Source organism: Hippopotamus amphibius, chromosome 4 (assembly GCF_030028045.1).
Source record: "Hippopotamus amphibius kiboko isolate mHipAmp2 chromosome 4, mHipAmp2.hap2, whole genome shotgun sequence".
NCBI lineage: Eukaryota > Metazoa > Chordata > Mammalia > Artiodactyla > Hippopotamidae > Hippopotamus > Hippopotamus amphibius.
In genome coordinates this window covers 98,236,500-98,438,444 of record NC_080189.1, presented here as the reverse complement: position 1 = coordinate 98,438,444, position 201,945 = coordinate 98,236,500, and the positions used below count along the sequence as shown (strand labels likewise).

Below are 201,945 nucleotides of genomic sequence, written 5' to 3'. Positions count from 1 at the left end.
AGTACTGAAAACATGAACTGCCTGACTGGGAGGCAGGAAGAGACAGAGAATGGCAGATAGCTCCTTCAAAGGTCATTAAAGGGGACACAGATGCTTGTAACTGCATCCAGGAAATCTGCCCTCCAGCTGCTGGGAATGCCTCACCTGCAGATCCCTGCAGTGGGTGCACAGGTGTCACAACCCCCTGACCCTGTGGCCGGCTCCCTGTGTGTGTCCCCAACAGCAAGAGCGAGATCTGGCAGGTGGCTGGTGAGCACACACGGAATGCAGGCTCCAATCTGCCAGCCAGGGAGAGACCACAAATGAACTTTAGGGCCACCTTTGACAAAACAAAAGGGAGGTAGCCAGTACACAGCTTGTTGCTTTGCTGATCAAGGGAAGGCACGTAAGTGTAAGGAGTCTGCCACAAGAGGGACCAAGGTGTGTGGCTCAGGTGTGGACAGAGAGGGTCTGAGAAAGCCTCAGAATCACTAGCAGAGCTGATGGAAGATACTTTTCTCCTGAAGCCAGTTAATAAAGACAGGAAGAAGTGACTTACTTCAGATGGGAAGACAGCAATGCAAAACTTCAAGGCACGTGAAAAAGCAAGGAAACATGACACCGTCAGAGGGTCACAATAATCTTCCATTAACCAACCCAAGACAGGGAGATCTGTGATTTTTCTGGTAAAGTATTCAAAAATGCTGTTTTAAGGAAACTCAGTGGGTGACAAGAAAACACAGAAAGACAAGTCAACAAAATCAGAAAAATAATACACAAACAAAATGAGAAATTTAACAAAGAGAAAATATTAAAAGGAACCAAACAAATTATAAAGCTGAAGAATACAGGAAATGAAATGAAAAAATATAATAAAGCACAGCAACAGAATAGGTCAGTCAGAAGAGAGAAGACAAGAACTTTGAAATTATCCAGTCAGAGGAGGACAAGGGGAAAAGAATGGTAAAGAAAGCCTACGTGATTTATGGAGTACTACCCAAAGAACCAATTTGTGAATTACTGGTGTTCTGGAAGGAGAAGAGAGGACAGAAAGCTTATTTCAAGAACTAGTCTCTGAGAATTTTCCAAACCTGGGGAGAGATTTAGATCTCCAAGTTCCTGAAGCTTGTAGACGACCCAACAAAATCAACTTAGAGAGATCCTCTCCAAGACATATTATAGTAAAACTGTTAAAAATGCAAAAGAATCTTAAAAGCCTCAAGGGAGGGAACAAAAGCTTTTAACGTTCAAGAAAACCCCATAAGGCTATCAGTGGATTTCTCAGCAGGAACCTTACAAGCCGGGAGAGAATGGGATGATACCTTCAAAGCACTGAAAGGGAAAAAAAAACAAAAACACCACCTGCCAATCAAGAATACTCTTTTCAGCAAAGTTGTCCTCTTGTAAATGAAGGAGAGAGAAAGATTTTCTCAGACAAACAAAAGCTGTCAGAATTCATCACCACTAGACCTGCCTTATAAGAAATGCTGAAAGATGTTCTTCAAGCTGAAATGAAAGGATGCTAATTAGTAACATGTCAAATTCAGAACACTCTGATACTGTAATATGGTGCTGTATTAAAAGTTATAGGACAGGATAAAGGTTAAACGACAGTATTAATAATAGCTATAGCTACAATTTATTAATAAATATACAAAATAAAGAGGTAAATTGTGACATAAAAAACATAAAAGGGAGTAAAAGGTTAGAGTTTTTGTATGCAATCAAAGTTGTTATCAGTGTAAAATAAACTGTTTCTATCTGTAAGCTGTTTTATGTAAACCTCATGGTAACCACAAAGCAAAAACCTACAACATAGTCCGAAAAGTTAAAGAGAAGAGAATTAAAGCATCCCACTATGGAGACTTGTCAGTTCACAAAGGAAGGCAGCAAGAGAGGAAGAAAGGAACAAGGGAACTTCAGAACAGCCATAAAACAATGAACAAGATGGCACGAATAAGTCATTACTTGTCAATAATTACTGTAAGCATGAGTTGATAAAACTCTCCAGTTAAAACGCATAGAGTGGCTAGATGGTTAACAAAACAAGACCCAATTATATGCTGACTACGAGAGATTCACTTCAACTTTAAGGACACACACAGGCCCAAGGTGAAGGGATGGAAAAAGATATTCCATGCAAGTGGGAACCAAGAGAGAGCAGAGCTAGCTATACTTATATCAGACAAAATAGACTTAAAGCCAAAGACAATAACAAGAAACAAAGAAGGTTATTATATGATGATAAAGGAGTCTAATTCATCAAGAAGATATCATAGTTGTGAATATATCTGCATCCAACATTGGAGCATCTAAATATATTCAGCAAATACTAAGAGATCTGAAGTAAGAAATAGACAATAATACTATAATAGTAGGGGAATTTGGTATCCCACTTTCAACAGTAAATATATCATCCAGACAGAAAGTCAACAAAGAATTGTTGGATCTGAACTGCACTTGAAACCGAATGGATTAACAGACATGTAGAGAACATTCTAGCCAACAGCAGCAGAATACACACGCTTCTCGAGTACACATGTAAAATTCTCCAGGAGAGATCATGTGATAAGTCACAAAACAAGTCTTAGTAAATTTAAGAAGATTGAAATGATACCAAGTATCTTTTCCAGCCACAATGATAGAAACTTAAATAACAGGAGGAAAGTTGGAAAATTAACAGTAATATAGAAATTAAACAACACACTCCTGAACAACCAATGGATTAAGGAAGAAATCAAAGGGGAGATTTTAAAAAATGTTTTGAAGCAAATGAAGATGGAAACACAGCATATCAAAACCTATGAGATGCAGCAAAAGACGTTTTAAGAGGGAAGTTTATAGAGATAAATGCCTGCGTTAAGATGTGAGAGATCTCCAAAAAAGCTACCTTTATACTTCAAGAAACTAGGAAAAGAAAAACTAAGACCAAAGTTAGCAGCAGAAAGGAAACAAGATCAGAACAGAAATAAATAAGAGACTAGAAAACAATAGAGAAGTACAGTGAAAGTAATAACTGGGTTTTTTGAAAAGATAAACAGTATTCACAAAACTTTAGCTAGAAAGAAAAACAGAGGAATCAAATAAAATTGGAAATGAAAGAGGTGAAATTACAGCTGATGCCAAGGAAATAGAAAGGTTCATAAGAGACTACTATAAACAGTTATATGCCAAGAAGTTGGATTACCTAGAATAAACTGATATATTCTTAGAAACATATACCATACCAAGACTGAATCGTGAAGAAATCAAAAATCTGAATAGACCAATAATGAGTAAGAAGATTAAGTCAGTAAACCAAAACTTCCCAACAAAGAAAAGCCCAGGCCCATATGGTTTCACTGGTTTCTATCAAACATTTAAAAGAATAATACCAACCTTTCTCAAACTTTTAGTTGAAGAGGAGGAAACACTTCCAAAGTCATTTTATGAGGCCACCATTGACCTGATTAAAAAACTAAATAAGAACATTGCAAGAAAACTACAGATGAATATCTGTGATGAATATAGATGCAAAAATTCTTGACAAAATACTAGCAAACTGAATTTAACAGCACATTATAAGGATCATACAGCATGATCAAGGGGGCTTTACCCCTGGGATACAAGGGTGGTTCAACATATGCAAGTCAATAATTTATTAATCAATTAATTTTATTAAATAAAATTAAAGTGAAAAAGTCAGATCATCTCAATAGATGCAGAAAAGAATTTGACAAAATACAACATCCTTTCATGATAAAAACTTTCAACAAATTGGTTAGAGAGGGAGTATACCTTAACACAAAAAAAGGTCATATATTAGAAGCCTACAGCTAACACCATACTTATTAGTGAAAGGTTGAAAGCTTTTCCTCTAAGATCTGGAATAAGATAAGAGTCCCCCCTCCTGACTCCTACGCAACATAGTACTTGGCGTTCTAGCCAGAGTAATCAGGCAAGAAAAAAATAAAAGGCATCCAAATCAGAAAGGAAGAAGCAAGATTGTCTTTGCAGATGATATGATCATATACACATACAGAAAATCCTAAAGATTCTACCAAAAAATGTATCTTTCTTTGCCTGGCTTATTTTACTTAGCATGATGCCCTCCAGGTTCCACCGTGTTGCCCCAAATGGCAGGATTTCCTTCTTTTTTATGGCTGAACAATATCCCATGGTATGTATATACCACATTTTCTTTATCCAGTCATCCTCTGATGGATACTTAGGTTGTTTCCATGGTTTGGCTATCGTGAATACTGCAGCAATGAACATGCAGTGCTGATATCTTTTCCTTTGGATATATACCCAGAAGTGGAATTGTTGGATCGTGTGGTAGTTCTGTTTTTAATTTTTTTAGTAACCTCCACACTGCTTTCCATAATGTTAAGCCACCAAATTTGTGGAAATTGGTTACGGTAGCCTTGGGAAACTGATACAAGCCTCGAATCAGGGAAACTAAACATGATGCTTTTATTTTATTTATTTTACTTTATTTTATTTTGTCATTTCATTTCATTATTTTAAAAGAAGGGTAATGAGGCTCTGAGTTTGGCTAGTGAGAAGAGAGAACAGGTGGCTGTGAGAAATATCCATGGTCTAGATGTGAAAGGTGGAGGGAGGAAAAAGGTTGGCTAGGAGAATGCTGTGACATTGTTGGAGGTGAGGAACTCTTTTAGGAGGAAGATGATTTCTTCCTGTGGCTTGAAGGTGATGTCATAGTAGGAGATTTTGAAAAGTGTGGCCCTTGGGTACTAACTAAACACAGAGTGGTCCCACTGTGTGCTGTTTGCTTGAATTCAACTCTTTTATTTTCTTAGTGCCATCCTAGGATTATCCAGTTCTGTCCAACTCTAAACAATGATGGTGATTGTGTTCACCAGAATGAACTTCTGAATTTAGGCCAAAATGTGTTTCTGTTTCCTGACACACAAAGCAGCCATTTGTTCCCAGGTTTCAATAATAAGAGTCATTTTGATTCATTTTTCTTACTCACGTCTTCATTTCAGATGCCTGCTTCTAGTTTGTGAACCTTTTGAGGAAAGGATTGTGTTTTTGCATCACTGTGTTCTTTTGTCTGGCAACATCCTTAGTATATACTCCAGGTTCAGTGTCTGCTCTTTTGCCAAGTTTTTTTTTTTTTTTAAATCTAGTATGTACCTTCCTCTGGGTCAGTTTTGTTTTATCAAAAATTAATATCTGAAAAGTCATTTGTTAATATAAGATATATTAAGAATATTCTTATCTAAGGCCATATAGTTTTACATAAAACATAGGGAGGGGAGCCCATCATCACCATAAGACCTGTGACCCAGCTTTACCTACTCTACCAAATTAAAGGGGAAGCCGTATGGGAATTGTATCCATAATTTTGTAAAAGAAAAAAATGTTTTTAAGAAATCAGCGTAGTCTGATAACAGTATTATACCAATGTCAACATCCCAGGTTTGATTTTGTATTACAGTTACTACCTGCCGTCATTCAGGAAAGCTGGATGAAGGGTACACAAGACTTTACAGTTTGAACAACTCCCTGTGAGTCTGTGATTATTTAACGACAGAAAGTTAAAAGAGAAATAGGAGAACCATATGGTGAAACTTTACTTAAAGATTTGTTGCTCTTGGACTTGCCTGGTGGTCCAGTGGTTAGGACTCTGCACTTCCACTGCAGGGGGGATGGGTTCAGTCCCTGGTTAAGGAACTAAGATCCTGTGAGCTGCACAGCATGGCCAAAAAAAAAAAAAAAAAGATTTGCTGCTCTTGAACTGATAATAATTTGGGCTAAAATCTGAAAAATGAGGAGTTACCCAGGAATTGGTGTGAGTAGGGAAGACAGGGATGAAACGACAGGATTTCAGGTGAAGGAAACAGCCTGTTCAGAAAGGATTTGGCGTACAGAAAGAAGGATGCTGTGGTTGGAGCTGGCTGAGCAGGGTGGAGAGTGGCATGAGACACCCTGGCCTGCTTCCTCTGGGAGCCCTGTCTGACAAAATGGACTTGGGGAATGTTTTACCCCTCCCTCTCAGAACCCAGCCACCATGCCATAAAAAGCAGCCCGAGGTCCATGGATGAGGAGCCACGTGACTTGACTCAGCAGAGCCCCCAGCCCGTGGCCAGTATCAAGTGCCAGCCACATGAGTGGGTATCTCAGACATCCAGCCCAGTCAAGCCCTCAGATGACTGCAGCCCCAGCCAGCATCTAACTGCACCCTCGTGAGGTGAGAACCAGCAGCTGAGCCTGTTCAATCCACAGAGCCATAAGGCAGCAAAAATCCATTATTTTAAGCCAGTTGGTAGTTAGAACGAGTAATAACCCTTCTATTTGCAGAGCCTGTAAAGGACTTTCACTTACCTTAACTCTCTTGATCTTCGAAAGTATCCTGTGGGCTGTAACATCTTGGTGGGCACCTGGGTCCACCATTGTACTCCAGCACCTCCATGGGATATCTTGCACATTGAAAGTCTTCAATAAAAATATTTGTTAAATGAGAACAAAAAAGATTTATTGCTCTTTAAAAAAAAATTAAGGGAATTCCCTGGTGGTGCGGTGATTTGGAATCCACCCGCCAGTGCAGGGGACATGGGTTTGAGCCCTGCTCTGGGAAGATCCCACATACCTTGGAGCAGCTAAACCCGTGTACCACAACTACTGAACCCGTGTGCCGCAACTACTGAAGCCCACGTGCCTAGAGCTCGTGCTCTGCAACAAGAGAAGCCACTGCAATGAGAAGCCCGCACACCACAACAAAGAGTAGCCCCTGCTCGCCACAACTAGAGGAAGCCTGCATGCAGCAATGAAGACCCAATGCAGCTAAATAAAATAAAGTTAAATTAAATTAAGTTAAATTAAATAAAAGATTTTCAGGAGTGCCTTCTGTAACTGTAGTCCTTTGTCCCACTTGTAACATCTAACACCAAGGTGAAAGACCTCTGCCCTTGGCATCAGGAGAAATTAGAATAGCAAAGAGAAAATCAGGAATGCTTACAGATATGTGCAAGAGGCAAAGATACATGATGAAATATTTTTACCAGGACTCTTTCAAAAGAGCCAGTTTTGGTCATAAGGAAAAGTGACCTTTGAATTGGAAACCGAACATTTTTGCTTTCTGCACTAGGCAGCTAAATTTAAATGTTTTCCCTGTTATTGATTGTGGCTTGTTATGTGCAGAAGCACCACGGCTCTCCAGCGAGAAAGCTCGGGTTTCTCTACTGGCTGCCTGTTTGTTACACATGTGATTCTTTGGGCAAGTTACTTACTTTCTCTAAGCCTTTATTTCCTCATTGGGACTGAAGGAATTTCGATAGCTACCTCATTGGATTACTTGAGCACTGAATATTCTAATAAAGTATTTAGGACAATGCTCAACAGATAGAATATAGCAAAAAAAAAAAAAAGTAACATTGGTTGCCTTCACTTCACATGTTTCTTGCTCTTCAAGGCCACCAGATTCTCTTGCATGGAAAGCAAGCTCTGTTTTGTATTTATTCACCTAACAATTATCTTAAGTGCCTGTGGACTAGATATTAGGAGCACAATGGTAAGACAAGGAGCTCGTGGTTTAAGGAGACAGGAAATAAGTTTAGTGATGTGTGTAGGGGCCATGACACAAGACTTCTTGGGAAACTAAGAAGAGAGCCATCACTTCTCCTGGGAGTGCTTTGAGGGTTAAAAAAGCTTCCCGGAGAACTGATTGATTACCTACTTGTCAGATGGGCAGTAGAGAAAATATGTGCACGTGGAGAGCAGCCCTGGAAGGCTGAATCAGAAGTGACTCATGGTGGTCAGTTTCAGGTGTTGGGTGTTGGGAGGAGTGGGTGGTGGCCACCCCAGGGATGAGTCCGGGAAGTCAGGCAGGACCCAAGGCTGAAGGGCGTGGTGTGCCAGAATAGATGTATTTTTATTGTTGCTGTGGTTTATTTGAAATAGTGAGAGTGTTGAGGTATGCTTTACTTTTGAGTGTCCACATTCCTACAAAGGTACCTGTGCAGTGAGAGTTTATAAAATAAATCACATTTGATTTCTTTGATTTCTGTTATGCAGATGGACATATCACCCTTTTACAAACTCCTTAAGGAAGAAAGGAACACACTTTAGAAACCTACCCTGCCACCATTGCACGTGTAGCTAACCTGCAGGAGAGCTTCTGTGACTGGAATATTTCAACCACAAGCATCAGGGGTCACAGTATCCTAGCATCTCAGGCCAGAAATCACACTATTCTATTTGGGGAGGAGGGGAAAAGGCAAGGTGAGGGGAAAAGGGTTTTTTTTGGTTTTTTGGTTTTTTCCTTTTTAGCAAAGAGATAGAGAAACTAAACGATGTTATCAAAGTCATAATTCTAAATTCCTTTCTGTCATTAAACAGTTGGCATATGAAGCTTTCCTGTTCTATCAGAATTTGAGTACGACAATTTGTGCATTTCCCAAAGGGTTCGTTGTCCCTCTTCAGTTTCCTCTTACGCAAAACATGTCTGTCAGTGTGGGCAATGACCCCACTACTCCCACTCTGTAGAGTTTAAATAGATGACTCAGGTAAGGAGTCTTTTTGCCATGGGTTGTCTGTGTTGCTTGGAAAAGTGGCAGTTCTAACCAAGCTATGGCTGAGACTACCTGAATTATTTGAAAATCACTATGGCCACAATTATCTGCCTCCTTAGACTAAAAAAAATGGTGTAAAATTCTTCGGGGTCAGGGAACCCAGGTCTGGAACATGTACACATAGAGAAAACCTGGAGAGCAATGTGCTAAAGGGAAATGGTTGCATTAAAGTGAAAAAAACAATTTTATGAATCACCTCTGTAAGAACAAATACTGAAAAGAGTATCAGAGGCTAAATACAAAACATTGGATGTCTCGTAAAAGTTTGTGTTCATGAATCAGTCTTTTGCATATGTTTCACTTCCGAAAGCAAATTTTTTGAGAAGCTAAATTTTTTATTGACTATTAGTAGATCAAATTAAATTTCAAGTACATTTTAAATTTTCAAAATTTGCATTTACACCAGAAAGTCTACTTTGACCAGCAGTTTTACATGCGAGCATTGCATATCAAGGCCAAGGTTATGGGTTAGCTATGCACATTCTCTGCACCAAACTCCCATATACTTTCTACACCTCTTCTTGTTTGTGTTTCACATTATATTTTAATTATTTGCTTACTTTTTCTCTCTGTTTATAGGTATTTTATATACCTGAGGGTGAGGTCTTTATCTTGTTGTCTGTACATCTTCCCTGCTCAGGGCAGTATCTTGACATAGTACGTGCCCTATTCCAAAGTGTTGTGTGAATCGTGAATAGACACAGCCAGACGTGAAATGAAAAGTGTTGCCAATTTCCAGATTCTCCCACCTTGAGACATGTGCCAAGTAGCATCCCTTTGCCCTTCCATATCTCCTCTCCTCCCTGGGAGACTGACTTCTGTGGATTCAGTTAAAGGGAAACCTGGGAGACAACTGAAGGGGATCACTGTCTTTCTCAAAGCAGTTTTCTCTACATGACACTCCTATGGGTTCTGGTAACTTCTCCCTCCCCTCACCCATGCTGGCCTGGGGAATGCAATACCCACCCCCCATTTTTGTGGCCACTACATACTTCATTATCCATTATAGCGTATCCATTATGCCCTATGTTCTGCCCATACCTTTGTAAATAGTCACTTCATTAAATTCTCCTTGAATATCCTGGGACTTCAACTGATAAAAGACAGTTCCAGGGACTTCCTGGGTGGTGCAGTGGTTAAGAGTCCGCCTGCCAACGCAGGGGACACGGGTTCAATCCCGGGTCCGGGAAGATCCCACATTCCGCGGAGCAACTAAGCCCATGTGCCACAACTGTTGAGCCTGTGTGCCACAGCTACTGAAGCCTGCACGCCTAGAGCCTGTGCTCTGCAACAAGAGAAGCCACCGCGGCGAGAAGGCCCCATACCACAATGAAGAGTGGCCCCCGTTCGCTGCAACTAGAGAAAGCCCATGTGCAGCAACAAAGACCCAACGTAGCCAATAAATAAATAAATAAAAATTTAAAAAAATAAAATAAAATAATAAAAGACAGTTCCAGTTATTTCAAAAAGAAGCCACTGTTCTGGACTGCTTTCTGAAAACCTTCTCAATTATGTCTGTGAGTCTAGATTCCTACTTAATGTATAAAACCTCTGACATATCCAACCTCATCTTTATCTGCCTTTTGCCTCAGTCAAATTAAAATCACACCTTCCTTCCAGGGCTCCACTCTGCACTTTTGTCTGTTTCTGTACTATTTCCTTGCTTCTGGACTTTTAGAATTATTTCTCTTAGATGTAGCTTCATATGTAAGATTAGAGAATACAAAATTTTGTATTTTTTTAAGAACTTTTATTGAGATATAATTGACATACAATAAACTGCATATATTTAAAGTATACAATTTGAGGGGTTTTTTTTCGAATTTTTTGTATTTTCAGTGGGTATTTTGGGCTGGGAGTGGAGAGAAGAAATACATGTAAACAAAGTTAAATGACCTTGTTACTATAGAACTTTCAAAAGTTTGTTGTGCCTCGTGACCTCTGAGTGGGCAGCATGGTAACCAGCATTTCTCAAACTTATTTCACCATGGAACCCTTGTTGTAGGAACCCTTGTTATCTAAGCACCTGCTGGCACTCCTCAAGTCACAGTTTGCAAAACCTTGCTCTTTAAAAACCACCCTGCTTTTCCTCCATAAATATTTATTGAACAAATGAACAATATTGGTAAAACTGGTCAGAACTCTTAAGAGAAGGGACTTGGAAGACAGGTTCCACAACCCCTTCCTTTTAATCCATCGGTGCTTGTTGTGTCAGAATCTTTAAAGTTGTGTGTGGTGGGCTGGGAGGTGGCCAGCACTTCTGCAAGATCTAGTTTGAGGTACCGATTGATGGTACTTGGATATTGAATCAAAGGTCTTCTCCAAGCCTTTAAGCCTAGATTAATTGTGGATGCACTTTCTCCTTTGGGCTTTCTGCCTGATTCCTGAACTAGCTGGGGGTGGGAAAGAAGTGGGAAAGAAGATAGAGAACGTATTTATCAGGTGCTTGCAATGTGCTGGGTACTAAGTTTAGTTCATCCCCTTTCTTAAAGGAGCTCACAGTCTAGTGGGAAGAAGATGTAAGAACAGTTAATGCAGTGTAATACAAGGTAACATAAGACTAATGAATGAAGAGCTTGTACCCTGTTTTCTTTAGTGGTACCTCATTATTCTGCTGTGGCAAGGTCTATAATTATCAGTGTTTGACTTCATGTTTTATTATAGAGTAAGTTTAGGTCAAGCTAAAGTCAAGTGTCTACCTACCTGCGTGTCTTACGTAGAAAAACACAGATTTTTATAAGTAGCCATGATCTACTGGATGTTACTGAGAAGGTGAGAAAGTGTGAAGGAGGGGAATGAGTAGATAAGTTAGAGAAATCTTTTTATCTAATACTTCACATCCTGTTTTCTACTGATGAACAAATACAGAGATTGGCTAATTTGACTTCGGAATCTTCTTCCTTTGCCTCGGCACCCTAATAGAGAACATGGATTTTTAAAATCCAGCAGCAGCTTCCAAGAAGTTGGAGTACACATATTTTTTCCCTATTCCTCCTGCTAAGTACAACTAGAATCACAGAACGTTATTTATAAAACAACCATAAGAATATCTGAAAAGTGAAGAGACGAAGACAAACCAGCTAAGGACCTTGGAATCCAAAGAATGACATGGTGGTGAGTTCCTTATTTTTGTTTTTGGCTTGTGGGTTTCTTTTTGTTTTTGTTTTGTTTGTTTGTTTTTCTTTAATTGAAGTACAGTTGATTTTTGTTGTTTTGTTTGTTTGTTTTTGGCTGCATTGTGTCTTTGTTGCTGTGCATGGGCCACTCTTCGTTGCGGTGCACAGGCTTCTCATTGCAGTGGCTTCTCTTGTTGTGGAGCATGAGCTGTAGGCACTGTGGGCTTCAGTAGTTGCAGCATGTAGGCTCAGTAGTTGTGGCACACAGGTTTAGTTACTCTGAGGCATGTGGGATCTAGTTCCCGGACCAGGGCTTGAACCCGTTTCCCCTGCATTGGCAGGTGGAGTCTTAACCACTGGGCCAGCTGGGAAGCCCCGAAGTATAGTTGATTTATAATATTGTGTTAGTTTCAGGTGTACAACAAAGTGATTTGGTCACACACATATATATGTATATATCTATATTCTTTTTCCATTATAGTTTATTACAAGATATTGAATATAGTTCCCTGTGCTATACAGTGAATCCTTGGTTTTCATCTATTTTATATATACTAGTATGTATCTGTTAATCCCATATTCCAGATGTATCACTTTCCCCTTTCCCCTTTGGTAACTGTAAGTTTGTTTTCTATATCTGTGAGTTGGTTTCCATTTTGTAAATAAGTTCATTTGTACTATTTTTTAGATTCCACCTGTAAGTGATATCATATAATAGTTGTCTTTCTCTGTCTAACTTACTTCACTTAGTATGATAATTTCTAGATCCATCCATATTGCTGCAAATGACATTATTTCATTCTTTTTTATCTTGAGTAATATTCCATTGTGTATATTTATATATATACCACACATTCTTTATCCATTCATCTGTTGCTTCCCTATCTTGGCTATTGTAAATAGTGCTGCAGTGACTTGGGGTGTATATATATTTTTGAGCCATGGTTTTCTCCAGATACATGCCCAGGAGTGGGATTGCTGGGTCATATGGTAATTATATTTTTAGTTTTTGAGGAAACTCCATACTGTTTTCTACCAATTTCCATTCCCATCAACAGTGTAGGAGGGTTCCCTTTCCTCATTACCCTCTCCAGCATTTATAATTTGTGGACTTTTAAAAAAAATTATTGGAGTGTAGTTGATTTACAATGTTGTGTTATTTGTGGACTTTTTGATGATGGCCATTCTGACCAATGTGAGGTGATACCTCTATTGAGTTTTGATTTGCATTTCTCTATTAGTGATGTTGAGGATCTTTTTATTTGCCAGTTGGCCATCTGCATGTCTTCTTTGGAGAAATGTCTATTTAGGTCTTCTGCCCATTTTTCAATTGGATTGTTTGTTTTTTTCTTATTGGTTTGTATGATATGTTTGTATATTTTGGAAATTAAGCCCTTGTTGGTCGCATGGTTTGCAAGTATTTTCTCCCAGTCTGTAGGTTGTCTTTTCATTTTGTTTATGGTTTCCTTTGCTATACAAAAGATTATAAGCTTGATTAGGTCTTATTTGTTTATTTTTGCTTCTATTTCTGTTGCCTTGGGAGACTGACCTAAGAAAACATTGCTGGTTTATGTCAGAGAATGTTTTGCCAATATTCTCTTCTAGGAGTTTTATGGTGTCATGTCATATTTAAGTCTTTATGCCGTTTTGAGTTTATTTTTGTGTATGAATATGAGGGTGTGTTCTAACTTCATTGAATTAATTGTGACAGGCAGCTTTCCCATCACCACCTGCTGAAGAGACTGTCTTTTCTCCATTGTATATTTTTGCCTCCTTTGTTAAAGATTAATTGACCATAGGTGTGTGGGTTTATTTCTGGGCTCTCTATTCTATTCCATTGACTTATATGTCTATTTTTGTGCTGATACCATGCTATATTGATTACTGTAGCTTTGTAGTATTGTCTGAAGTCTGGGAGGGTTATGCCTCCAGCTTTGTTCTTTTTCCTCAGGATTGCTTTGGCAATTCTGGGTGTTTTGTGATTCCATATAAATTTTAGAATTATTAAATTGTTCTAGTTTTGTGAAAAATATCATGGGTAATTTGATAGGGATCACATTAAATCTGTAGACTGCTTTGGGTAGTATGACCATTTTAACTATATTAATTCTTCCAATCCAAGAGCATGGGCTATCTTTCCATTTCCTTGAGTCATATTTGATTTCCTTTATCAATGTTTTATAGTTCTCTCTGTGTAAGTCTTTCTCCTCCTTGGTTACGTTTATTCCTATGTATTTTTTAGTGTGATTTTTTTCCCCCTCCCCTTAGTGTGATTTTAAACGGGATTGTTTTTTTGATTTCTCATATTTCATTGTAAGTGTAAAGCAATGCAACCTATTTCTATATATTAATCTTCTATCCTGCTACCTTGCTGAATTCATTTATTAGTTCTAATAGTTTTTGTGTGGAAACTATAGGGTTTTAGGGTTTTCTGTATAGAATATCGTTATCATCTGCATATAATGACAATTTTACCTCTTCCTTCCAATTTCAGTACCTTTCATTTCTTTTTCTTGTCTGATGTTTGGTCTTGTTTTGCTTTATTCTTGCATCATATATCTCAGGCTTGGAGCTGAAGAAGGTGAAAACCCAGAAATGCCAATGTGCATAGACAGAAAGGACCCCCAACAAAAGCCTGCTCTCTCTAGCCAATGGACCAGGAAAGGGGCAGCGCAGCAAGATAGGACATGTTTAGACAGTAGCCTCTCTACTCTAGGGAAACATCATAGGAAAAAACCATAGCACCATCCAGAGCCATGCCTTGACCTCCACCCTTGTGAGGCTGTAACAAGGCACCCCAACCTCACTGCCTGCCCCCCACCACAGGGGTGTCAGAAGGCCAACTAGGGAGCTGACTTTCATCCCCACCTCGTGGGAATGAGGTACGTCCTCTCCTCCCCTCCCCTCTGGGATGGTATAAGAGGGGGCCCGGTGGAGGCGCAGGACTTTTACTTTCCAGCAGTAACAAGGCCACCTCCCCACCCCTGTGGTGCCCATGGAGACTGTGTGGAGAGCTATAACAATGCCCTCCCCACTCTGCCCAGCCAGGAAGGTTTCAGTGGAGCCTCGAAGGGAGTCAGAACTCCTGCCTCTGCCCAGCAGTGACAAGGAGCCCCCCTACCTCAGATGTCCGTGGAGACCAAGGGAGGAACCTGGACTTCTGCCCTCACTAACAACACTGATACCCCTTTCCCTGGTGGAGCAATGTCTCCAAATCAAGGAAAACAAAAGGTTTAACTAAGATCTAGAATCTCACAACATAATACCTTAAATGTCCAAGTTTCAGTGGAATATCACTCAACAGACCAATATCCCTTATCAATTTAGACACAAAAATACAATATATTACCACTGGGGAAGCTAAAAAAAGTGTACAGCAGATCTCTCTGTATTATTCTTACAATTATATGTGACTCTATAAGCATCCCAAAATTAAAAGTTCAATTAAAAAAAAAACCAACCAGTCTCTTTAACCCAGTGAAATAAAGAGAATTATAAATTCTAATATTAGTAGAGTTCCAAAAATAATGCACAGATGATTGCAAACCTGAGTTGAACATTTCACAACACTATTTTTTTTTTTTTTTTTTTAAGTTGTGGCACATGGGCTTAGTTGCTCTGCAGCATGTGGGATCTTCCTGGAGCAGGGATCAAACCCATGTCCCCTGCATTGGCAGGTGGATTCTCAACCACTGCGCCACCTAGGAAGCCACTTCACAACACTCTTTAAAGTGATTGAAGAATCCTTAAGATGCCACAATTTTAGGCTAGGAAATAGTGCTGTGAGTAAATGAGAACTAACATCAAATGCAAACATAATGTTACCATTCTTCTTTGTTATGTTATCTATAGATATTTTAGTATGATATGAGCAAATATTTTAATCTGTAACAAAGTAAAGTACAATATTTTGAAAAGGTATGGTTTTAGAATAACCTTAAGGGTCAACATTAGTGCCCTAAAGGGCAGTGACCCTAGCTGGTGCTTATTCATTTAATCTCTGACCTTGGCACCCTGCAGCCCTTCATGGCCACTCAACAGTTACCATAACCCTCCCAGAGCACAGAATTCCATTAGGCAATGTGACCTTGGAACTCTCAGTGTGCCATTACTCTGTGCTGGTAGAAATGATGTGACATTGTGATTGGTAACAAACTCTTCCCAGCTGCTTTAAGTTTTGTCATGGTACCTTTGCAAGTCTACCCTGGTTTAAGAGGGTATAAGGAAGAGTTCACTGGAAATATCAGTGAAAGCCATTTTCACTGGAAATCTGCACTAGCCTTATCTTCAGCATCTTATGAATGCCTTCCAAAGTGCTGGGGCCAAATTAGATACATTATAACGAGCAAAAGAAAAGTGAGACTGAAAGGAAATGACTTTTTAGGAGATAAGAGGTCAAAAGTGCAGAGGGATTTTTGTTTTGTTTTTCAAGCAGGTGAGAAGGTTTTTGAAAAGAATTGTGGGAGAAAATTACAAGGTGTAACATGGTTTGAAGAGCATGAAGACAGGAGAAATCAAGATCTATCAACCCTGGATTTAAGCAGAGGTATTATTGGTGGCAGAAAATTTGGAAACAGAATGTAGTAAAGTGTGGCAACACACAAATATAATAGTCGAAGATAACATCTAACTGGCTATCTTCAGAGATGAAAAGTCAGAGAATTGTTACCCACAAATGCAATATAGCAGGAGAAAGACCACAGAGCTTCTTACCATCAAGCTAAAGGTCAACTGGACAGAGAACTTAGTCCAGCATTCTCTCTTCAGAGAAAACTTGCAAATTAATTTATATTTAAATATAAAATATATAATTCAGTATATTCAATTTATATTCAGTTATAACATAGTATCATTATATGATATAAAATATTAAATATTTTTAAATACCTTGGTAGATGGAGTTTGTTCTTCCCTTCGGCCCTTACTTATAGGACACTGTTTTTTTGTGTATAAATCTTTTATGCTATAGCTTAAAGTTGTTGATCTATAGAATACACATTTAATGAGCCTCTAGTGCTGTGGGAACTGGATAGAATTAGGCATGGCCTCTGCCTGGCAGTAGTCTTCCCCGGGGTCCTAATTCCATTCACTTACTTTTTAGGAATTCCAGTTTCCATAGCTTTAAACTGAAAATAATACCGCCTCACTTGTTTGCCTTAAACGTGCTTCTTTTGAGATTTAGATGAGGTAATATAGATGTGTGATGGGTTCCATAACGTTATAAAACAGTATATAGATCTGATTTTTGTACTGGTTTATCCTCAGTCCATTTTGAGGCAGGAGCTACGCCCTGTTTTTCTTTATATCCTCAAACCCTTGCACAGGGTCTGGTACATAGTGTGTTCAGCCAGTGTTGGATATCTCACTGAATAACGCAGAGGAAAATACCTTTATTCTCGTGGGTCTTACACACTACTGAGGTGCCAGTAAAGAGCAAGCGTGATAACTTCATAAATTACATAGTATATGAGAAGGTGGAAATGGTGTGGGAAGAAAAATTGAAGTAAGGGGCACTGGGAGCCCTGGGGGTAAGGGATGTGTTTTTTGGTTTTTGGTTTTTTGATTTTTTAAAATATTTATTTATTTGGCTGCATTGGGTCTTCCTTGTGGCATGTGAACTCTTAGTTGTGGCATGTGGCATGTGGGATCTAGTTCCCTGACGAGGGATCGAACCTGGGCCCCCTTCGACGCCTGGGAACACAGAGTCTTTTTTTTTTTTTTTTGCCAGTGGACCGCTGGGGAAGACCCAGGGGTGCGGTTTTTAAAGAGGTCAGGATTGGTCTCATTGACAAGATGGTAATTGAGAAGAGACTTGTAGGAGGTGAAGTTTTTAGCCGCGTATTTGGGGGAAGAGAATTCGGGGCAGAGGGAACAACTAGCACAAATGCCCTGAGGTGGAACCCTGCCTCTCGTGTTCGAGGAACATCCGAGAAGCCGGGGTGGCTGGCAGGGAGTGAGGAGGGGAGAGGAGTAGAAAGAAGTTATGGAGAGGGCGAGCCACTGCAGCCCAGGGGTCCAGATGGACTGGGGGCCACTGGGAAATTGTGAGCAGAGGTGTCACGTGATCTGACTCACTTTTCAAAAGAATCACTCCGGCTGCTGCTTTGAGAATGGACCAAGGCAGGAGAGGAGAGACCGTCAGGAAGCTGTTGTAGTTATTCAGGTGAGAGGTGAGAACGGCTTGCACCATGCTGGTAGAACTGGAGAGAGACAGGTGGTCAGATTCTGGATATGTTTTGAAGATAGAGCCAATAAGATTTCCTAAGAGAGTATGGGACGTGGAAGAAAGAGAAGAATGCAGGATGACTCTAATATTTTTGCTGATCAACTGGATGGCTGGAACTGCCAACTGAGGAGAATAACCTTTTTGGAGGGGTCAGCCTGGGGGAAAGGTCAGCGGTCAGGTTGGGTACATTAAACATCCAAGTAGAGACATCAGAGATGCAGTCGTAGTGATAAACATGAGCCAGGAATTTAGGAAGTCTAGACTAGAAATAAAAAATTAGAGATTGTTGGATACTGATGGTATTTAAAGCCCTGAGACTGGCTGAGATTACAGAGGGAGTGAGAATAGATGGAAAAGTCTTAGCAGCGAGCCTTAGAGCACTCCAGTGCTAGTTGAGAAGCTTGAAAGAAAAGGAACAACATCAAAGGAGACTGAGAAAGAGTGACCAGTAAAGCAGAAGAAAATCCAAGAAATATGTGATGTCCTGGAATTCAAGTTAGGAAAATGTATCAAGGAAGAGAGAAAGATAAATTTGTCAACTGTTTGAATTTGTCAAGTCAGATAAGGACAAAAAATTGACTTTTGGACTTAGCAACACAGAGGTTATCAGTGACTTACGAGGGCAGTTTGGGTAGTGTGAAAGGGTCAAACTCCTGATGAGAATGTATTCAAGGGAGAACTGGAGGACAGGAAATGGAGAAAGTGATAGAGATAATTCTTTTAAGAAGTTTAGCTGCAAAGAGAAGGAGGGAAATGTGATGGTAGTTGATAAGAAAAGTGGGGTCAAGAGAGATTTTTTTTAAGGTGGAAGAAATAACAGCATGTGTGTATGCCAACCAGGATGATCCAGCAGGGACAGAAAAGATGACGACACAGGAGTGGGGGGGGGGAATGTCTCCTGATGAAGTCATTCTTGAGGTGGTGGGATCCGTACATAAAAGTACAGACCAAAGGACTGGCTACATAGATGCAGGGAGGGCGCTGATGGACCGTTTCTACCTGCAAGCTGCCCACAAAACGTCCCATGAGAATGGTGCCCTCTCTGGACCAGGGAGACAGGAAGGTCCTCATCACAGGAGCCTGGGGTGGACCCTGACAGGGATCCGTGCTCACACACCAACTTCACGAGCCCTGTCCTTCTACACGCCCCCCCCGCCCCACCCCCCCCCACCCCTCCCCCGCCTCACATCTCCTCGTCCAGACCCACAGTTGACTGCCCCAGGCCCAAACTGTGTCTTGTCTTTTCTTCAGAAGTGTGTCATTTCCTTGTCTAAAAGGCATAAAGATTTCTACTCTGGTCACTTCTTCAGCTCTTCCTGGTTTATGAAAGCCCCCATGTACGTGTGGGAAAAAAATTGAAGAAAATGTGAAAACAAAAAACACAAAAAACAAAATACTGGCTGCATATCGGGGCATGGATAGTTCTTTTAGAGAAGCAGATGGGAAGGCAGAGTGTTGGGTACAGATGCTGGGAAGTGGGCAGATGTCATGGCAGGAGATTATGGCCGTTCCCTTCTGAACACTGCGACTGCTATCAATGAAATAAGAAAAACAGTACTTCAGCAGAATGTGAAGGGAGGGAATGAATAATAGATGTTTGTGGAAAGAGGAAGTATGAAATAATGATCTAGGAAAGTGAAAGAGTGAATGAACTAAGGAAACATTTGCTGTTGGGCAGCAAAGGTTGGCATATATACCAGTGGATAAGACAGAAGAAACCTTTGTTCTGATGAATCTTGCATCCCGCAGAGTGGACAATAAATAATAAGCATAATAAATACATTAAGTATATACTAAAGGGCCATTTAGTTTCACGGTGGGACTGTTCAGATGGTTTTGTGTTTTTCTTTAGCCATGTTCTGTTGCATGGGGGAAGCTTGTAGTAGTTGGATAATTTAAATTAGCCAGGGTTGTGGTTTTACCAAGCAAGCCTGATAAAGAGGGAAGGCAGGGGGGTTGCAGACGTTTGCAAGATGGGTGGAAGACTACATCAAAAGAGTGAGGAAGAGTTAAAAGCTGTTAGGATCAGTGGATTGGAGGAAGATGTTTAACCATCCGATACATTTGATCTCTGTTCTCTATCCCCACTTCCCTGCCCTCGTTGATGTGGTGGCTAAGGACACTGCCAGGATTAGAATTCTAGCTCTGTCCACTATAAGATCTCTATTTTGTTCCACTTTAATTTTGTTTATCCCTGCCCAAAACACATTGCCGTAATTACTATAGTTTAATAATAAAAGTCCTGATAGCCAGTAAGACAAATCTTTAAATAATTTTTCAAAAAAGATGAGATAAATTTTCAGGGGAAAAAAAAGCTGAGAAAATGTATCACCGACTAAAGGAAACATAAAAATTGTTCTTTAGGAAAAAGGAAATGATCCAAGATAGTGGCTCTGAGATATATGAAGAAATAAAGAGAAATAAAAGGATAATAAATGTATAGATAAATCTAAATGATATTGACTATAAAATAATAATCTCATAAGCGACATAAAAGATAGAAAAAATTAAAGTACATGACAATAGTAGTGTGTAAGTCAGAGGTGGATAAATGAGAGTTGAGAATTCTAAAGTTCTTGCATTGTCCTGGAAGAGGAAAAAGTACCACTGATTAGTCAAAGATACGTCATAATCTCTGGGAAGGAGTTAACTGTTAAACAGAAAAATGGAAGAATATATACTTAATAAATGAAGAGAAAAGAAACAAAGAATAAAAATATTTGATCCAAAAGAAAGCTAAAATTAAGATTAAAAAAGAAAGATAGGACTTGTGGAATATGTAGAAAAAGTAAGATAGAGTGGGGGAAGGATATGAATTCTCCATCAATGAGAACAAAGCAGAAGTATCTTAATATTCTACCAACAAAAGAAAGTTAAGATTTCTTAAAGCCTGAGTGTCATCGAGAAATTTCCAGTTTATCATAGTGCCTTAAATATTGTTTTTAAATGAACAGCCAGATGGGTGCACCAGGTAAGATTGTTTTATTGTTATCAGATAAATATAAAAGTAGCCCTTGGAATGGGCTGCAACAGAAGCAAAAAACATAAACACAGTCATGTGGGCATGGCTCCTCTCTCCCCACAAACATGCCTGAGATGCAGAAAACACATGATGAATGCTTCTTATAGGGACAACTTCAGGAATTGACTCTGACAGACAGAGAGGCAAACACCTCTTATTCCTGGATCCTTTTTGTCTGTTTGTTTTTGTTTTCAGTTCAGAAGCTTCCTACTTTCTCACATGTCCACCTTTTCACTCCCCCAGATGTCTTTTATAGAAACTGAACAGGCTACCATCTGCTTATAGGCTACTGAGTTTTATAATGTCCTCCAGTCACCACCAAGCTTTCTTTCAAGCTAAACAACTCCAATTGCTTTAATCTCACAGTATTTTGAAATAGTGATCTGACCACCTGTCAGACTTGTGAAGAAGAGGAATTCTGGTCGGTGGAAGAAGAGACTCCTCATGGTGGTGCTAGATAAGGAGGAAGAAACATTTTCTAGGAAAATCCGTAAGGAAACTCATTCCTAATAATTCCAGAACATGTCATAGTTTCAGTCAACTCCCAGCATCTCTTCAAGTCAAGTTCTGCCTAGCTCAAGGTAACAGGCAGAGCAGGATGGAGATGAGTGGTGTATTTTAGAGTGAGTACCAGAGCTGCTGGCTCCTATCCCAGTCTCGCCTCATAAGCCTCTTCTGATCTTTTAGCTGTTAATACTAGTTATCATTTATAAGGTGCCTCCTATATGCCAGCACTTTACAGCCAGTATGTCTAATCCTAATAACACCCCCATTTTATGGTTTCAGAGACTGAATCAAGAATTAAATAAACTGCCTAAGGCCAGACAGCTAGTAAGTTGTAGAGGTGAGATTCATTCCAGGGTCTGCTGACAACACCTCCTCTTATAGAATGCTCTGCTTTAAGTTTCTCCAGGAACCCAAGAAAGCCATGGGATGACTTCTTCATTAGGAAGGCAAAGCAGGGGCAAGGACCAGCAGGTAATCCTGCTACCTGGTGAGGAGGAAGGAAAGCCATATTTAGGAAATGTGTTCGGTTTTAGGCGCACTACTAGCTCTTTTTACCTTCCTAGTTCATTAATTCCTCACAGTGACCTGGTAAAAGAGATGTTTTATCCTTATGTTACATATGCGGAAATGGAGGTTTAGAGAAGTGAGAAAGTGTCCAAGGTCACAGAGCTAATAAGATGTGAAGCTCTGCGTTTGAATCCCACTGGCTTCAAAGCCATGATAACACATTGCTCCCTGTTTTAGATTCTTCCTCTTCAGAAGAGTGTGGAGAGGTTAATGAAAACCACACAGGGGACTCAAGTGGGCGCTAGGTGTAGAGATAATTTAGCACAGGGAGAAGTCCAGGATCAGAGCAGGATGCCAGGGGAGGACCCTGGAGATTGGACTCTGGTCTCCAGGATGCATCCTCAGGCAGGAGGTAACCTCTCTGGGCATCAGTTTCTTGTTTTAGGAAAAGAAAAAAAGAGCGGGTTTTGAATTAGGCGATCTCTAACGTCCCTTCCGGCCCTAAAGTTCTGTGTCTCTAAGTATGAAGAGGGCACCGGGAACGAGAAGCTTCATGTAATGATTCTGGGTGGCCCTGCCCAGCTCTCGAGATGGGGATGGTGTGTTCAGTGCCCCTGGGACCAGACCTGGGATGCAGAAGCGGGAGGCGAGCTTAGGGGTTTCTCTTAGTCCTCGACTGCCCCACGGTTCGGGAGCGGCTAGAAACTATCCCCCGCATGGGTTTCAAAAGAAAACTGAGCGCCGAGGGAGTGTGGCAGTCACTTTGGAGGGCTCGGGTGGCCCGCCAGGCGAGGCTCTCGCAGCAGCCGGCGGCACCGGGCTGGGGGCGGGCTTATCGGCCGCAGCTGGTGCGGCGGGCCGGGGGGCTGGCTGCTCCCCCGGGTGGGCGGCGGCCGGCGGGGCGCCTCCGGGGGCGAGGGCGGCGTGCCGGGCCCTTTCCTGCGCGTCTCTGGCCGGCGGCGCGAGCCTGGCGCGCGGCGGGAGCGGCTCCTGCGGCCCGGGGCCCTCGCCCCGGCGGCGGCAGCGGGAGGCGTCGCTGGGGCCGGACGCGCGCGGGGGGCGGGCGCGGCGCCGCCGCGAGCAAAGTCCAGGCCCCGCGGGCGCAGCTCGGCCAGAGACGCGCGCGGTCCCAGGTGAGGGAGGCTCGGGCGCGCCGGCTCCGACCCGGGGGACTCCGGGGACGGTGGGCTCCGGGCGGGGGCAGCGCCACCTCCGCCGCGGGCGCCCCTGAGCCCCCCGCCCCCTGTGCGCCGGCCCCGATCCCACGGGCGGGGGCTGCGCGGAGGCGGGTCGACCTCCCGCGAGCTGGGGTGGGTGCCCTTGGACCTGAGCCTGTGGTTTCTTCCCCAGGCTGAGATGGATCTAGAGGCGGGAACAGTCCGCATCCCGAAGAAAACGGAGGACGACTCTGAACTGGGCAACAGCAGGTACATCATTCGTAGTCGCCGCTTTTCCGTTACCCCCGGATCAGCGGGGCCAAATTTGGCTGAGGCAGGAAGTTGAGGTCGGATGATGCCTTTGGCCTTTGTTTTGGAGTTTCCGTAGAGAGGCTTGTCTGAGGTTCTGACCTTACCCAGGGACTGTCCCTGAGGCTTCTTTTGCAACAGACTCAAGACGAAGAGGATGTGTTTAAAAGTGTGATTCGACCAATATGTGTGGTATACCATTCCTTGCATTGTGTAACTCAGAACTTTTCCAAAAAACTTTCATAAACATCATCCGGTCTTTCGTGCTTCTAGAGCATCGGACATCTGCTGTTAATGGTTGTGCTTTTTAAACAAGAGTAGTGAGGCAAAAAACTCTTTCCTCCCCCTCGTTATTCCTCTTCCTCCTCATTTTACGCACCCCCGCGCCTCTCCTCCCAGCGTTGGGCGGTCGCCTCTTTCTCCCCTCTGGGCGGTGAGGGGTGAGGTGGGAAGAGGGACCTCGAACCGCCTCATTCTTCCTAACCTGTGCTTCCAAAGAAATTCTTGTTCTAAATGCAAGGGGGAAACCTCTTCCTTGCCCGTCTTTCTCCCTGCACTGGCTCTCTGGTTCCCAAAGGCCCTTGTTACCGGCACTTGACAGACCTTAGTAGGGGCAGAAGCAACCAGTCAATGGCGTGTTGTCTTTGTCCCTCTTTCACCGTGGGAATACTGAATCACTTTCGCCTTCAGTCTCAAGCAGTTGATGAGGCCATTGTGGTCTCTGAGTTCATGCCAAGTCACCCAGAACTAATTGACCTGTGTCATGCAGTGATCACCCGGAGGGACAACTTTATCAGGTTCTGTAGTGTGTCCTCAAGCTGCAAGGGGCCTGATTAGTCAACGGAAAACACGCCTATCTGATGGTTAAACTGAGACATTATTTTAGTCTGTTAACTTCTTCATACGGTGATCTTGCCTTGTTCCTTCTATGTGCCGTGGTATTTATTCTTTCATAGAAAATTTAGTATGCCACATAAAGTTGGAAAACCCATGGAGGGTATTATTTCAACTAGAAAAATGTGGTTTTCATCAGCTGGCAATTGAGGCTGGGATTGACTGTGCATCTATAAATAGATGGCATTTTCTGGAAGAAGGCTGTTTATGTATTGCATTGGCTGAACAGTTGATGAGTGTACAGAGGGGTTTTCCTGCAGGAGATGCAGCGACATAACAGAACCCAAGGAAGTGCTCAGAAGTGGAGCTCACAGCCTTGTGTTGGAAAGAAGACAGTTCAAAAGAGAAAGGCAGAAAGCTAAGAACAAGTTAAGACTATAAGGTTATGGAATTCACTGCAATGAGACATTTGTATAAAAAGCAGACCAGAGCTTATACATTAAAGGAAGCTCAGCTCACTTGAGTTGCCTAGCGCAGACAGGGTTAGTTACATGCTTGTTCAAATCCTGCTGTTATTGCCTGTGGCACATTGTTTTGGACATATTTTGTTGCAGGTGTCTGCCCTTTGATTTTAGCGAACTTTCTAGCTAATTTGGGATCAAGTCCTCTGAGTAAAACTTTATCACCTACCTGGACATTTAAGCTAAATAAATTCATTTTAGGTTAAAAAAAAAAACAAACAGCCAGCTTTCCTAGAGTTTGCATTTGTTGTATGCAGGATAGATAGAAATAATACACGTGCTGAATAATTAAACTACAGCAAATGGTAGAAGGTAATGAATGCTATGGCGAAACATTAATCAAGACTAAAGAAATCAGGAGTGCAAAAAGGAAGTCGTTTGCAATTTCAGGTAGGGTGGTTAAGGTAGGTCTTATTGAGAAGGCAATATTTGAACAAGAACTTGAAAGAAATGAGAGAGCTGTGTGGTGTCTGGGGGAGACCATTCCTGGTAGAGGTGATGGAGACCCTGCAATGGGAATATGTTTGGAGTGTTCACAGAACAGCAACAGCAGAGAGACCAGGGGGGCTGGAGCAGAGGAAGCAGGAGTGGGAGTGGGCATTGTGGTCAGAGAGCTAACAAGGAAATATCACGTGGGGCCCTAGAGGCCAGTGTGAGGATTTGGCTTTTACTCTGAGAAAAGTGGGAGCCATTGTAGGTCTTTGAGCAGAGGAGTAGCAGGATGCAACTTGAGAGGTTTTCTTCAATTTATAGTTGATTTACAATGTTGTGTTAATTTCCGCTGTACAGCAAAGTGATTCAGTACATTATATTTATATACATTCTTTTTCATTATCTTTCTCACAGGGTATTGAATATAGTGTCCTGTGCTATACAGCAGGACCTTGTTGTTTATCCATCCTACATGTAGTAGTTTGTGTCTGCTAACCTGAAACTCTCAATCCATCCCTCCCTTTCCCTCCCCCACCCCCTTGGCAACCACATGACTTGAGTTTTGGGGGTTATTTTGGGGGGGGGTTGTGTTGGGTCTTCATTGCTGCGGGTGAGCTTTCTCTAGTTGCAGTGAGTGGGGGGCTACTCTTCATTGCAGTGCACGGGCTTCTCATTGTAGTGGCTTCTCTTGTTGCAGCGCACGGGCTCTAGGTGCGTGGCCTTCAGTAGTTGCGGCACTTGGGCTCAGTAGTTGTGGCTCACAGGCTCTGGAGCACGGGCTCAGTAATTGTGGCGCAGTGGCTTAGTCACACTGCGGCATGTGGGATCTTCCCAGATCAGGGATCAAACCCATGTCCCCTGCGTTGGCAGACGGATTCTTAACCATTGCACCACTAGGGAGTGACTTGAGTTTTTAAACGCTGACTCTGACTACTGTGTTGAGGGAAGACTAAAGTGGGCATAAGTGGAAGTAGAGAGACAAGGCAGGAGTTCTCCTGGCTACTGGGATAGCCATAAAAGTGGTGAGCAGTGGTTAGAATTCTAGATGTATTTTGAACGTAGAGTCGACAGGGTGTCCTGACACTACAGCCTGTCTTCGTTCAGAAGGGTGGACTTTAATAATTTTAGGTCAAAATGTACTGTTTTAGCAAATGAAGGATTGATTGATCTGGAGGACGTTGTTAACTTAGTCATCTTCCCTCTGTGCATGAGGTCTGCAAGACTGGTGACCACTTCCCTGTTATCCAGAGATTCCTGTAGTACCTTGGACAGTTACCTTTGCACGTGGTGATTGCCTTGCAGTGTTTGTTAAACTGGATAATTTCGACAGTTTGTGGACATCACTGTTTTATATTTGAAAATATAATATTGAATATGATAGCTACTCAAATTTATATTCAATTGATTGTGAAATATTTTATAACTGTATTTAAATTCAATTATTTTTTTTTACAGCAACCAAGATAAGGAAAAAACGAAGAAAGTAAATTTGATTGGACCATTAACATTGGTAAGCTGTGAAGTATTAACTATGAATAATTCCTGCCTTCGTTTACATTTGGTATCGTGGATCCATAGTTATAGCAGTGCTTTAAGATTGTCTGCAGGCAGCAGTAGATTCTCCCTGCTGCACCCGTGCTGTCCCAGACTGGCTCGTACTTAATGGCCTACATTCTCAAGATGAATGGTGAAAGAGGTAGGAATAGGCTGGCCATGGCAGCACTGCTAAGTAGTATACCAGGAAATTGAAAACAGGACTTGTGTTCGTTGCACCATGCAAAGCGACCAATTTCAGGAAAATGCATCTTTGCATTTGTTCACAAAACCCCCAAATTTAGCTTAAAATAAGCTTGCATATAAAGAGATTATTAACTACAGAAGATTGTACATGATTAAGAAATCTATGTTCACATTGGCATCCAGGAAAATTGATTACATATGAAGTTACTATTGTGGATTCAGATATGTTTACAACAATTCTCAGTGGTTTTCTGCTAGTGCGAGGCAAGACAACATAATTGTGGAAGAAGTCATACCTGTTTTTCATTTGTAGTATGTCTTAGGGGACCCAGGAAAGTGCCCACTTTTGGTGAATATGATGTGTTTCAAACTATGACAGCCATTATTTGATAGCAGGGGAAGTGGTATTAAGTGGCATGTCAGCTGAAATCTCCAGCTTTTTAAGTAAATGGATGAGAGGACACCAGAACGTCCACACTCTGGAGCATTGCTGCGCGCGTCTCATGTTGCCACAAAACCCCTGTTCATTCTCTTCTCCCTTATGCTTCTGACTTTATTTTTTCAATTTAGGGTAACATTTTTTTCAATTTAGTACTTTAGAGAATAAATTGTTTGTAAAACGAAATCTGACTTTAGTGCACATGTTTTAAATCTGCCTCCTACAGAAAACAAAATGTCACAAACCTTAAAGTAGAAACAGAAATTTTCATTTGAATCTAGAAGTTCAACCTTAAATTAAAGTGTAATCTTTTTCACCCTCTGAATAGATTTTTTTGCTGTTGTTCTGATAGAGGTTCAGGACAAAACTGTGTTTTAATAGGACTTCGAAAGGCATTCCTTTGTAGAAAAATCACTGAAAACAGATCTAGGTTTACTTAGGATATTGCTGTGAAATTCGTGGAATTTTAAATTTAAGCTTGGAGGCAATACAATTTTATTTAATAATATGAAACACTTTAAAAATTGAGGTACAATTAACATACTATGAGTTTCAAATGTACTATGAAAAGCATTTCAAACATTCCTCAATTTCACGTAAATGTTCAGTAAAGAGAACATTGCGTGACAACCGCTCCTGTGCTTGACCTGGGGCCCATAGACCCAAACGCGCTATCTCCCTTCCCCAGGAGCCCCTAAAAGGAACCTTGGGGCACTGATCCCTTTGGTGGCAATTAGGGGCCCTCCCCCACGTGCTCTTGACTTTACCGGCTCCCCTTGTTCCACTCCAGGCTCCACCTGCCTCTGACCCTTTGTCTCTTTCAGCACTCTTGCCTGCCCTGTGTGCTTGGCGGTGGAATCTGGTCTCCCAGACCAGACTCTCGGAACTCTTAGAGAACGGCTGGCACACCCCCCACCCCCACTCCCCATCGTGTGCTTTTGACCGCAGGGTGCCCCTGCCTAGTGACCCCGTCGGACTCAGCCTGCGTGCTCCAGGACCCCGCTCCGCCAAGCCTGCCTCATCGCCCGCTGTCCTGAAGACTGTTCCTTGTCCCCAGAAGGGGGTGGTGTGTGGGAAAGGGGCAGAGGGAAGGGCTAAAAAGATAGGAGAGATGCAGGCGACAGAGAGGAAGGTATAGAAATGGAAAACTAAGAGACAGAAGATGTAGTCTGGAAGGTAGAGGAGGAAAGAAGGACAGAGAGAGAGCCACAGTTCAGTCAGATCAGAAGTGGGGAGAAAAAGTGAGGCACTGGACAGGACTAAAAAAGATGGTGAGGGACAAAGTGTTTTGGAGTATTATGACACCAGTCAGCTGGTTAGTTCTTGGCTGTTGTAAACTTCACTGTAACAACTGGTATCACCCCTCCCATCTATAGATGGTACTAAATTCAAAATCATTGGTGTGGCCCACCAGGCCTTTTTAGACCTCTCTCTAATATCGTCTCCCACGCTTTGTACGTGCACTCAGGAATTCTACTGTGTGGAGTTACCCGAGCCTCAACATCTAAGCTGTTCTAAGCCGCAACATCCCCCACTTCCTCTGCACTCCCCAGTCCTTCTTCAGCTAATTCCCCCTTATCTTTCAAGACTCTACAATGAACATCAGCTCCATGAGCAAGACTTGCCTAAAGCACACACACAGGCACTCCTTAATGTTTGTTGCGTTTCACTGTGGACCTGCCTTCGGAAGAGCTAACTTAAACCTCTTAAAGGGATCTTATCCTGAAAACCCAGAGGATCTGTTTTCTCCCCTTTATACTTCTCCATCTGAAATATTCTGAATGTCTTTTTAAAGGATGTAATATGTGTGTTTATGTAAATGATGTCTTAGCTGTTCTCAGTTCACTACCTCAGGAGCTCTGGGAGATCAAACAATGTTTCTTCCGGGAACCAAACCATCATCTCTTCTGATTATACTGCAGTCACTTAAGCAAATAAGAAGCGGATGAGTAGAGTTAGATTGATTTCCTCACAGAATACAAAATAAATAGGATCATGAGATTAATCTGCCAGTGATTTGGACTGACATTCTCTCTCTTCCCTAATACATTTATTTGCAACTGTCACAAAAGTACTGAGCTTAAATAAGAATCCAAAGAACATAGCATGGTGAAAAAGAGAAATCCTGTTACGCAAGCTAAGTATTATTATCTTTTCTTTCTTTCTTTCTTTTCTCTCCCTCTCTCTCTCTCTCTTTTTTTTTTTTTTTTTTTTTTAGTTTCGATATTCTGATTGGCAGGATAAATTATTTATGTCCTTGGGCACCATCATGGCCATAGCTCATGGAGCAGGTCTACCCCTCATGATGATAGTATTTGGAGAAATGACTGACAGATTTGTTAATATTGGAGGAAACTTCTCCTTTCCAGGTAAGCATTTCTTTATTTAAAAAAAAAAGATGTATACATATATATATATATAGTACTATATATATATATAGCACTTCTTGAACTGAGTGAAAGATAGAAATCGATTTTTCTCTTCATCAGACTTGCTTCATGATTTGGACATTTGGGTAACTCCAGATACCAGAGAAGGAGAGGTAAAATTCTCAGAAAAATTCCTCAAATACTCATTTAAATTTCGACAAATAGATGTATGCTATGTGACTTTAATTTTTTTAAGCTCTTTATTGGAATATAATTGCTTTACACTCTTGTACCACTTTTTGAGGTGCACCAAAGTGAATCAGCTGTATTTAGACATATATCCCCATATCCCCTCCCTCCCATGACTCCCTCCCACCCTCCTTGTCCTGGCCCTCTAAAGCATCACCCATCATTGAGTTGATCTCCCTTTGTTATACAGCAACTTCCCACTAGCTATCTATTTTACATTTGGTAGTGTATCTGTGTCTATGCTACTCTCTCACTTCATGCCAGCTTCCCCTCCGCCCCCCACCCCCACTCTGGCCCCACGTCCTCAAGTCCATTCTCTACATCTGCATCTCTGCTCTTGCCCTGTCACTGAGTTCATCAGTACCATTTCTTCAGATTCCATATATATGAGTTAGCGTACGGTATTTGTTTTTCTCTTTCTGGCTTACTTCGCTCTGTATGACAGTCTCTAGGTTTATGCACCTCATTACACATATTTCAATTTCATTCCTTTTTATGGCTGAGTAATATTCCATTGTTTATATGTGCCACATCTTTATCCATTCATCTGTTGATGGGCATTTAGGTTGCTTCCATGTCCTGGCTATTGTAAAGAGTGCTGCAGTGAACATTGTGGTACATGTTTCTTTTTGGATTATGGTTATCTCTGGGTATATGCCCAGGAGTGGGATTACTGGGTCATATGGTAGTTCTATTTTTAGTTTTTTAAGGAACCTCCAAACTGTTTTCCATAGTGGCTATACCAGCTTACATTCCCACCAACAGTGCAGGAGGGTTGCCTTTTCTCCACACCCTTTCCAACATTTATTGTTTCTAGATTTTGTGATGATGGCCATTCTGACTGGTGTGAGGTGATACCTCATTGTGGCTTTGACTTGCATTTCTCTGATGATGAGTGATGTTGAGCATCTTTTCATATGTTTGTTAGCCATCTGCATGTCTTCTTTGGAGAAATGTCTATTTAGGTCTTCCGCCCATTTGTGGATTGGGTTATTTGCTTTTTTGGTATTAAGCTGCATGAGCTGCTTGTATATTTTGGAGGTTAATCCTTTGTCCATTGCTTCGTTGGCAAGTATTTTCTCCCATTCTGAGGGTTGTCTTCTTGTCTTATTTATGGTTCCTTTTGCTGTATAAAAGCTTTTAAGTTTCATGAGGTCCCATTTGTTTATTCTTGATTTTATTTCCATGATTCTAGGAGGTGGGTCAAAAAGGATCTTGCTTTGATGTATGTCATAGAGTGTTCTGCCTATGTTTTCCTCTAGGAGTTTTATAGTGTCTGGCCTTACATGTAGGTCTTTAATCCATTTGGAGTTAATTTTTGTGTATGGTGTTAGGAAGTGTTCTAATTTCATTCTTCTACGTGTAGCTGTCCAATTTTCCCAGCACCACTTATTGAAGAGGCTGTCTTTTTTCCATTGTATATTCTTGCCTCCTTTGTCAAAGATAAGTTGCCCTTATGTGTGTGGGTTTACCTCTGGGTTCTCTATTCTGTTCCATTGGTCTACCTTTCTATTTTTGTGCCACTACCATACTGTCTTGATCACTGTGGCCTTGTAGTATAGTTTGAAGTCAGGAAGCCTAATTCCACCAACTCCGTCTTTCCTTCTCAAGATTGCTTTGGCTATTCGGGGTCTTTTGCATTTCCATACAAATCGTAAGATTTCTTGTTCTAGTTCTGTGAAAAATGCCATTGGTAATTTGATAGGGATTGCATTGAATCTGTAAACTGCTTTGGGTAGTACAGTCATTTTCACTATGTTGATTCTTCCAGTCCAAGAACATAGTATCTCCCTCCATCTGTTTGTATCGTCATTGATTTCTTTCATCAGTGTCTTATAGTTTTCTGCATACAGGGCTTTTGCCTCCATCGGCAGGTTTATTCCTAGGTATTTTATTCTTTTCATTGCAGTGGTGAATGGGATTGTTTCCTTAATTTCTCTTTCTGCTCTTTCGTTGTTAGTGTATAGGAATGCAAGAGATTTCTGCGCATTAATTTTGTATCCTGCTGCTTTACTAAATTCATCGATTAGTGCTAGCAGTTTTCTGGTAGAATCTTCAGGGTTTTCTGTGTATACTATCATGTCATCTGCAAAGAGTGACAATTTTACTTCTTCTTTTCCAATTTGGATTCCTTTTATTTCTTTTTCTTCTCTGATTGCTGTGGCTAAAACTTCCAAATCTATGTTGAATAATAATGGTGAGAGTGGACACCCTTGTCTTGTTCCTGTTCTTAGAGGGAATGCGTTCAGTTTTTCACCATTTAGAACGGTGCTGGCTGTTGGTTTGTCATATATGGCTTTTATTATGTTGAGGTAATTTCCTTCTGTGCCCACTTTCTGGAGAGTTTTTATCATAAATGGATGTTGAACTTTGTCAAAAGCTTTTTCTGCATCTATTGAGAAGATCATATGGTTTTTAGCCTTCAATTTGTTAATATGATATATCACATTGATTTGTGTATATTGAAGAATCTTTGCATTCCAGGGATAAACCCCACTTGATCATGGTGTATGATCTTTTTAATGTGCTTTTGGATTCTGTTAGCTGGTATTTTGTTGAGGATTTTTGTATCTATATTCATCAGTGATACTGGCCTGTAATTTTCTTTTTTTGTGACATCTTTGCCTGGTTTTGGTATCAGGGTGATGGTGGCCTCATAGAATGAGTTTGGGAGTGTTCCTCCTTCTGCTATATTTTGGAAGAGTGAGAAGGATAGGTGTTAACTCTTCTCTAAATGTTTGATAGAATTCGCCTGTGAAGCCATCTGGCCCTGGGCTTTTGTGTGTTGGGAGATTTTTAATCACAGTCTCAATTTATGTGCTTGTGATTGGTCTGTTCATATTTTCTATTTCTTTCTGGTTCAGTCTTGGAGGATTGTACTTTTCTAAGAATTTATCCATTTCTTCCAGGTTATCCAATTTATTGGCATACAGTTGTTTGTAGCAGTCTCTCATGATCTTTTGTATTTCTGCAGTGTCAGTTGTTACTTCTCCTTTTCCATTTCTAATTCTGTTGATTTGCATCTTCTCCCTTTTTTTCCTGATGAGTCTGGCTAATGGTTTATCAATTTTGTTTATCTTCTCAAAGAACCAGTTTTTAGTTTCATTAATCTTTGCTATTGTTTCCTTCCTTTCTTTTTCATTTATTTCTGATCTGATCTTTATGATTTCTTTCTTTCTGCTCACTTTGGGGTTTTTTTTGTTCCTCTTTCTCTAATTATTTTAGGTGTAAGCTTAGGTTGTTTATTTGATATTTTTCTTGTTTCTTGAGGTAGGACTGTATTGCTATAAACTTCCCTCTTAGAACTGCTTTTGCTGCATCCCATAGGTTTTGGGTTGTTGTGTTTTCATTGTCATGTGTTTCTAGGTATTTTTTAATTTACTCCTTGATTTCTTCAGTGATTTCTTGGTTGTTTAATAGCGTTATTGTTTAGTCTCTATGTGGTTGTATTTTTTACAGTTTTTTTCAGGTAATTGATATCTAGTCTCATGGTGTTGTGGTCAGAGAAAATGCTTGATACAATTTTTTTGAATTTACTGAGGCTTGATTTGTGACCCAAGATGTGATCTGTCCTGGAGAGTGTTCCGTGTGCACTTGAGAAGAAAGCATATTCTGTCGTTTTTGGATGGAATGTCCTATAAATATCAACTAAGTCGAGATGGTCTAATGTGTCATTTAAAGCTTGTGTGTCCTTATTTATTTTCTTTTGGATGATCTGTCCATTTGTATAAGTGGGGTGTTAAAGTCTCCAACTATTATTGTGTTACTGTCGATTTCCCTTTTTATGGCTGTTAGCATTTGCCTTATGTATTGAGGTGCTTCTATGTTGGGTGCATAGATATTGACCATTGTGATATGTTCTTCTTGGATCCCTTGATCATTATGTAATGTCCTTCCTTGTCTCTTGTAATAGTCTTTAAAGTCTAATTTGTCTGATATGAGTATTGCTACTCCAGCTTTCTTTTGACTTCCATTTGCATGGAATATCTTTTTGCATCTCTTTACTTTCAGTCTATATGTGTCCCTTGGTCTGAAGTGGGTTTCTTGTAGACAGCATATGTAAGGGTCTTGTTTTTGTATCCATTCAACCAGTCTGTGTCTTTTGGGTGGAGAATTTAATCCGTTTACATTTAAGGTGATTATTGACATGTGTGTTCCTATTACCATTTTCTTAATTGTTTTGGGTTTGTTTTTATAGGTCTTTTCCTTCTCTTGTGTTTCCTGCTGAGAAAAGTGCCTTTAGTAATTGCTGTAAAGCTGGTTTGGTGGTGCTGAATTCTCTTAACTTTTGCTTGTCTGGAAAGCTTTTGATTTCTCTGCTGAATCTGAATGAGATTCTTGCTGGGTAGAATATTCTTGGCTGTAGGTTTTTTCTCTCTCAGGACTTTCAGTATATCCCGCCACTCCCTTCTGGCCTGCAGGGTTTCTGCAGAAAGATCAGCTATTATCCTTATGGGTTTTCCCTTATATGTTATTTGTTGCTTTTCTCTTGCTGCTTTTAATATTTTTTCTTTGTGTTTAATTTTCGTTAGTTTGATTAATATGTGCCTCGGTGTATTTCTCCTTGGATTTGTTCTGTATGGGACTCTCTGCGCTTCGTGGACTTGATTGATTATTTCCTTTTCCATGTTGGGAAGTTTTCCACTATAACCTCTTCCAATGTTTTCTCAGACCCTTTCTTGTTTTCTTCTTCTTCTGGGATGCCTATGATTCAAATGTTGGTGCACTTAATGTTGTCACCAAGGTCTCTGAGACTGTCTTCCATTCTTTTTATTCTTTTTTCTCTTTCCTGCTCTGTGGCAGTTATTTCCCCAATTCTATCTTCCAAGTCACTTACTTGTTCTTCTGCCTCAGTTATTCTGCTGTTTATACCATCTAGAGTATTTTTAATTGTGGTTATTTTGTTATATATTACTGTTTGTTTGCTCTTTAGTTCTTCTGAGTCCTAACTGTTTCTTGTATTTTCTGTATTTTGTTATCCAGATTTTGGACCATCTTTACTATCATTATTCTGAATTCTTTTTCAGGCAATTTTCCTATTTCCTCTTCATTTATTTGGTCTTGTGTGTTTTTACCTGTTCCTTCATCTGTGACATATTTTTTTGTCATCTCATTTTCCCCCCACTTTGGATGGGCGGGATTGTGTTCCTGTCCCACTGGGTGTTTGGCCTGAGGTTTCAAGCTCTGGAGTTTGTAGGCTGTTGAGTATAGCTGGGTCTTGGTGTTGAGGTGAGAACCTCTGGGAGACCTCACTCTGATGAATATTCCCTGGGAACCGGGTTTCCCTGTTAGTCCAATGTTTTGGACTCAGAGCTCCCAACTCAGGAGCTCAGGCCTGAACCTGAGCTTGTGAATCAAGATCCCACAAGCCGTGTGGAGCAAGAAAATGAACAAAATTAAAAAAAAAAAAGTAGGAGAGCCGCAGAACAATAGCAAGATAAAAAATACAATAATAGGAAACTGACAGATGTGTTAGAAAAAAATTTTTTAAAAAAGTTGGAGCAACAACTGGAAGGTAAAACAACTGCAATAGCCTAAGTGAGGAGGTGGGAAGGAAAAAAAAAAAAGCCAGAAAAGGCCTTGGCTGTGGGGGCAGGGCTTAGACAAGGACAGCGGAGGGTTGGGGGGGTTGGGGAATGGGGCTTAGGCCCAATGAGGCAGAGGGGCACAGGAATGCCTCTAGTCCTGGGGTAAAGGACCAGGTCGAGATACCCAGCAGGCTCCCTGGGCCCGAGTTGGTGGGAGAAATGCTAGGCACCTCCCCATGTCCTCCAATCTCGGAGGGTCACTCCCCCTTGGGTTCTCTTCTTCCTCACCCCCTCTCTTCTATTCCCCTAGGAGCCTCACAGCTGCAGGGGCCACTGGAAGGCAGGAGACCAGACTCTAATGCCCAACAGGCTTCCCAGGGCCAACTGGGCTAGGGGAATGCCTGTGGCACTTCCCCAGATCTCCCAGTCTTGTAGGGTCCCTGTTTGCCTCTCTTCCTCTCCCCCATCCCCCACTCTCCTAGGTCCAAAGCAGCTGGTGGGGGGGGGGGGCCCTGGAGTGTGAAAGACCAGGTCCGTGAGCCTAGCAGGCTTCCCAGGGCTAGTGGGCAGGGGATATACCTTCGCCTCCCTTGATCCTCCAATCCCAGAAGGTCCCCCTTCTCCCCTGCTTTCCTTCTACACCCCTAGGACCAGTGAGACCTAGAGGGGCCCTTGGAGGACCGAAGACCAGGCCTGGGGGCACAACAGGCCTCCCAGTGCCAAGTGGGTAGGGAGATTTCCCACAGCGTCTCCCCTGATCGTCTGGTCCTGCAAGGTCCCTCCCACCGCTGTCTGCCTCTCTTCCTCTTCTCCTCTCCACCCTCCCTCCCACGCCTGTATGACCCACTCACCTGGAGAGACAGAGGTACCAGACTCAGGAGCCCAGCAGGCCCACCAGGTCCAAGTGGGCAGGGGAAAGGTCCTCCACACCTCCCCTGGTCCTCTGCTCCTGGAACGTCCCACCACCGGTCTGCCTCTCTTTCTCTTCCCCTGCCACGCTCCAACGTCCTCAGGACCCGTGCGTCTGGGAGGGGACCCTGGAGGGGTGGAGACCAGGCCCAGGAGCCCAGCAGGCTTCCCGGGCCAGTGGGCAGCGGAAATGCCTTCTGCTCCTCCCCCATCCTCTGATCCCAGAGGGTCCCTCCCCGCTTCCACCTCTCTTCTTTTCCCCCCACTGCTTCCCTCCTGTACTTCTAGGACCAACAGCCGGGAGGAGCCTTGGAAGGTGGAGGACCTGCTCAGAAGAAATACCTCCCCTATTCTTCTGACCTGGAGAGATCCCTTCCCACCCCCACTGTCTGCCTCTCTCTCTCCCACCCCCGTCCCCCTTGCCCCCAGGACCCTCGTGCTGGAGGGGGGCCCCCGAGAGTGAAGGACCAGGCCTGGGAGTCCAGTCAGCCTCCTTGGCCAAGAGGGCAGGCGAAACGCCCTCTCGCCTCCCCATCCCCCAATCTCAAAGCCCCCACCCCCACCTGTCTGCCTCTCCACCTCCTCGCCCCTCCTCCCTCCTTCCCACACCCCCAGGACCCAGGCCGCCCGGAGGGACCCTTGGAGGGAGGAGGACCCCGCTGGGGAGCCCAGCAGGCCCCCAAGCCAGGGAGCTCAGCAGGCCTCCTGGCCTCCTGGGCAGGAGAAACCCAGTTGTGGTTTCGGATCTCCCCAACCCCCAACGGTCCCTCCAGGCAGGAACCTCCCCCCTCACCCAGCCACCCTGCCAGGGGCGCCCGGTCCTCACCGGCTTCCCTTTCCCCACCCCCCTGACTTCCCCCAGGTCCCACCTGGTTGCTCCTGCGTTCCTGCAGTCTGCTTGGGCCTCAGGTCCACCGCCAGCCTCCAGCAACTGATCTATTTGTGGGGAGACGCGATCTCCGCGTCTTCCCATGCGGCCATCTTGACTCCGCCCCTGGTATTTGACTTCAAATACAGAATAAGGAAATATCCACCTCCAGAAAGCTTTGCATTTAAATAAAGTAAGGAAGTCAGTCTACTTTAGGATGGTAGAACCATAACAGAGTATGTCTATGCAGTGTCCTTCCCATTAGATGAGCTTCAAAATACATCAGTTAGCGTGGTACTACTTCTCAGCTGTGCTTTTTGCTAAAATTAGACCCACTTTCTGTGTCTATTTTTTGGATCAACAAGGTTGACTGTTACTTGATAGAATACTTTGCTGAAGAGTGAATGGACCGGATATGAGAGTGGTGCGCTTTGAAACTCACACAAAGGACTATAATTACTAAAGAGCCAAAGGAGTCCCATAAGTTAATGGCATCTACGCAAGAGGCTGTGACAACAGCGTTGGAGTGAGGCTCCAATGGACAAAGTTATTTTTATATTGGCCAAATTTAACACAGAAAGGAAAATGTCCCTGCTTTCTACCACGCATGCCATCAGTTCCTCCTAGCAGACCTGTGGGCACTAGGCTGGAGAAGACCAAGTGAAGCTTTACTGGCACCTAGAAAGTGGAATATAAAGAAAACAACTGGTAAAGGAAAGGCAGCTTTCATAGGAAAGATACCTGAGAAAAAGTGGACTCGATCATTTAGATGACACTCAGTAAGAGTTTTCAGTGTTCACTGATTGAAAACTGCATATTTGGTTAGCATTGTAGGGCTTAATTGTAATTACCTAAGAGAACATAATTGCTTAATTTATACAATAGGATCTCTTTACATAAATATTGTTGAATATTATTGCCTTTTAGAAGTCTAGTAAAAGTATCCTTTGAATAGTTCAGGCAAGCTCCTACAAAAATATTTAGTCTCCACTACTATTGCGTCTGAGAAGAATCTCTGTATAATAAAGATAACAGAAGTAATCTTTCATTGTGTGTATCATATGCTAGGTTTTTTTTTTTTAAATCTTTATTGGCGTATAATAGCTTTACACTGTTGTGTACAGTATTTCTGCTGTACAACAAAGCGATACAGCTGTATTTATACATATATCCCCATATCCTCTCCCTCTTGAGCCTCCTTCCCACCCTCCCTATCCTGCCCCTCTAGGTCATCACCAGTCATCGAGTTGATCTCCCTGGTTAGGCAGTTGCTTCCCACTAGCTGTCTGTTTTACATTTGGTAGTATATAAATGTCAATACTACTCTTTCACTTTGTTCCAGCTTCTCCTTCTCTACCTCCCCATGTCCTTGAGTCTCTTCTCTGCCTCTGCATCTTTATTCTTCCTCTGCCACTGAGTTCAGCAGTACCATTTTTTTAGATTCCATATATATGTGTTAGCATACTGTATTTGTTCTTCTCTTTCTGACGTACTTTACTCTGTATGACAGACTCTAGGTCCATGCACCTCACTACAAATAACTCAATTTCATTCCTTTTTATTGCTGAGTGATATTCCATTGTATATATGTGCCACATCTTCTTTATCCATTCATCTGTTGATGGACATTTAGGTTGCTTCCATGTCCTGGCTATTGTAAATAGTGCTGCAATGAATATTGTGGTCTATGTATCTTTTTGAATTACAGTTTTTTCCAGGTATATGCCCAGTAGTGAGATTGCTGGGTCATATGGTTGTTCTATTTTTAGTTTTTTAAGGAACCTCCATACTGTTTTCCATAGTGGCTGTATCAATTTACATTCCCACCAGCAGTGCAGGAGGGTTCCCTTTTCTTCACAGCCTCTCTAGCATTTATTGTTCCTAGATTTTTTGATGATGGCCAGTCTAACTGGTATGAGGTGATACCTCATTGTAGTTTCGACTTGCATTTCTCTAATGATTAGTGATGTTGAGCATCTTTTCATGTGTTTGTTGGCCATCTGTATGTCTTCTTTGGAGAAATGTCTGTTTAGGTCTTCCACCCATTTGTGGATTGGGTTGTTTGCTTTTTTGATATTGAACTGCATGAGCTGCTTATATATTTTAGAGATTAACCTTTTGCCAGTTGCTTCATTGGCAAATATTTTCTCCCACTCAGGGTTGTCTTTTCATCATATTTATGATTTCCTTTGCTGTGCAAAAGCTTTTAAGTTTCATTAGGTCCCATTTGTTTATTTTTGTTTTTATTTCCTTTACTCTAGGAGGTGGGTCAAGAAAGATCTTGCTGTCATTTATGTCACAGAGTGTTCTGCCTATGTTTTCCTCTAAGAGTTTTATAGTGTCAGGCCTTACATTTAGGATTTTGATCCATTTTGAGTTTATTTTTGTGTACGGATGTGCTATGTCTTATTTCATTTAAGACTCACAAGAACAATCCTAGCAGTAATTAATATTATTCTCTGTGACACATGAAGACGCTGAGGCTTGTCCAAAGTTATTAGGGCAGAATTCAAACCTTTTGCCATCCAAACCATGCTCGTGACCATACACATCATACTGCCAATGTACATAACTGTGCTTTTGCCTTTAAAAAATGTGTTTGGGAAAGTTTTAAATGGATTACTTGGGTTTGACCAGTGGCCAAACTTTAACACAAACACTGTAAAGGTAAAATTGCAGTAAGATAGGATAGTTTAAAAAGTCTTTAAGGAAATGAGGAATTTTGTATTTGTTTTCCTTTTATGTCTTATAAGATCTAAAGATCTATAAGATACACATACACACACACACGGCAGGATGATGCCTATACATGAAGACATCAATAAAAAATTGGTTTCAACTCAGGATTTTAAAAAATCAGATTAACAAATGAATGGATCAACAAAATGTGTTATATACATAGAAGGGAATATTATTCAGCCTTAAAAAGGAATTTCTGACACCTGCTACAACATGGATGAACCTTGAGGACATTATGCCAAGTGAAAGAAGCCAGTCACAAGAAGACAAACGTATTATTCCACTTACACGAGGTGTCCATAGTAGCCGAATTCATAAAAACAGAAAATAAGATAGTGGTGGCGGGCGTGGGAAAGGAGCAAATGGGGAGTTGTTGTTTAATGGGCATAGTTTCAGCTGGGGAAGCTGAAAAAGTTCTGGAAATCGGTTGTACGACAGTGTCAATATATTTAACACTCCTGAATTATGCACTTAAAATGGTTAAGATGGTTATGTGTATATTATCACAATTAACTTTTTTAAAAAACATCTGATACAGTGCACTTATCACAGGGGAGTTGGCATTTGGTCCAGTTTTATTCCTTCTATTTTTGTTTTTGCTAACACCAAATTGACAATTTTCTTACTTGGAGCAGTTTGCTTGTTTTTTGTGTGTTTCTAATTATGCAACTGAATTGCTTTGAAGTTGGAATGGCAGACAGGTGGCATGTACTGTGCCCAGTGCCAAATTCAAGGTCTCTTTGGGGAATGGCATGAGCAAGCAAGTCACTTACAGACCTGTAATAGCTGGAGTGATAAACTCACCAGAGTTGCCAGCTTAGTTTCAGTGACCTCCAAATTAAAAGACATTTGGTCCTCTACAGCCATGTTGGTCATTAGGCATACTGGCTGTCTCAGAGGATGTGGAATGGGAAGTCCCTCAAATGTTATTAATTCCAATGTTCACTCTTTAGTAGTGTGTACAAATAATATTCCCATGCCTCTTTGGAGAAAATGAAATTGTTACATTTCATACTCACTCTAAATCCAGGGAGCTCATTGATATGTTTCGATTTGTAGAGTTTAGCAAAAATCCTAGGGGTTGAGAGAAGATAGAGTACTTAGCTGTACTTAGTTTGCTAGCTCATCTCAGGGAGATGATGTTTATTTAGAACCTGTTCTTTAAAATTGTTGGATTCTTGGACAGCTAGACTAAATGGGAGCCAAATGAGAAGAGAATGTTAGAAGAAAAAACGGTTTAAATTACAAGAGGGGCTGGCAGTAACTTACTGTGAGCAGAGACCGTTCTTGTCAACAGAATAAGGGCTCCATGACGAGGTTGTTCCCTCACAATGACTCAGTTGTGCAGAAACTGTGCATAATACATTCCTCATCCAAACCTTAAGGATGGAATCATAGGAAACAGTTTTTCTGCAGCGCGTTAGGAGCTGGATATTTTATGCCAAGTCTGTGTGACTGTAGTCATGTAGGAGATTCTGTGGAGAAACCGACATACCCTGCGTGCCCGTGCGTTTTCTCATAGACAAGAGGAAAGCGCATTTTTGAGCCCCAGTTGCATGATTAAATACCCACACTGCCAAAGCTGCCAGGACATGCACCAACTGTGTCTTGTGCTGAGTGTTTCTATATAATAAAGATGTCCTGGGCAGAATCAAGGGAGGCAGACATTGATTTACTTTGAGACTCAAAGTGACAGTCAGGACTCCTTATGTAATGCCTCCTCATGTAATCCTTAAGGTATACCTTTATTATTTAGGCCCTTACCAGCTTATGACTTTGGGCAGATTACTTAACCTCTGTAATCCTTACTGTTCTCATCTTTGAAAGGTAATCACAGACTTACGGATAGAATTAAATGAGACATTTTATATCAAGTGTCTGGGACATAGTAAATGTCAGTAAACATTGGGAAAAACTGGCTTTAAGAATTTGGAAATGAAACAACCACTCTAAGATTCTGTTTCTTCATATAAGATGAATGAATTATGTGGGAGCTCTCTAAAATGAATAGGCAGCTTCTAGAATTCCCCATTTCCTTGTTATGAGAGGATTCAGGCAGACTAGAGTAGGAGTTCTCCATCCTGGAACATTAGAATCAGTTGGGGACACTTTGTAGAATTATGATCCAGACTCAGCTAGAGGTTCTGATTCAACTGCTCTTGAATGGAGCTTGGGCATGTAATATTTTTTCACGCTCCCCGTGTGATTCTAACAGGCAGACAGCATTGCGAACCATTCAACCAGGTAAATACTTACAGAATGTTTATGAGACTGAAGCCCTAATAGGTAGCATCTGAGAAGACTAGGTTGAGGCCCTTTCTGGATCTAATCCCATGAGATTTGCAGATCTAGAATTCCAGCTTTCGTCCCATGACTCTTCTGGGAGCGCATCAACACACATTTGCCTCACCTTTGCCCTTGGGCAGCAGGAACTCTTGGTTTCTGGGGGCTTTGGGGTTCCTAGGGTTACTAACCTGGAATTAGGTGGACATTCTTGGCCTGGGACTCAGAGAGGAGCAGGTCAAGTTTAGAATGTTCATAGATGCTTATTTCCCAGGAGGGATGGTCAATCTGAGTTAAAATATTGGTGTTGGAGGAGAGTAAAACTCATTTTAAGATTTCACCTGATTTCTAAGTTCAGAAAAAAATAGCCCTGTACACGTCATCTGCAGGTTTACTGTGATTCTGAACAATGGTTTCTACAAATACCACAGCTTTAGGATAGCTTGTCTGCCTCTAATTCCAAACACAGTTCCGGTGTGGCATATCAGAGGTGCCAACTTTTTGAACACAGGAAGGAAAGGAGCATGCAAACTGAATGGATAAGAACAGAAGCAAAATGGGGTCTGATTCCTCAAGGATCTAGTAGCTGGTAAAGAGCTGGATTCATAAGCAGCAGCACTTCACTGTGAACATCCGTAGAAAGAACCATCCTGACTTCCTGACGGGCCACATGCCTGGCAATTGATCCTGACAGTAGTTTAGTTTAAACTAAAGTCTACCTTATCTTCCTTTGGAAGAAGATAAGAATGATAACACAGCAGGCAGAAAACATGATCTGAGGGCTAGAACAAAGACTAATGTTTCTCCTCTCCTAGCATCACGGTCAATGGGAAATGCTTACCCTAGTGTGTGTTCTCAGCAATGCTGTGGTGACATTTTATCCTGTTATTTTGTGAATGCAGTAGATATGGGCTGTTTTTATTTTTTCACTTTGTGTTTTTAAAAAAGTAAAAATAAGTCCTTACCCCATGAATCAATCAGTGTAGTATAGTGTCAGGAGCTGTATAGGATAGCATTAGGACTGTCAACCTACTTGCTAGCTGTGTGACTTTGGGTAAGTTACTTTATCTCCCTGTGCTTCGGTTTCTTCATCTATAAAATGGGAGTTTATGAAATAGTCCTACCTCATAGAGTTGTTGTGAAAATTAAAGTAATGCATGTAAAGTATTCTGAACAATGCCTGGCATATAATAAATGCTCAGTAAATTGCAGCTATTACTAAAACATGTAAACCAGAAAAGGCACATTGACATTTTTATCAAATTTGTTTAAATTAAAAGACAGTTTCCTTCCAGTTAATACTGCTTTAAAAATACCAAAATACAGGACTGCTGATAACCGAGACAGGGAGCGCAGGATGCTGACTGATCACTAGTGATCCCTTGAATTGTCTTTGAGCAACTCAGCTATCTTTCTTTTCTTTAATTTTTCTTCCTTTGCAATGAATGCAGTTCAGCCTTTCTATTACTTATGTCTTGAGGAAGCGTGTAAGGGAAAACACACACATATAGTAAAGTAAAATCAAAAGAAGCAAGTATCTGTAAGGTGCTTTGCACCACTAAGAAGAAAAGTGCCCCTTGAATCTTGTGTTGCCTATGTGGACCATTTCTTTTTTCCTCCTCTGCCTTCTGTATGCCCTCCATCAGCTCCTCTCTGCTGCCTTAGGAAGCTGCTTTGCTAAAGGCCCAAGACCTCTAGGAAAGGGGCTGAACCTGGGAGGGCTTAACTTCCCCTCACTGGACCTCAGATGCTCCTAAACCCTTGGGCCCTTTACATAAGTCAAATGATGAGTGACTTGAGAGTGAAAAGGAAAGCGAAAAAAGATTTTTAAAACCTGGCAGTACCTTTCAAAAATCTTATTTTTGTTTCGTTTTGTTTTTATTTAGTGAATTTTTCATTGTCAATGCTAAATCCAGGCAGAATTCTGGAAGAAGAAATGACTAGGTAATTGACTAATATATATGTATATATACACACACACACACATATATACTTATTTGGTGAATTTTTAAAAATTGTTTCATTTGAAAATAATTTCAGACTCACAAAGAGATTTAAGAATGTACAGAGTCTCTGTATACTCTTTATCTTTTGTTAGACTCTTTATTGTTTCCTTTATACCTCTTCCCCTTCCATTTAAATAAGTGGCACAGAGCATGGCCCTTTACTCATAAATACCTCAGCGTGGTTCCTAAGAATAGGACACTCTCTTTATAACCACAGTACAGTTATCAACCTCAGTACATTTAATATTGATACAATACTTTGATCCCATCTACCGTCTGTATTCCAGTTTTGTCCATTGATCCAATCATGTCATTTATGGCATTTTCCCCTCGTTCAGCCTTCTTTGTAGAAATCCCAAAACCCGTCACATAATGTTTGTATGTTTACTTAGCATTTAGTGATGATGACGTAAAAGAGTACCATCTGTTGGCCATAGCAGGCCTGAAAGGCTTCTATCTGGAAACAGTTTGTAAAATGATGTAGAAAATACATTTGAGAGTATTGAAACTGAATTTATTATTTTTAAAGATACTAACTTTTGGACTTCCCTGGTGGTCCAGTGGTTAAGACTCCATGTTTCCAATGCAGGGGATGAGGGGTTCATCCCTGGTCGGGGAACTAAGACCCCACATGCTGTGGGGCATGGCAAAAAAATAAAAATAACTAAATAAAATTTTTAAAAAAGATACTAACTTTCCTCTAATTTAGTTAAGACTTCACTCCAAATCGGTTTTAATTCATGATGTTTTAGTGTTCTGTTTTTAAGAAATCTTTCAACTTCTGCCAGTTAGGAGGGGGTTTTTTGTTCTTTCTAGAAACAATATAGGAAAACTTACACTAAGACCCATTTTGCATGCTCAATCTGTTTATTCCTATATTTGCAATGTGATGAACTCTTTCAGTACAATAAGATATGCAAGTCTAGAGTATGAATTGTGAAAGAGTCAAATTGTGTTTACAAATTGTCAATATCAGTTTAAAAATGGTTCATGACCACCATTATATGTTTGCAGTTAACCACAAAACTTTATTTTACCTTTGGCTGATAATTCAAGTGGATAGATTTGCCATTATCCTCTTATAATTTAAGAAAAGAGAAAAAAATTAATATGTATTTGTTATAATGTCCCACACAGTCTTTGTGATCTGTCAGTAAATTTACTAATTCCCAATTCTGAATATTTCTCCGCAAAGAGACAAAGACTGTATTTAAAAGAAACTTTTGAATTATTTTCCAGATATGCATATTATTATTCAGGATTAGGTGCTGGAGTTCTTGTTGCTGCCTATATACAAGTTTCATTTTGGACCTTGGCAGCTGGCCGACAGATTAAGAAAATTAGGCAAGAGTTTTTCCATGCTATTCTGCGACAGGAAATAGGCTGGTTTGACATCAGTGACACCACTGAACTCAATACACGGCTATCAGAGTAAGTATATTGTTAACACCACACTTTCATAAAGAAATTAAGTGCTAACTGTGAAAATTTGTCAAGGGGAAGATTTTAAATGAAAAAAAAGTTTTTTTTTGCTGGGTTAAGCATTTGATGTGTATTGGGAACAGATCATCTGATAGCCATCTCTAGCAATTACAGCCTGTGCCACAGTGTATTTTCCTTATCTGTTAGTTTTTTTGCCTAGTTATATAGTAGGTGTATTTGAGGACTGAGCTTATAATCCTTTACTTGTTTATGTGTCATGGAGCTTATCACAGGCAAGACAGATATTAAGAGGACAGTCAACTAAGATGGATGAATGAGTGAATCAGGGACTGAATGAATTCGCATAGAGACTTATCTTAGTATTTGTTGACTCTTCACTTATTCAGCAAATATTTGAGGGCTTATTATGTGCCAAGCAGTGTTCTAGATGTTTGTGATCCACCCGTGAACAAAGAGACAAAGATCTCTGGCCTCTCGTTGCTTACATTCCAGCAGGGGGAGGTAGATGATAGGCTTTTTTTGACCGGAGGTCCTGGCAAGAGGGTAGTGAGCAGATGAGGTCCAAGAGGAGGGAGGATTAGGGCATTCAGGGCCTGGCTGGCCTCCGTAAGAACCTCAGCTTTGCCACTGGACATTTTTGATGTGAGGAGTAGCATGTTCAGATTTCCATTCTCAACGGATCACACTGGCTGCTGTATTGAGAGTAGACTGGGTTGAGAATAGCACCAAGGGTGGAAGCAAGGAGCCCTTCCCTATTCCAGCTGCAATGCCCTTCCTCGCTCCTGCTTTTTGAACAGATTGACTCCTATGTTCAGAATGCTAGTGTTTCTCTAATAGGATTAACTAATTGAATAGCATCAACTTTTCATGATATTCACTTCTTAGAAGTGTGAACTAATCCTGAATTTCTTCCTTTGTACAGTGTTTAGGTGGGGAAAAATGTCATTCAAGAGGCTAAGACTGTGAAAGAGGCTTGTGGGAGTCTGAACGCGTTTTGCCTGTCTCTGTTTGCTAGATGTCTGCTTCACCTTTCTGACTGAGGACCTCCTGCCTTTAACCACTTAGGTGTGATCTTTTTTAGTGACATCTCCAAAATCAGTGAAGGAATTGGTGACAAGGTTGGAATGTTCTTTCAAGCAGTAGCCACGTTTTTTGCAGGATTCGTGGTGGGGTTTATCAGAGGATGGAAGCTCACCCTGGTGATAATGGCCATCAGCCCTATCCTGGGGCTCTCCACAGCCATCTGGGCAAAGGTATGTGAGGCGCGGGCATTTCCACGTGTGTGCATCCACGCAGACAGAGTTGTTGTCAAGATGCCGGAGGCTGGTACTTGCGCAGATCCCTGTAAAGTGTCGTTTGAAACCACATCCGGAAGCATGTTATTAAGATGGTGCTCTAATAAGGAAGATTATTTTTAATGTGATTCAAAATGTCACAGTTATGACCTCAATTACATTTTTTTTTGCACTGTTATTACTGTAGGTGAATCTTCTGACACAGTAATTTAATTTACATAAATGGTTATGTCCTTATTTAAGGACACGTAATTTAAAAATATGACATTCCTTCAAACTATTGCATGAATATAAAACATTTAAATAAATTTAGATTTCTCCTATTTATTTTTAATTGGTACCGGTGACAGTTAAGTGGCACTCTGATTTTGCCTTGCAGTAAAATCCACGTAACCTGTTCTGTTTCAGTCATCACTCCAGAGTTGAGAGATTTTACAGGCAATTTTGGCTCATTCTGGGGTTGTGGTTTTCCTTAGTAGACTCTGGCACCTCATTCTTCCTTTACCGTTCTTCTGCAGCATCTTCTTTAGCCATCTTATGATTCAGTAGAATGCCCGTGAGTAGGTCCGGAAATATGGTTTTCAAAGTGATTAAACATTGTGGCATGATTAAAAAAAAAAAAAAAAAGGATGGTGAATCCTTTCTAAGCAGTAAGGTTTTATTTTAGTTTACTTTGCAATTAGCAGAGGAAAAACAGTAATACATGTGGCACTCGACCCTCTTCCCAAAAACACTGTCTAGAGAATTATGTGTGGATTTCCTTCTGCTGACTCTGCTACCAAATCAAGTCCGACTGCTTGCCGCTTGAAAAAAAAAATCAGTACTTGCAAAAGCTGGTAGAAAGGAAAGTTGCTTTTCATCAGAATGCTGGCAGTGTGGGGAGATGGTGCACTTGGTGTCCCCCAAAAATCATATCTGAAGATTCTGTCAGCCATGAAATCTTTTAGAGGGAAAAAGGGAGGTCACCTTAGTTAATCGTTGAGACAGGGGGTCAGAGTCGTGGCCATCCCCCACTGTGTGCAGGCTTGTTGACTTCTTGTGATCTTTCTTTAGATACTATCTTGTTCACACAGTTTACTCACGAGATTACTAAAGGGGAAGCTAGGGAAGAGACCTGGTCATCTGTTCATTACTTATTCTTCATTTCTACATCTTTGATCTATGGGAAGACCCGACAAGTTCGGCAAAGTATTGTGTGATCAAAAGATTTGAAAGGTGTGCTGGAGATGTATAGAGCATGGGGGCGTCTGGTTTAATGTTAGTGACAAGACAAAGGGGCCTCCTGCAGAGAGCTCTTTCCTGCAAAGGGCTCTTTCCTGCCAAAAGCTGCTTACAACTCCTCTTGGGGAGCCTATCATCAGGGCTGATCAAATCTAGCCTTTGTAGGGAGTGGAAGCAGCCCTTGGATCGGGTACAGTGAGTGTCGTTTGCGTCATACCTACGATGTTTGGTAAAGGACAGGGTTTGGGAAGAAAAAGTAAGTTAAAGAGTTGATCAGACTGCCTTTTAGCTTTTTTTCCCGTACGAAAGTCATGAATGTTTCTCTTCTTTCCAGATACTCTCTGCATTTAGTGACAAAGAATTAGCTGCATATGCTAAAGCAGGCGCTGTGGCGGAAGAGGCTCTGGGCGCCATCAGGACTGTGATAGCTTTTGGGGGCCAAAAAAGAGAGCTGAAAAGGTCAGAAGGTTCTTTGTCCACTAGTTCAGAGAAACCACTTTTACAATGTGTTATTTGTTCTTTTTTGGTGTGTGTCTACTGCTTTCCTTTACGTACTATTAACCCCTTGGCCACAAAATATAGGCACCTTTGACTGATGGCTAGAATTTAATGTCAGACTTTACAGCAGGGTTCTACCTTTTTATGTTCCATGGACTTCTTGGCAGTCTAATGAGAACTGTGGACTCCCTTATTAAAATGATGATCTTAAATGCATAAGACAAAATACGTAGGATTACAAAGGAAACCAATTATGGTGAAGTACAGTTATCAAAACATTTTAAAATTGTGATATAGTAAATACATGTCTCTGTTCTTTTTTTAATGTCTCTATTCTTAACCTGTTAAATACTAAGAACTAAATACGGGTCAAATACCTCCTATAATTCAAAGTAGGGTTGTGGGTAACATAGTTCAAGATATCTGTAACAATTAGAACATGATATGAAAATGATCTGGGATTTCTTTTGGCAACAAGGTCACAGTTACTGTTAACCATACAGCGGTTTGTGGGCTGCATGGATAATCGAAGGAAATGCTAAATTTTGGTTGGAGGTTAGTGAAATTAAATATGTAAAATTTTTCCCACTCAGGTTCCTTAACCAGGGATTCCAGGCCAAGTACCCCTGCTCTAAAGGAACTTGATAGACAAAAACCTTAAATGCCAGAACAAAGCCCCCTAATAAAGGCTACTCACCTCTACTGCCCCAACCAGTTTTCTTTAAATAATTACATCCCCTACTATAGTTGAAGTCTGATTCCATGTGAAGTTTTTTCTTTTGCCATCCTATGGGACTCCTGATACCCACACCTCTTTGAAAGAGAAATTCTCTGGAAATTCTCCAGCCTTAAAAGCAAAGATTCCCTACTTTCCTCTTTTTCATTTTCTATTTTTCGATTCCTTAAGCTCTCTTCAAAGCCAGCCTACGCCTGGTTCTCTAACCTCTTCCTTTTTCTCTCTCACGGCTGCTTCCTGTTAGGCATTAGCCCTCACACCTCAGGATGTGAGTGTAATCAGTGCTGTTCCGTTAGCTGCAGTAAGTGAGCCGCCTGAGCGAAGGTAATTACAGCATGTCTGCCACTGTCACGGGAGCACTGTGTCACGATGGGGCTGACATAAACCTCCCCGCCCGTCCCCTGCGGCTGGGCCACCTGGGACTCGGTGCGGTGCTGGGTTGGCCTGCTGGCTGTCTCCCCAGAGACGCGGCTCTGCTAAATGTACGCATCGTCCAACACGGAGGAAAGAACCCTGGAGCGCTGGGTGCTTTCAGTAATTAAAAGTCATCATTTTTGGTGGCAGCATACATTGTTTTAAAAATAAATAAATTCTCAACATCTTATTTGGCTAAACTGCAAAAGATATGATGTTGTTTGTCTTTTGTTAGCAATAGAAACGATCTAACATATGTGATATTTTTTCTAAAGTCTCATTGTATATCCAGTGGGGTTTTTTTTTCCTAATTTAGGGAGCCACAATTAAATTTTATACACTCTCTGTGTCTAACATGGAAAGAAAGGCTTAACTGAAATTGATGTCATTGTTATTTGACAGAACTGTTCGAGACATTTGTACCATTATGTCAAATCCAGGAAGCCAGTATAATATGAATTTTAATTAATATTAAAAAATATGGCAGTAATAGAATGAGCGATATTTAGGAAGAGATTAAATTCTAAAACAATAGTAATAACAATAGGATTAGGAATTATCAGGTTTTGCCAACTTTGTGCTTGCACCGTACTGACAACTTTCTGTCATTATCTGTCAACCTCACAATTATCTTGCAAGGTAGGCATTAGTAATTCCATTTTAATATTGCCATTTGCAGCAGCATGGATGGACCCAGAGCTTATCATCCTAAGTGAAGTAAACCAGACAAAGACAATGTCATATGATATTGCTTATATGTGGAATCTAAAAAATGATACAAACAAACTTATTTACAAAACAGAGACTTTCAGACATAGAAAATAAACTTATGGTTACCAAAGGGGAAAGAGAGGGGAGGGATAAATTAGGAGTTTGGGATTAACATATACACACTACTGTATATAAAATAGACAACCAACAAGGACCTACTGTACAGCACAGGGACCTATACTCAATATCTTGTAATAACCTATAAGGAAAAAGAATCTCAAAAAGAATCCATATATATATATGTATGTATAGCTGAATCACTTTGCTGTACACCTGAAACTAACACAACATTGTAAATGAAGTATACTTCAATTACAAAAAAAGAGTAACTCCAGTTTACAAGTGATGAAACTAAAACCTAGAAAAGTTGAGTAAGAACCTGTTTCCTATAAGTAGTGACCTCTTTATAACCTTGTACCCTAGCTTGACAGTTGAAGGTCAGCTTGATCAAAACCAAAACCAAAACCAAAACCAAACCAAAGCAAAACAAAAAAGCAAAGGCCCAAGTACTGAATATAGGTACACAAACATGTAAAATTCCTTCTCTCACCCGGTGGGGCAGTGGAGGGAGGGAGGGTTTTCTTTTCTCCGGAGAAGGCAAGTTGGCCTGTGTTGAGAATCTGTCTTAAGAGTCCCGAGTAGTATTTATGTTTGGTGTCCTTCCTGGTTGGCTTGGTTCCTCTCCTTCCCCCTTAACGTTAACTTGTGATGCTGCCCGTGAAGGTGGTGGCGAGGTTCTCCCAGGGATGGGAGTTCAGTCCCGGAACAGCTATGGGAACACTGGTGGGATTGGAAGGGACCGAGGGAGGTGGGTCCGGGCCAGGAAAGAAAAGGCTCAGGTCGGTTCTAGTCCTGGCTGGTCCTGGATTGGTTCAGTGCCCAGGACACTGGGTCTCTCCAGGGGTTTCTTACTTTGATGGCTTTTGTGCCTTAAACCTCCAACTAATCAGGAGGTGAATGTGACTCGGATTATGGGTTGTTTTCTTATTATCATGTTTTCCCCTCATTTTCTGGTAGGTATCAGGAACATCTAGAAAATGCCAAAAAGATTGGAATTAAAAAAGCTATTTCAGCGAACATTTCCATGGGCATTGCCTTCCTGTTAATATATGCATCATATGCGCTGGCCTTCTGGTACGCGTCCACTCTAGTTATAGCAAAAGAGTACACTATTGGAAATGCAATGACAGTAAGTTGTTTTCCTAATATTTACGGAGAATCTGAAAACATTGTTTATCCATCTGCCTTTTCTTTTCTTTCATTTTCCTCCTTTTTGAAGGATGAGCTATGGTTATAGGCCTTTTGCTTTTGGTAAATCTTTGCTGTGTCCTGCGGGCATAGCTGGCCTTCTAGAATACACAGGACGTAATTATGAATGGGGACATGTAGTTAGACCAGTTGTGAGACATGGAGCATGTAAATAGATAAAAATGGAATGAATTTGTGAATGAACAAATACAAATTGGAGCCATCCCCATTCTGCCTGTGAGTTTCATTATACTGCATAAGAAAGTAAACGTTATTATACATAGGTCATAGTAGGAGAGAATGTTAAATTTATATCATATTAAAACATTGGCTATCCAAAATGAAAAGTTGTTTTAGTTTATTTTTCTTTTACAAAATGAAAATAGCTTCATTTTATGATTATTAAAATAATATATACTAGGTATACAAAGAATTAGAATAATTTAAAAAATTAGAAGTTACTTAGAATTACTTATGATCTAAAAACCCATATACACTTAATGATAAATGTTGGTGTATGTCTTCTGGATTATTTTCTGTATGTGGATTTTTTTTTCTTTCAACACTGGGATTGTATTCTGCATACCTTTTCATACATTTTTTATAAACTAGCAACGTCTTGTGACCTTTCCATGTCAGTGATGGTCAGGACAACACGTAACCACTCAACTAGCCATGTTTTAAAACCTGCACTTCCCTATGTTTCTAACCAGAGGACAGTGAACACTATTTGACCCCTTGATGATGACTTAGGGACATTATGAAAATTTATCATTTCAAAATGTTCTCTAGGGTGGTACCTTCAGTCTACACTGAAGTGCTGAGGGCTGTTTGGCTGGGTGAACTTTCATCATTGCTGAGTCTGTTTTTTCTCCTTTTGGTCTCCTCTCTGGTTGTCAGCTTGGAAGCTCTCCACCTCTCTTTTCTTACTCATTTGCTAAATTTTATAAAGAAAGGAGATGGAATCCTGACTCTGCTGTTCCCCCTTTGTGATGTGTGTGTCCTCTCTGGCCTGGTCTCCCCGTTTGCAGTATGTGGGCAGTGCCCTCTCCTGAGTAGGGCTGCAGAGTGATACCCGTAGTGCAGGGAGCCCGGTGAGGCCCTGTGCAGAGAGACCAAGGACTCTAGTGTGTTGACTTCATAGCATTGCTTTTGGTAGAGACGTTTTTGTTCTCTTACTGGTCTTTCTCTGTATTGCAGAGAGTGGATAGGTACTTGAGGGATATTTGAGTTCTGGAAATGTGAAGTGTTATTTTAACTGTCTTCCGAGAAAAGCCAGGCTGTAAGTGGATGTTTCACCACACCCAGAGAGAAAGGAGTAATTTCTCTTCGTTTATTTTTCCTCAGTTAATGTGTGCTAATCATCTGGATTCTTGAAGCTGTAGTCTTGGCTTTTCTATATCAATTTGTTTCCCTAATGAAAAAAATATGAAGGGAAATGTGTTAAGTTTTTGTGCTGTAGTACAGAATAATTGTGTAAAGGAATTATTAGTCAATGCACTTAGGTGTGAGTTAGTGTTTTATAATGTGTAAACTTTTTATATTAAAAATCTGATCAAAATCTGTACATAACATGGTAGATTCTGGACCCATGGAAAACTTCATGGGGCCAGAATCTACCTTGTTTCATCTTGAACATTCTGTGTAATTCCATGCATCGTTAGAGAAAACCAGGTAGACTGAATAATAATACTGATGGAAAATGTTTTCCTCTGGGGGCAGTAGCTTCGGAATCAAGGAAATCGGTTTGAAAAATCTTTCCGGCTTCATATAAGTCCAAGAGAAGAACAACAGGTAGTTTGACAGGGTAGACAAAAAAATATTTTTGAGGTTGAGGAAACCCATTTGTGCAACAAAATGCTATAGGAACCTTGTAAATTTTGCTTTTTTGCCAAAAAAAATTTAAAGGGATAAACCTTTGGAAGTAGGGTGTGTTTCAAGCAAATCGTATTTGAGGTGCTGGTGCACGCCAGCGTGGGACTTCTAACTTTTCCTTGTGGTCTTTCCCTCAGGTCTTTTTCTCAATCCTGATCGGAGCCTTCAGCATCGGACAGGCTGCTCCCTGTATTGATGCTTTTGCCAATGCGAGAGGAGCAGCATATGCGATCTTTGCTATTATTGATAATGTGAGCCATTTATTATTTTAATGCCGAAAAATTCTTTGAGGCCTGGAGAAGAATTAAATCTGGCTTTAGGTTAAATGTCATGTGAAAATTACGCGAAATGAACAGCCTCTCCTTAGTAATGAATGAAACCAAATGCCTCATTAATATTTCTGAAAGATTATCTTTACATAAATAGCACTGATTTCGTTTTGGGAAAGGACCTTTGCACTAGTGTGTTATTATTAGAGTTCGAAGCAAAGATGTTTGTCTTCCTTGTTTTTCTCCTTTTCTCTTCCATTTTGTAGCCAGACTAAGAATATTATGATTTGTATATAGGATGAGCGGATGGAAAAATTATTGGTGGGACCAAAATTGATAACGTGTTTTGCTGTGGGTTGCCCCCGTCAAAAAAAAAAAAAAAAAGATCACTGCGTGTATGATATAATTTTGAGTCAACTATATTGCATAAGTTGTACTGACTGCAGTGAAATAAAGAAAATCATTTTGACATATTAAAGTATATCACTGCATTTACACAGAGAAAATGCAAACTAGGCAACTGAAATGTGATTGTTTAATCCAAGCAATTCCTGTTTCATTAAGCTAAGTCACAAGAAAATGGTTCAGCTTCTGCATATATTGAAAATTTACATCGTTCCTAAATAACTTGGCTCTAACCAATTGTTCAATCTCCTCAATTCAGTCCATTACATTTGTTGTTTAGGAATAAGCTAATTTTCACTAAATGCTAAATACCTGGATATATCAATGATAGTATGTTTTTGTTATTGCATTTGTAGAAATGTGCATATCTGACCATTTAGAAAATTTATAAGGATATGCCAGAAACTTAAAGTAAAATACCATATGAAATGAAATGAATATATCCCTTATATACTTTTCAAGAAAAGCCTATTTTCTGAGGAGGAATATTTCCTTACACACATACACACACACACACACACACAGTCTTCAACTTGGGTTCTGTCTCATGGGAGGGGAATTATGGCATTCTGGATCCTATTTTTGGAATTGTTGAAACATATTCCTTAAAAATGCAATTGTTTGTCCTATGATGGAATAGTCATTGAATTTTGTTTTATTTAGAATCCTAAAATTGACAGTTTTTCAGAGAGAGGACTCCAACCAGATAACATCGAAGGGAATTTGGAGTTCAAAGATGTACATTTCTCTTATCCAGCTCGACCTAATGTCAAGGTATTGTAAGTAATATTTATAGGAGTTCCTAATTCAGATTGATTGTTTAATCAACTTAAAGAATCCAGAGTCTCTACTGTTTTGATATGTATGTGCTTTTTCCTTTTGGGGTTATATTCCCTTATTTGATACTTTTTTTTTCCAAATTTAAAATTGAATCAGATTACTCCCCTTTTAGGCTTTTGTTGTTAAGTGTGTTCTTTTTCTCTCTTTTCCCTCATAGATCTTGAAGGGCCTCAACCTGAAGGTTGAGAGCGGGCAGACGGTGGCCCTGGTTGGGAACAGCGGCTGTGGGAAAAGCACGGTGGTCCAGCTGATACAGAGGCTCTATGACCCCACATGGGGTATGGTAAGTGGGAAGAACCACATTCTCTAAAATGGGAAGCTGGGTGCCAATTAGCCCTTTGCAATTGTTTTGTTTTGGTCATTTTTTTATTCTTATTTTTTTGTTAACAAATTTGCACATGAATCCAATTTTGGTAAAAAGGCTACGAAATTACAGTGCATCTGGATGATGCATTCAAACCTTTGGGCTGTTTTAACAAAAAATATTCAAGGTGATAAAGGTCAAAGACGCTGTACAACACTCTCCTCTGTTCCACCTAAGCTTTTCATAACCCAGTAGGTCACTGAGAAAGAGTCATCCAAACCACTGAGAGGATTATTTTCAATGACTCACTGAGTTTGGTCAAAAATTTTCCATATGGCAATTATTAATAACCTGGTGCTCAGGGTCACAAGAAATCTTAGGACAGTAATTAAATTCATCAAAGACAGTTGAGTTTTCTTAAATGCTGGAATATCTGAAGGGGAAAATGGGATAGTCTCTAAGAAACTTCTGGGGACATGGGGAACAGTAGTGCCCTAGGGTATATTTTTTTGCCCTTTTAAAACTTTTGTTATAAATTCAGACTTACAAAAAAGTTGCAAGTGGGGAACTCACGTATACTCGTCACCCAGATTTACTAATTGTTTCTGTTTTTACCCATCTGCCTTATTATTGTTTGTTTCTCACTGCATGTTCGTGTATATAACACCCCCCCCACACACACATGCATATTTCTTCTGAACCTTTGAGAGTGAGTTATGATATCATGCCCCTTGAGCCCTATATACATCAGAATATATTTTCTTTTTTTTTTTTAATTTTTATTGGAGTATGATTGATTTACAATGTTGTGTTAGTTTCAGGTGTACTGCAAAGCAGAATATATTTTCTGAGAAGAAGACATTCTCGTACATAATCACAAAACAATCATCAAAATCAGTAAATTTAATGTTAATACAATAAGAGCGCACAGTATATATTAAAATGTCCTCAGTTGCGTTTACCTGACATTGAAATGTGTTATCATTCAACAATTAAGAAAACAGAAGTTTACAAGTTACAAAGAAAAACAAAAAAAAAAACATAAAAAGGCATTGAGATAGAACAGAGATTTCAAGAATGAATACAAAGTTTTCTAGGATACACAAATTATTTATTTATTTACTTTAAAAAAATTAACAAACCTTCTTTGAAAAATCTGATATACCAAGGAGGAACATAGGCCTAACCTCATTTCCTAAAGCAAACTCTAGGTTGGTTCAAGTGTAAACAGTGTTATTCATTTTTTAAAAAGAACCTAGTAAATACTAACCATTGAGGATAAGTATTTGGAAACATCTTATTTTTTAAATTATTATTAGAATAATACAATTTTTAAAGAAAATACATATGTCAGCAGGAAAAAAAGTCTTCAGAAATTCTATAACTCAGAGATACTCACTGTTCATACCATGAATTAACAATTTTATTACTGCTGAAATAATAGAAAAAATGCCCAGTGGGACAGCTGACTGATTCAATTTTTCCTTAAACCTCTCTCCAGTAAAAATCAGTCAAACTGTAATAAAAGAAAGCAATAAATTGGAACGAGTAATTTATGGTATATGTGGGAAAACTATTATAATTACTTTTTTAGAAATTAATATGAATCTGTCATAGGATATGAACATGCAAATCTTTTGAGAAAAAAATGTAAGTTTGTAAAAAGTTTCAAGAAATGTTCAACCTCACTTATAACTATACACAAATTAAAATAAATATAAGCTACCACCACACATTAATTAGAAAAGACAGATTAAAATGGTAAAAGCTAGTCAATTACAATGAAGCAGATGTATATTTATATATTCCTGCTGAAATTTTAAGTTATTAAAAATATTTCTAGAGGGTCATTTATTCAACCTTTATTCCACAAATAATAAACACCTGAGAGTTTCCTGGTGGCGCAGTGGTTAAGAATCCACCTGCCAATGCAGGGCACACGGGTTCGAGCCCTGGTCTGTGAAGATCCCACATGCTGCAGAGCCATGAAGCCCATGCGCCACAACTACTGAGCCTGCGCTCTAGATCCTGTGAGCCACAACTATTGAAGCCTGAACACCTAGAGCCTGTGCTCCACAATGAGAGAAGCCACCGCAATGAGAAACCCATGCACTGCAACGAAGAGTAGCCCCCGCTCACTGCAACTAGAGAAAAGCCGCACAGCAACGAAGACCCAACACAGCCAATAACTAACTAACTAACTAAATAAATAAATAAGCCCAACATATGCCAGTCATTGTACAAGTTAAGCAGTTGTTATTGGAGAAGAAAAAATAAATCATACTCTTCAGCCTGGTAATTCTGTGCTTTTACAGTGATTAACCTTCAGTGTTCGTTGAAGGCAGCCAGATATTCAGAGGTGGGAAATGCTGAAGTAAATTATGATATATTACATACAGCAAAACATCATAATGCCATCAAAATGATATGTAGACTAGTAGGTAAATGCACATTTTTATTCAGATTTAGTAATGGTAAGCAAAAATAACTGTTGTGCCCAAAATATATAACAATATATAATCGCTCATGGAAAATAATCCATCCATTAAAAAAACTGTATATGTAAGATAATAAATATCAAAAGAGAGAGTACACTTTTTATTTTTGGTCTTGCACATTGCTCTTCTTTTCCAATTCTCATTTCTTTTTTTTTTAATCATTATTTATTTATTTATTTTTGGCTGCGTTGAGTCTTCGTTGCTGCGCGTGGGCTTTCCCTGGTTGTGGTGAATGGGGGTACTCTTCGTTGCAGTGCACGGGCTTCACAGTGTGGTGGCTTCTCTTGTTGTGGAGCATGGGCTCTAGGCGCACGGGCTTCAGTAGTTGTGGCGTACAGGCTCAGTAGTTGTGGTGCACGGGCTTAGTTGTTCGTCAGCATGTGGGATCTCCCTGGACCAGGGCTCGAACCCGTGTCACACCCTGCCTTGGCAGGCAGATTCTTAACCACTGCGCCACCAGGGAAGTCCTCCAATTCTCATTTCTAACACTGAAATACGTTAGATGTTAGCTAAGGCTTTTTTGGTAACCAATTAAAGAATCTTGATGCTTTATACGGCAGATGGTTTAAAATAGTCAATGGAAATATTTTGTTTTTTCAGATTACCATCGATGGGCAGGATATTAGGATGTTTAATGTAAGGTATCTGAGGGAAATAATTGGCGTGGTGAGTCAGGAGCCGGTGCTGTTTTCTACCACCATTGCTGAGAATATTCGTTATGGCCGTGGGAATGTCACCATGGATGAAATAAAGAGGGCTGTGAAGGAAGCCAACGCCTATGACTTTATCATGAAATTACCACAGGTAACGCCTCTGTGAATGTCGTTGCCCTCAAAATGAGAGTTTCACCTCACGCGAGTTCTTTCATCAAAGGTTAAGCTCATAATGTTTCAGGTACGAGGTCCTCTAACTTTGCTGGGTAAGTCCCTTGAATTACCCAGTTGGAGGGTATAGCTTGGTACATGAAGCATATAAAAGTTTTAACAGGGGATGTGCTAGTCGTTTTTTAGAATTTGATATTATTTATTTTACCATAACTTGTGACTCATTACGGTGGTCAAAATGAAGCTCCCTGTCGTCTTCATGAATTTCTAGATGTCATAGCTTTTTCTATTTGAAATACTTCAGGAGCTCCACCATGCTGTCTCTTGTAGAAATTTGACACCCTGGTTGGAGAGCGAGGGGCCCAGCTGAGCGGTGGACAGAAGCAGAGAATCGCCATCGCTCGGGCCCTGGTTCGCAACCCCAAGATCCTCCTGCTGGACGAGGCCACCTCCGCGCTGGACACGGAGAGTGAAGCAGAAGTTCAGGCGGCTCTGGATAAGGTCAGTGGACCCTGCACACCTAAAGGCCAGCCAGCTGAAACTTTATGGAAAATTTTTGCCAATGCTTTGCGAGTCTAGGTTGAAAAACATAAACATAAGAGTACATGAAGCCCTCCCTTGGGGCTTTCTTGAATTCTCCTTTCTGTCGGGGCACATTGCAGAGAGAGGCGGGCAGCCCATTAACCGGCTTGCTTTGACCAAGGTGCAGTGCTAAAAAGTCTATATTAACACATGAATGATGATGTATGTGTTTTAAGTGAAAATTGTTTTATTTATGCATGTATTTATTTTTATGATTTCCTGATTTAAGTCACTTCTAATTAACTAAGCAAGTACAATTCTCCGATGTATTATATTTTGGTCCCTTAACATTGAGACTTAATATACATGAAAGCAATGTAATTCAGTATAAAAATGTTTGAGCAATAATTATCATAATCTCTCATTAATTATTAAATTACATTATATAAGATAAACCAAAATATTAAAAAGTAGTTGTGGTAAAATGTACAAAGAAAAATCTGGTTACCTACACAGTGGTCCAGCTGAAAAGCAGTTCACACACTTGCCTTATTTTGTAGGCAGTACATCATCTGTATCTATTCATGAAAGTGCATGGATGATTTTCCAGAGATAAAGTTCAACTTGTATGTTTGTCTAAGCATATAAATAAGCAATACTTTTTAAGGCTGCTGATTTCATGCGCCTGGCTCAGAGTTTCTAAATCTCTGACTATCATCTTTATTAAACTAAAGCTTCAAAAGAAGAATCTTATCTGGGGACACTTTCAAGGTCAGTGCTGATGTCATCTGTAAAAACAACACAGTATAAAAACCAGGGTCAGATGACAGTAAGTAAGTGGATTTCAAACACCTATCATAAATATACTTGATTTGAGAAAGTTTAGTAATGTGCAAGTTACTTAGTCTATCCAAACTGCCTCTTGAAATTTTATTTTTTTGAATTATGCAGCTTAATACCAAATGACCTATTTTATTTTATTTTTTGACTTTTATTGAAATGTAGTTCATTTACAATGTTGTGTTAGTTTCAGGTGTACAGCAGAGTGATTCAGTTATACATATATATCTATCCTCTTGAAATGGTAGACATGAACTGTATGAACCTATTTTCTCAGGAAAATTTATACCTGAATCCTAAGTAAACACAATTGCCTTGTGTGCTATCAACTGTAGTTAATTCATGGTTCCTGGTTTATCACATTAATATTTTGGTTTATCTTATATAATGTAATTTAATAATTAATGAGAGATTATGATAATTATTCCTCAAAATTTTTTATAGTGAATTACATTGCTTTCATTTATATTAAGTCTCAATGTTAAGGAACCAAAATATAATACACGGGAGAATTGTATTTGCTTAGTCAATCAGAAGTGACTTAAATCAGGAAATAATAAAAATAAATTCATGCATAAATAAAACAATTTTCACTTAAAACACATAAATCATCATTCACGTGTCAATATAGACTTTTTAGCATAAAGTTAGGTAGGATAAGAGAGAGATTTATGGGGGGAAAAGTCTTATTCAGCCCTAGGACCCATGTCCCAATACTTTGTAGGATACGAACATTCAATATGTCACTCCCTGCAGTGCGAAATGAACAGAATTACTGGAGATGTTGTTTTCCATGATTTGAATTCTGTCAGCAAAAATTACAGCCTTGCAAGTTTTAATTCATATTTGGACAAGTTACTTCATTCAGTTTTAGCAGTTTGTATTCTATGGGATTATGGCCACTCCTTGGTTGAGAGATAACCTTTTACATATTGACTTTAAAAATAGCTGACGAAGAATAAAAATAGCTGACGAGAAATGTCTGTTTAGGTCTTCCACCCATTTGTGGATTGGGTTATTTGCTTTTTTGGTATTAAGCTGCATGAGCTGCTTGTATATTTGGAGATTAATCCTTTGTCCGTTGCTTCGTTGGCAAGTATTTTCTCCCATTCTGAGCATTGCCTTCTTGTCTTGTTTATGGTTTCTTTCGCTGTGCAAAAGCTTTTAAGTTTTATGAGGTCCCATTTGCTTATTCTTGATTTTATTTCCATGATTCTAGGAGGTGGGTCAAAAAGGATGTTGCTTTGATGTATGTCACAGAGTGTTTTGCCTATGTTTTCCTCTTGGAGTTTTATAGTGTCTGGCCTTACATGTAGGTCTTTAATCCATTTGGAGTTTATTTTTGTGAATGGTGTTAGGAAGTGTTCTAATTTCATTCTTCTACGTGTAGCTGTCCAATTTTCCCAGCACCACTTATTGAAGAGGCTGTCTTTTTTCCATTGTATATTCTTGCCTTCTTTTTTTTCTCCAAAGAAGACATATAGATGGCTAACAAACACATGAAAAGATGCTCAACATCACTAATCGTTAGAGAAATGCAAGTCAAAGCCACAGTGAGGTATCACCTCACACCAGTCAGAATGGCCATCATCAAAAAGTCTAGAAACAATAAATGTTGGAGAGGGTGTGGAGGAAAGGGAACTCTCCTGCACTGTTGGTGGGAATGTAAGTTGGTACAGCCACTATGGAAAACAGTTTGAAGGTTCCTTAAAAAACTAAAAATGAAACTACCATATGATCCAGTAATCCCACTACTGGGCATATGCCCAGAGAAAACCATAATCCAAAAAGAAACATGTACTGTAATGTTCATTGCAACACTATTTACAATAGCCAGGACATGGAAGCAACCTAAATGCCCATCAACAGATGAATGGATAAAGAAGATGTGGCACATATATACAATGGAATATTACTCAGCCATAAAAAGGAATGAAATTGAACTGTATGTAATGAGGTGGATAGACCTAGAGACTGTCATACAGAGCAAAGTAAGCCAGAAAGAGAAAAACAAACACCGTATGCTAACTCATATATATGGAATCTAAAAAAAAAAAAAAAATGGTACTGATGAACCCAGTGACAGGACAAGAATAAGGATGCAGATGCAGAGAATGGACTGGTGGACATGGGGTTGAGGGGGCAGGCGGCGAAGGGGAAGCTGGGACAAAGTGAGAAAGTAGCGTAGACGTATATATACTACCAACTGTAAAATAGATAGCCAGTGGGACGTTGCTGTATAACAAAGGGAGATCAACTCGATGATAGGTGATGCCTTGAAGGGCCGGGACGGGGAGGGTGGGGGTGAGTTGCGGGAAGGAGGGGATATGGGGATGTGTGTATAAATACAGCGGATTGACTTTGGTGTACCTCATAAGCTGGTACAAGAGTGTAAAGCAATTATATTCCAATAAAGAGCTTAAAAAAAAAGTCATAAAAAAAAATAGCTGACGAATCACTCACAATTTTTTTAGATCCCCAAGAAGAGCCATTAGCAGCTTGGGGTGGTGGTGAAGAGCACAGGTTGCGGTGCCAGACAGGCTGAGGTGGGAGTCTCTGGCTTTGCCTCTTTCTAGCTACGTGACCTTGGGCAAATTAACTAACCTCTCTAAGCCTGAGATACTGCAGAAGTAACTGGGGGAGGAGGTGAGAAAGAATGTCATAAGATGATTGAATAGACTAAATGAGATACTGCATGTAAAGTGATTAGCACATACCTTGCCCATGAGAAACAATGCAGTTTTTATGGTGATGCCATGACCATGATTATTATTCATTGTAATCCAGCTTCTTTACACGGAAATCTCAGGCCAGTGCACCCCGAGGCGGAAGCTTTAAGATGTCTAGAGGCTTGGACTCCAGAACTCACCCAATGTCACTTTCACTACATTCTGTTGGTCACAGAAAGTCACAAGACTAGCCCAGATTGAAGGAGTGAGGGAACAGATTCTCTTTCTTGATAGGTGAGCTGTAATCTTCCACAGCAAACCCTCTGCCACAATTATGCACATTTCTCCCAAATGCAAAATACATCCGCCTCTTCCCAAGACAGTCAGAATTTTCATACAGTTATGACATCAGGCTCAAAGCCAGTATCTGAAGGTGTGACTGTGGTTCAGATATGGATGAGATTCTTCACGGTAAGCTCATCTGGATCCAGAGAACTATGAACTAGAGAGACGTTGTCTTCCACATATATACCCACCATATGATGGTGAGGCAGGGACAGGCTAATCAGAACAGACACGCCTATTCAAAAAGGAAAACGCGAAGCACACAGCAGTTACTGGGCCATAGCCATTTTTTAAAAAAATGTTAGAATGATGACTTAGCATTATTCGTTTTTTAAATTAATTAATTAATTAATTTTTATTTTTGGCTGCGTTGGGTCTTCGTTGCTGCAGGCGGGCTTTCTCTAGGTGCAGCAAGCAGGGGCTACTCTTCATTGCCGGGTGTAGGCTTCTCAGTGCTGTGGCTTCTCTTGTTGTGGAGCCCGGGCTCTAGGTGCACAGGCTTCAGTAGTTGCTGCGTGTGGGATCAGTAGTTGTGGCTCTCGGGCTCTAGAGCACAGGCTCTGTAGTTGTGGCGCACAGGCTTAGTTGCTCCACGGCATGTGAGATCTTCCCGGACCAGGGCTCGAACCTGTGTCCCCTGCATTGGCAGGCGGATTCTTAACCAGTGTGCCACCTGGGAAGTCCTGGGCCACAGCAGTTTTGAAATGCAATCAGATGCATGTCGCCAGTTACCCCACTGCTCCAAGGAAAAGGAACGTTCCTTGATTAAGGCTCAGTTCTACAGTGGGCTCCTTAGTGCATTTTTTCTGCTTGGTTTGGGGCTCCAACCTCTGGGCTTTCAGATTCTCCCTCTGAGAGCTCTTTCCTTTTCCATAAGAAATGGCCTGTGTCTGCAGCTGAATAACTTTCTTGGCATGCTTTCTGCCCATAGAAATTTGGGACCCAGAGGCCTCTTTACATTTTTAATTTTCTCAGTCTCTTTTAGTCCAAACTGATGGGTTCTCGTAAACACTTTGCGAGTTTACTTAGAATATGACTGGTTTGCTTAAGTCTCCAAAACTACATCTTTAATTTTTTTCAGGGCAAGCTTCTTTCTACTTTGGGCTGCATATGCAGCTGCCATCAGAAAACACTTTCGAGTCTTCGAAGCCCTTTTATGTAGAAGAGAGTGTCTACTAGAGTTTGGCTTACATTTTTCAGAGATTTTAACAAAAAAATCTTACACCTACACCCTGATTGGATCTTTGGTCTCATTTGATTGGATGATTAACAGTTCATTTTCCGACCCAGCAAGTATTGGGTCTTCTAGGTAGCCTCTAAATTCACCTTGCAAACTACGTGGCTTCTTTGTTAGCTCTTCATTCTCTTTACATACTTTATCATATACAGCCTGGCACTTTCAACATTCTATTTAGAGATCTCTGGAATCTCCTTAGCCAGATATACAAGTTCATTAGATAAAATACCTTTCTTCCAAGTTACTACAGGGAACACTTTTCAATTATTCTAAGGTTACATAACACAGGTCACTGTCTTTCCAGCCTCCAATAGCAATTTCCTTCCTTTTCTTCCAGTCTCCACTAACAGTATCATCACCCCTCTTCTAGCCACTGCCTGCCACTGGGATCCCAGTCCCAAAGCCAAAGTCACATGTTTCAGGGTTTTGTTACAGTAGCGTTCCAATCTGATTACCAGTTTCTACATCAGTCGCTTTACTCCAGCACTTAGTGGGTGAGCTCGTGTGGTTCCTCTGTTGGTTTTGCCGAGTCTCCCCAGGCAGCTACTCTCAGCGCAGGATCAGCTGGGCTGGGACGTTCAGGATGGCCTCACTCATGTGCCTGGAAGTCGGTTACGGTTGCTGCCTGAGGCAGCTTGGTCCTCCTCCAGGAGGCTTCTCATCCTCAAGTAGACTGGACCAGCTTCCTTTCCAGGCAGCATTCAAAGATGGAAACACACAAGCTGTAAGGCCTCTTGAAGTCTATACCTCAGAAGTTGCACAAGCATTAATTCCTTCATATCTTTTGGTCAAAAGGCAGTAGCTGCAAAGTGTGTGTGACCATGTTTCATCTACCGTAGTTGCTACGAGTAGGTTATAATCTACCCATTTGACTCCTACATTGCAAGATAATTAAACTGATATATTTTGCAGACAATGAACTATGTCTTTGAAAGGGAAATCCTTCATTACTGTCCTCCCTACAGTGATATTAGTCAGTCAATGGGCTGGCCCATCTAGTTATTAACCAACTCTCTTTTAACAATGAAAAGTTGGATTTTGTAATGAATTACCTTTCCTCTGGGGAGCGTAAGGATATAGCACTATTATAGTTAGTTTTCCCTCCCTGATTTACCTAGCCTGGACGAAGAATATTTTCCTTTTGTGGATCCTTTATACATTTACGGGTACCTCTTGTGTGGCACCAAGTTATTGTAGTTAGCTATTTACTTATTTGCCTTCTCTCTCTTAGAAAGAATAAACCCCCTAAAAGGCAGAATTAATCAATGGTTCGTGTTTGTGTCTCTGTAACACCTACGCCAGTGCCTTGCCCAGAGTAAAGCCTAAATAAATTTTTACTGAATCAATTACCATGGAGTAGCTCATTGAGATAATATGTCTACATTAGAAAAAATAATTAATGAGCATATCTGCTTTTGGTGCAGTAGGTAGCAACTGTGCATCAAAATAAATAATAGGTTTTTCCAATATAAGATCTTAAAGAAGAATGGAAAAGCAGACTTGATAATTTTGATTTTTTTAAAGAAAGTCAGTGATCACAAAGTTTCATACTTGCACACACTCTCCTACTCACAATGTTTCCATACTGGAGGGGCAGGAAAAAAACCAAAGTAGTGATTTAATGAAATGATCCCCAAAAGTTTCATTTTATGCTTTTTTTTTCAGAAGTTCCAGAAAGGCTACTGAGTTAGTACTTCCTTTGTTTGGGCCTGCCTTTCATTGCTACACATCCAAAATTACTGGAAGTTCCAAATTTCTTAATCGTTGGTGTCCTTGAATCTAGAATGTTTATTTGCCAATGTCTTGTCATCACTAGGGTGTTTGAAAATATCCCTTTGTGTCAAATCTCCTCTGCTCTGGCCAAAAAATCTTGGTCAAGGGTGACAGCTGCTAACTTTGAAATTCACAAATACATACTTTGTTTCTCCTGCACACCAGTCAGTTAGTCACAAGTCTGACTCCAATTCCTCTGTTTTTTTCAAGTTGATGTAGCATCAACCTATTGTTATCATAATGATAGCCCAGCCACTGTTAGCAGTTTCCTCATCACTGTTGGCATCATGAATATAATTAGATTGATCACATTATTTCCTATGTGCCTTCTCATATATGGACAAAGCCATGCAACTGTCGTATCAGTAAATCAGTACATATTTATGAATGTTTCTTTGGGGCCCGTATGCTAAAAATCAAATCAGAGAATAGTCTTAAATGTTGTCCAAGAGAGTTATGCCCTAGTCTGCCTTTTTATGATGTAACTCTTTTGTGTTTATTTAAACGCAACTGATTGATCTGGTTATTTTAGTGTAAGCACTGAAGAAGAAAGACCACATTTTTTTCCAGGTGGCAACAAAATTGGCTCAATACCATGAATTACATAGTCCACTTTTCTCTACTGATAGACAGTGCATATTTATCATATACTAATTCTTAAATGTTTTCTGGACTCTGTATATGGTTCTGTTGATCAAATTGTCTATTCATGTGATAGCTTCCCCCAGATTTTACTGTTTTCATTGCTGTAGCTTTTTTTTTTTTTTTTTTTGGCTCTTTATTGGAATATAATTGCTTTACACTCTTGTACCAGTTTTTGAGGCACACCAAAGTCAATCAGCTGTGTTTATACACATATCCCCATATTCCCTCCCTCCCGCGACTCCCCCCCACCCTCCCCGTCCCGGCCCTCTAAGGCATCATCCATCATCGCATTGCTGTAGCTTGTTATGTTTTAGTATCTGGTGGAGATATTGCCCAGATCCTTGCTAACTTTTTCAGAATCCTCATGGATGCTCTTTTTTAAAAAAATTGACATGTAATTCATACACCATAAAGTTCACCCTTTTAAAATGCACAATTCATTGGTTTTAGTATCTTCACAAGATTTTGCCACAATCACCACGATCTCACTGCAGAATATTTTCATCACCCCCAAAGGAAACCTTGAACCCATTAACAGTCACTCTCCATTCCACCCTCACCCTTGCTCTTGGCCACCACTAATCCCCTTTCTCTGTCAATGGATTTGTCCATTCTGGTCATTTCGTATAAGTAGAATCATACAAGGCATGATCTTTCGTGGCTGGCTTCTTTCACTTAGCATCACGTTGTCAAGATTCATCCATGTTGAAACACACGTAGGAATCCCATTCCTCTTTCTGGCCCAGTACTGTTCCATTGTGTGGATATATCACATTCGGTTTATCTTTTGATCAACTGATGAACATTTGGATGTTCTCACTTTTGGGCTATTATGAGTCTAGCCTCTCATCTTTCTCTCTTTAACTACTTAGGTGAATTAGGCTATATTCTCATAACCATCCTAAGGATGGTTTTATTGCCTCAGAGTAGGCATGGTCTTAAGAAGTTGTTAGTCTAAAATACCATATGCTAACTCATATATATGGAATCTAAAAAACAGGTACTGATGAACCCAGTGACAGGGCAAGAATAAAGTTGCAGATGTGGAGAATGGACTTGAGGACACGGCAGGGGGCGGGGAGGGGGTAGTGAAGGGAAGCTGGGACGAAGTGAGAGAGTAGCACTGACACATATACATATACTACCAAGTGTAAAATAGCTAGTGGGAAGCTGCTGCATAACATAAGGAGATAAACTCAATGGGTGATGCCTTAGAGGGCCAGGATAGGGAGGGTGGGAGGGAGTCGCCGGAGGGAGAGGGTATGGGGATATGTGTATAAATACAGCTGATTCACTTTGGTGTACCTCAGGAACTGGCACAACAGTGTGGAGCAGATATAATCCAATAAAGAGCTTAAAAGAAAAGAAGTTGTTAGTGTAATAGTATTTTTAATGAGTACTTTTTAATCATTATTAAAAAGAATAACCATTGTTAATGACATAACATGAATCGTTTGGTGGGCATTTTCCAGGGTATAAATGCCCATTCATAAACCCACCAAGCCAATGACATGTGAGTTCAGGGAACTACTTGGCAGGGTGGGGGGGGCGTGATTTGTAGATTTCAGCATCCATAAAAATCACCTGAAGCACTTGTTAAAAATCATATTTAGATGGTCTTTGAATAATTTGATCCATGTAGATCCCAGGGTATGGTTTCACCTAAACTGCCTGCATGTAGTCCATCAGGATTACCGTCAAAATCAGGTACTTCAAAAGAAATTGTACAGAAGTGCTCTGGAGAAGGCCGTTTGTGGCAACGACTTCTGGACACGCTTCTGCTAAAGTCTCTAGCATATCCTATAACTCAGAACTAGGGCTCCTCACACAGATACGAGAACATTTGAGAAGGGTCGTAGGCTTCCAGAGTTATCCATCCTCATCCTGGAGGGATTGGCCTCCTCTCTGGTCCAAAATTTGTTTCCTTTTAACTCTTCACAGGTGAGTGATGCCTTCATGCCCTAATCACACAGCAGTAGTGAGCTACTCTCCCATCACTACAGACACCTCCGTCCCAGTGCTTAATTGTGTGTTAATTGACAGTGGTGGACGTTGTAACCCTGCTGCCCTACATGTTCGTCCTGTTTCCCTTTAGGCCAGGGAAGGCCGGACCACCATAGTGATAGCACACCGACTGTCTACAATCCGCAATGCAGATGTCATCACTGGGTTTGATGGTGGAGTCGTTGTGGAGCAAGGAAGCCACACAGAACTAATGAAGGAGGAAGGGTTGTACTTCAGGCTTGTTAGCATGCAGGTAATCTGCTTCCTGAGACGATTTTCTGCTGCTTTCTCCTCAATATAGCTTTCTTTATTTTATTTATTAAAGTGTCCTATAGCTAATGCCATACTGAGAAATAAGGTGTATTCAGGAAGATGCCTAAACGTATACATCTGAGACTTTAATTCAGAGTCGTTGAAAGAATCTCAAAAGAGAAAGGTGAGGGGGGAGGAAAATGCCCAAAACATTTTGAACTTATTCTTTAGGACAGAGATTCTTAATTGCCTGGGGAACATGTTCAAACTAACAGATCCTTCCCTGCAGAAGACTGGGGATGATCAGAGCGGTGGTAGGTGTAAGAGGGAGATGCCAGGATCTCTAGTGGTTCGGGGAGGTCCTGGGTGTTTAAGAGGCTTCCCAGATGATCCTAATAAAACCAATAGCAGGATTCATGGCTTTAGGAAGCAAACAGTGTGGTGTCCTTTTTTTGCTTTTTTTTTGGCCGCGCTACGTGGCTTGCAGGATCTTAGTTCCCCGACCAGGGATTGCACCTGGGCCCACAGCAGTGAAATCACCGAATCCTAACCACTGCACTGCCAGGGAACTCCCGAGTTTGTTTTTTTTTCTTTAAAAAAACTATTCTGGTTGGGGAACTAAGATCCTGGCAAGCTGTTCGGCCAAAACAAACAAAAAACTACTATTCCCTCTATTGATAACTATTGCTTTGCCTTATTATTGAACTTACTCACTTGAACAGCTTTGCAAGGTAAATAACCTAAAAATATTTTATTCTGTAAACATGATTCTTATGTTTGTAAAAGTGTATACATTTGCTTTGATATAACTGTAACTAGTATATCCATATTTTTGTTCTTTTTTTCTTCACATTTCAGATCCAGATCACCCAGATCCTATCATTTTAATGGGTCCTCAGTAGTAAATATGTTAATGTGCAATAAATTGCTTAATCGTTTCCCTAAAGTTGGATCCTGGGTTTGTTTCTCTATTCTAAATATTGCCCTTTGGGAGCACGTGGGGGGCGGTGTCAAAAGTTAAGTCAAAAATTTGCTTTGTTTTCTGACAAGTAATTTAACTCCTCTGAGCCTCAGTTTCCACATTTGACATACAAAACCTACCATGCTAGGCTGTTGTAAGGTTAAGAAGTAAGCACCTGAATATACTAAAAAAAAAAAAAAGCACTTTAACAGGGTGAATTTTATGGTATGTGAATTATGTCTTAAAAAGAAGCACTTGGGACTTCCCTGGTGGTGCAGTGGTTAAGAATCTGCCTGCCAATGCAGGGGACATGGGTTTGATCCCTGCTCTGGGAAGATCCCACATGCCGCGGAGCAACTAAGCCCGTGTACCACAACTACTGAGCCCATGCTCTAGAGCCTGTGAGCCACAACTGTTGAGGCCGCATGCCACAATTACTGAAGCCCATGCGCCTAGAGCCTGTGCTCTGCAACAGGAGAAGCCACTGCAATGAGAAGCCTGTGCACCGCAATGAAGAGCAGCCTCCACTCGCCACAACTAGAGAAAGCCTGTGTGCAGCAATGAACACCCAATACAGCCAATAAATAAATTATTAATTAAAAAAAAAAAGCACTTGACACAAAATAGATGCCTGGCAAATGATAGTTATTAAAACTTACAAAGTCCCCAAAGTGAAAATATCAACTGAAATGATAGAAAGTTTTTAAACTGTTGCTTTTGTTCTCCAGCACAAGGGGATTAATCATAGTGTCTTTGCTAATTGCTTCCATACACATAGCCATCCCAAGGCCTCTATCATTTTACTAGTTAACATGTAGATATAATTTGAATTCAGTTTTAGTTTTCATTTCACCCATGATTACTAAGGCTCTGCGATTTTTGCCTGTGATGACGTGTCAGGTCCTCAAATGAGGTATCCACTTTCTCCCCTGGCTGGCCCATCTCTGTGCCCCTGAAAGAATGACCTTGCACTCCCATCACAATTCAGGCTGCGAGACCACCAAGGGCATGAGGACATCTGATCTTTCAGTATCATGTCCCCTAACTTTTCTTTCTTAGGAAAAGTTGTATGATTAAAGGCTGAACAGTGATTAAAGCTGGTGTGATAGAAACGGCCTGTCACCAACTCAGCAGCGTTTTGGGGCAAGTCCTTTAACCAAACCGGATGTTGGTATCCTCACGTGTTAAATGAGCAGGGCCAGCGCGAAGGTGACCGCAGAAGTTTCTACCGGCTCGTCATTCTATGATTCTTAGATCCCGTGAACTTCTCCCCAGTGGTACCCACACCTCTCCCGCTTCTGATTTGGGTTTCACCTTACCTGTTACTCGTTGGTACTGTTGGACACATGAAGGAAGGAACCACAGTGAGCCTGAGGGTTCACCAAATGCTGAAGCCCAGGCTGCTTTGTTTTCCTCAAACTCTAAAGACCAAGTTAGTGTTAATATCGATATAACCCTGTCTTGGTTTTATTTCTAGGTGGAATGATCATTGCTTTTCCACTAGGCAGACTATTGGCTAGTAGTTATTTCTTTGAAATGTATCTTAATTTTTTTTTAATATAAATGTAATGCCTTCTTTTTCTATTGAGGTATAGTTGAAGTACAGTAGTATATAAGTTACAGGTGTAAAAAAGTGATTCACAGTTTTTAAAGGTTATACTCCACTTATAGTTATTATGAAGTATTGACTGTATTCCCTGTGTTATATGATATATCCTTCTTATTTTTAGAAATTCAACCATTAAAAAGTACAAACATGAATAGCTTGGAAATTTGAAAGTTCCCCAATCAGCCAAACCTCTGCTGATAACCACTGACAGCCATTTAGTATTTTTCATCTTTGTTAGCCTAAAAGAGCTAAATTAAATAGTGTCTCCAGGTTTCTTTAATTACTCATGCTATTAAACATCTTTTCACATGTTCCTTGGCTATTTATATTTTTTCCTCTGTGAAAGTATCTGTTCCTATGTTAGGCTGTTTTCTTTGGGGTTGTTCATGATATTCTTATTGATTTGTAAGAACTCCTTGCATAAAGAGGAAATACACACTTCTCGTGCCTGTATTGGAAATATTTTTCCTGCTTTGTTCTTTCATTTTCACTTTGTTGTTTGTTTGGCTGCTATAAGAATGCTTTAAAATTGTATGTAATTAGATTATCATTTTTCCTCTCCATGTCTTCAGGATTTGGGATTGTTATTAGAAAGGATATTCACCCATATTTCCTTTCAACATTTATTGTTTTACTTTTTACAATTGAATATTTGAGCCAGCTGAAGGACATCCAGGTGTAGGAAATAAGGGCTATTGGTTTTAAATATATGCTTTTTATCATCGAGTGAAAAGTGGCCATCTTGGCTTTGGGGCTCCGTGACCTCAGCACCCACTAAATAAGGGCTTTAGGTAAGGCACAGAAAAAAATATTATGAGCTAGAGCGAGGGATTATGCATTTGGTTGTAGAAGAAGTCTAAAATCAGAATGGGCATATTGGAAGAACTGTCTATTGAGATGGACTCCTTGATAGCATGGACAAGATGACAGGAGAAGAAGATTAGAGAAGGCATTGATGAGAGGTGGTTTGGTGTGACTTGCAATGAGCTAGAATTTGGGGGAGCCAGGCTTGAGCATGTGGTGGGAAGTTGTGGAGGACTGTTGAGCTGGGGTGTCATTTGAGCAGGACTGCCTTCAGGAAGGTGACTCTGGTAGCAGCGTGGATCCGGATGGAAGTGATGATGCAGGGATCAGTTACAAAACTGTCTCTAATCCAGGTGGGGTTTTGTTGGGAGATGGTATGAAACAGCTCCAGTGGGAAGAAGTAAGGAAGTCCACCAAGCAGAGCATATCTGCAGTGGGGTTCGAGGCACAAGGGCAATGTTCCGTCAGGTGTTGAAAGCACAACTGGAAAGTTAGGATCGATGAGATGCAGAGCTCAAGATAGACAGCCTCTGGGTGCAGTAAGGCACCGCCAGAGGACTGGGTTTGGGGACAGGACCTGAAGGGAACAAGACAGTACCATCAAGGTCTTGGACAAACCATTAAGATGTGGACTCAGATATGGCAGAAGCAGAGAACAAAGTTAGACTCCAGGAAGGTTGGATTGATATTTCCTCATCCAGCACTGAGCTAAAGGTCCTTAAAGTATCCCTTCCCTGCCCCTTTAAAGAGAGAATTGATCCCTACGTGGGCAATGAGGCTGAGCCTGCAGGGGTGGTCAGGAGTATGAGGGAGAAAGATGATGGTACTCAGCCAGTTTAACTGCCTCCCTTGGGGGAGTGACCAGCTTTTCCTTGTTTGTAAAAATGAGCCCCTGGTAATGTTTCTGTTTGTTTTTCTGCCTGTGGTGGTGGTCTCTGACTTGTTCTCTGGATTCTTGCATATTGAAGAAATTCCCATACCTGCTGGATGATGAAAACTTTGTCTTTTCACTTTTAGAGAATACTTTTATACTCCAATTTTCATATTGTTCGAATTGAATTCAACCTTTCTGCCCGTTGTAACCTCTTTTACGTCTATGAGTTGATACACTTCTTGATAGTTTGCAGCTAACCTTGACTGAGAAGCTGTGACGGAATCTGAAAGTCTTAACACTTGACATCCTAATGGCTGTATGGTTCTAAACTTGGAGGTTACCTCCATCTGGACACAGACACACACACAATTCAATGTTTTGTTCTTCTTTTCAGACACTAGAAAGCGAGGTCCAGACAGAAGAACCTAAAGTTGTACTAAGTGATGAAAAGCCTGGCATGGGTTTTCGTCATCCCATAGTTAGGAATTCTTTTCATAAAAGCCTGAGGAATTCACGAAAGTATCAGAATGGCTTTGATGTGGAACCCATTGAACTTGTAAGTTGTTTTTCATTTAAATCTTGTTTAGTTTTGCTGCTGAAATTCTTAACCTTGCAAGTATGTTGCAGGCACAGAGGATTCCGTCCACAGGCCATACTCTTCTTGAACAAAGGAAATACCAAATTTTCAATGTATTTGTCAAAAATTGAAATCAATTCTAATTAAAAATGGATTTGCAATGAAAAAAAAAAAGGCTCCAAAAACATAGTCTTTGTGCTTAGATGCTTAAAATTAAAATTAAATATTCCATTCATTTTTGAGATCTAGAGATAAATAAGGCTGGACTAAAGTAGGAGGCCCTGATATTTTCCTACTCTGTTAGGGGGGATTACTTTTGATTGTTTATGCTAGGAGACACAAAATAATATCAGTTTAAGAAAAATAAGGGGTTTTATTTCTCTTTCACATAAAAGAAATCTTAGAGGTGAGAAACCCAGGGCTAGAATGGTGACTGCAGCATGGTTACCATGGATTTAGGCTCCTTTCATAGTTTTCCTCACTATCCTGGCGTGTAGCTTCCATTCTCAGTGATCTAAAATGGCTCCTGAAGCTCCTGCCATCACATCTCTGTTCCAAGCAACAAGGAGAAACAAAGATTTTCCAGAAGTCCCATACAGTATTTTTATTTATATGTCATTGGCCATAACCGAATCACATGGCCATAGTTAGCTACAAGGGAGGGTAGAAAACAATCTTTTCGCTATATGCATTGCTACTCTGAATAAGGTTGGAATTCTCTTACTAAGAAAAAGGGGGAAATAACCAGAAATAGCCAAAGTGTATATAGTCTTTAACATTTCTCACCTGAAAACTTGGGATGTTATTAATTGAAGTTAACAGAAGCTTTTATAATAGAAAGGGAATCCATTCTAAGAAAAGATATTTTATGATTTTAAGAAATGGTTTGAGAATACATTTTGATGTTATTTATGGATAAAAGCTGAGCTTATTTTTACTCTTGTGTTGGCCTGAAGAAACTAATCCTACTGAGAGGCGATTGCATCTGTTTTTCTCTGCCCACAGTGTTATTTACTGCAGAGATGACGAGGGCTCTCTTAGAGGTCTCAGTCTTGGCGTATTTATGGAAAGAGAATAACCCTGTATTATTGTGGAGCTGTATCATCATAAGTAAGATAAACAGTTCCCCCCTTTTTGGCTGTGGAAGTATTTACTTCTCATTTCCTCATTTATCTGGACAGTTATGCTACTAAATCTTTTGAGTCTAGTATTTTAGAGGAGCCCTTCTCTTGGACAAATGCACAGAGAAGAGGGGGAGGCAGAAAATGCCACAGTCAACAAGACTGTCCTAAACGCCATCATAGAGGGATAAACAATGTACCCAAGGAGACGGGGAAGTTCAGTCTGCTTAGACGGGCCTGGGAAGACCTGTTGGTGTGTGAAGAGCAGCCTGAGCTCATGTAACAGGCTGGAGACCTGGGCTGAAAGAGAATGTTAACTAGGGAGGGGAAAAAACCCTAAAATGCAGAGAAAATGGGTGGGTTGAAAGAAGAGAACTGAATAGAAATTATTCCCATGTTCTCTCTTTCATAGAGACTCAAACATGACCTATTTAAACAATTGTAAGACTATGGGATTCCATAGGCACCTTTTGTAGCTAGTTTACTATTAAGCCCCCTCTGTAGTGAGAATATTCTCCTTTATGTGACCTAAATCCTTCATGCTTGACCAAGACATTGAGTTCAGCATCTGCTGAGAACCTGATGCGTGCCAGGCATTGGGCTATTTCTGGGGATGTAAAGACATCGTCTTCACCTTAAACACAAAACAAAACAAAATAACAAAAAGTAAAACAGAGTCATGTAAACAAAAAAACAGGGTAGGGGGCAGGGACCACCAAACATGCTAAGCTATGAAATAGAAGAAGTCCGCGGAGGGAATGGTGGTGAATGAAAAGGGGCGTAGTTACTTTAGTTTTGTGAGTTGGGAACCCGTCACAGAAAAGGCAGCGCTGGGCAGGGTTCTGGGGTGAGGAGACCAGGCCCAGGTCTTCAGGTTCATCACGGCGCCATGTGTTGGTGAGGACACGTACCCATGTGTTCACGGGTCTTGTCTCACGTGACCCCAGCATCACGCCGGAGTTGAGTTGGGACCTGAATTCTAGGGCATTTTGTGCCCAGATCCTGCCTCTGCTCCCTCTGCTGAGGCTGGCATAGAGATGGGCTGGTCCCACCATGAAGACTGCTTCTTGGGTGAAGGACTCATGCTCCGCTCATGCTGTGTAGCTAGTGGACATGGTTAACATTTGATAACATCCTGTCCGACCCTCTAGTAGTTTGCTGTAGCCTGGTCTTTCTCTGCACCTAGCTTGCAGGTTCCTTAAGGGCGATGCCAGGCCTCCTCTACGTCCATATCAGTAGTGACTGTAGTGTTGTCACCTTTTTGTCCTGCTCTTTATGTGTCTAGGATGAAACTGTGCCACCAGTGTCTTTTATGAAGATCCTGAAACTGAATAAAACAGAATGGCCCTACTTTGTGGTGGGAACTCTGTGTGCCGTTGCCAACGGGGCACTTCAGCCGGCCTTCTCCGTCATGTTCTCAGAGATGATAGCGGTGAGTCTGAAAACACCGCTGGACAGCTTGAATGAAATCACTTCCCCATTGCATCAGTTCTCATGCCAACCCAGTCCTTTTTGCAGTAAAGCAGCCTCAAATTAAACTAAGCCAAAGGTTTTAATACCCTTTTGAGGAAAGCTGTGAGGTAAAAGAAGAAGTAGCCATGGACTTCCCTGGTGGCGCAGTGGTTGAGAAGCCAGCCGCCTGCCAATGCAGGGGACACGGGTTCAAGCCCTGGTCCGGGAAGATCCCACATGCTGCGGAGCAATTGAGCCCGTGCACCACAACTACTGAGCCTGCACTCTAGAGCCTGTGGGCCACAACTGTTGAGCCCACATGCTGCAACTACTAAAGCTCACGCACCTAGAGCCCGTGTTCTGCAACAAGAGATGCCACCACAATGAGAAGTCTGTGCACAGCAATGAAGAGTAGCCCCTGCTCGTGGCAACTAGAGAAAGCCCGCTCTCAGCAACGAAGACCCAGCTCAGCCAATATATAAATAAATTAAAAGAAAGAAAAAAGAAAAAGTAGCCAAATTATGCTATCAGTGAATTTAGCAACTGTAAAATCCCTGAAGGAGGCATTCTGATTTGCTCTCTTCATTTGGGTAAACACATGTCAGGCAGTGATCCCCATCGCATTGTGGAGAGGAGATGCATGTCTCACTGGATGGCCGGGTGGTTGGGAAGGGGAAGACCCCAAGTCTCCAGTGTTTAAGATGCCAGGCTCTGGGCACAGACTGGCCTCACCACTTAATTGCTGTGCAAACTTGGGCAGATGCTTTCCTTTGCTGTACCTCAGTTTCTTCATCTGCAAAATAAACCTACCTCCTAGGATGGCTGAGGATTAAGAGATGATATAGGTAACTTTTTAAAAATTAATTTATTTTTGACTGTATTGGGTCTTCGTTGCTGTCTGGGCTTATCTCTAGTGGTGGTGCGCAGGCTCCTCATTGCGGTGGCTTCTCTTGTTGTGGAACATGGGCTCTAGGCGCGTGGGCTTCAGTAACTGCAGTACCCGGGCTCAGTCGTTGTGGTTCACGGGCTCTAGAGCACAGGCTCAGTCGTTGTGGTGCACGGGCTTCGTTGCTCCGCGGCATGTAGGATCCTCCCCGACCAGGGCTTGAACCCGTGTCCCCTGCACTGGCAGGCGGATTCTTAACCACTGCGCCACCAGGGACGTCCCGATACGGGTAACTATGTAAGAGTGTCTGCCTCGAAGTAAGTATGCAAAACGTGCTGGCTACTACATCACTGTGTAGCAATGCTTACAAGGCTTGGGGAGGCCAAGAAGGAAAGCGCCCACTATCCAACTGTGAAATTCACTGGGGAATAGCTATCAGAAGTGATCAGAAACATCAAAGGCGCCATAAACTGCAACATTTACATTTTATAACCTTAGTCCATCTCTAACATTACTGGAGGCTTTTGTGTTAAAGATGAATTATCCTCCATCATCGTAAGAGTTTATTATGCTTCTGACGCTGAACATTGGTCGACCGGTAAGACCACAAGCTAAAAAACTAGGTCGATTAGGAAGAGCCCTCCGACTGTGTTTGCATGACCAGATAAGGCAGCCCCAGGCTCGCCTGCCATTCGAGAACAGTGTGGATTGTGTTTATATTTGGGGGCATCGCCTTTGGGGTCAAATTCTGCTCTTGGAGATGGAGCAGGAAACAAACGAAGTCCTGCCCTCCAACAGTTTATTTTCTATTAGGACCGGCACACCACACAAACAGAACACAAGTACGTAACGTGCCACAGGATAGCAAACGTTTTAAACGCGTGGTCGGCAGGGGAGGGCCGGGAGGTGGGGGTGCTGTGTCTCGCAGGTTGGTCAGGAGAGGCCTCTCTGGGCGGAGGCCCCGTGGAAGGAGCGATGGGGGGTGGGGTGGAGGGGAGTTCAGGCAGGGGGAGCAGCAAGCGCAGAGGAAGAGGAACAGAGGCTGAAATGTGCCGCGACACGCAGTCCACGTGCAGTGGGTCAACCCACGTTCGTAACCGCATGTTCCTCAGATTCATAGACACGGGAAGCAGCATGGCGGCTCCCGAATGGCTGGGGGAGAGGTCCGAGGAGGGATCACGTCCCGGGCAGCGTTTCCGTTGTGGACGATGAGAGAATTCTGGAGGTGGATGGTGGTGAAGGGGGCACGGCACTGAATATACGTAATGCCACTGGATAGTACACGTAAAATCTACCATGTAGCCATTTTTATGTTATGTTTATTTTACCACAGTTAAAAAAACACACATTCAAAACCTAGTTTTTAAAATGGGATGCTCAAGCCGTAGTTTCTGGAAGGAATAAACAAGGCTCGTGTAATCCCAGTGGGTATTTTAAATGTTCTTTTGTAGATTTTTGGACCAGGGGACGATGACGTGAAGCAGCAGAAGTGCAACATGTTCTCACTGCTTTTTTTATGTCTGGGCATTGTTTCTTTTTTTACTTTCTTCCTTCAGGTAGGTACCCACGATTTGATCTTCTCATTGAGTCTATATTCAGTTAGAGAACATAGATTAATTATCTAGGAGATTCTTGTGAATTATCTGTTAATATAGGTTAATCATCAGTTAATCAAAATCCAGTAAGAGAAACAGGTGATCCAAATTTTAGCTTTGATTTGGAGCTTCCAGATCTTAGACTGAAATGAATTGCAAACACAGTTGGAACCAGCGTCTTTGAGAGGTCCTAAGCGGGAGGAACTGTGCCTTCCCTGTGTGCTAAATTACATCATCTCACACGTTGGCCCTCAGCAAACATTCATTACCAAGGGAAAAAAAAAAAAAAGACTTGAATTCACAGGACAGCATAAATCCCAGTTAAACTCAACTAGGCATGAACTGGAAAATAATCAGTATAATAGCATTCGCTTTTTGTTATTCTTTACATAATATCGAGTAACGTCTCTGATTTTTTCTTCCTTAATTGAGGAACTGTTTGAAAGAACGCACACTATGTTGTATTTAGATTTTATAGACCTGGCCAAAAATGAACAAGTAAACTTTGCTCTGATTGTACTTGTCTACCTAGACTTTTACGAAATTTCTTTTGTCTCTTTAACTCAGTGCCTTTCCAGTACACACAGGCCTTTCCAGTACAATCCATTAAGTCCACGAAATATTTCCTAGTCGTGCCCAGTGTGCTTCTCTTTGATTATTGTTGAGCAAGTGGTAAAAGTAAACCTAGCTTTTTATTTAGAAAGCATAGCCTTGCTGGTAGCAACTCAGTGTCCGGTGCGGCCACAAGCTCTGGTGTGTTAGGGAGGGGCAGCTAGTTACAAACACATGCTGCACCTGCGGTGGGCTGATGGCCAGGACAGTGGTGCCCTCACGGGCCTTGAGCAATCGGCCAGCTAAGGTGGGAGGTGACCGGGGCAGTCTAGGCCTGGATCCCCGGGGCAGACTCGCCCTGGGCACTGACCACCGATGCTCTTGGCTTAGTGAAGACCCTGGATGTGTCCTCCCCAGGGAGCACCCCACATACCTACACCAACCCTCACCATGGCTGGAGGCTCACACCCATCCCAGTGCCCCGGAAGCAAAGCCAGCTGTGGACATCTGGGCTGCTCTCCAGTTCCAACAGGATCTAGTTAGAAAGAGGGAAAGTGTCTGGCAAGGATACTGGGGGAGGAAGAGTAGCCTGATTGCTCATCCGAGAGCAGGTGGAGCTGGGAGGGCAAGCGGCAAAGTCACTTGGAGGATGTCTGATACCACAGACAGCCTCCCTCCCTCTACACTACAGGAGCCAAGACACATCCCTGCGTAGAATTTTGTTACTTCTGTGGGAGACTGTTTTGCTTAAAGCATTGGGAACACACTGAAAGTTGTAATTAAGTCCAGTATTATTCTCACTGAGATGTTGTCCTTGAGAGTTTTGGAAAGGAAGTCTATTTAGAATGGTTCAGAAGCCGGAATCGGACCCTTCTAAGGATTCTGGTCTTAGGATTCTATTGTATACCCATGATTTAGCAGTATATGAATTTTTAAAAAATTTTTATAGAACTATAGTTGATTTACGTGTTAATTTCTGCTGTACAGCAGTGATTCGGTTATGCATATATAAACATTCCTTTTTTTTAATATTCTTTTCCATTATGATTTCTCATAGGGTACTGCGTGTAGTTCTCTGTGCTGTACAGTAGGTCCTTAGTGTTTATTCATTCCATATATAATCGCTTACATCTAGCAGTACATGGATTTTAAGTTGGGACTTTGAATTCGTATCTGTCATAGACTTTGTTATTTGAATAGTTGATTCATAAGTAAATATTAAGGAAGTCCATGCGAATACACACACTTGTGTCAGAGTGTCTGTGATGATCCAAAGGGACAAAAGCTTTTCTTCTCGCCCAGGGCTTCACGTTTGGGAAGGCTGGCGAGATCCTCACCACCAGGCTTCGCTCAATGGCTTTTAAAGCAATGCTGAGACAGGTAGGCGTGTGCACGGGGGCGGTTCTTTCCTTTCAAGCCGCTTCCTGTTCTGGTTGGTGTGCAGCCCTTCATGGTGCGTGTCCCGGGTGTTCACGCCAGGGGACTGGTCAGGGCCCTGCTGATTGTCCTGGTCCTTCAGTATCCAGAGACCTCTTAGGGTTTTCGTGGGAGCAGGCTTAATCTAGGTAGCTTTGGGGGCTTATTTTGCAACTATCTGTATCCATGTGGATACTGTCATTTCGAGAAACCGTGTCTGTTTTCTGGCCCTGGTGAGTCATTTGAGACTCCAGGATGCCTTTCAACAAAGGAAAGGGTGGTTGGCAGTGTTCTTGTCCCACAATTGACTGGACTAACTATAGGTTTTCCCAGATGTTGGTAACTGAGCTTTGTCTGAGCTCTGCTTTCACATTAATTCACTTAATTATTACCTACTCTGCGCTAGACCGTGCGCTGGTAGCTGGGACTATACAGTGCATTATCTGCCCTCTCAGAAAGGTCACAGCCCAGTGTAGGACAGGTGGGAAAATGTGCAAACTTGAATTCTCTGTTTTCATAGAGAAGGCTTAAGAGGGGACCAGACTATTATCCACACAATTGACAGGAATTGGTTACATTCCTGTTCACAAAAGGGCACAGAGCAGGTATCACGTTCTGTGCAAGTCTAAATTTGCAAACCTCTTTTCAGTGACTTTTAAACCGTTGCTACATAGGGAAAATTATTTTATATGACTCTTAAAGATGCTGTGGATGAGGGGCTTATAATTAAAATCATATCTGAGATAGACTTTTAATCCTTGATGCAAGCAAAACAAAACAAAAACATGGTTAGAAACCAGGGCTGATGATCTCATGCCTCAAATTTACAAGAAAGAGCCATGTCAGCACAGCTCCACCACCTTTTGCGAGAGACGCCATCCCACCAGGGAGGAAGTGTCCATGGTGCAAGTTGTGAGGACTGGGTGGTGGGCCCGCGTGCACCTGCAACCTCAGGCAAAGCTGGCGGCAGGCACAGCTGCGATCTGGATAAGGCCCACCCCCCCATCAGTGTGCTCTCTTAGCTTGAAGGGGGTGGGGTCAGGCTCCAAGGTGTGTGCTCAGGGCAGGGACCAGGGCTCCTCACTGCATGGGCGGTCTCCCCTAAACTCCATCACCCGAGTGTGGATATTTCCTCAGCATTGCAGGTTTGGGATGTTTCATCTGATTTTTCTCTGCTTTTTTTTTTTTTTTTTTAATTTTTTAATTTATTTTTTGAAATTTTTTATTTCTTGGATGCATTGGGTCTTCATTGCTGTGCAGGGTTTCTCTGGTTGGGGAGTGGGGCTGCTCTTCATTGCAGTGCTCGGGCTTCTTATTGCAGTGGGTTCTCTTCTTGTAGAGCACGGGCTCTGGGCACACGGGCTTCAGTAGTTGAGGCACACGGGCTCAATAGTTGTGGCTCGCGGGCTCTAGAGCGCAGGCTTAGTAGTTGTGGTGCACAGGCTTATTTGCTCCGTGGCATGTGGGATCTTCCCCGGGCTAGGGATCGAACCTGTGTCCCCTGCATTGGCAGGCGGTTCTTAACCACTGCGCCACCAGGTGGATTCTTAAGCACTGTGCCACCAGGGAAGCCCTCTCTGCTTGTTTTAATTTGGAACTAATTTAAAGGTGTATTTTGTGCCATAGGACATGAGCTGGTTTGATGATCATAAAAACAGTACGGGTGCACTTTCTACGAGACTTGCGACGGATGCCTCCCAAGTCCAAGGGGTATGTAGACCGCACTCTAGTACTGTTTTTCTTTAACATGGTTTGGAATAAACATATGGCATAGTTGCAACCGTTAAGCTGCCTTCAGCTGCAAATAACAGAAAAGTCAAACTGGCCTAAACAATAAAGAGGAAGGTTAGACTTCAGGGTTGATGACTCCACTGGCTCACAAGTGGCCTGAAGGACTCAGGTGCCTTCTGTGTGTTGGCTCTAAGCGGCTTTCAGTCCTCCACGTTGGCTTTATCCTGAGGCTGGTTCCCTCCTGGCCCCTGGGTGGCTGCCGGGAGCAACCAGGGCTACACGCTTCCTTGTTTCCCATCCAGTGAAAGAGAGCACCCACCTAAACCTCAACCACCAGACACCCTCCCCTTACATCTAATTAAGACTAATTGGTGTCACATGCGCAACCCTGAACCAGTAACCGGCTGCTGGGAGTGCCACCCTCTCCCTGGCTTCTGTCCCCGGCCATGGAGCTAAGGTCTGTTACCAAGGAGCTCGCCGCTTTTCCACAATGCAGGAGAGCAGGAAGTCACCTGTGATGGTTCTACCGCATCCCCCATGTTCTGATTGGTGCAAAAAGTACTTCATCTTTATGCAGACTTTACGGGGGATGGTCTCCTAGGATCAGTACCCTTTGTAACAGATGGTCTCTTGGAGCTCGTGAATCTCCCTCTTACACAATTTTTTTTTTTTTCGGTATGAAGTCTACTTTATTCTTTTTAATTAATTAATTAATTTATTATTTTTTTGAGGTACACCAAGTTCAATCATCTGTATTTATACACATATTCCCGTATTCCCTCCCTCCCTCGACTCCCCCCCACCCTCCCCATCCCAGTCCTCTAAGGCATCATCCATCCTCGAGTTGAACTCCCTTTGTTATACAGCAACTTCCCACTGGCTATCTATTTTACAGTTGGTAGTATATATATGTCTATGCTACTCTCTCACTTCGTCTCAGCTTCCCCTTCCCACATTTAAAGTGAATAGGCTTTAAGATGACCAGAGCGCCTGGGTTTTGTTTCCTCTTTAAATGTTGCTTTCATGAAAAGGTGTGTGGGCTCCCCAGCCTCTCCCCAGAGCAGAGCAGTGATGACTTGGTCCTGCAATGCTGAATCCGTGTGGGCAGGAGAGGAATGAGAGTTGAAAGGCGCAAAGAAAAACCTGCAGAGCGTCCCAAGTGACGCACAGGTGTCTTGGGTTTATTGTAACGAAAGGGAGCAAATGTTAGCACAGGCACAAATCCCTCTCTCACGGTTCTGACCAGGAAGCCAAAGCCTGCAGCTCATGGCTTTGCAACTTAAAATTCAGCTGCCTCTCTTCTTTTGCTTTTCTAGGCCACTGGGACCAGGTTGGCTTTAATTGCACAGAATACAGCTAACCTTGGCACTGGTATTATCATAGCATTTGTCTACGGTTGGCAATTAACCCTTTTGCTGTTATCGGTTGTTCCAATTATTGCTGTATCAGGAATTGTTGAAATGAAATTGCTGGCTGGAAATGCCAAAAGAGATAAAAAAGAACTGGAAACTGCTGGAAAGGTGGGTCAAATAAGGCTTCAGTTGGTATAAGTATGGTTTTTAGACATGGGTTTCATTTGATTGATTTATTGCAACATGCATGTATTAATAATGTTAGTGCTTCCTACAACTAATAATGGTCAACACTGTGTCTGAAATATCTCACTGTGTCAATGCCTAGAACTTGAAAATGGGATAATTAATGTAAAACTTTTAGCCTATAGAAAATGCTATATTCAGAAAAGTTCTGAATTTTCAAAGTTCATTTTACCTTTCACTTTGTATACCGATGCCAGTGTTAGGACAAAAGTTACCCCTGTTGTACAGATGAAGAGTCCTTAAGGCAGAGAATTACATGTGTTATTCAAAGTAGGACCTTTGCCAGTACTTAAAAGACAGACCTGCTCTTCTTGGCTGTGATTTCTGTAATTAAGCTAGGCAGCCACCAGAGGGCAGTAATGCTCTGATCTGTGTCTCTAATTATAATGGCAGTGGGGCACACACTTAAACTTGGGCCTTCCTTTGCTCCAGTTATTGTTCTAGGTATTTACATGTGCCAGCTCATCCTCACAGTAACCCTATGAGGCAAGTACTGGTGTGACGACAATTTTACAAATGTAGAACCTGAGAATGAAACAAGTTAAAGGCGAGGCTGGGATTCAAGTCCTGGCCACATTTCTAGAGCTACGTATAAACATTTTATTTACACATACATGTGTTTACATGTTTAAATGTAGATAACAGCCGGGGAATTTTTTTACCCTTATTTATGTAAGTATTATGCTATATTGACACAGTAGGAGGTGAAGCAGGGAGGGCCTATAAATTGTGATGGAGTTTCTACAGCACAGCACTTGCAAAGCCCTCTCACAGGCAGCGCTGCATAGGCCTTAATACAGTTATGGTTGCTGGAGGCGAAGCACATAGCATCTCTCGCTCACGGGGAAGAAGGCAGCCAGCAGGACTCCCAGACTTAAGCTCTGGCTTATTCAGAGTCCCTGAAGATCCTCTTGGCTGTGGGCCACTTTAGGGCATCATTTCCTTGATTTCTGTTTGTCACAACTAACTCCTGAAAAAGCATCCTGCAAGTGTTCGTTTCCTTTCTCCTCCTGAAGCCTACTGCTTTTCACATTTCAGAAGGGAAGTTGTCAGTAGGTAGGATGAAGATCAACTTTTCTTAGACTGTTACATGAAAGGAAACGTCTTGCATCTAGTTAAGATAATGGAGCCTTAATTCTATTAAAAATGGCGGCTGACACTGAAAGTTGCCCGAGTTTTGGCAGGAGGAGGACAGTTAGAACGGAGCAGCTCGGCAAACAGAACACCACGTAGGATCAGGGTTCTTAGCCTTGAGGCTGCTCAGGACATCACACTGGAGACGTTCCCCCGCTTCTCTGGTCCTCAGTTTCCACTTTTACAACGTGAGAAATTGTACCAGATAATGTCCCAGGTTCCGTTCAGCTGATACTCTGTCATTCTAGGGATCAGAGAATAAAAAACTCAGACTGACCAGTCTGAAATATTTGTAGCAGCTACTTTAACCTAATAAGGTTCTTTTTTTTTTTTAATGACAGATTGGAGATTCTGAATGTTAACTATCTGCAGTTCAATCATAGTTCAATTTTGTTTACTCAGTCAACTCTTGATTTAACCACAAATGAGTTTTAGAAAAGTCTTGGGACCTGCCCCCCTCCCCTCACTTCCCACTGCCACATCACTGTTTTTTTTCAAAAAAAAAAAAAAAAATTCTCCTTGACCTGAGTGCAGATTAATCACGGTTCAAGAACATGGGGATTTGGGATAACTTCCTATTTTCATTTTCCAGAAAAGGCTTAGTAACGAGGGTGTTGAGTGCTGGGCTGGGAAGAGGGGAGAGAGGCTGTAGACTCTTGACACAGGCCCTGCCTGACAACTAAGATTAGGGGCCTGCTGAACCAGAATTAACCCTCAAAACACTTAATCCATGACCTGAAAATCAAGAGTTGAGTGTAAAGTCCTTACAACTAGTTTCTCCTTGTGCACATTTCAAAGCAGGGGAAGCAGAAGAGCATAATGGGTTAAGAACGTGGACTCGGCATCAGGTAGCCTGGTGGTAAATCCTGTCCTGCTTCCTGATTAGCAGGTCACATGACTTCCCTGTGCCTCAGCACCTCACCTGTGCAAACAGGCATGAAAACATGGACCTTGCAGGGTTGTTAAATGAGGTAATACCGGGCACAGAGGAAAAGCCAATAAATATTCTCTATACTGGTTATAATTAGATGTTTCATTTATAATAAAGGTGTAAGGCTGTTCAGCTTAAAGTATTAAATATCTTGCTTTCATCTGCTTACAGAAGCTGAGGACTGAGATAAAGGTCTCCAAGCTAATAAAATTTCATTGTAGGTTTTTATCTTATGCTCCTTGTGCCAATGGTTTAGATGCATCAACCGCAGAAAACTCTGATTTAGACTAAACAGCCATGTCACAGACAGTTAACACTGGGCAGGGTGGTTTGGCGGTTTGGCTGTCAGAAAACTGCTCTGGCTGGTTTGGGTAAAAGGGGTTTGATGTAACAAGACACACAGAAGTGTGGGGAATGTAGATGGCTTGTGGTGACTGCAATGCCCCCAGCAGCTCCTCTCTTAGAGCCATAAGTTCTCTCGTCTCTGAGTCTGTCTACACGTTTGCTCTGTTCCTCAGTCGCTGAATATTCAGACCAGCTTCCTAGACATACCCTGGTGACCTTGGCCTCTGAATCTGCAGGCCCTCCCAGGTCACACAGTTGCCTCCAAGTCCAGGAAACTGAATCCGAGTGGCCTGGATCAGTCAGGTGTCTGTCCCTGGCTTCATCAGGAATTTGATGTTTACAGTTCTCAAATGTGGGTAAACGCTTTTTTCTAAGAAGCAGTATGCTTTAGGGAAGAAATGATTGGCACCTTCAACAGACCCTTAGAAATCACTCAGCCTGATTCTTCTAAGCTCCTACCCTATGAAGAAAGCAAAGCCACAAAGGGGTTTGACTAAAGCCAGTCAAGTAACTGCCTGATGGCAGGGCTGGGAACAGAATCAGGCTTCTGGTGCCCAGGCCACCATTCTTGCCCTTAAGCTGGCCCGTCTCCCATCACAGGGCACAGGAAGACATGCCCACCATCTTTAGCGCAACCAGAGGTGATTTTAAGATGGCCAGTTTTGTCATGGAGTTTGTCTTGAAGAACACATTAGGCCCTTGCTTTCCAAATTGAAGGAATTGAAAACCTGTCAACATAACCTTTGGGGTTCTTTTGACAGAGTCCTAAGGCTTATATATATTTTTTATTATTTCAGTAAAAGCCCCACTTCTAATCATGATCTGTTCCACATTACAGATTGCAACAGAGGCAATAGAAAATATTAGGACGGTTGTGTCCTTGACCCAGGAAAGAAAATTTGAATCAATGTATGTTGAAAAACTGTATGGAGCTTACAGGTAACAAGCATATGATTGTTACTAAGAACTAGTGTTGTCCTAGGCTGAATTATTGATTCCAGTTTTTGTTGCTGCTACGAACAATGCTATGATTCTAAGGAAGACTTTTTTTTTCAATAATGATCTCACTGAAAATAAGTAACTTTTTGATGCAACTGGACCACAGGATTGGATTTTTACATCTCTTATAAAGACAGTAAGATTGGGTCTCTAAGAGTTAAAAGGTACAGAGGGCTTCACCAATGCAGGGAACATAAACAACCCATCTGGTGATTCAGGATAAACATTCTTTTAGGGAATTGCTCAAACCTTTATTTTCTTTGGATTGTGTAGACTGAACCAAAGATGAGACTTGTTGTGGTTAAAATGTTTCCTTTTTTCTCTGGATGAGGACCAGATCCCTCCTACTCTGAAAACAGACACATAACCCATTTCACTGGTTTATATGTGAGTAATTCAGAAACGCTCCAGCACTTGTTTGCCACTTGTTTCCAACCAGGGCCTGTTCTTATAAATGAATATATTTTAACACTAACAAAATCGAACACAATTTGAATCAACTTTGTAGACGAGAACAACTGTTTTGAACACTTACGTATTTGAACAGGGATAGTTGAAATCCTCAGTGTATCCACTTTCTTAGTTATGCATACTTCATGCAGCTATTACATTTTCTCGTCCTTGATGTTTGACATGTATCTGTCGGTAGCACTGTAAGTTGTTCAGTAACATTAAGTATTGTAACACACATGCTCACACCACAGAAGTTAAACTATCCAAATCAATAATACTTTGAATTTTCCCTCTTGCCAAGTACCTTCCTTCTAATCTGAAAGTAGATAAATTATTGTTCTTTTGGAGGATTTAGAATAATAAAGTATAATAAAGTAACTAAACTAACAGTGGATAGTAAGAGGTCTAATTACAAATGGTGCAGTGATGACCTAAATGAGAAGGAAATCCAAAAAAGAGGGGATATATGTATACGTATAGCTCATTCACTTTGCTGGACAGTATAAAGTAACCAATACTGCAAAGCAGCTATACTCCAATTGTAAAAGAAAGTGAATCCTAAAACAAATTGTGTTGGGACTGGTGGATCTAGCTCCGGGAAGTACTTCTGACGTGTGCCTGTATAAACCTCAGTGACCCCACTTTTCTGAATCTGAAACGTGAACTTTGTTATAAGAGGCTATAACTCGTCACAGAAGACAAGATAATAATATTAGACAATTGAATTTAGACAATTCAAACTTTAGTCCTAACTTTGACATCCTTTATTTTTGATACAACAATCATGTTTACGACATAAGGGTTGAATATCTGAGTTGCCAGATAGTCACGTGTAATAATAACTACTATCGTTTGAGCAACCACTGTGAGCTAGGGACTGTGCTAGACATTTATATTGTCTATTTAGATCTCAGAACAATTGTGTATCACACTGGCTATCCCCCACTTACAAATCAGGAAACTGATGCGTAGAGAGGTTAAGTCAGTGAAACTACTAGTACCTGGGGGCAGAATTTAAACACAGGATGACTCGACTTAGGAGCTGTGCTCTTTGTACAAGCTAATGCTAAGAGAGGCTGAAGATATGGTTACAAATATACTAACTTGCTTTTCAGGAATTCTGTGCGGAAGGCACACATCTATGGAATTAGTTTTAGTATTTCACAAGCATTTATGTATTTTTCCTATGCCGGTTGTTTTCGGTTTGGTGCCTATCTCATTGTGAACGGACACATGCGCTTCAGAGATGTTATTCTGTAAGTAACTTTTAATTTATTGAGATTATTCCATAATGAAGTTTCCATAGGTCTATGCAAAAATTTGGAGTAGACCAAAAAGCTAACTTGTTTTATGATGAAGTCAGAGAGTTGAATCTCCTTGCGAAATAGGATGTTGTCAGTACTCCAAGGACAGTTTCATTATCCACGTGGACTAAAATCAACCAAGCTCATGAAAACGATCATAAACTAGAATTTTAGTAATGCACAGAAGGACAGGAGGACAGAATGTTCTCACTGCAGGAATAAATCATAATTAGAACACTGCTGGTGACCATGGACCCAAAACAGAGATTAAATAGCTTACTATTTATGGGCAACCAAAGATGGCCTTGACAATGGGATGGGAACACCTGACTGAAGTCTGGTAAAGACTCTGTTCCCTAACCAGACCTGGGATGCCCCTGCCAACTGTTGCATCTTAGCCTTTCCTATTTTCTTGGTTTCCAAGGCTAACCAATGGTCTTTCCAAATATGCTAAATACATTCAGTTAGGTTGCAGTCTAGTCTTGCCAAAGGGAAGCCATTCTTTTAAGATCACTTGGCATATTTCTGCTCTGATGGGATGATTTTTAAAGCAGTAGCAAACAATTTAAAAAAAAAAGATAGGGTCAAGACAGACAAAGCGAAAGTGCTTAAAAGCTGCTCTTTTGTTTTCATCCAAAATTAAAATAACTATGAAAAAAGAATATATATCTTTGCATCACTTTTGCATCAGTCAGGATCCCAGCAGGGAACAAACGTGGGGTAATGGAGGAGAGTTTGCTACATGGTCCATTTATAAAGGTGTGAGAAATGTTAAGGTCAGCAGTGCCCAGCTAGGGCACTAAGACCTTACTTAAGCTTAAAGGGCAAGAGGAAGGAAGGATTTTCAGAAGATAGCACAGGGGCCTTCTGTGGTCTTTGGTGGAAGGACAGCCAACACCACAACACGCCAACAGGAAAGAGACCCACACAACAAACGCCCTAGCCCCACTCCTCCAGCCCCCATCCCTGCTATGCTGTTCCTTGCCAAACCCCATCAGGAGCCAGAGGACCAGAAAACCTTTTGATGCAGACCCTGAAGGTCAGCCTCTCAGGTACAAAGGAGGATGGTGTAAGGTAGAGATGGGAGAGTAGAAAGTGGTTTCAGAGAGACAGATGGAAATAGCCAGCTGGAAATTACCACTTGGAGTCCATTCATTATTTAGAAAAATACCAATGAAAAAATTGGCCCTGCTTTTAAAAACTGTTTTGCTTTTACCATTAAAATTTATAATTGGAAGATAGCTTTTTAAATCTTGCATACTAAAGCTGCATTACAAGCTGTACGGGAAAGCTAGGCAGCTAGCTACATGTGAGTTGTTCATCACTCTTTTAAAATTTGATTTTCAGTAACCAACCTTATCAAGTATTTAAGTGGCAGCCTTACTCTACACACCACCCCCACCACCGTGTACTTAAAATACAGTTTAATATCTTAGATTTACACTTTGCTGCACAGCAGTAATTAACATGACATTGTAAATCAACTATACTTCAATTTTAAAAAAGAATTAAAAAGAAAAAGAAAAAATTTATTAACTTACAAACCAAAACAAGAAGCCAAGTGCCCTGACATCCAATCCAGAATTATCTCATCCACATCGGCGGTACAGAAGCAAATGAGAAAATATTCAGTGCATGGAATTTATTTAATTTTTTCAAGCTTGTTGGAACTTTGGTCTTTCTGATTTGAATGTGGCTCAAAGAGACAAAAATACAAACAGCTTCAAAAAAAAAAAATTCATAAGAGTTAGAAGTTTAGGGGAGATTTTTTAAGTTCTCTGTTATTAGAGATTTTCCTATCCTCCCCTTTGTCTAGGGAGCTCTGGTGCCAGAAGTAGATAGTTTTGTGGAGGTGGATCTCAGCATCTTTAATTCTTCCTAGAAGTTATAATCCATATTCATTCTTTTAATTGGAGAACAGACCTTTAGCTTAATTGTTTTTTCAGGGTCGTGGCAATAGTTATTTTACTTGCAAGAGAAACGCTATTTGTAGTAAAGGCTCAATAAGAATTCTTTAACCACAGTCATGATGATTACGGTTGGTGCGGGGCTGTAGAAGAAACCATAAGCTGAAGGTCAGGGCCGTAGAATCTGGTGGAAACCTCGCTCCTTGTCCGGAACTGATCAAGTCCCTTCAGCACCCAGAGCTTCAACTCTAAACGGGGCATGTAGCTAGTTACTAGAGTTACCTGAGATCACAGCTCAGATTCTGTTAGCAGCCACTTCCTGAAAGAGAACTTTACAAAGTTAAATGAAATCTAGGAAACAAGAAACTCCTGAAGGAAGCCAGAAGGCCGTAGAAATAAAAGGAAACCTTCGAGCAGCAGGTCCTGCCTCCCCTCCAGGTTTCCTTTGGTTCTAGAATTTCCAGGCGGGGAGGGAGATGACTACGGGAGTAAAAACATCGATACTGGTAAGTAGTATATCTTTGGACTTTGAAACATCTCAGCGTTAAATTATAGAAAGTAATTTTAAAAATTCCTCTGCTTCCACCTAGGGTGTTTTCAGCGATCGTGTTGGGTGCCGTGGCTCTAGGACATGCTAGTTCCTTTGCTCCAGACTATGCCAAAGCCAAGCTGTCTGCCGCGCACTTATTCAGCCTGTTTGAGAGACAACCTTTGATTGACAGCCACAGTGAGGAAGGCCTAAGGCCTGTGAGTTCTCTGCCGTGTGATGAGCAGTTGGTTAATATTTTTTTTGAAGGTTTGCTGTCTGCTAGATCATGTCGACTAAAAAAAAAAAAAAAATGCACGTGAGAGCTGTGAGTTAGGTTTTCCTTGGGGCAAAATGCAGACTTTAGCCCGGGAGACAGCATCTCAGAGAGCTCTGAGGGACTGCTCCAAAGACATGCAGGGGTGCGTGCAGTGAAGCACACATCTTGGCAGAAGGTTGCTACTGGTCACAAGGAGCAGATGCCTCCTTTAATGGTTTTAGTGCTTTCCTAGGTATGAGACGATGCAAGAAATGGGGCTCATAAGATCTTCTCCTGAAAATGTCTAACTATTGAAGGCTATTCTGCCAGTTTTTTCCCAGAGCACAGAGAGCCTCCTTCCTGATCTCCACCCTGAACTCCTTTCAGGGGGTGCTGAAGGTCGGAGGCTGTAGCAGTTTGTGACTTGGTCTTCGTAGAGGCAGGTGGCAAGTGGCAGCTTTTCGTTGGCAGTCGTAACCATAGGATAAACTTGTAGTGATGACACTGACATTTACTTCCCTAGCTTTGCGATAGTTACAGGGCCAATAATATTTGGCCAACTTTCCTGGCGTTTTCCAGTTTCATAGAGGGGTTGCAAGGATTCTAAAGCTGAGCCCATCACAAGTAAAAAAAAACCCCATATCCAGATGTAGTCGACCTGAATAATTTCCGTGAAAATTGTGAGTCATTTCTGCATGGAAGGTATATGCCTAGAATTCTGTGTGTAACTGCATGCGCAGTTTGGTGTTCATCACGTGTTGTAATGACTGTGTTACAGCTGGTAAGAAGGCCACTTTATTCAGAGTAGGCGGAATAATCCTTTAGTATCTCCAAACGCAGATCTCGGTGTTCTCTGTGTTCTTTGCGTAACACAAGCCGCTGCAGATCTTCGTGCAGGTGAAGCAGCGTGGGTAAAGCAATGGGGACCTGCATAACCTTTTTGGAACTTTCCCAGGTATCTCGTGTTCTGAGAAGACTGCTGTGTCCGGTGAGGGAGAGAAAGAGAGCCTTTGAGCCTTGAGCCATTGACTTGGCTCCAGCCACAGAATCACATGTTGAAAAAACTAAATATCTGTCTTCATTGAACCAGAAATTTTGAGTTTAGATAATAGCTCTGTAATATGACACTCTTTCATCTAACCTGTACCCCCGGCTCCCATCTTCATTTTATATAACTTGCTGCCAGTACTGTCTGGTGCCAGTACTTGTACTCAATATGCTTTTTATGTTTCTCTGCTAGAGTGTTTGGTATAGTTTCTTTGAAATTATGCTTTTTGTTCCAATAATGATCAGGCCAATTATAACAGCAATGTAAAAAATACCTGTTTTTTTAGGTTAGGTTTGAAGGGAATGTGACACTTAACGAAGTTGTGTTCAACTACCCCACCCGGCCGAACGTGCCAGTGCTTCGGGGGCTGAGCCTCGAGGTGAAGAAGGGCCAGACGCTGGCCCTGGTGGGCAGCAGCGGCTGTGGGAAGAGCACCGTGGTCCAGCTCCTGGAGCGGTTCTACGACCCCTTGGCTGGAACAGTGGTGAGCACACTTTTTAAAATCAGTAACCTGATTTAAGGCAAATATTTCCAGTGGCTAAACCAATATTCCCATCATAGAAAAAACTGGACAAGACCTATAATCCTAATTGATACAGTGACCACATTCAATAAACCACAACCTGGTACCCACCGTCAGACAGATCTATGGGGACAGTAGGGGAGCACATCTGACGCTGAGTGTCGTTCAGAAAGTACTGAGTAGGTAGCTGATCTGCACCCTGCCCTGGGCCTTCTCGAGCCAGCCGGATCCTCCTGCGTGAACACTCACTTGCTTCCAGGGTTACAAAAGTAAGCCACACACTCCTGCCCGCGTTCTGAGCAGACGCCCAGGACTCCTTCCCCTCTTCCTTCTGCTTTGCCAGCTCTCTCTAACCCTGAACTCCAGGCTCTCTCTGATTGTTGCCTCCAGTCCTCTCATACTTGGCTTTCAGCACTGATGTGGTGGTGTCTAGCCCCTGGCCCTCCTCCACAAGTGGAGACTTGGCTCTTACGAATAATGCCTGCATCTCCCATTACCTTGAGATGGTACCCCCGACCTAGCCCAGGGAGCCTACTCCCATTTATAGACAGTCACCAGAATGTTGAACCTTGTTGAGTGGTTTCCTTGGGGAAAATCTTACACTTCCACGATTACAGTTACTCTGGAAGTGTGACTATGTACGCAGACCAGCTCAACAACACTCTGTAGGTATGCTGTGCTAATACGAAGGTGGGAGTGTCTTCCTTCAGCGGGCAAGACTAGTTGGACTTGTGTGTCTCCCCTGGCCCTCTGCGTTGCTGGAAGCTGTATTCTCACTAGCACATCCACAAGGCTCCTCTGGAAGCATCCTGCCTCCTGCGTACAGCAGACAAACAATAATCAGAACCACCATCAACAAAACCATTTTCCCAAAGATGAAGATACTGCCCTTTGAGCTTGTCCACGTTCCGTTGAACTCTTGTCCTTAGTGCCGTCAAAAAGAGAAATGGGGGAGGTTGAAGGCTGGGAGTTCTCAGGGGAAAGAGAGGTAGAGGTAGGACAGGAGATAAGCAACTTTCAGAATCTGGGGCCATGCTGCTCGTCTGTTTTCCTGGTGTGCCTGGAGGAAGGGGATAGAGCCAAGGTGAAAGGTTGGAGTTGTCCAGGGGACAGCAGATATGAGCAGAACACCTGATTGCGTACTTCTTAAACCCAGATGATGGTACACTGGATGAGGGCAGATAGGAACAAAGAGAGTCATGTGGAAAGATGGGACCAAATGTGCTACTATTTTGCCAGGTAGGACAAGAAAGGGATGGCCTAGACACCATAAAAAAAAAATCATTTTGTCGGCTGTGTTGGCCTCCAACAGCGTAAGAGCTTACAGGCTGTGAGGGTTGGTATTTCACTGCTGATGCCACGTGCAACCGTCCTCCTAGTAACGTACTGTTTAGTGGGGTTTTTTTTTAAGCCTTTTTTATAGTCTGTGGACTTTGGTTTTCAGCTCCTAGATGGTCAAGAAGCAAAGAAACTCAACATCCAGTGGCTCAGAGCCCAGCTCGGAATCGTGTCCCAGGAGCCCATCCTGTTTGACTGCAGCATTGCTGACAACATTGCCTACGGAGACAACAGCCGGTCTGTAAAAATGCATGAAATTGTGAGTGCCGCCAAAGCAGCCAACATCCACCCTTTCATCGAGACCTTACCCAACGTAAGTGAACTGGTGACTTCCGAGGATGAAGTCAAAATCAACTCTGCAAACTGTTTTCCTCCTCCAATAGTTCCCAAAGTTATACTTCAAAGTCTTATAACAGAATTTGTCTTTGTGCTAGCACTGTGACCTTGCACAAGACACGGGAGTCCGTGATACCAGGTTTCCTTGTTGGTAAATGGGAGTATCGGCCACGGGGTCTACCTTGTACAGATGTTGTGAGAAGCAAGTGAGATGATGTTAAGTCACCTCAAGATGGTGGTTGAGCACTGACATAGATACCCTACCAAATGTACAACAGACAGCTCGTGGGACGCTGCGGCATAGCACAGGGAGATCAACTCCATGATGGGTGATGACTTAGAGGGCCGGGACAGGGAGGGTGGGAGGGAGTCGTGGGAGGGAGGGGATATGGGGATATGTGTATAAATACAGCTGATTCACTTTGGTGTACCTTAAAAATTGGCACAACAGTGTGAGCAATTATATTCCAATAAAGAGCTGAAAAAAAAAAAAGGTACAAACTATTAGATGTAAAATAAGCTATAAGGATATACTGTGTAACATGGGGAATATAGCCAATATTTTACAATAACTGTAAGTGGAGTATAACCTTCAAAAATTGTGGATCACTATACTGTCTACCCGTCATTTATATATCAACTATACTTCGATAAAAATTTTTTTAAAAAACAAAAAACGAAAAGGTGGTTGTAGGCTGCATTCAGACTGTAGCTATGCTCGCTTTATCCCTTATGGTACTTTCTTTTTGAATTAAACATTTTATTTTGAGATAATTATAGATTCACATGCAGTTGCGAGGCGTACAGAGATCATCAGTGACATCTTGCAAAAACACTCATACATATCGCAGCCACGGTACTAATTTGCTACAGGCCACTGATCTTGCTCAGGCTTCCGCAGTTTTACTTGTGTGGATTTGTATACGTGTGAATTTAGTTCTATTCGGTTTTATCGCATGTGTACTCACGTATCCACTATCCCAGTCAAGATATGGAATGTTTTCATTACTACGAAGATTCCTCCTGTTGCTTTTTTTTTATTGGTTGTGTTGGGTCTCCTTTTGCTGTGCGCAGGCTTTCTTTAGTTGCGGTGAGTGGGGGCTACTCTGTTGCAGTGCGCGGGCTCCTCATTGCCGTGGCTTCTCTTGTTGTGGAGCACGAGCTCTAGGCGTGTGGGCTTCAGTCGTTGCAGCACATGGGCTCAATAGTTGTGGCTCACGGGCTCTAAAGCGCAGGCTCAATAGTTGTGGCACACGGGCTTCGTTGCTCTGCGGCACGTGGGATCTTCCTGGGGCAGGGATAGAGCCCGTGTCCCCTGCATTGGCAGACGGATTATCCACTGCACCACCTAGGAAGCCCCTCATGTTGCTTTTTTATAGCCACACACCCCTCCTCCGCACCCTTACTCCCCACAACCCCTGGCAACCACTAACTGTTCTGTTTCTGTAATCTTATACGTTAAGAATGTTATATAACCTTTGGGAGATGAGCTTTTTCACTCCCTGAAGCTGTTGTGTATAACTAGTTCATGCCTTTTGACTGCTGAGTCGGGTGGATCCTTGGTCTGGATGGGCCACTGCTTTTTAAATTTTTATTGGCGTCTAGCTGATGTACAATGTTGTGTTAGTTTCAGCTGTACAGCAAAGTAAATCAGTTATATATATACATGTATCCACTCTTTTTTAGATTCTTTTCCCATATAGGCCATTACAGAGAATTGAGTAGAGTTCCCTGTGCTGTACAGTGGGTCCTAATTAGTTATCTCTTTTATGAATGGTAGTGTGTTTATGTTAACCCCCATCTCCCAGTTTATCCCCTTCCCTTACCCCCTGGTAACCATAAGTTTATCTCCTACATCTGTAACTCGATTTCTGTTTTGTAGAGAAAAGGGAACCCTCCTACGCTGGGAATTTGCTGGGAATGTAAACTGGTACAGCCGCTGTGGAGAACAGGATGGAGGTTCCTTAAAAAACATAAAAATAGAGCTACCACGTGATCCACGGCCTTTTTTTAACTAGCTGCCTGTTGAAGCACATCTAGGTCGTTTCCGGTTGGGCTAATAAGAATAAAGCTGCTATGGATATTTGTGTATCGGTTTTAGTGTGACCCTGAATTTTTAGTTCTCTGGGATAAATGCCCAGGAGTACACTTGCTAGACCATATGGTAATTGGTTGTTTAATTTTATAAGAAACTGACAAACTGTTTTCCACAGTGTCTCTGCCGTTTCATGTTCCCACCAGCAAGTATGAGGGATACAGTTTCTCTGAATCTTGGCCGGCACCAGCTGTTGCCACCACTTTTTTTTTTTTACCATCCTGATAGATGTATCGTGAGATCTTACTGTGGTTTTAATTGGCATTTCCTAACGGCAGAGGTTGTTGGATGTTTTTTATATAGTTATTTGCCTTCTATATTTCCTCTTTGGTGAAGTCGTTTCATGTCTTTTGCCTCTTTTCTAATTGGATTATTTTTTTTTTACTGTTAGTCTTGACAGATTTTTATATATTCTAGTTACTAGCCCTCTGTTGGAAATGTAGTTTGCAAATATATTCTCCCAGCTTGTAGCTTTTCATCCTTTTAACAGGGTCTTTTGCAGAACTTAGGTTTTTAATTTTGATGAGGTCCAAGTCATCATTTTTTCCTTTCACAGATTGTGCTTTTGACGTCAAGTCTAAGGACTCTTTGCCTAGCCCTTGGTCCTGAAGATTTTCTCCACTGTTTATTTTCTAAATTTATGGTTGTATGGTTTAACTTCCTGCTCCATTTTGAGCTCATTTTGGTATGAGGCTGTTTTTCTTTAGCGTTTTATTTCTGTGGCGAGGACCTGTACTCTCCCATTTCCAGCCCCCAGCACTTCCTATGTATTACCTCATTATAGCTGCTATGACTACAACCAAATGGCAGTGAAATCAATATGGATTTGAAAACTAAGGTAAGAGGTCAGTGAAACAGCTTCACAGTGACTGGTAACTTGATCTTATACTGAGTGCTGTGTGTGTATTGTTTTCTCTTGATTATAAATTCCTTAAGGGTAAGAAGAGAGGCAAATTCATTTTTATACTACCCACAGTTCTGGCATAGTAGGTAGTCGGTAAATATGTAAAAGAATAAACTAGGCTCCATGTGAGTCATGTGACTATTTCAACTTAAAAATGTTAAACCTTAACATGTAACCATTTTAGGACTCCAGTGACAGCAGACCACTGAACATTTTGATAATGGTAGGAATTGGAGAATTTGTTACAGAATACCATTGAAAACTAAGGTCATTAATTTTCTAGTTTGATTTTGAAAAGGAATGTCCTATTAAAAAATTAAATGGGCAACTTGGTAGTTGTTATAGAAACTTCTTAGTGATTCTAAGTATTTTCTTAGAATGTTAAGTGTTAAGAAGTGTTAAGAAGTAAAAGTTTATTCAGTATACCATTAGAATTTTTCTGAGATAGAACTTTATTAACTTTATTAATGGTTAACTTGCAGAAATATGAAACACGAGTGGGAGATAAGGGGACTCAGCTTTCAGGAGGTCAAAAACAGAGGATTGCTATTGCCCGAGCCCTTATCCGACATCCCCGAATCCTACTGTTGGATGAAGCTACGTCAGCTCTGGATACCGAAAGTGAAAAGGTATGACCTCCTACCTCATGTCCCATGTAATTTATAAAATAGAACTTTTTTGTGCAATCAACCATGAAAAAAATAAATACACAAACAGCTGATACAAGTCAATATCAAAAAAATAAATAAAAACCTCAATCAGGAAATGGGCGGAAGACCTAAATAGACATTTCTCCAAAGAAGATATACAGATGGCCAACAAACACATGAAAAGATGCTCAACATCACTAATATTAGAGAAATGCAAATCAAAACTACAATGAGGTACCACCTCACACTGGTCAGGACGAACATCAAAAAGTCTACAAATAATAAATGCTGGAGAGGGTGTGGAGAAAAGGGAACCCTTCTACACTACTGGTGTAGAAGAATGTAAATTGGTACAACCATTATGGAGAACAGTATGAAGGTTACTTGAAAATCTAAAAATAGAACTACCATATGATCCAGCAGTCCTACTCCTGGGCATATTATCCAGAGAAACACATGGTCTGAAAGGATACACGTACCCCAGTGTACCCTGCAGCACTGTTTACAATAGCCAGGATATGGAAGCAACCTAAATGTCCATCAACAGAGGAATGGATAAAGAAGATGTGGTACATATATATAAGGGAGTGTTACTCAGCCATAAAAAAGAATGAAATAATGCCATTGGCAGCAACATGGATGGACCTAGAGATTATTATAGGAAGTGAAGTAAGTCAGAGAAAGACAAAGAACATTATGATATCATTCAAATGTGGAATCTAAAAACTGAATCAAAGGAACTTATTTACAAAACAGAAATAGACTCACAGAAAACAAACTTATGGTTGCCAAAGGGGAAAGGGGGAGGGGTAAATTAGGAGTTTGGTTTTAAAGTATACATACTACTGTATATAAATAACCAACAAAGACCTACTGTATAACACAGGGAACTATACTCAGGATCTTGTAATAACCTATAATGGAAAATAATCCAAATATATATATATATATATATACACACACACACACAACATATGTAACTGAATCACTTTGCTGTACACCTGAAACTAACACACCATTGTAAATCAACTATATTTCAATAAAAAAATTTTAAAAATAGGTAAGCACAGAAAAAGTAAACAAACGTAGATAGAGTTATTTTGAGGTAGAATATTTTTATTTCATCCCTTCCAGTGCTTTCCAAATTTTCAAAAATGACCACATATTACTTGTATAAACAAAAAAAGTAGTTATTTTTTGCACTTTTCATTTGAATGCTTTAGCACATTAATAATGGAAAAACTGGGAAATAAAATACTCAAAAGTGAAGTAGTTAAGTTTAAATCGTTTTGTGACTAGTCAGAAAATTTAGACTTGTGAAGATTACTTCGTGTGAGAATCCGTTTTTATTATAAAGAACATAACTTTATGCAAAGTTGATTATGTAGAAACACATGCGTAAAGCTAAAGATGTAAAGAAAGAAAGGAAAAGTAATTTTCTTTTGTACGGATGGTAAAATATTTAGATTTCCTTTACAGTTAAAAGTTATTTCTACAACTTTTAGGATGAGGCTTCTGTTCTGATTTATTGACAGGTTGTCCAGGAGGCCCTGGATAAAGCCCGCGAAGGCCGCACCTGCATCGTGATCGCGCACCGCCTGTCCACCATCCAGAACGCAGACTTGATAGTGGTGATTGAGAATGGCAAGGTCAGGGAGCACGGCACACACCAGCAGCTGCTGGCACAGAGAGGCACCTACTTCTCCATGGTCAGTGTCCAGGCTGGGACACAGAACTGTTGAACTCTTGTTATAGTACATCTTAAAAATAAATTCAAATCATTCTATAGCTTTTTTCTGATTTAGAGACTTCTTTTATAAGTCATCATAAAACACAGGTATATCTTATTCCACAACAACTTAGAACATCCAATTTTGGGTTGGATATTACAGCATTTGAAATTTAGGAGTTAAAAGCAGTATCTGGCTTGATGAAGTGTGGAAACAGCCCAGCTCCAAGTTACCAAAAACATATGGAGAGAATATTACTCAACCATCAAAAAGAATAAAATAACGCCATTTTCAACAACATGGATGGACCTAGAGATTACCATACTAAATGAAATAAGTCAGAGAAAGACAAATACCATATAATATGACTTATATGTGGAACCTAGAAGAAAATTTACAGATGAACTTATTTACAAAACAGAAAGACTCAAGAGAAAGGGAGGGGAGGGATGAATTTGGAATTTGGGATCAGCAGATACACACCACTACGCATAAAAGTAAACAGCAAGGACCTACTGTATAGCACATGGAACAATAGTCCATATCTTGAAATAATGTATCATGGAAAAGAATCAAAAAAAAAATATGTATATATGTATAACAGGGTCACTTTGTACACCTGAAATGTAAATCAACTATACTTGAATAAAAAAATTTAAAAAACATTGAGAGGGAACTTCCCTGGTGGTGCAGTGGTTAAGAAAATCTGCCTGCCAATGCAAGGGACATGGGTGCAGTCCCTGCCCCAGGAAGATCCCACGTGCCTCAGAGCAACGAAGCCTGTGCGCCACAACTACTGAGCCTGCGCTCTAGAGCCCGCGAGCCACAACTACTGAAGCCCCTGTGCCTAGAGCCCGTGCTCCACAAGAGAAGTCACCACAATGAGAAGCCTGCGCACCGCAACGAAGAGTAGCCCCCACTTGCTGCAACTAGAGAAAGCCCACACACAGCAATGAAGACCCAGTGCAGCCAAAAATAAATAAATTAAATAAATAAAAATCATGAATAAAGTGAAGGGCAAAATTTAGGTGTATAAAATTGTAGAATTAAGATTTAATACGATCCCTATCAAATTACCCATGACATTTTTCACATAAGTAAAATAATCCTAAAATTCACATGAAACCATAAAAGACACAGAATTGCCAAAGCAATCCTGCAGAAAAAGAACAAAGCAGGAAGCATAACCCTCCCAGACTTCAGACAGTACTACAAAGCTATAGTAATCAAAACAGCGTGGTATTGGCACAAAAACAGACATGTGGATCAATGGAGTAGAATAGAAAGCCCAGAAATAAACCCACACACCTATGGTCAATTAATCTTTGAAGAAGGAGGCAAGAATATACAATGGAGAAAAAGACAGCCTCTTCAGCAAGTGGTGTTGGGAAAACTGAACTGTCATGTCAGTCAGTGAAGTTAGAACATACCCTCTTCACCATACAGAAAAATAAACTCAAAATGGCTTAAAGACTTAAACATAAGACATGACACCATAAAACTCCTAGAAGAGAGCACAGGCAAAACATTCTTTGACAATCCGTACCAATGTTTTCTTAGGTCAGTCTCCCAAGGCAATAGAAATAAAAACGAAAATAAACAAATGGGACCTAATCAAACTTACAAGCTTTTGCACAGCAAAGGAAACCATAAGCAAAAGGAAAAGACAAGCTACAGAATAGGAGAAAATATCTGCAAACAAAGCAACCAACAAGGATTGATTTCCAAAATATAAAAACAGCTCATACAATTCATTAACAAAAACCAACAACCCAACTGACAAATGGGCAGAAGGCCTAAACAGACATTTCTCCAAAGACGACATACAGATGGCCAACAGGCACATGAAAAGATGCTCAACATCGCTAATTATTAGAGAAATGCAAATCAAAATGACAATGAGGTATCACCCCACACCATCATTAAAAACTCTACAAATAACAAATGCTGGAGAGGGTGTGGAGAAAAGGGAACCCTCCTACACTGTTGGTGGGAATGTAAGTTGGTGCAGCCACTGTGGAAGACAGTGTGGATGTTCCTCCGAAAACTAAAAACAGAGTTACCATGTGATCCAGCAATCCCAATCCTGGGCATATATCCAGACAAAACTATAATTCAAAAAGATACATGCACCCCTATGTTCATAGCAGCACTATTAACAACAGCTAAGACATGGAAATAACGTAAATGTTCAGCAGCAGATGAATGGATAAAGAAAATGTGGTACATTTATACAATGAAATACTACTCAGCATAAAAAAGAACAAAATAATGCCATGTGCAGATGCAGCTACGGATTATCATACTAAGTGAAGTAAGTCAGAAAGACACATACCATTATGTTATCATTTATATGTGGAATCTAAAATATGACACAAATGAACCTATGAAAAAAACAGAATCATGGACACAGAGAACAGACTGGTGGTTGCCCAGGGGGAGAGGGTTGGGGGACAGCTGGAGTGCAAGGCTGGGGTTAGCAGATCTAAGTTTTTATATACAGAATGGATAAAGAACAAGATCCTACTGTACAGCACAGAGAACTATATTCAATATCCTGTGACAAACCATAATGGAAAAGAATGTATGTGTATGTGAAACTGAATCACTTTGCTGTACAGCAGAAGTTAACATTGTAAATCAACTATACTTCAATTAAAAAATTAGTTAAATAAAACTAGAATTAGAAAAACTCACAAAGGGAAAATTCTTATGGTCCTGATTCACTGGGTAGATGATAGGGTAGTTTGGGAACAATTTTCCTTGTTACAAAGGAAAAAAATTATCATTCAATAGCCTACTCTCTCCCTTCGTAAATTTTCAAATTATTCTATTAGAGAATTGAGGTTTTAAAAAAAGGAACGTATTCCCAGCTTTATCATCAGATTCCAAGAGAAAATGGAACTGTCCTTAGAGAAGCTAACTGTAGGTGCATATTTGTTCTATATAAAACAACAGGCATATTTTTTATTGGAAAGAAACATCAATAAAATCCTGTTTCTATAAGCACTGCATTATTTACAAGTAATTTGATTTTCCCAGAATATGAATCCACTTCTATAAGAGGAAATATGTTTAGATGGAGAGCAAAAAGAAATATTCTAGGCAACCCTTGGAAGCCTACCACTCTGAAATGTTTTTTCCTTAATTTACTGAAGCAATAACCATTCTCACTGCTGTGACAAGTTGTTTAGGTCTGTCATCTACCCAAATCAGGTCTTCCATATGAATAAACCACATACTACTAAGAAATTTTTCAAAGGTAACCATGTGTAGCAGTAGACTGAATTTCAGTTAACCAAGAGAAGAGTGGGGCAAAGGGTACATTACCACAGTGACTCAAGGTGAAAATGCAAACTGCTGTGTAAACATGCCTGATAAGGATCATGGAGCATTTATTTGCTCCTGGAAATTCTGACTTAGTAGGTATGGGTAAAGCCCAAGAATCTCTTTGTAAAAAGCGTTCCAGATGATTCTTAACTTCAGGCAGATTAGAGAAACATGTTAAAGCATGAGTGAAAAGGTTTCTCTGCAGGAGGCGATCAGCTTCTAAAACACCCAATTCTTTAGGTGTTACTTAAAAACAACCAAATGGCACTAAGTGGCTTGGCAATCCAGTCAACTCTTGTTCTAGTGAGTAAAAAGATCCTGGTTCAGATTTCATCTTTCTGTTCTATATTAGCTGTTAAGGATACATCACATGCTATAGAAGCCAACTTTGAATGTTTTCACAAAGCAATGATAATAAACCAGCCTTATCAAATCAAAGCATATGAAAATGTAACCAAAAAAGGACATGTGTTATATAACCAGTGCACTAAATATATTGTAATATTTGTGGTAGATTGCTGCAAAATGGCCCCCAATAAATCATGCTGTCTCGTGCCCACTCATTTACATTTACAAAGTCATTTACAAAATTACTTTGCTGCTCCTCTTACCATGAGATAAAACCTTTTCCCTCCTCCGCTTGAACTTGGACTGCTCTTGTAACTTGTTCTAGCCAAGAGCATGCAGAAGGGACATCATGTGACTTCAATGTGACTTCAGCACCAAGGTCGCAAGAGGACGTCTACCTTTCACTCTTGGAACATTCCCACTGCCCAGTACGAAGTCCAGGCTAGAATCCTGAACGATCAAAGACCACTCAGAGAGAGTCTCAGCCACCGCGTCCCCAGGCGGTGGGGAGGCTGTCTCAGCCTCCCCAGCCTCCCCCAGCAGCCTGGTGATGGCAACGGCGTGCCTCACTCAGACGGGACGGCAGCAGCACCATCCAAATGGGCACAGTCAACTGACATGACCACAAGAAGAGGTCAACTGTCTCACGACCGTAGGTTCTGCATGGTTTACTGCACAACAATACATAACTGGTCAGAAAGTAGAGGGTCAGACACGAATGAGTCACTCAAATACAAAACAAGAAGCTGTATGATTCTGAGAATTTTATTTTCTGAGAGTAGGAACTACAAAATTCAACCAAGGGAAAAACAATCCTGCGAATCTGATTTAGTATTTAATCCTTTTAAAGTCACTAATTTTAAATATAAGTGCTTTAATTTCATATTCACAAAACTAATTATAACAATATACTATAATAAACTTTGTTAGGGTTTTTTGTGTGTGTCGGAGGGTGTAAATTCTTAACTACAATCTAATTTGTCTGTCTGTTCAACAAACTTTTTTTCAGATTAAACTGTAGTGGTCTTTCCCAAATAGAGTAGGCTTATACCCCTGTGGTGAATGTGCACTCATTGATTTCAGGGAAATTAGCATCCAATCATGTATTTCATATCCTTTGGCAACTGGAAAATGTTAAAGTGCTTGAGACAGACTCTACCATGATGTTCGGAGAGAAGATTTATAACCTATACAGATACCGACGAAGGGATTTAAGACTTAGATTTGCATTGCTAAAAATCTGTAGATTTGCATTGTTGAGGCTAATCTTAAACTTTGCATAGTTCTATAGTCATATCATAATTTGTACTGCTTCTGCGTTAGAGGAAGCTTAAAAATATTTCTACTTTCTATGTCAGAATACCTTTAGAGAGCATGATTCTACTAATTTCTACATGTGACGTTTCCTTCAGTCAACATCCCTTCCTATCTCGTATCACCAACCAAACTCCTGGCATCCAGTTTTATGATGTATTCTGTTAAGTGCTTATTAAATGATTAGTCTCTAAAGGTGAGCAACGTTCACCAGGTGCATCATATCTTGGAAAGCACGAAAAGCCTGCTTAACTAGCTTCTCTGCATCAGTCTCCAGACATGATTTCCAGGCTGTGCAGGCCACAATAAACCTGTGAAGCGCAAATAATAAATGATTAAGTACAAATGCAAAAATCAGCACAAAAAGGCTCCCATAGTGATGGTGAACAGAGCCATGACCTTTACTCCATCTAGCTGTTCATACATGAAATGTGATTTCTTGCTCACATGAGGGAAATGTAACCTGACACAACAGAAAGTACAGCCATGTTTACATGCAATGCTAGGAACAGCTAATGTACTGCATGACGAGAGCCTAAGGACAAAAGGGAACAAAACACTAGCCAGAGCTCGAGGGCTCTGGAGTCGGGTCTTATTGTGTTACTAAACAAGCTCACCTCTTCCTATAAAAGACCTTCCTAACAGGCCCCAAATGGAATGAGTTAGAATATGAATTCATGCCACTGTCTGCAATGAAACGAGCTATTTTTAAAGAAGAATATAGTGCTTGAAGAGAGTAAAAAAATAATAATAATAAAATAGAGAAAGAAGGATAAGAGGAGAGAAAGGCTGTTTCTAGCAAAGCCAGAGAGAAACTCTTGAAACCAAGATAGGCCTTCTACCACCATGTCCTTCTAGATCGTCCTGAGGAAGAAATCCCCTCTCTGGCAGGTGATAAAAACGGTCCCAGGAAGCTGAAAGATAGGCAAGACACCTGGCTTCTGGTAGGCTCAGAGCTGAAACCTGGTTACTAACTCTCTCGCAACTAGCCTTCCCCTTTCCAGACACAGAAACTTTCTACAACAAAACATGCATTATGCTCAAGTTAAAACCAAAATGTTGTGTAATATAAAGCTTGTGGACGAGACCATGTAATTTCACATCACTAAAAATTACGACAGGAAAGTACAGATCTTTGACATGTACCTTAGATTAAAGCAGAACGAAATAAAACCATGTTCTGGCCCAGTACATAATGATGAAATCAATGTTCGAGTGGATTATATCTGCTGAAAGGTATACAGCAACCTACAGAAAGTCTTGCCTTGTTTTCACCTAGTGATCCAGGATCAGTAGGCATTTTCTAGCTACACTGTGCATATGCTTCTCAAATATTTAGTAAGATCTAAATATTTCTCTGAAAATATTAATTTCTATTTGTGTTAATTTTTTTTAAATTCAGTTATATTTTTAAATTAGAGAAAGAACAATCATTCCTACCTGCACAATTCACAGAAGAATATACACAGATGCCAAAAAACAGAGAAAATGTTTTGCTTCATAAGAATTCAGGTTATTTTTGCCTGTACAATTTGTACAGACTGCTTTAAAATGCCTAAAGTTGGCACTGATGTGATGAGACAAAGAAAGATATAATATTATCATTATTTGTAATGAGAAAAACTGGAGAAGAGTAGGGAAGTGGTTAGATAAATTCTGGACATCTGTAAGACTAGACATTACTCAACCATTAAAATACTTCAAGGCATATTTCATGGCATTGGGAAATGCCTGAGATAACATTAAGTGAGAATGCAATCCACAAAAAGACACTAAAATATTTACAATATGATCTAAATTTGTAAAAATTACACACACACAATCTATGCACATTATACATTAGAAAGATAATGGCCTTATGTCTTATAATGGAAATGTTAACTTTGTTCCTATATTTTTCCATATTTTACAAATTTTTTTTTACAATGAGCATGCAGTACATCTAAAGTAAAATGCTACTTCAAAAATAAACCAATTTTCTTTAGGTCACACATTTTCAAGCTTAACAATGAATGAAAAAATTCCTTTCAGAGAATTTCTATGTATTGATATTTCATTTGAAAACTATTTTGGGTGTATACAGAGTAATGACTCACAAATGTACACTTCGAGCTCTGACCTCTTTTCTGAGCTGCAAACATATATCCTACTGCCTACTGGCATATCCTCTTGTATATAAATATAAATTATAATAAATTCCTGTATTAGCAGAAATGTTGAAGTTACCATGTACAGAACAAAATTGTTGATTCTACCCTAACATGCCCATATGCCCCCTAATTTTCTCCATCTCAGTAAATGCCACCATCAGAATCAGCCATCCATCAGGAAATCTTACTGGTTCTACCTCCAAAATCTCTCTCAAATCCCTGCACTGCTCTCCACCTTCAGTATCAACTGCCTCGTTCAAAGTATCATCCGTGCTTCCTCATTTCCTTCATCTCATTCTTGCTCATATTACCGTCCACCTAATTTATACTGCATATAACAGCCAAGGGTCCTTTGCATATGTAGATAAAATATGTAAGTTTCATGCTTAAAATCTGTAAAATGCTCCCCATTATTTTTAGGAGAAAATTCAAACTCCTTAACATGTTACAAAGCCCTACATCAACTGACCACCCTAACCAAATCAGTATCTCCAGGAGTACTGTTTTTAAAGCTCTCCAGGTGATTCTCATGCGTACTCAGGGTTGAGAACACTGCCCTCCCTACCAGACTTAGCTCTTGTCTACCCCTCCTCAATCGCTTCCTCTACCACCCTCGCACTCAATTGTTAATGCATAGCCTCAGTGCCTCTGTCCCTTAAAATCCCATGCTCCTCCCTCCCCTCAGACCTGTATACTTATGTTAAACAACAAAGTCATTGCGGAACACTGACTGAGTGCAGCCTATTTATGAGGTATTGTTAGAGCTACGGATACAAAAATAAAGACCAAGTTCTTGTGGGTTTCTTTTCTAGGAAGGAAAGATAGGTAACAAACAAAGAAATACACAACACACACACACACACACACACACACACACACACGGTGGTTATAAATGTTAAAATGCAGCAGCTGTGTGTGGGGAAGGGGGGAACATGCTATTTTAGATGGTCAGGGAAGGCCTCTCAGATGAGAGCAAATATCTGTATGAGGTAAGGGAGTCATCCTTGCATGTATTTGAAGGAAGAGACCACTAAGCCGAGGAAATCATGACCGTGAAGGCCTTGAGGAGGGCGCCTGCCTGGCATGTTCAAGGCACAAGGCAGCCAGTGTGGCTGGAGGGAGAGGGAATCAGTAGCAGTGTTGCAGGAGACAAGGCCAGCGAGGGAGAGGAGAGCTAGGTCACGCAGGGTCTCACAGGGGGCCTCTGGACCTTGTGTGAGTGAAAGGTAAAGCCCTCCGAGGGTTCTGAGTAGGAGAACAATACGACCTGCGCTCCACTGGGCCGTCGGGGCTGCTGTGCAGAGAATGGTCTGTAGGGAAGGCAGAGTGGGAGCGAGGAGACCACGGAGACCCTGCTGCAGTGACCTCAGTGGGAGAAGACTGTGGCTGAGCCTGGGTGGCAGCGCTGGAGAGGCGAGCAGGGATCAGAGTCTGCAGAGCTGTTTTCCTGGCTGTTTGTAAGACGAATTCCTTCACACCCTTCTCAGCCCACTGTCCCTCTCAGACACCTCCCCTGACCGCACACTGTACAGAACAGTGCTCCATCTCTCTACCAGTCTGTCTCTATGACCATATCAACTTGATCATTTCCTCTGCAACATCCATCCCTGTTTGCAGTTATCCTGCTTATCTGCTTGCTCTTGTTCCTGTTTCCCAAGTAGAAAATACATCTGTAAGAGAGGGGATCTTGTCTGTATTGTGTTCTAAACACTAAGACCATCCTCACCACACTGTAAGTTCTCACTAAATGTTTCCTGAATGAGTGAATGGACGTTCTGTCCCAGGATCATTAAAAATATATTTTTCAAAAAGTCAAAGAGACTGAAGCATATCTGGCCTCAACTCCTATCACTGCATGCAGCATAAGATCCACAATTTGTCAGGGAATATGTTAGAATCCTTATTCTCTGTATATGATGATGATTTGAGACCTCTATTATGAAAAAGGATAATAAGATCCATGTTTAACCTTTATCATTCAACCTTTAATTTGTAGGTTACTGTATAGAAACTGAATCCTATGGGAATACATCATCTAAGATTTAGATGCCAACAAATACAAGCACCTCTGGTATCCACAAATCATGCCTTATGTGGAGACAGACAATAAAATTTTGAAGAAATAACACTGACTGTAAACTCTTTAAAAATGAAAAACAGAAAAACAGTATTTTAGAAACTGAAACATGTCAAACATTATTCCCACTTTTCACATTACACCTGAAGTGTCTCTCAGCGTGCTCTCCTCTCATGCACACAGTGCCCAATGTAGCCCCATTATTTTAATTCAGGGTCCCAAGCTTTGACAGACCCCTGTGAAGAGATGGCCAGACTCTGTGAGAGGGGACCTTACAAGCCTGTCTGTCAATTCCCTATTACCTTGTTCTCCACCTCTCTTTCCCCTACCAGGTTTTAGTATTTTCTTTCCTATTTAAGTCAAACCCCATACAACTGAAATGAAATGCATCTAAATTGGTAAAACGTCCTATTCTGAATATAAATTCATGTACCTTGTCTCCTGTCTTCGTCTCATTCGTATTGTCTATGACTGCACTAACCACCACATATTTACAGCCCGTCAAATTTTCTCTAAACTTACCATCAAATACCTTGGGTAGGACAACTATGGTAACATGTGTACTGATTTTGGAGGAGGAGGAGGAAGAGGATGTGATCACTGAGTCAACCTGAAACAGTGTTCTGCGCAAAACGCCTAAAGGACTGATTTCACTGAAGTCTCAAAAGCAGGAAAGAGAAACAAATATGCATTAAACGCCTAAGTGGTAAAAAATAATTGTCCATGCAGCAAGTGACAGATGACGACACAATGAGAATCACAGTGTGGGACAGACGTTCAAACAACACAAGTGAGCACAGGAAGAATAAAAAGAGCAGCCTCACCTGTCATCTCTGATATGATAGAAAAATCCATAGCCATTGTGTACCATGGGAGCCACCACTCCCTGGACTCTTAAATAACCAACCAGACTTGTTGAGAGGACAAAGTTTCCACCTCCTCCGCTGTATGGCACAAAGAAAGGATATTTTACTAGGCTTACAGAAGCTTTCATTGTTTCTGAAAAGCTTTTAACACTCAGGAAGAAAGAAACTGACGAGGTCACAAAACACTAGGTTATATTACCTTCTGGAGAAAAGTGGGTCTGTAAAGAGTTCTGGAACAGGGAGACCTTCCTCTTTTGCTATGAGTGAGAGACCTAAAAGATGACGGTCAAATCCTGCAATAAAACCCCAAACCTGAAGTTAGAAAAAAGTTTTCAGCACAAGAGAATTCTTTTTTTAAGCCAGAACAATTCCAGTATAAGTACCTTTTCCAATTGAACAATCTTTCATCAATTTATCATGTTTTGCAAAAGCTTCTAACATTCTGTGCCGCTGCTCAAAAAGCTGTGTTAAAAATCAAGAGATACTTCAGTAACAAACTGTACAGAAACCAAACAAAAAACCTGAGTTCAAAGTAATTACAATTTGGGTAATTTGGGAGGAAAAAAAGATTTTGAGAAAGACCCTGAGATGTATAACTTTTCTTTTTCCTTACTTCTCCCAATGCCTTTTTTTAATTTTTATTTTTTATTGGAGCATAGTTGATTAACAGTATTGTGTTAGTTTCAGGTGTACAGCAAAGTGATTCAGTTATACATTTATCCTTTCTTTTTCAGATTTTTTTCCCATTTAGGTTATTATAGAGTAGTGAGCAGAGTTCCCTGTGCTCTACAGGAGGTCCCTGTTGGTTATCTGTTTTAAATATAGCAGTGTGTGTGTGTCAATCCCAAACTCCCAATCAATCCATCCCCCTACCCTTACCCCCTCCTACTATCTTTTCTTTCCTATATCCCCTGCAACTTGATCATTTCTTTCCCAGAACAAGAAAATAGGAACTTGTGGGCAGCACAGAAGTGATAGTAACAAGTGTAAAGACAGAGGCAATTACGATTTTGAAACTAAAACACATTTGTACAAAAATGATAATGAAGCAGGTCTATGAGATTAAAATAACATACATAACTATGTCTATCAACACTAAAGAAACAAATGCAGTACCAAAATAGCAGTGGGAAGGAACTACTCTTTTGTGTAAACACTAAAAATCAAGTATAAACAAAACACATAAAGCTGTAGTGGTTCTAATATACCAAAAAACAAAACAAAAAAATCTCAAAAACGTTCAACCAAGAGAAAAACAGATATCGTATATTAACACATATATGCTGAATATAGAAAAATGGTACAAATCAACCAGTTTGCAAGGCAGAAATAGAGACCCAGATGTAGAGAACAAACATATGGACACCAAGTGGGGGAAGCAGGGAGGGTTGGGGTGGGAATGAACTGGGAGATTGGGATACCAAATTGTGCACTCTGAATATACGCAGTTTATTGTCTGTTAACTGTATCTCAATAAAAGTTCTTAAAAAAACAAAACAAAACACGTTCAACCACATCAAGAAAAGCTTCCTCTTACAGGCATTTTGGGGGCTTCCCTGGTAGCACAGTGGTTAGGAATCCACCTGCCAATGCAGGGGACAGGGGTTCGATCCCTGGTCTGGGAAGATCCCACATGCCTCAGAGTAACTAAGCCCGTGTGTCACAAGTACTGAGCCTGCGCTCTAGAGCCCATGAGCCACAATTAATAAGCCCATGCTCCACAACTAGAGAAGCCACCATAATGAGAAGCCCGCACACTGCAATGGAGAGTAGCCCCCACTCGCCACAACTAGAGAAAGCCCGGGCATAGCAATGAAGACCCAATGCCTCCAATAAATAAGAAAAATAAATAAATTTACTAAAAGAAAATTAAAAAATAAAGATACTTTGAGAGAGTCTGCATTTTATGGGTGTAATCTAAAGGCAGATCAATAGTAGTGAAATACTCAAGGTGTTGAAGTTACTTTGCCTTGAAAATGACACAAACGGGCTTCTTATCAGGTCTTCCCTGTTTCTTATTCTTTTCAAGTACATACTTCACTGGCAAATGAAGAAATGTTTGAAAGTTTCCAGAAAAAAAAGGTTTGAAAATATTTTACTGATCCAGGGATTTGAAGAAGTTAGTTATTGAAGGGCCAAGTTTCCTTTAGAACAAACAAATTCTGTTAATTTTTTCTTTTCAAACACTCACGCTGGCAGAGGGGTCCTGCATAGATCGGCACCAGTCAACCGCCTCCACGGTACACGAGCGCATGGTCTCTGTACGGCCGTGATAAAAGTACCTCGTCATAGCCGTTTCATAGCAGCAACCGGGGCTACAAGAAAAAATGGAAATAAGAGAATGTGTCGTGAGAAGGAAAACGCTCTAATGTTATCACAAAGAGAGTCTGCCTAATAAAGCTGGCTTTGGTCAGAGACTAAGTGCTACAATATAGACTACAATTGAGATTTTCAATAACAAAGAGGCTATTTTCAATATCAAAGAGCAAAAAATACTCTGGCCCAGTATAATAAATGTTTCAAAGGCCTGGCTGCTGTCATGTTGTATACATTGGTGTCTGCAGCAGGTGGCCTCTAAGATGCCCCCAGTGATCTCTGCCTCCTACAGATGCCCTGGTATAATCCCTCACGCTGAGTGTGGGATGGATTTAGTGTCTTCCTTCTCATGAAAGGAATATGACAAAACTTATGAGATGTCACTTCTGAAATCAGGTCACAAAGAGAGCTCTCTCATTTCCTTACTCTGAGGAAAGCCCACTGCCATGCTGGGAGCTGCTGTCTAGAGAGGCCCAGGTAGCAAGAAACAGGCCTCTGGACAGCAGCTTGGGAGGAAATGAACCTTACAATAACCATGTGAGTGAGACTGAAGCGTATCTTCTTTAAGGAGTGCCTTCAGAGGAGCACAAGGTCCTGGCTGACACCATGACTACAACCTGACAAGAGACCTGAAGTCAGAGGCACCCAGCTAAGCTGTGCCTGGACAGCTGACAGACAGAAAACGTGAGATGATAAATGTTTGCTGTTCTAAGCTGCTAAGATTCAGGGTAATTTGTTACACAGCAATAGATTAATAGAGTCCCTTGCCTTTAGTTCCCTCCTACAGAACATGAATACCTGCAGAGTTAAGTAAAAGCATTATTTAAGAATTTCCCTAGGATGATGACTATTTTCTTGGGTTGGAGAATGATATAACAATTTTTAGTATAAAGCTCTCTTATTTTCCTGGTGATAGGAATTTAGAGTTAAAGCAATCAAATGGAGTTAAGAGTAAAAGGTCTGAACGTGGGCACTAAGAGGGCTCCAACAGTTGAGTGGGTTTTTTTTTTTTTGGCCGCACCATGCGGCTTATGAAATTTTAGTTCCCCGATCAGGGACTGAACCCGGGTCCATGGCAGTGAAAGCATCGGGTCTTAACCACTGGACCGCTAGGGAATTCCCTCAAACAGTTTTGAGCCTCCTCTGTTCAGTATTTCTATAAGACAGTCTCCCTGAGCTGAAATAGCATCCTTTCAAAATGTGAAGGAGAAAGTGTAAATAAAAATTTAAACCACAACATTAAAACAGCATTCTTTAAAAAACACAAATTAAAGATAAAAGCAGTAAGGATGAATGATAAAATATCTCTACTCTGCAACCTGTGATGAAATTAATAGATCTTGATAAGGATCATCAATGGCCACTAAAACCATCAGGTTAAAAAAATCAGGGAGGAAACTTTACAACGGATGTTGGCTAACAACTGAGCTCACTCTCAATCGGAACAGGATGCCACAGGAAACAAACAATATTAACTATCAGCTTTATTGTTACAAAAAATAATAACTGATTACTATTCTCAAGTTGCCAAATCTAACTACCAGTTTATAGGAAACAGGGTAGACAGAGCAACAATGAACAGTTTTTTTTTTACTTAAAGGGCAAATACATAAAACAGTAATATAAATTTATGTTAATGGACACACAACGTAAAAAGATGTAATGTGTGATAAAATGAAGGCGGTACAGAGATGGATAAAAGCACAGTGTTTGCATACCACTGAAACTAAGCTGGTATTATTCAAACTAGGTTGTTACAAATTTAAGAGTTAAGTGTCATTTCCAAGGCAGCCATAAAGAAAATGGCTTAAAAAACAGAGACAAAGAAAGAACAGGGAAATCAAAATGGTACACTACAAAACAATCAAAATCATTACTATGAAAAAAGATAGTAATGGAGGAACTGAAAAACAAAAACATTTAAGACAGACAGAATACACAGCTAAGTGGCAGAATCCTCCCTCCTTATCAGTAACTCTCCAGTCAAAGGCAGAGATTGGCAAAATGAACAAAAAACATCACCTATATACTGTCCACAAGAGATTCACTTTAGATATAAAGACAGTAAGATGTTAAAAGTTAAAAGATGAAAAAAGATAGTAACCAAAATAGAGTTAGAGTGTCTATATAATTTTTTTTCCATTTGGAGTGGCTGTATTATTATCAGACAAAATATATTTTAAGTTAAAAGGTTGAACGAGACAAACAGGACATTATATGTTGGAAAAAACGTTTAATTCTTCAAGATACAATAATTATAAAAATATATGCTCCAAATAACAGAGCTATAAGATATATGAAATACTGACAGAACTGAAGAGAGCACTAGACAGCTCTACAACAATAGCTGCAGGCTTCAATACCCAACTTTCAATAATGGATAAAACATGTAGACAGAAGATCTACTAAGGAAAGAGAAAACTTGGACAACACTATAAATAACTACACCTAAAAGACGTATATAGAATGTACCATTAAGGAACAGCAGAAAGCCAAAGAATAGGTCTCAATAAACTTAGAAAGACTGGAATCGTACAAAGTATCTTCTTCAATGACAATGGGATGAAGCTAAAAAGCAATAACAAGAAAAACTGAAAAATTCACAAACATGTAGAAATAAAACAACACACTCTTAACCAATTGGTCTGGGAGAAATGACAAGGTAAATTAGAAAACACCTTGAGATGAATGAAAAGTAGAACACAACATACCAAACTTTATGGAATGAAGCAAAAGCACTGTTCAAAGGGAAATTTATGGCTCTAAATACTTACATTAAAGAAGATCTCAAATTAGTAAACTAAGTGTACACCTTAAGGAATTAGGAAAAAGAAGAGCAAACGAGACCCTAAGCCAGCAGAAAAAGAAATTAATTAAAATTACAATAGAAACAAAACAACAACAACAACAAAATTAGAGATAAACAAAATACAGAAATGAAAAATAAAGTGAACTAAACCAAAAGTTAGTTCTTTGTAAAGATCAACAAAATTGACAAGCTTTTAGCTATACTGACTAAGGGAAAAAGAGAAGACTCCAATTACAACAATCAACTCTGAAAGGGCATTGCTACTGACCTTATAGAAATAAAAAGGATTGTAAGAGAATATTATGAACAGCCGTATAAAATAAATTGGATAACCTAGATGAAGTGGACATATTTTGAGAAACACAAATTACCAAATCTAACTCAAGAAAAAACAGGAATCTGACTAGACGTATAACACGTAGCGAGACAAATGAGCAATCAGAAACCTCGCAATAAAGATAAGTCCTGGACCAGATGGCTTCACTGATGAATTCTAATATTTAAAGAATTGACACCAATCCTTCTCAAACTTTTCCAAAAACACTGGGCGAGGAGGGACCATTTCCTTACTCATAATATGAGGCCAGCATTACCCAGATACAAAAACCAGGCAAAGACACTGCAGACCAAAATCCCTTATGAATAGAGATGCAAAAATCCTCTACAAATTACTAGCAAACCAAATCCAGCAGCAGATTAAAAGGATCATACACTATGACCAAGTGGGATTTATCCCAGGAATGAAAGGATGGTTCAACATATGAAAATCAATGTAATACACTACATTAATAGAAAGAAGAAAAAGACCTACGTGATAATCACAATTGATATAGAAAAAGAGCCTTTGACAAAATCCAGCACTCTTCCATAATAAAAAATAAGCAAAGGAACTTCCTCAATATGATAAAGGGCATTTATGAAAAACCCACAGCTAACACCATACTCAATAGTGAAAGACCAAAAACTTTCCACTTAAGATGAGTAATAAGATAAGGATGCCTTCTTCTGCCATTTCCATTCAACACAGCACTTGTTCTAGCCATAAAAAAAGAAATAAAAGGCATCCAAGTCATAAAGGAAAAACTGAACCTATCTCTATTCACATATATCTGATCTTACATATAGAAAAAAAATAAAAAGTCCACAAAAACTGAGTTCATAAACAAATTCAGCAGTTTAAGGATACAAAGTCAACATGCAAAAATCAGTTGCATTTCCATACACAATAAATAAATAATCTGAAAAGAAAATCAAGAAAACAATTTACAACAGCGTCAAAAAGAATAAAATACTTAGGATTAAGTTTAACCAAGGAGGCAAAAAGACCTGTACACTGAAAATTACAAAACACCGAAAGAAATTTAAAAACACCTAAATAAATGCAAAGGGATCCCATGTTCATGGATTAGAAAACGTAATATTGTTAAGATGATAATACTACTCAAAAAGAGATCTACAAGATGCAATGCAATCTTTATCAAAATCCCAATGACATTTTTACGAAAATGGGAAAAACCATCCTGAAATTCATATGGAATTTCAAGGAACGCAGAATGGCCAGAACAATCTTCTTTTCAAGAACAAAGGTGAAGTAGTCTTTAGTTCCAGATTTCAAAACTTACTGAAAAGCTACAATAATCAAAACAGTGTTGCAGGAACACAAGAAGAGATATACTGACCAAAAGAATAGAACTGAAAGCCCAGAAATAAACCCTCACGTCTATGGTCAATTGATTTTGGACAAGAGTGTCAAGACCATTCAAGAGGGAAAGGACAGTCTCTTCACAAATAACACTGAGATAACTGTATATCCATATACAAAAGAATGAATTTTGATCCTTACCATACACCGTATATACAAAAATTAACTCAAAATGGATAAAAGACCTAAAGTAAGAGCTAAAACTATAAAACTCTTAGAAGAAAACATATGGGGAAAGTTTTGTGACACTGGATTTGGCAATGACTTCTTGGATATGACACCAAAAGCACAGGCAACAAATGAAATAAACAGATAAACTGGACTTCAAAATTAAGAACTTTGTGTATCAAAGGATACTATTAAGAGAGTGAAAAGACAACCTGCAGAATGGGAGAAAATACTTGCAAAACATCTATCTGATAAGAGTTTCATATCTAGAATACATAAAGAACCCTTAAAATTCAACAACAAAATGACAACCCAATTACCAAATGCACAAAGGATGTAAATAGATGGTTTGCCAAAGAAGACACACAAATGGCCGATAAACACATGAAGATATTCAACCTTGTTAGTCATTAAGGAAACGCAAATAGAAACCACGATGATATACCACCACTCTGGATGACTTTTTTAAAAAAAAAACAAAAACAGAAGAGTAAGTATTGGCAAGGATGTGGAACAACTGTACATTACTTTGTATATTGCTGGTGGGAATACAAAAATGGTGTTGCCACTGTGGGTAACAGTTTGGCAGTTCCTCGAAAAGTTAAACATAGAATTACCACAAAAGCCTACAGACTCAAAAGAATTGAAAACAGGGATTCAAACGAATACATGTATATGAATGTTCATAGCAGCATTATTCACAATAGCCAAAAGGTGGAAACAACCCAAGTATTTATCAACAGATGAATGGATAAACAAGATGTGGTATAGTCACACAATGGAATATTATGCAGCCATAAAAGAACAAACACTGAAAATACTATCCTCAGTGAAATAAGCCAGATACAAAAGGACAAATAATGTGTAATTCCACTTAGAGGAAATATCCAGAACAGGCAAATTCATACAGACAGAAAGCGGATTAGAGATTACCAGGTGTTGGGGTAGAAGGGGGAATGAGAAAGTATTGCTTAATGAGTACAGAGTTTCTGTTTGGGGTGGTAAAAAAAAATTCTGGAAATAGTGGTGATGGCTGCACAACTGTCAATGTAATTAATGCCACTGGATTATACCCTTAAAGATAGTTAAAATGGCAAGTTTTATTTTATTTATATTTTATCACAATAAAAGAAGATAACTGTTTAATGGAAAAATAGCAGTGCATCATGAGGCTACTAACGTACATATAAGTATAATGTTGTGACAACAACAGCACAAAGAATGGGATAAGCATAATAGAAGTATTATGTTTTAAGGTTCTTTCATTATACTTAAAGTGCAAAATATTTGAAGGTAGGCTGCAATGTTAAAGATGTATTTTGAAAAACCCTACTGATAAAAAAAAACAGTATAGCTGATAATGGAGATAAAAGGAACAATAAAAAAACTATGAATTCAAAAGAAGATAAAAAAACAAAGAAACAAAAAAATAGACGGGATAAAGAGAAACAGCAAGACTGTAGACTTAAACCCAATCTTACTGATAATTATATTAAATGTAAATGATCTAAACGCCCCCATTTAAAGATATTAGATATTTAGATTTACATATTCTCAGGTGAAATTTTAGAAAGGAAGATCAAGGAGCTCCCACTTCTGCTTAGGATGTAGAAAGTCACAACATACCATGTCTCCTATCCTAAAAATGAGTAAAGGTTGTAAAATCTGTAAAACCATACCCTTTCATGAACCCAATTGAAAACAGGCTGCGAGAAAACCAAGTGGTCTAAATTCCAAAAAATGACAAACCTCTCTCAGAAGAGAGCAGGCACTTCAAAAGTATCAAGGTAATGAAAAACAAGGAAAGACTGTTAAAGTGTCACAGATGGAAACTCTAACAACACCAGTGATGAAAGTACAAATTAGGGGACAGTGCCAACTGGAAAAAAGTCCGAAAAAACACTGGGGAGTTACAATAGAATAGCTATAGTAAACATAGCCTTGGACTTCAAGACTCTGAAAATGGAAAATGAATGGTCCTCACCGTCCATGAAGTCTATAATAGGCCAGCTGAAGTGCCAGCTGAATAAATGTATCAGGGTGAAGCTTCTTCCTCTTGGTTAGTTTTTTGCCAAAAGATGTAAAAGCATACACCAAAAGCTGCAGATCAGATGCCTAAAAAAAGAATTCAATACAAACAGTGAAAAAACACCTAAGGAGAATACCCCAAAGATAACCAAAGTATCACTTGCATTAAAATAATCACCAGAAATAAAGATATTAAAGCTATAATTTTTAAATGTTTTATGCCCCTCATACTTGGATGATAGCCAAATATTCATATATAGTAGTTAAAAGATAAAGTATTACTATCAAAGAGAAGAGCGAAAAATCTACCTGCTTGAAATACTGAGCTTTAGCTTGGCTGATGTCATTTAATACTTTTTCATCCACAGTGAAAACAAGCTCCTCTGGAAGTGGTATATCCCGTACTTTTTCTGAACCCTGAAAATAGGGAAAACTTAAGAATATTCTAACTATAAAAATATGAGGAGAAAAAGGATGAAATATTCGTTCTAACATACCGTCCATCTTCCTTCATTCTCAAGAATTTTCTCATCAACATAATAGCTGATATTTACGATAACCATTCCATCATAAGGAGAATGCTAAAATGAAAATATACAAGATTTTGAATACTTTTTGTAAGTTAAAACGACGCAATATTTTATTTTCACTTTCCCTCCACTCTTAACACATAATAATAAGTGCAGAATTCTCAAATGCCTCACCTTGTAATGATAAAGATATGGATAGTCTACAGTATAGTAAGTAACTGTTGTATTTTCTGAGAAGGAACAAATATTTAAATTCAGAAGCACCTAATTAGGGCTCATGAGGTAATGGGAAGGGATATAAACATGAATAACCTAGAGAAAGTAATTGCTGTTTGTACTGGAAGTCAAAGGAGGTATATACCTTTATACATATACAATGCTAAAATGTCTGGAATTGTAAAAGCACTATGGAAAAGCAGATGGGGGTGGAAGACTATCTGAAGGCCAAATGGAGGATGGGTATGAACTTCTTTTGATACATACATGGTCCACTACATAAGTATTTAAAAGCATAACGATTTTGTGTACGTATCTATAAGTGTTCAATGTGTCCAAAATAATTCCCCATGTTTAAGGAATGTGGAAAGGTGTGCTGAGTTACAGGAATGTCACAGTTTTGTTTTGTTTTTTTTCCCAAGGACTTTTATTGAAATATAACTGACAAACAATACACTGCATATATTTAAAGTGTACAATTTGATTTTTTTTCTTATTAGTAATGTATATATGGCAATCCCAATCTCGCAATTCATCTCCCCAACCCCCCCGCCCCGCCTTCCGCGCCTTGGTGTCCATATGTTTGTTCTCTACATGTGTATCTCTATCTCTGCCCTGCAAATTGGTTGATTTGTACCATTTTTCTAGATTCTGCATATATGCGTTGATATACGATATTTGTTTTTCTCTTTCTGACTCACTTCACTCTGTATGACAGTCTCTAGGCCCATCCATGTCTCTACAAGTGTCCCAATTTCGTTCCTTTTTATTGCTGAGTGATATTCCATTGTATATATGGACCACATTTTCTTTATCCATTCATCTGTTGATGGACATTGAGGTTGCCTCCATGTCCTAGCTACTGTAAATAGTGCTGCAATGAACATTGGAGTGCATGCGTCTTTTTGAATTATGTTTTTTTCTGGGTATATGCCCAGTAGTGGGATTGCTGGGTCATATGGTAATTCCATTTTTAGTTTTTAGAGGAACCTCTATACTGTTCTCTATAGTGGCTGTATCAATTTACATTCCCACCAACAAAACGGTTACCTTTTCTCCACACACTCTCCAGCACTTACTGTTTGTAGATTTTCCGATGATGCCCATTCTAACCAGTGTGAGGTGATACCTCATTGTAGCTTGGATATGCATTTCTCTAATAATTAGTGACGTTGAGCAGCTTTTTCATGTGCCTCTTGGCCACCTGTATGTCTTCTTTGGAGAAATGCCTATTCAGGTCTTCTGCCCATTTTTTGACTGGGTTGTTTGTGGTTTTTTGTTTTTGTTTTTTGATATTGAGCTGAATGAACTGTTTATATATTTTGGAGATTAACTCGTTATCTGTCGATTCATCTGCAAATATTTTCTCCCATTCTGAGGGTTGTCGTTTCATCTTGCTTACAGTTTCCTTTGCTGTGCAGAAGCCTTGAAGTTTCATTAGGTCCCACTTATTTATTTTTGTTTCTATTTCCATTACTCTGGGAGGTGGGTCAAAAAAGATCTTGCTGTGATTTACGTCAAAGAGCATTCTTATGTTTTCCTCTAAGAGTTTTATAGTGCCTGGCCTTACACTTAGGTCTTTAATCCATTCTGAGTTTATTTTTATGTATGGTGTTAGGGAGTGTTCTAGTTTCATTCTTTTACATGTAGCTGTCCAGGTTTCCCAGCACCACTTGTTGAAGAGGCTGTTTTCTAGCCACTGTATATCATTGCCTCCTTTGTCACAGATTAGTTGACCACAGTTTATCTCTGGGCTTTCTATCCTGTTCCATTGATCTATATTTCTGTTTTAGTGCCAGTACCATATTGTCTTGATTACTGTAGTTTTGTAGTATACTCTTAAGTCAGGGAGTCTGATTCCTACAGCTCTGTTTTTTTTCCTTAAGATTGCTTTGGCTATTAGGGGTCTTTTGTGTCTCCATACGAATTTTAGGATTTTTTGTTCTAATTCTGTAAAAAAAAAATGCCATTGATAGGGATTTGATAGGGATTTGATAGGGATTACACTGAATCTGTAGATTGCTTTGGGTAGTACAGGCATTTTCACAATGTTGATTCTTCCAATCCAAGAACATGGTATATCTCTCTATCTGTTTGTATCATCTTTTTTTTTTTTTTTTTTTTTTTTTTTTTTTTAATATATTGTTGTTTTTTATTTTTATTTTTTTTTTTTTTTTTATTTTTGGCACACGGGCTTAGTTGCTCCGCAGCATGTGGGATCTTCCTGGAGCTGGGATCGAACCCGTGACCTCTGCATTGGCAGGCGGACTCTCAACCACTGTGCCACCTAGGAAGCCCCTGTATCATCTTTGATTGCTTTCATCAGTGTCTTATAGTTTTCTGAATACAGGTCTTTTACCTCCTTAGTTAGATTTATTCCTAGGTATTTTTATTCTTTTTGTTGCAGTGGTGAATGGGATTGTTTCCTTAATTTCTCTTTCTGATCTTTCTTTGTTAGTGTATAGGAATGCAAGAGATTTCTGTGTGCTGATTTTGTATCCTGCAACTTTACCAAATTCACTGATTAGCTCAAGTAGTTTTCTGGTGGCATCTTTAGGATTTTCTATGTATAGTATCATGTCGTCTGCAAACAGTGACAGTTTTATTTCTTCTTTTCCAATTTGGATTCCTTTTATTTCTTTTTCTTCTCTGATTGCTGTGGCAAGGACTTCCAAAACTATGTTAAATAGTAGTGGAGAGAGTGGACATCCTTCTCTTGTTCCTGATTTTAGAGGGAATGCTTTCAGTTTTTCACTATTGAGGGTGATGTTAGCTGTGATTTTATCGTATATGGCCCTTATTATGTTGAGGTAGGTTCCCTCTATGCCCACTTTCTGGAGCGTTTTTATCATAAATGGGCGTTGAACTTTGTCAAAAGCTTTTTTGGCATCTGTTGAGATGATCATATGGTTTTTATTCTTCAATTTGTTAATATGGTGTATCACATTGACTGATTTGTGTATACTGAAGAATCCCTGCATTCCAGGGATAAATCCCACTTGATCATAGTGTATGATCCTTTTAATGTGTTGTTGGATTCTGTTGAGTATTTTGTTGAGGTATTTTGCATCTAAATTCATCACTGATATTGGTTTGTAATTTTCTTTTTTTGTGGTATCTTTGTCTAGTTTTGGTATCAGGATAAGGGTGGCCTCGTAGAATGGGTTTGTGTGTGTTCCTTCCTCTGCAATTTTTTGGAAGATGTCACAGTTTTGACAGCTATATTTAGAGAAAGGAACTGTGGCTAGTGAATTTTCCCATCATTTATTCTGGAGGATAAACTTTTTGCCTTATCTTCTCCAGGTTCCTTTAATGACAATTACATCAGGTGGGTTTTTTTTCCCCTCTGGGTTAAGGTTACCACTTTACATTATACACAGTTACCATTCATGAGCTAAAGTGACACTGCCAGCCTTGGAGAGAAAGGAGGGAGGGTTAAGGTATGAATCCAGCACACTTTGGCCCAGTTTCAGAGGGTGTAATTAGGTGTCTCAAATATCACCTTAACACTACACAGCTTTGCTGCCCTGTATTACAGCCCCATGGAGTCTAGAAACATGGTATACTGTTAGCAGGTAAGCGGCCACCAAAGCACCAGGAAAGGCTCACTAGGGAGGTCAGTACAAGATGCAAGAGCAGTTCATCCCCCCTGCCAGTGACAGCATGTATAACAAGCCTCACAGGTAATGGACAAAACCCTTTTCTAACTGTCTCTCACAACTGTGTAGCACTTTGTAGCATTACAAAGAATTTTCACAGATATTGCATGTATTATTTCATTGAAGACAACAGTATTATACTGAAACCAGTAAGAAAGAGCATGACTGAAGGATATAAGACTCTTTGACTTACAATTCTACCCACCCATCTCCTGGTGGAAAGTTAATCATCAATTTTAAAAAAATGTTAGGGGCTTCCTAGGTGGCGCAGTGGTTAAGAATCTGCCTGACAATGCAGAGGTCACGGGTTCGATCCCAGCTCCAGGAAGATCCCACATGCCATGGAGCAACTAAGCCCGTGTGCCAAAAAATAAAAAAATAAAAAAAAATTTAAAAAAATGTTAGGAAATAAAAAATTCAAACGCTCTCCTGATGCTTTTTTTGTTCACTGAAGTTTTATCTTTTTTTTTTTCATCTATATGGAGGCAACATGTGTAATAAACTGTTTAGTAATGTGGACTTTGGTTCCGAGTCCAAACACACTTGGACTTTGGTTCTGAGTCCAAACCTTACCACTTATTAGCTATATTCTTTAAGTAAACCACCTCATCCGTTAGTAGGAAAAACAATACCTATTCTCACACGGTGGCTGTAAAAAATGATTTTAATAATGTTTATAAAGTACTTACTACAGATCCTGGCCCACAGAAATAATTAGTAGCTACTGTTATTAATAACTAATGTTTATTCCATGCTTCCTATGTGACTTCTACAAAAGCCTGCAACAAAGCCTATATAAAGAAGACAAAATAGTTGACCCCAGGATTCTAAATCCCAAGAGGGAAATGCGATTATGCAGTATAATCACAAAAGTACATATGCAAGCACCAATGGAAGAGAGCACCAACATGAATTTGGATTAAGAACAACTTAACTTTACAGTATATATACTTTACTAACAACGTTTTACACAGGGTAAGCAGCATTTTCAGTAACCATCTTAGGTTGCAAGGGGAACCTATATGGAATTTTAAACTCATATTACCAGATCATCAGATCAATTTTATAAATGTATGTGTATGCGCTGTCACCCATAACATGTCCATACACTTTACTACAGGAAAGCATCTCAGTTGTGCAAAGATATATGCTCATTATGGGACCAGTATTTTTATTAAAAAATAGAAACATCATTAAAGTTATTTTCTCCTGAATTTGAGCAAACAGCAGGATGTTGGTGCCATTAGTAAAAATCAAAGTAGTGCAAGGTGGTTTTTTCAGGGGGTTGGGTGTGAGGGAGGAAAGCAAGATGATGAGTTCTTGATGAGAGGAACTAACCCTTAGGTGACAATGTAACATTAGGTTTGGACAATTTAACACAGAGTGAAACAAAACTCTCAAAATGAGAATAATAGGTAAAAACTGGAAAAACACTAATTTCAATGAAACTAGTAAACCAGAGAAGAGAGTGGACACAGGGTAAAAACAGTTATGAGCAGCTCAGTTTTAGAATCCAGAGACAGGAAAAGACTCTTAGGAGGATAATGGCAGTGTCAGATGCATATGAAGAAGAGGGAAGTCAACTGCAGCTGGCAAGTCAAAGGAGAAATGGAGGGAAGAGGCCAGAAGGTAGCTTCACTACTTTACAAAGGACAGTTTCCAGGGAATAGTGAGGCTATAAACCAGACTGAGGTCAAGAAGAATCAAACAAGGAGCTGAAGAGAAAAAAGCTGGGGCAATAAACTAAAAATCTTTTGTTAACACTGGACTCAAGGTAAAGGACAGACAGCAAATCTTCAAAATGACTCATGGCAACCTTTCACCCTGATGAGTTACTGTAACAAACATCCTATCACCTGTACATTAACCACTCCACCTTCCTTGGAAATAACAGCTACTTTATTGTTCTTTAGGCAACCAGCACACATCTCTGTGGTGGTCTGAATGAGTGATTCTACCAGCTAGGTCCCAAAGCTTGGTATGTGACCAGGCCAGGTGAATCAGAGCCCCTGACTCCCTGGAATGTGCACAAGATTCACACAGGCCAATGCAACCAATGAGCATTATCCCCAGGTCTTTTGTTGGAACCACTGGGGTTTCTTTTAAAAAAAAAAAAAAAAAAGCTGGCTATTTCCACACAGAACACTAACCTATGAGGAGAGCTGTGAAAACATGAGACTGTAGGTACAACCATCACATGGTGTAGTCTACATGAAAATAAAGCCAAATATAGGAAAGTAATGCCAAAAAATGGAGAGAGAAATTTCTAATGAAAGCATTTGGACACTGGAAGTCAGCCCTACCCAGATTTAGCTGTACCCCTATGCCAGAAATGTCTTTGTAAGCTAATGCTAGTTTGATTTAGGTTTCTAAAACTGAATAAATCACCTAAAAGTGATTAATACAACTAATGAACTACTGGAAAGCCTCCAAATACAAACAAAAAATCTACCTCATACTACTTTATACCAAATCATATACTTTATGAAAAGTATTATAATGAGATTATAAGTATACACTGCAATACTGACTTAGGTTGATTTTTAAATTTTCTTGGTTCATAGACCTCCTGAATGTGCATCAGAAAATGGCAAAGTAGAGCTAATAAAGACGACCATGGGAGAACGGAAAAGAAACAAGAAAAATTGTGTGTGTGTGTGTGTGTGCTTGTTTTATGAAGAAGGTAAAAAATGGTATTCAGTACCAGACATTTTAACATCCAGAAGTAAATAACGTTCCAAAGATCAAGTGTTATTTTTTATAAGGTTACAAAACTACTAGGTAAAAGTAGAAATACATCCACATACATTTCTCCGTGCATAGAATATATACATAATGCTACATCTTTTAAAATAGGTTGTAATTTTCAACAACAGGTAACAGTGGATTTTAAGAGCTGACACTACATGAAAACACATGCAAATTCCACTTTGCAGATACACACCACACTGTCAGCCTGACTACAGGTGAAAGTAATTTGTCCTGTAGTCTATTTTCACTGAGAATTCATAACTAAACCTTTTACTCTGTCATAAAGCTGAAGAAGTGTTTACTTATTCTACCACAGGACAGCATAAGTATTGCAGATTACTGCAATTAAATTAACCTAAAAGAGTAAAAGGAAAAATTAATTTCAGTAGTTTACTTACATCACAATTACAGCCAAACACTCCATTAGAAAAGGAAATCAAGTTATAAGATTTGTCACCCCAGCGTACTGTTGGATCTCCAATAAGAATCTTTGAAGCAATCTAAAATAAATTTCCAAATTTAAAGGATTTTATTATTGGTTTTTAGGTATTTATATCTTAAACACACACACACACATGATCTCACTTTTCCTCTTCAGGTAAACCAAATTTAGTAAAATGATAAATGTTATATACTCAAGAGGTAATAATTCTGGCCCTGACTTTAAATACTACTCAAATTCCAAGAAATTCTACCACAGAAGAGAAGGATGGTATAACATTCATGAATGTTTAGAGAATATACAACTGAAAGGACAAGGCTTTTGCAACTTGAACAGGATAAGAGGCATTGATAAGTTTAGTTATTAAAGTCTAGTACACGGAAAATATTTCAAGAATTCATATCCTACGAAGCCAGTTTCTCAAATGGTATGTTTTGGCCATAAGTGAATCACGAAACCACAGTAAATGTTCTTTACAAAAAGAAAGAATAAAATAGAACATAAGTATCAGAGTACGTCACAGATAGTCAAGGTACTTACTGTTTTGTGAAAGTTCTATTATGTGTGTGTGTGTACACGCACGTGCGTGCGGGGTGGGAAGATGTGTGTGTGATGGGCTGCAATCTAAATATGGCTAACTGTAGACTGCAGCAAAAAAGTTTGAGCAATACTTCATTAAAACATTCTTCCTCAAGAAGCTCGTTGATTCTACTAAAAAAAATGCATCTAAGGAAAAGGAAAAATTGTTTTCTAGCTACAAGATTTTTCAATCCTATATTATATTATTTCTATCATTTAATATTAATCAGTGCATTAATATTAAAAAGTAACTTCAGTGTTTTCAAAAGACTCTGAGATTCCTCCAAATATGACTACTACCTTTTATTTTTTCCCAGGAAATGATACTGCCCCAGAACAAAAAGAAGTAAGGCCACAATTACCCTTAAATTCACTGAAGTCAGTGTGTTCTATAAAACCAAATGAGAAAACAAATCACAAGAGTGATATAATTCTTAGGACAGACCTCACCAACTAAGGTATCAAGGCCCACTGGTGTGGGTTATAGGTAGGTTCTCATGTCACCTTTGGTATGAAATCTCATTTAGCCCACTGTCTTATGCAAATTTTCTGTATATAATCAATGAAAAGGTTGGGAACCACAGACATCTGATAAGCAAATAACAGTCATATTTCTTTAAACAACGTAAGATATGTCTAAATGGAGCTAAACAATGTGGCAAGAATTTACAAAGCATAATAATCTTCATTTGGTATGTGTGTGTGTGCGTGCATGTGTGTATGGCTAAGAAAATGTTTTAGGGGCCTGAATTAAATATTTACATTTTATGACTTAGTATTTGCACTTATTTTCCTAGCTGCCCCATTCTAAGATAAAAGACATTTCCAAGATCCAGGAAACATCTGTCTTCACAATTATGTTTCACGGTGGTTTTATGGGTGTATACTTCAAACTCACTAAATTGTATACATTAAATATGTACAGCTTTTTATATGTCGATTATACCTTAATAAAGTGGTTTAAAAAAGAAAGAAGAGCCTGCATGTAACAAAATTTTTCTCGTGTTCAATTTACACAAGAGTCCTCCAGAAAACTCTGTGGGAAGAAATAACAAGATAGTTGAGTACCTGAGAGTAGTCTTCCGGTGTTACATGTGGACTGTCATCATCTAAGCAAAATACCAGTAAACTGCTCTGAATTTTTTCTAACATAGTCAAGTTCTCTGGATGAAGACTAATCAAATATTCTCGTGCCTAAAGAGCAAGGAGATAATAACAAAATATTACAAATTAAATACAAAATATCCAGAAGAACCTCAATAGGTTCTCAAAAAGTTAGGGAAAAGGCTCACCAAGAAAAGTGTAAATTCAAGGACCTCTCTGTTGAGTCCTGAACAGGTTTTTCCTCCAACTGCACAGCTGGTCCCTATACTTGTGCTACTGAATCCATAAAGGTATAAAGTTATACCACCCCCTAGATTTTCTCTAACTGTTTAATATTGTACAATGTATTTAACACTGCTTAAAGCTGTCTGTCCATTTATCTTTATTTCAAAACTCTGAACAAAGGGCCAGCATATACTTAAGCTTAGTGTTTGAAATTTAAATGTAAATAAAATAAAAAAAGCATATCCTTACCCCAAAAATGTAAATTATAGTTAATAATATTGTATTGCCTATTTGAAAATTTCCAGAGAGTGTATCTTAAAAGTTCTCATTATAAGAAAAATATTTTTTAATTTTCTGTATGGTGAGGGACATTAACTAGACTTACTGTGGTGATTATTTCTCATTGTATACAAATACTGAATCCTTATGCTGTATAATTGCATATAATGTTGTAAGTCAATTACATCTCAAAAGAAAAGAAAAATGTAAATTATAACCTTAGCCCATCGAGTTCGCTCCTCGCTAGTTAATGCTGCTACTCCAGGTCCATCAGGTTCACTATGGCACTTCTTCTGGATGTATGTCAGGTGCCTTGGGAAGATTAAACAAGGAAGATTTAAAAAGAGCACAGGCATGATCACTAGCTACTTTGGCCTTTAATAGGTTATAAAGTTTATCAGTATTTAAATGTTTTGATATATTATCCAAAAAAAGAGATTATGGTCTCAACAGCAGTGGAGTTATTTCCTACACATCTTTTTTTAATCTATTTTTATTTTGTTTTAAGTGATTATGTGGCCTAGAACTTCCCTGGTGGTGCAGTGGTTAAGAATCCGCCTGCCGGGGGGAGTCAAGGGAGGGAGGGAACACGGGGATATGTGTATAAAAACAGATGATTGAACTTGGTGTACCCCCCCAAAAATAAAAAAATAATAAATAAATTAATTAATTAATTAATAAAAAAGAATTCCAAAAAAAAAAAAAAAAAAAAGATCTATTTTCATAAGCTGCAGGTCATTACTGGTCATTGCTACTATGAGTATGCCCTAAATAAACGCCCAAAAAAAAAAAAAAAAAAAGAATCCGCCTGCCAATGCAGGGGACACGGGATGGGTTCGAGCCCTGGTCTGGGAAGATCACACATGCTGCTGAGCAACTAAGCCCGTGCGCCACAACTACTGGGCCTGTGCTATACAGCCTGCGAGCCACAACTACTGAGTGCACTTGCTTCAACTACCGAGGCACGCATGCCAAGAGCCCGTGCTCCGCAACACGAGAAGCCACTGCACTGAGAAGCCCGTGCACCGCAACGAAAAGTAGCCCCTGCTCGCCACAACTATAGAGAAAAGCTCACGTGCAGCAACAAAGGCCCAATGCAGCAGAAATAATTTTTTTTTGAAAAGTGATTATGTGGGCTATTAACACTGTAAGTGTAAGACGGAATTAAAAAACAAACAAAAAAACCTGGTAAGTAGTCTCAGAGCTCCATCTGTGTGAAAACACAGAAATAAATGACTTCAATACAACTTAATGATCAATATAACAGAGATAAAATACAAGGCATACAGAGGGTGTAAAGGAGGCTAAGTCCTTGGGCCATGAGGAGAGAAAAGGGAATGGGAAATTATGAAATAGTACATAAAGTAGTGACCTTGCAGTGACATGTGAACAGAAACATAAAGCATGAGAAGGAATTCTTACTTAAAAGGTGGACAGGGCAGGAGAAGGCACTGCAAATAGAAAGCACGAGCACATGCAAAATTCACAGGTTTGATCCGTGGTTGAGGAACTAAGATCCCACATGCTGCAGGGCAACTAAGCCAGCACACCTCAACTAGAGAGCCCGCACACCACAACTACTGAGCCTGAGGGCTCTGGAGCCCGTGAGCCACAACTAGAGAGAAGCCTGCGTGCTGCAACAAAGGGCCTGCGTGCCACAATGAAAGATACTGCATGCTGCAACGAAGATCCCACATGTTGCAACTAAGACCCGACGCAGCCAAAAATAAAATAAATTTTTAAAATATATACATTAAAAAAAAAGTAGTTTGAAAACCTGAGAATCTCTGGTGGGGTCATCAAACATCCTTCGTGCATTACATCGAAGACAAAAATTCGACCTCGACACAACACTACAATGTGACTTGGGCAATGCCCTTCACTCTCTGGAAAAAGAAAAAGAATACACAAGGCTCATATCTCTCAAAGTTAAGCAAGAGTAAAGCTGCATATTTACATCCAACAGAAAAAAACCATTCCTCCAGTATTTTACTTATCATATATTCATGAAATATGTCACATAAATAAAAACACTTTAATAAGGTGACAATATTTCAGTTATTATGTCATAAATACATGTTCTTGAAACCCGGCATGTAAAACATTTAGAAATCCATGGAAGTTTCAAATATTTGTATACCTTAATAATCATATAAATTCCATACTATTGCAGGGCTTTCTAGTTTTATTTATGGATAGGTTGGGAAGGGAAAAGGGTCACAGAGAAATCCTGGAGGAGAGCTATTTAAGTTTCTTTTGGGGATAACTTTAATGTTTATTGATCATCAGATCATTTAACTGCAGGAGTATCCAGCATGATTTCTCAATGCAATAGTTTTCAGTAGAATAAGGGAACTGTGTGCCTGAGTGGCAAGGAGAAGGAATTTTGCCCATTCTGTAGTATTACTTAAGGCTCTGATCACACCTGGTAAGCTGCTGACAATTGATTCTATGACTCATCTGCCACACCTTAATTCCCCAAGAACTATTTATTTATGAGATTTGTAAATCTCACGCTACTCGGATTTAATCCCATTTTTCAAGTACTAGTCCCCTTGACAAGGGTCTTCCTATACAATCTCTGCTCCTTCCCTCTCAAAAAAGAAACAAGGAAGACAAAGAAAGTTAGGAAAGACTTAGGAAAGATATGCTGCCACTGGAAGTAAATTTACTGGTTGGTATTACATACAAGGAACTGTGATAAATGTTTCACACAGATTTCCGAGCCACTTCCTGATAACACTATTATTTTTTCTCTTATATCCTGTTTCCTCAAGTCCTTGTAGGTGAGGTGTGTATTTTCTTTGTCCCTCATGGCTATTTTCAAACCATTTCTTCTTTCTTCCCCTTCAAAAACCTCCATATCCTTTTACATTTACCACCACTATTTTTTTTTTAACGGAGCTGTTTCTGAGTGGTGTAAGTTTGAAAAATATCTACCATGCAGCCAGTGGTATATAAGTTCAATTTTTTACTTTTTTTCCCCCAACTTTATTGGAGTATAATTGCTTTACAATGCTGTGTTAGTTTCTGCTGTACAACAAAGTGAATCAGCTATGTGTATACATATATCCCCATATCCCCTCCTTCTTAAGTCTCCCTCCCACCCTCCCCATCCCACCTTTCTAGGTCATCACAAACCATGGAGCTGATCTTCCTGTGCTCTGCAGCAGCTTACCACTAGGTATCCATTTTACATTTGGTAGTGTATATATGTCAATGCTGCTCTCTCACTTCGTCCCAGCTTCCCCTTCCCTCCATGTGCTCAAGTCCGTTCTCTACGTCTGCGTCTTTATTCCTGCCCTGCCACTAGGTTCATCAGTACCACTTTTTCAGATTCCATATACCACCACTACCTTTTATTGCTGTCCTTTACTACCTAAAATTTTGGACTACAAAAGAAAAAAATAAAACAAACCTGATGCCAAGTTAATCAATATATGTTTGGGAAGAGGACGATAGAAGGGTGCTACCTCAGGATGAGCACGAGAGGGGATATGTGAGCAGAGAACAAAATGAAATAAAGAAGTGAACACAAAAATATCTACAGGAACAGAGTTCCAGGCAGAGAGAACAGCAAGTACAAAGGCATTAGGACAAAAAAAAAGCTGGTGTGCTTAAAGGGAAACAAGGTCAGTGCAGCTGCAGCAGAGAGAAATGGGTAGAATGGTAGAAAAAAATGGGGCCAGATCATAGTGGCCTTAGAAAGGGCTTGCAATTTAAAGTATGACAGAAAAGAAGCCAATGGAAGGTTTTAAGCAGGACAGTAATAATGCCACCTGATTAATACTTTACAAAGGGCACTCTAGCTGCGGAGTGAGAAGAGATTATACGAGGGAAGAGAATATACAGCAAGATCAGTTAGGAGGTAACTGAAGTGGTCCAGCTAAGAGGTGATGGTGGCTTTGACTGGGGTGTGACACCTGAAGGAAGCAAGAGGTCAATGTTTTCAAGATGGGAGATATTACAAATTGGTACAACCCACTAAAGAGGGAAAACTGTTAATGCAGCACAGAGAGAAGGGATAACACAGAAGCAACGTCCTGGATTAAACAAGAGGCGATGGAGCCCAGGGCACCGCACAGAAGGGTTATCCTTAGGAGTCAGAACAGTTCTTCCAGTTTTAAAAAGAGAAGACAAAGTATATGAATGTGAAATAGTATATTGCAAGGGGTTGCAGAATGGGCCAATCTTTGAACGAATATGTTTCTATGACTGCTGTAATATATTACCACTAACTTGGTGGTAAATCATCACCTACACAAACTTATTATCTTACAGGTCTGAGGACCAGAAGTCTGAAATGTGTCTCACTGGGCTAAAATGAGGGTGTCAGCGAGTCTGTGTTCCTTCTGGAGGCTGACCACATTCTGTGGCTCAGGGCTCCATACCTCCTTTTTTTTTTTTTTAATGCTTTATATTTTTGGCCGCCCCACGCGGCTTACAGGGTTTTAGTTCCCCGATCAGGGATCGAACCCGGACCCTGGCAGTGAAAGTGCTGAGTCCTAACCACTGGACCACCAGGGAATTCCCTCCATTCCCCCATCTTTCAAGCCATCAAGAAAGGATCATGACTTTCTCATGCTTCCATCCCTTTGGTTCTCTTCTCTTCCTCCTTCCTCACTTACAAGAACTCTTGTGATCGCCCTGGGCCCACCTGGATAATCCAAGGTCATCCCATCTCAAGGTCAACTGATTAGCAAACTTAACTTCATCCACAACCTAATTCCCCTTTACCATTCAAGGTAACACATTCAATAGGTTCCAAGGATTAGGAAGTGGACATCTCTGGGGGTCATTATTCTGCCTACCAGACAGGTTGGCAACTCTGGTGACAGAAACATTGCTTTACATTTGTTGAGAAATAAAAGGGTTCATTAGCTGGGAATAAAGAAGGAGAAAGGCATGAAACAGCCTTCTCTGGAAGTGAGAGAATAACTTGACAAAAGATTACAGCAAGGTAGTGCTTTGTGTCCACTTGAGGTTTAACCGAGGAAAGTTAAGTGATATTTTCTGGCTTCCTTTGGCCAAGTAAATTTCTGGGGTAGGTGTCTTTAATATGCGGAGGAAAGACGGGAGACTGAGATTTAAACAGTGTTGAGGTGGGGGTGTGGTGGGGAGGGAGCAGGTGAGCAAAGGTTTGAATGAATACACAAGGGAATAGTAAAGAACCACAGAAAGACGTGAAGACGTGGCAGTGGTGAGGGAGAAATGAAATAGTGAAGAACTGCAGAGTAACTGAATTTTAAGTGAAGATGTGGCCAAAGAGGGCTTCCCTGGTGGTGCAGTGGTTAAGAATCCGCCTGCCGATGCAGGGGGCATGGGTTTGATCCCTGGTCCAGGAAGATCCCACATGCCATGGAGCAACTAATCCCGTGCGCCAAAACTACTGAGCCTGAGCTCTAGAGCCCAAGAGCCACAATTATTGAGCCTGCATGCCGCAACTACTGGAGCCCGAGAGCCTACAGCCCATGCCCTGTAACAAGAGAAGCCACCGCAATGGGAAGCATGCAAACTACAACTAGAGAAAGTAGCTCACCACAACTAGAAGAAAGCCCGCATGCAGCAATGAAGACCCAACACAGCCAATAAATAAATTAATTACAAAAAAAAAGATGTGGTCAAAGAAACGGCTGAGGTGGACCTAAAGAAAGAGTTGTGAAGAGAAGGTGGAGGTCAGAGTGAGATGCCTATAACTGCACTGTTAGAGGCGAGAGAGTTTCTGATGACAACAAGGTCTATGGCGTGGCCATGGGAATGGGTGGCTGCTTGAGGAGAAGTGGAGGCACAGATTCCTAGAGGAAGGAAGGAAAGCAAAGGAGAAGCCATGGGTCATCCACAAACGGAAGCTGTCAAGAATGTGACCAAGGTAGCAATGCAGAGACAGACAGCGAGACTGGTGCTAAAGCAATTGATGAAGGAAGGAAAATGATCAAAAGGGAAGTCACTATGACAACTGACAAGCAGGGGTGACATAACCTGATAGCATTTTGGTATTTTTTTTTCAAGGGCTCAAATCATATGGAAAAAGAAAAAAACTGAAAGGGCAATGGGAAATAAGACACCAACATCTCCTACTAGCCCTGTGGTACCAAACAGTAAGAGAAAAACAAAATGCCCATCTGAGTTGGTAACAGGAAAAGCAGTATAAAAAAATAACCAGGTTTCCACAAACAGCACCTTTCAGAAGGAAGGGGGACCCTTCAGGGAAAAGGTGGAGGCTGTAATGGGTTTTGCGGACCATGAGCTACAGTAAGTACGGCAGAGCCGTGCGGGGAGGGAGGGAGGGAGGGTGGGTCACAGCGGCGGGGAGCTGGAGCCAAATCAGGCTCTGCACAAACCCATGAGCCCAGCCGACAAGAGATGACACTCCGCGTCGGAACTTTCTGGGCAAAATGAGGTGAAGAGGATGAGAAGCCAAACTGAATTAGTCTTAGCGGTCTCTTAAGGGGTAAGTAAACAACAACAACACCAACACCAACAACACTAGGTCTAATTATTGCCTCCTTATTGAGACCAGGCCCTTAGCCACAGCAGGCTGCATGCTGCCCTCCCCTCAACACACATAAGTTCTTCGATTTTCCCCTTACCCGCGACAGAGTCCACAGCCAACATTACAATTTCTCCCTTGCAAAAATCCTTCACGCCTTCCCCCTCAACACCCACCCCTGTTGCTGAAGGAAAAAACACAACACACCACAGTCTAACTTTAAATTCATAAACACACATCTCAACACTTTAGCCACCCTGTTTCCACAGAATGTGTGCTTCTCCCACTTTCCCAAATGACCATTTCAAACCTTCTCCTTTTTCTTCAAATATGCCAACCCCATCTCAGTTCTTATTTCACCAAGGAAAACACAAGCAGTACACAGAACCTCCTCATCTCCCTACAGCAAGATCAGCCAGTCTGTGCGCATCTAGACGCACCCTTTCTGCACTGCTCTCAGCCTTGCCCCTGCCAAAGACCAGTCCTTCCACCACTTCTGCTCTTATCTTCTCAATGACTTTGGTTCTTTATCCTTTCCCCTGCAAGATAATTTTTCCTTCTCTCCTATGTCATTCCTGTATCACCCATCTTAACACACACACGCACAAAATCTCCCACGGCACATCAAAACTTTTCTGGCAAGAATCATTTCCAAACTTTGCCCCCCCCCTCTTCAGTTTGCTTTCGTCTCCTTCAGCTGAGCTCCGTTCCCCAACTTCCACCGACACTGCTCTTGTCAGGGGCAGCCTCTGTCCACATCACTTTGACAAATCCAATGGTCCCTTTCAATTTTCGTCTCATCTGACCTCACGGGAGCATTAGGTACAACACTTCTTTCTTGTGGGAGACCGCCGTTCTTGTTTTCTTCCCGCCGCAGTCTTTTCTGCGGGTTCCGGCTTCTCTGACCACCAAGTACTATATTTGACTGTGATAAGGATCAGAACTGGTTGCCCTGATCACCTTCATCTGTACGTGTCCCAAAAGTAACCTTAGCTATTTTTATGTGGGTAGAAATGATTTCTGTGCCTGCTAATGATGAGTCCTAAAGCTGTATCTTCAGTCCTAAATTCTCCCCAGAACCCCAAATTCTGTCCCCAACAGCCTATTTACATTTCCACTAAGATGTCTAAAAGGCATCTTAAATTCAACACAGTCTAGGGAAGTCTTTATTTTCTTCCCTAAATAACTCCTCCCAATTTTTCCCACCTCAGGAACCAACACGCCTATCTACCCCAGTAACTTAGTGACTCAAGCCCAGTAACTTGAAGTCATCTCTGATTCCTCTTTTTGTCTTAAATCTCACAACCAATCTATGAATAATTCTGCTAACTCCATATCCAAAATATCTCCAGACTCTAGTAACTATTCACCACTCCATGCTACCACCTAGGACAAGTTATTGTTACGGCTTACTGGGACTACTAAAACAAGTTTCTAACTCATCTCCCTGCTGCTACATGTGTCTCTTTTAAAAGTTTATTCTTCAAACAGCAGGTAGGATGATCTTTTTAAAACAAACTGTTCACATCACTCTCTTTGTCAAAACCACTAACAGTATTACATTTTAAATAAAAGCCAAAAACCTTAGCTCGCTTACCAAGTTCTATACGATCTAGACTCTTCTACATCTTTACAATCTGCCCCCTCCTTCTTGCCTACTCTGCTCCATCCACACTGGCCTTCGAACATGCCAAGTTTATTCACACCCAGAAGATTCCACCTCAACACACATACACACAAACCCACCACCACCAAACTGAACTAAACAAAAACAAAAAGCCAAAAAACTGTGCTCGATCATCTCATCGTACAAATCCTCAGAGATGTCTTCCCTGAACACCTAGTCTAAAACAGCCACCCAGGTATTTCCTAGGTGGCGCAGTGGTTATGGATCCGCCTGCCAATGCAGGGAACACGGGTTCAATCCTTGCTCCAGGAAGATTCCCACATGCCGAGGAGCAACTAAGCCCGTGAGCCACAGCTACTGAGCCTGCGCTTTAGAGCCCGTGAGCCACAATTATTGAGCCCCTGTGCTGCAACTACTGAAGCCCGCGCACCTAGAGCCCGTGCTCCACAACAAGAGAAGCCAAGCCCTCGCACCACAACGAAGAGTAGCCCCCGCTCTCCACAACTAGAGAAAGCTCATGTGCAGCAACGAAGACCCAGTGCAGTCAATAAACAAATAAATGTTTTAGAAGATAAATAAAAACAAAACAGCCACCCAGTTACTCATCGGATTTGAATTCTCTATATAGCATTTGTCACAAACACTATATTTTTCATGTTTACTGATTACATCAGCTTTATCCCTATTTGCACCTCTTCACATAGCTGTAAGTTCAAGAACATACTAATCATGACCATACTAACCATGACAGCTTAAACCACTGTATCAAGAAATACATTATTTAATTAATGAATCCCCACCTTATTCACTGTAACTTAAAGAACTTACCTTCTCTACAGACATACCTACTAAGTGATAAAAGACTGAATTCAAAACCACGTCTGTTGATAATAGTTCTTAACTAATATGCATATCGTCTCTCTACGCTACTGCTATTCTCCTATCCTATTTCTCCTGTTCAGCTTTTCAATTCATATTTGGACGTTCAACTTTATGCCATAAATAACCAGGTTCCTTAGTTCTTTTTTAATTCCTTCTCTTGCAACATCAAGGTAAATGTGTCTGGGCTTAAGAACATTAAATATCTCAAGCTTCTAAACAGTTCACGTGCAAGAAATTGAGCTCTACATGAAAGTAAACTTATACCTCTCACACTAGAAGCAAAATTGCGTATTGAAATTTTGCTTTTAAATAAAATTTTACAGAAGAAAAATACCCAGTCATAATGACATTCTGCAGTAATGTAAACTATGTTATTAAATTTATAAGAAAAAAATCCTGAAGTAACTGGACACCAGCAGTTACTACAACAGAATTTTCCCTTTGAAGACAGGCTAGGACACCAAGCAGAAAGTGCCATTAAACTAACTGTAAACACAAAAACTCTGATGAGTCAATCTGAACTCATGTGCCTTCAAGAAGACTGGTATCAGGCTCTCACCCCACACGAGGAAGAGGGGTGGGTGGGATGAGGGGAGGAAAGCACACTCACAAAGACAAACGGGACATGACGCGCACATACAAACACTCAAAAAGAGAATGCAGACAAGGAATGAGAGTAGAGAGAGAAGGATCCAGACCTCCTAAAACTCTGATTCATAATTCTACTGTTTAAGTAGAATTTAAACTCTCAAATGATGCAACATAAGCAACAGGTTTGTAGAGAATCATGTAAGACGTAGTTTCAAAAAATCCATTCCCATAAATTACTTCCAGCTAATCAGTATGACTGAAAGATATGGTTCACAGAAAGCCTCTGATTAGTCAAAATCCAGTAATAAATATTCTTCAGTGTCATGGGAATTTCCTGGTGGTCCAGTGGTTAGGACTCGGCACTTTCACTGCTGTGGGCCCAGGTTCTATCCCTGGTCAGGGAACTAAGATCCCAACAAGGCACGGAGAGCAGCCAAAAAAAAAAAAAAAAAATGTTGCACAGTGTCATTGAAGAAACTGCAGCAAAACTACCCAAATCCCAATGCTTTTACCAGAAAAAGTACACGTGTTTGTTTTCTACTTACCAGTCCTAAAATAACTGATAATTGAATCTCTAGTAATTCCTGGAACCTTGCAGGTGGAAAAGAGCATTCGGAATTGATTCATATCTAGAGGAATATTTCCAGCTTTATGAACAGGCAATTTTTCTCTATTAAAACAAACCAAAAAAGTATATTCACCAAGAAATCATTATAAAACTTATAAACCAAACAGTCACACCTATAGTATTCATCCCCAAATGAGTAAATTAAGCTTCTCAACATTCTGCCACCTGAGATCTTGGGTAAATATGAACTAAACTGACATAGCTATCCTTACTTTCTTAATAGCTGCCAGTAGTTCAAGTTATGCCAAAGATTTATACTTCCTCTTTCCAACTGTGTGCCTTCCTTGGGAGGCCAGTAGTGTTCAGAATGGTTTGCAGGACCCCCAAAGTTGACATAGAGTTGTGATGGTATACGAACATCCAGGTAGGCAACATTCAGCCACCACTCTTCCAGCTAAAAGAAATGAAGAACATCAGCCTGATGCCATCGATAATACTTAAAGGTATAACTTCTGGGGGAAAAAAAGCTGTTTGTCCTTTTTTCTTTAATTACTCTTCAACACTTAAAAAGTTTTGTTTTAAATCATCACAGATATTAAAAAACACTACTGTGATCATTTCTTTCTTTTGGAATTGCAGGATCTGAATTAAGTACTATTCAGTTTAACTACATTACCAAAAATGTGAAACAAGAAGCTTCGAAACAAACACCTTCATACCCATAATACTGAAATCACCAATACCCGACAAAGCACTCTAGGTGTGTTTTCTCAGAGAGCCTGCAGTACAACAGATATTCAACAAATTGTCAATTATAACAATTACTAAGGCATTTATAACTTTCCTTTTCCAAGCAAAAAGTAAAGTACTAAATTAGAAATATGAAAACTCTTCAGTAGACTTAAAACTAATTTAGATTTTTCACAGACACCGCTTTCTTGTGCTCCTCTTTCACAACACGCAATTGAATTTCATGTATAAGTAAGTGGATCTCATCAAATTAACTGGAGCTCTTTTTGAAGAATTTGATGTTATAAACTATAATCAGTCATTCGGAAAAACATGTAAGTGAAAAGCATACAGGCAGAACAACAACTTCTTTACCTTTACCCTAATTTAATTAAAGTCACTCAAGGCTCAGGATTGAGAAAAAAGGAATCTTGAGGTATAAAATTTCATTATTCCATCATAGGTGTCAAAGGACAATGAAAAGATAAGCTTGCTTTTTATTTATAAAACTAAACAACAGTTATAATCATTATTTCTAGATTAAGGCACTATCTTAAATTATGAAAACTCATCCTCTGGTTCATACTACAGAAGTAGAGTCATTAGATGAGAAAGTCAAAGAAGATTCCTTGTGGAAAGGTACTGAGATCATCAGTAATCATTAAACCAATGTCTCCTCAATCTATCTAACTAAAACACAGAATACTCAAGCCATTCTCCACTCCAATTCTGTAACGGCCCTTTCCTCCTATGCACTGTTTAAATATTTGTACACCACCACCGTGATGTCTATTTTAGTGTTTTGGGTTTTTTAGGCTATGATTATCTGGGCAAAATGTTTTTCTCAGGTATGGTCTACGGATGACCTCCACCAGAACCAAGTGGAGTAGTTGTTAAAATAAGGATTTCTGGGCCCCCATTCCAGAGATACTAAATCAGAATCACTGGTCTCAGGAACTCTGCATTTTAACAAGTTTTCCCAAACAATAAGAGAGGGGCCCACTCACAACACTCAAAACTCCCCAGAGTTCCACAGTTCACTCATTCTTTTGGATAATGGTAAAGACAGCAACTGTAAAGGATTTTACAGCACAGTAATAATTTAAAAATGAAAGCCAGATAAACTTTTACTTTTCATTAAGTATCAATATTCTAATTATAAGTACAATAAAATAAATACCCAGTTTCTTTTTTCTTTTGCCCTTTCAAGTAACTTCTGCTGCAATTTTTCTCCAATACCATTTTGAAATTTTTGGACAATGGCTTCAGTGTTTTTATATTCTTCTTCATTGGCAAATGGCTTTACTATAAAGAAAAAATATACATTAAAGTACTTAGACATCAAGTACCACAAACTCACCTCAATGATTATTACTTACACAAATCTTGACTCAGTTACATAAAACACTTCTGTATTAGAGCAGTCCACTAAATTATAACTGTTTACAACATGAAAATGGCTGAAAAGCAATAATGCAAAATACCGGAAAAAAAATAAAACAGTGGATACTATGCAGTCTGATAACTACTTCCTCAAAAATTATTTAAAAATCATGATGATAGTTAAAATGACATACGGGACTATCATCTAGGTATTAGGCCAACAGGAAAGTAAATCCTGCTTAGCCATGACTGAGAGAAATTAAAGCTTCTTTCCATTAATGTTCAAGCAGAGCCTTAAACATTATGAATGTAAATGTAGTATGTATGTAAATTTAAGTGTAAAGCCTTCCCAGAGCAGTTTAGGGTCCCTTGTGGCCAATAACAATTTCCTTCACACACACACACACAAAGTATACAGGGCTTCTAGTCCATGAAAACCAAGTGTTTTGAAAATTAAGCTATAGATGAAAGTAAGTTAGAAATCAAAGGACATTAATATCTTCCTTTTGTTTTATTTTTCAAAGTCTTAACATTAACTTGAATACCTGCATTTAGAGAGCACAAGTGAAGTGAATAATCCCTGATTTTTTTAAAAAAGAAACTAGAATTCTCAGATGAAAGTAGGTTAAAAAAAAAGAATTAAAAAAAAAAATCAAAGAGCTTCCAGTTAAAGGGAACTAAGTTCATAAATTTCTCTTCACTTCCAGAAACTGGTTAAAATGAGAGTAATTAAACAGGCATAAATTCATAAGGACAAAGAAAATGAAAGAAGAGAGGACAGCAGACAAGTTACCGTTTTACCAGTTAGGAAACACGTGGGAAAATGGTGACTGACCACAGATGGAGAAAGTACCCATAGCCTGGACAGTAGAAGGTAGTGGGAGACGGGAGGGTTAGGTGCAAACCAACAAGCAAGCCAATTCCTGCAGTAGAACCCCACGAAGATTCAAAAATAGGACACACGGACTTCTCAAGGCAAGGGACAAAGTGAGGCTGAAAACAGGATGACTGCTTCAATGTCTGTAAGAGCAGCAGACAACTACCCCATCCTTACACGTCCCTGTAGATCTCCTCCATTCCAGAAAGCCAAGCCAGCTCCTTCCCAATGGCAGTAGAAATCTGAAGGTTTACTCTTAGAAGAAGTTGTACCAAACAAGCAGAATACATGGATTCTAGCTCGTATTTTAAAAAGAGAGATTACAATGAAAGTGCACACCAGAACAATGAGCCCGCCTGCGCCCTTCTCCACTCAGCTCCCAAAACACTAACAGTCCAACTTATGCTTTCACAACAAAAGATGAGAGAATTCTTCTTTGGGGAAACTATCAGTCCACGAGAGAGGAGTCCTGGTATTTGGATACATCCCGATGGAACTGCCTTATTACCCTTCAAGGCACATTATAAGGTCCAATAGTCATAAAGGTCTACCTATGCACACAGAGCTCCCAGGCAGCTTCTTAGGGTCTGACTTAAATACGAATGACTAAGGATTGCCAGGTATTTGAGGAAAGCCTCTAGCGTAACAGTCAGAGAGCAGAACAAACCAAAAAAGGACCGATGATATCAAACAGTAAATGGACCAAAAAGGGACAGGCACAAATAATGAAAGGAAAACAATTTTTCAATTAAAAGCTTTGCCCAGAAGGACCCAGATTCAAGTAACAGCAGTTGCTCTCAGAAAGAGAAAAGAAGGGAGGAGAAAACTATCAATGATATTTTTAAAATATCCTAGAACTGAAGAACATGGCTTTTTAAATGGAAAGGACTCACTGGGTGTTCAGAGAAATAAATGAAAAAACCAACACACCATGGGACATCACTGAGATACTCAGAATAATAAGGACAAAGAAAAGTTTTCCAAACACATCCAGGGAGTGAGAGACAACAGGTCACATATGTGGCATCAAACACCAGAATGGCATCAGATTTCTCAAGAGGAACAAACAGTGCCTTCAAAACTTAAGAAAAAGTCATTTCCAACCCAGAATTCTACACACAGCCTAACAATCAAGTATGAGTAGCATAAGTACGTTTTTAGGTCGTAACATTCTTTTCCCCCTAGACACCCTTTCTCACGTAGCTACTGAAGATGTACTTCACCACAATAAGGGAGTAGAAAAGAGGAAGACAGAACCCAGGAAGAGGGACTACAACACAGGAGAGAGAGCTGACGAGAACTGCCAGGATGATGGCTACAGGAGAGCCCCAGCGGGAGAGCATCCCAGCCAGCTGGAGAAAAGTGAACACACTGGGATAAGAAGGTAGGAGCCGCAGGAGGGGTGTCTCTGAGAAGAAATGAAACTGAAGGACTATCTTACGTTTTTAAGTGGATTCGGGGATTTTAGGTGTAGTGAAGCATTTGGGAGTGAATTACTTGTGGATACAAAGCAAACTAAGCAAATGAAAAATGAGGAAAAACCAACAAATGCAGCAAAAAGGTAATCAGAGTACTGTACACTGAACAGTTCTCTTGTGAATCACTGCATAACAACAAACCCTCAGCGGTCAGGTAAATTAATTCAGGTAAATACCGATTTAAATCAGGTGAACACTAGTTTAACTGCAAGTGGCGATTCTGTGCAACTAACACTGAGAAAATGAGAGGGAAAACGTGGATGTGTTAGATTGCATAAATGTTGGGAAGGGAAGGTGGAGGTTAGGGGGTGTAGGAGAGCTAAATCTACATCTTTTTAGGAACTAATAGATAACACCTACAACTAAAAAATTGCAAGACATAGTAATACAGGAATGTTAGTTTAACTCTGGAGGTAAACAACACAAGAAGCAGATAAAATATTTGAAAACACTTGCCTAAGGACATGGGATCTGCAGTGAGGGAAAGGGGCAGAGGACTGCTACTTCTCATTGTAAGCTTAAAAGTACTACCTGGTTTTTTAAACTATGGAAAAATTAACATAAGAAAGACAGAAATTGTGGGAAGACATTCTGGAACCTTTTTGAAACATTGAAAATGTTGAAGTATGTGGGCCGAGCGATGGGATTCAGAATGTCCTGCTTGAGCAGTGGAGGAGCTGAGGGTGCGGGGCGTGGAGACTAATATCACCCTGTTTGGTCCTGAGGGATGGCTGGTTAGCCAAAGACGGGTAAGATTCCTCAGAGGAGGAACAACCTAAGACAGGCACAGCCGCAGAGGGGCCAACAGGGGTGGTGCATAGAGCCTTCCTTATATCACCCTGTTTGGCCCTGGAGGATGACTGGTTAGCCAGAGACGGGTAAGATTCCTCAAGGGAGGAACAACCTAAGACAGGCACAGTCGCAGAGGGGCCAACAGGGGTGGGGCACAGACCCTTAATCCTTTTGAGAGAGGTCTCCTGCCCCCAGGGCTGCTTTGCTCTCCACGCCCAGCTCAAATCAGGACCCAGGAGGCAAACAAAGATCATTGCCTCCAGTCATGTGAGGCCTTTGATTGTTTATGGGATTAACCTGGGAGTGTTAGACCCTTAGGCTATGCCGAGAACTCAATAAAAGCAACGTGGGATGAATCAGCAAGGCTCTTGATCCTAGAGGTCTTGAGTCCCCTGGTCCCATCTTTCTCTTCAGTCTGTGTCTGTGTCTTCTTCAAGCTTGCGGCACCCGTCACTCACCTCGAGTCGCCGAGTTGATCCCGGCAAGAAATGTTTTGGACATTTTACGGATACTTTTAATTATCATAAGCCTAGAGGAAAAAGCAACTAGACCCTCATCAAATTCTAACAATTTCACGGTTTTCTAAGTTGCTAGCAATATTAAATATACAGTAAAAAGACTACAAACATACCTGATTCAAGGTATTTTTTTAGTGATTCTTCAAGTGAAGGAACAGGCAGTGATGGAAGAGAATCCTGGTACTGAAATGTTCTTTCTTCAGTTGATTTAGCCAACTGATTTTCCATGATGCAATCACAATACAAACACTAAAGAAAAAAAAGCCCTCACAATTCAGTCTCCTAAGCATTCTTTCAGATGCTAGTCCCAATGCACTACATCAATATTTAGTGGCCACAGTATATCTAGGACTTGGTCCTAGTCCTTAGGATTTCATAAACTTGTCAGAGAGAGAGAACCAATTTAAAAAAAGAAAAGAAAAAAAGAGTGTAGACTCAAAGTGCTAGAGGTCAAGGAGTAATCAGTGAGACCAGTATAGTTATCACTTATCTAGCACCTACTATTTGCCAAGTACTGCAGTAAGTGTTATAAAAATGTGTCATCTCCCTCATATTCATACTGTCTCTGAAAGGTGGCAGTCACTGCCACTTTACATAAGACGTCAAAACTCAGAGAGATTTAGTAACTTGCCTAAGGTCAAACCGACAACTCAAATCCAGATCTGTCTGACCGTAATCTTCCTCCCATACAAAGGCTATATGGTAGTGGGTGAGGGGACTTACAGCAGGTCTAAATCGATAGGCAGAATTCAGATGTGCAGAAAAGGATAATGGGCTGAGAGAAAGGACTTGGAAGAGGAAACTGTGAAAAGGTGGGAAGAGTCACCCAACTACAGAGTTAAAAAACAGTACAGAATCCAGAAATCATGACTAGCTGCAGTGATGTGAGGTCTATGCTATACAGAATGATCTCAAGTATCCCAAAGCAATCTTGAACATTTTCCACAGATGTATTAATTTTCAGAGAAATCAAAAAAATACAAAATGTGAATAGAAAAAGAGATCCCTCAAAGAAGCCTTTCTAAATTATACATTAAAATCGCAGTTGTGAAATCAAGGAACATTAATATTGAAAAAGAACTTCCTGTCCTTTCAAATACTACTTGTTAAAACTAATAGCAAAGCCAAATAAAATATTCCACTCACAGAAAGTTACAGAATAGAACGTTACAAAAAACAATGGTGTGGCAGAGGCTGTTTTCAGCCAATACTTTTCCCCTTCTTTCTGAACAGAATCCTGAGTTTCAGCTGGGTAGCCAGACACACAGCTGTATCTTTCCTACTCTCCCTTGGAACTCAGTATGGCTTTGCGATGTATATGCTGCCTCCAGATCACGCTCCCGTAAGGAACTACAGGTGTCCTCCTGTGCTTTCCTCCTCACTGCTCAGCAAGAAAGTACCAACTGGAGGAGCACTTTGGACCCATTTACGGGAGCCAGGTATTGAGGCTGTCAGAATCTTCCTATTAGCCCTGGACTCCTTCCTCTAGATGTATGAGGAAAAAAACCAAAAAACAAAAAACAAATCTTTTCATTTATGCCACTGTAGTTTGGCTTTCTTTATCGGGGGAGAAGAGCTTAGCCTACACCACTAATATAAAGAGATAATCCAAAATGAGATACAACATAGATCTCCATTCCTCAGCTTCTTCCTACCTAAATGACCAGCTGCACTTCACTTTGACCATTTGTAAACATGGCTTTAGATCTAATGGAAATGTAGATATGGGTTCGGATACCAACTCACCATTTTCTAGCCATATGCCCCTGGGCAAATAACTTTACCTGAATTTCTTTATCTGTAGAGAGGATACTCAAATAATCAGAGCTGTTGTTAGGGTCTGTTTTTGTTTTGTTTTTTAATACCTGCAAAACCACACTGTAAAAATAACCTAATTTTGAGACAGCCATATCATGCTAGGCAGAATTTCTGAGTGGCCCCCATGATTCTGCCTCCTCTAATACCCAGAACCTGTGAATATGAGATTATCACTTCCTTGACTGTGATGATGTTATTGCACAAGTGACCTGAAAGTAAGATTATCCAGGTGGGCCTAATCTAATCACTTGAGCCCTCAAGAGCAGAAAGCTTTCTCCAGGAGGTGGCGGAAGACAAATTAGGGAGATTAAAAGCATGAAAAGGATTAAGGTACTGCTGGCTTTGAAAATGCAGGTGGTCTTGTGGAAATCAAAGAGGCCCCAGCTGACAGCCAGTAAGGATATTGGGACCTCGGTCCTACAACTGCATGGAAATTAATTCTGCCCACAACCTCAATGAACCTAGAGATGGATTCTCCCTCAGAGAGCCCAGACCAACAAACTCTCATTTCAGTTTTGTGAGATGCTAAGCAGTGTACCCAGCTAAACCTACCGAGACTTCCCATTTATAGAATGGCTAGTTAATAAATTTGTGTTTTTTTAACTGTTAGGTTTGTGATAAATTGTTATGGTAGCAATAGGAAACTAACACATGTATAGAAAAAAATAAGCTATTCTCTATATACATCCCTGCAACGTACCAGACTCTAGAAATCTGAGACCACGACTACCAATTCCATACTCACTACAATCTTAACTCACTGAAAGGTACACAGTAAAAATAGGAATCATGAGGTTCTTTCATGGAGGATGTTTTGAATGCTCACGCACAAAGATTAAATAATACAATTTCCAAATGTATTGAGAAAATGATGACGCTGGGTTTAATTACAGTGGGCCTCCCGGGAGCAATTAGATGTAAACTCAAAGCAGAAAGCAGAATCAGGAAAAACAAGTAAAATAGATTATCACATACCTGTACCACCAAGATGAATTGTTTAGGACTGCCAAGAGCTTGCTGCAACAATTCTGTTTTGGAATCACAGGGATCTGAACTGGGCCGGTGACTGTCAGCAGGAAGAAAACAGCAGGGCTAAAAAACTAACAACAACTAGTAAAAGAAAGTGGAAGACAGACCACCTCGGGGTTGAGGCCCCAAGGCTCAACCTTTTGGGAATCACTGCGAACACAAGCCAGAAAGTTGGATTAAAATGACTCCATGATTCACTAGGTTAACTACTAAGACTACCGCACTCCCTTCCCTGAGACAGGTCCCCGAAAACAATGTACCTCCCCTCCCGGGGGCCGGGTATCTGGTGCCAGCGCTTTGCCGCAGGGCTCCAAGTTCAAAACTTGGCTCTAGAAACAGGGGGCGCAGAGAGCGACGAGAGCGCGGAGACACACCCCCCCCCCAGCCCCCACCAACGCAAAGGCAGCTCCGCACACTCAGAAGCCCCCAGGTGAGAGAGATGCAACCAAGCACCACGGCGGACCGGCCCAGCGGCCCAACCTCAAAGGGTACCTCTGAGACCCAGGCACGCGAGATGCCCGATGCCAGCCCCGCCGAGTCCTGGCACCTCTGTCGCGCTACACTAGTTAACTCTGCTCTAACGCCTTAACTTTTTCCTGCCCCCGAAGGGTTAGGGAGGGAGGCAGGGAGGCAGGGAGCACGGAGTCCGCGGGCCGGCGAGTCTCGAGCCCCAGCGCTCCGCCGGCACGCTCCCCGGAGGCCGCCCGGCAGCGGGAATTGGACGGAAAGCCGCGAGGGTTCCGGCCCGCGGCCACCGGGGAACGGGGATTGGCTGCGAAGCCGCGCCGGCCTCGCCCGGTACTTGAAGGCGGGTCGGGGGGGGGGGGGGGGCGCCTGCGCTCTGCGGCGACCCGGCCCCGCCTCCTGCCGGCGCCCTCGGCCGGGGCAGGATGCTCGGCTGCGGGCGCGCGTCTAGCGTGGGGGCCTCGCCAAGGCTCGGCGGGGCGGACGCAAAGCACAGTCCAAACCCAGCCCGGCAGCAGTTAACTGCCTGCTGCCGGTGAAGCCCAGCGTCCAGCCCGGGACGTGGAGGGGGCTGAGGGCCAGCCGCGCTCCGCTCACGCAGGTACCGAACCCTCTGGAACGGATATAGGAACAGATGGATTTTCACCCAACTTGTGCAAGACTCGCTGCCCTGTTCCTCTTCTAGCGCCCACCGCTGGCTTATCAGCCGCTCCGCCCCCCTTCCCAGGGTGACGCTTTTTGTAACCCCCAAGTAAGAATTTATATCAGCGCCTTGAAAAGGAATCCTGTTGTTCACTCCGTGTCCTAGCAAGAGAACAATAAGCACATAAGTCCTTACTTTCCCTCTCTTTTCTTTCATCCACTGAGGCTGAGGTTTGCCCAGCGTAGATAGGCCGCAACACTCTGCTCCATCGCGGCTTCCCTGCTCTTCCACAGGTCTTCATGCTGCCAAACGTCCTTGAAGCCGGCAAGGAGTCACACTGCAAACTGGAGGTTGACCTGATGTCTTTTTTTTAATATATAAATTTATTTATTTATTTATTTATTTGGCTGTGTTGAGTCTTCCTTGCTGCACATGGGTTTTCTGTAGTTGCTGAGAGCAGGCTCCTCATTGTGGTGGCCTCTCGTTGCAGAGCTCGGGCTCTAGGCACGTGGGCTTCAGTAGTTGTGGCACATGGGCTCAATTGTTGTGGCTTAGGGGCTCTAGAGTGCAGGCTCAATAGTTGTGGCACATGGGCTTAGTTTTTCCACAGCATGTGGGATCTTCCTGGGGCAGGGATTGAACCTGTGTCTCCTGCATTGGCAGGTGGATTCTTAACCATTGTGCCACCTAGGAAGTCCCTGACCTGATGTCTTTTACTGTTGCACCAAGAAAGGGAGTTTTTAACCAGAGGGAACTAGGCAAGTTCTAGAGGAAGATCATAATATAGTTAACTTAGTTTCACAGGGAAATCTGTTTTACATTTACCTCCTGAAATATATATGATCTCATTTCTCATTTCAAATACACTTAAATTTTTGTGGAAGAAAAGACCAGTAGTTTACAGTGGTTCTGAACTGGATATCAAATGTAAATAATTGGATTTCAAATTAACGTGTCATTGCAGGTCCTTTATCTGTCTTTCCTAACTCACTTAATAGTAAAAGCTGACCAGAAGGGAACTGAGGCCATGTATAACCAAATATTCACTTGGTGTGAATATTCGTAAGTTCTCTACAGCAATATTAATGAGTTTGATTACAGTGCAACTTCTGCCCTTGCTACAGATGTTACTTAATCTATGGCAGACACATTTTTCTGATAAAAGTTCAGAATTCTGAAACGTATCAGGCCAAAAAATTTTTCAAATAAGGGATTATGAAGTTGTAGTAGTAATTTCTGAAGGTGTGGTAAAGAACTTTTCTCTCATAGTATTTAATTTCTGTGTTCCGGATAATGTTAAAATTGGCTTACAAGATATTATTCTTAAACAGAATTTTAAAAATAGCCAAAAACCCTTCTCTGTGAATTTTGTCATCTCTTAAAGTTTATACATGTTTAATGCCTGTGGGTGATGTAGAATTTAGGGTCACTTAGCTTCACTGACTCTCGCCTAGTCTTAATGTTCATTTAAAGGGAAACAAAATATTTCTGTGAACATTTCTGGATTCTTAGAAAATGTGTGTTACTGAATGAAAAGGAGTGGAGCAGAGACTTGGATATGGGGGCGGGGGGGAGGTAATCTTTAAAAATACCCTAATAAGCAGATGTAGTAATGATCCTCCAAAGCATATATTTAAAAATGATTTTTCTTCAGAATACATAATATGTTTTAATGGCAGATTCCAAATTATGTTCTGTATAGGTTAAATCTGAACTAGTTTGCATCTCGTAGAGTGGGGGTGGGTGATAGTGGCTAGTGAGGAACATGTTTCAGGCACGTGACATATATTGATAAAAAGAAGTTTCCTGAAATTAAAAATTGTTGAGTCAAAATATTTTTCTAGAGAAAAACTTGTAAGTACTACAAGTGGTGATAATAAGGTTTTTAAGTTGCCTAAAAGATTTTTCATTTTTAGTCCTGATCTCAGGTGGCCTTGGCCTGCAGCGGCTTGAAGCAGGGTTTCGGTTCCCAGCCAGTGATTGAGGTCGGGTCGCGGCTGTGAGAGCACCGAATCCAGTGAGAGCCACTAGACCAGTGGTCAGTGACAAGGCCCTGACCCTACGGCTTGGAAGAAAAGAATTTCCACAAAGACAGAAAGTCATGAAACAAGTAAAGTATTTATTAGGAAAAAAAGTACATGTGGATAGACACATGGGTAGACTCAGAGAGAAGTTGGCCCCTCGTGGCAGTTTGAATCACTTTTATGGGGCATTTCTTACGTGTTTCCTTTAACGAATCATTTTGATTTGCCTGGTTCAGAGTCCATATTTGGTGTATCTCAGGATTTTCCCATGTGTGCCTGCGCATCTCTTAGCCAAGATGGATTCCACCGAAGAGGCCTATGGGTAGTTTTGGCCACTTGGCATCCCTCCCCTTTTGACCTGCAAGGAAGCTTTTTGTGCATGTGTGGTCAGGGAAGGTCTCCTGACTTTGAGAATGAGGAATATGTGGTCTCTTATCTTCTATCTGGGTAGGACCCAGCCTCCTCTCCCAATTGTCCTGTTCTTCCTGTCTCAGAGTATCGATCTACGGGGAATGAACTTAGACCGTTTACCCTGGGGCATATCTGTCTCCCGCCTCAGTCCCGTGAGATTTTTCATTTTTAATCCCATGTTGCTGTTTCTCAGTACACCACAAATAGAAAAAGCTCTTTGTAGACAAGTCTATAGACAAAGTCTTATAGACAACTCTGGATAGGTTCCACCATAAAAAGTATAAAAATACCAGGAATTTACATGTTGATCCGCATAGCTAGTTTACTGCTAAGACTTGTGGCTCTAGGAAGTAATGAGTTGTAGGATAAATAGCTCTAATCTGTTGGACAGATCATTCATCCACTTTCATCCCAATGTATAAAATGAACATATTGAAGAAATAATTATGTGATATTTTCTTATTTTTAATGAGGAGCTGGGGACAGTAAACAGGTAGTCACTTCAGGAAGCAGCTAACAGCAAATTAAAGTATGCTGGATGCCAAGAAATCAACCTGAGATTAAAAATTAACGCCACTGCCAGTAGCAGATGAACATACAAAGGGCCTCTTAGTACTAATCATTTGTTTGGAGTTGCCTTTGGTGATATTTAGTGTATATAAAAATTTACCACCGAAATCTTAGGGAAGAGTTAAGATAACGATTATATCTTTATGTCTCAGAAAAATTCTGTATTACTAAACAAAACATAAATTAACAGCTTTGTCAAGATATAATTTACATACCATAAAGTTCCCCCATTTAAAGTGTATAAAGCAATGGCTTTTAGTATATTCACAGGGTTATGCAATCACCATAATTTAATTTTAGAACTTTTATCACCCCAAAAAGACCACCCTCACCTCCCCAGTTCTATGCAACCATTAATCTACTTTCTGTCTATATAGACTTGCCTATATATCACGTTTTGTTTATCCATTCATCAGTTGATGGACATTTGGATTGTTTCCATCTTTTTTTAAACTTTATTTATTTATTTATTTATTGGCTGCGTTGGGTCTTTGTTGCTGCGTGCAGACTTACAGCGAGCAGGGCTATTCTTCATTGTGGTGCCAGGCTTCTCATTGCAGTGGCTTCTCTTGTTATGGAGCACGGGCTCCAGGTGTGCAAGCTTCAGTAGTTGTCACAATAGTTGTGGCTCTCGGGCTGTACAACGCAGGCTCAGTAGTTGTGGCACGCAGACTTAGTTGCTCCACGGAATGTGGGATCTTCCTGGACCAGGGATCGAACCCAAGTCCCCTGCATTGGCAGGTGGATTCATAACCACTGCGCCACCAGGGAAGTCCCCCCATCTTTTGACTATTGTAAATAACGCTGCTATAAATATTCATGTGCAAGTTTCTGTGTGAACATGTTTTCAGTTATCTTCAGTGTACATCTAGAATTGTTGGGTCATGTGGTAACTCTGTGTTTAACAATTTTAGAAACTGCCAAACTGCTTTCCAAAGTGACTGCACAATTTTACATTCCCACCAGCAAAGTATAAGGGTTCCAATTTTCCCATGCCCTAATAATGTTGCAGAACTCAGTCCGTGGAGAAACCAAGCACCACACTCAGAGGGTAGCAGAAACCAAGCACCACACTTAGAGGGTGGGAGAACTCAGATTTATTAACCGGGCAGCCCCAGATGAGCTAATGCTCCAAAGTTCTGGGCCCCGAGTTCAGGGTGAGCTTTACTTTTATTGGGGTCAGTGCACATGTTTACAGTTAGCATGGGTAGATTGGTTACTTGGTTTACAAAGCATGGAAGTTTCCAAACAGAAACTTACAAGAGCAGGTGCAGAACATTTCATTTTTAGCAAAACATCTTATGGTTACATTGGATTGCTAGGTCATCCTGTTTTTTTGTTTTCCTCGGAGCAGCAAGCATATTTTACAAAATCAGAATAAGCATGCAGTTATTTTTAGCTGAGTGCAAGTTTCTAATTTTCCTGTTCAATAACAGTAACAATATAACAATAACACTTGTCATTGTCCATCTGTTTGATTATAGCCATCCTACTAGATGTGAAGTGTTAGCTCACTGTGGTCTTAATTTGCATTTCTATGAGGACTAATGATGTTGAGCACCTTTTCCTGTGCTTATTGGTCATTTGTGTATCTTCTTTGGATAAATGCCTTTTTCTTGTTGAGTTGTAAGTGCTCTTTATATATTCCAGATACAAATCTTTTATCAGATTATTTTTCTTCCTATCTGTGGGTTGTCTTCACTTTCTTGATTGTGTTCTTTGAAGCACAATTGTTTTTAATTTTAATGATGTTCTACTGATCAATCTTGTCTTTTATCACTTGTGATTTTGCTGTTGTACCTAAGAAGTCATTGCCTAATCCAAGATCATAAAGACTTACTCCTGTGTTTTCTTCTAAGAGTTTTTTAGTTTTTGCTGTTAGACTTATGCCTATGATCCAATTTAAGTTACTTTTTCTGTGTGGCGTGGAGTACAAATTCATTTTTTTGCTGTGGAAATCCAGTTGTCCCATCACCACCATTAGTTGAAAAGACTATCCTTTCCCCACTGGACTGGTTTGGCCCCTTTGTCAAAAGTCGGTGGACCATAAATGATAGTTTATTTCTGCACTTTCAACTCTATTTGATTCATCCAAGTGTCTGTCCTATGCCAGTACCACACTGTCTTGATTACTGCAGCTTTTTTAGTTTTTGAAATTGATATCTGAGTCCTCCAGTTTTGTTTTTCTTTTTCAACATCATTTTGGTTATTTTGGATCTCTCGCATTTCCAATGCCATAACATTTTGCAGTATAGTTACAGAGTAGTGTTTCATTTAGAACATAAATATTGACTTATCCATATATCTTATGCTTCTGAGAAACCAATCTAATATGGTTAGTGAACTGGAAAAATCAGTGTTCTTGGTTCTTTCCCGTATCACAGCAACATGTAATTTGTGTAGATGAGCTACATCTTCATTTACACAGTTATTGTAAGGAAAAAAGTTATTTGCAAAGATCAAGTTCAGTACAGATATTTATTAGTAACACTAAATTTTAATCTGCATATTGCATAATATTCACGTTAATGGGTATATGGGACTTTTCCAATATATAGCATCCAAGAAAATAAGACAGATGGTATATATGTATTCTCAAAAGAAACCAGTTTTATTCAGTTTCATTTTAAATAACTGCTCTGTAGTTTACCGAAAAAAAGTGCTCTGATCAGCTCTCTAGTGAAACATTTGTGGGGGCTGATCAACAGGCTGTACATTCCTAGGCAAGTTATGTCATCAAGAAACGAACTTTGAAAATCCTCAGAGAAAATGGTCACCCATGGATTTCTGTGTGATCGACCTGATTTATGTTTCATCATGCTTGCTGACCTTTGAACCTGATCTTTTTTTTTAATTTTAGGAGTATTTTCAATTTTTAGTTATATTTTTATAATTAACATGAAACATACCTCTAAATATAACATTTTTCAGTCTATCAATCAACATTAAGTACTTAGAGAAAAATGTTAGATTTTGAGGGTGACTTGTAACTTGTTACCTTTGTAATACACTGAATATTTTCTTTTGAAACTTGCATTCCGCATTAGTTTGTGCCTCATATTCCAATACATGCCTTATAATGTGTTTTGCCTATTAAAAATATATATTTTGTTTAAAGTATATTGAAGGTGTTGTTGATATTATTTAAGGTACTTCTGGGTATTTAACCATCATTCTGCTTTTTTTTTTTTCCTCTCCTTAAGATATCAGAAAAGATACCATAAATCAAACAAAGGGAATTTCATTATGGGTTTATATATTGTTAGAAGGGACGGTGTCTTGTTAGTCTGTATTATTTCATCACGGCACTTTTAACAATTTGAAACTTTTTATATATATATATAAATTTATTTATTTATTGGCTGCGTTGGGTCTTCATTGCTGCATGTGGGCTTTCTCTGGTTGCGGCAAGTGGGGGCTACTCTTTGTTGTGGTGTGTGGGCTTCTCATTGCGGTGGCTTCTCTTGTTGCGGAGCACGGGCTCTAGGCACGTGGACTTCAGTAGTTGTGGTGCACAGGCCTAGTTGCGCCACAGCACCTGGGATCTTCTAGATCCAGGGATCAAACGCATGTCCCCTGCATTGGCAGGTGGATTCTTTTTTTTTTTTGAACTTTTATTGAGATGCAGTTAACATACAATAAACTGCATATATTTAGAGTGTACAATTTGGTATCCCAGTCTCCCAATTCATTCCCCCGCAACCCTCCCTGCTTTCCCCACTTGGTGTCCATATGATTGTTCTCTACATCTGTAGAGATGCCTTGCAAACTGGTTGATTTGTACCATTTTTCTATATTCCACATATATGTGTTAATATACAATATTCGTTTTTCTCTTTCTGACTCACTTCACTCTGTATGACAGTCTGTAGGTCCATTCCTGTCTCTACAAATGTCTCAGTTTCATTGCTTTTTACAGCTGAGTAATATTTGGCAGGTGGATTCTTAACCACTGCGCCACCAGGCAAGTCCTTGAAACTCTACTGAGCTCCAGTTTTTTGTTCAATTTGGTTTGGTTTTTTGCCTGTCATGCTTGTGACTAAAATGAAATTCTAATACCAAAAATTACCAAATACTTTTCAAAGATCCTGTAATAAAGATTCTTACGTCAGTCATGAGATGAGATGAAGTCACCCCTATGTCAAAAATCCTTGTGATTGTGGAAGTTAAAAAAATAGGAAGCACAAATAATGGGAATTTACCTTTAGTATATGCCAAGATAATTGATGTTTATAAGGACCCAAAATGATGCATGATCTCAAGTACCCTCTATAATATTAAAGACATATGAAATTAAGTTCTACGTAGTCCTTGAGACAAGTGCTATTTATTATAGTTTTATTCTTACAATCTTTATATTACAAAGCAGAGGCAAACAAAGGATGGTCTGATGTTTGAACTGCCATTCTTAATATCAAGAAGTTGAAGGAGGATTTCCATTTCTGCTCCAAAGACCGCACTTCTCTTTTTTCCCCTTGTAATAGCATCCCTTTTCTACCATGCCAAGTTTATCTAAACATATTAACATGCAAGGGGCTATAGATACACCCTGTATACAAATGAGATCTCAATTGTAGTGAAGTTAATTAAATACTGTTAACCTTAAAAATAAAACAGTAACATTTTACCAGCAAAAATGGGCTTATTTGGGAATAGCAAAAGAATTGCAATTTGAGACAAGTTAGCTATAGCAAAAGCCATAGACAAGTCCCAACAAACAAAAGAGAGGAACATTATTTTCTAGAGAAAGACTAGGACATTGGGAGGGTTGTTTTAAATAAAAGTCCGTTGGAGAAAAGAGAGTTCAGGGTGATGACAGCTTCTCATTGGCCATGTTGCTGAGGTAGCCAGTTTCTTATAGGAGATGCAGTGTACATTTTTTCCTGGGTCCTGGTAATTAATGATTGTTTCCTGCTGATGATTCTTCTGCTGGGGTCCGTAATTGACACTTTTTCCTATAACCAGTGTCAAGTGGTACTGTGTGAAATCTCCCTCCTTCTGGCCTTCTGACTCTATTTTAGTGAGGTTTCCCTTTGTTAATTTCTACATTTCCCCTTCTGATAAAGATCTTTATCCAAAAGCACCGCTGATTAAGAGTCAGATGTTCTTCACTCATGGCCTTTTGTCTCTCCGTGACAGGCAGGACCATTCCTGAGTGTCATGTACCACATCATTGAAAGTTGTACAGATTAGAAACCTATTGAAGGGGACTTCCCTGGTGGCACAGTGGTTGGGAATCCGCCTGCCAGTGCAGGGCCTATGGGTTCAAGCCCTGGTCTGGGAAGATCCCACATGCCACAGAGCAACTAAGCCCATGCGCCACAACTACTGAGCTTGTGCTCTAGAGTCCATGAGCCACAACTGTTGAGCCCACGTGCTGCAACTGCTGAAGCTCGCGCACCTAGAGCCTGTGCTCTGCAACAACAGAAGCCACCGCACTGAAAAGCCTGCACACTGAGACGAAGAGTAGCCCCTGCTCGCCACAACTAGAGAAAGCCTGCACGCAGCAACAAAGACCCAGTGCAGCCAAAAAAAATAAAAATTAAAAATAAATAGATCAATAAAAATTAAAAACATAAATATAAAAAAAAGAAACCTATTGAGGTCACATTTGAGTAACAGGGAGGAGTAGGAGGTAGAATTTTCAGGCAGTTCCTATCAATAGTCCATATTTATCAAGATTGTAAGCACTGAAGAGCATCTCCTTATTAAGTTCCTCATTTGTACAAAGGTTTGACAAGCAACAGGTACAGAATCAAACGTAACGTGACAATTCCAAGTTGTATGATGGTTCTAAACCAGGACCCTAGACACGAAGGTAGCCAACTGAACAAATATTTATTGGCACTTATTCCTTATTCCAACTTAGAGGAGAAAAGTTCTCCCTAGAGAGGGCAAACCTGGAATCATGTATGCCTCCTGGAAGTCCCTGCTTAAAGCAGCCATGAAAGCAAAATAGAATAGTGAATACAGCAAGAGCATGTTCAAACGGAATGAATTAATTGAGCATATTTGGAAAGATACAGTGCAGGAATAAACTTGAAGCAATATCTGATGAACTCTTCACAAAGACAGGAAAACTTCAAAGATGTTTTATATAAAACAGTATTGTTAGAAGAAGAGTTTGGAACCAAATGTGCCATCAATTAATACAGCCTATAAGGCTGCAAGTTCAGAGACCATAAATTTAGCTAAGAATCCAGAGTCAGTTAATAGTTCAGATGAAAAGAGACTTTGGTGCATCCTGAACTTCTAACAGGCCTGGTCTGGACATCTTGGGAATGCTGTCTCATCAGATGTCATCTGCTTCACTTCTGGGAAGTCTTTACTTTCAGGTCATCAGTCTGCAGATCCAGGCAGGGTTTGGTGCTTTCTTTAGATGTCACATAAATCCAGGAATCTATTTCCTGGAGTTTGGTGGTGCAAGGATTGGTTAGCAATACGTGACAGGGGCCTTTCCAGCAAGGTTGAAGGGAGTCTTTCTGGAGGTGTCTTTTCCAATAGACAGGCTGCAAAGTGTAGTGCTTAGGGTTTTCGCCTCCTGGGAGCGTGCTATGAAAAGATTGCTCTACCAAAGCTTGGTTATTTTTAAAAGAAGCAATTAAGCCTTTACAGTATTGAAATTTACCTGCTTTTATCAGCTGTGGATCAGAAGAGGCAGGGGCAAGGTGCATTGGACATACTGTGACTATCTCAAAGATTGAGAGTTTCTGAGTTCCAAAGAGTGGTTCTGAGGTTTAGGAGTAACGGCAATGCGTCTGCCCAAGGTAATTGGACGGGCTCTACAGATTTTGCCAATTGAATCTTTTTTTAAAGAATTTTATTTATTTATTTATGGCTGTGTTGAGTCTTTGTTGTTGCGCGTGGGCTTTCTCTAGTTGTGGTGAGCGGGGACTACTCTTTGTTGTGGTGCACAGGCTTCTCAGTGCAGTGGCTTCTGTTCTTATGGAGCACAGGCTCTAGGCATGCAGGCTTCCGTAGTTGCAGCACATGGGCTCAGTGATTGTGGCTCACGGGCTCTAGAGCGCAGGCTCAGTAGTTGTGGCGCACGGGCTTAGTTGCTCCATGGCATGTGGAATCTTCCTGGACCAGGGATTGAACCTGTGTCCCCTGCATTAGCAGGTGAATTCTTAAGCACTGCACCACCAGGGAAGTCAGCCAACTGAATCTTAATAGTACTGTTTAGTGCCTTCAGTTAACCCAGAGGATTGAAGATGGTAAGCACAGTGAAAACGCTGTAAAACTGACCAGATAGCGCAGATTTGTTGAAGTGTCTGAACAGTAAAATGGGTTCCCCAATCACTACAAAGTTTGAGAGGTGTCCCCCAGGGAAGGATAATCTTTTCTAACAGAATTTTAGCCACAGAAGAAGCAGTGGCTTGTCCACAAGGAAAAGCTTTGGTCCAGTGAGAAAACATACAAACTGTGACTAAAGGGGAAGGTGTATAAAATCCCATTTGTCAAACCTCACATGATCCATTAGGCAATTCAAGGGTGTCTGGAAACAGTGTGGCGAGGTTTCCCTGAATTGTAGCTTAGATGGGTGGGAGAAGTGAGGTAGGCAGCTTTTGGGGCCTTATGATTATTTTTCCACCACTATTGGTTAAGAATGCGTCATTTTGTCAGTAGACCAATGGTTTAATGCATGTACAGTGGAAAGCAGTGGAAATTCAGGAGGGTTTCTACCGCGTGGGGCGTAAGGACGGTTAAAGGGGACCCCTTAACTATTTTCTCTGTGGCTTTCACCAAAAGGGCAGTGGCAGGAATGGCTCTAAGTATCTGGGGAGTAGCCTCGTGCCACGGGTTTTAGTTGTTGGTTATAATACCCTAGGGTTTGTGAAAAAGGGGAAGTTGAGTATTAGGGTATCCAAGGGCAGGTGGTCTCATTAAGCTTTAAGGTATGACATCCCAATCCTCCCAAATAATAAGGTCAGGCTTGTTATTGTTTAGTTAAGTATATGGGGCTGGGCCGTAAGAGAGACGTCTGAAATCCAATTTTGACAGTATTCCGCTAGCCTGAGAACACCACATAATTGGCACTTAGTTTGAGGTTTCAGAAAGTTCAGGATACCCCAGAGCCTACCTGGATCCAAATGTGGTGCTTGTTCTGAGATCAGGTGCCCTGACTATCAAACCCGAGTTTGCGCAAACTGCAATTTTTCTTTGGAGACTTTAGGTCCCTTCAAGGCCAGACGTTTTAACAAGTGGATGCTGTCTTCCTGTGAAGAAGCTGGAGAAAGGGGCAGAGAAGCAAGTCACTTACGTATTGTAACAAAGTAGAGCCTGCAGAAAAACGTCCTATCCTCCAAATCAGCTTTCATGATGTGTGAAGGGCAAGACAGACTTTCTGTGAAACGCTGGGGCATTCCTGTTCAAGTTTATTCCCTTTCTTTACAAGTGAGAGCAAAAAGGTATTGTCTAGCCTTGTCAACTCAAGTACTAAAGAATGTACTGCATAAATCAATTACAGTGAAAACGTGCTTTCAGTGGGAATGCATGTCAGCAGTGCGTGGGGGTTAGGAACAATAGGGTTTCAAGGGATAAAAAAGTTGTTTATTGCTGGTAAGTTCTGGATGAACCTTCATCCTGGCCATACAGGTTTCTTACAGGTAAAATAGGGGTATTACACAAACTGGAACAGGGGATAATGAGCCCTTGAGCCTTGTAATCCTGTATTATGGTCTTGAGGCCTTGAAATGCTTCTTTATTTATAGGGTACTAATTCTTGAGAGAGGTTTTGAGGGACTATGTAAATCTTGACAGGAGGTGCACTGTGGATTCTACAAATATCCGTTGAAGATTTTTCCCATAAAGAGGATGGTCGCTGATCCAATAGGGACACATGGTCAGTGTCCCCATATTCAGCTATAGTGCCCACAAAAATAAAAGCAAATAAAAGATGGTGATGGGTCATTTAACTCACTTGGTTGGCTATTTTGATTGTCAAATTCTAGCATTATTTTCCCCTTTTAGGAGAAAGAAATTCCAGCATGATGCTTTTCTAAGAAGCCTCAGCCTAGTAAGTGATGGGAGTGGAGGAACTAAGGAGAAAAGGGTGTGTATCTCCCAAAAGGCCTGAACAAAAGGGACTAGGTTTGGAGACAGGAACCTGGTGAGCTTTATTAAGGATCCTCCCTGTTTGAACTGTCTTAGTGCTCTGAAGCAGGGGCTGCTTTATAGCCATGGGGTTGAGCACTGAGAGTGTAGCTCTGGGCCAGTAAGGACAGAGAGAGATTCATTCCCAATCTGGAAGGTGGTTTCTCTGAGCTGATTAAAAGGCAGGATTGGGGAGAGCCCCCATAGTTCCTCGGGGCCCCATCCTTGGGAATTAGGAGGTCTTGGAAAGGCTGGCTGGAGGGCTGAAGGCTCTTGAAGCCCTTGAGTTTGTACCAATCTCTTTTTTTCAGTGTCTTGGCTCTTTAGAGTAACAGCAGTCACTCGAAGGTTCTTGGTTTGGTTGCAGGAAGGGAGACCCCTTCCGGGGCCCAAGAGGGGGCTGTTGTCTCACACTCGGAAATGAATTGTCTGAGGAGACACAGGTGCTGACAGAGCAAGCGACTTCATTGCGAAGGGACGCCCGGGCGGAGAGCAGGAGGGTGAGGGAGCCCAGGAGGACGGCTCTGCCCTGTGGCTCGCCGTCTCGGGTTTTATGGTGATGGGGTGGGTTTCCAGGTTGTCTCTGGCCAATCCCTCTGACGTAGGGTCTTTTCTGGTGGTGCCCGCATCTCTCAGCCACGATGGACTCCAGCCAGGAGAATTCTGGGCGGTGGGCAGGACATGTGGACCGGTGTCTCCTTTTGACCTTTGCCGTATTCTTCCGGTTGGTGGTGACTGGTTCGTTTCCTGTCGTGAAATAAGTCATGCAAATTGTTATGGTCTGCCTGGCCAGGGTGTGTTTCCTCTGTGTTTCCCCTAACAGCTTTGTTTAGGGGCCTTAATTTGTTGAAAATTAAGAATTCTAGTGGTCTCTCTTTTAGATGAGTCATCTAGAGTTCACATGAGCTGATTTGCCAGATTAACTGAATCTGGAGCATACATAGCGTCCCACTCCAGCCTGGTTCTTTTAACCAACAGAGAAAGATCCCAGTTCAGCCCATTAATAAACATAGAGTTAAAGCCTACCTGAGTGGATTCAACATCTGAAGGAAGACCAGAATTTCCTTTGAAAACAATCTAAAATCTATTATAACAGTCATGAACCTGTTCATCAGATTTTTGTATGCAAGCCTTCTTTCTGTTTCCATCAAGCTTAGGAAGAGCTGCTATAATTGCCCAGTGAAATTGTTCTGCAAGTGTTCTCACCTTTTGGCAAGAGTGAAGGGTTTGTTTCTCTAAATCTATTCAGGATGTTACCTTCCTGCAAGTTTCATCCCGCGTTTGGCTTGAGTGTCACCAACAAGCAGGTAGACTAGCTGACACAAATCTGAGACACCAGGCTGGTAAGTTGGAACAACTATGTTAAATTCTCTAGCAAACCTATGGGGCCCCTCAGTTACTTTAGGGCTCTGTTTGGCCTTAGTCCAGGGAACATAAGACATGTGGGGTTTATCTGGATCCTCAGAGGAGTCACTTTTAAAGGGACAGGTTCTGACAGGCTCAGAGGAGGAGGAAGTGAGGAGAGGTTCAGGGAAAAATAGAAGTTTGGCCAGAGAATGAGAGTGGGGAGACTGAGTGGGGAAAGGAGGAGGCGGTGCAGGAGAAAGGAAGGGGTGGCACCAGAGGCGGGGCCTGAGCGTCACGGGGCTGCCTGCAAAACATGGGAGAAGGAGACGCGGGGAAGTCATTTTGTCCGTCTTTGCCTCAGTTAATTTAGAAGTTGTGTCTGCAGAGAAGCAGTTTTAGACTCCTGATAATGCCTGGAAGCCTCAAAATACCAATCAAAGTATGTGTCCCATTAAATTTTGACAGTTTTAGAGCCATGGCTGTCCAATTCAGTTTGAAGAAATGTAAGTTCCAGGAGTTCGAAAGTTCCCCATGATAGCCATTAGTGTCCTAGATTACTTTTGGTTGGGTCAGTCTACTCAAGTTAGATGTGCACATGAGGAGGGTCCCAAGTTTTTAAACATAAAATCAGCCAGGGTCCTAGAAGGGGGGAACCCTCAAAGCATTTTGATGACTGGGATCCCATTTCTTAGAGGTTATTCCTCTAGAGCAACAAGAAAAATTTCTAAACAGTACAGTTCTGATAGGAACAGCCCAGTTCCAAAAGGAATCAGGCTAAAGGTCAGCACAGTTCCAATAAACAGAGTTCCAGTGGGAATAGCCCAGTTCCAAAGGAATTGGGCCAAAGGCCATATGAGCACTCTCGGAAAGGACAAAGCCTTTAAACAGATCCCAAATAAAGCTTGGAGAGCTCAAAATGCACAGGCACCAGGGCTTGAAATCTGGAAGAGACTTACCCTCAAACTCAGGGTCAGTGAGAAAGCAGCGAGCCCTGGGCTCTGTGGGTACCAGCACCTGTTTGCTTGCACACCTCAGAGCTGTTGGAGGTCTTCTTAGGATCCCATTTCTGATCATCAAGTAATGTCGATCTTAAAAATAAAACAAGTTATTTTACTAGCAAAAATGGGTTCCTTCAGGAATAGCAGAGGAGTTGCAACTCAGGACAAGCAAGCTACAGCAAAAGGCCACAGCAAGTTCCATAAAAGAAAGGAACGTTATTTTAGAGGAAAGGAGGAAGTTAGGAAGGGTTGTTTTGAACAAAAGTCTGTTGGAGAAAAGTGAGAGTCTAGGGTGATGGCAGTCCCTTATTGGCTGAGTTGCTGGGGTAGCTGATTTCCTGTAGGAGATGCAATGTATGTATTTTCCTGGTGGGGCCTTTATTTAATTATTCTTTCCTGCTGCTGATTCTGTTGGGGTCTGTAATTGACAATTCTTCCTGTAATTGATGTTGAATGGTACTGCAGAAAGCTCCCTCAACCGCCTTATGGTCTCCTGACTCCTTTTTTTGTTTGTTTGTTTAGGTTTCTCCCTCCCCTCCTTCCTTCCTTCTTTCCTTCCATCCATTCATCCATCCATCCATCCATGTATCTTTCTTGCCTGCATTGGGTCTTTGTTGCTGCGCATGGGCTTTCCCTAGTTGTGCCAAGTGGGGGCTACGCTTCGTCGCACTCTGCCAGCTTCTCAGTGCAGTGGCTTCTTTTGTTGCGGAGCGTGGGCTCTAGGTGCACAAGATTCTGTAGTTGCAGCACATGGGCTCAGTAGTTGTGGCGCACAGTCTTAGTTGTTCTGTGGCATGTGGGATCTTCCTGGACCAGGGATTGAACCCATGTCCCCTGCATTGGCAGGTGGATTCTTAACCACTGCACCACCAGGGAAGCCCATCCTGACTCCATTTTAATGAAGTTTCCCCTTATTAATTTTCAAAACACAAATCCCTTTCCTTATTCTCCTTCCAGTCTTTGGTTCCTTTCCTAACACAAACTCATAATGTTACCGAGTCCAAGCTTGCTCTGCTCGCCACACGACAGGGCAGTGATCTGGAGACGAGGTGTTGAGGCAAGGAATACGACTTTATTTGGAAAACCGACAGACCAAGAAGATGGCAGACTCGTGTCTGTCAAAAAACCATGTTGCCTGAGTTAGAATTCAGGCTTCTTTTATACTAGAAAGGGAAGGAGGTGTTATTGGTTATTGCAGACTTCCTGGTGCCAGAATCCTTTCTTCTTGCATCTGTCCACATAGGTCAGGTCACGATGTTCCTGTAAACCTCCAACAAGGTAAATGTTATTCTTTGTTCTGCAACTTTAATAAATGGAAAAGTGTTATGCCTTTAAACGTCAAAGGTTCGAGAATGGGCTATCCTGTGTATTTCAGGCTATAAGGTAACATTCTAAACTTGTAGCCAAAGCAATAGAATGCAAAAGTTAATGTAAAACAAACATATAAGTGGAGTTTAATTTAGCTCTTCCTGTAACAATAAGGTAAACACGCTTCTCTGAAGAGGTACTGTCATCTTTTATTAGAGCCATTTGGAACAATCTGTACCTTGTTGAAACTTCTAGTAACCGCTGATTTCTCCTATTCTGGCATTCCCTCCCAAGCTTTCCTTTAGCCCTATACATTGAGTATCTGTCAAAAGGCTCATCTCAGCTAGAATATTTGGGGTTTCCTTTAAGCTTTCTCTTTCTCTGAATTCATAGGCCTCTAAAACCGTCCTTGTTTTTTGGTTTTCATTTCATTAATTAGTTAATTATTTACAGGCTGTGTTGGGTCTTTGTTGCTGCGTGCGGGCTTTCTGTAGTTGCAGAGAGTGGGGGCTACTGTTCGTTTCAGTGCGCAGGCTTCTCATTGCAGTGGCTTCTCTTGTAGAGCATGGGCTTCAGTAGTTGCAGAACACGGACTCATTAGTTGTGGCTCACGGGCTCTAGAGCGCATGCTCAGTAGTTGTGGCACACAGGCTTAGTTGCTCTGCTGCATGTGGGATCTTCCCGGACCAGGGATTGAACCCGTGTCCTCTGCATTGGTAGGCGGATTCTTAACCATTGTGCCACCAGGGAAGCCCTGGTTTTCATGTCTTTGTCTTGTTTACCTCTGAGCACATGAACTCACATGAGGCTAAAGCTCAGAGGACAGCTCCTCTAAGGTGGCTCAAAAGCACTGTGCTGACATTGAGTGGTCTTCAAATAGAGGACATGTTCAGTGAATATTTGGGTGTACAAATCTGGAGCTCAAGAAAGAGTTTGCATGAGGCTGCAAAGAAAATATAGTTATCCTATGAAATTCCAGGGGAAGAAAGTAGTGAGCTTTTTAAGGGGAGAACTCCAGCACCCACAGCTGCCCCTGCATCTCTCTATCCTGTGTGTTGGGTGCTTTCCTGGGATAATTCATAACTGTCCACTGGGGCGCTGAGTTACCCTGCAACACTAAGGTGAAGAAAATTCCATTTCTTTTAGTTCAATTGGGACAAACATAAATTTTCAAAAGGAATATTAAGAGTAATTTTTTTTGCATCTTTATGGGAGAATAATTGCTTTATAATGTGTTAGTTTCTGCGGTACAGCAAAGTGAATCAGCTGTATGTTTACTTGTATCCCCACATCCCCTCCCTCTTGAGCCTCCCTCCCACCCCCCCCATCCCAGCCCTCTAGGTCGTCACAAAGCACCGAGCTGATCTCCCCGTGCTCTGCAGCAGCTTCCCGCTAGCCATCTATTTGACATTTGGTAGTGTGTATATGTCAATGCTCCTCTCTCCCAGCCCTTCCCCGCCCCTGCACCCCCCCCCCCGCCGCGCCCCGGATCCTCACGTCTGTTCTCTACGTCTGAGTCTTTGTTCCTGCCCTGCCACTAGGTTCAACAGTGCCATTTTTCTAGATTCCCTATATATATGCGTTAGCATATGGTATTTTTCTCTTTCTGACTTATTAACAGTAATTTTAAGACAAAGTACATAGAAATGAAATACAAAATACAGATGCATCCTGACTACTAATATCTAGCTATATGGGCTTACATGGTACTACTGGGTACCTGTCTCAGCACATTCTAAAGGAGTCATCCTCCGAAGTAGGTGATTTGCCTACCGTGGGACGTTTGGCAACATCTGGAAACATTTTTGGTGATCACAGCTACAGGTGGGGATGTTATTGGCATTTAGTGGGTAAAGACCAGAGATGCTGCTAAACATCTTATACAGGACAGCCCCCTACAAGCAGGAATTATCTGACCCAAAATGTCAACCGTGCTGAGGCTGAGAAACTCTGGTCTAAGTAGATGTGTGAGAAGAAGGAGCCCAACGTGATTTGGGTTGGTGCTCTTACATGCCGGTGATCTTGGAGAGACAGCAGTGAGCGGGAGGAGAGAGATCTTAATCCTAGGGCCCTACTCAACATGCGTGCACAACTTTTTGCTAAGATGGATCCCACCGCAGAGGCCTGTGGGTGCATGTCCACACTTATTATGGGGTGGCACCCCCTCCCTTTTTGACCCCCAAGGATTCTTCCTGCTCATGTGCAGACAGGGGAGTCTTCCTTGACCTCAGGAGAGGTCATCTTATCCTTTACCTTCAGCAGAGCTCAGCTTCTGCCACTAGCTTTGTCCTTGGAGTGTCTGAGTGAGAACAGAGCTTCAGTTTTACTCCACTTGACAAGTACCAGCTGCCCAGCCCCGGGGGGCCCTTCTGTCTCCTACCTCCCTGGAAGCTTTGCCAAAGGCCAGGATCAGTATTAAAATCTGTTCTAATTAAGTGTAACCAGTATGTTTTCACCCTGACACCCAAATTCTTATTTCCTATCAGTAGGAATCCCAACGCATAATTTTCTGGGCAGAGAAAATAAACTGTTGATTTAAATTTTACTAACTTGGGGAGCTGGCTTTCTCTACCTCCCCAGTTCTCTTTGATTACTTAGATGCCCCTAAGAAAAAAACATTGCAGACTTCCATCACTAGTTTTTTTTTTTTTTAATAAATAAATAAATTTAGTTAGTTAGTTATTGGCTGTGTTGGGTCTTTGTTGCTGCATGCAGGCTTTCTCTAGTTGCGGCGAGTGGGGGCTACTCTTCATTGTGGTGTGCGGGCTTCTCACTGTGGTGGCTTCTCTTGTTGTGGAGCACGGGCTCTAGGTGCCTGGGCTTCAGTAGTTGTGGCACACGGGCTTAGTTGCTTCTCAGTATGTGGGATCTTCCTGGACCAGGGATCGAACCCATGTCCTCTGCATTAGCAGGCGGATTCTTAACCACTGTGCTACCAGAGAAGTCCTCATCACTAGTTTTTAAGTAAAAATAATGTAAAGGTTCCCTTAAAGCGGTCACTAACAAGGATTTATTTAGCACCTACTGAATGTTTAGTATTCTGCAAGGAACTATAGAGGATTTTTTTTTAAGTATCATCTTCACTAGTTTTATATTAATTTTTTTTCTTTAGCTCATATTGGAGGCCTTCTCAAGGAGCAACCACCTGAAATTTGAAAAATGAAATTTTGTAAAAATGGTAAGTATATTGTTCATTACGTCACTTACAATGTCTCCTATGATGTCCCCCAATAAGAAACTTTCTTTTAAGGTTCAGCTCACAGAAAGTTTTGGTATGGTTCCTCTTTTCTGATAATGAGATTTAAACAACTTTTCCTTTAAGCTACAGCTTCCGGGAAATGAACCGTGTCCTTTGTCTTACCTCTCTCTACATTTCCCCCTTTTTTTGTTGTTGAAATTAATTTCATATCCTGTGTAATAAGAGGGAAGGGTGGGAAAGAAGGAGGAATCAAGAGTTAGAAAAAAAGTTTATGCAATTAAAGAGTGCAGGAATCAACATACATGCAAAAATAACTGAAGAGGGACTTCCCTGGTGGCACAGTGGTTAATCCTCCTGCCAATGCAGGGGACACAGGTTCGAACCCTGGTCCAGGAAGATCCCACATGCCATGGAGCAACTAAGCCTGTGCACCACAACTACTGAGCCTGCGCTCTAAAGCCTGGAGCCACAACTGCTGAAGCCTAGAGCTGGTGATCCACAACAAGAGAAGCCACTGCAATGAGAAGCCCGTGCACTGCAATGAAGAGTAGCCCCCAATCACCACAAATAGAGAAAGCCCATGCTGCGCAGCAACGAAGACCCAATGCAGCCAATAAATAATAAATAAATAATAAAATGACCAAAAAAAAATAATAACGGAAGAAGAGGATGTGTCTTTTTTTAATATTGAGTGCCAGGAGATGTCACATAGTTCCTAAATACCAGTGCCACAGCATTTTAAAACATGAGTGAGGTTATCATAAGGTCTAAATCAGAGAAAATTTGGAATTAAAGGGCCACAAAGGAAACACGTTCATTGGTAAGGAGGGAGGAAGATGGACTTTCCTTCTGAAAGTGGCAACAATGTGGACAGGCGTGCAAAGGACAGTGAGGAGGTCCGGTGAGATGGGGGACTCATACTGGGTTGTGTAGAAAGAGATGGATAGATGGTCGTAATTGATGAATTGATGAAGAGCCTGGAAAGCTGTGGAGACACACACACACTTTTAAAGCTGGAAATACAACCTCCTGTTTTAACGATAAGAGACAGAGACCTTGAGGGATTAATTCTCCCTCCACTGGCAGTAGGGTCTAGGATGCAGATTTTCCTACTTAGGGCTCTTTCTGCTGCACCACATTGCCTCTCAAGATTTCCCTTGGCAGTGGAAAGCTGTTGTAGGTTTATAAGTTAGAATGTGTTTTAAAAAGTGTCGTGGAGCTCTTTCGCCTCGGCCGCCGACATGCCATCCAGACTAAGGAAGACCCGGAAACTTAGGGGCCATGTGAGCCACGGCCACGGCCGCATCGCTTTGTGTTCCTGCAGGCAAACACCGGAAACACCCGGGAGGCCACGGTAATGTTGGTGGCATGCATCACCACAGGATCAACTTTGACAAATATCACCCAGGATACTTTGGGAAAGTTGGTATGAGGCATTATCACTTAAAGAGGAACCAGAGCTTTTGCCCAACTGTCAACCTTGATAAATTGTGGACCTTGGTCAGTGAGCAGACACGGGTAAATGCTGCCAAGAACAAGACTGGAGCTGCTCCTATCATTGATGTGGTGCGATCAGGTTACTACAAAGTTCTGGGGAAGGGAAAGCTCCCAAAGCAGCCTGTCATCGTGAAAGCCAAATTCTTCAGCAGAAGAGCTGAGGAGAAGATTAAGGGTGTGGGTGGGGCTTGTGTCCTGGTAGCTTGAAGCCACATGGTGGGAGACTCATTAAATGTTAACAAGTGCTTTTCTCTAAAAAAAATAAAAATAAAAATAAATAATAAAAAATAAAAAGTGTCGCAGAGTGAGATGGGTGTGGGTCGAAGGCGACTGTGGGGAGATCATGTCTTGGCTGAGCACTTGGACTTGGCCCCTTCATTTCCAACATGGAATAAATTTACATCAATTCCCTGGACCCTTAAAGCTATTACAGTGCCTCTATGATAAAAATCACCAGCTCAGAGCCTGCAGGTTTCCTTATCATCTTATCAAGTGCAGAAAGAATCAACCTGATGTTGCAGACAAACTGGCTACTTGTCCCTTCAACGTTCTCCATCAGGTTCCTCAGGCTGAAATCCATCATCACGTCTCAAGCTGTGACGGCAGAAGCCATATTGAGCACTGTGTCATCAACCAAACCAGGAACCTTGGACAAGAGGCTCTGGCTGAGAGCACATAGCAGTGCCCTCCTTGTGACAAAGACTGGGATTGAAGATTTGTGGAAACAGACCAGCACCCTGTTTGTCTGGGGGTACAGCCAACTACTGTGGCAACAGCAGCAACACAGTTACAGCACGTAAGAGTAATCTGGCTTCAGGCATGCCTGTTCCCAAGTCTGGGCCATTCGTTCAGTCATGGAAAAACAATGCCAGACCCTAGCAGATTCTTGCTTCTTCCTGCTACAGTGGGTTCTTCTTCTTTTTTTCTCCTAATCTAATTATAGAAAGATAAACTGTGACTTTCAAAAAACAACAACAAAGTGTGGCAGAAGGAGGGATAAGCTCTGACGAGTCTTTAATAGTCGAGAAGGACTTCATTACTAAGGAGAGAGAGAGCTTGCTGCTTAGGAGGCACTGCCAGTGCCCACCTGCACTGTTGTTATAGTTCCTGCTTTGCAAAATATCTTTCTAGGAAGTATTGTGAGCGTTCTCCCTGAGTTATGCCTGTGTCCTTTGAGCTGTCTCACCCGTCTTGGAGGACGGCTGTTTCCATTTCTGTATTACTTCATATACAGAAGTCAGGCAAATTAGATATTAATAATGATATGAATTTACACAAAGATAAACTAAGGGTTTTCTTAGGTGCTACCTCTCCAATGTATTTAACAGAGGATTCTCTTAAGAAGTCATCTTTCCAGTGCACGGAATATGTGATTCCATACCATCACTAGTTTTCAGGAAAATGAAAGGCACTGAAAGATGCCTTTTCCCCACATTTTGGAGAGTGAGTTTTATGAATGAGTTTAAATACTATGGACTTAATGCTTATGTTTATTACTTGATACAGAATATTTTTGAGGAAACATTAATTGAATCAGGCACCAAAAGAAGAAAGTTAAGACTCTTCCTTAATGATAGCTTTTCTCCTAAAAAATACAAGGGTGAGTCAAAAATTATCCGCACTCCGGTTATATTAAAACTTCTGTTGGCCACACTGTCTTATCAGCGCTTTATGTTCAAGGCGACTGTCTCCCCAGTCACTGCTGTGCAGGTGTGAATGTGTTACATCAGTTTATTTGTAACTGCAGTGCGAGCAAAAATGGATGCCCCACTTGTGATTTGCACGAAAGAAGAGCAGCGTGCAGGGATTCGTTTTTTGTGGTCTGAGGGTGTACACGGTGCTCCTGTTTACCAAAGACTTTGCACGCAGTATGGAGAAAGTGGTTTGTCGCAAAGAAGTGTGTATGAATGGTTAAAGATTTTCAAGGAAGGTTGCACAAGTGTTAGCCATCAAGAAGGAGCCGGATGCCCGTCCACGTCCACGGCTGATAACAACATTGAGTGTACCCATGAAATGATTCTGTTGAACAGACGAGTGACAGTGGATTATGTGGCAAATCATTTGAAAATCAGCCATGGCTCTGCCTATGAAGTAATCCACGACAGACTTAGATTTCGAAAAGTTTGTGCTGAAGCCTAAACTTTGGATTAAACGCAGAGGACTGCTATCCAAGGACCTTGTGATCTTGCATGACAATGCACGTCCGCACACTTCCGTCCTCACTGTTGACACTCTGCAAAAACTTCACTTTGAGGTGTTAAAGCATCCTCCATATAGTCCTGATCTTGCCTCATCAGACTTGTACCTGTTTGGTCCCCTGAAAGCAGCCCTTCGAGGATGAAGATTCACCTCTAATGAAGTGAAGATAGCGGTGCATTCGTGGCTCGCAGCTCAGCCTAAGACATTTTTTAATGAGGGAATATGAAAGCTTGTTGACAGATGGACAAAGTGTATTGAAAAGCAAAGAGATTATGTCAAAAAATGATGTATTTATCTTTTCTAAAAGTTAATTAAAATAAATTCTACAGCCAGAGTGCTGATAATTTTGACTCACCCTCATAGAAACTTGACAACTTGTTGAAGTATTTATGACAAAACTTCAAAAGACCTACTCTTAGGTCAGTAGAAATAAAATAGTTTTGAAACACAATATTAAGGATACTTTAGGACTTCCCTGGTGGCGTGGTGGTTAAGAATCCCCCTGTCAATGCAGAGGACATGGGTTTGATCCCTGGTACGGGAAAACATGCCACGGAACAACTAAGCCCATATTCCACAACTACTGAGCCTACGTGCCTAGAGCCTGTGCCCCGCAACAAGAGAAGCCACTGCAATGAGAAGCCACTGCACTGCAACGAAGCGTAGCTCCTGCTCGCCACAACTAGAGAAAGCCCGTGCGCAGCCCAATGTAGCCCAAAAAAAAAAAAAGGTACTTTTTTTTTTTTTTTTTTTTAATATTCTTCTGGTGCTTGTGTAACCACAACTTTTATTCCTTTACAGGTCAGGAAGATAAGAACGTACATTGTCTTTTTTTTTTTTTAAAGGTACTTTAATATCTTTTTTAAAGCTTAAAGATACTCTATCATATTGGTATTTACACAGAAGTGTATCAACTTTTATTCCATACTGTATTCTTGCTTCATTGAGGTAAATATTTTTTATATAAGGTATTTCCTGTGTCTCTTCTGGGTTCTGGAACTTATCTAGTACACAAAACCATTTAGATTTTAGGGCTGTCATTTTTCCAGATAGAATTTTGCAAAGGAGAATATAATATTCTTGAATAAACAATGAACCTTTGTAAAGAGAGTTCAGAACAGCCTTGGAGAGCCTCAAGATTCCATAGCAGCGCCACTGTAATTCAGAGACTGTGGGAGGAGGCAGGGTACCATAGTCAGGGCACCCATGGGAAGGTCTAGAAACCTACTTCTGCTGCTACAACATAACAGGTGTGTGTTACTGAGCTAATCATTGAAACCCTAGGTAGAACTCAGCACTGCCTGGGAAATGAAATGTTTGCTCTCTGAGCTTCATGGCCCCTACCTACACTTCAGTTCTGAGACACTCCCAGTGAGCCTTGCAAGGTGTCCCAAAGCAGGGCTTATTGTGACCATGTCTCTTGATGGGCAGAAAGTAGAGTAGTCATGGGTGTGTGTGTGTTGGGAGGGGGGGGTGATTTACAGTCCGCCTTGTAGGATTCTTCAGGAAACAAAATGATGTCCACCATCTCTTGAGTCCGCTCTCCAGTCTTTCTTACAAACTCCTGTAGAAACCTTTCTTACGTGTTCCCATTCTTGTTCTCCTCTCACCGCCTTACCAGCAACCCACGCTGACTGCACAACCTGTTTCCTCACACATCTTCTCCACCGCCCATCCTTTTTGTAACCCTTGGGAACCATGCTCAGGTGCAGTTTCACCTTTGCTACTGAACTTGGCTAACTGGGACAGTTACTGTGACTGGGCACCTTGATGCAGTAGTTCCCACAGGCAGCCTGATATTGTGGCTTTCCTGTTAGCATTCTAAATACCTTGGACTCCGCTCTGGTGTGTATAAGGTTTACTTTATTTGCTTGTTTTACAGAAGCTGATAATGTGGTTAGCTAAAGAGGTAAAAGGCTATACAAATAAGTATTTATTGAGCACTGTTCCTTGCCCAGTGTTATGTTAACTACAGGTACAAACCAACAAGTCAATTCTGTGTTTTCCAGTTTTCTGTTTCGTGGACATGACAGCTCATAGACGGTGGGAGTCCTAAAGCATTTTTTGTTGTATTTTGTGGTGTAGCTGGTATATTGTGAGAAATAATAGTAGGCTGCCAAGTGTGTAGCTTCTACAAAAAGTGGATTTGACAGTCTGCTTGTATCAGGACAAGTGCTATATTTTATATCTTCCCAACTTACATAATTCTACAGGACTTAATGTTATCCCGTGCAGTCCTGTTTGCTTTTAAATAAAAAATCAATATAGGATACATATCATTTTTATTAGACATTCTTTGCATTGTCTCTAACACAATAACAAGCCAGGGTGGGTGCTGCTTCAATTTTTATGCGTGGAAAAAAAATACTGGATAAGAGCTTTCATCTCTGGGTTGTAAGAATACAGGTTAGTTTTATTTTATACTCTTCTGCTTTTTCCAAATGGCCTAACATGCATAATTGCATACATACATATAGATGTATGTTTGTATATGTGTATATCAACATATGGATACATATTTTTATGGGACCTCAGGATATCACACAGTCCTGTGTCTGCCTTTGGGAAGATGATGTGCCATTGTCCTTGTAAGAGGTCAGTCATCAGAAGCCCAGAACCATTAAGCGACCTATCTAGAATTATACGAGTAGGAAGTGATGGGGGAGGGACCGGATCCAGGGTGTTTCTAGCTACCAGCTTTATATTTTTCCTGTGAAACGTGACTGTTGAAACTGTGGCACCATCCTTTCTTCCATTAGTATACACGTGTACTACCTACTTTATGTTAAATCTCAGGTATTCCCGAACTCGAAACAAAGTGTAAAATTCTGGGGCAGCGGGGAGAGTGGGGGGAGGGGGGGTTGTGTGCATCTGCTATCCTTAATCACTTGGAAAATGTTTGTCTTTTTTTTTAATGTCTGAGTGCCTTAGACAGTAAAATGCATAAATTAGACCCAGTAATAGTACCTTAAAGAAAATGTAAGAAAACATTAACTGATTCTGGGTTGTGGGTTAGTATGTTCCTTCTTATTTATATCTTCCTATGTTTTTCTTATTTTTTAATAATGACTACCTCATAGTTTACCGTTAATCAAAACTGATTTTTTTTATAAAATGGAGATTGATATTCCTGAGCCCATGTTTTATTCCTCAAAAAGGGAGGAAGGTTTTTTTTTATTCATTGAGGATAAATATATATATTCAAGGTAAATATCTAACGTGATAGGGCATTACGTTAAAAAAATTTTTTTTCTATCACAGACTCCTTAAATCATCTATTGGAATTTATGAACCTACCCTCAGAGAAACACAAGTACACATAGAAACAAAATGTTGTGAAAACTTCTGGAGGTTCACAGATCCCCTGAAGCTCATTCATTTAAACCCTCTCCGTATTGCTCAAAGCAGGAGCTATGATTTTCACCCGAACAACTGGGATGTGTGTATGCAATGCAGATGCCCAGACCTCGCCCAGACCTTCTGAATTGGAGGGAGCAGTGGGGCCCAGGGACTTGCCTCTTTCACAAGACAGTCCTGCCCTACCCTCCAAGCAAATGGAATACACAGCAAATGTGAGACTCTCAGGGCGTAGGCATCGATAGATCTTACCTTAAGAATCCCAAGTAAGAATAGCAAAAACTAAAATGACAGAGACTATCCAGAGCCACTTCTTGAGATTAGGAACCTGAGCAGGAGTTTATCAAGTAAAGAGAGAGAGAAGGGGGTATCCAGCTGAGGAAGGGGCAGAGTTGGATGGATGGAAGCAAGGGCACAGTAGAAATGTGTACTCATAAGTCTGGCTGGGGCCTGGAAAGAATCAAAGGCAGCTCAAAGGTCTCATAGTAAATCATGAGCAAGGCTATGGGAGTGGCATGGAAAAGTCACGAGACTAAAAATAATGATGCCAGGCTCAGGCTTCTGTAGTTTGGGGAAAATAATTAATGTTTAAAGTAGCCTTGGTGACATAGTTTTGTTTCTCATTGTGGGAGAGGAGGGGAACCCCATGAACAGGTATGGAAATAGTATTTCTCTGAAGGAACAATGGGAACTCATGAGTGCTTCAGAAGCTATCCTGGAATTATTAAGTGTTAGCAATAGAAGAAACCTTACTAGTGATCTCTTCCCACTTTCTCATTTAAAAGAATAAAATGCTGTAAAGTTTGTCAAAGCTTTGTTTAGTTTTATCATCTGAGATAATACTTTTTAAAGTTAATTAATTAATTAATTAATTGGCTGTGTTGGGTCTTCATTGCTGCGTGCAGACTTTCTCTAGTTGTGGAGAGCAGAGGCTACTCTTCATTGCGGTGCATGGGCTTCTCATTGCAGTGGCTTTTCTTGTTGCGGAGCACAAGCTCTAGGTGTGCAGGCTTCAGTAATTGTGGCACGTAGGCTCAGTAGTTGTGGCACACGGGCTTAGTTGCTCCGCGGCATGTGGGATCTTCCTGGACCAGGGATCGAACCCGTGTCCCCTGCATTGGCAGGCAGATTCTTAACCTATGTGCCACCAGGGAAGCCCTGAGATAATACTTCTGTGAGTTAATATAATAGGTTAATCTAGGGCACATTTCCTCATATTGGGTTGAGGTGAAAAGTGATGGTGTAGCTTGCTTCCAGGTCATTGGCAGACCTGAGTTTGGAAGCAGTACTATTTCCAGACAGTTTCTTAACTTACATAATGAGCAACCCAGGTAGGTGATAGTTGAGTGTTTATACTTTAAGCTATGTGTATCTGTAAGTAGCCTTTGCCCGGGTAATACACTCCTTGCACACTGAGGCGTGAAAAAGCATGTTTGAGACAGCTACCACAACCCAAAGGCATCCACCTGGCCGCCTGCCTTAGCACCATGGTGGAGAAGTAGCTTGCAGGATTGGAGGGGTAGACTGCAAGAAGTTGGCAGCACTGAAATCTGAGTAGCTGCTGGAGGTACAGTGAGCCTTATTTTGCCAGTACAGAAGTGCTTTCAGGAAGTGTGAACTCAACAAGTTGAATCATATCTGTGGTGAATGAAACCTAAGCTTTGGAAATAATATTTAACCATTAGGAACGTTAGCAATCCTAGATAAAGGTCCGTAAACCCATAACCAAGTGAAAGTTTGCATCCTGGTTAAATACTCTAATAATTTGATACATTTTATTTTTCTCATTTGTTCATCCATTTATCTATTCCACAGTATTTATTTTCAGTCAGGGTACTAGTGCAGGAAATAAAGTAGAGGATAAGACTGATATGCTCCCCAGCCTACTGGGCCTTGTCTTCGAGCTTCTGATCTCCACAATGGAAAGATTAAGAAAAAAAAAAGACAATTATTCTAAGCCACTAAATTTGTGGTAGCTCATTATAGGAACAATAGGAAGTTAGTATAAAATAATATACCAGTTACTTTCCCAAGGTCGTATCACCAGTAAGTGATGGATCGCGAATCAAGTCTAGATCTTCTCTGACTCCCAAATTCATGCTTAAACCACTATAGTGCCAGTATGACTCATGTATAAATAAAGGAATAATAATCTATACTAATTTCAATTAGAGTTTTATTCTAAAGGTCTGAAATATTTGAGAAAGGAATATGTCACAGTAAGTTGAGCACCTGCCTTGAATCAGGCATTGTCAAAGACAGGCAGGAGGGCTATAAAGATTAAAAAAAAAAAAGTCCTCATATATTCTGCATACAATTCCTTATCTTATATGTAATTTGTAAGTTGTTACAGGAGAACCTGAACAAACTTTTTGGCCAAAACAATATTTTTTTGACCTAGTCTGTGTATGTCTTTTCATCCTCTTAACAGGGTCTTTTGAGAGCAAAAGTTTTTCATTTTGATCAAGTCCAATTTTTTTCCTTTTTGAATTGTATTTTGGTGTCTAAGAACTCTTCACCAAGTCCTAGAACCTGAAGATTTTTTCCTTTTTTCCCCTAAAAGTTTTATAGTTTTATATTTTACACTTAACATTTACAAAATCAAAGCATACTTACTTGGATTAAGTTAGTTCCAACTCACATAGTTCACATTGATGTCAGAAGCTGCCAAATATCAAGGTTCAAAAATATCCAAAGTCCAGAGGGAAAATTTTGAAACAGAAGGGAACTTTTGGTCACTTAACAAATCTTTTGCCCAAAAGGAGCAAACTGACACAGAAGATCATTAGCACTGAAAAGAATAAATATGCCCCTTGATGTTACCAGTATTGTAATGATCTCCGGGTAAATTGGGATACAAATTCCACTACACATGTAGTAGTTTTCTACGACTGCCATAACAAAATGTCACAGACTGGGTGGCTTAAACAGCAGAAATTAATTTCCTCACAGTCCTGGAGGCTAGATGTCCAAGATCAAAGTGTCAGCAGGTTTGGTTTCTTCGGAGGCCTCTCTCCTTGACTTGCAAATGGCCACTTGCTGTGTCCTCACATGGCCATTTCTCTGTGCAAACGTATCCCTGGTGTCTCTCTGCGTGTCCTAATTTCTTCTTATAAGGACACTAGTCAGATTGAATTAGGGCCCACCCCAACAGCCTCATATTAACTTAATTGTCTCTTTAAAAGTTCTATCCCTAAATACAGTCACGTTCTGAGGTAATGGAGACGAGGTCTTCCACATTTGAATTTTAAGGGATAGAATCAGTTCCTAATAACATGTAGATAAAAAATCCACAGGTCCATTAAAGTACTCTAGTACTTGACTCATACACGAGTACTGCTTGTACTAGTGAGGAAGAAGAAAGGATTCTGTTGAGGTTTCTTTTTAAAAGACCTTAAGTTTGGCATAGGATTCTTTGAAATGACACCAAAAACACAAGCAACAAAGGAAAAAAACACCCAGATAAATTGGATTTCATCAAAATTAAAAAATCTTTTGCATCAAAAGACACTATCAGGAGAGTGAAAATATAACCTACAAAATGTGAGAAAATGTTTGCAAATTGTATATCTGATAAGGGTCTAGCATCCAGAATATATGAAGAACTCTTAAAACAGTGAGACAAAATTTTAAAAAATTTTGTCTGATTAAAAAAATGGGTGGAGGACTTAAAAAGACAGTTGTTCAAAGAAGATATACAAATGGCCAGCAAGCACATGAAAGGAGACTCAATTCATTAGTCATTTGGGAAATGCACACCAAAACCACAATGAGAAACCACTTTTTACCCACTAAGAAGACTATTTAAAAAAAAAAGCAAAGTAATTGTTGGAGAAGATGTGGAGAAATTAGAATCCTTGAATATTGCTGATGGGATAGAATAGTGTAGCTACTTTTTTTTATTGAAGTATAATTGGTTTACAGTGTTGTATTAATTTCTGCTGTACAACAAAGTGATTCAGTTATACCTATATATACATTCTTTTTTTTTATATTTTCTTTTCCATTATGGTATATCATAGGATACTGAGTATGGTTCTTTGTGCTATACAGTAGGACCTTGTTGTTTATCCATTTCATATATAATAGCTTACATCTGCTAACCTTAACCTCCCACTCCATCCCTCCCCCAATCCGCTCCCCCTTGGCAACCACAAGTCTGTTCTCTACGTCCGTGAGTCCGCTTCTGTTTCATAGATAGGTTCAGTTGTGTCAGATTTTAGATTCCACATATAAGTGATATCATATGGCATTTGTCTTTCTCTTTCTAATTTACTTCCTTTAGTATGATAATCTCTAGTAGCATCCATGTTGCTGCAAATGGCATTATTTTGTTCTTTTTCATGGCCAAGTAGTATAGAGCAGCTACTTTGGAAAGCAGGTTGGCAGTGCCTCAAAATGTTAAACATAGAGTTACCATGTCATCCGGCAATCTCACTTCCAAATATATACCCTGAAGAATTGAAAGTAGGTTGTCAAACACTTACATACAAGTATTCATTGCAGCACTATTCACAACAGCCAAAAGGTGAGAACAAGTCAGGAAGTCTGTCAACAGACAAATGGATAAGGAGACTGGAACAGAAAGGAACAAAGTACTGATAAAACATGGATTAACCTTGAAAACATTACATTAAGTGAAAGAGGGCAAACAAAAAAGATCACATACATAATATTCCATTTGTATGATTCCATAAATATTCCATTCACAGAATAAGCAAATCCATAGGGACAGAAAGCAAATTTGTAGTTACCAAGGGCTGGGGGTGAGTGGGAAGGTGAAAGACTGCTAGTGGGTGTGGGGTTTCCTTTTGGAGTAATAAAAATGTTCTCGAATTAGATAGTGGTGATGATTGCATAATCTTGTGAATATATATTTTTAAACACTGATTGTATAATCAAGAGGGTACATTTTATGGTATGTGAATTATAGCTCAAATTTTGAAATTAAGAAATGGATTATTAAATATAATCATATGCAAAATTTTTGTCTCACAAATTATCACTTCTGAGTGTTAGAATTACAAAATACAAAGAATGAAATTTTAAACTGGTTAATTATCAAACTCACATTTATAAACAATCTGATTCATAGGAGAATATAATTTCGATAGCAGTTCCTTTTTCATAGAGAAGAGAAAATTTTTAGGATAATAGAAGGAGGTTCAAAAAAAGAACAAAAAAAAAAAAAAAAAGAGAAGCAGCCTATATCTCTTAAAGGAAAAAATAAGGTAATTTTACAGAGTTTGCATATGAAAGGAACACTTGAGACCAGAGATAGCTGTTTAATTAATAGGAATTTCTAAAACATCAAGGGATGCTTCTAAAGCTAGTCCAGCTTTCACTTAGAAGATGAACTTGTTCTGGGGGTCTCACAGCATGGTGACTATAGTTAATAATATTGTATTGTATACTTCACATTTGCTAAGGAAGTAGATCTTAACTGCTCTCATCGTCAAAAAGAAAAAGAAAAAAGCAAAGAAAGTAACTGTGAGGTGATGGATGTATTAACTAACTTGATTGTGGTAACCATTCACAGTGAATACATAGACTAAATCATCACGTTCTACACTCTAAATATATACACTTTTTTTGTCAATTATACCTGCATACAGCTGGAAAAAAATGAAATAAAACCAGTCACTTAAGAACAGCTTTGCCGAACCTTCAGAATCCATGTCGGAATAAATTTTCATTTCAAAAAGAAGCTTAAAAATAAAGGCAGTAAGGAGATATGATAAAGATGGCAGAGTAGGAGGATGTGCACTCACTCCCTCTTGCAAGAGCACGGGAATTATAACTAACTGCTGAACAATCGTCCACAGAAAGACACTGAAACTCACCAAAGAAGACACCCCACATCCAGAGACAAAGGAGCAGCTGCAATGAGACGGTAGGAGGGGCGCAATTGCCTTAAAATCAACTCCCATAAATGCTGGGTGGGTGACTCACAAACTGGAGAACAGTTATACTGCACAAGTCCACCCACTAAAGTGAGGGTTCTGAGCCCCACATCAGGCTCCCCAACCTGGGAGTCCAGCAATGGGAGGAGAAATCCCCAGAGAATCAGACTTTGAAAGCCAGTGGGATTTGGCTGCAGGACCTCCACAGGACTGGGGGAAACAGAGACTCCACTCTTGGAGGGCACACAAAAAAGTGTGCTCACCAGGACCCAGGGGGAAGGAGCAGTGACCCCATAGGAGACTGAACCAGACCTACTGGCTGGTGTTGGGGGGTTGCCTGCGGAGCTGGGGGGTGGCTGTGGCTCACCGAGGAGACAGGGGCACTGGCGGCAGGGGTTCTGGGAAGTGCTCATTGGCATGAGCCCTCCCAGAGTCCACGTTAGCCCCACCAAAGAGCCTGTGGGCTCCAGTGCTAGGTGGCCTCAGGGCAAACAACCAACAAGGTGGGAACACAGCCCCACCCATTAGCAGACAAGCAGATTAAAGTCCTACTGAGCTCCGCCCACCCAGCCCTACCCACCATCAGTCCCTCCCATCAGGAAGCACGCAGGAGCCTCCTAGATAGCTTCCTCCACAAGAGGCCAGACAGCACTATCAAGCAGTATCAGCAGTATTTCATCTTGTGGAACTGAAAACCACAGCCACAGAAAGAGAGAGAAAATGAAAAAGCAGAGGACTTTGTACCAGATGAAGGGACAGGATAAAACCCCAGAAAAACAACTAAATGAAGAGGAGATAGGCATCCTTCCAGAAAAAGAATTCAGACTGATGATGGTGAAGATGATCCAGGACTTTGAAAAAAGACTGGATGCAAAGATCGAAAAGTTTACCAAAGACCAAGAAGAATTAAAGAGCAAGCAAACAGAGATATGCAACACAATAACTGAAATGAAAAATACACTAGAAGGAACCAATAGCAGATTAACTGAGGCAGTAGGGCAAGTAAGTGACCTGGAAGACAGAATGGTGATAATCACTGATGCGGAAAAGAATAAGGAAAACAGAATGAAAAGAACTGAAGACAGCCTAAGAGACCTCTGGGACAATGTTAAACACACCAACATTCGCATTATAGGGATCCCAGAAGGCAAAGAGAGAGAGAAAGGACCCAAGAAAATATTGGAAGAGATTATAGTTGAAAACTTCCCTAACTTGGGAAAGGAAACAGCTACCCAAGTGCAGGAAGCGCAGAGAGTCCCAGGCAGGATAAACCCAAGGAGAAACATGCCAAGATATATAGTAGTCAAACTGACAAAAATTAAAGACAGAGAAATGTTATTAAAAGCAACAAGGGAAAAACGACAAATAACATACAAGGGAACTCCCTTAAGGGTAACAGCTGATTTCTCAGCAGAAACTCTGCAAGCCAGAAGGGAGTGGCATGATACATTTCAAGTGATGAAAGGGAAGAACCTACAGGCAAGAATACTCTACCCAGCAAGGATCTCATTCAGAATTGGCAGAGAAATCAAAAGCTTTACAGACAAGCAACAGCTAAGAGAATTCAGCACCACCAAACCAGCCCTACAACAAATGCTAAAGGAACTTCTCTAAGCGGGAAACATAGGAGAAGAAAAGGACCTACAGAAACAAAACAATTAAGAAAATGGTAATAGGAACATACATATTGATAATTACCTTGAATGTAAATGGACTAACAGGGTGGGAACACAGCCAGAAGACACAGACTGGCTGAATGGATACAACAACAAGACCCATATATATGCTGTCTACAAGAGACCCACTTCAGACCTAGGCACACATACAGACTGAAAGTGAGGGGATGGAAAAAGATATTCCATGCAAATGGAAATCAAAAGAAAGCTGGAGTAGCAATAGTCACATCAGATAAAATAGGCTTTAAAATAAAAAATGTTATAAGAGACAAGAAAGGACATTACATAAAGATCAAGGGATCCATCCAAGAAGACGAGATAACAATTATATATGCACCCAGTATAGGAGCACCTCAATACATAAGGCAAATGCTAATAACTATGAAAGAGGAAATGCAAGGCAGAAATAGAGACACAGATGTAGAGAACAAACACATGGACACCAAGTGGGGAAAGCAGGGAGGGTTGGGGGGAGGGGATGAACTGGGAGATTGGGATACCAAATTGTACACTCTAAATATATGCTGTTTATTGTCTGTTAACTGTATCTCAATAAAAGTTCTTTAAAAAACAAAACGAACAAACAAAAAACTCTGCCTCTGGGACTTCCCTGGTGGCGCAGTGGTTAAGAATCTGCCTGCCAATGCAGGGGACATGGGTTCAATCCCTGATCCAGGAAGATGCCATATGCCACAGAGCAACTAAGCCAGTGTCCCACAACTACTGAGCCTGCACTCTAGAGCCACAACCACTGAGCTCGTGTGCCACAACTATTGAAGCCCACACAAGCCTAGAGCCCGTGCTCCACAGCAAGAGAAGCCACCACAATGAGAAGTCTGTGCACTGCAATGAAGAGTAGCCCTGCTCGCCGCAAGTAGAGAAAGCCCACCCACAGCAACAAAGACCCAATACAGCCAATAAATAAACTAATTAATTAAAAAAATTATTACTAGGTCATGTGATACTACAATACTTTATGTGTAGGGTCAAGATAGAATAATTATATATTACGTAGATAACTACAGAAGTTGCCTTTGCTCACGATTATACAGTACATTATGGGTTTCAGATACACTGTAACATGATTGCATAGAGAGTCAGAGGCTTAGCCTGGCTTGCTTTGTTACATCCTTACTGAGGTATCATTGACATATAATCAACTACCTGTTTACAGTGTACAATTTGATAAGTTTTGCCTGTATATACACACACACCTGTGAAGCCATCACCACAACCCAGATAACAAACATATCCATATCCCCCTCAATTTTCTTTCCCTATGTCCCTTTGCCATCTCTCCCCCACAGACCTCCCTGCACACTCCCTCTGACTCTCTTGGGCAACCACTGATCTTCTTGATGTCGAAATAAGTTAGCTTGAATTTTCTAATTTTTATATAAATAGAATAAATACAATAGTTCTATTTTTTGGTATGGCTTTTCTTTTGAGGTATAGTTGATGTACAATATAATACAAGTTTCAGATGCACAACACAGTGATTCCATTTTTAAAGGTTTTACTCCATTTATAGTTATTATAAAATACTGGCTATATTCCCTGTGCTGTACAATATATCCTTGCATATTTTGCACATAAAGAGTTTGTATCTCTCAATCCCTTACCCTATATTGTTCCTCCCCCCATTCCTCTCCCGACTTGTTACCACTAGTCTGTTCTCTATATCTGTGAGTCTGTTTCTCTTTTGTTATATTCACTAATTTGTTGTATTTTTAATTTATTTTTTTATTTTTGAAGATTTTTTTTTATGTGGACCATTTTTAAAGTCTTTACTGAATTTGTTACAATATTGCCTCTGTTTTTATATTTTGGTTTTTTGGCCACAAGGCATGTGGGATCCTATCCCCCCAACCAGGGATTGAACCTGCACCCCCTGCACTGGAAGGCAAAGTCTCAACCACTGGACCACGAGGGAAATCCCTGTTGTATTTTTTAGATTCCACATATAAGTTATATTACACATTATTTGTCTTTCTCTGTCGGACTTATTTCACTTAGCATAATGCCCTCCAAGTCCATCCATGTTGTTGCAAATGGCAAAACTTCATTCTTTTTAATGGCTGAGTAGTATTCTATTGTTCGTATGTATATATGTCACATCTTCTTTATCCACTTATCTGTTGATGGACAAATTAGGTTGCTTCCAAATCTTGGCAACTGTAGATAATGCTGCTATGAATATTGGGGTGCAGGTATGTTTTCAAATTAGTGTTTTTATTTTCTTCAGATATTTATCCAGGAGTGGAATTGCTGGACCATATGGTAGTTGCACTTTTAGTTTTTTGAGAAATCTCCATACTGTTTCCCACAGTGGCTGTATCAATTTACATTTCTAACAAACATGTACAAGTGTTCCCTTTTCTCCACTTTCTCTCCAATGCTTGTTATTTGTGGTCTTTTGATGCTAGACATTCTGACAGGTGTGAGGTGATATCTGGTGGTTTTGATTTGCATTTCTCTGATGATAAATGATGTTGAGCATCTTTTCATATGCCTTTGTCTGGATTCTTTCACTCAGCAAAATTATTTTTAAGACTCATACATATTGCATATATCAATAGTTCAATTCTTTTTATTGTTGAGTATTATTCCATTGCATGGATATACTACAAATTGTTTATCCTCAACTGACTTTTACACATTTAGTTTGCAAGTATCCACTGAGGAATTACAATGTGCTAGGTGCACTAGCTTACAATCTAGTGGGGGCATTTATTGTCCTGTGAAACAGGACTTGCTCAATTCTTAGAGGAATACGTTAATTAGCATCACCACATGGGATTTATAGTGTTTATAGTTACTTCTTAACAGATTCTTTTGTTATTTTCTTGAGACTATAAATATAACATTATTAATGATGAAATTTGATAAATGAAAATATATTAATCAGACATAAAAAACAAAAGCCTTTAATGGAATTGGATCAAGAATTCCAAAAAGTATCATTAAAAATGCATACAATTTTATTTTATATTAAACCTGTGACCAAGATAAGCAAAGTTTTTCCTGAAGGATTGGCAGCAGAGAACCAGTAATATTATCAACAACGTGGTAAATGTCTTCTGCAAATGGCTCTTAAATCACCCGTGTCCCCAGCATATCTTACACTAGACACTGGAGATGGAAAAGGATTAGTCAGCAAGTGCTAACACCAGGATGCACTATGTTCTGCCAGGTTTCCCTTCATGTAGCATCAACTCAACTAACAATGTTCACGTCTGTTCAAGGCAAGTTTTGTAAACTGCAAGATTTTGGTAAGATAGACTTATGAGGGTAAGAATGCATTTGGAAATGGTCCCAAATTATTTTCATTATTAAAACATCTGCTTTTATTTAAAATATTCCTATAGGGCATCCCTGGTGGCTCAGTGGTTGGGCATCCACCTGCCAATGCAGCGGACATAGGTTCGATCCCAGGGTTGGGAAAATCCCACATACCGTGGAGCAAGTAAGCCCATATGCCACAAATACTGAGCCTGTGTTCTACAGCCCTGAGCCACAACTAGTGAGCCCATGTGCCACAACTACTGAAGCCCTCATGCCTAGAGTCTGTGCTCTGCAACAAGAGAAGCCACCGTAATGAGAAGCCCACGCACCGCAACGAAGAGTAGCCCCCACTCGCCACGACTAGAGAAAGCCCGTGTGCAGCAATGAAGAGCCAACATAGCCAACATATTAATATAAAATAAAATAAAATAAAATAAAATGGTCCTATAAATTTATTCACATCTTCTTTTCTAAAGAAAATAGTTATCCATATATTTAGTCTCCCAATACCTGGGTCAATGTTAGCGTAAGATTCTTAATGCTATTTCTTGATCTTTCCCTTTTTTCTCATGTTACTCAATAGATTTTTTAAACAAATATCATTTAATAGTCAACTTATAGAACACTTATTACTGAAAACTTGGAAAATACAGAAAGGTAGAAAGACAGAAAAATCACACATATTTTTACACTCAGTAACAGTCATTATTAACATTCTGGAGTCTTTCCCCAAGTTTTTTTCATAAGGTGCTTCAACTGTACAAGTTTCTAGATGGGAATATTCCATGCATTTTTCCTTTGGTGGCATTTAAGACAAGTGCTGCTGGCATTCCCATTCACTCATTTTCAAATTTTCCGTCTTTGTCTTCCATACTACTATCTCTTTTTCAATTGCGTTTTCTTCCTTTTTTTCTTTCTTTCTTTTTTTCCCTGTCTCTGCCTTTACGTGACACCAACAGGTTTGAGGTATTAGTCAGTCCTGATAATTGAGAACAAAAATATTGATGTTCATCATGCCATCAGATATCACTGATGTTCGATATACTTGTGAAATCAGGGTCAATAATTAGGTGAAAGTAGAAATAGATTTTGAGTAACTAACTATCCACCACTAGTGTTTTTTGTTAAGGTCATCTGCAGAGATGTTTTTTTTTTTGTTTTGTTTTGTTTTTTAATTTTTTAATTTTATTATTTATTTATTTATTGGCTGTGTTGGGTTTCTGTTGCTGCACACAGGCTTTCTCTAGTTGTGGTGAGCAGGGCTACTCTCTGTTTCAGTGTGTGGGCTTCTCGTTGCAGTGACTTCTCTTGTTGTGAAGCACGGGCTCTAGAGAGAAGCCTCAGTAGTTGTGGCTCATGGGCTTACTGCTCCGTGGCATGTGGGATCTTCCCAGACCAGGGCTCGAACCTGTGTCCCCTGCACTGGCAGGCAGATTCTTAACCACTGCGCCACCAGGGAAGTCCCATCTGCAGAGATTAACATAAAACTCCTCTCTAGGCTTTCTCATTTAATTTTGTGAAGTTTGTTGAAGCGACCCTTGTGAAGGAAAGGTAGGATTAAAGTTTGCTCTCACCAAATATAATTCCTTTATGTTCTGTTCTATCTGGCAGCTCGAGGTGGCATTTATGTGAACATTCTTCTGTGTTCTGTTAGAATAAAATTTATATCAAGGCTCTGTTGTTTACGAGTTCACTTTAGATCAAATGCCCCTGTTAATCACTTAAGGTTAATCATCAGGTTATGACTGCCCTTTGTCACAGGTGTCTGTTTAGCCTTAATTCTCTGTTTCCATGGGAACGATTTCTATATTCTTTCAGAAGCACCTTTAGAAAAATGATCTGACTGCCTTTATTTTTTTTATTTTATTTTTAAGAACTTTTATTGAGATACAGTTAACAGACAATAAACAGCATATATTTAGAGTGTACAATTTGGTATCCCAATCTCCCAGTTCATCCCCTCCCCCCAACCCTCCCTGCTTTCCCCACTTGGTGTCCATGTGTTTGTTCTCTACATCTGTGTCTCTATTTCTGCCTTGCATTTCCTCTTTCATAGTTGTTAGCATTTGCCTTATGTATTGAGGTGCTCCTATATTGGGTGCATATATATTTATAATTGTTATCTCCTCTTCTTGGATGGATCCCTTGATCTTTATGTAATGTCCTTTCTTGTCTCTTATAACATTTTTTATTTTAAAGCCTATTTTATCTGATGTGACTATTGCTACTCCAGCTTTCTTTTGATTTCCATTTGCATGGAATATCTTTTTCCATCCCCTCACTTTCAGTCTGTATGTGTGCCTAGGTCTGAAGTGGGTCTCTTGTAGACAGCATATATATGGGTCTTGTTGTTGTATCCATTCAGCCAGTCTGTGTCTTCTGGCTGTGTTCCCACCCTGTTAGTCCATTTACATTCAAGGTAATTATCAATATGTATGTTCCTATTACCATTTTCTTAATTGTTTTGTTTCTGTAGGTCCTTTTCTTCTCCTATGTTTCCCGCTTAGAGAAGTTCCTTTAGCATTTGTTGTAGGGCTGGTTTGGTGGTGCTGAATTCTCTTAGCTGTTGCTTGTCTGTAAAGCTTTTGATTTCTCTGCCAATTCTGAATGAGATCCTTGCTGGGTAGAGTATTCTTGCCTGTAGGTTCTTCCCTTTCATCACTTGAAATGTATCATGCCACTCCCTTCTGGCTTGCAGAGTTTCTGCTGAGAAATCAGCTGTTACCCTTAAGGGAGTTCCCTTGTATGTTATTTGTCGTTTTTCCCTTGTTGCTTTTAATAACATTTCTCTGTCTTTAATTTTTGTCAGTTTGACTACTATATATCTTGGCATGTTTCTCCTTGGGTTTATCCTGCCTGGGACTCTCTGCGCTTCCTGCACTTGGGTAGCTGTTTCCTTTCCCAAGTTAGGGAAGTTTTCAACTATAATCTCTTCCAATATTTTCTTGGGTCCTTTCTCTCTCTCTTTGCCTTCTGGGATCCCTATAATGCGAATGTTGGTGTGTTTAACATTGTCCCAGAGGTCTCTTAGGCTGTCTTCAGTTCTTTTCATTCTGTTTTCCTTATTCTTTTCCGCATCAGTGATTATCACCATTCTGTCTTCCAGGTCACTTACTTGCCCTACTGCCTCAGTTAATCTGCTATTGGTTCCTTCTAGTGTATTTTTCATTTCAGTTATTGTGTTGCATATCTCTGTTTGCTTGCTCTTTAATTCTTCTTGGTCTTTGGTAAACTTTTCGATCTTTGCATCCAGTCTTTTTTCAAAGTCCTGGATCATCTTCACCATCATCAGTCTGAATTCTTTTTCTGGAAGGATGCCTATCTCCTCTTCATTTAGTTGTTTTTCTGGGGTTTTATCCTGTCCCTTCATCTGGTACAAAGTCCTCTGCTTTTTCATTTTCTCTCTCTTTCTGTGGCTGTGGTTTTCAGTTCCACAAGATGAAATACTGCTGATACTGCTTGATAGTGCTGTCTGGCCTCTTGTGGAGGAAGCTATCTAGGAGGCTCCTGCGTGCTTCCTGATGGGAGGGACTGATGGTGGGTAGGGCTGGGTGGGTGGAGCTCAGTAGGACTTTAATCTGATTTGGTGGGCAGATTTGGTGGGTGGAGCTCAGTAGGACTTTAATCTGCTTGTCTGCTAATGGGTGGGGCTGTGTTCCCACCTTGTTGGTTGTTTGCCCTGAGGCCACCTAGCACTGGAGCCCACAGGCTCTTTGGTGGGGCTAACGTGGACTCTGGGAGGGCTCATGCCAATGAGCACTTCCCAGAACCCCTGCCGCCAGTGCCCCTGTCTCCTCGGTGAGCCACAGCCACCCCCCAGCTCCGCAGGCAACCCCCCAACACCAGCCAGTAGGTCTGGTTCAGTCTCCTATGGGGTCACTGCTCCTTCCCCCTGGGTCCTGGTGAGCACACTTTTTTGTGTGCCCTCCAAGAGTGGAGTCTCTGTTTCCCCCAGTCCTGTGGAGGTCCTGCAGCCAAATCCCACTGGCTTTCAAAGTCTGATTCTCTGGGGATTTCTCCTCCCATTGCTGGACTCCCAGGTTGGGGAGCCTGATGTGGGGCTCAGAACCCTCACTTTAGTGGGTGGACTTGTGCAGTATAACTGTTCTCCAGTTTGTGAGTCACCCACCCAGCATTTATGAGATTTGATTTTAATGTGATTGTGCCCCTCTTACCGTCTCATTGCGGCTTCACCCTTGTCTCTGGATGTGGGGTGTCTTTTTTGGTGAGTTTCAGTGTCTTTCTGTGGATGATTGTTCAGCAGTTAGTTATAATTCCCGTGCTCTTGCAAGAGGGAGTGAGTGCACGTCCTCCTACTCTGCCATCTTGATCCTATCGGAGACAGAGTGTTTAAGGAAAGAGAAGAATAGCTTTATTTCTTTGCCAGGCAAAGAGAGAACACAGCAGGCTGGTGCCTCAAGAAGTGTGCCCCCACTGCTGGGGACTAGGGAGAGGTCTTATAGTCAGGGCTCATAGTCTGGGGTAGGCGATAGGCTCAAGGTAGTGACAGGCTTGTATTCTTTTTTGTACTGTGAAATTTCAAAACAGCCACAGCTGGCATCAGGCAACTCAGTAACTGGGGCTGGTCTTTTCCAAACTTATCCGCCGGTGACCTTCTTTCTGAAATGAAGACTGCTACAAGGGAGAGTTACAGGGGAGTGAGGGGGAAAGAATGTCAGATGCAGGATATAATCCACATAGAGTCAGAGAGAGATTAGGGAATTAGCTTTGAGAAGCACAAGTCTAGTTACCAGCAGTATGGATTAGTAACAGTTAAAGTAAGGCTAAAATTGCTTAACTCTTTCAGGCTTGTTTCTACAGTTATTCTCTTGTTCCTTTTTCACTTGTTTACTTATAGGAAAGAAATGCCTCATTATTATTTTTGTTGTAACCATGGAACATCTTGCTTCAGACTCCACTTTGTGTTCATTTTGGTTTTTGAACTTGCTGAGACCTGCAGGGCACAGCACTTGTCTGCCAGACATGTCACTGTGGCTGTATCCTCACCGAGGTCTTACATCTAGCTCCTCCTCCACCAGGTCTCAACCCCTAGCAGAGCACTTCCATGCAAGTTACCGGGCGAATGTGGGAAAAGGAAGGAAAGTTATAGACCCCAAGACTGGGATCTATAACTGGCTGCTGGCTGCTAAGCCGTACCCAGCAGGGCTTGCTAATATGAATACTAATGTGAAGAGTCGCTCCGTTCATTAATACTTGGTACTATTAATACTAATACAAGCAGCAGCTACCCTGTGCCTGGCTGGATCTTTTACATCCATCATCCAGTATAACCTCTCAACTCTCCCAGGCAGAAGATACTATTATTCTCATCGTGCAGGCTTAGGGAGGTGAGTAGCTTGCCGAAAGTCATTCATCAGAGCCAAATTTCTGTCTAGCTTGATTTGCCCCCAGGTCCCATGATACAAAGCTCTGTCTGCTGACTGTCAGGACACTCAACCCAGAGGCAGGCAGTGGCAGCTGCCCCTTGAAGCTACTCCAGCTTCAGCAGAGAACACTGGAAGTTCAGGATTTAAATGAGCACCTCGTTGCCCTTGCTTCTTTTTAAAGTTTATTTTATTTATTTATTTATTGGCTGGCTTTGGGTCTTTTTTAATTAATTAATTAATTTATTTATTTATTTATTTTATTGGCTGTATTGGGTCTTCATTGCTGCACGTGGGCTCTTTTCTAGTTGCCGCAAGTGGGGGCTGCTCTTCGTTGCAGTGTGTGTGTTTCTCATTGCAGCGGCTTCTCTTGTTGCGGAGCACAACCTCTAGGCTCATGGGTTTCAGTAGTTGTGGCACACGGGCTCTAGAGCACAGGCTCAGTAGTTGTGGCATGTGGGCTTAGTTGGTCCGAGGCATGTGGGATCTTCCCGGCCCAGGGATCAAACCCATGTCCCCTGCATTGGCAGGTGGATTCTTAACCACTGCGCCACCAGAGAAGCCCTGCCATTGGGTCTTTGTTGCTGTGTGTGGGCTTTCTCTAGTTGTGACAAGCAGGGGCTACTCTTCGTGCTGGTGCTCAGGCTTCTCATTGCTGTGGCTTCTCTTGTTGTGGGGCACAGGCTCTAGGCACGAGGGCTTCAGTAGCTGTGGCACATGGGCTCAATAGTTGTGGTGCACAGGCTTAGTTGCTCTGCGGCATGAGGGATCTTCCTAGACCAGGGCTCGAACCCATGTCCCCTGCATTGGCAGGTGGATTCTTAACCACTGCGCCAGCAGGGAAGCCCCATTGCCTTTGCTTCTAAAGAGGTTACCTGAGCAGAAACAGTCCACACCTACCTTGCCACCTCTTTTCCTCTCTTTCTTTCCTAATTGATCAGATGTGTCATAACCTGAAAGGTACATCTGTCCTCCAGTTTCCCAAGTGCGCCACTTGCTAAGCTAGGCTCTGTGTCTCTGGTGGGGCCCAGAAGGAATGAACAGGATCTTATTATCGGAATTTTTATACTCCATGACCAAAGCAAGTACAATGTACTTTGTTTTTCCTTTTGAAAAGAATTTTATTGAGATATAATTGACATACAATAAATTGCACATGTTTAAAGTTAATGTGCTTTTTTAAAAAAGTCTTTATTGAATTTGTTACAATATTGCTTCTGTTTTATGTTTTGGTTTTTTGGCCACAAGGCATGTGGGATCTTAGCTCCCTAATCAGGGATCAAACCTGCACCCCAGGTATTGGGAGGCAAAGCCTTAGCCACTGAACCGACCACAAGGAAAGTCCCAAGTGCAATCTACTTTTGAGCAAGTTCTTCAGGTATTGTAACACTTTTGCAATTAAAATACAAGTTGAAATTTGTGTTCTGTCATCTCAAGCACTCCACAAGGAAAGTAACTGCATGCCAAGTCAGGAAATAAAATTGTAAACATTGTATTAAGAGTGCAAAAAAAAAACTGAGGAGAGTCATCCTCTTATCTAAGAAGTTTGAAACTTTAAATCATCAGAGACCCATGGAAAGGGTTGTGTTTAAAGATAATTACTGATACCAACATAAGACTTCCTCAAATTTGTAACAGTGTATTTTGAGGAAGTGTTTAAGGATAATTTTTTCAGTTTATGTACAGTTTGCTATTATTTTTCATTTAAAAAGTGTCAGGGAACCCATATTAGAAAATGCTGGTCTAGACCCTTTCTGGACACTCAGTGTGATCAAGAAACCAGTAGCACTAGAGTGACCCGGGAGCTGGTTAACTCTTGTTAGATTCTGAATCAGAATCTGCATTTTCACAAGATCCCCAGGTGGTTCCTATGCAGTAGGCTAGACTGATGAATCATAACAGCAGCTGGGGGGGTGGGGGAGTGGCAGTGGTGGGTGGAGCCTAAAGTGATCCTCAGGTGGGAGAGTCCATCCCAGGAGAAGTGATTGGGCAGGTAAGGCTAGCCGTACTCGTCCCCTTGAGTACACAGTTATGTAAGTTTATAATATAGAAATACATTTCATATCTATGTATATGTCATATATATAGTTGTCAATTCAGTGACATTATGGTTGGGAGACAGCTGTCAGTTTGGCTTCTTGAAACCAAACTCTTATCCAGTAAAACAACAAAACCCTCCCTGAAATATGTCAACCCCAAACTTGATGCACTTTCAGTAACCAGATCTCTGTCCAAGGTATAGAATTGATATTTAAAAGAACTTCGGAATGAAAAATAGTGTAGAATGGTGGACAACAGGGGGCTCTTTGGTCTCTCCTGTGAACAAGGGATGATGATACTTCCTGATGGGTTGTAGTGATGCTCATGGTATGTTTTCTAGAATGTTAGAATTAGAATCAGAACCAGTATTCATTTCATACCAACATAATCATGGCAGTGGCCTCACTGACTATCTACTTACTAAAGCAGTGAGAATCCAGATTCCTGGCCATCCGCATCTGGCTATTGAGAGCAGCAGAGTTTGGCTCAGGAAACTGAAGTTCTGCGTTGTGCTTATTTGTGACCATACAGGATGGGGAGAGTTAAAAGTGAATGACCCAAGAAGAACAAGGCAACCCCATTTATAAAAGGACGGTTGTCACCAGTCTCACCAGGAATGACAAGGAAGGTCGGAAATTCCCAAGATCCTCACCCCGTAGGGGACCCAGGACCCACCCAAGCCAACAGGGACCCCAGAGGTCTTCATGTTGTCTTGCCTGTTAAAGAGGATATTTAAAAAAAATAAAAAAGATAGAATAGGGTCCAGCCCAGGCCTATTTCTCTTCAAAACAAGCTTATAGAGCTCAAGAGCTCCTCGTTTCCCCACTCGTGATTCGATGGTTTGACTTGGCTCTTCTGGGCAGCCCCATTCTCCAGGTCAGCTTTTTGGTAATAGAACTGATGGTTAATCTCTTTCTAGTGCTTTATTCCTCAGGTGTCCTGAATGTTAGAGGCAATGATAACATCACCAACAAAAGCCCGCAACTGGCTTTACTGAAAAGCCGTGACTAGAGAAATTTTGATGTAGGGGAAAGACTTTAAATTGCATGCTAATTATAACTGTGCCCACATCTCAGTTTAAAAAAAAAAAAAATAGTTAAGCCCTTCCCTGGATGCAACCCATTTCCCTGGCGTGGTGTCCACTCACTTCCTCAGAAAGAAAGAGTTTCTTCAGTATCTTACAGTACAAATTGCACCCCATCCTTCATCAGGAAAACCCCTTAACGGAGCAAAAGTTTGAGTCCCCATCTCTTCCCCAAAGGCATCTTTTTTTGGTAACATGACAATATCATTTATTCAATACACATTTACTGAGTGCTTACACTGAGCTGACAGGGGTGGGAGGAAAAAAAAAAATCCCTGGTTTGCTGGAGCTTTTTTCTCATGTTATGAGGATTATGAGAGAGCTATGGAAACGCTATATATCTATTTTCCTAGTAAACATCATTTAAATAACTAAAGGAAGGGATGGAATATATAAGCAAGAATAAGAAAAGCCAATCTAACCACTAAGTAGTTGACTGACCTCGGGCAATGTATTTATCCTTTTCAGACTTCAGTTGCCTTATCTGCTAAATACAGTGGTTAAACTAGGTATTTCCTAAGAACAGACTCTATTACAATAAATCCCAACAGCATATTTTTAAAATAAATTTATTTATGTATTTATTGGCTCCATTGGGTCTTCGTGGCTGTGAATGGGCTTTCTCTAGTTGTGGCGAGCAGGGGCTGTACTTTGTTGTGGTGAGCAGGCTTCTCGCAGTGGCTTCTCTTCTTGCGGAGCACAGTCTCTAGGCGTGAGGGCTTCAGTAATTGTAGCACACAGGCTCAATAGTTGTGGCCCCAGAGCGCAGGCTCAGTAGTTGTTGCACACGGGCTTAGTTCCTCCGCAGCATGTGGGATCTTCCTGGCCCAGGGATCGATCCTGTGTCCCCTGCATTGGCAGACAGATTCTTAACCACTGTGCCACCAGGGAAGTCCCCCAACAGCATCTTGAAGACACGATTTGCCATAGAACTGCCGAGACCAGCTCGGCGACTCAAGGTGAGTGACGGGTGCCACAAGCTTGAAGAAAACACAGACACAGACTGAAGAGAAAGATGGGACCAGGGGACTCAAGACCTCTAGGATCAAGAGCCTTGCTGATTCATCCCACGTTGCTTTTATTGAGTTCTTGGCTAACATTCCCAGGTTAATGCCATAAACAATCAAAGGCCTCACATGATTGGGGCAATGATCTTTGTTTGCCTCCTGGGTCCGATTTGAGCAGGTGTGGATCTGAGCAGGGTGCGGATTTGAGCTGGGCGTGGAAAGCAAAGCAGCCCTGGGGGCAGGAGACCTCTCTCAGAAGGATTAAGAGTCTGTGCCCCACCCCTGTTGGCCCCTCTGCGACTGTGCCTGTCTTAGGTTGCTCCTCCCCTGAGGAATCTTACCCGTCTCTGGCTAACCAGCCATCCTCCAGGGCCAAACAGGGTGATATGAGGTGTGCAAGTGAGAAAGGGGCTGCGCCCCCAGAGAGGGTCAATTTTCTGCCTATGCCCACATAGTCTCCACGCCCAGCACCCTTAGCTCCTCCACTGCTCAAATAGGACATTCTGCATCCAGTCGCTCGGCCCACATACTTTAACATTTTCAAGCTTTCAGAAAGACTTCTGAATGTCTTCCCACATAGAATGATTCCCCAAAGCTTAACATAGTGTGAGGGTAGGTCCTCTCTCAGATTGGCCGCATGTGGGCTTTGACCCTACAAGTCTTCTGGTCTCCTTGGAGAATTCTCTGCTAGTGTGAAATGAGGAGCACCTCTTCCTTCTTCTGGCAGGCTTCTAATGGACCTCTTCCCCCACACTCACCTATGCACCCTTCAAGGAAAGCAGTGTGAAAGACTGGAGTCTAGGGCTTCCCTGGTGACGCAGTGGTTAAGAACCCTCCTGCCAAGGTAGGGGATACGGGTTCAATCCCTGGCTTGGGAAGATCCAACATGCTGCAGAGCAACTAAGCCCATGCACCACAACTACTGAGCTTGTGCTCTAGAGCATGCATGCCACAACTACAGAGCCCATGTGCCACAACTATTGAAACCCACACACCCAGAGCCCGTGCTCTGCAACAAGAGAAGCCACCGCAATGGGAAACCTGCGCACCACAATGAAGAGTAGCCCCTGCTTGCCACAACTAAAATCTGTGCACAGCAACAAAGACCCAATGCAGCCAATAAATAAATGAATGAATGAATGAATGAATTTTTAAAAAAGAGTGGAATCTAAATCCATAGGAAGAATGAGAACCATTGCCCTGAGTACACTGTCATGAGAAAAGGCCCCTTCCCTCGACAGATAGAGTTCTTCACTGTGTCAGTTCCTCTTTGTTCATTTCTCTGCTTCCAGATTTCTTCCAGGTGTGGGAAGACATTCGGGAACCTTTCTGAAACCTTGAAAATGTTAAAGTATGTGGGCCGAGCGATGGGATTCAGAATGTCCTGCTTGAGCAGTGGAGGAACTGAGGGTGCGGGGCGTGGAGACTAATATCACCCTGTTTGGCCCTGAAGGACGGCTGGTTAGCCAAAGACGGCTAAGATTCCTCAGAGGAGGAACAACCTAAGACAGGCACAGTCACAGAGGGGCCAACAGGGGTGGGGCATAGAGCCTTCCTTATAGCACCCTGTTTGGCCCTGAAGGATGGCTGGTTAGCCAGAGACGGGTAAGATTCCTCAAGGGAGGAACAACCTAAGACAGGCACAGTCGCAGAGGTGCCAACAGGGGTGGGGCACAGACCCTTAATATCTGAGAGAGGTCTCCTGCCCCCAGGGCTGTTTTGCTCTCCAGGCCCAGCTCAAATCCACACCTGCTCAACTCAGGACCCAGGAAGCAAACAAAGATCATTGCCCCAGTCATGTGAGGCCTTTGATTGTTTATGAGTGTAACCTGAGAATGTTAGCCCACGAACTCAATAAAAGCAACCTGGGATGAGTCAGCAGGGCTCTTGATCCTAGAGGTCTTGAGCCCCCCCGGTCCCATCTTTCTCTTCAGTCTGTGTCTGTGTCTTCTTCAAGCTTGCGGCACCCGTCACTCACCTCGAGTCGCCGAGCTGGTCTCGGCATCCAGGAACCTATTAATATTTTTATATTTAGAAATCAGACCCATTTTAGTGTCTTTCCAACAACAGAGAGTGCAATCCTGGTGCCTCCCCTTTAGCCATACAAAGTCCAAACAGAAGCACTGATTGTCAGTTTTTCTTCACTTTGGACCAGATCAAGTTCTTGGACCCAAGTCTCTATAAGCAGAGATTGAGCCGTTTAAAGAGTGCTTTCCCCTCTGTTCAGAGTGCTCCCAGAGGGGCTGAGTTGAGAGGTGGTTCTCTTCCCTGCATAATAGAACCTGTGTGGAGTTTATGAAGACCATTTACTGTGACCATTTTCCCCCAAGGAAGAAAATAATCCAAAGCAAAATGTGTCATGTACCTAGAAAGCAGTCAGTTGTGCCTTTAGAGCCCATTTCCTGCCCACTTCTCTACACTATGGCTTTCACCACATCAGACCGCATGGCTTCAGGCTCTGAAACAGTCCATTTAATGCCAAGCATAGGCTTAACTTTCTTAGCATTTTTGACAGAATTATTCACTGAAACTAGATTTCTACAATAACTTTATCTTAAATGAAAGCAAAACATACATTGCCCCCCAGTTTGGGGAAAGCTCCCAGTATGTACTCACCACTTACTGACAATCTTCAAATACCTGACTATAAAAGAAATTAATTTTAAAGGTACTTCAAGAAGTAATCCAGGGGCTTCTCTGGTAGCACAGTGGTTAAGAATCCGCCTGCCAATGCAGGGGACATGGGTTCGATCCCTGATCCAGGGAGCTCCCACATGCCGCGGAGCAACTAAGCCCACATGCCACAGCTACTGAGCCTGTGCTCTAGAGCCCACAAGCCACAACTACTGAAGCCCGTGTGCCCTAGAGCCCCTGCTCTGCAACAAGAGAAGCCACCACAATGAGAAGCCCAAGCACCGCAACAAAGAGTTGCCCCTGCTCTTGGCAATTAGAGAAAGCCCGTGCACAGCAATGAAGACCCAAGGCAGCCAATAAATAAAAATAAATAAATTTATTTTAAAAAAAAATCGAAAAACCTGACACATTTCCTCCAGGTAATAACATGGTAAAAATATGCACTTGGGCACAGCCTGGTTACAATTATTAGGTTGTAAATGTAAAGAAATGGATTCAGTGAGGAGTGGGCCTGCAGGGACCGGTTGAGGTGGAGCGACACCTTCTGGCATGTGCAAGTACTGCATGCCAGCTGGCCCCCTTTGAGGAAGCCTTCCCTCAGGTTAGCCTTAAATTCAGAGCTCAGTCAACTCTGCTAATCAAATTCAGCCTCATCAGCAGGGTCCAAGGTAGGTGAGAGTGTTGGTTTGAGGACAAGTAATTTCCACTCTTCTCTTTTACAAGTTGTTACTGGCCACTGGCCTTTTAGAGAAAAAGCAGCCTCAAGCACACACATTATCTAGAATTATGGGAAGTATTGGCCAGACCAAACCCCCCACTCACCCCTCATCCCCATCTCTGTGTCCCACGCAAGAGAAGACTTCGTAGGACCAGAAATTCAACAGTCTTTGCAACAGTGGTCAGTCCAGAGCCTTTGTGGGTGACACACGTAGCAGACCTGTTATTAAAGGGGATTGCAACTCATTTTATTGTTAGGCCCCTAGGCAGTGGAGGAAGAACCCCAAACACAATCAAGGGGTTCCACACTTCACAAGAGGGAAGTAATATGTGGCTATTTAAATATGTTCGTTTGCCAGGGCTGTTGTTACAAAGTACCCCAATCTGGGTGGTTTAAACAGTGGAAACTATTGTCTTACAGTTCTGGAGGCCAGAAGTCAGAGACTGTTTCTGCAGGGTAGGTTCCATCAGAGGGCTGTGTAGGAGAATCTGTCCCATACCTCTACCCTAGCTTCTGGGGAGTTTCTGGAAATCTTTCATGTTTCTTGGCTTGTGGACACATCATCCCAGTTTTTGTCTTTGTGTTCAGATAGCTATCTCTCTGTGAGCATGCGTGTTTCTCTACATAACATTCTTTTGTAAGGATTCTGGTCAGATTAGAGGGCCACCCTTCTCTGATATGACTGACCTTAATTCATTACATCTGCACTGACCCTATTCCAAATAAGGTCACATTTGGAGGTACTAGAGGGTTAGGACTTCCACATATGAATCTGGGGACAGAACTCAACCTCGAACAGTTTGCCCCCTGCACACCCCCAAAATTCATGCTCTTCTCTTGTGCAAAATACAGTCTCATCAAGGCAATCTAGGCTTTTTCTGTCAAGCACCTCAAAACTCTTCCGGTCTCTACCCATTGCGGCTTGGGTCCAAAGCCCCTTCTGCCTTTTTAGGTGTCTATTATAGCAGCTTCCCACTTGCTGGTAACAGTCTGAGTGAGTATGTTGGGGCGACCTTCTGCAGGCTCTCAGGTCGTATCTGTGCCAAGCCCTCATATTCAGGTGGTGTTCTCCTTGTGTGCCTGTCTGTCTCTTCATGTGGCTTTCTTTTATAAGGACTTCAGTCATATTAGATGAGGGACCCATCCTGCTCTAGTATGACCTCATCTTAGCGAATTACATCTGCAATGACCCTATTTCTAAAGAAGATCACACCCAGAGGTCCTGGGGGTTAAGCCTTCAACATTTGAATTTGGAGAGGAACACAATTCAACCAGTAAGGAAACCTTCTCTCGTATTAACTTCTTCTCTAAAAAGTCATAGCTGTCTGTGAGAGACATGCATGTGTGTGTTCTGATAGGTTTCATGCTTAAAAAACAGGTTTGCTGGGGAGTTCTCTGGTGGTCTAGTGGTTAGGATTCAGTGTTTTCACTGCTGTGGCCCGGATTCAATCCCTGGTTGGGGAACTGAGAAACTGCAACCCTCGAGGTGCAGCCAAAAAAAAAAGAAAAAAAAAAAAGAAATTGTCCATAGGTGTGACCGCCCCCCCCCCCTCCCCCCCACACACACACAGGTAATAAAAAGTTTGCTAACAGACTAATGAGAACATTGAGAGGCAAACCTGGGCAGAAATCCACAGCAGACGTCAGAACATACAGTGGCCGCAGTCTTTGCCTGTCCCCTGCGAGGACCCAGTTTGAGAACCACTAGTCTAGAGATTAGAAATGAGAAGAAAAAGAAAATGGAAGTGCAAAGAAACAGAAGCTTCCGATTGTTTTTAGTGTGCCGGATGGGCTCTTTGGGTTATAAGGACAGAAACTAACACAATAACTAATTTAATAGAGGCCTACTGTGAGGGTGTAGAATATTGCATGAATTTAACATATTGTGAGGCTATAGGTAGAAATTGTTTTTAAAAGCAGAGGATGTGGGCTTCCTAGGTGGCGCAGTGGTTAAGAATCCGCCTGACAATGCAGAGGTCACGGGTTCGATCCCAGCTCCAGGAAGATCCCACGTGCCACAGAGAAACTAAGCCCGTGTGCCAAAAAAATAAAAAGCAGAGGATGTTAATACAAAGCAGGACCACACTGGAAGAACAGGTACTTGAGCTCAGCCAGGCTTGGAGGTGACCAGGATATACTTTACAGCTGAAAACCAGAATCTCCTGAATAATCTGGTTAATACTTTGCCCCCAGCAGCTAAAGAAAATTGATTTGCCTTAATGAAACATAAACTTTGGCTGCACAATGCAACCACCTTGGGAGCTTTAAAAAAGCAAAAACAAAACAAACCTGAGTCTTGGGTCTTAACATCAGAAATTGTGAAATAAGTGATTTGTTGTATTGTAACAGGGAAGAGGCAAACCTGACTCCAGGTTGGATCTGTTTCTCTTACTTTAACCTTTGCTTCTGTTCCTTTTGTTCACTAAAAAGATACTGTCTATACTTAATAGCCTGCCTGGGGGAACACCGCCCCTCTGCCTGAATGTTAAACCAAAGTGCCTCAGTTCAGAGAAACATCCA

At 40.9% G+C, this 201,945-nt stretch overlaps 2 protein-coding genes and 2 pseudogenes across 8 annotated transcripts; 3 read left to right on the top strand and 1 right to left on the bottom strand.

The window, feature by feature from the left end:
- The first annotated feature begins 23,291 nt into the window (after nucleotides 1-23,291).
- ABCB4 (ATP binding cassette subfamily B member 4) lies at nucleotides 23,292-100,948 on the top strand. 4 transcript variants are annotated; one of them, XM_057732779.1, is made up of 27 exons: nucleotides 23,292-23,363; nucleotides 26,645-26,699; nucleotides 29,587-29,737; nucleotides 44,200-44,257; nucleotides 45,559-45,750; nucleotides 46,844-47,015; nucleotides 48,613-48,737; nucleotides 51,715-51,886; nucleotides 53,958-54,071; nucleotides 55,158-55,268; nucleotides 55,492-55,617; nucleotides 58,737-58,940; nucleotides 59,291-59,461; nucleotides 69,087-69,248; nucleotides 73,890-74,051; nucleotides 76,479-76,625; nucleotides 78,983-79,087; nucleotides 80,981-81,058; nucleotides 82,721-82,804; nucleotides 84,142-84,345; nucleotides 87,672-87,772; nucleotides 89,401-89,541; nucleotides 92,087-92,243; nucleotides 93,616-93,813; nucleotides 95,297-95,503; nucleotides 99,008-99,154; nucleotides 100,711-100,948. In XM_057732779.1, the coding sequence occupies exons 1-27, from the start codon at nucleotides 23,293-23,295 to the stop codon at nucleotides 100,915-100,917; spliced, it is 3,822 nt and encodes a 1,273-aa protein (XP_057588762.1). In that variant the 5' UTR covers nucleotide 23,292; the 3' UTR covers nucleotides 100,918-100,948. The 4 variants fall into 4 exon arrangements, with proteins under 4 accessions (XP_057588762.1, XP_057588764.1, XP_057588765.1 ...); XM_057732780.1 differs by lacking the exons at nucleotides 23,292-23,363; nucleotides 26,645-26,699 and adding an exon at nucleotides 29,858-29,910 and having other exon boundaries at nucleotides 29,718-29,737; XM_057732781.1 differs by lacking the exons at nucleotides 48,613-48,737; nucleotides 51,715-51,886.
- Nucleotides 100,949-105,332: 4,384 nt separating this feature from the next.
- CROT (carnitine O-octanoyltransferase) lies at nucleotides 105,333-149,348 on the bottom strand. 4 transcript variants are annotated; one of them, XM_057730182.1, is made up of 18 exons: nucleotides 149,073-149,344; nucleotides 148,527-148,651; nucleotides 145,847-145,982; nucleotides 141,866-141,990; nucleotides 140,229-140,410; nucleotides 139,934-140,058; nucleotides 131,576-131,684; nucleotides 130,017-130,110; nucleotides 129,259-129,384; nucleotides 127,568-127,669; nucleotides 120,511-120,594; nucleotides 120,323-120,430; nucleotides 119,970-120,100; nucleotides 113,182-113,305; nucleotides 111,374-111,452; nucleotides 111,190-111,283; nucleotides 110,949-111,068; nucleotides 105,333-106,208 (listed from the first exon to the last, which is right to left on the bottom strand). In XM_057730182.1, the coding sequence occupies exons 3-18, from the start codon at nucleotides 145,959-145,961 to the stop codon at nucleotides 106,088-106,090; spliced, it is 1,839 nt and encodes a 612-aa protein (XP_057586165.1). In that variant the 5' UTR covers nucleotides 145,962-145,982; nucleotides 148,527-148,651; nucleotides 149,073-149,344; the 3' UTR covers nucleotides 105,333-106,087. The 4 variants fall into 4 exon arrangements, 3 of the variants coding, with proteins under 3 accessions (XP_057586165.1, XP_057586164.1, XP_057586166.1); XM_057730181.1 differs by having other exon boundaries at nucleotides 148,527-148,617; XM_057730183.1 differs by lacking the exon at nucleotides 105,333-106,208 and adding an exon at nucleotides 106,217-109,693 and having other exon boundaries at nucleotides 148,527-149,348.
- Nucleotides 149,349-169,867: 20,519 nt separating this feature from the next.
- On the top strand, nucleotides 169,868-170,418 carry LOC130850815 (60S ribosomal protein L27a-like; annotated as a pseudogene).
- An 85-nt stretch (nucleotides 170,419-170,503) lies between these two features.
- LOC130851911 (gametocyte-specific factor 1-like) lies at nucleotides 170,504-171,017 on the top strand (annotated as a pseudogene).
- The last annotated feature ends 30,928 nt before the right edge of the window (nucleotides 171,018-201,945 follow it).

Excerpts from the sequence above, each read along its gene's own strand:
- ABCB4 (XM_057732779.1), top strand. The coding sequence starts at position 23,293 with ATGGATCTAGAGGCGGGAACAGTCCGCATCCCGAAGAAAACGGAGGAC. Across the intron at positions 55,269-55,491 it reads CAGCTCGACCTAATGTCAAG|ATCTTGAAGGGCCTCAACCT; the intron begins GTATTGTAAGTA and ends TTTCCCTCATAG. Across the intron at positions 59,462-69,086 it reads TTCAGGCGGCTCTGGATAAG|GCCAGGGAAGGCCGGACCAC; the intron begins GTCAGTGGACCC and ends GTTTCCCTTTAG.
- CROT (XM_057730182.1), bottom strand. The coding sequence starts at position 145,961 with ATGGAAAATCAGTTGGCTAAATCAACTGAAGAAAGAACATTTCAGTAC. Across the intron at positions 130,111-131,575 it reads ACCCCACCAGAGATTCTCAG|GCACCTGACATACATCCAGA; the intron begins GTTTTCAAACTA and ends AATCTTCCCAAG. Across the intron at positions 120,431-120,510 it reads AGAATGAAGGAAGATGGACG|GGTTCAGAAAAAGTACGGGA; the intron begins GTATGTTAGAAC and ends CCCTATTTTCAG.